This window comes from Pteronotus mesoamericanus, unplaced genomic scaffold (genome assembly GCF_021234165.1).
Source record: "Pteronotus mesoamericanus isolate MK-2021 breed Mesoamerican mustached bat unplaced genomic scaffold, CSHL_Meso_final scaffold_99, whole genome shotgun sequence".
Taxonomy (NCBI): Eukaryota; Metazoa; Chordata; class Mammalia; order Chiroptera; family Mormoopidae; genus Pteronotus; species Pteronotus mesoamericanus.
Genome location: NW_026555330.1, coordinates 11,265,178 through 11,553,535, shown reverse-complemented (window position 1 = coordinate 11,553,535; position 288,358 = coordinate 11,265,178). Strand labels below are relative to the sequence as shown.

Sequence of the window (288,358 nt, the reverse complement as noted above, 5' to 3'; positions counted from 1 at the left end):
TTCCTTAAGTGAACCTCGCAGACAAGGACGGTTCCCCATTGGCCCACGAAGTGAGTGCAAAAGTCTCCAGCATCTGCCAAGGCTCTTCCTAGTGAGATCTATCAGATGCATTCCACATCTACGCATCAGGGCTCTCCTTTCTGTCCGCTGCATTGCAACTAAATGGGATTGTTCCCCCAGAAGTGTTACAGAAGCAGGAAGGGGTAGGGGAGCTGCTGACAGCGGCCTGCGCTCTCCTCTAGCTCCATGCTTTTGGGGTTGTGTCTGCTCAGCGGGGGGCCTTTTTCTAATTTGCACAAAAATGAGATAAGCCAGAGATGGCCCTCTTAATATTCACCGAACACACCTTGCTATTTCCTATGCCTGTGTCTTTGCTGGTGCTTATTATCTTCTGTAAATTCCTTACCTCTTTTTCGGCCCAATAAACTTCTTTCCATCTAGCCCACTGAAGCTGTCAAGCTTGACAGGTGGCCTCCCACGAGTCCCGATGTTGTTAATCTTTTCCGCGGTAATTTATTTCTTGGGCCTCCCTCTGAAGCCTCTCTTCTCTTGGTTTCTACGCCACATCTACATCTTTCACTTTTCTTCCAAATGTCTTGACTAGTCATGTTTGGGCATTTTCTGGGTTTCTTCCACCCCCCGTCATGGCTTGACCTCTACATATCATTATTTTTTAGGCTTTTCATCGTTGTCATTTTCTATAGTAGTCTATAGGTTGCGCCTTGTTGATCTCATTTTTTTTTTTTTTTAGCATGCCTTCAATGCGCATGTATGTCCTGACCTTAAAATCTAAACAAACAACCCTGGCATCTTTCTTGAGCTCTAGGCCTTTTTCTGCCACCGCCTACTTGGACATCTCTTCTCAACAAGCATCCCTAAACCAATATGTCTGAAAGCAGAAAGTATCTGCCTTCAAACCATCTCGCCCACCTGTGTGCCCCATCTCAGGGCCTGGCAGCCCCATAAACCACGTCCCCAAGTTATTCGTTGTCAGGTCACCCCGCCCCTCCTCTCCACCCTTGGTGGTTGCCCATGATCAAGGCAAGTCTACTTTTGAACGTTTCTCATAACTCTTCCCTCTTTCTTTCACAACTGCTATTGCTTTAGTTCCAAATTCAATATCCTTTGGCTGGACGGTTGCAAAGCCCTCCTGACTGTCTCACAGCTCTTGGGCTTCTTGCTAGGGGAGTCCATCCCCTACAGGACCACCTTAGTTGTATTTGTGGAACATCAACTTACCATATCATCACCCTACCCCAGCGTCAGGTTGAGGAAACAAAACCCTGGTTAGCTGAGTGCCCGCTCTTCTAAGCACAGTGCTAGACGCTTTGGGTACTTCTTACCTCACACGAAGCTCATGGCCGTCCTGATTCGAGGACCATAGAAGGTTGTAGGGTCAGGAAGCCAAGCTCAGAAAGCATAAATAATGTTCTCGCCTGGCAGTGGGGGAGCTGTGTTTCCAAGACGGGGTGCTCTGGTTGCAAAGCCCTCTCTCCTTCCCAGCTTTACCGCCGCTTCAGAGATGAGCTTTACTCCTCGCATTTCATGTTCTCAGTGGCCTTGTTGAATCACTTCAGTTGGCGTAATAATAATACTGACAATAGGGAAGTCAGAGGGATTTTTTTCTTAAGGGTAAATGAGATACGTATCAAACTGCTTGCGGACAAGGGCTGCTTATTATAGACCCTCAAGCCCTGATGACAGCTGTTTTAGAAAGCTTCCTTGATTTACCAAGTTGAATCGATTCTTACCTCCTCAGTTGCCTTTGTTGCACTTGGTGCATATCTCAGAGTTTATTGTATTTGCTTTTAAATTTTAACTCCACAAACTGTGAGTTTCTTAGGTCAGAGGCTGTGGCTCAGGCATTGCTACATTTCCAGCACTTAACAAAGCGCCTGACAGAGTGAATAGAACACCTGCCCCAACCCCAAAGGAAAATAAAAACCTTGAGTCAAAAACAATGCATTGGCCTGAAAGATGTTTAAATCCAGAAAAATATCTTGTTCACCTTCAAAGCCATTAAAGGTTTATAGTTTATCATACTGCATTGAATACGTGAAATCTGCTAAGAGACTAGATTTTGTGTTCTCATCACTCACAAATGGTCACTTTTGCGTGATAGATGTGTTAATCAGCTTGATTGTGGTAATGAGTTTACAGTGTATGCATATGTCCTATTATTATATTGTATACCTTAAATATATACAATTTTATTTATCAATATACCTCAATGTAGCTGGTAGGGGGTGGAATCCAGTTGGGCAGTGTCCCTGGCTACAATCTCCAGTGCAATACTGGATAGAAGTAGCGACAAAGGACATCCTTGTCATCTGTGGTCTGAGGGCCAAGAGCTTAGTCTTTGACTGTTAAGCATAATGTTAGCCTAAGGTCTTCTTTGTAGGTGCTTTTTATCACGAGGGAAAGCCTTTTTATTCCAATTTTTCCTAGGGTTTTTTTTTTTTTTATCATGAATGAGCAATGAATTCTGTCAAGTGCTTTTAATGTATCAATTGACATGATGATGTGAATTTGCTTCTTTAGCTTGTGGCTCACATTGATTTTTCAAATATGAAATCAGCCTTGCCGGCACCCCTGGAACAAACTTCCTCGGTTGCGACGGGAGAAAGAGGGCATGGGAGAACTTTAAATGTGTATCATTAAGGGAAAGAAGTCAATCTGGAGAGTGCATACTGTGTAATTCCAACTATGTGACGTTCTAGAAAAGCAAACCCAGGGAGACAGTGGGAAGACGAGGGGCGGCCAGCGAGCAGGGCTGCCGGACGGATGGACAGGTGGGGCGCGGAGGGCGTCCAGGGCGGCGACACGGCTTCATGCCATAGGATAATGGTAGGTACGCGTCATGAAACGTCTGTCAAAACTCGGAATGTGCAACATCGGGAGTGAGCCCTGAAGTAAACGGTGGGTGCCAATGCTGTGCTAATGCGGGGTCGCCCTTGTGACAAAGGCGCTGCTCTGGGGCGGGGGTCAGTAATGAGGGAGGTTGTGTGCGTTGAGAGGGGGAGGCTGCATGGGAACTCTGCACTCTCGGCTCAGTTTTGCTGTGAACCTACAATTTCTATAAAAATAATGTTTTTATTTTACTTTATTTTTATTGTTTACACTATTACAGATGTCCCTATTTCCCACGCCCCTTGCCTGCCTCCACCTTTTCCCCCCCTTCCCTCTGGCCTTCACACTGTTGTGTGTCTATGGGTCATGCATATGTGTTCTTTGGATAGTCCCTTCCCCTTCTTCATCCAATCCCTTCCTCCCCGCCCCCGACAGCTGACAGTGTGTTCCATGTATCTACAAAACAAGAAGATGAGTAAGTCCAGGATGAAGAAGATATAATTTGATTCTATAAAATAACCTGAGGTTTTTCATTGACCACAAATTCAATACAAACAAAAAAATACAATGAAGTTGCTAAGGAAAATAAAAGGTCTGTTTAGTCTTGATTAAATAATAATTGAGGAAATAACAGATACATTTTCATAAGCTTTGATCCCATTACATCTGGTATTCAGTACTAGACCCTGTATTTTAAAAAGGAAATGAGATTATTGCTAAAATGAGGAAGGTTCTTGAGCCTTGCCATTTTAGACACACTTGAGGGAATTGAAAATGTTATGTCCTGCAGAACCGGTAACTAAAGAAGGATGAAATGTCTGTACTCAAGATTCAAAACTGTTATGTGAAGTTGTATCCACGGTAGCTTCAAATGTCAGGATTTGCATCAATTCACAGCAATTAGAAGGGGATCTTTTCAACCTCTTTCCCTGGAAGATCTTTCAGCAAGAGTTATTGTTTTAGGAAGTGTCGAGAAATATGTCACGGAAAAATATACAAACTGAGCTCACATAATCCCGAGCCAGCATGGGCGTAGTGAGCGTTTCTTTTTGAGTTAGTTAGACCACGTAATTGCCAAGGCAGTGGTTCCCCAAACTGTGGATGTTTTTGATACAAAAGATGATGATATTTGTGTCACCCAGTGTGATGAACTGATGAGATCACTTGAGGCTGGAGACAGCTGGCTGGAGGTCAGGTCTCCATGTTCCCTGTTGGTGGGGACACTCTTTCTCCCTCTTCCTCTGACCTGTCCTGTGTGCACCATGTGCTGGGGCACATGACTTGAAAGAAAGTTGCTCAAAAGTCATATCCAACAGTAATACGTCATGATTCCCCATTAGCGGGAAGGCTTTGGAATAGGCTTTTGTTTCTTCAGCAAGAAATGGCTTCCATATTAGAACCCAAATAATAGAAAATAGAACAAATACAAATTAAGGATTCTTGTTTTACACCAAAGATTTTAGTTATTTATTTTTAGAGAGGGGAAGAGATGGTGAGAGAAAGAGAAACATCAATGTGTGGTGGCCTCTTGAGCACCCACTACTTGGGACCTGGCCCACAACCTAGGCATGTGCTCTGCCTGGTAGTCGAGCCAGCGATCCTTTGGTTTACAGGCCGGCACTCAATCTACTGAGCCACACCAGCCAGGGAAGCTTAAGGATTCTTCCATTCCTGCTGCTGTGCCCTGATCCTCAAATGTGCCACTGGGCAAAGCAGTCTGTACTCCGATCTTTTTGGGAACTTGTCTCCAAAATCAGGCTACTACCTCATAAAAACTCAGTTGTTTTATTTTTAAATCAGTGTAAAGAAGCAAGGAGAAGCAAATCAGAATATTTGGCCTGTAGCAAAGAATTTGGGGCTTCTGCAGATAAAAACATGTTGAATACAATTCCAGAATAACAAGTGATAATGCTCTTACCAGAGAGACTAAGCTGAGCTGCAAGAACTTGGACTTCATTCATATTTACTTGTCTCAGTTCTGAATTTTTAGATGTAAGTTTTATTTCAGCTGGGAGAATTATGGCTATCTATGTCAAATTCAAGATATCAGGTGTGGTAACCACCTTGTGGCTCCACATCAAGGCGAATTACACCTCCAGTCATGAATTTAACCTTAATCTGCTAAAAAGTCTTCCTTGCTAAAAGCACCTCTTGTCTTTTCCAAAAACATGGCTTCCTGGGTGTCAGTTCTTTTGTGAATTTTTTAAAGGGAGGAAAGGGGAGGAAGAACCTCATCATAAAAAGGAAACAGCACTCTCATACCCAACGCTTCTTTGTTCTGGATTCCCAGCACTTTAAACTTTGTTGTTTCACAGAATGAATGCAAATGGGTAAGCCTTTCTTAGTAATGTTATGGTTGTTTCTTGTTTTCCTGTAACAGTTGCTATAGTTTTGGTGTCTATTGAGTGACCATTCATTCACTCACCACGCAATGTATTCAGACCTTAAATTCTGCGCCCAGCATGGCACAAGATGTTTAGATGTAAGTTTTATTTCAGCTGGGAGAATTATGGCTATTGATGTCAAATTCAACATGACATGTTGACATTTGAACATATGGACAGATGAACAGGAAGTAATCCTTGGCCTGAGACGATTCAGGTGAGGAGACAGGTATGCATGCCAATGGGTTCCACGTCATGTAGCAATACCCTGACCCTGTGTCTTTGGGGCGGTGCCCAGGGTGACAACGGACTTCGAGACTCAGCTCGGGGCTCCGCCCGGTTGTGACACTGTCCCTCAGAACGCTCCTCCCATCTCACCTTCTAAGCCTCCCAAGCCACGGCTCCTTTTCCTCGATTGTCAGTATCTTTCCAGAAACCTCAGGACAGCTGTCCGCCTCGGCCACTCACTCTGGATAGAACTTTGTCCTTTCCAGCAGGTGGACGGGGCAAGGATCGAGTGTCCTAGCCTTCCGCGTCCCCTGACCTGCTGGTGGCTAGTCCTCACCGGCACCTCTGTGACCGCAGCCTATGGCACAGCAGGGGAACGCCCCCGCCCCCCACGCAGGCTCTCCTGGAGGCTCGTTTCGGCCTCGGCTGTGGGCATCTTTTGTCTTGGTGAGTCATTCACATGCCACTCCATACAGGTGAGGGATGTGGGAGCCCAGCTGGCGCTCCGTGCACCCCAGCCCACGCCCGCCCCGTCCTGCCACCTGGACCCCTCCTCCACACACCTGACACCACCAAGCGCAGCCGGTGGGCTCCGACTGCGCCCTGTTTGCCGTCCTGGGAAACCCCACACTCCACCCACGCGACCGAGGCCCCTCCCGGGGCTAGCGTGCCCCATGGTGTTCAGAAGAGAGGACCCTTTGCGATGGAGAGGCTTGGGTGAGGAGGCCAGTGCCCCAGGGCAGGGTGCGGCTGCGGGGTGAGGTCAGGAGAGGGCGATGCCCGGGCTGCTCTTCAGGAGAAGGGCGCCCCGAACCGCCGGCCGTGGTTTCCTGGGATGAATTCTGGATGCTGCGCTGCAGCTGGAGGGAGCAGTTGACGCTGGGACAGTGGAGGAACGGCGCGTTCTGGTCGCTGCGGCCTGGATCCTGGCTGCCCAATCTGGGGGCCTTCGACCACCTGCAAGGCGGCAGACTTGTGGCCTGTGCATGCGCAGTTCACAACCCTTCCGGCCTGGACCGTCCTGCCCCTGCACGGGCTTTGGGCCGGGGTTCTGACCCAACCCCGTCTGGGCCTCTGGACAAGGCACACAGAACGGGGCCACCAGGGGAGGTATCAACAAAGACTGGGGTTTGCTTGGTAGGTGGTATCAGCCAGACCACCTGTCACCAGATACCTGTTATCAAAAGGGACATGTATCCCTTCAGGTGAGGGGGCTTCTAGCCCCTGGGGTGCCCAGGTGGTTCTCATCCTAGGCCTCCCCGGTGAGGCCCATAAAGCTCCTGAGGTCCCACGGGATCGGGCTGCTTCTGGGAAGAGTTGGTTGCGCCCCTACAGTCTGTACCTCGGGCCTCAGGGATGCTCTACGTCCCATATTGTCCTTGTGTCTCCAAGGGGACCCGCGCGCCTTTCTCCCCACACCGAAGCCAGCAGGCGCACCCTGCAGGCTCCAGCTGCGCCCTGTTTGCCTTCGTGGGAAACCCCGCACTCCACCCCCTGGGCCCCTTCCCGGTGAGCAGGCGTCTGGCGTTAGAATAGGTAAGTTACCAGTGCGTCTGTCTTTGGTTCAAATGCTTTTCCTTGCGTGAACAGTTCCTACAGCTCCTCATTTCTCACGTTGTATGTGGAGAGTTTTGGTTCTGTGTGGCTTTAGAGGGGAAGGATCCGAGGGATGGTTGTACGGCTCATAACCGCGATGCGGTTGAGCCAGCTCCTTATTTATGGGAAACGTACCCCCGCGTCCCGGAATGGGCGCTGTGCGCCTGGAGTCAAAGCGTTTTCTCTCGTGGTGGTCAGGCTTTCTGCGTCCTGCCTGGGTTGGGGGGACGGGTTTGCGAACTTGGGGCCCTCACCAGCGTGCCCTGAGTGTGGCCATCAGCGACGACGGGGCTCCAGCGGGATGGGGCGCTGCCGAAGCGTTGCGTTGTGATGTCATTGCAAGCTTTTGTGCTTTCGCGCCCTTTGGCGGATTGTGAGTGCGCGGCCTGCCTTCTGGCCGGACATCCTGCCAACCTGCGGGCTGGTCTCAGTCTGATTCTGTAGAGTTTTAGACCGTTTTCTGATGGATCTGAGACCCCAAGCGTGGGAGAATGCGTCTGGAGGGCAATTGGATGGATGCTGTTGCTCAGTCCGTTTCTCTATCTGACACCAGAAGTTTCAATGGCCTTTTAAGTTGCGGGGAAGGGCAAGGTGCAGAGGGCAGGGAAGCCAGCCCCCACGTCTATTAGGAAAACGACTGCACATGTAGTGTTAAATCAGCGTTTATGAACCGCTCACTATGCCTGGGCGCTGTGCTGGGAACTTTACTGACGTGGTTTCATGCTGTCCTCCCAACAGGACCATACAATTTAAAAATTTTATTGTGTAGGTGAGGAACCTGCCTGTGGCCCAGCTTCACTAAGTTAATGAAGCCCAATTCTCGCTGTGAGTAACAGATTTCCGTGGTTAAGGTTGTGGGCAGATCTGAGCCCTGCTTTGTGTCTGTAAATCAGGCTCCGCGGGCATTGAGGGGGTGGGGGCGGGGGTGGGGGCGGGGGTGGGGGTGGGGGTGGGGGTGGGGGTGGGGGTGGTCCCGCACCAACCCTGCAGCCAGACCGCGTGAGTTCAAATCCCGCCTCGCCAGCTTTCGGCTGCGTGCCCTGAAACAGGATCCTTAAGCACTCTGCACCTCATTTTCCTCTTTAATGACAAAGAGGAAAACAATGGTACCTACCTTGTAAAGTTGGATTGTGAAGTTTAAATATGTGTGTGTTTGTGTATCATGTCTATATCATGCATATATATGAATATGGGTTCATGTTATATAAGTATCATAGAAAACCAGTTTTCGGTATGTGTCAAACCCGAGGTAAGTGTCTGCTGCTGCTGTTGTTGTTGTTGTTGTTGTTGTTAGTGCTATGGCGTACGTGTTTAAGGTGAAATTGTTTCTTCGAGACTTAGAGATACACATGTAGGGGCCAGGAATACTAAAGGTGAGATTATTCACGATAATGTAGGTCATCGTTAGAGTCACCGGGTGAGAGGGGAGCTGTGTTCTTTTTGGTTTTAAAAATTATTTTGAATATATAAAAATCTGAACTTCTAGAGGAAAGCGTTCTTTTATGACATGTCTTATGTTTCTAATACAATAATAATTTCTCCAAAGAGTGTACTTCAAAAATCTTCACTTGTGCTTTTCCTTTAATATGTTAAAATCCCCTTTGGTGTCTTTGATAAATTAAGTTTATCCAGGTTTTTCTAGAAACGCTGTAGGGACTTTGGTGAGGAGGGCAGGAAAGAAAGCAGTTTTCGTAGGTGAGCGCCAAGCACAAAGCAGTCTTTTTCAGAGTAATATAATAAGAGGTTCGCCTGAGTCCTCATGGATTCAAGCTTCAGCTCCCGCACAGTGTTTCAGAAGAAAATTATAATAAAGGGAAAGTGTGAGCATCGCAGCTTTATGAGACGGGGATTTACTTTCAAAATCATCTTATGTGGGGTTGGAACTGGTAACCTTCTTAATCGTCCCAGAAATTCTAACCCTCTGTGTAAACTGTTATTATGGTAATCCTATCAACTCTTTATTTTGTTCATTTAGTCATCGATTTGTCAGCTATCTCTTGATTCCCTTTTGGCTCCAGATGCTGTGTAAGGAGTTCAGACACGTGGTTGACCGAGGGACAGTTGTCATGACAAGCAGTTCATGGCTGCATGGGAGACAGAGATAAGAAACGCATTGCTAGGCACATAGCATCGCAGAGCAGAGGCAGGCCTCCTTCACACAGCGGTGGTTTTTTCAGCGTCCTTTTCTTCCGTAACGTTGATGAGATGCCTTAGGAACTTAACGCGTTCCTATCAATTAGTCTGTGGTAAAATTGGTTTCTGAATCTATCCACGAATGTAAGTGAGGCCTTAAGGTACAAAGTAAGACCTGTTGGGGGTAAGAAAGCCTTCCTGGAGCACATGCCCCGGCGTGGAATCTTACACGGATATATGTGTAGGGCTAACCAAGTGGAATGGGGGAGAGGAGGGAATGATGTTTTCATTAAGGGGCGGCAGTGTGATTAAAGCCACACAGATGAGAGACGGCCCTTTACTCACAGGTGGGTAAAGGCAGGAAGCTCAGCCCCTCGGGGTCGCTGAAACAAAACAGTGAGGCCTGCCATGGACCCCGGGAAGAGGGGAGACCTGGGTTAGACCAGCGGCGGGAAGAATCGAGGCAGCAGACGTGGCTACGCTCTTGGACTATTTACTATTCCCTGAAGAAGACTTTCTCAGCCAGATACAAAATGCAGAAGACTGAGAAAAAGAGAAACAACCGTGTAATTGTATTTCTCATAATGTTTTGTTTAGGAAAAGTCATAAGCCACATACAAGTGACAGAAAAGATCTAAACTTCTTGGTATATATACTGCTGTTAAAAATCGATAAGGAAGACCCTGCAAATATCTTACTTGTCCTGCACCTGGCGGGAAGGGGTCTTACCTTTCTTGAAACTCAGACCCTGGAGAAGGCGTCTCTGCTTGGCCCGAATCTGCTTTCTCGCCTACTAGCAGCTGCGTGATCTCAGCTGGGTAATATCCTAACTTTGTTAGCGTTCACCCCATAGTAGCATTCAACCCGTGGTAGAAAGCAACAAATAATGGGGGCCTTCGTATTCCTTAGCTTACCTTGTCTTCTAAACTAAGCGATATATGTAGATGATGACGTAGACAATGACTATACGTTTCAATAATATCAACTATGGGGTAGGTTAACTAAGAAATATATGTAGGGTGTTGAAGAGAGTAACTACACATTAACCATAGGGACTATTAGCTATATCTCTAACATAGAAAGACTCCTTATTAGAATAACCTTCCTCTCATAGAACCAGAGTTTTCTTTCTCTTTTTATTAAGTAGTTTACTGTTACTCTGTTACAGTTGTCCCAGTTTTTCCCTTTGCCCTCTGCCCAGCCCACCCCCCGCTCCCACAGTCATTCCCCACCCTGTTCATGCCTGTGTGTCCTTCCTATCTGTTCCTTGACTAGTCCTGTCCCCTTCTTTCTGCCCCTATTCCCCTCCCCCACCCCTTCTGGTCGCTGTCAGTCTGTTCCTTGTTTCCCTGCCTGTGGTTCTATTTTGCTTGTTAGTTTATTTTGTTCATTAGGTTCCTCTTACAGGTGAGATCATATGGTATTTGTCTTTTGCCAACTGGCTTATTTCATTTCACATAATACTCTCCAGTTCCATCCATGCTGTTGTGAAAGGTAGGGGGAGCTCCTTCTTTCTTGCTGCACAGAATTCCACTGTGTAAATGTGCCAGCGTTTTTTGATCCATTCACTTACTGATGGGCACCTAGTCTGTGTCCAGCACGTGGCTATTGCAAATAATGCTGCTATGAATTTAAGGGTGCATAGGTTTTTTTGAATTGGTGTTTTGGGATTCTTAGGGTATATTCCCAGCAGTGGAGTTGCCAGGTCAAAAAGCAGTTCCATTTTTAGTATTTTTGAGGAAATTCCATACTGTCTTCCCCAGTGGCTGCTCCAGTCTGCATTCCCACCCACAGTGCACCGGGGCTTCCACATCCTCGCCAGCGCTGGCTGTCTGTTGATTTATTGATGACAGCCATTCTGATCGGTGTGAAGGGTTATCACATTGTGGTTTTAATTTGCATCTCTCTGATGGCTAGTGATGTTGAGCATCCTTTCATATATGTATATTTAAAAAGGAGGGTAATGTTATTTACAGATTCAATTCACCTTGCAAACTGATGCTAGCGGACTTGTTAAATTTCCCAAATGACATTTTAGGTTCGGCGTGGTGGAGGGGTTTTGATTCTCACCCACCCATATTGTGCAACCAGAAGGGGAGTAAGATGGGCATCCCCTCCCCGCCCTTAAGTCCGGGGTGGGCTCCGGGTCACCCACTTCTCTCCTGGAAGAAGAGACAGCTCCCTGCCCCCTCCTGGCTCAGAGGCCAGTATGTCCTTCTGCTTCCATCGACAAGGCAGCAGGCTGGATCTTCATGACACATTTTGTCTAAACCTTGTTTCTATTTACTTTGGTTTCTTCTTGTAAGATAGTAGATACACTTTAATAAAAGAGATAAATTAGCAAGGGATATAAAAGGAAACAATGCACCATTTTCTATTGCACACACGGTATAAAGTTTCAATATCTTCTTGTTCCCAGTAGGGGACTGAGTCCCCAGGACCTGTTAGCGAATACAGATGGGCTTTGTATACTGAAAGTCCCTGGAAATAAGCTTGGTTGTAGTTTGTGAGTTTAACTTAGTTATGAATTTTCTAGAGTCAATTCCATTCTTAGCCTCAACAACACCCAAAATGAACATGTATTTGAAGTTATATGCTTGCCATGTTTAGACAGGCTTGATTGAAGTGGTCAAATTTCTATATCAAAATAGGGTTTGTAATAGAAAAAGGAAAAATAAACAACAAAAAACAAACAGACATCCTTAGCAACTGTGTTTTAGCCAGACCCTGCTTAAAAATTCAGGAGTTTGTCTCCAGAATACTTGGTACATGCTGCTAAAAGAAGGTGCTGCGGCTAACAGAGCTACGAGGAGAAGCAGCTGTTCTGAAATGTCATCTCTTTCCCAGACCTGAACTGGGTGAGGATTCAGGTTTCATTCATTCAATTGCTGTTCCCGGAGGTGTTCTCACCAGCCTATTGCTATTTTGGCCACTCAAGGAAGCCGAAGTAAGACTGGGCTGCGTGCAAGCGAGGCTCAGAGGAAGCAGGAGGGTTCCTGGCCTTCAAAACTACTGACGGTCCATTTTATACCCTGCGTTGTTTGAATGAATTGAAATAGAATGCATTTTCTTTTAACCTCAGAAAACCAAGTTTATAGAATGAGTCCTAAAATGGACATTAAACCCAACACATAAGCCTGAAATTTTGTATATTTCAAAAGACATTCTAGTTTTACAATACATTTATATCTGCTGTGTCATGTGATATAGAAAAATAGGCAGAAATTAAAAATCATAAGAGTTAGGTAACCATATTTTCCATTGTGATTGGCTCATTTTTTTTCCTTTGTAAGTCAGATATCTGCAAAATGACTCAGGCATCAAAGCTATTTTTTAAATAATTTGCTGTATTCCTAAAGGGACCTTGTTTATGAATTTTTGCAGCAAGCCTTGCCTACTGTCCTTCTAGTGCCATGGCAAGCTCTCAGTACGTTTGCACTGAACTAGAAACGTTTGAAAGCTTCCTGACTTGAGACATCTAGTCATGTTAAAATTAGCACCGTAGTAAAATTTTCTTCAACATTATTTACAAATTTAAAAAAATACCTATTATGAAATTAGTGACTTCATTAAAAACAGACAAATAATTATTTGGCACATCTTCCTCTGATGTGCTGAGATATTTATTTTAAAAGAATGACTTACCTGTGGCCTAAACCTGTAATTAGAGTGTATTTGTTTCCAAGTGGCTGTCACTGAAGTGCAGTGTTATAGCTGATTGAATGAATCACATTGAAGCATCGAAGTCACGCACTCACTGAATCCTGTTTTCAAGACTGTGCCAACGTACGGGGGAACCATATTTTGAAGGAAGCTGAACCACTGCACATGAGAAAATACCTCCTATGAGTCACTTCTTATTATATTTTCTGGTAGTGAGTTTTGGAATTTCATCATTCTAATGAATCGGTTTATGGATGCGTATTTCCTCAGAGGGTCATTGATAATATATAAGAATTCTACCACTTTTAACAAATGACTTTAAAAATAAATGTGAGTAAAATGTGGTATTATTTACAGATCTTTCTTCTGCTTGTGATTTTAATTGGGGTGCCACTTTTCTAACTCAGTCATACAGAGTTTCCTAATACCTACAGAATACAGATTTGTCCCTTGTTCTTGTTTATCTTACTGTATCTCTTCTGATGAATTGCAGATGCAATTATATTTATTAATATAAATTAATACATACGTCTGAAACAGGGTTCAGTAAAAGCCCTTATAAATCTCAGATAGACCATGGAGTGAATATTAATCTTTCTCAACAACCTTCCTATCAAGGTGTTTTTCTGGGTGGAGGATTGGGTAGAAAGACGGATACAGGACCAGTGATATCTTCCCATCAAGGCCTTGAGGAAGATGTCCGCTGACCTTCTGAGAAAACCCATGACCAGCTTCACGGAGTCCATTGTTGCTGCTCTACCATGTAGCCTCAAGTTCATCGATCCACTATTGATTATTTTGACTCTATTTTGACTTGTAATTTCCCAGCATTCCACAGTGTTTGCATTAACTCAATTATAGAGAGTAGAAGAAAACAGATTTTATTTATCTGGAAGAGCTAATGAGACTCCATAGTAGGGATAGGCATACCTCGTTTTTATTGTACTTTACCATCATACATTGTAATTCACAGATGTTGCTTTTATTTTTATATGGAAGGCAAGACCCTCTACCAGAAAAAAGGTGATGACTAGCTTTATTACAATGACTGTGTTTATTACAATATTTGCTTTATTGCAGTGGTCTGGGACTGTAGTATCTCTGAGAAATGCCTGGGCGATGCCCAAAGCAAGCCAGCTTTAGGTGACTGGGGAGTTGCTTCAGCTCTTTAAGATCATTGACCTAGAATTTAATAACAATGTAAAGTCTTGATTAATTTTACAGCTTTCCCGGACATCTGAAAAACTCACAGACTGGACATGAGTCTATATTAATAACCATAGTAACGCTACGTCTGTAATTTTACAAAACAAACACAATTGCAGATATTCCAGCCTTACAAATATTTTCTGTGTTCCAAAGTAATAATGTTAAATAAGATTCTGAGGTCAAATAACTTTGTTGTTTTTGGCTGTTTGAATCAAACATGTGAGAGCTTTATTATGTTTCTGTGCATTGTGATTCTCCAAGGCTTATGTGACTATAGGTCTTTATTTGTTTAAATCTTTAGTTTTTACTTGAGGTTAGTCACTTACCTTGGAAGTTCATCTATAAATATTCTTTTCTACTTTGGATGTAAGAAATAGTCTGGCTGTCTACAGAGCACATTTTCTTCAGTACAGATTTCCAAGGCATCAGAAATACAGAATTTCAGATCCCACATATTGACAGAAGCAAAGTCTGTGCATCTGTGATTTAAGCTTTGCAAACCACAGTGCTAGCAATGGGTTTTCCATATTAAAGAGCATCCTCGTAATGAACTGTGTGGTGCAGAATATTGCTACAATGCTGTCTTTGTAATTCTCTCTTACAGCTCTGGCTTTATTCTTTCCAGAAGGCCAAACACTCAACTTGAGATTTGCAAAATATCCTCATTATGCCAGGATGTAACTGTTCTTTCAGTTATACAAAGAGGCAATAAACCTTGCCAAGGATCAAGATAACTATTGTGTAGCATTCTGCCAGCCCAACAGAGGTCAGCTGCAGTTGGAAAAATAGGTCCTGTAGGAACAGAGGCCTTTGACTTAAACAATGAAAACAGCTATAATGTCTCCAGAGAACTGACCCGCGCTGTAAAGTTGTTTTAAAATAAAAAGCATATTTTCTGGTTGGAATGATCTTTTCTGCCAAGGAGTACCGTAAAATTTTAAATGAGCTTAGACCCCAAACCTTACATAACAAATGGATTTGTAATGCCCCTGACTCTCTGGCTCGGAGTTCACCTTTGCAGAAACTGCTGGGGAAGCACATTTGCTGCCCTTGCAGCCAGGCCTGCTGACACTGCCAGATGCCAGGAGAAGCTCCTCCCCCGCCTCCCCCAGCGCCGGCCCCCCCGTCCTAGAGCATCCTCAGGTCCTGCTAATGGTAGTGGGCCAGGCTCCTTATAAGACAGAGATGGAGACACCTGGGAGCCGAAGGCCTGACCAGTGTTTCAAACATTGCATTGCATAACCACCACCTTTTCGGTCTGTTGGGAGGGGGACCTGAGCAAGGGGCTGCCTGGCCCACTTTGAATGGAAGGCCGGGCCACTGTCCCCAAGTACCGTTATAGCAGCAGCCTCATAGTCACATAGCTGTGCTAATGGTAGTTCATTCCCTTTATTAGACTTTAATGAACCTATTTAAGGCATTTCGCATGCCTTGTTAGTCATGTGAGCAGGTCTTCCAGGTGGAGAGAAGGTGAATGGGGAGAGGAGGGACAGAGGACCCAGGAACACTAAGATGACTTGAGGTCGTAACAAGACCCAGCAAGAAAAGCAACAATACTTCCCAGTACCGCCCCCTCACCCCCATCTCTCTGGCACCCACGAATGGCGCCTGTACGCATGGCGGCCCTGGGCTTCTGTGTTGCTTCTCTCTGCTTCATAGGCGCAAATGAGAGTGGCAGAGGAGAGTGTTGAGGGGACCCACCGTCCAAGTTTGCTCAGGACCGAGGACTTTTCCTGGCACGAGGCAGGACCCTGGCGCTTAGCCTGGGTGGTCTGGGCAGCTGGATGGTCAACCACTGGAGTCAGTGAGCAGCTCCATGTCCTCAGGTCGAAGCTCCCCCCGCGCTCCCACCTAGAGCTGCGGCAGCTCAGCGGAAGGGAGAAAGCGTGGCTTCTGAAATTAAAAGGTGGTTGCTGAACCTTGCTAGTGACTAACCAAAACAGTAAATGTATTGGCCCTCAGTTTTTATGTTAGTAAAACCAAGAGGATAATGTTTATCTCCCAGGATTCAAGGCGTGGACACTTGTTCAAGCTGTAAGACACTGTTGTGTACAAATGGCACAAGAGTCTGAATGCCCACGGTCACATCGGCCTCCCCCAGCCCTTAAAACTGGGAGTGAGAGCCAGAGCCTTGTACTGAGGGGTTATGTTACAGTCCTTCAATACACAAACCAAGACCTTCGCGATGTTGTGCTGCATTAGGTGAACATTTTTTTTCTAACAAAGTTGTCTACATAGCATCAGACAACTTTTGTTTGGTTAGTTCCATAGGAAAGAGTGAATTACTGCTTAAGCTGGCCTACTGATTTCTTGATTTCACTTGTAATTTTTGTCAAAGTGGTAGATCTGGCCACGGCATGAATTACGGAGCAGCTCTGGGTTAGGCATGGCACATGTCAGCAGAGACATGCCATTTTACCTCACTTCTGTGCCCTCGACTCTCCAGGAGTGCACTAGACTCACAAAGTCTGAAAACAGCACCTTTCTGGCATGGAAAACAGAAACACATCTGCTCTGCGACTCTTAATGACATTTGGTCACATATTTATAGCTCTGAAATTTGTGGAACCCCCACCCCCTCATCCTCTTGTTGATCATGGATTTTCAGGCAACTTTTATACATAGTTAAAAATTTTAAACTAGACATAAAATCGAGTTTGAGTTTCTGTCACTAAAAATCAATGGCCTTTGTCATCATTTTAATGTCTTTTTTTCTTTTTGGTCCTTTTCATATATTTACTTTTAAAAAGTTAACAGAGCTCTTACTATTCTCCACTGGCCAGAGGTAGGAAAAGCTTTGTATAAATCTGTGTAACGTGGGAGCATGTGGGGACCCCTGGTGGACCCCACTGGCTGCATTGCTTTTTAAAACTCTACTCTTCTTGTGCTCATCGCTTCCCCTCTGCGCTTCCGTCCCGAAGTGCCCGCACTACAGCATCTTAATTACTGGGCACGTTTGTATTTGACTGGTCCATGTCGGGCTCAAACGATCCCCAGTATAAAGCTTTCTCCCAGGAAATGTTAACGTGGGACTTTCTGTTCACACCTGTCTCCTCCACAGACCATGATCTCTGACTCTAGCCTCATTCGTTTCTTGTACTCCAGCTCTTCGTTAGAGTTCTGGCGATGCATATAAATGTGAAACAAAACTTTGTTGAAAGACCGAGCAAATAGAGCAAAGACGTGCGTTTCAGGTTTAGCTCTGCCATCAACTTACTGTCTAAACTTGGGTGGAGTCGTGAACCTCTCGGAGCCTCAGATTCCATGCCTGGAACTGTAACGTGCAGGTATTGGCATAAGTTATTCTTTGGGCATATCGTGTTGTTGTCCCCAACGAGGACTGCCTCTTCTCTGCCCCAGCAGTTCCAGGTCCTGGACACGGTGGGTTGGGGTGACTGCTCTGTTTCCACCAGTGCTTCCGGTCCACTCCACTGTCCCAAGGATGGAATGTTCCAAATGAGTGCAGCTGCTGTCTGGGTCCTGCTCAAGACGCACGGAGCTGAGCTGGAACCTGAGTTACAGCCATAGCTGGCCCGCGACCCATGTGTCTTGTGTTATGCTTGTGTGCCATTGTCGACTGTTTGATTTGCTCCATAAGCTTTACCTTTTGTTCTATTTTTCATAATATTCACTAGCAGCTGCTGAAATCTTTCTACTACTAGTTATTACTGCTCAGATATTTTAAATGAATTTAGACAAGGTGAACAGAAGACAAGGAGTAAGGCGACTTCAGTTCTAAAGTATGTCTTCTAACCAGTTTGTCACGCAGCTTTTAGGCTGGCCTGAGCCACTCACGTGCACGTGGTGACCAGTAAAAACTCATCATAGATGTGTGAGTGCACTTTCTGGTGCACGCCTGCTATGGCAGGCAGAAGAACTGAGGAGTTGATCTCTAGTTTTCTCCGTCTACTGGTATTCATGGTTGGTGTAAGTCTCCTCCTGTGGGTCACTTAGCTCCTAACCAACATCCTACCGCAATGTTGGGGGGATACTATTTCTGTTGTTAGATTTCAGGAGATTCTCACTTTGTCTTGGTATCGAATTCTCTGCTGGCTTGGATAAAGAAACCACGTGGAGAGCTCCCATGGGGCAAAGGAAGGAGGCCGGCCGCTGGCTGTAGGAGGAACTGAGGCTGTCAGTTCAATAACCCTGGGGAACGGACTCTGACCTCAGCCATGTGGTCCTAGAAGCTCATGCTCCCCGGTCAGGCCCTCAGCGGAGTATGGCAGCAGCCCCAGCTGCCCCCTTGGTGGTAACGATGCAACAGAGAGAGGCTGACCCAGCAAGGCTGCGCCTGGGCGCTTGACCCCCAGAAGCTGGAAATGAGACCATAATACCTGTGGTTTTAATCTAAGTCTGTGCTAACTTTTCTGCAGAAACGTTTGACGGATATACTTCTGATTTATTCATTCAACCATCTGTTCATTTCACAATGCGGATGAAGTGCTGATTACATGTGGGGAACCGGCTGGCAGTGAGGCTATAACAGGGAATAACGCCGACGTGGTTATTGTACTTTGCAGCTTGCTGTTTAGTGAGGAAAGCGTATCATTAAAGAGTGGTAAGAGCCTACAGAGCGGGGAGCATGGGACACGTACAGCGGGGAACCTGACCAGTAACATTGGCCCTGGGAGCGTTTATCTAAGAACGCTCCCTTCCCTCTGAGGTCTGAAGAATACAAAATTTATTAGATGAAACAGGAGGGGAGCGCTCAGGGAAGGGGGGTGATGTGCTCGATGGCCTAGGGATGAGACAGTGTTTGAGGAAAGGGTAGAAATTCTTTGTATTTGGACCTGAGAGCTGCAGGCCTATTTAAGTAGGTAGAGACCAGATCCTGAAGACCTGGTAAGCAATTTTCAAAACTGGGACTTGATCCTGCAGGCGATGGGCGTCCCCGATGCCACTAGCAGGTAGAGAGCATGCTCACACTTTGTCCTTGGAAAGAAGACGTGGGGCACACTGTGAGGGACAGTTTGGGTAGGAGTAGAGTTGAGGGAGCAGAGCAGTGAGGACTTTGTGGGGTTAAAGTTATGCTATAGGAAGTGAGCCCTACACAAATGTAGGAGAACCAGGGACCAAAAGACCTGGAACAGGAGCCTCACATGGGAATCGGAGAAAGCCTGAGGGTGTTGGTCCGGGAAGGGTCTACGGAAATGGGTCGCCTCTGTGTGGCTGCTTCCTCCGGGCCCGCAGATGAGAACTGGACGGGCCTGGAGGTGCGAAGACCAGCAGGACATTCCTCTCTGTTCTCCGTTTCCCTTTGTTCTCAGTGCTCATCGCTCGCTAACCCACCCTGTAGTTTCTTATGTTTACTGCCTGTCTGCGTTCTGGTGAGAGATGTAAGCTCTGTGAGTGTAGGGGTACTTGACTGTTTTGTTTATCCGTATCTTCCAAGTCTAGATGTAGCCTCTGGCAGTGCCCGGCTCATTAGAGAAAAAAACCAGAAATAGTAAAATTAGATAATTTCAGTTTTAAAGTGTACGTGGTGGTTTTGTATGTGACAATTCTCCAAATTCATCAATTAGCTCTATTTTACTTATGTTAAAATGAAAAACAGTGCTCTTGGACATACTTACACATATTTACTCATATACCAGGGTTGAAAACATTGTATCCTACTTTCTACTTTACCTGTCTTATTCTACAGTTGAAAATCAAGCTAATTTGCCAGAAGAAGTTTTTTTAACTTCAAAAATTCAGGTGATGATGATCGCATATATTAAACTGAGAGGAAATTACGGTCTTGAATTAATAGTCATGAGGGAACTGAGATCATTTCTCTTTCTGTAACATTTTTCTTCAGTTCCTAACCGATGAATTTATTTTGGGTGATTCACTTTCCAAAATACGAAGTTCTCCCTGCGGTTCTGCCTTTCCGTGTTGTTAGATTGTTTCAGCAATGATAATTTTCCTAATCTGTAATTCTTGGGAAGTTTTTATGCGTGTTCTGCATATTGGGACTTAGATCAGAAAGTAGAAGATTTCTGTTTCCATTAGAGATAATGTCTTGTTAAGATAGAATCAATTTCAATAACTCATTCTCCTGAGATAAAGACCCTTGGAAGTTTTTTTTAATAACTTGCCGTTGCATTTCTCATTATTGGTACTCAACAATTTCTCTGCCTTCGGCATCTCTTCCATATTAATGTTGCAACGATATACCCAGTTTTGATTGGTAGATTCAGCCTTGGCGGTTTACTCCCTGCCCCCTGGAGTACCCAATAGAAAAGGTCTCTGGGCAGATGGGCTTGTTTTTATCATGCGCAATGACTACATGGAGCCGTGTCGGTGAAGTGGACGCAGGCATTGTGGGGCGGGGCTGCAGCATCGCACAAGGAACATGGGTCCTACTTACATTTCATATCTCTTTTGTTTTGCTATTTCTCTTCTACCCCCTGCCTCCCAGCTTGCTTCATCTAGTCCTGCGCACAACCCAGAGCGCTGGACTGGTGCTATAGGGAGAGGCTTTGAGATGAGACAACGTTTGGGTCACACTGTATCTCTGCCACCTTTGCCATTTGCACACTGCATGCCTGTAGGCATTTCACTTCGTTTGGGTGACCTCGAGTTTCTCTGTCATGTCCTCTGCTCAGCACATCACCGAACAAGCCTTTCTGTGAATTCTGTACCGTTGAACCCAATGGGCATTTGGCATGATTAAATGGCCTCTCCTTTGTGAAGCACCATCTTCCCCGGGCCCGGAGTTCTGCCTGCCTCTGGCTGTTTTCCGACTTCCTCGCAGGCTCACCCTCTTCCAGCCCACTGCGAAATATTCCATTGCTTCTCGGCTGCATCCCAGGCTCTGCTCTCCTTCCACCTGGAACCTTGCCCTGGGCCGTCCATCCCTGTGTGTGACGTTAGTTATTACGGGGAGGCAGGAGGGCGACCGCTGTGGCCGCCCTCTTCCTCAGCTCCGATGACATCTCCTCGCCGTGGATGGACCCCGGGCCCACCGTGCTTGTCTGCGTTACCCTGACTCGCATGGATGTGCATAGGTTTGGACTGGTCTCCCGCGCGTATTTTCCCCCTTTTCCCAGTTCGAAACATGGAAGCCAGAGTCATGTTCCCGAGATGGGAATCTGCGTTCTTCTGGCCCCATCAAGTCACTTGGTCAGCTTTCCATAGCTGTTAGAATGAAGAGCAGAGCACGTCACATTTCTGCACAGCCTTGCACAGGGCATGTCCTCTGAGCACTTCTTCCGACCACGTTGCCACCGCATCTCCTCGCGTTCCATTTGGAGCAGCCCCGCCAGCCTCAGGCACAAGTGTCGTTCCGGGCGCAGGTGTTCTGCTCCCACAGGCCGGGCCTTCGCTCTGGGGTACTCGCCCTGCCCTCCTCTGCCTTGGCCTCGCTCACGTCCTCTCTGCAGGTCCCCGGAGGAGCAGTCCCTGCCCTTCCTGGCCGCATCCGCTGTCCCGCTGGAAGTTCTTGCAGTACCACGTGCGCTGCGGTCATAGCGCCGGCGGCTGCGGTAAACCCACAGTTACACGAGGAAGCCTTCGAAATAATACTGGTGCCACTTGAAGCAAGACTCTGCCTCAGCGTCATCTTGAAAATGAAAATAATGAGAAAGGCGATGACAAGGCTGACCTTTATGAAGAATTTACTGTATGTGCCAAACACCTGACTGAAGCAGATGGAAAGGGATCTTCTCAACTGATTTTCAGAATCCCTGGGAGATACATACTAATTTAAAAATAAAAACTATAGCGTCTAATGTTCAGATATGGCACTATGGGCTCAGCAGTCTTTAAACAGGTTGCATGTGTTATTCCATGCACTCTTTCTTAGCAGTTTAGCAGGATCAGATGAAATAGTCATGTCAAACACTGTGCCTAACATCCATCAGAACACAAGAATCAGGTAAATAGCTGTATCGGTAAAATCTAATTAAAAAGTACGTTATGATGCAATCTGGAGATTAGTTATGCTGTTTGCTTCTTTTACGTATACAGAATTTGTTCTAAATTCTTAAAAGTTTCTTGGCCAGGAGTCTTTTTCTTTCCTGCCCTCTTTTACAATAATCCACAGCTACTCAATTTTCACTTGGGAGAAGCCTGGCATTTTTGACATTGCGTACTTAGCATTCACTCCTCTTTAAAGCTGCCTGGCTAGAGCAAAATTCTGTTTTACATTCCTATGGCGTGAGATAACTGTGGAGTTAGTAAGTTATTTTTATACACCGGAGGCCTATAAAATTGTATTTTAAATATGTTCACAGGCTTAGAAATCAGAGCTATTGGCATATCATAGACAGGTTTCTCTTACATGTATTCTTGAGATATTTCATTAAATTAAAAATAATTACCCACTTGACAAAATTGTTCAAAGATAAAAGAGAAAACTGACCCATGGTCGTTTTCAACGATTGCAGAAAATAATTGAAATAGTGGCATCTTTTCTTAGGTATATAGAATACTACTTTTAACTTGAATATATTTTCCTATTATGAACTAAGCAGTATTCTGTATAAAACCTTATGGGAAATAGCAATGGAGGAAAAGTATTTAAATTATGTTTTGTATGAAGACTGCTTTTCTGTTCTTTAAGTTGGAGGTATATAGAGCTTTCTTCAAGGCACAGGACCGTATTTGTTTATTAATGGGTCAATTAGCCTGTTAGTTAACTCCAAATATTTTTCCTTTGTCTGTTAAAATTTATTTTCCTAGCAAGTGTTTTATACTCCCAAATAGCCAGTGGTAGTAATAAGTGTGTAAAATTGCACTGCCTTTATTTCCCAAATAAGGACAATCTGGGAACAGAGAGACCTAGGTTTTAGTTCAGCTATGTGCATAATTGGGCGTTTTATATTTTTGTCATGTGTAAAGCAAGAAATTGGTGCCAGAATTTTATTTATTCATGGTTTAAACCAATCAATAGCTAGTGAGTGTTACTATGAACCGGTCACTATTCTAGATGCAGGAGAAAGACGAAATTCCTCATGAAGTTTACTATTCAGTGAAAAGGTAGACAATAATAATAATTGTATATATAAATTTTAATTTATACAATTTTCAAAAAATGAACAGTGAACAAAGGCTCAAAGTCCCTATCAAATTTTTAAATTCCAGGTGTTCCTTAAACTTTCTCTTTACTGTAAAATAATTCATCTCTATATGTTTTGTGTTTCCTCAAAACCTTACAGACCACCATTTTTTTATGTGAACACATTACTTGTCCTGTTTTCCCATATTGATTGGTCATAATCACTTTTTTGGCAATATGATTTTGAAAGACTAAGACATTATGTAACCATGATAAATACTATTATGGGACACGTGATGTATCTGGGATACCTTCTCTCTGGATGGGAAGATCTTTATCTTTTTCTTCTACAGTTTTTATGTGATATTTGTAGATGAAAATTTTACTTCCTTGACCTGACTATTTTTGTATTCCTTCATCCTAGAAATCTTAACACCTTTAGAAAACGTTTTATTGATGTATAACATGCATGCAGAAAAGTTTGGCTGACTCTTTACAGAAGACACATATTGCTCTAACCAGACTATAAATCAAGAAACACAGAGTGTGTGGAACTCCAGGTGTCCCTTCAGGTTTCCCTCAAGTCACTACCTCGCTCCAAATACGATTGCTGCCTGGAGCTCGGCAACCGGAGACAAGTGTCCTCCGCTTCTGAACTTCCCGTAAACGCAACTGCAGAGCGCACGCTCTCTGGGGTCCTGTTCAGGAGCCGCAGGCCACGGAGCCAATCCGCCACTGTCTCCTCTCACACCTTGGCCTTCTTCTCCTGTTCTTCTCAAAACCCAGGACCATGTGCGTTGGACGGCCTTATTTTGGCTTCTAAATCTTCCCTATTATAGCTTTTTGTTTTTCTGGCCTGTAATATCAGCCATTTCTTCATATATATGTTTCAATTCATTAATTTTGTGGGACTGTTTATAATATTCTGTTTAATCAAAACATTTATTTTAATCTGTGTGGTTTTATTTAATATTTTTATTTCTAGATTTATTACCTTATTTTAAAATGTTTTATCGTTTAAAAAATAATTATCTTACTGCTCTTAGTTTTAATTCTGTTTTAGTATACTTAAATATTTTAAAATATTCTTTTGCAGTCTGGATCTTATAATTCTGTTATATGATGTTATGGGAAGGCTAAATCTGCGATAGGTTGTTTTTGTTCACTTTGACTGATGCTATTGTATTTTCCTAAGGTGTTTGTAGTCTCAGGCATGAGTTCATAAGTCGCATGGATATTTTTTCTCTAAGAATCTAAAGGATCCTTGATGACTTTTGCTTCTTCTGAGAAAACTTGCCTTTGCTTCTTCAGTGTACTACCATTTTAAGTTAATTTGATCTTGGACCTTGTGAATAGGAAGAATTATAATTTCAAGTTTACATGTGACTTGAAGAAAGTCTCAGGATTTCTTTTTTGCGCTTAGATTCCATCTGAAATCTAAAGTTTCCTTGTGTTTTCGCCTCCTGCGACAGTGTTTTTCCCCTCACCTACAGTTTCACTGAGACTACAGCCCTCTGGAAACCTCCGCTTTATGTAAGGGTCTCATTTCAAACACTCCACCTTTTTGTGAGACCCAAAGCTTTGCTATTTGTACCATAAATGCCCTGAAAACCAAAGACTGTTTTACTGATATTAGTAAATAATCTTTAGTCATTTTACTTTAGAGTAACATACATTCTCGTTTCTAGTTCCTCCTTTATTTTGCCTCTGGAGTTTTTCTTATTTTCTTAAGAATTCAGCTATGTCTTTAAAATGACATTTGTTATACTTTACGGGACATTTCTAAATTCTTTTAGAAGTTTTTTGAAGGTATTTATTTTATAATATATCTAAAGTAGAGGGTTGTCTATGTTCTTTAGAATAGTCTGTTTAACTAGGTAGCTTCTTCAGTATTGCCTGTGTGATCTTGGGGAAATTACCTCTTTTTTTTTGTTTTTTTTTTGTTTTTTGTTTGGTACCTTGTTTTTTTTTTTTTGTTTTTTTTTTATCAGTGAAATAGGGATGATACAATTATGTCCTGTAATAATAATAAAAGAATAATAATAAAAGAAATATGACGTTTTTAGTTTTTAGGGTCAAATGGTATCATACATGTAAAGTGCTTCAAATAGTGCCTGGAAGACCCTAAGTTGTCGGTAATTAGGTACAACCACTACTGTCTCTACTATTACTGTTACTGATCCTTCAAAGAGATTAAATTCCAGGTAGTCAGTTATTACATTGACAATAGCATTTGATAATTGATTGATAAATATTAACAACAATTATAAATAGCTTTTCTATGTCACACTTTTCATGAGAGCTTCAATCCATGTACCATCTTTTTTTTCTTTGAATAGCATTTCCCTGCGCCACCCCCCACCCAGAGTTTGAAGGAATCCAAATTGTCATTTATTCCAAAGCCCAGCTCCTCCATGATGCTGTCAGACAGATTGCCATCCAGTCTTTCCAGGGATGTGGAACTCAAGAAATACATGTGCTTTGTAGTTATCTCTTTCTGATAATCTGCCCTTGCCTCTCCTTTCTTTGCCGGCTTATGGAAGTGATACATACCCTAATAAAACGAGCCATTTGTAAAGAAAGAGGATGTGATTGCTAATATAAACACTTGGAGCCTGACCCATCATTCCCCAGGAGCAGGGAGCAGGGAGCGTGGTGAGTAACAAATAGCGAGCGGGTTCAAGGGGTGGCGTTTCTGTCCTTTATCTTTGGAGTCTGTCAGGTGACAGCGTGGAACAGTGTCTAGGTCCAGTGAGACTGCCTGCACCCCTGGGCTTATAAAAGGTCAAAGAGTGATTCTGTTCATTCACTTACGACTCCTTTTTTTAGATTCAGTGCTGTGGAGACCAGGATTGAATATCCTTGAGGATCATGCTCCTATAGATAGGACATGTCTTACTGGCTTATGCGTCTCAGACTAACCCAGTCAACAGGTATAGTTTTAAGCCTGATAAGTTTAGGTCAGTTACAACGTCTGATGTTTTTGCATCTGGTTGTGCTACCCTTTCACTGCGTTGTTTGTGCACATGAGAATGAGGAACACAGATTTTGTTTTATGTTTCTGCTTCCACGTTGTTTAAAAACCCTCCTAAAATAATCAGGGACATTGTCTCTGCGAACAACCTATGAAAAAAATTATTCAAGCTAAACGCCTCTAAGCGAGGCTTCAGGAATGAGGCTCAGGAGTCGTCAGACGCATTTCTGATGAGGATTATTGTCAAGGAGGGAAGAAAGGCATACCTGAGTTCTGGAAGCCCCAGAGAAGTAGAAAAGCGCTCACGGAGCTCCCTCTTAGTCTCTTCTCTCCTTCCTTCAAAGCTCTGAGTGGAAGCTATGTAAGGAGCCTCGTTTTCACTGATTGGGTTTGAAATGGGGGTACTCAGAGGAAGCCAGGTTCGTAGGCTGCTCGCGCTGCCATAACCCCTGCATCAGAGATGAAGCGGCCCCTCTCCCTCCAAGTTCAGCACATGGAGAGGATCTGCATTTTTCATATCAGCCCTTCACAATTTCCATTCCCTTTCTGTAATTTTTCAAGGATCGCTACATTGGCGGTGGTGGTAAAAAATACTTATTTTTCTCTGACAGGTTCACAACCGTGTTCTTCTTGAGAGACGCCATTGATTACCATTATTCACAAATGACTTAAGAATCTTTCATTTTGGAACTGCAAAGCCGTACATACAACCACCTAGCTTCCCATGAGAGCTCCACAGACGGCGTGTCTAAACGCGAGCTCCTTGTCCTTCCCTGAGCTCCGCTGCTCTCCTCGTGCGGAACGTGGGTTTCAGGGCTGGACACTCCCACCAGCTTCTGGAGCAAAGAATCGCCTTCGAGCTCTCTCTTTGCTGTTGACCTCGCCCCCTCTCCAGCCGACACGCTCCCGGTCCCTGCTACCCCCTGCTACCGCGCCCGGCCTTCCCACCTGCCTGCCTTTCGCCCTCCTCTCCCAGCCTGTAACATGGCCACCGCCTGGGCCCTGATCTGTCCCTGGCTCATCCTTTTGGGTTCCCAACTCTCTTAGGAAATGACAACAATAAGCCCTTCGTCCGGGGGGAGAGAGAGGCTGATAAACGAGTATTTTAACAGGGAGAGGCATAATGCTGGAAACTCTTACAACAGCTTGTTTGTGTCTCTTTATCCTTGGTGTTGTAAACTTTTTGAGGTCATGGTCTGTGTTGATGTTTGTATCTTTATAGCGTTTAGCCTAATAATAAATATTGTTGAGTGTTTATGGCTGAATAAAGGTTTACTGAAAGAATGCTGTTCTCATAACCTGCGACGACAAGAACGTTGTGTATGCAAGTACTGGGCTCTTTCTTCCCCTCTGATGTAAGCTCTAGTCAGCAGCTCACTGACAAGATTCAGAATTACATGAACTCGTAAATTCTGAATCGGAAACCCAGGTGCTTCCAGCACCCACAGAATATATTTCTCAGCTTTTGCCGCACACTGTGCTTCTGAAATGCTAAGGTACAGGTACAACAATAAACTAACAGAGAAGTGAGTCCTTGGAAGGAATTTTTGTATGAGAGAGTCATTTTTCTGCTCATACCAGAGAACTGTCTTCCCTTCGTAGACTCTATATAGGATGCTATTTTGCAATGGGTCAGAGGTTTATAGTTCTGGCTCGTAGAAGGTGTAAAATGTGCTGTTGAGGCTTAGTTTTCTTCATGGACATGGATGATGATATCTGCCTTGATTATCTCATATAGATGTGGCGAAGCTCCAACGAACCAGTGCACACAAAAGTTCTTTGAAATATGTAAGTTGCTGTGAAAGTGTAATTGAGTGTTAGGATTAGGCGCAATGTGTTTTGTTACGAAAACCAAAACAGAAGAAAGTAAATATCTTAGTGTACATGTTAATACATTTCTGAATTTATTTGATAAAAAAGTGTTTATTAACGCTAGCATTACTAGAGGACTGGCTAGTTTAGGGAATGTTACAATGGGCAAGAACTCCTGCGGGTTACCTCCCTTAAGTCCTTGTTTAATTGAATTTATTGCGGTTGACATTGGTTAATAAAATTATATAGGTTCAGGGGTATAATTCTATGACACATCATCTGTACATCGTCCTGTGTGCTCACCACCCTGTTTCCTTCCATCTTCATTTATCCTCCTTTTACCTCTCACATCATTTAATTCTATTCATAAATTTATACAGTTGGAATGATTATAACCAGCCCCTTACAAATAAGGAAGCTGAGTATTACAGATGCTAAATGAGAAGAGTACTCTACACTACTGCCAAATTGTAGCATCCAAACTCATTTTCTCTGATTTTTAAAATGGTCATTGTAAGGAGAAATAAAAACTCCAAAATGCAAGAGTAGGCTAGGCAGTGAGTCCTGTGCTTTCCCCATATTATTCTAAGGTGAACAGCACGAGATTCCTCTGAGTGTGTGTACACCCATCTGATTAACAAAATAAGGTGTTCCAATAACGCAAGGACAGCCCATGGTACCCGTCAGCCTAGCAGAGGGAAGGGAGCCTGTGTGAGGTTCGCTCTGCCCTCCCTCTGAAAGCGCCTGCCCTGCGGCCTTGCTGAGAACCCTGGGGTCGTTCTCCGGCCCCCCACCCGCCTCCCGTCCCCACTCCATTCAGTCGGCCTTCAGGCCCTGCTCTTCTACCTCGTACGTGCTTCTTCATTCAGGTTTCTTCCTCCCTCCCACCGTTCGCGTCCAGGCCAGGACGGCGCTTGGCCCGTGACAGAGCAAACATCTCTGACTTGGTCCCGTTGAATTGACTTCCTATTCCTTTTAGTTCACTCTCTAATAACGAGATAGACACTTTTATATTGCAGATTAGATCATGCTACACCTTTGCCTAAAATACTTCGTGGGCTCCAACTCTTCTTGGAATGAGCTTCAAAAGCTTTGACCTGGGGTGTGAGCCCGAGTGTGGCCTGGTTAGCCGGTGTCACACAGCCCTGTTTTCCTGTCACCTTCCACCTTCTCGTCACACCGGCCTTATTTCAGGCCAGCTGGGGCCGGTGGCTCTTCCAGCCTGGGGAGCCTGTGCACACACAGTCCCTGGGCTCGGAACGCTGGCACCCTTCCCGGTCACCCGGAGAGCACCCACCATTCTCAGGCTTCCCTCTACACATCACTTCGCGAGGGTGGCGTTCCCGGATCACCCCTGGACGAAGTCAGATCCCCCCGTTGCTTACTCTCCCGGCATGCTGTGCTTTTCTGATTGAATAACCTCTAGCACAGTCAGTTTTTTTTTTTTTTTTTGTAATCGGAGAAACTGTAACTCCAATAAAACACAGACTTTTTTTCCTTTTGTCCTTATTCTTTCTGCTGATTTGTATAAAAAAAAACCAACAATTGACCCCCTTCAGAAGGTGAAATGGCAGAAGATGGTAGATAACTGTGCTCCGGAGTGACCCTGTCGTATCTGTTTAATGTCTGTGTGAAGGCAGGACCTGGTGGGCCCACGGCAGCAGTCTGGTAGCTCTGTGAATACATGGCATTTCTCTACAAATCATCAAGAACTCTAGAATTCTACCTGGGATAGAATAAGATACAGTGCAGGTCTTCCTGCTTAGGTGAATGAAAACTATCCTTCGCTCATTTCTTCTAAGACTCAAGGACTCTTCCAGATATGCCAACTAAATGTTTGTATTTTTTCCTTTATCGTCCTTGATGCCTAAAATATTTGTTGATTTTTATCACTGGTTTCTAGAGACAAAGTTCTGAGCAGGATACTCTTCTTCCTTTTACAAACGAAGACACTAGGTATGGCAGATACCTCCCCAACCTTTCTCTGCTTCCAGAAAAGTAGAGTTTGTGAGTGCAGGGCTCGGCTACATTTCTCTGGCTCCAACGCTGAGGTGTAGCTGGGTGGCTCTTTCTCTCTGGTGTCCCTTGTAAGAAAAGAGTGGTGTGGCTGGAAGTTTTCAGAGAATGGCCGCGCCTGCTGAATCCCTGTAAGCAGGAAATAACCTTCTGAGATGTCAGAGCCTTTGCAACTTGGGGTCCAGTTTTTCAGCAGGTCACTGTATAACCAAGATAGACATGGAAGCCTAAGTTACTCCCTGAAGCCACCAGGTGGCGACCAGTCTTGGGACCACGTGGCTCAAAGACCATCCATCTCGAAGGAGCTCTCTGCCGCAGACAATTTGGAAATGTCTCTTTAATTGTGCACCTGTTTAACCCCGGTCATCTATCCTGGTTCTGATGTGATTTCTTTTCTCCATTGCACCTTCTAGGTGTTAGCTTGTTTCAATTATTCATTCAGTCATTCCTTCCATTAACTTTAATGAATGCCAGCACTTCTGGGAGTAGACACAGAGCGGGGTGAAATAAAGCCCCAGCTCTCCAGGAGGTCACAGCCTGTTGGTGGCCAGGAGGAGAGGTGAGGATTGTTAAATTAGGAAGGGGAACACAATTTAAAATGTGGTGCATGTAGCAGAAATGTGAATACGAGGTGTAAATGCTCCAAGGAGAGAGTGCCTATCATGTTTCTAATATTAGCTGATGATTCATTAGGCCGTATCCTGCTTCGCTTATTTCCGCTCTGCATCTCCGGAAGGGCAGCGCACTGGCAGCATCTCAGTTGGGAGAGGAGCAGTGGGGGCTCGGCAGAGGACGCCTGCGACGAGATTCTAGCCCGCCACCTCCTTAAGGGAATCCTTGTACGGGGACCGTGCAGTCTACTAGTGAGGTCGCAATTCTGTCTTCAGGCTGGTGGCGTGGTTTCATTATCACTGGTTCTCTCAGTGTGGCATTGCTGATCTTTAGCCCAGGAAGTCAGCCAAGGAAAATCACTGCCCACCCGTCGGATCACTGGGATGATGAAAATGGCTGCTCAGAAATGATGGGTTTAAATCACAGGTTTGTTCCAGAAAAGACTTTAGAGGAAATGACAATGCCAAGGGACACGCATGGACATTGATAACTTTAAAAATGGGTCTGAATGGTTAGGTTAGTTGGTCTTGGAGATTTACAAGGTAAACTATTTTCAGGGCTTAGATAAATTATCTTCTTCCTCAAACCGTCTTTCCTCAGGTGCTGTGGTGTCCGTTCTGCAGGCCGGTGCCTGTCCCCACATTCACCGCGCACACCCAGGGCTCAGTGCTCACTGCTCACTGCTCAGGAGGTACCTTTCATTTTGCAACGTCCTCAGTATCATCCAGAGAGCATTGTGTGGGCAAGCCATTTAAGTTTAAACATATTAGTTTTCTCCCATTGATATTGATATAATATTTAAAATGAAAAGAAAATTTTGTTTTATTAAAAAACAGAAGCAAGGTTTTTATGGCAACTGCCTGGAGCACAGTTCCCAGGTTCCCGTTATTTGTCACAGGAGAGCAAGCTGACTTTGAATCCACAGACGCCTTCGTCTGTCCTCCTTAAAGTTAGCTCCAGATACCAGTACAGGCACAGTCTGCGGCGCGGCAGGTCGGGATGAGGCTGCAGAGGCTTCTGAGGACAACGGCCCACAGGACGGCTTGCGTTTCACGGTGCTGACCTCAGTGGGACCCGCGGTTAATATACAATGGACCATGTTAGACAACCAGTTTCTCTCACTAGGGGAACAGTAACTATATGTCTGTGTTGCTGCAGCATTCATGTGTGTATGAAGGAGGCCATCAGCTAGTAAGAATAGTTTGTTACTTTGGCATTAATTTTTAGTTTTGGAGAATGTTTTATAAATACCAATACAAGTTTCAGATCTCAAGCCCTTAGCATGTGCGAGAGGAGAGAAATGAGTGTCTGGCCTGAAGCCCCGCTGCCTGCATCTGTCTGCCTGTCTATCCGTAGGGCCAACGTGAGGACAGACACCATTGTCCATCCCGTCCCTTCTCCACTTGACATTGGTTGCCTTAATTCCTTAAATCTTACTGTTCTGCCACTACTTTTAAAGATGTTTCTTTTTTTCCCCATCACAGTTTACACTCAAATATTATCTTCTCTCAGCCTCAGACGTACAGAATAGGGGCCAGACCACCACGTACGGTCCCCGCCGGTATTTCAAGTACCTGCCTAGTCCCATGTAGAGTCATCACAAAATTATTGCCTATATTCTCTATGTTGTAATTTACATCTCCATGACGATTCTGTAGCTACCAATTTGTATTTCTTAATCCCTTCACGGTTTGTACCCAGCCCCCCTCCTATTACAGTTACGGGATATTATAATAGTAGTAAACTCAGTATCATATGCCTACATAGTGTTAAAATTATTTTCTCTAGAAAGAGACATTTTAGAGTAAGGCCTTCAAAACTACCTTAGACTGACTTGGGACTAACTTTCTGAGAGTCAACAAGTTATTTTTTTGGAGCAGAATAAACCAAAGAACATGGGTTCCTTACCTTGTATTGCTTAAATACAATCCTTCTGGTCTTGTCTACCTGTTTATGCAAAGATCCTATATGTCCTGTATGTCTGGGTAGAGAGTTATAGATGATTGAGAGAAAACAGATTTTAATGGTGTTAAATGACAATTTCATTAGGAAGCCTGAAGTCAGACCAAGAAATCTGATGGGAATTCCTTCCAAGAGATATATTTAATTGGGATTTGAACATGTTTTAGAGCTGAGATGAATAATTCTCCTAGGGAAAAAAATGCATCTAATAAATAAAATTACTAATTGAACTGTAATGCTGACCTTTAAAATAACACACATCATTAAATGCATGTTGTCAGACTAGTCTTCCCATCTAGATATAAGGCTTTTAAGTGTTTCGTTCCTCTCTGCTTATTGACTTTGGTTAATGTATTCTGTGGATTTACACTTGATGTCTTCAGGAAAGTAGAAAATAATTAACCACTACTTAGATTCTTGTCAGGGATGATGAAGTAACGGAGATCCCAGGCTCCCACGGGCCACTGGCCTTGCAACATTTAAATCTGTGGGGTCTCATCAGCTATGCCTGCAGGATAGCATCTTTGAGAAGGAGTCTTATTTCCAATTTATAAAAGGAACACATGATGTCTTGTAAATTTGGCCTGATAGGCACTGATTTCAACAAAAGTAGGATTTGATTTACAGGTGCCAACTAAGTCCTTGAGAAATACAAGTGTCTGAAAGTTTCTGAACTTAGAGACGTGCACAGTTGGTAGGATACTACAATTTTGAGTAATGCATTTGGAGGGAAAGAGGATCTCATCACTCCTCTGTGGAAAGTGAGTTGACCACTGATGTTTGTAAGGATGCGCTGTATACCAGGGATATGCAGGTAGCAAATAGCATCCTCACAACAGCCCTATGAAGTAGCATCTACTGTGCTTTATATTTGACGGCTGTGGAACCCTTGGCGTGCTGGGTGAGGTTAACTTCCCCAAAGTCACCATGCTGGACGTCAAATACCGGTCTGTGTGGCTCCAAACCGACACTCAGTTCAAGATTGTTGGGCAAACTTGGCAATACATTTCAAAGATGAAAAGCAACAGGGTTGTCACTTGATGAACAGAAACATGGGGATAAAAGGGATAATGAGAGGGAACAACTTGGACACGACTAACGTGAAGCAGGAAGGCTTCGCCACCTGGGGCGTCGAGGCTCAGACAGAGCGAGGGCTGGTCTGTAAAGAGCCAAAGATGCACATTTCATGTTTCCAGGGCTATTTAAAAATGTGAAACAATTGGAAGAGCTCCTTTCATTCCCTACTCAGTGTTCTGAGACATAGCTATAGTCAGGCTAAAGTTCTTTCAGTCATTTTCCTACTCATGATTGAGTATTTGTTCTTTTTATGTAATTAAAATGAGATTCACTGTGGAGTCCCTGCAACTCCTGCCTTCAGCTGTTTATTAAGAAGTCGTTCAAGGGATAATGAGATTTTGATGCTGCAGCACTTCGCGTTTGTAAAGCCCATCTGAATGACCCATAAACCAAGCAAGCTGTTGGAGCAGAGGAGACCAAAGGGCATGGATTACTTCCCTTGTATTACTTAAATACAATCCCCACCTATTTCAAGTGGGTAGTGCAAGAAAATTATTTGGGATGCAATGACAGCTTGGTGTTCAGTTCAGACCAACCCACACAGCCCTGAGAATTGGTTTGGGCGTGACAGTAGCACGTCCCATGCCACTTCCTGGTGGTCTGAGCATCAGAACGACTTGCCACAAATGTGCTATGTTTGCTCTGATACTTACTGTTTAAGAGTAGGAAAAATAATCACGAACGTTGTCTCAGCCATAAATTTTATTCATGGGCTCTCAATATACTCGTATTTGGAGACAGTAGTAGCATATGAAATACATGAGAGAAAATTAAAAAAGTTGTTTACTGTCACTGAGATCAGGGAACAGCAAACTGCCCCGTAAAAGGCCAGGCAGTACCTGCTGTCTACGTCCCCATGACGGGTCTCGTCAGAACCACCAGCCTCTGTCACTGTCAGTGGGGGGGTGGGGGGGTGGGGGGGGAGCAGACCTAGGCAAGCCATGAACAAATGGCTGTGACTATATTTCAATAGAATTTTGGTCTCTAGGCTATCATTTGACCCACAGCCTGCTTCCTGGAAAGATGTGGTGTACAGAAGTCAGAATTTTAGAAATACAAGGAATTTTAGATGCCTTTCTGACGTTCCCCCAGTCTCCATGAGAAAACTGAGGCCTGAGAGGGAGGAGTGAATGGCCTGGAGCAGCACAGACACTCAGTCACACGAACAGAAGGTTGCTGTTCCCGCGCCATCCATGCCTGGCCGCCCAGGCAGCCACAGAGGAACGCCCTGCCTGAGAGTGTGGCAGGACACCTTTTGAGAGTCTAGCAGTTCATTTTTCTGTATGTCAACATATGCAAATATATGCAAATTTAAATGGGATATTTGGCAGGCCTCAGGGAACCCCATTTAGCTGCTACTCAGGAGGTTATCCCCAAAGAATACAAACTGGGATAAAAGTGTTCCAAGGCCTGATGACCTTCCTGTGGTCTGCTTCGGGCTGCTGGGTCATTGATCCCATTCCCTGAGCTGGGCCTCTGCTGCGATCGCCTCTTCTTTTCTGCTGAGGTCGCACAGCTCACGGGCTCAGACTCCTCGCTTCTGTTCAAGCAGGAGCCGCCACGGCTCGGGAGGTGGAGCGGCCCCCGGTGTGGACCACGGGCGCTGGAGTCCCTCTCACGCAGAGACTTCGTGTCTGGCGATGGACTGAAGTCGAGGGATCTTTAACTTGGAATGAGTTCTGGGGATGGGAGCAGGGGGTCGAGTTGGGGACTTGTTTGAGAGCAGGGAACTCGAAGTGGGAGCCACGTTCCCACCGTCGGTTTTTGCAAAGGAACTGCCTTGAAAATACTAAAGGCGAACTCAATGTTTTAGTCATTTGACTATGAATGTAAATAAATCAGTACAGCACGAAGCAGAAATTCTCATTAAAAGGGACAATAACCATGGCAATCAACATGAAGATGTTGATGATAAATAATAACTGATGATTATAGAGGGATTGCTGTGTGACCGATACAGTGCTAATGCTTTAATGTGTATTAATTGGTATTACTGCTCACCAAAAAATAAAAAAAGCCAAAATGAGAGGCAATTAAGTGTTTATTTGGGATTAAAAAGAAGTGCAATGGTGGAAGCACAGGTTGAGGCAGAAACCCAACAGTGTCCCGACTACAAGGCGAGAGCAAGGGGTTTTTATGAGAAAGGGAAGGGAACAATTACGTGAATTGAAGAAAGAAATTCCTGTTGGTGCTAACAAGCTGGCTTGTTCTGTGGCAAAACAGGACTGGTCACCAAGTCTGTCTTCAGAGAGAGAGAGTCAATAGTCATCAGACACATGGGCAGGATGGTTGCTTCCCTGTTAGCTTTGCAAAAGGTTAGCGTGGCCCTGTCCGGAGGTACAAGGGACAGGTGTCCCTGTCAACTTCTCCCATTTTGTTCTGCACAAAACCCCTCCAAGCTCTCCCTGACATACAGAACAAATCCGCAATTCTTCACAGTGTTCCTTCCCTTACATTTTTAGTACTTTTATTTTCCTCTTGCCTGTACCATATGCCCTAGACATTTGGGCTACTTGCTATTTTTAAAAAGGTTTTTATTATCTCCTCTGGGCCAGACAAGGCTTAGGTGCTGCAAATGCAAAAATCAGAAACTACTTTTTACTTTTGAGATACTTACTGTCTAAGCTGGGAAAGTAGCGCTGAGCTATTTCTAGACCCTGTAAATTCAACTGGGAGGAATGGAGGTTGAGAAGGCCTCTGTTGTGGCCTCAAATGGTTAACTAGTCAATCAGAGCAACCACATTTAGGACACATTTTGACCCTCCCATTAAAATCTTAGATTTCACTGATTTCTCGAATGCTCTCCAAGGTACTATTCAATAAGAGAATACACGTTAGAAGATATTAGCTTTCTTAGCGTATCCCCATTTGGAGAAAAGGAGCAATCAGTCCATAAGGAGAAGCTATTCTACATGCAGATGAAAGCCAGGATGGAGGACTTGCATGAACTAAAGGACAACGGTCAGAATACAAATAGCTTAAAAAAATAGGCTATTGAAAAGGGTCAAGCAGAGTGTGGACAGAAGAGCCCCTTTAATTAGTCAAGAAAGGCCATCCAGCAAGCGTTTGTCAGTAGACTGATAGTTGCAGGAGACAAATGGCTGCGGTAACAGAGGCAGCGGGTAAGCACTGAATGCAAGGAGCCTGCGGCCGCTGGTGGGGGCAGGAGCGAAGGGTGCCCAGCCTTTCCGCTCCCATCAGGTGCCTACGTTGCCCGCAGAGAGATCAGTGGGCTCTGTTTATAGTAGTGTTTCTATAGGAAACAATTGTATTTTTAAAATTTCTCACTTTCACATTGTGAAGACACTATGATCAACAGATAAAGTATATATTTTAAGACAATGAACCCTCCTGCATTTTTAAAATCATTTAGAAATTTGGATTGATGATCCAAAGCCAGCTATCTTTGGGGATATATAGGGGTTTGAAGCCGTCTATAGAAAACACAGAAGACATGGTGGGATTATTACTATTTTTTTATCCTCACCCGAGGACATGTTTATTGATTCTAGAAGGGAAAGGAGGGAGAGAGAGGGCGAGAAATATCGATGTGAAAGAGAAACATTGATTGGTTGCCTTTCACATATCCCAACCGGGGATCTGGTCCATAGCCCAGGCAGGTGCCCTGACTGGGAATCGAACTGATGACCCCTTGGTTCACAGGACAATGCTCCAATCAACTGAACCACACCTGCCAGCGCAAACGGTGGGATTATTTTGAAGCTCAACCCTGGCCCCTCCTTCAAGGGTTAGCGTACCAATAAATCTGTTGTACCAGTTTTTGGTTACAAGTATCATTTTTAGTAAAAGGATGTTCTTCCTTCCTTCTTAAAGAGCATCAGAGTTCTAATACCTTTTTACTTTTCAACCACAGAGAACACACAGGTTTCACACAATATTAGGAATCTCATTGGAACACCTTATTCGCCTCAAGTGCAGTCTCATTGAGGAGCTGAGTAGCATGATGGCTGAGGAGTACTCTCTTCTTTAGTCTCAGTTTTGATAAGAGTAAATTAAAATTTAGCTCACAGGCAATAATGTTCTTAATATCTGAGTGGCCTTTGTACTTCAAAATTTGAGGGGGATGGGGTTTAATCAATGGATGTGCTTGGCTATTAGCAATGAAAAGTTGCAGTTTTGAACTGTCTAAATAGCTGAGGAAAAAAAGCAAGCAATATCACAGTATTTGCTGCTTGGAATTCCAAATATTCTCATGTGTCTGACTGCTTAGTAGGCGTAATGAAAGTGTACTCATTATTAGGACATTAATATAGCGGTTTCTAGCTTTGGGGATTTGAGGGTGTTCAACGCTTTTTCAAAACGTCGGGAAACTGATGGAGCATTGTCCAGGCGCTATCTTGGCAAGACTAGTGGGCAGCCGATGCTTTTGCTTAACTCAGCTATTCACTTTCTTTGTGTCAGCAGCATCATGAGTTTTTTTTTTGGGGGGGGGGCACCTCATCCTCATGATTATTTTGTTCATGAGGGTCTGAGTCTACCTTGCACTTATGGATGGACAATTAGACCATTGCATCCTCTGGCTACGATGATTGGTTTAGTGTTAGTCATGTGACTTAACCACACCCAGTAAGACTTTTCTGCAGCTAGTGAAAAGAGAAATTTTCTTCCCACTTAGGGTCAACAGAAAGGATTATGTAAACTTGAACCTTCCGAGGACGTTGCAAAATCTGAGAAGAAAGCCTACAAAATATAACACAGCCAAGAGATGGAGGGAGAACAAGCCTTGAAAATATCAGTTGAATCCTAGATTCAGCCACATGTGAACCTATGACCATGGATTTTCTTTTTTAATTCCATGAGCCAATAAATTCTCCTACTCCCTCTTTTTAAATCCTCACTGGGGATATTTTCATCAATTTTAGAGAGAGAAGAAGAAGGGGAGAGAGAGAAACATATTATCAGTCGCCTCCTGTATGTGCCTGACCCAAGATCCAGCCTGCAATCTAGGTGTGTGCCTTGTCCAGGAATTGAACCCACAACCTTCTGGTGTACTCTGGACGACTCTCCAACCAATGGAGCAACCCAGCCAGGATGAAAATCTCTTTTCAGCTTAAACCTGTCTGTCTGAGTTAGATTTAGCTATGGGCAACAGAGAGAGTTCAGACTGGTGTACCAAGAAAGGTCATTTAGATATATAAACAGCCCCCATTTTTATTATCATCATTTTGTTTTAAAAAACATTTTCACAAAAAGATAGGACCAATAAAAGGCAATTCATTAAAAGAGAAATGATTTACTTTTATAAAAATTACGGCTGGTAATGTTCTTATTTCTTAGCCAGCAGGTGAACACCCTCACTATCACAGGGCATCTAGGGATGGCTTGCCCAGTAGGCTAGCGACAGAACGGAGACCCAGGAGGCAGAGATTTACAATCTGCTTTTGCAAGGGGGTACGGCAGTTCCTTGTCAGGAGCCCCTTATATTGTCTGTGTCTGTGGTCCGTCAGTGTTTACCCAGCACCAGTGATTCCTGGACAGCCCACCCCATATGCTAGTTTATATCATTATGTTCGAAAGTTTGAAGTCATCATAACGCGCATTGATTTCTTGTCCATGGTTATGATTTGAACAGCCTGAATTTAGCATCTAGTGACTTCAGCAAACTGACTTGTGCCTCTGCATTCATGCAGAATCTTTCAAGATTAAAACATTTGTAGCAGTCACTGCAATATATGGTTCCAATTTTTTACTGACATTGGGTGCAGTTTGATTTTGACGTTATGAAATGCACATGCATTGAGCGTGTTAGAGTCAACTGACATAAAGTGATTTTTTTTTCAAGAATGCTCAGATTGTGTGAAGAAATGAACATCTGTTTTATGGGCTAATTATGTGGTATGTAGAAACCTTTTGTTGTTGTTCATAGCTGTGTTTTGAAGGATTGGTCAATGAGCCCTATCATAAACACCGTTAAAATGGGAATTTGGTGCTTGAATAAATCAAGTTCTTTTCTACACTCTCAGCAGATTTTTTTTTTTTAAAGACAGACTGGTTTTTAAATGAGTTTTACAACCAGAGTAAAAACAATGACTTTAAATAATTTTAATAGGCCAAAAGTCTGATGCTCTGAATTTAGTGTTTTGTTTTGTTTCCCCGCCCCCCAAATCCTGGGCATGAAACTGAGTTCCTGTGAATATGGTGGCCACAGGCTAGAGATGTAGGTGTGTTTCTGTGAAGGAAAACCTGCTTCCCAGGGAAGGACTCGCATCACATCTGGTCACATCTGACAGGAGAAAGAGGAAGGACAGAGAGGCCAGGCAGACAAAGCAATGGCTCCGAGTGCTCTGGACGCCCGCGGCCCCCCCTCCCTGGTCCTACCCCCACCTCCCTTTCCCTCGTCCACGGCTGGCAGGTTGCCAGTCAGATGAGTGGTTCTCTTTGCCTTTGAAGTTTCCCGATGCAGGGAACAGGGGTAATGGGCCATTTTGCACAATTTATAGGAACAAAGTGAAAGCAGCAATTTCTCCTTCAGAGAGCTCCCGACATGTCACCTGCCCGGAGTGTGTGTTTTGGCAACAACAAGGTGATGTACTTGGCCATTTAAACAGTTCGATCAAAGCCGAAGGGCCCAGCTTTCCAGCAGAGCCGTGGTGTCAGCGGGGGTGTTGTGGTGGAGCCCACCCAGCTCAGCGGGGCGCTATTTCATTGACATAGTTCCTGAGTCGAGCTGAATCTCTTCCCTCGCTGCGGCTCTGCTTGTGACACAGAGTCAGCTGTTCCCAGGCTTCCTGGATGGGGCAGACTGGTCGGTCATGCACAAGGACTCTGGAGCCGGACTGTCTTTGAAGTTTAAATCCTACTACCATCACTAATGTGCTGTATGACTGGGGGAAATGTGCCACATCTCTTTGTGCCTCAGTTTTCTTACATATAAAATGGGAGCAAAGGTGGGTTGTGAGGATTAAATAAATTAACACCAGTATAAGTGCCTGATACATTGTGAGCCCTTTGTCACCTAAACTATTAGTATTACTGATATCATTGTCAATTATAATTAAACTATTGATACTTTGCTCAGTCCTTATTTTGCTGATCCAGAAAAATTAATATAATCACAATGACTGATTCTGGAATATTTGCTGAGTATATATACTACGTCCATGTCATCGAGTCAGGTGCTATTGCAGGTGATAAGCCAGACAATTAGCTCTTGAATATCTATTGACGTCTGACAAAGGGATACGCATGACATGGAACAAACATTGGCAGTTTTGAGGGACCTTTGCCATTTGTTTTAACTGAATCAGTTGAGTAAATAAACCAAACATGAGGCTCTGTTGAAGATATTGGGCAAGACACTGGAAGGTCAAAGGAATAAGCGAGGAGTCTTTTGGGTTCAATGAAGCACATTGAACCCCAGTGTCTCATCTCTGCACATTTAGGTTTAATGTAAAAACACCCCTGGTTTCGTAGACAATGCCTGACGAACAGGGAACATTTGGTGAATGTCTGCCTATGTCGTCTCCCACGCAGCCCCTCACTCTGGACTCTCCGGGCCAGATCACGCTCGGTGGTAGAGGCTGTCCTGTGCATGCGAGAGGCTCGGCGGCATCCCTGGCCTCTGCCCGTCAGACCCACCCGCCCTCCACGGGGTAGCCAACGATGTCTCCAGATGTAAAACATCCTACGGGGTGGGATGGAGGAGTCAAAATCAGCTCTGTTTGAGAACCCCCGATTCTTGCTTTACCCTTAGACGTCCTTGTGGGAGGGGGTCATCTCAGGGCTCCGGCTGACAGCCGAGAGAACTGAATTTCAGTGTTTGTGTGGCTTAGGTGGCGTCCTCCGGCTGGTGAGCTGTCGCATTTGGACTTGTCTCCGGTGCCATAGAGGTGATGTGGCTCCATGGCCTGACTGAGACAGCTGGCCTTTCTGGAGCTGTGGCCACACAGGAGCTCTTCAGCTGGGATTCTGTTCTCAGGGTTGTCTCTGGAAAGAATAAAAAATGGCCACCGTGAGAGTTCCTGGGGATACTCCCAAAGGGAACATCCTCTCTACCTTACTTATAGCACAGGTCAACAAAGTGTCTTGCTTAGGTGGGAAGAGCAGCTCATTTATATTTTCCTGGTGATGAATGGATCTTCCTAATGTGGCAGGACATTCTGATTTTGTCTATATTTGGCATAGTCCAATTTCCCTTCCCTTCCCTTCCCTTAAGAACAAAATTGTTGCACCTTTCCTGGGGTTGGGGGTTATGAATAAGAAAAAAAGATGCCTGCTGTCTAGAGTCTGGTCTAAGACATTCATGCAGGCCCACCTGGGGCTACCGTGGCCACTGCTTCTGGGCTGTGTTACAGACAAGAGGTCTAAGCTTTGCTCCACTGGGAAAATAAGTTAGAGCCTCCTCCAGACGCTGCTCCCTGAGCTATACATCTGTGCAGGTTCACATTGTCTCCGACCTGGGTGGCAGTAACATTCATTCCTGAAGATGAGCCATGTTAGAGATATATAATCAACAGTCATGATTCATACAAGGAGGCCAGAGAGAGACAGAGAGAAGGTGGAAACAAAAGAAACAAATGAGGAAGCTGCAGAGAGTTTGAGGACACCATGAAAATAAATGCATGAGAATGATCGATAGAAGAGTTTGGTTAAAAGAAGAGAGATGAGAACTCTGGATTTTCAGTAAGATCTCTTCATAGGCATCACAGTTAACACAGTGAACGTAAAGGCATTGAAGACAAATCTTTGGCTAAACAGAGGTTTATCATTGTTGCCAAAGTTGTTATTGGCAGTATCAGTGAGATGTTTATTTATTGCATCAATGCCAACAGTGAGGTGAGTGAAGCACAGATGTGACTCCAAGTGGCCAAACCAAGGCTTTTCTGTCAGCTGACCCTCTGAGCTCAGAGTGGTGGTCCTTGGGTCTCAGTCAACACTGAAGCCTATGGAGGGCCTGTAAATACACAGGTTACAGGCCTTGACCCAGACTCTGATCCAGTAGGTCTGGGGTGAGGGCCCACACGTTGCCTGTATGACAAGTTCTCAGGTGACAGAAGGCTATATACTTTGTGGACCATGGGCTTAGGTCATTACTGGGACCTATGTGAGCCTCACAGAATGTGAGTGAAGACTGTCTACTGTGGTGGTATTTAGGTATAGGAAGTCTTTTAAAAATACAGTTAAAACAATTCTTCCATCTACATTCTAGAATTATTCCACTGGTTTGGCCTACTTGATTGGAAACACAATATGATTATTCTAGCCCACCAAGGCTGTCAGTGGTAAGTTCTTTTGCCCTGCTGGGTATTTTATATTATCCAAAAATGGACATAAATTTTATTTGGTTTTTTTTGGAGGCAGAATATTGGCTCCCATGCCTGTTAGGATGGCCCATCTCTGGATTTGCAGCCTTCTTGCTTTCTGATAGCTTTTAACAGTTAGTAGAATGGGGGAATACTTACTCTTGTAACAGACAAATTCTGGAAAGAACACTTTTGTAGATCATGGATAATCCATTTTTCAGCTTCTCAGAATTTCTGGTCACCAAAAGATAAGAACTACCCCTCTATATAGTTCTAGGTTTTATACTAATTTGTAAGTCCAAACACTTTACAAAAGCTCCATGGAGACTCCTAATTTAGAGTAGCTAACCCAAATTATAAGAGGTTCCAAGGGACCAAGATGTTACTAATTAAAAAGAAGAGGTGATTTAATATTTTATAAACTACTCCTCGATCCTCCATGTAGTTACATAAAGAAGAAGGGACATTTCAGACACCTGGGGAAATCAAATTATTAGTTGCAATTTTGGAGGGATTGCCTCCATGTTTAAGCAAATATATTGAATCATACTTTGTTCCTGGGGCCATACCAACTGCTGAGGAAACACGTTTAAACGAACGATCGACCCCAGTTTTCAAGAAGCCAACAATAGACAAGGGAGACTGTACCGATAACTAGTTACGTATAAGACAATGACAAATCTGTTGCAGAGGGATTATGTACAAAATAGTATGAGAATAGATAAAAGGGAGTAAAAATATGTCAATGGGAAACCGTTTCTAGAAAGATACATCTCATAAATTACCAAATAAGCTTCTGAAACATCTTAGGCTATTCAAAACCATCAGGACTATTACTTTTGGTGGGGCTAAGCAGCAGAAAGAAGAAACTGCCAGAAACTTCTAAGGCATTCTTGTTTTGTGTGTTACTCATGCCTGAGAAAGACACTTAGTATGTAAATACTTCATTGCCATGTCTTTTCACCCGTCCTTCCATCCTTCTAAATGATTCTGAATGGCACCCTGTATTTGAAATAATGGCCATTTTGGCTGATGAGAAAAGAACTATCCTGGGGCAGCCTACAACTTATTATAATTTACCGCCATTCCTTAAGGATGTGTACTGAAGGGCTCAAAATCTTTTACTCATAGATGTTTTTGAATCTGGATTTGACATTAAAAATCAAAGCTGCGGGGGAAAGAGGTTAAATGTGGTCTGTGAGATTATCGTGTCTGAATGTCAGAGCCAGAACTAAATTGCAGAGCACTTGATTTACAGTGTGAACGAAATTTCTGCTCTGTGGTGTTGCTTCCTTTTGAAAGTTGCAGTGGAGCTGCGTGTGGAACGGACTCAGAGATGCGCAGGTTTCAGAGGAGGGATCCCCAGCCCTGGAGTGGCAGGTGTGTTAGGGAATGGGAGTGGGGGGGGGTATAAACTGAAAAGTGGAACTTCAATTAAAGTTTAGCAGTAAACCATGGAATTAGCTTCCTTTTAAGGACATTTTGGGGAAAAAATGTGTACGTATACACATGGATGTAAGTATGTATGTATATATATTTAAACGATGTTCTTCCGGCTCGGTATTATCCCCCTAGATAATGTGTGGGGGTTCCTAGACCCCGCAGTGGGTCTTTCTCTCCTGCTGCGTTGACTACGGTGGAAATCACCTGTCGTGGACTGAATTCTGTCCTCGCTCATCATGGGTTGAAGCCCTAACCTCCCATCCTCTAGAATGACTACGTAGACAGAGTCTTCACAGTTAAATGAGGGCATATGGTTGGGCCCTCATCTGATAAAACTAGTGTCCTCACAAGAGGAGGAAGAAAGCTCTCGTTTCCTGTGAGTGTGGAAAGGCCCCAGAAAGACACGGAAGACAGCGGCTGCCCGCAAGCTAAGGAGAGAGGCCCGACTGGAAACTAAACCTTGCTGGCATCTTGGTGTTGGGCTCCTCATCCCCAGAATTAAGAGAAAATAAATTTCGGTTCTTTAACTCACCGAGGCTCTGGAATTCTATTATGGCAGCCTGAGCTGACTAATATGTCACTTAACAGGAAGAAATAGCACATCTCGATTTTATCCATTTGACCTTATTGGTCTCAGCATCTATACATGATGTGACAAGATAAGACTGGCAGTTACTTTTCTCTAAATTTATTTTTCTAAAAATGTTGTTTTTTTGAAAGGGCTTATAGGCTCCTTGGTTGAAAGATTAGAAAACAATGGTAAAAAAACAAAAACAACAACAACAACAAAAAACTACTTTTGACAAATATGGGATGATTCTATACAATAATTTAATGATGATGGATTTTGCCCTTGAAAGTGTCTAAACATACTTCCTGGCATATTTTAACCTCATTGGCTGAATACACTTCTTCAGTCCTGCCCAGCAGGTGCTGGGAACAGAGCGGCATTGGCTTCCTTTCACTAAGAAAAGATTACAGGGAGGAAGGTTCTGAAACTCTCCCATGAAACTTCGATGCGCAATTCATTCCTTAATGAAAAACATACAGCCTTGCTTTCTGGGATTAGGCCACCTAACTATGTAAAAAGAGAGAGAGAATATGTTGACAAAGAGTGTTTGAGTAAAAACGGAAGAAAACACCACCAGAATTTGCCCCAAATGAATGCCTTCCTACAAAGTGAGATACAAGGGTAAAACTCCGAAGCATCATTGACTAGCACGTGCCGCAGAATCCCCCGACGCGTGAAGAACTGAAGTCGCCCGTGGTCAGCTGCAGGCGGAGTCGAGACGCTGAGGCTCTGTGAAACGGTACAGAGATTATTGATCCAGGCTGCAGAGAACACCCTGCCTGAGGTTTCAGACTTATTTGGACCCCCTCAGTGACTCCCGGGGTAACCACAAGCGACTTCATCTTTCTGCAACTTCATTTATGCTTTTGTCAAATGGAAATAACAACACCGACTTCAGGGGAGTATTTGAGGCTTTCATTAAATTAGTGCTTTGAGCTTCTTAGACGAAAGTTACCGTAGAAATGGCGAAGTGCGATGATTGAAGTCATTTTTCCTTTTCCTGTGTGCAGCATGATGGCTGAAACACATTTTTTTAATTGGGAAAGGGACCAATTGCCTTCCTCAATAGCACACGATACATGGGCCAATAGGTCAAACTTCTTTGTAATACATTGGATCAGAATCTAGTGCTATATTTAGCAACAGAAAATAAATATAACCTCTGGAAATTTTATTTCGGGAATCATTCAAAATGTTAAAAATTCTAACACCCTGAAGTAACGGTCATGGAATCCGACTCAGAAGTGTGGCGTCTCTGTAGTACCACCTGTTGGGTTGATTTGGTTCCCCAGCTCCTTTCCTGGTGAATGGATTACTTTTTACTTTTTTTCTGGAACAAGATAAAAGGTGTGCATTTAAGCGAAGTTTCTAAAGAGAGGCCATTTCCCCCAGAAAAACATTGAGTGTGTACTCAACTCTTGTATGGTGGCTCTGGGAGCCCATTGCTCAGGACGAGGTCACGGGGAGAGAGGGGTCAGGGACCAAGGAGGCACCAGGGTCGGAAGGTCATCTACAGTAGGTGTGTTGAGAGAGTGAGGAGGAGTCGGGATGCGGAATTCTGAAAAAGCAAGTGGGACCCGAGGGTCTGTAGACAATTCTACAAAGAGATGCCGTAGGTGGTGAGGCCCAACGACAGCGACTCCTCTCTGTGTGTGGCGCTGCTGGCATGGGTGGGCAGTGAGGAGCGGAGAGGACCCAGCTCGCCACTGGACCCAGGTGTCCGAGGGCCGCTGGGGGAGGAAGCAGCCCTTGTTTGAAAGAGGAAGTGTGACATTCTGGGAGAGCCACGCTCCCCTTTGGCTCCAAGGAGACTCAGCTGAGGGCACCGATTGTGCGCTCGAATCTTCTCAGAAGCCAGAATGCGGTTCTGCTGCTGGGCCCCACTTCAGAGCAATTATGTCTGGATCTGTGGGTGTGGATCCTGAGGACAGACTATAAAAACCAACCAAAAACCCAACACACGTCTCTAGAAGAACTTGTGATCCAGGTGTAAGAGCTACTAGTTGGTCAGGTTTCAGGAGGGTCAGGAAGGGGAAGGCACAGTGAGAGCAGAGGTAGAAAGCGGGGCGGTTTGCCTTGCCTATGACATAATCAGCAAGTACATCGCTACACGAGATGCCTGGAATTTTCCTGCCTGTGTTTTCTTCTACAATTTTTATGGTTTTGTGACTTACATTTAAATCTTTCGTCCATTTTGAGTTTATTTTTGTGTATGGTATAGGTGGGTTGTCTAGTTTCATTTTTTTACCGGTACCTGTCTGATTTTTCCAACACCATTTATTGAAGAGACTGTTTTTACTCCATTGTATGTTCTTGTCTCCTTTGTCAAATATTGATGGACCATAGAGACATGGGTTGAACTCTGGGCTCTCTCTTCTTTTCCATTGATCTATAAGCTTATTCTTGTACCACTACCAGGCTGTTTTGATTATAATGGCTTTGTAGTATAGTTTGATATCGGGTATTATGATCCTTCCAAATACTGTACGATCTCACTCATATGTGGAATCTAATGAACCAAATAAACTGACAAATTAGGACCAGGGGCACGGATATACATGGAACAGACTGACGAGTCTCAGAGGGGAGGGGCGAGGGGTGGACCAGAAGAGATTAGCCAAAGAACATACGCATACGTGCCTAGCCCATGGACGCAGATCCCAAGGATGAAGGCCAGGTTGCGGGGGAGGCGAGGGCTGGGTGGAAGGGGGCAAAGAGGAGAAAAATAGGGGATATCTGTAATAGGGGCAACAATAGAAACAGGAAGGTAGATTTTGTGTATGACAGGTTTTGAGGTCTAGGGGACACTCTGGGTGGGAGTGAGAAGTCTGAAAGTGGATACACAATGTCACAGCAGATTAGAGTGGCCCGTGGTCCTGGGCTTCGTGGACTGTGAAGAGTTCATGCTTGCTGACCGCAGGTGGCGACCTTCGACAGGGGGGTGAGGAGGCAGGGAGCACTTGCCAGGGGCGCGTGGTTCCCTGGGTTGCCCTTCACTTTTGACCATCAGACCCAAGGAGGGTGGGGTGGGGAAGAACTTCCTTCATGCCGGTGGGGAGTCGCGAGGAGAAGAACCTAAAATCCAGATTTCCTTTTTTTGTTTGCTTAATTTTTTATTACTCTTTTTGCATAGATACCCAAAATATAAGCCTTGTCGTATATCTGTTTTTGATTTAATAGCATTGATTAATATGCCTGGTAAAGAATGATGAGTTCTTGTGCCATGGCCACTCTTGGGCTTAGCAAACCTGTATCTGATGCAGATGAACACCTGGCTTTGACGAACGTGGGCCCATTCCTAGCGTGTCTGTAGATGGCGTTCAGTAAAAGCATGGTCCCCTTGACACAGCCTGCCTGTCGGTGACAGGACAGGCAGAAGCGGACTGAGACGGGGACTCGGCACGATTCCTCTGAGGATTAAATTCGGCAGTCTGGCCGCTGGAGTATCCGTAAGATGCCGGTACAATGAGCCCTCCCAACTCCTGTGGCCGTGAGGGTCCACGTCAGACAGAGCAGGAGACTCTGCAGTGCCCCCGTGCACTGAGGACTCTGAGGTTTGATGGAGGAATTTGGCAAGTCAATAAAGCAAACATCCCCTTTAGAGGTAGAAGATGGTTTTTTTGGAAATTAACCTTCTGATTCTTACCTTCTTTTGAAGCTGCAGTGCTTCTCTGGCGTTGCGGGAACACAGAACTTCCCCGGAACGGGAGGGAGCGCGGCCGCTGGTCCCGCGCACAGGCCGAGCCAGCATCTGTGCCTGCGCCCCGCTGCCCGCGCCCTCCCACTGCTCACAGCGCGCCCTTTATTTTCTGGCTGAAGTGGCGGGTGCAGGCACAGCTCTGCAGGATGTTCTGAGGAGTCTCTGAAGGCAAGTTACTGCCGACTGCAACAGATGTTGATGGTTTTTAGGGAGCTGCTAACTCGATATTGAGAATCTCTGTCTCTCTCAGGAAAAAATAAGGCATTTCCACTTGCCTGCTGGCTAGAACAGAAGGGCTAAACAGCCGACTCTAAAAAGTGGGACTCTAAAGTTCTGACAAGGAAAAAAAGTAATGAAGACACTTCCCTTCTCATTAGAAAGCAAATTTCTCTCGGTAGCTCATTATTTGGTTATGGCTCCACAGATAGGCTGAAAGGAGAAGAGAAAAAAATTTAACCCTAAATCCAAACATACTTGTGTCTGTGATCTTATGAAAAGAAAAGCTAACCATGGAGGTGCATAGACACTATTAATTGATCTCCCCTATTGTTGGTGTGGCATTGCTATCGTTACTAGCAGTAGTAAGAGTGGTTACAGACAGTCTTATAATGAGCAATATGCTCCTCAACTCTTTCCTCTTCACAGCTGAAGGACGGAAGTTTTGGGCTTGTGTTGTTACAGACTCGAGGCTTGGAATTTCTCTTCATCGCTGTGTTGAAACAAACAACTATTTAATCCTAGTATGAATACAGGTGTAGAAATCTCCCAAACAAATTAAAAGCTAATGAGGAAATAATCAGAGGTCGAGATACACGACCTGGAGTTCTGACTGAGATAACAGTTGGTTTTTTAACAATTCATTGCGTCATTCATTCATTCATTCAACAGTTACTTACTGGGAACCTGCTGCGTGTCAGGTGCTGCTGTAAGCACTGCAGGTAAAAGCGTGAGCCAGGCAGCCACGATCCTTGCCACGGTGGAGCTCCCTTGCTGTTTGGCAGAGTATGGAAAGCGGAGAAGACGAGCAGATTCAATGACATGAAATCGAATCTTGCAGCTGAGTCGGACCAAGAAGCATTCAACAAAGGGGCCAGTGTCTATCTACTCCTGGCTCTCGTGAAATTCGAAGCACAGCCAGGCCCGCCCTATGGGCTGCGGAGTTCAGGGCAGCCCCCGAGCCGGCCTTTAATTAATTTCTGTGTCCACAGCAACTGGCCTAGTGTATTTAATGGATTCTCCTGGTATTTCATAGGCACACTGTAAATATTTGCCAAACGAAGGACTGGACTGTCGTAGCGCAAAATAAACTTTTGTACAACCTAAACTTCTTGTCTTCTTATTGAAAGCTTTATTGGGCCTTCTCACGTTGCTGGGTTGCTTGCATCCCTTGCTTTGGTGGAACTGAAATACTAGGTTTTCAGGCAGCTTTCAGTGAACATAAGATGTTTAAAAATCAGCCCACAGAAAGCCCTAGGGAGCTTAAGGGCCCCGAGGAGGAATTTCAGTCTAGTCCAAACCTGTTTGTACTGTAAGGAACACCCCATCTTCCTTTGCGGATTCATTAAAAAGGGTGTTCCCCCTATTTCTCAGGACCACTAGGAAACTGCATCGTTTCTCCAGAGTAACTCTCTCCGTGGGGAGCCGAGGCAGTGAGATCTGGGTTCCAGCAGGGAGTTTATGTGATGAAGCTTTTATAGCCTTCTTGGTTAGCTTCTGACAGAGGCTGGTCTAATGGGACAGTTCCCACATATTTGGAAAGTAATTGGACTGTCAGTTCAAGGGCAAGGTTTTGTGTCTGTTTTATCCATGGCGTGACCTAGTCCTTCCCCGAAAATCATTTCACCAAAATCACTATATATTTATACAGAAGCCAAAACCTCATGCTCCTTTGCGAGTCCTGGGCTGCCCTCTTCCTCCCTTTCTAAAGTTGATGCCGCTTTAGCGGAATTATTTGGACTGAGTGGGCTGTACATTGGACTGAGGAGCATAAGTAAAGGTTTTGATAACAAGAGAGGAAAGAGGACGTTGAGAATATAGACGTGAGCTTAGAGGGAAGGGGGACTGCATTATGCACGTGGGCCAGCACGGGTGTTGGTGCGTGGACGGGGGGAAGTCGGCTGAGTGATCGTGGATGCTCGAGCCGTGCCCGTCAGGTGGGTTTGGGCAGAGCAGCCTGCAACTCACGTAATGCGCTCTGAACAAGGAGCTATGTTTTTTTTGATAACAAGACATGTCATCATGCTTTAGCTCGGTGCACCTGGCGTGAGAAGGCAGGTTAGATTTTTCTAGGAGAGATTGGAGACGGAGATGTCTGCCAGCGACATTTATTGGTGTGTCGGGCAGAGAGAAGATGGTGAGACTTTTATCACCCGTGGCATTGGGGAGTCAGGAAGATGGAGGAGAAAATCGTTGGAAAGAAGAAAGAACAGATTTTTGTATTTCAGTGAGAGTCTGTACATGGGGAGTGAAGGTGGCGATATTAGTGAAATATAACGGGTTGGCAGGTCAAGGCGGCAACACAGGGAAGCCGCAGTTTCCCGGGGGATGCTGGGAAACACAGTGGCCCAGGAGACTCTTCGGCCACATCAGGAGGTAGACCTATAGACAAACACTTCTTCGTAGTAAAGTGCAAGTGCAGAGCAACGTAAAAGCACAAAAAGGGGGTAAATAACAAGGCTGAGGGGGGGGGCTTAGAAAAGCTCTCCAGAAGAAGGAAAATCGAAGCTCCTCCCCAAAACATGGGCAGGAAGGTAAGGAAGGCGCTCCAGAGAGCGCTGAAAGCCAGGGGGCGCGGGGCAGAGCGGGGAGGAGCAGAGCCTGAGGCTTCCCGAGGGCGACGGAGGCTGTGTCCAGGAGGGTGGCTTTGTCCCCAGGCAGCCCGTGTGAGCCAGGTGAGCTCACTGACTTGGGTGCCACCTTCACCTTGAAGGGACAGACACTGGCAGGGAGGTGTCGCTTAGACGGCTTCAGATTCTGAACGTGGGGCCATGACGTGGATTTGGAAGGCATTCAGCAGTAGCTGAAGCCACAGGAGTGGATGCATTCTTAGAAGGAGTGTAAAGGGGGGAAAAAAAAAACCCCAAACCATGAATTTTGAACTGAGTTATGAGAGCTGAATATCCCTAAGGAGGGAGCAAGTTTCAGTCAAGTAATAGTGAACATATGAAATGTTTGCCTTGGCTTTAACATAATATAGGTAACTCCCTAGAAATTACCTGCAAACTTGTGGAAACCAAATTAGTAAACTTTCATTTCTCTCTCTCCTCTCCCTGGGGTGCCTTCCCCTTTGTTTGGAGCCATACAAGCCTTCCAGCCCCCGCGCAAGCGCACCCTTTATTGATCTTTAGAATGGCAGATCAGGAGGAGCCGGAGCTGGAAGAGACCTTGGGGACCACCCGGTGACGTGGTTTTTATACTTACAAGCACAGCATAAAAGGGTTTCTGACAATGAAAGCGTATGACACAGACACATTTTAAGAAGTAGATGAAAGTGAGTTTGCTTTTATTGGAGGTGCTGAGGGACAGTGGGTGGTCCTTGTCCCGCCTCCGTTAAGTCTCTGTGTCCCTTTGAGGTGGATCCTGAGGGGTCCCTAGAGAAACCTCAAGCTCTAAAAGGAATCTTTTAAAACTCCACGTTGAGCCAATGCTTTCATTCATGGAAACCAAGAGATGTGCTCCAAGACAGAGTTGGACCTGATTTTACATTAAATATGCTGCCTTCTGGAAAAGTAGGCTGCACTGCGTGAAGAAATGATCTTACTAGTGATGTTGAGAAGGCATGACAAGATGCAATTACTTAGAATCACTGACACGATTAGCAAACACCAGGTTTCTCATGGGTGCGCCCCTTGCAGACACAGGATAAGGCAGGAGGGTACCACCTGAGAGGCCAGGAAGTGCACACAGCCCTTTGATGAATCCTTGACTCACCTGCGAAGAACAAGGTTTATATCTAAGCGAAGTCTGAACCTACAGGGGAAAAAGGCAAAACAAGGAACCAAATGTTGAGTGAGCAAACATTTAAATGATTTTTTTCTCCTTTTAAAAATAGGTGTTAAGGAGAATGCAAATAAGGACAGTAGCCCTCCTAAGCTACCTCATTCCGAAATAAAAACTGATTGTATCACAGAGAGGACACGTCATCTGAGAGTGCAAAGGAGGCCCATTTTTACCTTCTTGATAGTCCAAGTGTTAGGAATCTTACCTTTGTTAGAGAGGGAAATGTACTTCCATTAAAATAAATTTGGAAACATTACTTTCCCATGATGTTCTCAGAATGGAACAAAGTTTTTGGTGTTTTTCAGTGCAGGAAGGTGGTTCCCTTTACCACTCACTCTTACACTTCTTTGGTTATTAACATTTACTGTGGGGTTATTCTGTGTCAGGCACTGTGCCAAGATATATAAGGAAAATAACTCATCGTCCCTACTTGTGAGGAGTCCACCCTGACGTGGAGGAAACAAATACTTGCGATGCAATGTGAAATTTTTGACAATATAAGATCAATACTTTGGGAACACAGAAAAATGACTTTTTTATAGGCTTCAGAAATAAGGTGATATTTTAAGTGAATTCTGAAGGATCCATAGGCATTTAATGGAAGACAGGAAGAGGTCAGTCTTGAATATAAATTATGAAGGCAGATGCCAAGCCCCCCCTTTACTCTGACTTCAGAAGAGGGGAGCTTGCTTGGTCAGGGAGCATCCCGCAAAGCCGTGGCTGGTGGAAGTCGGCCTTGGCCAGAGCAGAAGGTACAGCTGATTACAGGGGACAGGGTCAGAGGTCAGTCTCATTTCCCAACCGGTGGCCTCATTCTGGGCATGGAGACGGAGGTCAGGCAGGAAGCAGTTGAGTGAACTGGACACCTTGGAAGATGATTGTTGAGAACAACATCTGGGAGAGACATTGATTTGGATTGTAAGCATGATTAGGTTTTATTTATGTGTCATAGAAATCAGATCATGCGATGAGAGGTGCATTTAAAGAGCCAAAGATGTGGTAGAAAGCGAGGCTGTGGATGGGCTGGTGTTTTTGTTAGCTGAGGTAGGAAGGAAAAAAGCGTTAGGAGCTCAGGCGAGGGATTGGTTTGAGATGTACTACGTGTAAGGCACCCGTCGAATGGCTCTGGAAAAATATAAATATTGAAACATGAATGTTCTGTTTCCTTATTTGTAAAGTGGGGATGTTAATGTTTGACCCCCGCCTTTCCATTGGGCTTCTGTGAGGCCTTACGCGAAACATTAGAAAGGAAATAGCCGTAACAGTTAGAGAGCCATTGCAGTGGGTAGACTTCTTTCAGTTAGGTTTGTTTAGTGCACATTTACTGAGGAATAATGGCAAGAAAGGCTAACCACAAATTATATGTGCTTTTTAACCACTTAGGTGGGCCAAGCTGTACCTGAGAGGCAAGAGTTGGAATATAAGAATTCATTATTTATGTAAGGACGTGGTCAACTTCTTTCTGAAGGCATACTTCATCTTCCGAGAGTAGCCTCTAATGGAGGCGAATAAAGACACTGAGAGAAAGTGAAAGCACTATTTTTATTATTTTTGACCCATGTTGGAGTGGACGCTAATGGATGTCTTCTCAAGTCCTTTGGGGGTGGGGGAGGGGATAAAAACATGACGGACAGAAGCCGCCGTAGTGCTCCGCTCAGCGTGATTTTAGCTGCTTAAATGAGACTGCGCCTCTGTGAGTGTAATGAGGAATACTTCTCTTTTTCTGGAGGGTAGGTTACATGCCTATCAACTACAGTAGCTCCCAAACCAAGGCCGGCATCGCCGCCTGCCCTCTTGGTGGCTTTGTGTGGCCGGGGCAGGTAACTGCAGGGAAAGAGTTCGCAGTTACCCTTGGTGAAGCGCCACGTCCGCTCAGGGCCACTTGGATTCCGTTGGTGCTGCCCGAAGGCTGCGTTGGAATCTTAAGGGAATGTTCTCCGGCCTCATCATAGAGGCTCTGGGTCATCGACTCTGGCAAGACTGTGCCTCCAAGGCCTGATCCCAGAAAAGTAATTGGATTTGGTTCAAATATATATATATAAAAAATCCCTTTAGAGTTTTTGAGTGCTTCTGAAGAAAATATGTACTAATAATACTTGGGAGGTGGTTTCTTTTCTCTCTGAAACAAGCGGGCCGTTTTGAGAATTGCAAGACAGATGGCAGACTCTCAGTGCCGTCTGAGAGCTGTTGAACGTGCTGGGGATTGAATCGGGTCGCACGGACCCAGGGGTGATCTTGGGGCCCTGGCTCTCTTTGAGAGTGTGATGGAAGCTGTAAATCCCCTGGACAGAGGAAAGTGTGACCACATGTCACACCATATTAGCATATGGTCAGGGTGCAGCCCCCGAGAAGTGCGTCCTGAGCTCCAAGTTAAAAAAACACCACTTCCACAATAGGGCAATATTAAGGACGATCTGATCCATGGGTTTCTAGGAACAGAAAGGAAGAGGTCAAAGTTTTCATTTAGGGAGGCACCCCTTGACTATCCCTCCTAACGTCATGTTTCCCCCCGCCCCAGCCCTAGCAAATATCCGATCACTCTTGACATAGACTCGTTTATTTTCTTTACACCGGTGAGCACAGTCAGAACTTATTTTCAAGTAATATTTCTGTTGCAGCCTGTACTCACTGGGCTGTTAGTACATGACGATATTATTTCTCTGCAGACTGCTATAGCCAGAAATTGTCTGGCTCATAGTTTTGCTCAGGGATTTTTTTCAAGTAAATGAATAAATAATGCTGTTTTTAACTAGTTGGAAAGCTCATGAGCTGCACATTGGTAACATAATGAATTCCTGTGAAGTCAACAATGGCATAGAGAAGGAGCTGGCTGGATACTCACGATTCAGTTCAACAGTGTGATACGTTTCTACAACATGCTTAAGTTTTAAATGGCCACACCTTCTTTTAGTCAGCTCATTCCTTGCTCTAATTTCAAGACCTTTGTCACATAATAGTTTCTGGAAATGTGTCTGATGATACGCGATATTTTCAAGTGGTTTGTGGTAGGGAAAGATCTATTACGGCAATATTTTTTAATGGGTGCAAGCTGTTCTGGGAAGGGGATACTTTGGTAGGGATGCAGCGTGCTCCTTGGCTGCGAATGTGTGTGTGGTTCACCAGCAAACGCCTTGCAGCACAAAGATGCTCCTGAGAAGTCTCCCACGGTCCCCCTAGAGCCTCACATCTCTCATTAGGAGTCATTTTTTCAGTTGGTTATACTTGCAAAAGGTACGAGATGCTCTTGGCAAAGTAACACTTTCTGTCCTCCTTTTATATTATTTGCAAGTCATGCCTAATAACAATTTAGACTTATAACACTTACTTGGCAATCGACAAACTGAGCTTCCAAGGGGATAAGTTTTTCGCCAACCAGTTTGACATTTTGGAGACAAGGCAGGTTCCAAATATGATTAAAATTTCCGTAAGCCAGATGGAATAGTTCAGCCAACAGAGATAAACTGTGTAACATGATTTTAGATGTGAGTCAGAGAAATCAGCTTGGTAAAGTGAATTGGGTAGGATTTCTCTCTGATTCGCTAAACAGTGTAACAGTTTTATAATTCAAGGGACTGCTATCAATTGCATTCACTATTTCATGGAAAAATAAAAGATTTTGATTAAGTCGGTTTTCCTCCCATAAACTAATGTTTTCATTGTCCTTTTTCTAGTACGAGTCCAACAATTCAAAGGAACATATTTTATGAAGCTCCAGGCCCTCTCTGAAAAGTCACTGACTGTGACACATTATTGGCTAAGAGATTTATGCTGAGTTTGCTTAATTTTAGAACCAGAAACTATTCCATCAGCTTGATTTTTGGGATGGATGCAGCCTAAGGAATCGCCCTTTTAGAAAAACTGTGTCCAGCTGCGAGTAGTGAGGGATGAAGGCTTTTTTATCCTCTAGCTTCTAAATCCTAATTACTGCCTCCTGTCTGTAGTAGCTCTTCTCGTGGCCGCATGTCACATGGGGACAGAGGAGCCAAAGTACGCGTTGTGTGTAAAGAACCGTTCTTTGACTTGATAGGAATTCAAGTTGTACACTTAGTAAAGGCTAAAACGTACCTACCTCGTCAAGTCAGCAAGAAGCCATTCCTAATTCTGTTTTCAAAAGTATATTCTAGATAGATTGGGTTTTAAAAATTCTGCAATGCCTATATTTTTATATTTGTACTAACTTGAAGGGATACTTTTAATTTTCTATTAATTGTATTCAAATTTAGCATTTATAAAAAAAAATGTGGTTATCCTGAATGCTAAAGAGACCAGAGTTGGGTTTTTTTTTTAATCTATTCTTAAAGGGCAATAAAGCTAAAGAATTATTGTTTATAAAACTTAACTTTGCAGAAAAAAAACTGGTTTTGTTTTTAGATGAATGTGAGTACAATTTTATATAGTTATATTTTTAAAATAATTCTTCTGTTTGAAAAATTTGTACTTGTAAGTTTGGTAGTGATTTTCAGATAAAGACCATTTTTTGTTAGGAACAAGAATGAGTTTTATGAAGGTCAGATTTGATCAGAGAGAACAGACTGTGGACAATAAAGACGAAATGACTTTGAATGTGGCGTTAGGAACCACAGATTCTGAGTTTATGGTAAATCTTGTCTAATCACTTGTAATGTTGCATATAGACATCCGTCATGATTTTATCTTTTATCTCTATGTATTAGTAAAGGGCTGAAGCACTAATATTTTCTGAACTCCTGGATCTAAGTGCAGGCACAGGTAATAAGTGTTGTGGTTCAAGTGCCACAAATACAAAGGTAGCACAAACACAATCAGACCACGATCCTATTATTATTTGGATGACGTGGGAGTTTGCTAGCGATGTGGCTAATTCTGAAAATACCGGTTACACAGTTCACTTGAGATTCAGACTTTCTGAGCTTGGATTTCTGTACTGATTGGATGATGTGGATGAGTTTAAAATACTCCTTATTTCCCTCATAACATTTATTTTATTGGAGATTTAAAAAAACCACAGTGATGAGAGTAAGTTCTTCTTTATTTCAGGCACAAAACTGATAACTTATTAAGAAAAACGCTTTTAAACAGTAACTGTTGAATGCAAGTCACACTTTACTAGGGCGCTAGTTCCAGTGACGGGCATGAAGTCAGGGCTCGCTGGGGAGCATGGCTCGCGAGTCGAGACGGCGACGAAACCTCACACGGGAGACGAGGAAGTGCTTTGCAAGCTGCACATCTCACAGAAGCGGCGGCATCCGGCTTTGAATGTACATGGCGCGACGACATTTAAAAAAAGCAAGTAATGACGATCCAGCTATTCATGGGAGGCCATCGACTTAGAAACTCATTTCTGAAGGTGACTTTCTGCTCTTCATACAAACTCTTGATATGCACAGCATTGGCTGATGAATTTTGTGGTGCGTACAATGACAAGTGGGTCCCCTACATTTTCTAATGCTCAAGAGCAGAGGAGAAGTTAGGTGAATGTTTTCAAAGAGAAGAGAGACGACATTGCAACAGCACCCAAGAGGCGAGAGAGAGACAGAGAGAGCGCAATTTTTGCTAAACTTGAACGTTTTCAAGACTGGATTATTTACTCCTACCTTTTTGACAGTGAGCTATTTGAGGATGATGTTTTTACTGTGACAGCTGAAATGAATTACTCTTAAGTATTAGCATTTCTTTACACAATGCTTTATCTGAATTGTTACAGCCTTACTTTACAAAGGAAATTACAATATGATGTATGTGTAAAACATTTACACCGATTTAAGTTATATATTATTTATTATATTCTCTACTTTTTAAATTATAAAACCAACCCATACTCGTTTCTGTAAAACTGCATTAGGTAAGTATTTTTAATATATGGAAAGTACATCCAAATTCAATGATGTGTTTGAAATATATTGATTATATGTTTTTGGAATAATGAACATAAAATGTTATTAAAGCTGTCTTTTTTGGTTACCTTTTTTCTGCACACACTATGAATCAGGGAAACCAGGAGTTGCTTTCCAAACTGCTTATTGGCACATCTAAACCACCCAGACAGCTCCCAAGGATTCCCATCATTTTCTTTTGGACAAATCTTGCCAATAACTCCCCAGAGTTTATAACGTAAATCTAGGTGACTTTGCAGAAATTTGTTTAAGACTCTTCATAGGTGCTTCCTGTACTTTTAGAGTCCTGACACAAGGAACTACATTAGTTTTGCAAGTTGTGTGATAACACATTCATATTTTAAAGGAAGAACAGACTTTGTTTGGCTGTATGAAGCACAGTCAACTCAAATCCGGTTTTTGTGACTCAGCTGCAACTTTGCAAGCCTCTCTGAGGGTTGCCTTCAGCTGGGAGGACAGAGGAATTCTCTGGGCTAAATCTGTCTCACATTCTGTGTCAGGGGGTCAGAAAATATGGGGTAAAAGAAAGACTCTATGTAAGGGACCTGGTTTGATTTTCTCTTTAGCTTATAATAAATACTATGTAATGGGGTAAGGTGAGAAGATACTTCCTTCTTGACCCCACTGGAAAATTGATCCATAATAATTACTGAGATTAAACTTCAGTGTATTTTATTAAAAATATTACTTTCACAGAAGTGAAGAGCCACAATTGCACAATGGTGATTGCAATGGTAGAAAGACGTATTGCCAATAAAATGTTAGCAAGAGATTTAAAAATGACTGAAGAGCACCGCATTGGAAGATTGAGGAACCGCAAAATGATTCATATTATTTTCCCATATAAACAAAACCCTTACTTTTGAAAGAAATGAATAGGGAGAACGTGTTTTTTCTTTTTCTTTTTCTTTTTTTTTTCTGATTCCAACTAGAATGTTTCCTGATGTGGAGCTAGACAGTAAAAAAAAAAAAAAATGACAGAGTTAAACCAAAAAAAAGAGACATTCATGCAGTTAAGCTACCATTAGTCTCTGACTCTAATATAAGGCAGACCATTAATCTTTTGCAAAACTACGACTTTAGCCACATAAGCCTTTTTAGTGCTTTTCATGACAAGGACGTGATAGGCCTTGTGAATGTAGGAGTTTAGGTGTGTTTCCACCAGGTTAACTTAGACAGGCTCCGCTACTGTTTGAAACGCCAACTTGATCATAAAAATGCTTTGGGGAAATGGTGGAAAGTTATACCGAAGGAAAAAAACAAGAGGGGTCCTATAGAGTTTATCACAAATGACAGCGTTGAGACCGATGAAAACAAGTGACATCGGCTTATGTGTCATCCTCCGTCTTAATGATGTGGAAGAGGGTGACGTTGAACAGGACCTGGTGGCCATTGTTCCAGGCGTAAAGAGCTCTATCCCTGGCATTGTAGTCAAGCATGGAGATGTGAAAGTATTGGTTGTGGAAGGGAATGTCCGTGTACTCGTAGGTGGAGGTTTTGGTGGAATAGGAATAATACACTTTGGCTCCAGTTAAGTGGGAGTTGGTGACGTACAGCGTCCCGCAGATCATGAAGGACTCCCCTGCACTCCGCTTGGGGTAGCCGGTGTTCCAGCTCTTCGTCACCTCCAGGGTGTCTTGGTTCAGCTGACTGATGACAATGTTGCCCGCGTTCTGGTTAGTCGCATACACGGCCCACAGCCCGATTTCGTCGGCCATGAGGTCGATGTCGGAGAAGCCCCCCCACGTGTAGGGGTAGACGTTTTGAAAGCCGGCGTACTCCAGGCTTCGCTGGGCGAGCACTCGGCCCAGGTCAAAGCTGTACTTGATGATGATATTACTCTGATACTTGTTGAAATAGAGCGAGCCGTTGTAGACCACGTGGTTAGTTCCTGCCCACTTGAAAGGGAGGTTGTATGTCCTTGACTCCGCCCCACTGACAAAGTCCGCCATTGATTTGTACTCACGGACAATTTTGTTGTTGGTGTAACTATCCATGTACCAGACCTGGGAAGAAGGGAAAAAAAAAACAATAACGGAGTCCGTGAATTATGTACTTTCCTGAGAATTCCAAAATAAAGACAGAGTCAACGCTTATTCGTGTAGCTATGCTCAGGCTCCGGAAGCTACATCGTCTTACCGCTGATGTTACTGAAGGCTTTTGCACAAATAGCGGTGGTATGGTCCATGTGGAAAGGAAACGACTGAATTTACTGCTTTGGCATTGATTTGCTTTTTGTCCTTCTTTTGAGCACTCAGTGCATATGACTGAGTGAACCAGACATGTATCAGTGCGAATGATGTCACTTTGTTTGTTTGCCTGATAGATCAGTGCGATCAATAACTGCAAAAAATACGGCCTTCAGCAAATTTACTTATTCTGTAACTTGCTCTGAAAAGTATATGGTCTAACTTTATACTATTTAACTGATTTCTCCTTTATGGACACCACAGAACCTTCTAGTAACTAACACTTGTTCATTGGACCAGCGTATAGGTACAATTACATTTTAATGCAATCGTTTTACTAACCAGCTATGCTAATCTCATTTGGATGGAACCCTTGAGAATCTCAGTGTACCGAGCTCTACAACAGAACATAAATCGAGCTGTGGTAAGGGTCCAGCATGTTGATTTACATAATACAGACATTGCCAATTTATGAAAATATCCCACCCCCAAAGTTTCATTGTTGCTTCCTTTAAAATTACCCCTAGACTCCAGGGTATTTAACCTGGTTTATTGAATTGGTTAGCTCTTGGGTTTTTCCACTTATTTGTTTTTTGGATTTTTCTTTTTTTTTACATGAAGGAGCAGGTTTTAGTAGAAATATATAGAGGATTTTGTATTCTTGTAATTAGCCCCTAATAGTGTAAAGACTAATATAAATAAAAATTAGACTCCCTATATGGGTGAATTACAGGATGGACCATTTTATGAAAATGTTTGCCACATATCTGTAACTATGGTAACATTAACAAACTGAAGATATTTGTGGTGATGTAACAGTTTTCTGTTTAAAAACTATATCCCTAAGGAAAATGAGCAGCCCAGTAGACAAAAGGTATACACAAAACATCATTCTCAGCAAAGGTGTTTGTGGAGGCGACCTACTCGGTTATTTTTTTCCGATGCTAAAGGATCGGTCATCCAGGCACCAAATCGGGTTCCAGATGTCTTGATGGTCATCGGGCCTGTGATCTTCATCAGTTTGCCACATGCTGAAGTTAGAGAAGTGTAAACACGTTAGGAGGCCACGGGCAATGATCCCAACACGCACACTCACCCCAAGAGCAAACGAACAAACAAAAAACCCCGGGTCCTAAATCATGGGACTAACATCACGTACTCTGAATGAATGATCATTCATGTTGGAAGTCATGCATTTAGGTATAATTTGAACTGTAAAGAGGTGCTTTTTCAATACTTTCAGTCTAAAATATGGAGTTTATTTTTATTTATTTATTTGTGTTGTTGACACTATTACAGATGTTCCCCATTCCCCACCCCTTTGGCCCCCATCCGCCACCCCCCACTGAAATTAAAAATAAGAAAGAACAACTCTATCTTCTAAGAAGCAGGGAAATTAAATTGGTTGATGAGGAACCCATTCACCTCCCTGGAAGCTCCTCCCCTCCCCCGCCCCTGGGCTGCAAGATTTTGCACAACTTTTACCAGGCAGAAACAGCGCTGGAAGCGGGCTTTCAGTTTGTGCTGATGAGCCTGCAGCTGCCGTGAAGACTGTAGACTATGACAATGGAAATCTGGCCACAGTTGGCCTGAGAGGGAGGGAGTTTTGAAGTGCAAACATGCCTAGTGCAGATAGCAGGGCCTGATGGAGCCTGAGGGCCAAGGAAAAGAGCCCCCTGAACACAGGCCCTGCCCCGTCACATGATATGAAAGATAAAGCATATCCATCGATGCAACAGACCTGATGGAAACTAATGGCGTCATTAAAAATTGTGTTATTTTTATCAAATAAGATTTTAGGAAAATCCTGGGCTGCAAAAATGTCAAAACCGAAACGAAACAGAAACCCAGGCATTTTGTGAGATTTTTAAACAGTGAAATTTAAAAGTGATGGATTATACCCACTGTGAAAAGCAATATGAGTGCCTGTAGAGGCTGACCTGTGGTCTAAACCAAGGAATATTCTTTCCTATCCATTTATACCTTTTTTTCCTTTCTGGTTTTTTTTTATTATTTTAATTTTTTTTTTTGTCCTTTTTGTTCCATGTTCCTTCCATTATCCTTTGCCTGTCCTTTGAATTGATACATTTCTGGTTCATTCCTGTTTGTTCCTGTGTGTTTATAAGAGAAAGAATAGATCTCCAAAGCAAATCAAGAACACAGCTGACTCCAGCTTGGAGCTTCCTTGTGTGATTAATTTGTAACTGGCCGAAAACTAAGTTGTGCCATTAGGAAGATGACGAATGATAACATTGTACTTTGTACTATTACTTCAATGATATCTGCAAAGTTGAGAATATTCTCTGAATACTTGGGTGAAAGTAATAATTCACAGATGGTAAGTGCATGAAAACTCAAGTATATTGAAAAAAATAGGAAGACATCCGCCCCCTGATAATCACCATAAAGCAAAATGTGTATTTTCTTTTTCCTTAGATGTGAATAATACATTCGACAAAATAAAAATAACAAACTTGGCAGGTAAGATATGCCAAGTAACTCTGGTATAAGATGCTAAGGAATTTTCCTGGTTTCAAAACCTAAATGTTCAGATTAAAAGGGCATACCATAATGAATGAAGAAAAGATGCAAGGAAAATAAGACCAGCAACACTGAAAGGAAAAGAAATCAACAGAGACAAGAGGGAAGGAGGGGGGGGGCGGGGAAAAGGAAGGGAAGGAGAAAGTCAAGGAACATATAGCAAGGACTCATGGACAAAGCCAAAGGGGAAGAGCTGAGGGAGGGAAGGAGGAAGGGGGCAAGGGAAAGTGGTGGGGGGGAGGCAGAGACAAATGTATTTGAAAAAATAAACTAAAATAAAATTAAACAAAACAAAACAAAACAAAATTAGTGTGAAATTTTAGAGGATTAACCGTAAAGAAATTGGAACTTTTCAGAGAAAGAGTGCGAGTGGCTGCATGCAAGGGGGTAGGAGTGAAGCAGAGGTCGGGCTCCCCGCCATCAGTGTGTGAGCTGGAAGGCGGTCATCAGCGCCTTTATAATCAGGGGGAAGATCAGAGGGAGAGAGAATCAATTATTCCCTGTCACGCAAACTTTCCAAAGTTTGCCTGCGGTACACTCTTTCTTACGAAGTTACTTGGAATATATTGCAGCAAAATGAGCACATGAACTAAGACAGGGTGAGACACAGGCCTGCGGAGCAGCGCCTTGTTGTGTCTGAACAACAGCTGTGCAGGTCTTGTGGGCAGTTAGTACAGAAGAAACAGACGCCCCTCCAGGAGGGCGGTCCCTCGAGGAGAGGGACTGAGCTTGGGAATGCGGTATGAAACCCTCCCGGCAAGGCTGCGTATGGCGAAGGCACTTACTGAAGGACACCAAAGGGGGATTCATTGGAACTTGGCCCGAGTCACATCCCCCTTGGAATGACACAGATGCTGAGACCTTGGAAAATATCCGAGTCCACCACTCAGCTCTGAAGGGACAACGTGCACATGGGGACAACAACACAAATGCTTAACTTGTAGAGTCAGCCCCCAACTAATCACAGAAACCAGATGTTTCATCTGCTCTGTGACTGTAGAAAAGGCAAGATGTTTCCAACCACGGTGGCAGGTCGGTTGAGGTCACACTGTGAGAGAGTTAAAAATTGGGAGGAGAAATGAAGGAAAGACAGGGTGTCAGCAGCTCACATTTAAAAAAGTGAAGAGAGTTTCCCTGTAGTTGATGAAAAATAATCACGACTTCCCTATGAGGCTTGAAGTTACAAAGATAAGGGTCCAGCAGTGGCTCATCATAAGCGTATCACGAGGAGACGAGAAAGACACTGGCTTTGGTTAAGTGACCTAAATCCTCATTTTATGGACAGAAAGTCAGTAAACAGTCGATAAAACTGATTTTAAAAATAGTGGGAAAATAAGCCTGTTTCAGAGAGAAGATTTAACCCCGTGAAGCCCTCAAGGTAACCTTAACTGCAGCTGCGTCTGGGGAGCAGAGCTGCACAGGAGACGGTGGCGCTTTAGCCTGAGTCCTCTTAGTCTGAGTGTATAATCTGTGAGCCACGTGCGTTCAGTACTTACAACTTTAAAAGTTAAAATAGCTACAAACACATAATACGAGCCATGACATGTAAAAAGCAAAATATCATGTATTTCCTATTGGAAATCATTTTCAGGTTTTTACATGCCAGGCTTCCTTGCAGGTCTAGGAAACATTGAAGATGTAAATAGTCTCCAGAAATGGAAGCTGTGAATATTCTGCATTTTAATTTGGTTTCAGTCCTGCAAGGACTAGATTGAAATTGTGTTCTTTAACCTTCAAGCTCTGTCTTGTAATTGACAGGGCAATCTCTCTCTCTCTCTCTAATTCTTTCAGCCGTTAAACAATTAGATTCTGTATGATGAATTATAACCTTCATCCTTTCATCTAAGTGTTAAGACAGGCTAATAGGTGATCGCATTGCTTAGCACATGTGTAGGAGCTGTGCTAACATATTACATACATGACTCATGAAGAAATGTTGTGCATTTTATTTCCATGGAGCAAGTGATTATGACATTGGAAAAATGTGTTCCTGCTGAAGATCCACTTTCCATATGAGAAATAAATTAGTCTAAAATTTCCTGAAAAATATCCTTTAAGATGATCTTCCATGGTCATTTAAAAAAAAAAAAAAGGTACATGGAATCTCTGAAGTCAGTTTAAATTTGTTCTGGAAATAGATCAATATAATGTCCCAAACATGAAACATAAACATAATGAAATGTTCACCCCCACAAAACTTTATACCCAGAGTTAATGGCCAAAAGGACACACAATCAGGAAGAAACTGTGACTGCAAGTTGTTTTTATAGTGAGAGCGAATATTTTGCCATCTTGGAGTTTGACTTGACATTTTAAATGGCTAAACTGTACAGCTAACCCTCAAAGTGAGGGCTTGAACCTGCCTTTCAGCAAAACCAGCCCCTCTACCATCGGGCAGCCCCGCCCTAGTACATGAAGACTGAAGCGTGGTTTGGACAAAACAGGAGACACAACGCCCATATTTCCCTCCGATGTATGCATATTTCAGATGCTGATTCATTCTCTGGGTTTAAATGGCCTTCTGGATTCAGTTTACGTAGACATAGCTTTAATAGAAATTGAGTTGGATGGGCTAGTTAAAATCTGCCCCAGAATTATCTTTGCCATGAATCCCATGTAATCAACATTTCCAAACAGTGACAGCTTGTGGGGGGCGTGGGTGTCTCGGCTTCTGTGGTGTTTGGCTCTAACCCAGTGTCGTATCCATATGAGAGAGGGTGCCGCCAAGCCTTAGACTGCTTTGACCAGGAATTGAGACAGAAATTAGGCCATCGGTTAAAGGCTTCTGATACTTCAACTGAAAATGACAGTGCTTTCCTCTTGTAGCAGTGGGCACTTTCTCTGAAATACGTTTGAGGGCAAAACCAAAAGTTACTATTTAAATATAAAATAATCAATTTACTGATTGATCCATCATTTACTGAGCGTCATTATGTACCAGGACTACGTTAGGTGTTGGGGGATGTAGCGGCAGGGAGACAACATAGATTTGTATGTTGCAGCTTCTCAAAATACCACCGCTTGTGCCTACCCTTCCATTTCTTTCTTCCTTTCTTTTCCTTTCTGACTCAACTGGCAAAGGAAGTTAAGCAAGGCAGTTATTTCAGACCAAATGTACATTGGGAAGGAAAGGGTGTAGCACATGGAGTGCGCTGAGTATCTGTTGATATTACAATAAATAAATATTATGGAAATTCAGCCCTGAGTGCTCTGATATACATAATAGCCTCTCTTCCATTAAGATAGCCTTCTTAAGTAACTTGACATTTATCTTATTTTAAGCCACATTTACCCCTACTCATCTACAAAACATACCCATAAACTGTCAAATACAGAAAGAAACTAGCAAGTTCAACTTATCTTTCATGTTTTGTTTTCTGTAAAAAATAAATGTGGGGGTCTAGAAAGGACAAGTTGAATGCGCTGATATTTTTATTAGGTTCTTGATATGAATCTTAATGGCACTTCTCTGTGTGAAGGAAACTTAGCTCTATAACCTAGGAAATCAATATAATTTTGCAAAATTTAACTGTGAGATTTCAGTGAATGGGCTTTTAAGTTAAATGTAAACCATTAAAAAATATGCATGTGACACTATGCAAATAAAGATATTCCCTATCTAGCCTCTGGCCAGGAAGATCCTGTGGCCATTCATGGACCTGGGCTTTGCGTTCTTCAGTTCCCCTGCGTGTGTCCCCCTTTCCTCCCTTTCCCCCCAGCCGGTCCCTCATCAGCCCTCTCCCACCTGCCCAGTAACTCACAATGCGCGATGTCAGCCTTGGTCTTCCTGTCGCCAGCCTGGTGGAGTCTCAGTCCACAACAAACGTGGGCTTTTTCATTCCCAAAGTCCCATCCTTTGAGTAACCAATTTTTGTAGTATTAATCTAAGAAGCTCACTTGAAGTGAAGAGTTAATAATCCAAAATACCAACAATTTAAAAATAAGATCCATACCTTACGTGAGTCCCTCAGTCTCTTAATCTGAAACAGCATATGGAGAATTTTGAACTACGTGGCAATAAACTTGCTTAAAACCCCAAATGATCTAGGGAAATGTCCTTTCCTCCTTCTCTGAGTCACGGATAAGGTGCTTCACATGGAGTCCCTCCACATCGGGTGATTACAGTGCGGTGGTCTATCAGCTAATCGACTCTTTTACCATCCATCTTGTTCGGTAGGAGTGCTTCATTCTAATGCCAGTCAGTCCTGCCTCAGAAAACTTTAGGTGCTAAAAGAAAGGCTTTTGTATGTTGTCTTCAGACAGCAGTGATTTATTTTTTCATTTCTTCATTCACGCATGCATGCATTCATTCATTCATCCACTCATCTAGCTAAGTACCATGAGTACCATGCACTGCTCCAGGTATTAGAATTACAATGGTGAACAAGACATGAGACCTGCTTCTGGTGAAGCTTACTTTTGATGAAAGAGCAAGGAATAAAGAAATAAGCAAGGAAGCTAGATATATCAGGTAGGAATAGATTTAATGCAGGAACTGAAACGGGGTAATTTGATGAAGAGTGACTCAGGAGCTGCTTTAGGCTGGCTGAGTAGGGAAGACCTCTCAGAGAATGCAACATGTAATCCAAGATCAGGGGCAGACCCATCAGCTGAAAGGAAGGACGTCTGGGCCGTGGGTCGGTTAAGGGTGAAGTAACGTTAGTAAAGTTAGGTGCATCAGTAATGGGTGTCTGACTACCCAGGTTTGGATCCTGACTCTATGACCTATTTTCTGGGGGCTTGAACAGTATTTACCTCTCAGTGCCTCATGGGTACCAGTAGTCATGGTATCTATCTCACAGGTTAGACAAGAGTATGGGGATTACCAGAGGGAAAGGCAGGTAACGGCGGGTAAAACAGCGTTAGGGGAGGGTAAATGGTAGTGGGAGGACATGCTTTGGGGCAAAGAACACACAGCACATCATACAGGTGATATACGGCAGGGCATCCGGCCTTCCGGCGTCTCTGGGCCACACATTAAATGCACAAACACTAATGAAAACTGAGGAGCCAAGAAAAAGGTTTTAAGTAAATGTACGATTTTGTGTTGGGCTGCCTTCAGAGCCATGCTGGGCCGCATGTGGCCCGTGGGCCACGGGTCGGACGTCCCTGCGTGTAAACCAAAGCAGGGACTGTAGGGACTTGCTCAGGAGAGGATAAGGGAGAGGGGGTGGAGAAACATGGGGTTATGGAGAATTTCTGTTGCTGTGCTGATCTCATTGTTTAAGAAAAGGCTGTTTACCTTTAGGAATAATCTAATAGAGAGGGAGAAACTGATGATATAAAAGAAAGAATAATTAAATAAATGAACTCTTGAGTAGATGGTAATTTAATCTATTTAGCAACCATGAGGAACCATGCCTCTGTCCACTCTTTTAGAAGGCCATTTTTGTCTCCCCCTCCTTCCACAATTTCCCAGGAAATATTCTTTGTGTAGTACCTTCTTTCCAGGTGGGGATGCTGAGGTGGATGTTAGGAGAGGTGATTTTGAATCTAAGCTGCCACATGACATCATCATATACTATTGGATAGTGCGGTTATTCTCTGGGATGGTTTCTTAATCTATGAGAGGGATGGTTTGAGCTTGACATTTTGTTAATGTGACTAGGAGAATGTCCAAGGAATACGGGATCAACAAACTTTTAGATGCTGTTGGGGAGAAGGCGGTATTTGTGGTTGTAGTAAAACACACACGTACACACCCATGAGGATGGTAAGATCACTGTTATCATCAATATCATCATCTATCTACTCTTATTCTCAGGGAGCAAAATGCAGAAAGGGCTCTCTTTGTTGATTTCATCCCAGTAGATGTTTCTCTTACAAACACTTATTGGATTTCTAAGCTAAAATTTGTCTTGTCCCATAAAATTAATAAAATTAAAGTTGTGGGAATTGATAAAAATGGGCTGTTTTTGTAGTTATAATTTTGTGGATTTTTGTGCTAACACAGATGTTCTCAGATTCTGATGGGGCGCAGAAATTGTAAACACAGAGTAAAATAAACAGTAAACATCATTTCTATTTCTTGGCTTCTCCAAACTAGCTCTTGTTCAAATAAATAATTCTCTTTCTCACTTCTCTCTCACTTTCCATGGGGACAAAGGAAGCCAGACAGAAATGACAATTTCCCTAAATGCCTGGGAGACAAAATACTCCTGCAAAAGAGGATGGCAAAGAAAGAAGTTCAGAGTTTTGCTTCATTGATTTTTCTCCTGCTGTGCTCTTGTCTGCAGTGAGACGCATGAGAATATTAGCATTTCGTAATATGTTTTGTGTGTGTGGTTCTGTATATTCAGAAAATATACTGACTAGGTAGTGGAAGAGCATGACCATTTTACTTTCTGATGCCTTTCAGACTTTGATAAATATGGATTGCAATTGATATTACAATCTGTAGCTCAGGAAAAGATGTCATTTGGAATTCATCAGGAAGATCCGTTTGGATCAATGAAGCATTACAAGCATCTGTCTTCTCTTTTGTTTATTTCTTTAATATATATTTGTGCTTTGTAATGTCCGGAAGTAACAGCTTCTAGATTTGACTCCTAAGGCCATGATCATATAAGTAAGTTAAATGGAATAGTGAGTATTTTTTATGACAGAATGTTATTTCTTTTTACTTAGGGCCATTGAAGAACTCATAGAGCACAAAGTAGATGTGATTTGATTTTTAAAGTCTGTCTATTGAAGTTACTCATAATAAGTTTACCTCTTCCATACATTTGATGATAAAGTCTTTCTATTGTTTATATATTAAAATTTTTTAATTTATTGATTTGAGGGAGGGAGTAAGGGAGGGAAAAAGAGAGAGGGAGAAAGAGAGAGAGAGAGAGAGAGAGAGATGTGTTGTTCCACTTATTTATGCATTCATTGGTTGACTGCTGTGTGTGCCCTGACTAAGGATCAAACCAGCAGCCTTGGCGATCAGGATGATGCTCTAACCAACTGAGCTACCCAGCCAGAGCAACTGTTCCTACTACTTACCTTTTTATGTTCATGTCTAACCTTACCCACTGTAGTGCTGAGGGAAAGGCTGTGATCAGGCTGAATGTGGTAGCTGCCATTTTGGATCGGGTGCTAGAACGCACTTGCGGTGGGGGTTTGGTCAACAGGACCAAGAGTGATGGGTGTCCAAATACCTCTGGTTTCCATAGTTAACACAACTTTACCCCTGTTTTATTTTTAAAAAACTGCCTCCAACTGTTTTGGGATCAGGCTTATATTATGAACATGTCTTTAAGGCAAAGCCTACTTAATATCCAAACTGAATGGAGCAGAATTGTATTATGAAATGCCAAATATGCCTGCCTCTGAAAACACAGGTTTTATATCCTTCAGAAGCTTACAATTTAGTTGTAATCTAGGAAAACATAGGATAGAAAGAAAGATAAATGATCAATCAATTTATAGTAAAATAAACCATTATCCCCAAATGTGCTGAAATAAGTAGGGCTCCAGGGTCCCAGGAGATCACCATCAAGCCAGTGGACACGGGGAACTCGCACCGTACGGCACACCAGAATTTCAGGGAGAGCGGACCCATCTGTGGCAGATGACTCATTTGCAGGCCTTCTGACTAATTTTCCCGGGTTTTCTTGTCAATTTCCCCTATTGTATTTGCAACCTACAGCTCACCTCTCCCCATTCCGGGCATACTGGTTGGCTTTTAATTCCCATTTTCACTGAGATTTTCAATGTTTCTTGCTCTAAGTGCTAGGCAGAGCCACATGTTAGGTGTTTTGGGATAAAACACCGTACTGGCATTGGAGAGAGAACAGATGGTCACCAAATCAAAGAGGGAAAGCGCTTCACTTTTGTTGTCTTTATCCCGCCCCCCCGCCCATTTTTGGTTTTATAAAAGATAGATGTTTTATATTTGACATATACTTACTTATTTCTTGAAAGCAACATAACGCTTTTTAAAAATAATGTTTGCTCTCAAAGTCTGTACAGACAGCTATTTTTACCTATTGTATTTTAGATGCTTTATGATAGTCTACAAAGATTTAACTGGAACAACGCGCAGGTGGTCCCTGACTTCTCAGAGCAAGGACAGCTTGTCCATAAGGAGGTAAAGATTTTTTTAAAAAAAGCACATTGTCATTTTCAATTCTCAGGAGACCATGCAAGAGGGTGTCCAGCCACGTCAGAGAGCCATCGGGGAAGGTCCGTAGGGAAGCTGGAGTCTGGCGTGTGCCATGACACCCGTCAGCATCTGGGTGGGCGGGGGTGGGAGGAAGTGCTCCCTGCAAGGGACACACTCCAAAAAGAGGAGGAGTTGTGTCCGGGAGGTGGGGAAAGTGCATGCCCACCCCCGAGGAACTGAAAGAACAGGATCACTCAAGGTCCGAGTGGGCGCGGGGAGAGTCCCAGAAGAAAGGGCCGCAGAGCTAGGCAGAAGCCACGTCATCGGGACAAACCATGCAAACCTACTGGGGTTTCATTTCAAAGGGAAATCGCTGACACTCAGGTGTAGTCTGAGTAGGTGTGCGCTTGGAAAGGTGACCGTCATGCCCAGCGTGGCGGAGAGGACACGACGTCAGGAGAGGGCAGTGGGAGGAGGCCGTTGCCCTGAGAGGCGCTGAATGACGCTGTGGACGGGGGCGGGGGGGGGGTAAGGATTTGGAGACAGGAGATTCGGGAGGCTGCTGGGGGGCGGGGGGAAGGTGAGGGGAAGAGGAGGTACCCACACATGAGTGAAGTTCAGGGAAGGATCGAAACAGACCCTCCGGCTTCTCTCTACAGCCCTTGGGTTGTGTGTACTGAATTAAACTCATCGAGATGTCCAGGGAGTTTCTCTGTCATTGTATGAACCCAATAAAAACATGGGTGGGGGGGCACAAGGCTCAGCCTTCGAATGAAGAAGGACTTGGGTTTCATGTTGCTGCCTCCAGCATGTGCGTCTGGCAAACCAGTTTACACTGAGCAATCAGTTTTCAAAACATTGCCAACATTAGTAAGGCTTAGCCCAGAGTTCTTGCGGCGATCAGAACGGCCACACAGGAAAGCGCTGTGAACCCTGCTTATCCTTCACGGGCTTGTGGTCCCCACTGAAGGCTCTGCCTTGGCCTCGGAGGGGCCCAGTCGGCGGCGCGCCTTCGTATCCTCAGCACCTGGCGGAGTCCTGGCACACACCGCGGGCTCCTTGAATATTTGTGGACTGTGCGAATAGGGCCATTACCACATAGACATTGTGTTTTTCCCTTTAAAACTAATTGGCACGAACCTGGTAAAGCCAAGAACCCAGGTCTCATTACGTGGGACCTCGAGGTTTGAATGTTCCTAGTACTCCTGTTGAATGTGAAACCTCACACCCGCTGTGTTACGGGAAAGGCACGTCGTGCGCCTCACTGGATGGTGCCAGACCTTTGCCCTGAGACAGAGCTACCTCCAGGCAGAGGGCAAGGGCCTGGGAACCGGACGGCTGGGTATAATCTACACTAAATACCTACTGGTGGTCCCAGGGGGTTGTGGGCGCTTTAACTGCCTTTTCAATTCAATTCTCACATGCATATAATTACATTTTGCTTGTCAGGGAATATGGTGCAATTTAATTAAGCACAGGGGACTTTGTTTTATTCAGTTTCTCGCAGTGGAAAATTAAGCACTTAGGAAAGAGCATTACCCTCCCTCATTCCGACCACTGGGGTGCATTGCTTTTGAAGCATTTTTTTCTAACTTCTATTTTTCACCGAAACTTGAATTCTCCCGTAGAAAGAAGCTGGATGGGGCTCTCATCTCAATGATGTGTGATTCCTCCAGCGGAGGAGGAACTGAGACCTTGCAGGCCATGCGTTTCAGTGCCTTAAAATTCACATGACGTGCACTGTGACATTTTCCCCAAAGGCCAACCCTCTGACAAGGCGAGTAGAAATGCATTTATCAAGGTTGCAGTTTTACTTCCTCTCCCCAGTCCACTTCCACTGCCTGGTAATTGGCTGTGTGAGCCGAGCGGTTCTGGGGAGAAGGCAAAGCTGTCCCTGATGACTGAGCCCTGCCCCCATGACTGCCGCGGGCACCATGATCGTCACGAGCCCTGCCCCAGATCTGGGCGGCACAGCGCCTGGATTTTAGACCCTTTGCAACACGGACCCTCTGGTATGTTTTCTGTCCCCACATTTCCTGTAAATGGTCCTGGTGCTGATTAGCATCGATTTTCTGAGTTTGCCTGTTCTGATATTTTGATATTTGGGCACTTACCTTTGAAATAATACGAAGCGTGGAGTTAAAAGGGTTCACAGAGATGATCTGGTTTAATCTGTACCAATTTCCAGGGAGTGTAAATACTAAGAAAGTGTTAATGAAACTGTAACTTAGTGCCACACTCCAAATTATATGCTTGTGTTTTCTTCTGCAAATATATATATAATATATATTTTATGTTATATAGTATATAGTGTATACTATATACTATATACTATATACTATAGTATATACTATACCAACAAAGACATGTGTGGGGGGAACAAGGCTCAGCCTTGGAACGAAGAAGGACTTGGGTTTCAAGTTGCTGCCTCCAGCATGTGCGTTTGGCAAACGAGTTTACACTGAGCAATCAGTTTTCAAAACATTGCCAACATTAGTAAGGCTTAGCGCAGAGTTCTTGCCGCGATCAGAACGGCCACACAGGAAAGTGCTGTGAACGCTGCTTATCCTTCATGGGCTTGTGGTCCCCACTGAAGGCAAGCAAGCAAGTACACACACACACACACACACACACACACACACACTATATAGTATATATATACACTATATATAGTATAGTATATATTATATAATATATAGTTATATATCTATATGACAGTTATATAGTTAACTATATAATATAGTTATATATCTCTATATTATATAATATATATTTTATATATGATATGTATTTTATATATATCTTATCTGATAACTTCTTTCAAATTCGAGTCATTTTTTAAGGGAAAATATGAAGATTCGTTTATTTTTTCAGGGATCATGTGGCTTTATGTTTCATGGTATTAGGGCTGTTCGTCTTTATCTGGACACATTTTCTACATTATAATTAAGGTTAGTGGTCAGCTGATACATCGTCTCTCTGCTCAGGAGACTCTCAGTCATGGTCTTGGTTAACTGGCAGAGACACTGTGTGATGGAGGAAAGCACCCTGTCCTCGGGACAAAAAGCATGAACGAGTTAGAGTCGCCGTGGCGCCGGCCTCTTTGCTGAGTGGGCTGCTAGTAACCTGCAAAGAGCGTATGGCGTGTGACTGCAGCTTTCGTAGTCTGCAGGGTCAGATCAATTAACTCAAACAGTAGCCATCTCATTAAATAAAAAAAGTTAAATACTAGTTTTATTGATGTTTGATATCTGTATTGCTTGCTGGACTTTTTTTTTTTTTGGATGAGTCAAAATAAAAATAAATATTAACTAATTAATGCAGTTTATTTGACAGTCACCTTCTTTCAAACTTACTGGCCTATGCGGGAGAACGAAGAAAAAGAATCCCTGCTAGATATTGCCGGTCGTAGTCCTAAGGCCTAAGAACACCACAGAAACATTATTCCTCCTCTGGTGAGAAGGACGGGGACGAATTTGTGTTTACATAGATTAACCCTCTTTGTCCCAAATATCATGCTCAGTATTTGGAGGAGACTGAGTGTGCGGGGGAGTTATATGCAGAGTAGAGGAAGCACCCTGGGGCGTGGAGTCCCTGCCTGCAGGCGACGGTTTCCAGCTCAGTGAACTCGGAGGGGCTACGGAGCAGGACAACGGTAGGGTTACAGCTGTGAGTGTGCAAGACACGAGTTCTTCCTTGTATTGTGATTGATTAATTGCTGTATTATTTTCACACGGACAACTGTAAACCTACTTCTGTCTCCTCCGGTTGACGTTAGAAGTCAAGTTCATTTCTAAAATTGAGTAAAACCCCGAGGTTCCCCTGTTAATCCCTCAACAACGTCGCTGGCACGTGTTGGGTCAGGCTCACCGTGTTGCCGAGGGACCACCTCTCTGTCGCCTGTCCTTGCTTTCGTGGGGTCTGTTGGTGCCTGACAGCCCACGGGAGGAGAACCGGGTGATCAGGACAAAACCGGTCTCAAGCCTGTTTCCCAGGTTTATTGAGAGATCTAGGAATGGCAGAGCGACGTGATGGGTCTTTCCAATGTTCTTGGAACTTATTCAAATTTCATTTTAAAACACACCTACCCTTTGAAATTTTCTTTACCGGAAGTTGTTTTTTCGATTTCTTTCCTCCTCTTTGTGTTTATTTCCTATCGCAGAACCCTTTCTTGACCGCGAGGGCACACTCTCCTGTGGTCATTGAGCTGCTCCCCGCCCCTGTCATGTCACCTCACGTCAACAACTGACAGACTGTCCCTAAATGGGCTTACGGCCCCTTTTCATTCACTTCCTTACCACTTATTATTCCACATTAAGCTACAGATTAGTCCCATGACGGCGTCGGTTGAAAAATTAGCCCCCGGACACAATGAGGAGTTTGTAAACTCTGTCCAGGCTCAGTGGAGAGTTGTGGTTCGAGACCCAGGACCCAAGGCACTTGGCATCTTACAGAACAATGCGTATCTGCACCTCCTTGTGATTCCTTGCGTCAACCGGAGCAGAGCAGTGGTCGGCAGCTCTGCAGAATAGCACACTTGTTTGGGTTTGCTTTAATCAGTGCTGTTTTACATTCTCCCCCAGGGCAGCGCCCTTGGTTATGTTCCCAAACTTTCCCTACAATGAGAAATGCCTCCCTGCCGCCCCCTGCCCCTGGCCAAGCCTTGATTGATCATCACACCCCCTCTGCCTGTGCTAAAACTTATTTCCACTAGTGTAGCTGACAGAATTGGCCATATCTGCCGGACGACTTATCTCAAAGGTAACCGGGCGATCTGAAAACCAAGCACCTGTTCATCAAATCCCACTCTGTTCCCGGGTTCGCTTAAGCTGTTAGGGACCGCTCACCTTTCACACTTAGACAGCAAGCCCTGACTTCCCTCCATTCACAGGCATTTCTGACTGTAAGCATAATGTATGAATGCAGTTTTCATTGAAACTACTTAAGAACGCAGCTGAGGCAGACGCGGCGGCCCTACTCACTCAGTTTCTTCATGCAGTCGCGAAGCCGGGTCTCCAAGCTGAGCACCCGCTGGTGCAGCTCCTCGTAGTCGTAGGCCCCGATCTCCTCCTGGATCCCTGTGAGGACGGCAGACAGGTTCCGGATCTCCTCCTTGAACTGGGTGATGAGCCTGGCGTCGGTCTTGTACTGCTCCAGCACAGGGATCAAGGGCAGCAGCTCGTCCATCTTCTCCTTCAGCTCCTGCAGAAAGCAGCCCCGGGTCCCCGAGGGCCATTTAAACAGCTGCGCGCTTTCGTCTGGGACTGAAGGGGGATTATTGAAATGGATTCCACATGCCTTATTGATTTTTGGTTGAAATGAGGTATTTTGTGAAAATGGAAGTGGCCGCACAGTCATTAGTAGAAAGTCCACTTATCTTTTCAGTAGACGAACCTCTCCTTAAATGGTTACATGCTTTTCTAGGAAACAAATCGATCCTTACCATAATTACAGAAGCTTCCTACGGTGGCAATTATGCGTTTATGTATCATCTCACTTTCTGATAGTGTTTCATAAAGTCCACAGCGAGTTATTTAGTTAGGGAGGAGAAGCAGGGTCCCTCTTCTAAGTACAAATGATTAGACATTGATCGAATGTCCTGTGCCTGTTCAGTGACGTCTAATCATTCACTTACCAATGACTCATTTTATAGGGGGACTTGTAGGAAATCTGGGATCCTGGAACAGCTTTTCTGTCCTGGAACTTCCCAGCAATGGTCTTTCCTCACCCTGCCCTCCCGTTTCGCCCAGGCCTCCCCCTGTGTCTCTATCATCCATCTTGGCAGAGCACCCTTAGGAAGGCAAGCTCAGCAAGCGCGATCAATCCTGCGACGCTTCTCTAAGTGCAAAGCAATGCATGCTGCTATTTACCATCTTGAATTATCACCCCCACTCCAACTTCATTTGCCTTAGCGGAGATCATTTTGAGCCCTTTATGTAGGCAAGGCAACGCGGCTTGCCCATGAGGCGAATTAACCCTTTCAGGGACCAAGATGCTCCTAGGTTATGGAACAAAGGCAGTGGCCCCGTTGCATAGCTATTAGAAACTGATATGTTGGTTTTTGTGTAGAGAGCGAGACATGCATGATGCTGAGACACTGTCCCACCTCCAAGAGCATCGCAGGGCAGAGCCACACCTGGCATGGAGCCACGTCTGCAGCTCCATGTTCATCTTCTAGGCATCTCACCACCTCGTTTTTCCTTTCACTTGGTGGCGGGAGCCAGGGCAAGCATTTCCTGCGTTTGATTCAGTTGCGAGTTTACTGCCGATGACCGCATTGGTGGAAAGAGCGGTACTACCGTGACCATTCGAGAATAATCGCAGGTACTGTCAGAAACCACGCTGTGCACCAGCTAATGGAAGGGGCTGCAAAGTGCATTTTAAAACGACATCGAGAAGATGCCACTGCTGTAAATGCATCCGCACAGCTCCAGCTCCATTGCCGCCCTGATGTATGGGCCTGTGTTCCTTGTGGGGCAATTTCTGCTTGCTCTGTAAGCTCGGAATTGTTTGGATTTGCCTGTATGTCCATGTTGGATGGGAGGAGACAGAGTCTGAGTTAATGAGAAAGATTAATAAGTATTACAGTCAAAAGGCAGAATTGCAGAGCTTTGCTCATTTTGGTGGCTCACTTGAAATAAGCTTATTATAGTGTGAGCATCTTGTGGTGTCCCTAACGGAAGGCACTAGCGCTTCATTAGGGTTTTAATGAGGAGTGTTAGTTCTGTGTGCACCTCGGCTGCACGTTACATAGAGCAACTGTTACAATGAAGAGGTTTAGGTTGCACTTGGGGATATTGAAGAAGACAACACAATGTCACAATTTTGGTGGCAGTGTTTTTCCCTCCTGAACCAAAAAGGAAAAAAGGCATTTATATTTTTGGACCTTTTCAAAAATTCATAATTTGATTATTGGCAGTCAATTTGGAAACTCTGGGCACTTGTCAGAGAGCAACGGAAAGTGCAACCAATGCACATATCAAATATTTAAAAAGGTTAAAATAGAATGGCACACATCCGTGCTTCCTAATCTCTCCTAGAATTTCATTTTCTACTATGATGCTCTTACAGCAGAGGTTGTATTTGGCTGTCTTGTCCAACCATGATCTCTTCCTGTAAGATTGATAGTCTCAAGTATGATACCTAGAACAAACTTTTTGTCTTAAAGCATATAGAAGAAGAAACCCACTTACTGTTTTTTAAGTTGAATTTATTGGGGTGACATTGGTTAATAAAGTTATATAGGTTTCAGGAGCACAATTCTATATAACACATCATCATCTGTATATTGTCTTGTGTGTTCACCACCCCAAGTCAAATCTCCTTTTATTACCATTTATTCCCCCTTTTTAATTTCCCCCAACCTCTCTTCCGGTCTGATAATCTCCATACTGTTATCTGTATCTATAAATTTTCTTTGCCTTTTTTTTGTTTGTTTGTCTTTGCTTAATCCCTTCACCTTTTTGATAGGTTGAAAATGACCTACCAGAGGAGGAGTTCCTTCCGATTGAAAAGTATTCTTCCCTGTTAAGCTTACTTTGGGAATGGACCATTTCTCCTCTAAGACGGCACCTCAGCCCTTAGAGCAAAATCTGACTTGTGGCTGGAGGACTCGGTGAGGAGATGAGTTCAAGGCACATCCATGGATCATCTAATTATTCTTAGGTAGCATTCAGAGGGTTGTGGTCTACTTGGAGAGGTGCTGTGGCACCGGCCGTGGACAGTGTGACGTGGGAGCTGGGCTTGGGGGCTCTGCCACGTGTGAGAGGTACGACCCCGGACAGACTGCTCAGCTTCAAGGGGCATCCCTCCCCTCATCTGAAAGAGGGGGACAAAAATAATGCCCAACCGATGGGACGGTGGTGAGGGTTCCACGAATTAACGTGTGATGTATTTAAAGTGCTCAGGGCTATGTGTTGAGTAATTGTAATTCTTCAGAAAAACAATGTTATCATCACTATTGCTACTTGGGTTTCGACATAGAACTTCGTCTGCTTGGATTACACGAACTAGGCAAAAACAAAAATCATTGCGTCACGGGGTGCTGCCTGAAAACTAAATTTTCTTATTGGCCGCCTGGCCGTTGCCAGGCAAACTGATGGAACAGGCCAGTGTTCTCGTGTGCCTGTCAGCCTCGTATCTTTTTGTGTCTGCGTTTCCTGTCTCCTCCCAGGAGTTCCCATAGATGCACCTACGTCATCCATCCTGCGTCCCTTTCCCTGCCAGCCCTGGCACCCTCAAGCTGTCCCTTGGCGTCACAGAGCTCTGCATTGCCTATCGGAGCTTGGATGATGTCCCTGTGCCCGACACCCTGGGTGCCTCTCCTTCTGCCTTCCTTTCTGGGGATGCTCTGTGGTGGGCTTCCCCTTTCCGGCCCTGCTGGTGGCCCCGGTCAGGCTCACACTGTTGCCCCACAGTCTATGCTCCGGCCCAACCGAGGGAAAACCTTGGCATGGAAAACCTTTTGGTTTTCTTGACCTCCTCTGGGATTTAATACATTTCTTTTGTGGGGAGGGGCGCCAGTCCAAATGGCGTTCTTGAATATTGCCCGACCGTCTCTAACTCTTGCCCTGATCCTCTCTAAACAAAATTAAACACAATTCCTCTTCCCTTCGTGCTGTTATGTGACGTTTACACCTCCGTTCACGATCAGTTTCACCTGCCTGTTTGTTAGCGATATTGTGTGTCCAGCAGAGGCCCCCGACCCTGCCTTGCACACAGTATGTGCTCAATAAACATCAGTTACAATACATTCATTTGCTCCTCAGCCTTGTACCCTTCCTGTTTACTGACCCCCCCCTCCACGCATGCTCTACTCTCTCAGCTCACTCATTCTCCGATTTCCAATAATCTTTGCACTTACTGTCTCTTCTAGGCTTTGCTTTAATTTGTTCTAATTTCTTAACTTCCTGGCCTTGCCGCTGTCTTTCTTCTGCGTGAACCCCATGATTCGTCACTTTGGCCCTTTTGTCCTTTTGGGTAAAAACTTAAAAGTGGTTCAGTGCAAGCTGCTGTCTGTACCTCTCTGCTCGGGCTCCTGAGCACCACGGAAGAACATGGCAAAGCCATCGAATCTCTGCCACCTTGAAACGTGCCCTGCAGAGACCCTGTTGCGTGTCGCTGGCTAGCGTCCTGCCACCGCGCCTGGGTGTGGGATGCGGGACCGAGAGCCTGGGTCCGGACCCACGCCCTGACCTTCCGCGGCGGACCTCACGTCCTCCCTGGCGGGGAAGGCCAAGGCCGTTATGCTTATAAAACCAGTGAGCTTTATAAACGACATGCTATATCTTTGCAGGGAGGACTCTTCCTTTCTAATAGAGGTTCAGATGGCATCATCATAGTCAGATTTCATCTTGATCTACGACACTACCATAGGTAGTTAATAAAATTCCACATAGCATGCTTAAAAGCACCACTTCTCCATTTCCAGTGTTTCTAAATAATTGCCAATAAATCACTTAAAGTCTAAAAAAAGACTTTTCTTGGTATAAGTCATGAAGCAACCCTCTTCCTATGGCTAAGAATGGTATGATTGCCTCTTTTAATCATTTATATTCTCGATATTTTCTCATATGAGCAGGGCGTAAAGTCATCAGAAAAAAAAAACCTTCGATACATTTAATTATTAATTTTCCATTAGATTGCCCCTTGTCATCAATATGGGAGGGCCTGCAAATCTATCCAGAAACTCCGCCCAGCCCTAGGAGGATGCGACCCTTTTCTAGAGCAAGCCCTCGGTGCCTGCCCACCAGCTCACGGCCAGTTTCAGCGGACAGATGACTGACGTCCCCCTGGGAGGCTTTCACCTGCTCACAGGGGCCAGCGCACAGGTATTTCTAGCTGAGCGCCATGCTGGCGGTTCATCGCACTCCGTGTCTCGTTTGGATTGACAAGATTGCGGAAAGTCAACCTACTTGAAAATGCTTGGTCATCAGTGTCTTCCGATCATCTTCTATCTGCCGGAACTTGGCCTTCAGCCCTTTCATCTGGGTTTCCATTTTTAGAACGTATTGGAAATCTCTCTGCGTCCTCAGATTTAAGACTTCGATTGACTGGGACATATTCTGAACCTGTTAAACAAGAGAATTGGCTGTGAATTCTCGTCTGCATACAGGTGTATGCAATCACTACCGAAATAGCAAAAATAACATTAACATAGAGAACTTGAAATACCAAGGCCATAATTGTATTTCCACATGACATATTTTTAGAAGGACAATTCTTTAGGATTAAACAGTCAAAGAATTCAGCAAGAGAAAATTATCCTTGGGCAGGAAATAAGAAAATGGACATCCTAGCATTAAAAATGACTGCAAATAAATAAGAATGTAATATGTCAGAAGAAAAGCATTTTTAAAGCAGAGCATTTTTATTCCAGGGCTTTGTAAGCTTATCAATGCCCCATTTTCTTAAATGTTAAAATAAATTGTTTCTAGAGGTACCCACTCCGACTTCTTCAAGACTGGGATGTGTGGCAATTGTGAACGTTGCTCATGCCTGCCTAACAGGCCTGGCTCGCGTTCATTCTGGGACGGAACGTCAAGCTGCCCTGGAAGGGCCCCCAGGGCTGAGACTGAACCAGCCAGGACCAGTGGTGGCCGTCCTCAGGTCCGCAGACACCTGCTGAAACGCCTCCTACCGTGCAGGGCCTGCTGCCTTGGGGGCCTGGGGAGCAGCAGCCGAGCCGGCCGCGTGGTGGGTGGGCGGGAGCACAGGATGAGCTCAGGGCGCCTCCCAGGCCCCGGAGCCCCAGGCAGTTTAGAAGTGGGATGCAGGTGACCCAGAAAGGGCGTGGAAATGAGGACAGGCTGCTCCAGCTGCGAGGCAGCAAAATGTTGGCGCCACAGTGAAAGCCTCTAATGGGAGACCAGTTAAAGGTACGGAGGAACGGAGGCCAAGCACGCTACTTTGAAGGACAAGATAGATCTCTGTGCCTTTGGAACTAGCTCCAAGTATTGTCTGCAGAGCAGCAGCGTGGGTGTCCTCCCGGAAGCGTCCCCAACATGCAGAATCTTGTCCGAAAACCAGAGTCTGCGCGTTACCGCGATCTCCAAGTGATCCCTTTGTCTCCTAACCTTTGAGAAGCGATGCTTAACGGGGAGGGATTTCCATGAGAAATCCAGGGAGAAAAGCAAATGTGCAGAATGATATCACTCAGGTTTTCCACTGTAAACCCAGTTCTCTCTGTCATGCGTCCTGGTGCCTGCACATGTGTGAAAGAAAATGGAGCCTACAAGCCAAAAATCATGGAGAAAGGTGGGAGGGTTAGAAGGATATGTATGAGGTTGCTGTTAACACTGGTTTCTGGTGAGGGGTAGGGTGTGGGTGAGAAGTAATTCATATTGTAGAAAGGTCCTGGTAAACGTGGTATGGATAAATCCACCTGCAAAGGACTTTCTTGCATAAACAAAAATATGAAACCACGGGCACCGAAAAGATGGTGGTGGGCTTTCAGGTGATCTTTACTTTGGTTCATACATTTTTAAATTATTCCATTTATTTTTAATAAACACGTATATGTTTAGTATATATGCATACAATAAGCATACGTATGTAATAAATATGTAAATATATATATTATCTATCCGTGGTATATGTAAACATGGACCTAATGAGTGTAAAGTTATTTTCATTGCAAAAATGGTGACTTACCAATAAGGAAGGGATGATTTGGTCAGAGACAAATTGTTGCCATCTGGTAAAGTCACAAAGCGTAGGCCCACCAGCTCTGGGATTTTACGTTATGGACAACGTTCCTTGGAACGGGGACATGCAGAAAAGCTCTGAATTCTCCTGCCGTGGCTGGCTCCAGTTCCGCTACTCCTGCTCTTAGGGAAGGTCGGGTTTTCCTGTTCCTATTTCTGCTGTCTTGATCCAGAGTTCTGCCCAGCCTTGTCTGGACATACTAATTACGGCCTTGCTTATATTAAAACTAATTGTATGCTGTGTGTGTGGGCGGGGGCAGAGAAGTGGTTGCCCTCCTGTGGGCTTCCTGAGGTTAGAAGCTGTGTCTTCTTCATATCGTCTATTGCCAAGGCCTTTCACAGAACCGGGCACAGAGTAATTGCTCAATAAATGTCTATTGGGTAAAATCATCTTAGGTTTCCAACGGTACCAAATGTATAATTAGCATTTTAATATCTTAAGGAAATTTTTCTCCTTCTTTCATTGGTTAGCCTATAGCACTACCTGACTCCCAAATATTTATTAATTTAGTGTCTATTCTACGTTCAAAAAACATCATTTAAAAAAATTTCTAGTGCATCGCTCTAGACATTACTCAGACAGCATCGGAAGCACGGTAACTGCCCCTTGGGTAAATGTAATGCTTTCAAAATAATTTTCGGCTTCATCGTGGGGAAACATGAATAAAGAAAAGCCATTTAGGTTGAAGAAACGACACGTGGGAACACGGGCACTTGCCTTGGAAGACACCCCCGCACGGCCGTGGCCGACGCCCTGGGAATCCTCTGTGCCCGGCGGCGGCGGCCGTACCCTGAGAAAACGCGGGGCGGGTGGGATATCCTGCCTGAGGTTCGAACAGCCTCCCTTTGCCTCGGCCTCCGACTTGCCCTGTCAAGGTCACCAGCAACGTCCTTGGCGTGGAGAGAAAACGCACGGAGAGGACTTCCGCGGAGGTTCTGCCGCAGAGTCACGAGCCACTGTAGGAGCCACACTAGGGCCCTGGGCTGGAGACAGAGCTGCCTGATCGGAGAGGCCTGGGCTCCCGGCTGCCCTCCGCCTTTCTGGCCGGCTGTCCCCGGGACTGTTCGGTCCCCGCCGGCTACAGAGACCCACGGCGGGGCGCGGGGGGAGGGCCGACACGGGGTGGGGGGCAGCTCCCTGCGGACGCTGGGCCCCCAGGCCCCCACGCTCGCGCGTGCAGGATCGGGGAGGCCTGCGCGTCTCTGAGGTTCTGCAACCCAGCTTTCCCTGTGTGTCCCGGTGCTCGGACCCTCCCGCGTCGCGTGGGGAGTTCACTGTCCTCCTTCGCTGATCCTCTTTTTTAAACTCTTTATCCTGGTGCTTTGTGTAAATTAAGTGTCCAAGGGCTTTTACCCTTAAATACAAAGTAACTGAGATTTCTCTCATTCATAATTAGTGTGGAAGCTACTTGGAACAAGAAGTCCCGCGTGTCACATGTTTGGGGAGCCCTAGGTGAACAAAAACAAACAGCGGGGTCTTTCCTGGAGGGCTTTCCACAGCCTCCACTATCAGACCTGGGGTCGCAATCTTCAAGAGTCAAGTATTGTGTATGGTGTTTTGTAAAACTATTGTATTGGTGAGGATGCCGCTGGCGTCCTAGTCCAGAAACCGCGCTTCAGGAAGGGCCTAGACAGGAGCGCAGGGCATGTTTAACTGTACAGAGAAGCTGCGCAGCTAACAAACGCTTTTAAGTGAACCAATTTTAGTTTGGGCATACTGAGTCCTGAGATATTACGAAACCAATGGTAAGTTTTTTAGTATTCAGTGATATCAATACTATCAAAACTGCTTGTCAGAGCATCGTTTAGTGAAGTGTAGGCCCCGCCAGGGCATTCTGGGTAACGCTCGCATGGTGCTGAGACCATGCACAACTGATCTACGATAGCCACACAGTCTGTGGGTTCAGTGACATCTGCAGGCTGTCTAACCTCAAAAAGCACCAGTTCCCTCTTATGTGAACACAAAAAGGCAACTACTTCTGCCCTGAGGACCCAGTGGAGTGGATACTAATATAATAGGTGGGAACAACTGTCCTTACGTTGTTTCTCTTCACAGTATTCCCTTGTTATAGGACTAATGCTTTAGTTCATGGTGAGTGTAAAGGCCATGCCCCTGTTTGCCATCTCGGGCCCTGGATCCCTGCGCGGCTGTGGAGAAGCCAGCAACGAAGGGACGGCTTAGTCTGAGCAAGGAACACGAGTGTCAGGTGTCTTTGCTGCCGCTCCCAGGCCGGTCCACTGGTTAGTGCACCACGGGGTCGCCATGGCATTACCCCGTGGTGACTGGGATACATCTAACCTGTGGCGACCTTGGTTGTGTTAATACTTTCACTTATTTATTTTAACATTTAGGTATGGATAAAGTTTTAAAGGTGTGATTTTCTAGAATCTCTTTAAAATATGCAATGCATTGCATATTGGATGGAGTGGTCCTGCACATTCCAGTGGTCGTATTTAGCCCATCTTCTCCATTGTCCTTTGAGGCCTCACCTGTTCTTCACTGGTTCCTGGTTTTACTGTCGCTCTGGAACACATTTCACTTTGGCCCTGTAGAGGGCGCTGTCTGCCTCTTGACCTTCGGATGTTACTTGGTTTTTTTTCAACTAGTGTTTGAAGAAATGTCTGAGTCTCTGTGTGGGTGTGTATATGCAATGCTATACAGAAAAATAGTAAGACAAATAAGTTTATGGTGTCTAAGAAATTCTTTCTCCCCATGGTTGATGGAGAAAAATATATGGTTTTGCATAGAAAAGAAGAATGGAACAGAAAAATCAGTAATCTGAGGAGAAATACATTTTAATAGAAAAGGAAAATTGGATTGAAGGAGTAAATGTTTTTACCAATATAATTAATTTCCCTAGTAACCAAATAGTAGTAAACTCTATATTTGAGTTTTTTCCATAGAAATAAGGAAATAAAGATGGAAGACAATGCCCCAAATGAATCATAGTTCATATGTCATGATTTCTAACAGTTGAGAGGCACATTAAGTAGAGCCATTAGTTTGAATGAAATGACATTCGCTCTTGTCTGGAGGACAGATACTGAAGGAGCAGGGACAATGGGATCTTATAAAAAAAGACATAAGATAAAATCAATATATGATGACAGCTCTGAGGAGAGGGGGAGGAAAAAGACTAATCTTTGCATAAAAACATGAGAAAAGGTTTTGGTATCTGAGGCATGGGAGACTTCTGAGAGTGTACACAGAGGCACCTGCTTTTCACAGAGGACGTTAGCAGGAGGCCACTGTCCGGCTGAGACCTCGGAGTGTCTATTCCTAGTAGATTTGAGGCTTTCTTTTTTCTAGCTTCTCTTAACTTTCTGTAAAAATTTCCCATCCGACGCCTTCGCTGTGTGGATGGTCAAGGAAAAGAGATGGCACAACACGAACTGTGGATCGTGACATCCCTGAGAGCACACGCTACCTGATTTATCTTATTACCCTTGATGGTGTTTGAAATTCTAACATGCTGTCAGCCCTCCATCAGCCGGGCCACCCCAGGTGGCCTGCGGTGTTCAGAGCCCACCGCGGTGGGAGGCTGAAGGAGAATACTCGGAAGAACCATGTATTGTTTTGTTTTCTTCTCCCCACACTACACACAAACAACTTTTCATGAGCTGACTTTTTTTTCTGTAAAAGAGCATAAATCAAGGGCATTCTGCATTTGATTGTTAGGGACCCAGCTTAAGTAAATTATACAGAGAGAAGGCTGTTGAATGAAATTGAAGAGCTTAGTGTTCAAAGGCATGACTTGGAGAACGATGATAAATACTTGGAATTATTCATCGTCTGTCCTGAGAGCTTGCATAGTGCGTGCCATTATTTTAACCTCCGTGCAAGCTTGATAATGGGACCCAAAGTCTGAGCTCAAAGAGGCTGCTGGGATCCTGAGAGACGAAGCTCAAGTTCTAGCTTCGGAATAAGGCTTGCTGCTTTTCTTTTTTTCTTTTCTTTTCTTAAGGAGACACCAACTGGATATTAAGATCCATGATAGAGAGCCAGTCTTAAGACGACAAGGTTGGAAAAAGTAAAAAGTCCCATAAATAGAACACAGCGGGGCGGGGAGGGGAGGAAACGTTGATTTGAGAAGGGCAAATGTTGGGAGGCCCCTGGTCCCCACTTCCTGCCTCCCCACACTTCCCGCGTAGACTGCGCTAAGACTAGGCCCAGGGGACACCCGGGACACCTACCTTCTCGAGCAGTTGGCGGAGCTGCCTGCTTTTGGCGTCCCGGGAACACAGGTTTTGCTCGGGAGCGACCACCGTGCAGATGCACCGCCCGTCGGGGTCCTGGGCCGAGCTGTACACTTGCCATCCTTCCTTGGGGCTAATCTGAGTCTGAGGAAAGCAACGGGCGCACACAGAACACAGGCCGTGTTACAGGATGAAGAGAAGTGGCTTTGGAGCGTTTTCAGCACAGCGTCTTTTTGATAATTCGTTTTGTTTCCTTGTGTTGAATTTGTCGGGATGCCACTGGTTAACCAAAGTGTGCGGGGCTCCGGTGCACAGCCCGCTGCACACCCTCTGGACCCTGCATCGTGTGTTCGCCGCCCCCAGTCAAGAGGCCTCCGGTCACCATCTATCCGCCACCCCCTCTTTGTCTTTCTATTCTTTAAAGCTAAGAAGAAAGCGAGCGAACAGGGAACGGGACAGCACAGCTTCCTTCGGTTACACCTTCCTTATCAGTGCTCAGAAGCAGCAGCTCTCCCTGGCTCTCGGCTCCCTAGCACTAAGCGCGCATCGACCCCACACGACTCCCTAATGCCGCTGCTGTATTTAGACACAGTAATGGAACTTTAGATGCATCTGATCACCACTGAGACGCACATGGCCAGTCTCCCCACGGAAGATCTGTTAGCCTGTCTTTCTCAACCATAGATGGTAATTGGTAATTTATCTTTCTGATTATTATTCGTGTGCGATATTCTGAAGCAAAGCTTTGTCCCAAGGAGCTGCCCAGGGGCTGAAGGGCCAGTTAGGAACGTAGCTGGAAAGGTATCCTGTGGGAAGAGAGGGTAAAAGTCGGGAGGCCCGCCCTGGGAAGGACGCAGAGGCCCAGAGCAGTCATTTTGGTGTGGCCTGCCCCACGGATCTCCCCATTCTGTGCAGCTGCCGCCCTACCTCCTTGGGGTCCCGACCTAAAGTGGCAATCTGCTTCTACTGGCCCGCCTCCTCTCTGCTGTTAGTTTGGCCTCCTGTGTCTTCCTACAGGAAACGTCCCTCCAATGAGATCGGCCTGGATGTGTCCTGGAAACACACCACCCTGCGCCGCACGTCGCTTACGCAAATCCTGCTTTACAAACCTTCATTTTTCCAGCCCTTGTGGCTTGCACCTCTCCAGAAGGATTTCTGTATTTCATGAGGCATTTAATGTGTATGGTCTAGTATTGTTATTTGCCTTTCATATGACTTATTTCAACAAGTCACTTATATCCAGCTACCAGATATGTGGGAAGATAGAGTGGATATTTCTGGTCTGCACAATCACATGCATTTTGTCAACAGCAAAGATAAGGCGCCTTGTTTTTTGTCTGGTGGCGTTCCTGGGGGGAGCTGTGCTTCGAGCACGCGCTCTCCCTGTGCAAAGAGCAGTTGGTAGGGGTGCCCTGGCACACCCCTCAGCCGCTCCTCCAGCTCCCAGCGTCCAGCGATGTGCCTCTGCCCCAAGCGTCCCTTTGGGACTTGCCTGGGCTGAGGAGCGCTGCCCAGGCAAGGCCCGGCCCTATGCCAAGCAGCACCCCGTCTACTGCCCGGCCAGGGCGAGGCTAGGAAGAAGCAGGGGTAGCTGATGCTCCCATTTCACAGGCGAGAACTCAATTACCCTGCCCGAGGAGCATGGCTTGCATGTAGCCACACTGTGCATGAAGCCAGCCACGTGCTTCCAAGTGGCGCTTTCCAGGAGAGACATCATGAGAGCCATGCGTGTCATTTACAGTTGTCTAGGAGTTGCGTTTAAAAAGCAGAATGAAACAGGCAAAATTATTTATGATAATGTATGTTATTTAACACAATATATCCAAAACATTTTCATTGCAACATGCGATCCATATAAAAGTCATTCACATGGTGCTAGGCATTGTGTTTCCCTTTTTTGTATAAAGTGTGTGACACTGAGTGTGCATTTTCACTTGGGCGCAGCTTGGTCTGGACCGGCCACACCTTTGGGGCTCGGCGGCCACATGGGGCCTCCTTACTGGACCGTGCAGAGCTGTGGCCGTACCAGTGTGAAGCTGAGCCTCCAGGTAATTGTTTTTAAATGTCAGTCACACAGGTAGAGAAACATGAGGGATGGATGTTACCCAGACAGACCCTCCAGTTTGCCCCTGAATTTGTTTTTCCCGTGGAAATAGATGACTTTGTGGGCCGCCTGCTAGCAAGCGCCGGTTCGCGCCTGTGCCTGGGACCTGATAGTCTTCAGCTGCCCTGAGAGGGACCCTGGGACTCAGTGGACAGGGAGGCGTCTTATGACCAGGAGAAGAGGACGACGGATTTCATCTAGAAAGACTGTGTGCCGGGAGTCAGGCGGGAGGGGCCCGGCCGCGGAGGGCGGGGAGCAGGAGGTGGGAGGTGGCGGCCGGGCGCTATCCTGCCAGGTGCCCCGAGCTCCCCGGCTGGAAGCAAATTCATAAAAGGACCACACCAGGCTGACTTCGCTCTCCACAGATCTGCCCTGATCTGGGACCTTCTGTCTCCAGGATTCACCACCGGACATCACATACCATCAACCAACACACAGTTCTTTTTCTTTTCAAGGGCTTTAGGTGCAGTCACTGGGGGGGCGGAGGGGAGGTGGACATCCCAACAGTAGCCGTGAACACATATGGAGGGAGCTGTAAATGACAAACTCAGGTAACTCATAAAGACGTCATGGTCCTTGTCATGGACCTACAGTGAAAAACAAATGCTGGCAAAGCCTATCTCTTTAGGCTCCTCTCACTCACTCGTTTTTCGGATTGTGCATAGAAGTCTCCTTTGCCTCTTCGTTTCCGGGGCATTGGAGTCATCGTCATTCCTGTCTTTTCAGCCTCCCTCTCCCCTTCCTCCTGGGATTTATGCCTGACTCTCCAGTTGGGATAGAAAGATGTATTTAGAATTATATATTATTAGAGTCAGATTGGACCTTAAAGATTGTTCTCCTTCTATTAAAGAAGAAAAAAATGCACAGACATTATCTACAGAATGGAGATGGAAATAGCTTAGCAGGGTCGTTTAAATGATATAATTAAAGGTTTAAGCTTAGTAGTAGAATGTGATTAATATATCTGGACATAGGTTCCGTAGGTGCGGCTAGGCTTCTCCTAACATTGGACACAAATCTCAAAAATGTAAGAAAATACTGTTGTCTGTGTATATGGTGTGTGTGTGTGTGTGTGTGTGTGTGTGTGTGTGTGTGTGATTACAAGAGGGAAAGGGGGTGGCGGAGGTAGAAGAGGGTGTGGGGGATAAATAGTGATGGAGGGAGACTTGACCTGGGGTGGTGAGCACACTGTACAATGCACGGTGACATATTGTAGAATTGTATACTTGAAGATTGTATAATTTTATTAACCAATGTCACCCCAATCAATTCAATTAAAAATACTTATTCTATGTAATACGTTTTCCTGCTCAATAAAATTAAAAATTTTCCACTTAAAAAAAAGTCAGAAAATTAAGGCTGTGACTAGAATAAATTTCGCCTTTGGAGAGAGGAACCAGGGCCACCCAATTATAATATTAAAGTACCTCCAACGGCAGTGCAAACAGCGGTTGTTAAACCTGGCGGCGCCGATGCTGAGGTTCACCTGCCAAGTGTCTGGCTGAGCAGCGGGGAGCTTATCACGACAGGCAGGTGTCGGGTGCTGTCTGGGATGAGGAAGGAGGGAAAGGTGAATCGGGTTCAATTTTCTTTTAGCGTCACCCTGGCCCTGAAGTGTCAGCTTCATCCGAGGAGACTTCAGCCTCGCTTGTGCTTCCAGTTGTCTTCCCGGGGGGATTGCCGCCAAGAGCCAGGACCTTCTCTGCTGCAGACTTAGTCTGAATCTCGGCTCTGCCGAGGTACCTCTCTGGCGAGAAAAAGGTAACTCGAGAGAGAAAAAAGCTACTGTGGAGCTGAGCGCCTGACAGCCCACGGGCTTCGACGTGAACCTCTGTGCCAGGGTCGGTGGGGAACCAAGAAGTTTCAGGAGCGTCTCTAGTGGGGTCCCTTAGGGCACCCATACTGGCACTGACACCAGCCTAGGGCCCCCGAGGAAGGAAGTAGGCAGATGGTTTGGGACGGCGAAGAGTAAAGACTTGCTTCTGCTTTAGCTTGCAAGCGCGTGCGTTCAGGGCTCAGCAGAACTCGTGGGATGACAATAGCCAACAGGGACGGGGCTCTGGCCGTGGCCTGGCCACTCGCGTGATTGCCTTTGACCATCGCAGCGACCTGATGGAAGAGGGGATGCATTTTACTGGCGAGGAAACTGAGACCGAGAGACGGGAAGGAACTTGCTCCGAGGTCACGGGGTCAGTCCAGGGCTGGGATTGGTGCCGGCACAGCCTGGCGTCAGACAGGCACAGGGCACCGCTGTCGCCGCCTGAACTTCTCCACCCGGCGCGTGTCCGAGGAGGACCTGCTGGCGCTTCCCGCGCAGTCGTGACACCCTGCCCTTGGCCCTGGGGGGTGTGTAGTCCAGCACCATCGGATACGCCGCTAATCACCCCGATTACCGACGGGGTCCCTTTGAATCTTTTGTGTTAATTAGAAGAACTAAGCGAACGGTTGAACACATTTTAATATTACAAAACTCATGAAATCTTCAAGAGCACTCGAAATAGGAGAATGAAATGACAGTTTCAACGATTGGGTTTCAGGTCTGCATTCTTTGCTTGTAATTTAATTGTGCAAAACTATGCTCTGTAAATATAAACCTACTGGGCTAGAATAATCCCCAAATCTCAGGGGCTTTGCACCAGAAACAAAGGATCCCAAAGACGGAGCTCAAAATAAAAATTAATAAAATAGCTTGGCATTTCGGTAGGCTTTTCTGTTTAGAAAATTGCCTGTCTTGTATTAGCCTCATTAGCCTTCTGAACAAACCACCCTTAGAAACAGACCAGAAAGAGACAATATCTTATTTTACTTATCAGGAAACTGAAATTCAAAAGCTTAAGCTATTTTTTTCCCTAGCCGTCCACTTAATAAAAGTCCCATATGGGATTTATACAGGTTGCTCCCACTTTGATCCCAGAGCCCATTACATCCATCCTCTGCGGAGAAATGCAGGGCATGGTCTGTGTCCGTTTGCCAGTGGTCCAAGGTGCTGTGCTCTCGAGGAGGTGCCCGCAGGTAGGCGGGGGGCGTAGTCCCAACTGTGGAGACGGGCTGCCGGCCCCCCGGGAGCAGTCAGCAGTGATGCCCGGCGACCTGAGTGGGTGTTTCTGTGGAAGGCATCCCTGTCACTTATCAGGGCCCAGGGGGTGGGCGGGGCAAAGGCACGGAGTTCTGATCCTTGGAAGAGAACAAAATCGGTGGGTGGAACATCGCCAGGTCTTTTGTTTTGTGTTGAGGTTCTGGGCACTTCACAAAAGGACAGACAGGCGAAAAGGAATCAAGGCTTTTAGTGCTGGGAGTGGTGTGCAAGGTAGGGGAAAGTAAAGCAGGAAAAAAAATCCACTTATTAAAGCCTATTCAATCTAGAGGGGAGGTATCTGAGTGATGGAAGCCCCTTACAAATGTTCTGAGGCAAGGTTCATCCTCGAGTGAAATGTGGTTTCCCATGCTAATGGCTCTCGGTGTGGAGAGGGGGGAGATGCGGGGGCGGGAGTCAGAGAGACCTGGACAGACGTGGCAGACCATGCTGAAAGAAGCTATGTTCTTTCATGGCTTCCCGCCCCCCGGCCCCCCACAGCCTCTGGGAAAGAGGCTGTGCTATCAAAGATGTCACGGCATAGCCGTTGGCTTCCAATTTCTTTGGAGACTAGTTAGAACTGAAATACAAATGTATATTCCTCACTCAAGAGAACCCTAAGGCTCCCAGAAAAAACACCTGTAAAAAACCCCTCAAAGACATCAAATTGAGGTTGGCTGGTTATGTCTGTCTGTGGTCCGGAAATTGCAATGACTTAGAGTTGGCTCCTGTGTCCTTCCACGCAGTGACACTTCTCCTGCATCTGCACTTGAACTCTGCAGGGCAGGACTATCACTGTGGCACAGCTGGCCCCTCTCATTGGGCGGAAGGCTGGGCCGACTCTGACCTTTTGTCTCTCTCCCCTTTCGGTCCTCCTTTGGCTTTAAGTATCTAAACAGGAGTAAATCCACCTTCTCACTGACGTCTCAGTTCGTCTTTAAAAAGGCCATGATCTCACTCTCTGTGGCTTCCAAGATTTGCCATTCTGTTCTCTCGTCCATCTCTCCATCCTTAATTTGCTTAGTTGCTCCTTTACCAAATGGACCTCGTCTAAGGACCTGGGGAGGAAGAGGCCTTACAAGACAGGGAAGTCAGGCGCCTTCCCCCAGGAGGGAGTTGCAGCCGAGAAGCTCAGAGAGTGTTGGGAGTTGGCATCGGGCCTTGAAAATGGACTCACCCATGGATGTAGTTAGTTCAGAAGAGAAGCCGGCTAGATATTTGAACATGTTGCAAACAAATCACTTCTGCCGACAGGTCCCTTCGAGGCGCCGTCCCTGCTCGGTGGGGTGGACTTCCTGGGGACGCTGGGTGTCTGCTGACAGTCCCCTCTTCAGTTGCTCTTCTCCGCCTTCTGCCTGGTGTGCGGTCCACAGCATGGGGGGCGGGGGCGGGGGCATTGCGCAGAAGCTCAGCCTCGGGGGGCCAGTCACTCAGCACCAGAGGGAAGCGCTGGGGAGCCTGAGGCCCTGCGGGCGCCAGCCAGCTGCTCCAAAGGTCAACAGGCCCGGAGGCAGGGCAGGAGGGGAAAGCAGAGAGGAAGAAACCAGGGCCCAAGAAGAGGATGAAGGGAGGTTTCAGGATTTTAAGAAAAACAAGAGGAGGCTCAGCTCTTCATCAGGAGCTGGATGTAACTACTTACTAATAAAAATATGCTGGGAATGTAAAAACCTTTCCCAAGGTTTGAAACAATCAGGTGTTACACCCCTGTTTCAGAGACACCTGCCTCAAACAGATTTACTTGCCCTTTAATTATTAATACCTTATCTTTCTTATTCTTAAAAGATTATTTTTCAAGTCCTTTAAAACTACCCTTCTAAAGAAAGACTATGTTCATATTAGTGTAAGTCTGCACTTACTGCCATGTGCATGTTTCACGAACACTCATGAATGCAGTTTTAAGACCTACTGTGTGTGTGCACGCACACGCTCAATGGCAGGCTCATCCAGTGCATCCTGTCTAGAGCGAGAACACACAGTGAGAAAGCTGAGAAGGGCTACACCTCATCGCTCTTCCCTCTGGGGAGGAGCCGCCAGCCCTTCGTATGAGAGAACGGCAGCCCAGGGTCACGGAAGCCACCTGAGCAGGGCAGGGGGACAGCAGCCACGGCCGGGAGTGCCATCGGGTGACTTGCTTCCACCCTCCGCCCTGTCCTTAACCAGCTGGAGGGAACCCGTTTGGTCACCTACACAGTTTGGGTTTGTCTTCCCACTGGCGGAATGAGGCAGTTGGCTTAGGTCGGTCGCATTGGCACCACAGGTCCTGAGAGCGCCGAGGTTCCTGTGGGGTATCTTGCCTGGGGCAAGGGGTTGATGGTGGGGGCGGGGCAGAGGGTGGAGGCCCAGGAAATGCCTCCTCCCGTTATTTATTATTTGTGCAATCAGTGCCCTGCATTACATAATGCATTTCCGCTTCAAGTTTCATGCAACGGATATTATTTATTCAGTATGCTTATGTAAGATTTAATTTGAAAAAATAGGGGGGTGTCGCTGCCAAAAATAGTGTCACAATTACTAGCTTGGATGGTTCCTAAGAGCCTTTCCAGAGTTGCCATTTTATGATCTTAATCTATGAAATGCAGATTCACTTATTTCTCGCCATGGGAACTCTAGAGTACGAGCAATTATCTTGAATAATTAAGGTGGGGAAATGCCGTCATAGACGTTGTCCTTCAGTAAGATGTGTCACTTCTGTAAAGCTGCAAAAGAAAATAAAAAGCTGCCGCCTGGTTTCTCCACCCGTTCCAGAAAATACCATTAGTGCAAACTTCCCTGAACTTTCTGGGTTTTTTCTTCCAAAGGAATATTTGGTTGTATTAGCACATTGCATAAACCAGCGCAATGCTGTATAGTTTTCAACCAACAGATATCCAACCAGAAAGTAAAGAAAATAAGTTGACTTTGCAATTACAAGATGGCTAGAAGTCCTAAAGGAATCATGCGTCATATTGCAAATTTACTTATTCTCCATCAACAACAATAGGAAATACACCAAACCAATGTCTGTCTACATGCAAAATAGCTATCTCAGAAGCACGGTGCCCAGTTTGAAAAAGATTTCGGTCCTGAATCTCTCCATTTAGATTCATTTCTCGAAAGAGTTCATTCAACAGCTAAGTTGTTAAAAACCATCAGGAATTTGAACATTGAGGAAATTTGTCTCAGTACATATTAAATACTGTGTGACTCTTTGTTTTGTAATTGTTTTTGATGACATATTCTGCCCTCCTTATAACTGCAAATCTCTTTTCCATCCCTCCAGCCACATACGGGCCACGCAGAGGCACGGGGGTGTCTTCAGTGACTCCTGGGAGGCAAAAACCTACAGGGAGGTCCTTTGGTGCCTCCTTCCTGTGTTCTCTGCAGGTGCCCTGCGTGCTGAGTGAATCCGGGAGAGCACGTGACTAATTTGACTGGACTCGACTCAGTTAATTACACATCAGTTGATAGATTAACTTTATCAGTGACTGCATACAAGTCTTGAAAATAGAGTTACTTTCCTTTTAATTTGTGGCTTTTCCTGATTCACTGGGATAATTCTATGGTAAAAACAGATAAGACACAAACACAGAGACTTCCAAGTACTAATTTGTTTCTGTACATTTTATGTGATAACAGGGAAATTGTCTTTCTAGGATAGTCACTCTATTCGAATTTATAAACTTCTATTTGGAAAGCCAGTCATTGCTACTTGCAAGATTTAAGAGTATCGCTAGTTAAACGTTCCTCCAAACTATCAGAAGAGGTTTTGTTGTAATTTGGCAAGGGTTAAAAAAACCATTAATTGTAGGCGAAGGAAGACTACAGGAGTTACAATTGTAATAAGGAACGTCTTTATGAAAAATTACACAGTATAGAGAGATGATTTTTTTATCAAGGAAGTTATTCCTGGTGTTCATCTTCTTAGGGTCTTTATGGCAGGCTTTAAACAGCTGAGTTTTTGTACATTTGTGTTTAAAAGAGGTTGCTTTCTCAGACTGAATGCATTGCAAAGAGTCACAGGTATTCAATTCCAAGGAAGAAACTGCCCTAGCACATCTAGGTTAGATAGAAGAGCCTGTGTAGGAAAAAGTATGGGGCTATTACAGACATTAAAAGAAGAATTAAAATAATCAGAAAGAGAACAGATTTCTTTAAGAATCCTTCCAAACCTCAGGTTAATATAGTTAAATCAAAGCTTTTGATGCTTAGGAATTTAATGAGTATTTCCTTCCACAGGTAATTTCTTGAGAAGTCTATTTATTTTTTCGATGTAATGGTTAAGTGTTCATAAGAAATGCCTTAAGTTACCACAGAGAGAAGCAAAATCTGAGCCTTTGCAATGTACGAAATCAAGCCCACTGCTTTAAGGCGCCTTCTTCCCGAGATGGCCAAACCCACCCGAGTGACTTACTAAGGTGTCTGGCGTCGACAGCCTCGTGGCGTTCAGTCCTACCCACGAAGGGAGCATTTGGGACATCCAGTTAGAGATGATGGCCAAGCTGCTCAGCACAGCGCCAAGCTTCAGCAGCGGAGCGCTCATGGCGGTGGAGCTAAGGAAGGAGTGTTCCCGGGACTGACGGAGCTCGGGCCTGGCCGGCCGGAGGCGGGGCTGCGCGGCTCCATCTGCACATGAAAGGAGATGGACTCCCCGCAGCCCCCAACCTCTGCCCTCCCCCTGCCCCCATCAAGGGAAGTGCCCTGCGCTGCCTCTCCCTGCCTTCCCGGGCGCTTTGCTCCGAGGGATGTTCTGGGAAGGGCTGCAGGGGTTGGAGGGAGGGAGGGAGGGGGGCCCAGGGCTCCCCCTGCCCCACCGGAGTGGTCCACGTTCACAGAGCGCATTCCTTCCAGCGTTTGCGGGGGTCGTCTGCGCTTTGCCCTTTCGTGAAAAAACGCGCCTTTGCACGGAGGTCTCTGCCAACGTGCACAAGTCAGGCACGAACTTAATACCTCCACGTGGCTCCGGGCGCAGACAGGGCAGGAAAAGAAAAGTCTGCACCGAATTTCCGAAATGAGAGTAAGAGACCTTCAAAAACAGTACCCTGAAATGAGCTTTGCAGGCTGAAGAAACAGCGTCAGAGGCGCACGGCTGCTGCCCGCGGGGAACCAGGCACCTTAAAGGCGGACAGGCAGGAAGGACAGCCTCGGGGAAGAGCTTCTGCGACGGGAAGTGCATGTGGTTCCAGGAGATGCTCAGGCATCCTGGCAGCCGCCCTGAACTCTGCCTCTCCTCCCGAGGACCACGGACAGAAGGACACCGGATACCAGGAGTCTGTCTCAGGAGAGGGCGTGTGACTTACTGAGAGAGCAGAGTTGGGATCAGGGAGTCTGATGGTTGCAGTTAGTCACGTGAATGGCCAGAGACATCAAAATTCCTTGGCTTCAAGTCTTTTTTTCCCCTTTTCTACAATATAGGGCGATTGGACTCCCTGCTTTACACGGTTCCCTTCAGCTGTAAAATTCACCGACCTGTTTATTAGAGGTTTTTTTTTGTTGTTGGTGTTGGCAAATGGGTATATTGAATTGGAGCTTTTAGGTAACTTCATCATGTTCTTTGCAAATACTGCACATCGCCCACGTCCCAATCTCGGATCCCGGATGGAATAAATCAGAGGCCATTATCTTGAGTAGCATATATGCTTTAAAATAAAAATAGAGAGGTGAGACGCAGAGGGAAATGTGGCCGAATGAAAATTAGGCGAAAAGGAAACTGTTATAAAAAGAAAAAATATTGTTTTGATTCCTTCGGAGAATTCTGAAATTATTTGTAACTGGAACTTTGAGCCAAAGATGTATATTTTTCTTAAACACTTTAGGCAGGAGAAATAAAAGAGATGGCTGTCATACAATTGAAAGAGATACATATTTATAGAGGCGTTGTGTCCCCTCTAGTCTCAAAAGCAGCCTTAAGCTGGGGTGAAAGCTGAGATACTCCTTGAATCTTCCTTACCTCTATTACCTAGGAAGCAGGCTACTTTTTTCCCATTAAATGACATCCAAAGAATTTCAATTGACTTATAATTTAACCAAATGTCCAGAAAATCAAATGTTACTTATCTTTGTCTTTCAATAATCATATCATATGAGAAACCAATCAGGATAAAAGCACACTACTTTATATACTAAACTTGGCATTAAATAACAGAGTATTCATAGAAAGCACTGTGAAATTTTACTTTAGTGTAACAGGGTAGCAATAACAAAAAGCAAAGTGGATTTACAAATCTGTTTGTTTAGAAATACACCTGTACTCTATCTGACTTTAATAAAGGAGGGGAGTGCCTTTTCAAGAGTTTAATTTCCAAAATTGAAAGCTAATATATGTGCAATTACTGGGCAATTTAAGATGCAACATGGCAGATGGTAATTATACTTATTAATGGAACTGTCAGTTGACAAAATAATAGTCTCTTTGGAAGAATATAGGATTTAATGTCAAGGGAAACCAGGCTCTTAATTGCAAATCCAAAAGAAAAGAAGAAATAAAAATCCAGCATAAATGGAATGCTTCTTGTAATTTCCCAGAGACGCAAATAACCACACTAAAGGCTGAAAGAGAACAATAGTGAACGTTTATGATTTGATGATGTTTATGAACAACAAACATAAAAGCTATAATGTGTTGTTTTTAGAGCAGGTTTAAATGGCACATACTGAAATAGCAAAGCTCTCATTCTAATGATTATTAGTTGTGGGAAATAAACATAACTACCATTTGTAAAGACCTAAATGTTTGTGGCGCTCGCATAATCTAGTGAAGTGATTATCATTACAATTTCCATTTCAGAAGTTGTAGTTTGCAGATGGGGAGGTGAGTTTTCTGTGTGGAAGTAGCAGCCTGTATTCAGGGCAGGAAACCCAGTGATTACAGACGTCCTACAGGGATAGTGTGAATGGTGATAGAGTCAATGTTGAGAGACAAGGCTGGAAATGTTCACAGTGACCAGCTGCCAGGTTCAGATCCCCTGAAGGTGCCTGGACATTACCTTGGAAGTAATTCAAGAAATTTAAATTTAGGCAGAGCAGTGAAGTCATTAGTGTTATGTCTCACAGGGCTACGCTGGCATTTTCCCGATGCAGGTTGGACAGGTGGGGGTTGCAGGAAGAGCGAAACATACCAGAGACAGGAAGGTCACTTAGGGACATGTTCTGCCAGGGGTGAGACGCGCTAAGGTCCTGAGATGGGGAGCTGGGGGTGGAGTTCCAGAGAATGGATTCCACAGGGATTTCAGGTAGAATTGGCAGCACCTAGTGACTGAAGAGATGTGAGCAGTCAGAGAGAGAAAGTTACCTGGGGAAATTTTCAGGTTCAGGGTTTGGGTGGTGAATGGTGTTCATCAGGATAAGAAATACAAGTAGAAGTATGACCTTAGGGAAAATAAAGAGTTTATAGAGCCACCCTGGATGTGAGTGGCTGATGGTAGATGGAGTCCCAGGATAGTAATGTACCCACGTGTGAAGTTCAGAGAAGGATCAGTTTCACTAGACCGCACAACCACAGTGGCCTAGTAAAAAATCATATCCTCCATAGATGACAAAAATGTTTCATTTAGGAACAGTCTTAAAACTACCTTCCAGTGATTTTATTTAGACTTTAATTCAAGATAATCTCTAGATTTAGTTACCTATACATAATTACCTACACACTTTTGTTTAAAAACAACAAAACGACTTATATCACAAGTAAATGGTGACAATATTAGTAACTCTAGTAATTTGACAGAAAAGGTGATCTGACTACATATTTTCTTTTTACAGTGTCAATGTGGATCAATAACTATAAAACCTACAATGTGCGCTATTACTAATGGAATGCTGAATGATATTGATTAATATGTTTTTTTATTCTTTAGGTTTTTTATGGTAGCCTGTCTTCCTATTATTCAGAGAGTATTTAATGATAAACCTATGTAATAAATAATTGATAAGCAAATAAATAATGACCCAAAAGATTTATAGGTGTCTTATGTAATATTGGCATGGTTCATCCTTGGAATTTTACTTTTTCCCTTGATTTGGAGCATGAGTGTTTACTATTGCTTTATCGCTCAATGCACTTTCTAGTTTGGGGGCCATTGTTGGTAGGCGGTAGGGGTTTCTGGGGAACTCAGCTTCGGCAGATTGGAAAACGTCAAATACTTGGAAAGACCCTGATTGTCACATAAACTGTGGTCAAGAACCCAAAAGTTTGACCTTAAGCAAAATGAGAAAAGAGGCTGTAATTATTTGTTAAACAATAGAAAATTAAAGGAGGAATAGTCTACATGCACTTCATTGCAATTTAAAACATGAATACTTTGCGGAAAGTCTGAAGAGGAGAGCAAAGAGGCCTACGAGACAAGGTTGCAGGGACCAGTGAAGGCCTTGCTGGTGGAGGAGGAGAGAGGAAGAGGGTAGCTGTCAGGTAGAATGATGACAGGTGAGCTGTGTGGTCAGCGCCAAGCGCAGTTAAGCCAAAGTGACCTATAGAGACAAGCCAAGTGGCTCTTGCTAGCAGCTTACGCAGGGACAGTTGGGAGCGTGGTGTAAAAGGAGGATGGTGGGGGACAGTTGCTTGTACTGAAATCATTCTTGGGGCACGATTGGCCCCGGATGGAGGCATGGTCCGTGAATGGGCAGGTGCATGGGCAGCTCCATTTAGTAGCCTCCGTTCTGTCTTCTGTAAAATAAGAGATGTCTGCCGCTGTGTGGGAGGGCTCTCAGGAAGACCCACTGAGAGACTGTCTGAACGTGCCTGCAGCGTGTCAGGGGCTCTGTCCGTGGCAGCCCTGCCTTTGGTAAGAAATGGCATGGTTGGGGCAGGGCCCGAAGGTGGAGACCAGCTCGAGGTACACGAGGCCCTGAAAAGGTGGGTGCCTGTGCCTTTGCTAGGGGGAGTGGCGTTGAGCTTGGGCCATACGCTGGCTTTCCGTTCCGTCGTGGTGCGTGAAGAGAACAGCACAATTTTGCTGAGCGGCACAAGTCACTCTGAGTTTCTGGAGTGAATGGCCCAACTCAAAGTAGAGAGAAGGAGCTAACGGCCTTGCTTCTCCTTCACTGAAAAGTCAAAGCCGGAGAGCTCCCTGCAGTCCCGCTGCCACGTGGTCTCTCGAAGCTCCCCTGGGCCCATGTGCTCCACCTGTCCTCCTCCTGCCGCGGATCCGTCCTCTGTGTCTAGGCCGGGTTGGCCCCTCCCCATACACCATCCCTTTCAGACATCATGCAGGAAAATTACCCGCCAAGCTTATTAAGAGCCAGGGTCCTAGGGCTCCGCCCCCACCCCGAGAGCCTGACATCTCTTCCAGCATGTGACCAGATACCTTGTGTCTCTGACAGTCTCCCCGCTGATGCTCCGCTGCCATTTTGGACCACCCTGTGGGTGGACTGCCCTCGATCAAGTCCACCTCCCCTCCTCAGAGACCGCTCTCTTAATTCTGTCTTTTCTTTCTGACAACAAACCTTTCTTTTTTTAATGGATCCTCCCCAGCCGTATATACACACTCCCTATATCTCTCATCTTAAATGCAGACAAATACACAGTACTTTCTTGATACCATGTTTTCTCTATTTGTTCCTTTATTTCTCACTGTTTTTTTAGAATGTACCTTCTTGGGAGAATTGTCTGTACTCATCATCTTTGTTTTTTTCTCTTCCTAATCAAGTTTTTCTCCACACTTCTCTATTCCCCCGATAAATACTACTTTTATCAAGGCTACCAGTGACCCACATTGCTAAATTTAGCAGTAAATTCTCCATCCTCAGCTTTCCTGACCTAAGAGTTGTATTCATCAGACTTTTACTTTCTCCCCCTTGAAATGATTTCTTCACCTGGCTTTGAGGATACAACATTCATTCACCTAGTTTTCCTCCCACTTGACTTTCTGGCTCATCTTTCTGTCTCTTTTGTTGATTTTTCCTCATCTATATGCTAATGACTCCCAAATTCATTTCTTCCTCTCAGACCTGCTCTATCAATTCAGACCTTTTATCCAATTACTTATTTGACATCCCCACTTGGGTGTTTAATAGACATCTTAAATCGAACATGTTAAAAATGAGCTCCTAGTATGCCTTCCCCATCTCCAGCAAACAAAACCAAACCTCAAAGAAGTAAACAAAACATACACATGCAGTCATTCCTATAGTCCTACAGTCTTTCCTATTTCAGCTCCGTGCTATCGCTGGTCAGTCCAAAAGGTTAGGTTTCAATCTTAACTTTTTAAAAAAATTTTACATCGCTTATTGATTCCATCAGCAGGTCTTCTAGTCTTTGCTTTCAAAATATATCTGGCAGTTAGCCATTTTTTCCCGCCCCCAGTGCCACCATGCTGCTCCGAGTCACTGTCACGCCTCACCTGGTCTGTCACAGAAGCCACCAGTTACTGGCCTTGCACCACCTCACTCTGTTCTTCACCTTCCCCCCACCCCGTCAGAGCCTTCCTCTTACAATGTAAGTCAGATTATGTTATTTCGATGCTTAAAACTCTTTAATGGTCCCCATCTCGCTCATGGTAAGAGTCCAAATGTTTAGCATGAACTGGCAGGTTCTACAACAGCCCGGCCTCCTCGAATCTCGCTGATCTCATTCCTTCCTTCTCTTCACTGGAGTCCCTCTGTCCCCTCACAGATGCAAGACGCGCTTCCAACTCAGGGTCTCCGGGTTTGCTCTTCTCGGGTGGAATGCCAGTCTCCAAGAATCGTCTCACTCCCTGTCTGCGTGAATTCCAAGGTCGCCTTCTCAGAAGGCCTTCGCTGCCCATGCTGTCTCAGATGTCTGCTCTTTTCATCTGGTTGCTTCATGTTGTGCCTGCTGCTTTATTTTTCCTCCTTAGGACTTGTATTACAAGTTAGCGTTCTATGTGTACTCTTTATTCATCTTGTTTACTGTTTGTTTCCTCCACGGGAAATAAAGTTCCACGGAGGGAGGGACTTTGCCTGGCTAGTTCACTGGGGTATTCTCATGCTTAGGGGAATGCCTAGCACATAGTAGGTTCTTGATAAATATTTATTCAATTAATGACCAAACAAATATGGTACTATTTTGTTCATGACCTGCCCTTAGTTTAAAAGTGAGACCATTCTCAGTGTGAAATTACAATATAGTCTTTTTTTCTTTTTTCTTTGCAAAACGAGTCAGTGTAATATATTGCATTTTGCATGTGTGTTTTTGTGTGTGTCTAATCAATGTACACGTGACTAGAGGACAGTGTAAAAGAGTGAAACATTATGCTTATGGTTAAAAATGCTTTTTCCTTCAGATTTCAGAGTTATAATGCACGCACTTTTGGTCTACACCTAGAAGTACTGTCTCCAAATCTTGTTCTGTGTTTTCTCCATAGGCCTCAAGTCTGTAAAACCCCAAATAAACATGGAAGCAATCTTCTCTTCCTCTCGCCTTTCGCTAATGCAGTTTGTCTCTGGGAACAGAGGGAAGGCGGAGGAGACTGTAGGCTATAGGAAGGGCGAATTTAAATAAAACCAATTACAGGAGACAGAGATCTGAGTGTCCCATCACCGGGGGCCCTTCATTCGGCCCTTGGCAATTAATTAGGGACCCCCGCACAGCTCCTAGAATTCAGTGCTTTGCCATTCTTGCCTTGAGGTCACAGGGTTATCTTAGAAGCGTCCACTGATGAAAGAATGCATTTACAGTGACAAAGTTCCTTAGAGGAGGGATTTCCACTTTCTCATCTCCGGCATCATCTGAGAAGCCCTGGAGGGTCCTCCGATGGCTGGCAGCTGCCGCTGCTGCTGTTGCTACTGCTGCTGCTGCTTCAAAGGAGGAAAACTGGGTGTGCGTGGGAGGAATGCGTTCAGAGCACGCATGCTTTTTCTTTTTCCCCTGACACTCCAAATTGAAGACGTGGGGAAACGAAAATTCAGGATTAGGCCAGAGGAAAGGAGAAGGTAGAGCTCTGGGACAGAGAGACCCTCGGGCGGTGAGGCAAAGGACTTCAATTTTGTATCAGCTTCATCACTCTGGGCTCTTCCACTGGGAAATTATGATATGAAACTGAGTTTCCCATAGAGTCCCTTCTGCACTATGGTGTCCCACAGAGGAGCTCAGCTCTGTCCCTGCAGTCACACCAACTCCTGCCCACTCTGCTTTGACACACGGCCAGTGTGTGGCCTCCCAGAGCCTTGGCTTCCTGCCGGGAACCTGGGGTTAATAGGAGAACCTACTCCCTCAGGCATTTCTGAGGGCGAGATAGACTCCTACACACACAGCACTTCTCACAGGACCAGCCAATGAGCTTGCGACCCATGGTAGCCATTATTCCCCTGCCAAAGAGGTTCTGCATCTTTTCCTCATCCTTGTGGTAGACGGGATGGGGATGGAAATTGTTAGTGATAAAGAAGTGAAGATCATCCATCTTTGGGGTGACTTAGGAATACAAAGGCTTTTCTCTCACAGTTGGAAGTGCAACATGTTCCTGGTTCTCCTGTGGCTGGTTCACAGGGCCTCACCGCTCAGAGCATCCTCGGAAGGGAGGGTCTAACGTGCCCACCCCGCAGAGCCGTGGGGAGCTGCCTGTCGAAGCCTGTCTGCCAGGCATTGGTCTGAGAACTTCACTTGTATGGACTCATGTAATCCTCACACAAACCCCGGGCGTTGGTGCTGTTACTGCAGCCAATTCCCAGTGAGGCGCAGAGGCGCCGAGAGGTGAAATAAGCTAGTTCATTCAGGTCACAGCGCTAATAAATGGCGGGGCCAGTATTGGAACCCCAACAATCACATCCTCAGAATCTCCTTCCGCGTATGCATGCGTGCACGATGCACACACACTCACACACACACACACAATAATATTGTGGCAAATACTGATTTCAAATGCTGTCTTTTAAAAATAATTGGAATCATTTGGGGGAAGATTACGGGTTAGTCACTGGCATGCTCTTGGTCAATGAATGCTTCAAGCTGCGCGCAGAACCGAAGGGGTAACAGGTCTTCTGTTACTGCATTTATCTTTGGCTGTGACGGAGCAAAGCTGTCACCCGGGAGATGCCGAGTCTCAGGTGAGGCTTCAGCCCCTGCTTCATTTTCATTGGGATCTACGTTCAGATTTTTCTAATTCACCCACCTCACCAGGGCAGACCAAAGGATTCAATTACGGCCAAAAGCTTTTTCGAAAGGAACTGCTTAGGATGAGAAATCGCAAAGTGGCTGGGAAATTGCCTGGGGATCTGAAAGAGGACCTTTCAGTGGCATCGAGAAAGAATACAATTGGACCTTCCAATGGGCAATTTTCTGAAAACTTGTTGCAAGTTGTTTCATCAAGCTTATCTCCCTCATGCAATTGGAAATGTAGGTTTAGCAGGAACCCCAAATTCAGCGGTAGTAAATAACCCCAGACATCAGAGGACCAAAGCAGGTGACATTTGTGGTCTGCGCTGCAACAAAGGCACCTAAACTGCAGAAGGTCTGCAGGGTGAGTGCGCAGCGGCGGCCGCTGCGCTATGTGTCTCCATCGCCCAGCACCAGGATGTGTTTTGTGACTTAAAAGCCCTGGGCAGACAAACGCAGTGACACGTTAAGGGTGGGGAAGATCTGGGTTTGAAGCAGGTCAGGCATGCTTTGTCATTGAAAGTGTCATGAGAATGATATCGTTTTATAAAAGGGAGCCAGGAGATCAGGGAAGGCCAGGCGGTGAAAACCACCACCCGCCGATGAAGGGGTACGAGTGGGTCATCACCTCGTTTCCCTGTCCTCTTTGTTTCCGTGCAGTTAAGGACTATTAACTTTATACGAAGAGTTTTCGGAGGCCTTGAGTAAGAATATCGGAAAGAGGTCCAATGACACAGAATTACGGACTTGACAGTGGATAAGGAAAACTTTTTGACAGAGGTTGTCTCTTGTTATTGGCATTAAATAGATGCTTTCTTTTGTGTAATATTTTTTTTCTCTCCGAATTTTCAGCCTAAGTATGTATTATGTGTTGTTAGAAAAACATAAGCAGAAGTATGTCGTTACCCTCTCTTCGACCTTTAAAGGCGTTTATTTATCAAATATTTATTAAGTTCACTTGTCGGGCCAGAAAGTAGTATACAGAAAAATGCAAAATAAATATGATCTTTTGAGTAATTTATCAATCTGAGAGTAAGAGAGAATATAAGCAACTATGTCCATTTGAGCAAAGAGTCCACTCTTAGAGACAGAGAGGAAGGTAGAAGAAGGTGGGATTCGTGCCGTTAGTTGAAACGGTTGGGAAGCACTTCATCAGGAAAGGTGCTTGGGCTCGTTTTAAAAGTTCAGTTCTTCATAATCTTAATTTTTAATTTGCTCAGGGCAAGGGACAGTGTAATTTACTACGGGTCCTAAAATGCAATAAAGTTCACGTTGTGAGGAATTTGGTTCTGTGCGTCAGACGGTGGAGGGCTTCCTTGGTGGACGTGCACCTTTTCTCCCAGTGATTTATATGTTGACCTCTCTTCGAATTAATCAAATAAAATGGTGATGTTGATCTGAGCCACAGTCTAGGTCTACTGAGTATAAAAAGGCTGTGAAAGGAAGTGACTGTGATTTAAAAAAGAGGATTTTCTTTGAGGAGGAGGGGGCCACGTGGGATTGTCAGAGCTCTCGAAGGGCCGTTCGTTGTTGACTGAGACAATCACGTTCAAAGTCACGTGTACATGCCAATAAGGAAAGTTTGAATTCTAATACTTATCAGTAACCTGAGTCGTGCATGGCCAAAAATTCATTCCAGTCTCGAGGCTTCTGGTCAGGTTTCTGCATGAATGTGCGCAAATGCACCCTAACACAGGAGGGCTGCGATGCTGCCCTTGTTACTGCTGCAGTCTCTTTGCAATGCTTTCTCTTTCCGTCTCTCCGGCCCCTTCCTCCCTGCCCCCCAACCTCCCTTCCTCCCCTTTTCTTTCTCCTTCCTCTCTCCCTTCCTTTCTTCCTTCCTTCTTTCCTTTCTTCCCTCCCTCTCCCCCTCTCCTTCTCCCGCTCTGCCCCTTCCCTCCCCTCCTCCTCCTCTTCCTCTCCATCCCTCGCTTTGAGCAAACTTGGTCGAGCCTTTCCGGGAGTCCTGCACTCATGTTGTCGGATGGGAGAATGGCTTGTGAGGGTCCCCCAGGTGACTTTGGTGTGTGGTCTAAGGGAGCCTGGCTGTGGTTCAGGCCTGGAAAATCCTCACAGTTTGCACTTCACACTTTCTGTCTTCCCTCTCCACTCATTCCACACTTTTTTTTAAAACAAAACCGAACAAAAGTACCCTTTTCTCAGCATTCAAACACGCATGCCTAGGGTATAATTTACCTCATACTGCAGTCCATAAGGTTTTCAAGAAGTTATTGGATTTAAAACTGGGGACCACGCATAACTGCTGTTCAGTAACGGGGGTCCATCATTCCTGCGATCCTCATTAGCAGCTTTTCTTCCAAGACTGATTTGTAAATATGTCAGTGATAAAAAAAAAATAAGTTTCCTCTCATATATTTTGTTTTCCAATAATATATAAGTCAATATTTTCCTACAAAAATTGTATTTAGAGTTACTATTTATGGAGCAAGGTTTGTTTCTTGGCGGATCATGTGTGCATTCAACAGGATTTTTGGATCCTTCTCTGAACGCTGGACACTCAATGCAAACAATCAAAGATGAATAAAGTCCACTCTCATTCAAGACCTCACATTCTAGCGCATAATTCCCATACTCGGTGGTGTGTAGTGTGAACGAGATGCAGTGGCACGTAAACAGGGTAGCAGTTCATTCCGTTCGGGTGGGATAGTAAAGGCTTCAGTGGACAGTGGTTTTCAGTGGACTTAGTAGAATTTCCTAAATAGATCAGGAAGGAAAGGCCAATCTGCCCTGAGGATAGCACGTGGGCAGGTACCACGGAGGCACGAGGGACTGCTTGTTCTTTAAGGAGCTCTCAGTTGCTTGGCATGGGGCAGTCCGGAGTGCTCGATGGGGAGGGGACAGAGGGGATGGGGGTGGAGAGGTGGCAGGAACCAGCCTGCTCCTGCGGGTCCCCAAGGGGAGTAGATCATAGCACATGGAGTCTTTCAAGAGTTGCGTCCAGGGGAGTAATGGATGCCAGGCTCGTATTGGGGAGAGGGGTGAGGGGTGAGGAGTGGATGGAGGGTGGGGGGAGCAGTCAGTGGCTTTTTGGCAGCTTAGGAAGAATAAAGAAAAAGACAGGAAGGATAGGACAGGAGCTGGATAAGGGGGAAGGATAAGACATCTTATGCGGAGCTTTGTGAATGACTGGGTGTAAAGCGGGGAGAGAGAGAGAGAGAGAGAAAGAGAGAAAGAGAGAGAGAGGAGACCAGCGTGGCCTCTAGGCTTTACAATGTGCAATACTGCAGCCTAGGCGCTCGGATTGCCCAGAGCAGGGCCTCGCAAACATAAAGGTGCAGGGCCCGAGAGTCTGCATTTCTAACAAGCACTCAGGCGGCGCGCCCGTGGCAGGTGTGCAGACCTGCAGACCGCACGTGGAGCAGGAGGAGCCTGGAAGGCCAAGTCATGGGGGCGGGACTGAACTCTGGGCTGGCGCTTGTGGGCACCAGCCGTGTGACAAAGGGGGCGCGGCCAGGAAAAGAACAAAGATGTGGCACTCCCCGAGGAAAGTGCAAGCGAGGACTCCCAAACACACCTGCTTCTCACCGGGAAATGTCCCCACCCAGAGACCGTTGTCAACAGAACGCACACACTTAAACTTGACCCACTTTCTATGGTGCTAGAATTGCATAGAAGTAAAGCTGTAGTTGAAATGTTATCTTGAAAGAAAGAAACACAAATGCAATGAGCTTTCTTACAACTGTGAGGATGTATTTGCAGATGGAGATTTGTTTTTGCAAACCTCTTTAAGGACGTCCTTGATGTTTAAGGACTTCCTTCATTTCTTCAGTGACTCTTTTATTCCTTTCCTCTTCAAAGCCCTGTGTTCTGAAGAGCCCCTTCCAAACGTCCCTCCCCAGTTGTCTAAGGGGAGCAGCGTGCCTGCCCTTCCTGGAGTAACCCCTCGCATTTCATCAGAGCTCCCCTTACCACTTCCTGTCCATTCCACGGAGCCGGGTGTCTTTGGCAGGATTCTGATTAACTGCTATTATATTTGCATCGCACACCATAGGTAAGTTGCCCCATCCAAACCTCACTGGCTCAAGGTGGATGCTGCTGTTAAGCACTGAGGACTATTTTAGTGGGACTAGAAGGGATTTATGAACGAAGTGGCCATAGTTAATTAATACAGCACTTCTGAGTTTTGATGGCTGTGGCTGCTTCCCCAGCTTCCTGCTGGCAGGTCTTGGGTCACCATACTTGGGTAGCTGTGACTCGGGGTTGACTAGAGACACAGAATAGGCGGTCAGCCATATGCTCTGATTTTGGGGTGGGGTAGAAGAGGGTGAGAAGGATGGTGCTTTCACAGCATCCACTCATTTTAGAGACATCGTCTATGAACTTCCTTTGAACGGTAGTCTGGATACAACACAATTGCCTGTTGCCTTTGCAAACATAGATTTCCTGCCCCCACTTGACCGGAAATGCTATTCAAGGGCCTTGGAGTAGAACATGTATTGTCACTTTTCAAAGCTCCTCATTTTGATGTGCAACCAAATTCCAGAAGCACGTATGTAACCAAGCAGGTGTATGGGAGCATTATCACAGTGTACCGTTACTTCCAAGTGGTAGGGAGTAAAGGTTTCGACCATCCAAGAACATGGCGTGAAGTTCTGCTACTCCAGGTCTCACTCGGTAGTGACGTGCATTGTGCCACATCCAGAAAAGTTGAGTTTGCTGCTCTGGTACTTCCTGTGTTGCCAAAATCAATGCTGTGCACCTAGAGGCTTTGCCATTGGACATTTCCGATCGTAAATGAATCCCTGTAGTTACTGATACTCTGTTTACTGTCTTAGTTCTGTGTCTGAGGAACCAGCTGGGAGGCCTAGGGTTCTCTGTTACGTAACCGCCCTTTAAAATACCAGGCTCCCTACAGCTGTGTTTTTCCAAGAAGAATATGCCCAGACTCATTGACGGTTGCACTCAGAGCCTGCTTTCAGCTCTTTGTCCTTTCTGGCCACTCTCATCTGGACCCACTCTTGTTGGTCAATATCATCCTGCTCAGAACAGAAAGGAATTTTCTGAAACACTCCAGCGTGGCCCGATCGCTTTAGATCAGAAAAAAGTCAAAAGGCTGACTCATAAAAGTGGTGATACATTTTTTCCTCTCTAAGAGTAATGAAATTTATCACAATTTAAATGATCCTTTCTGTAACGAATAACGATTATAAATGACATGAAGAGAACATTTTCCATTTTTGAAAGTTAAAAGCCTGTCTTGACCAGCGTTTTCTTATTTATTAGAATCTTAGATATTTTTTAACTGTTAGTTTGCTAGCAGTGATTGTTTTGTTGGTTCTCTGACCAAATCCCATAGGTAGGAGTGATCAGACACTGCCCATTTTCCTTTCGCCCTTCTTGTTTTTAATGCATAATCTTGGAGAACATGAAGTTTTCTTTAGAAACGCATAGCTTACATTTCATTTTCAGGGTGATCGGACTCCCCCAGCCGGAAGTGGTGTCAGGACAGTGTGGTTAGAGAGCTTTTCTGGAGCTGCGGTCCCCTGAACCTCACCCGACTTCATGCCTGTACCTCCTCCAACTCCAACGTTTGGCGTCCCTTCCACTTCGGCTCTCATAGGCCTCAGTAAATGTGGAAACCAGCAGCTGAGTAAATGACACACTTCTTTTGCAGGAGAGGTTAGCTGCCCCGCGCCACCACACTCGGAGGCTGGCCCGTGACCAGAGGCCCTCGCGGTCCCCATGTTTCTCTCCCAGCTCTGTGACCTCTAGCTCATTTCTCTTGGCCTCATCCAACATGACTTTGCATTATTGCCTCTCCTTGGCTCCCCTGTCTCGCTTCCCCTCTGGTGTTTGCATCATGGACTTCCTGCGCGGTTCCTTCCTTGATTTCGCTTCCCTGCTCTAGATCCAGGCCATGAGGAGCCTGCTCAATGAGGCTGATTTTTCAGTAGCATCTGTGGTTGGAGCCGTCCCGTTCAGTCCTGAAGAAGGAGTTGATTTAATAGAAAGTCTTGGTCACAGGGGCGCGTTTTTGATTGTGCAGGTCTTTCAAAGTCACTGTTACTTTCCAATAAGGCTACGCCTTTTCAACTTTGTAGGTGCAGAAGCAGTCTGTGTATTAGCGCAGTGGGTTTCAATCTCCACTGCAGGCCTCTAGGCGTTTGGTTCCTCTATTATAACATTTTTTATACTCAGGTAGATTCTCCAAGTATGTGATATTATTGTACATGTAGGGGCAGATCAGAATGGAAGGCAAAGGCATATCAATTCTCTCAGCTCAGCAGCAGGTCATTAGGGCATGTTTGGTGCCAGGGCACCACAGAACATCCCGCCCTAAAGCCATCGGTATCTACCCTTGGGTATCTCGCGGTCCATCAAGTCTCAGCCTGGGAAGCTCCTGGGAGCCTCTGGTGCCATTAGCCCAGGGCTGAGAATGTTTGCAGGGACTCAGGGTGAGCAAGTTCAAGGCCCAGCAGGTTAGAACGCAAAGCTCTGACAAGCCAGCTCTAGCAGATTTGCTTTTAAAAAACAAGTGGAGAGTTTGTATTAAAGTCTTTAAGCATCCACACAACATTTCTAGTTGGCTCAATGTTTATTTGGTCAGAATCCTTCTCAAAGAGAAAGTTAGTCCTGTGATTTGCCAAAAGGAAAAAACAGCAATCATATTTCATCAGCTGAAGAAATCTATCAATATGTAGGGCACTAATTTGTTTATTTAAAATACAGGCAGATGAAACAAAATGTCCCTAATTCCTAGACAGTCATTTCGTCAGCCAAGTGTATTTAAGGAAACACTGTTAATAGGTTTGATAACTATAAATGAATACGATAAAGTTATTTCCAGTTTGAAAATGTAATTGCTCTTTCAGAAATGGAAGTTTTTGTGTCCTAGTCAATAGAATCATTGATTTGGATTAAAATGTACTTTTCTGTTGGTCTGAAATTGAATAAAACTTCTTTAACTATATTCTATTTCTATTTTTACCAAAATTAAATACTTTCAATATCATTGTTCACCTACTGTAATTTGTATGTTGAATCAATGAATAATAAACATAATACCACATCCCTTTAGCTTACAGTGATTAGTACCTTAATTTGAGTGTTTGGCTTCATAAAATCATAAGTAGTTTGTTAAATGTCACAGTATATTAGGCATGCAATCTGCATTTTGAAATCTGGGTAATGGTAATTTTTAAAAATAGCTTTAAAAGAACATGGTGAATTAAAGAACATTTAATAGTACTTAATGTAAACTAAGTTAGCTTATGCAAATAAACATTCATTTATTCATATTAATGTTTTTAGACATGCATTCTGCATAAAACATTTTTGCAAGTTAGGTAATGATTAAAAGGCAATATGTAATGATCACTTATAATTTATTTAAATATTTGAAGTTTTTTTTAATAAATAACAAACATAGCTCAGTACTGGAATGTAACTTCACTAATTTTACCGCATGTGTGTGTGCGTGTGTGTGTGCGCGCGCTCGTGTGATTTAAAACACTTCTTGGGCTCTACTATATGCTGTGACTTAGAGAAAACAAGGGAGGATGTTACATTTTGATGACGTTAGAGATGATCACCGTTCCTGAGAATTCAAGCCCTGTGTGGGTGGAGGGGAGAAAGGTCAGAATTACTTGGGGAAGTTTTTTGTTTGTTTTTTAAGTCTTTCTATGCTGGGGGCTTTCCTTCTCCCAAATGTTGTGGCAATGGGCTCAAGAATGGGGGCGAGTGGGGGCTGACTTGTGGGGAGAAAACCAAGGGAAGGGGGCACGTCCTGCGGGTGAGCCCTCGTGGTGGTAGCACAGTCCCCGGGGGCCGAGGTGTGGCTGAGACAGACACCCGCCCTGGCCCAGCGCAGAGGCCACGCAGGTGGGAGAGCCCAGGGGAACTGTTTCGTAAGCAGAAATAGCAACTGGAGGTTTGGAAATTTGTTGGAGCAGGAGATTCAGATTCGATTGCTGTCCCTCATGGCAGGGCATGAGGGCCACCAAGAAACGTGATGATGACTCAGCCCTGACATGGCATTGTTTAAAGATGAGCGAGGAGACGGGCCAGCCAGTGTCAGAGCAGCAACGCTGGAGCCGTTAGAAGAGGGACAGGGGAGATACCGGCCCTGTGTGCCAAGGAGGCACGTCCTGGTGGCAGTAGGGTCGTGTGTTGGGGGATAAACGGGGCAGGACAAGGGCCATTCCCTCCAAAGTGGAGGAGCCATGTTTGGCTTTCCTTGGATCAGCTTCAGTCGTCCGAAGTGCGGCGATGGAGGAGCGGCAGGGGCCTCAGGACGGGGGGCCGTCTGACCACGACAGAGCGCGGGGGGGAAGCTGGGGCAAGTGAAGTGAGATTCTTCTGACATAAACAAGATTTTGAGTGATTCTGAAACGTGAGGGTTTTCAACGAAGTTCCTTATCCTGCAGTTCACTCAGTTGTAATAAGTATATGTCTACTTGAAGTAAGGGCTATACGTTTCCTGAGAGGGGATTTAATGTTTAAAATGGAAATTACAGCTTACTTTTCACCTTTTAAAAATAGTATGTGTCTGCAAAAGCTACTTATCTCTCTTCCCTGGAAAGATATCACTTGTTCTTGTTTAATCTCATTTTCCTCAGAAGTTAGACTTTCCAAGTTAAATGATGATGGATGATAATTATTCTTAATGAAATCTCAACTTGGCACCCACAAGCTAGGGAGCATGAAATGGTGTTAAAAAATCTTGTATCTGATTATTCTACTTTAGCAGTTAAGATGAACATTTTGGTACGTTTTACAATTCAAAAGCCTTACGCTATTATTTTTGCTTTTGTATCAACTCTATCGACAGTTGTCTCTAAATTCTTAATGGGTATGTTGTGAAAAATAAGTTCCAGAAAGTATAGAAAGTGTTCAGAATCCTTCTTTTATCAATAAGGATTATTTTAATAACCATAGCACATGGGTTACCCGGTCATAGGACGCTGGTAAGCTCATCGCTGAAAAGTCAGGCTTCAGTGAATACTGGAAACATTCTTAGATTTTCACAAGCTAAGAGAATTGCCAAAATAAGATTAAGTCTGTCAGAATAGCACTCTAAGACGGAATTCTCCTGGTTTGAATAATCTGGAAGCGGGGCCGCGTAACACAGTGTGAGAAGACAGATCCGAGCCAAAGCAGCGCGCCCAGCGTCCCCTGAGGTCGGGGCCAGCTCCCCGCCAGGCGCCCCGCCTTCTACAGGTGTGAGCACGGGCCCCCGAAGGCGACGCAGAGCCCCAGAGTCCCTGAGCAGGCCCAGCGCTGGGTCCCTTCTGTTTTACACATGGCTGTTTATTTCGTGAGGGGGAATTGTCTTGGATCTGTCCAGTTCAGGCTTGTAAAATCATGGGCTGATAAACATACAAGTTGTTATATTAGAAATAAAAGAAAAATACACATATTATAATCATAGAAGTCACTTGTGGGGGTTCTGTCCTTTACCCCAGCAAGATACTTTAATGACGGATGTCAAAGTGGAAGCTTTCCTGGCATTTTCTCTGTTATGTTCAAAAGGCAGAATTCCTACAGGCTATTGTGCAAACACACACACACACACACGTGCATGTGCAGAGATCCAACTCACAATAACTGTTCAGCCTATTTTACTCTAAAAAATAAGCACACTCAGACTAGCCAGGAGAAGCACCCCGTGGGGTCCCTTGTTTTAAAATAATAATAATGCTAATGCCTTGTTATTTCCTCTTGTGGCTTCCCAAGTTTGCTCATTCCGTCCCCAGAGCCACCTGAGAGGCCTGTCTAACCCACGTTGAAGACAAGTGTCTTAGGAGGTGGTGGCTTCTCTGTGGACACAGAGAGAAGGTGCTCGATCTCGATGTTCAATTTAATTCTTCTGATCCCTAGTGTATTTTTCTCTCTAGTATAAAGGAATAGCTGAGTACAGGGTCTTTGGAACCAAATGTCCTGGGTCCCGATTCTGTTCCCAGCATTTACTAGCTTAGTCAAGTTACTAGATCTTTCTTGGTTTTCTCTAATATGGAGTGGAGAGAAGAGTGGCACATAGAGAGTTACTGGTTGAGTTAAATGACATAATTCAGCATTTTAATTTTGCCAGACCAATTAAAAAACCTGTAAATATCAACTATTATTACTCCTACCTGATTCACATTTTATTTATTAAAATAAGTTGCCTCCAAATTTACGATCTAGCAAAGAAGTAGTGTCTGGACTTTGAAATGTAAGTTGGAGTCTCTAGTCTTTAGTTTTCCAGGTCTCCCTCTTACCGACGTTGCTCAGTATGTGCCAACTGTCCTGAAAGCCGGGGTGATCGCCAAGCCATTCCAGCCCCCTAATTCTTAGTTGGAAAAAAATGCAGAAGCTTTTTCCATACACTTTTTACCAACAGCAGTTGTTTTTGAAAATGCCTTCTTTCTGCCTGTGAGCCATGTGGTTTTTGAAGACTAATTATATATTTTTTAACTATTTTGCCTTATCAGATTAACCCAGAAGGACGCCCGGAGGAATTCCAATAAACGTTTTTTAATCCAATGCTGTGCCCGCCTCTAATGTGCTCTGTGACACTGGGCTGCACCGCTGACGCTGTCCACGCCTGGCAGGCAAGTTCGGATGCGTGTCCGGATCATTTTGCCTGCCCTACAGGCAACTGGGGCTGTGATGGATTTTTTTCTTGGCTCTCCACTGTAAAATAGAAATTCTAATGATGATGATAACAACAGGGACAGATAGATATTCATTGGGTGTCTATCAAATACCAGGGTGCTGTATTAGGAATTTTGATACCTACTAAGTATTTTGATCACTGCAGAAATCATGGCAAGTGTCATTGCGGTTGGACACACAAGGAATTTGAGGCTCCATAATATTCAACGCCTTACCCAGGTCACCCAGCACAACGGGCAGACGTTCATCTCCGGTTGTTCTGTGTTGTGACACTGTGTGAGGCAGGGATGAGAGGGGACAGGGATCCGGTCTCACGTCCCCCGCTGCCTGTGACGTTTCCACCTGGCCAGCCAGCCTGTACATTTTTCCCAGCGGACTTAACTAATGAGCCAACATTATGCCGAAAGTCTCTCTCAGTCCCCATTTCTCTTATCTGTAGACTTTCTGAGTCACGGTGACTGTGAATCCCCTCATGACTGGCCATTTTTTAAAGTAGAATTATTTCTGACCTCCTAGTCTTGGGCGAAATCCATTTGAAGAAATTAGTTTATGAAACAAAGTATGTAATTAAATTCAGTATTGATGAAGAAAAATGGAATGACTCTGCATACACCAGAATCTTTAAGTAGATAATCTCGCCTAGACTGAGAGGAAAAGCACTAGGGCAGCTGGTGAACAACCTGAAAAATACATAGTGTGTCAGGGCGGCGACCCTCTTCTGCATGATTCTGTAATGGTGGGCACGTGACACTGTACATTCATCAAAGCCCACAGAATGCATCACAAGTCGTGAACTAGAATGTAAACTACGAACTGCAGTTCATAATAATAGATCAGTATCGGATCATCAATTGTAACAAATGCACAGCAGTGGATCAGTCAGCTCGGCTGCCATGATGGCTCAGCCTCTCACCGCTCTGGCGGCCGGCAGCCGGAGAGCAGGGTGCCAGCATCGCTCCGGGCTCCCGTGAGAGCTCCCGTCCGGCTGGCAGGCCGCTGCCCTCTCGTCATGTCCTCACACGGCAGAGAGGGGGCTCTGGTGTCTCCTCCTCTTCTTATAAGGGCACTGATCCCAGCAGGAGGGGCCCACCCTCATGACCTCATCTGACCCTAATTATCTGCCAAAGATGCCATCTCCAAAGACCGCCCCATCGAGGGCTAGGGCTTCAGCATATGAATGTTGATGGGGACACAAGCCAGTCCCCCAATGTATAGTCATGCAAGATGTGAAGAACAGGGGACACCATGTAGGTGTGTGTGACCAGAGATGTATAGGGAAACTTTCTGCTCAATATTTCCAAAATCCTACAACTGCTCTCAAAAATGAAGTCTACTAATTTAAAAGTTTGAAATACATAGTCAAGGACACAGGAAGAGTTCAATGTACACATGTAAAGTGTACACAAGAAGTGACCATTTATAATCTCTATACTGAATTTTATAAAACAGTGTTACTTGAATTGTTTTTTCTGTCATTAGAATGCTTGCCTCCCCCGCCCCCCACCGTTTTGAAGCTATAATCAGATTCCCTAAATTGTTTGCCTGAGAGGGATTTGGAATGTGTCATCAATTCTTATACTCAGCTTCCAGTAATCTGGCAAATAGAGTCCTACCAACTTAGAAATAATGACAAGGAAAAACTTCAACACCATGACTTAAGTGAGTGTCACGAACTGGATTTTAGTTGGAGAGCAAAACTCGTTCACTTTGCTTGAGAAACAGTCTGCGCGAGGACGAGGACATGCCTTCCATAAATGACTGGTTCCTCCACGCTCAAGAGAATTTATCAAAATGCGCTGGCATCGTCAGCGCCGCTCCCCTAATTTATTTACTGTACTTCAGATTAAAGGATTTCAGATGGAACACAAGGGGGTTGTAAATATTTAAAAGCGGGTGACTTAGATCAGCAGTTCCTAAGCTTCTCTGTGTTTAAAATTTATTTTTCCCTTACACTTGAAATGAAGATTGGGATTGCTCATAAATATTCATTTCACGAATACCTTTCCACCACTCTCCTCCTGCCACGGAAGCCACCTGCTCTGAGCAGCGTCCGAGTGCAAAGCAAAGCGCAGGAGAGAGAACTGGCGAACGCTGGAAGGCCATGCTGTCAGGCGTTGGACGGGTCCTCAGCTCCCTCCTCCGCACGTCGGTGCCCCGGGCACCTGGGCTGTGCGCACCGGGAGGAATGAAGCCAGCAGGCCCTCTGGCCCAAGGCACACCCTCTACAACGCTTCCACAGACGGACATGCACAAAAGAACTTGGTGCCCTTGGGGATTGAGGGGTGGCTGAAAAGTAAAGGTTACCTTCAGCCATTCCAGGCAGCCTGTTAAGTGACTGCAGCTCTGTCGTTTGGTTTGTATTTGTTTAAGGATGAAAAGCGTAAGCCCAGTCAAAGTGAGAAATAATTTTAACTTTAAAATTCCAAACGGAACATTGTCCTTGACATGGTTTGTCACATTTTTTAATACTTTGACGTCCCAGTTTTTCATGACTATCCTGCTTTAACTGTGTATGTCAGAACCGCCGAGAAGCGTGGTTTGTCTGAGGGCTTCAGCGCCAGCTGCGCACCTCATTGCGTCGTGAAATTGCTTCTGCGTCGCCTTGCGAGGCACAGCACCCTGCAGTGGGCTGCCCACGGCGGGGAATCACCGGAACCGGACTCCATGTCCAGCTCTCTCACGCTCTTCGGTGTGTGGGCACGGTGTTTGGATTGAGGTTTCAGGTTCCCAGCGCACCTGCGTACACGCTATCTGAACCGTGTTTGTTGGGGGCTAGGTTCTTCATGAAGTCATTTTAAAGAACAAAGGAGCTTACATGTGAATGTTCTTGAAGAACAATAAAGGAGTTGGCAAAGATGAGTTATTGACTATACAGATAACTGAAATCCTTGATGAATGATCAATGGCATAGGCCACAGTTATTTTTAACTTGTTGATAATTTGAAGCCATTGAGAGCTGAGCTAAAACCTTGAACATTTTCAGCCTTCCTGTTCATTTAAGATGAACCCGAAAGAGCGTCACCATCAGAACTTGTTAGGGAAAATCTAGGTCGCCCTCTTTTTATCTTTTCCTCCTCAGTCCTGTGAGACCTCCTGACACGGGTTAGGGACCCCTGACCTCTATTTCATAAGCTGCGGATAAGTAGATCGAAATTCAGAATGTGTATTTTGTTCTGGTTAAATATGTTCAGACTTTATCAACACCATTATTACATCTTAAAAACTAGCTTTTCAAAGAGCTGTATTTCCGAAAGTGGCAATAATAAATAAAACCAAAAGCATCATCAGAAGTTCCCTTTGTATACTTCAATGTTTGTCAGAAAGTGTTGAATATGAGAGGGAGGAGGCGTGGTTAGTAGCACAGTTTTCAGTGCTACTAACAATATCAACTTATTTTTTTTATTAAATTCCAAAAATAAATTGTTGTATGCACAGTCCACGAAAACATGAACTTAGTTTAAGCATTTTAAGGTAAACTAGTTGGTGACCTAGTACTTAAATATTTGGACTTTAAAGACATGCCTCTTTTTTCAGATTTGATTTATACAGCACCTCTTTTATGAAAGTGTAGCATGACTTTATCATTGTTCCAAAGTCTTAGGACTGGTCCAGTTTCCTCTAAGTTTGCTGAGTAAGTTTCTCCATGTAATAATTGTGACACTAAGTACAGCGAGCATGGTAGGTGATGTCACTGCCGACGGGACTGTGAAGGCGAGGGGACCCAGTGAGCGTGCACGTGAAGGTGAAGGCCGGTGGCAGGAGCCACAGCCAAACACCAAGGCTTTCACATCGGTGCAAGCCCATGCGCTTCGGAAATGGGCGTGTCTTGGGAGAGACCCAAAGCTGGATCTGTCCGAGAGAAAAAATGGAATATTTGCTGGAGGAGAAACCTAAACACTTTTAATGAAAGAAATGACGCAGAGGATGGTTTGTTGTGTCCGTGTTCATTCGCGTCGTTTCGGGGTGTTGGCTGGTACGCGGTGAAGGGACAGCGCACCGGAGCGGACGTCTGCCCAGACTGTCCGGCTGTGGAACCCGTCACGCCTGAGGAGCCGATGTCCAGTTACCACGTTGAGCCCACGGAGCACGTGGGCATTTGGGTATGTTGGTGAGTTCACTAAACCATCCCACGGAGGGAGCCAAAAGCTGCACCGTGTGTGTGTCCTGCACCAACAAAAATGATGAGTATGATGTAGTTTGTGGCGTTGTGGCTCTAACGCTGGCTTGAGGTGGGTGGTTGTGGGTAGTAGCATCAGGGGTAGAAATAACAGAGGTAAGATTCCAGGGTCAACCTGGGTTCGTGCCAGAAGCCGTTACCTGTGAGCTACCAGCATTCCTCCTGGCAAGGCATCTTGTATCTTTTGAACAATGGCAGCAGAGGTCTGGGAAGCAAACTCGTGATGGTAGCAGGAAATCTTCCCACATGGAGCTTCAGAAAACAGAGGCAACCAGCATCCCTGATTCAGAATAAGCCTCCCCGTGTGTGTCTGTGCTCTTAGGATCAGGTGTAGTTCAGTCAGCAGAGCGCAGTTATGCAAACCGCCAGGAATGACTGTGCACGTCCTGAGCACCGTCCCCAAGGGGACTAGTGTGGAGGAGGGGTCCGGAAGGGGCTGAGCTCCCCTCAGCCCTGGGGCTCTGACAGAGTCGAAGGAGAGCTATAAAACCGCTCCAGAAGGCATCACGGCCTCTCATTGTCACAGACTAATGAGAGTCCATTTGTGTCTGAAACTCAGAATGTACGGCTTGAGATTTATCAATCCCTATGTTTTCCTTTCGGTTGTTAGTTTCGTGGTTTTCCATGTGAGCTGCTGACTAAACAACATAAGTGGTGACCTTCCAAAGTGATTCTTATTTCTTCCTATTCTTGCTGATATCTCTGTCTTACGTAAATTAAAAAACCCATTTCTTAAAATAATCTTTCAATTCTATATTTTAGCTGTTTTGCTGTATCTTAAATTATTTGATGCTGTGCTTTATATTATTTCATGTTCTCTTTGTTAAGGTTGTTTGTTATTTGTTATACATTTTGTATGTGTTTCTTGGACATAATGAGTTGTTTTGCTTTTTGATGCAATACACTGTGTCTTGTTCCAAAATCCTTTTCTCTTCTCTTTCATCATGGTTGGAATATTACTAATGCACATAATAAAAGTGGGTTTATATACAAGCCTAGATTTAGGTATGGGTTGATGGAATGCTATTTTGGATAAATACAATTCTGAATAGAAAATAGCCCGATATCTTCTATTTCATATTGAGAAAATTTTAATTTATGGAAAACTGATACAAAGACTACTTGGTACATGTATTTTCTGAATTTCTTAAAAACTCACAGAGTCGGCAGTAGCATGAATTTGTAAGAGCCAAAAATCAAGTTTCTCTTCAATTACATCTTTATTGTAAGGAAAAAATTGTATGGAGTAGATGAAAAAACTCCATTATCAGGGATGTCTTTCATTCCCTAAAATTTAGGATTATGAAAAGGGCAGTTGACACAGCACACATTCAGACTTTTCCTGTCAGAAATCCCATGTTTTTCCCGTCCCCTTGCCTCAACATTTAACATTGCATCTAGCTTTCTGATGAAAAATGATAGCAATTATTAACTATTCCTTCACCGGAGTGACTTTAGTCATGAACCTTAGGAAAATGCATGGAGAGTTGATCATATGAAATATATATTTTATATATATGTAATTTACTTGATGGTAAGGTTCTATTGCGTGTAAGATGCAACATTAAGATTTAGAGTATTTTTAAGACAATGCTATTAAACAAACATAGATTGTAAAATAATCCAATTTTCAGAAATGTTATAGCCAAAAATGTATGGATGTTAGTCTCAATGAAATACCAGAATATTATTTCTACTCTTAATCATGGGGCACATGTGTATTTCTTTTAAGAGTAGAGGACCTCTGCCCGTTCTGATATGGTTACAGACTCCCGTAGTCAATGTCCATATACATATTGTATCTGTTGGAAAATGCCGAGCGGCCCTTCAGCCCAGCCCCCTCGGGAGTCCCTGTTGTCCCCATCAGCACAGCCTCCTAAGCCTGTGGCCGCACTGCCTGCCACATGATCTGGCACCGTGAGAGCTCACGCAGGGAAAACACCGAGGTTCGGTGCATCCAGCACAGCAGAGCAAGTGGTCACTGCTGAAAGAAATTAATCTTCAAGCAGTGAATAGTTTCATTATCAGATGACAGTGTGACTCTTTCAGACTGTATGCAATACAGTGTAATTGTCATCTAACCAAATGTTTGGATAATCTGAGAATTTGACTGAATACAACAGCCTCTGTCCCAGTAAGTTAGTAGTAATGCGCTCGTTTTCACAATGATGTAGCAAATTTAGCTTCCTAATTGTTCTGGTTGAGCGCATGTCAGAACCCTGCAGATGGTTTTTGGTGGGAGAGTATATTACTTGCACCCAGCCAGGAGGGTTTATGTTTTATTTTTATTTTTAAGTATATTTAATTGATTATGCTATTACAGTTGTAATAGCATAAAGCTGTCCCACTTCTTTCCCCTTTGCCCATCTCTGCCTCGCATCTCCCTTCCCTCCAGCGGTCCCCCCCGACCTTAGCTCATGTCCATGGGTCGTGCATGTAAGTTTTTCGGCTTCTCCATTTCCTATACTATTTGTAACCTCCTCCTGTCTATTTTGTTCCTGCCAATTATGCTTCTTAGTACCTGCATCTTTTCCCCCATTCTTCCCCTTCCCCTCCCGGCTGATAACCCTCCAGAAGATCTCCATATCTATGATTCTATTCTTGTTACGGTTGTTTGCTTAATTTGTTTTTTGTTTTTTTTAGATTCAGTTGTTGATAGTTGTGAGTTTCTTGTCATTTTAATCTTCATAGTTTTGATCTTTTTCTTAAATAAGTCCCGTTAACATTCCCTGTAATAATGGTCTGATGAGGATGAACTCCTTTAGCTTCACCTTGTCTGGGAAGCGCTTTATCCTCCCTTCAGTTCTAAATGACAGCTTTGCCTAGGGCATACAGTTATCTTGGTTGTACGTCCTTGCTTTTCATCACTTTGAATGCTTCTTGCCAGTCCCTTCTTGCCTGCAAAATTTCTTTTGAGAACTCAGCTGACATTCTTATGGAAATTCCTTTGCAGGTAAGTCTCTGCTTTTCTCTTGCTACTTTTCAGAGTCTCTCTTTATCTGTAACCTTTGGCATTTTAATGATGATGTGACTTGGTGCGACAGTTCTCTGGGTCCAACTTCTTTGCAACTCTCTATGCTTCCTGGACTTGCATATCTATTTCCTTCTCCAGACGAGGGAAGTTTTCTTTCATTATTTTTCAAAATAAGTTTTCAATTTCTTGCTCTTCCTCTTCTCCTTCTGGCGCCCCTATGGTTTGGATGTTGGAGCACTTAAAGTTGCCTCAGGGTCATCTTACACTCTTCTCATTTTTTTGAATTCCTGTTTCTTCGTTCTGTTCTGGTTGAATGCTTATTTCTTTCTTATGTTCCAAATTGTTGATTTGAATCCTGGCTTCCTTTCCTTCACTGTTGGTTCCCTGTAGATTTTTCTTTATTTCACTTAGTGTAACCTTCATTTCTCCCCTTATATTTTTGCCATACTCAATGAGATCTTTGAGCATCCTGATCACCAGTGTTTTGAACTCGGCATCTGATAGGTTGGCTATTTCCATATTGCTGGGTTCTTTTTCTGAGGTCTTGTTCCGTCCTTTCATTTGGGCCATACTTCTTTGTCTCTTCATCTTGCAGCCTCCCAGTGTTTGTTTCTGGGTATTAGGTAGAGCTACTTCAACTCCCTGTCCTAGGGCACCTGTAAAGCTACATGGGGCGGAGCCTTAGGTATCTGCAGGGTGGGGCAACCTGCTCCACAGCTCCGGGGCTCTGTGCGGTGGAGGGGTTGGAGAGGGGACAGTGCCGCTGCCTGGCTTCTGGGTGTTTGCCTGACACTTGCTCCCTTTCCAATCACTTTACCCACTTCCCGGAAACGGATGGCGCCCTCTTCGTTGTTGCCCTGGTGGTGGTTCCCAGAGTGGGTGGGTTTGTGCGGGTTCTATATCCGTGCAACCCCTTTAAATGGACTCTCCTGAGAAGCTGGCAGTTTCTTCCGCGGCCGCAACCCCCACCACTTCTTACAGCCAGAAGTCAGGAGGCTTTATCTTCCTGGCACCGGAACCCTGGGCTGTGTGGTCTGTCCCGGGGCTGGGACCGCTCACTCCGACGATATCCTTCCCAATTCTTATCTATCACATGCGAACGTGGGACCGCCCATCTGCCACTGCCGCCTCTCCACACCGCACCCTCTGCACCCCAGCCCTGCGACTCTGCCCCTCCTACCCGGCTGGATGACTATGGCTTCTTTAAATCCTCGGTTGTCGGACTTCCATACAGTTCCATTTTTGGCAGTTCTGGGTGTTTTTTATTTTGAGATTAGTTGTAATTCTTCTTGTGGTTGAGCGAGGAGGCGGAGTGTGTCACCTACACCTCCATCTTGACCAGAAACCTGCTCTGAGCGTTTAGAAGGATTTAGCTAAAGATTTAAAATTTGCACATAATCTGCCCCGTGATTCAGTAATTTAGTATGCAAGATACGCAGTCCCTTCTCTTGGGGTTAAGCGGGGCAATTTAAATCTTTTGCAGAGATTCAAAGAGGAAATTTTTCAGTGGTCATTAATCTTGAAAGAAATAACATATTTTATCAAGTATTGCATATTAGAAGACAGATACAGCACGAATAACATGCTGGTTCTGACTAGATGAATATATTAAAATAAAAGCAAGACTAATCAAACATAAGCACCCGAGGAAAAGGACAAAAATACTGATGGTGACCTGACCACTGTTACCCATAGGAAACACAGTTGTTTTTCCTACGCTTCAGATTGGTTTCTTATATCATATTCCCATTTTAAATGGATTTGCCTTTTTTCACTTAGATTTACAAGCCCATTCAGTGCCTTTGCGGTGTGATAAATAATAAAGACCAGTCATTATATGCATTAGATCATCTATGTTGATGCCAGTTTCATTTTTGGAAAGCCAAGCATAGTGCATAGCTATTAAAGACGCTGTTACTGGAAAAATTGCTGAGGAGTCTAAGCAGAGCTGTGAACATTTAATATTCATTGTTAGTGTCAAAAAATTTCAGGTATGGCATGGATATTATTTACTATGAAAAACAAGAAATGCAACGATATTTTACTGTGTATTAGTTAGGCCCATAAGAAATTGCCAATTTTAAAAGCTATAAATGTTGAATATGGTCAATTTCATATGGTTTAACCTAATCCTTATTTCTCCCTGATTGTTAAATTTGCCATCGCATGCACTGTGGATAGTAAAATGAAGCACACCCAGGGCAACACTATTTTTTCCTAATGTGTAACTGATTTAATCACCCAAAGTTAGCAGTTCCTTGTTACTTCAAGCTTTACATTTCCCATGTCCCTTCTGGACAAGAATGAGTCTCTACCGGGAATGAGACTCTGTTACTGCGGTTCACAAGCGATTCTGCAAGTTGTTTTTCCTACCTAAACTCTCCGGATGTGCCGAGCAAGAGACGTGCCCGGTCTGCCTCCACCCTGCGCCAAGGCGCCCGGAGAGGCCTGGGGAGGGGATAGAAGCCCGCATTTCCCCAGCTCTTCTAACCATCGGCTGGTGAATGGGAGACCTGGGCCAGATGCCTGGTCACGTTTGCTGTGCTGTCCAAAGACCTCATCCACAGAGGCCTGTGAACAGCACCAACTGAACAACAGACTAAAATGAAAGTTACAGATGTACTAACAATCACCCATTCCCCAAATTTCTCTTCCAAAATACAACCTTTGTAGAAAAGAGGGGTCACCTTTTTACATTAGAAAAGTGAAAAATTTTACTGGGAAAAGTTTGGTTCATAGTATGTTTGCGTATCTTTTCTCTCACCTTCTCCATCACCCTTGCCGCTTCGTTTTATGTTAATATCTAAGGCTATTGAAAGAACCAAATGATTTTGCCTACTCATGTTTTCTTAAATATTTTAAAATTACAGTTGATACATAACATTTTATTAGTGTCAGGTGTACAACCACGTGATTAGACACTTTGGTTGTCTCCATATTTTGTCCGCTGAATGCTGCAATGAATTAAGTGTGTATCTATCTTGTGAATAAATGTTTCTGAGTTTTTTTGGGTTGATACCCAGAAGAGGGATTTCTGGCTCAATCCCTAATTTTTTTGAGGACTGCCAGTCTGTTTTCCATAGTGGCTGTGCCAGTTTACGTTCCCACCAGCAGTGAGTGAGGGTTCCTTTTTCATTACAACCAACAGAAAACAGATGCACAGGCTCATGGAACAGAACTGAAAACTCAGAAATGAAGCCATAGGTAGACAGACAAATAATTTTTGACAAAGGAGCCAAAAACACACAATAGAGAAAACAAAGCCTCTTCAATAAACGGTGCTGGGAGAATTGAAAAGCCTCGTGCAAAAGAATAAAACTAGACTCTGGTTTGTCCCCATGTACAGAAATTAACTCAAAATAGATCAAGACTTAAATATAAGATCTGAAACAATAAACTACACAGCAGAAAACATAGGTACGAAACTTAGAGACCTTGGTCATAGAGGACGTTTTATGAATTTGACCCCAAAGGCAAGGGAAGTAAAGGCAAAAATAAACGAATGGGACTGTACCAGACTAAAAGCTACTGCCCAGCAAAAGAAACCAACAATAGAAAAAAAACGCATGTCAACTCGGACTGGCACTTTCTCAGAATGTCCCTTAATATTTTCTATTTTAAAGGGCAATCGAGCTGCCCTTTAAACACACAATAGCACAGTAAGTGACTATTTAAATATTTGTCTTTCTGTCATACTTGAATTCTCCTTTTAAAATTCATTTTAAATATATGTCACAGTCCAGGGAATACAACAACAATACAAACTGCAACTGTATTTCAACAACTTAAGCTACGTGTTCCATCACAGCATAACTTGGAGCGTCTTTGGCACAAATTGCACGCACTGGAAGGAGGGCAGCCTTCTCGGAGCCCGCCGCTAGCATGTTTGGAAGTGACTTCCCCAAGTGGCGATGCACATGCTGTCTATGGTGTGGAGGCACGTGGGAGCTTTCTGTACTGAGGACTCTCAGAATCTGGAGGATGTGACCGGCACTAAGCTGCTCGCCTTTCACAGAAAGAACATAGGAACAGCAGTAGATGCGGACGCTCACTTTCCTGTCGGCAGGGTGTGGAGCAGCTCAGTAAGAGGAAAGGGCCCAGGGAGCCCACGTGTTTATCTGGAAATTCTTTCATGGGCATCATTTGGCCCTTGCGGATGCTGCTAACCTTTATTGCCAACCTCAGTTCATGGGATTTATTTCTTCTCCAGGCTGACCATGGCCCTGGACTAAGTTACTCTATTTGCTTGTTTCTTTGCAATCTATTGTCTAGTGGCTGGTGGATTCTGCTAACCCCAAACCTCCAATTCATTTGCTGGAGATAAATTATGCGTATCAGTACATGCCGACCAAATTACTCTTTATGCAGCCTAGGATTTTTGACCTTAGACTGCGTGCTATTGTACCTTGGAAAACCTCCAAGAGATTAAAAAAATTTTTTGTGTGTGAAAGTAGACTGAAATTCCATTTTTCAAGAGTCTTACATTAACATCATATACTAATGAGAATTAATTTTTTCTTCCATTGCAACCACTGTTCCTACTGGGCCCGATTCTGGACCTTTGACCCCATATCAAGACACCTCCTGAGGAGGGCTGAATGGTCCTGCAAAGTCCCTGAGCAGTGGGTTACAGATGATGTGGCTTTACTATTACCCATTAACTAACTTCATGGGTTATGAACAGCCTTTGAACTTTGAATGGCACAGAATAGAATATCAGATTGAATTTCATACATGTCAGAACTGAAATTCTCAGCATGTGTATTATGTGTGTATGTTGTATGTGTGTATGTTCATGTGGTAAATGTATTCCTTACTTTGGTTTGTGTTTGAAAAGTTGTAAAGCCTAGAGAAGGTTGTTTTTCTTTCTTTTTAAAGCTAGAGTCATCAAATGAATTCAATTTAAAAAGTAGGTGGTGATAATAATAAAAAATAATAACAGTTTTGGGTAACCTTGTTTACTGAGATTGACTTTTGTAAATATAACACATAAAATGTACAATAAATATGTATAAAAATTAGAAGTAAATTTATTATTCATTTTACTCTTATGTAACTAAGAAGCCACAAATATGTACAAGTAAATTTTTAAATTAATAAATTTAAATGGATAACATCCCACGGTGTTCACAACTGCTTTCTTGAATTGAAACTGACCAGGTTGTGTTTAATTGGATAAAGATAAATTAGCATCATTTAATTTTCATTTGCTCTTGACTTCATCTCTTAATTTTGAGAACACTGCATAATCCTGAATCTGCATCCAGGCCACGGTGGGTATTTTGCACACTTTTCACGACACTTGTTGCTGCTGGTGACCTGCTGTCAGCAGATCTACTCTAGAGAGAGGGGCTGTGGTTTGTGTGGTCACCATTTGCACAGGATCGCATGGGACTTTATTAAGTTTTGGACCTGTTATTTTTTTTATTCAGATGCTCATGTACTCTGCACCCAGATGACATGTTCATTCTCTGCTCACTTTGAAAAACCTTTGTTTTATGTTATTGCTTGACTTCATCTGACACTCCCTGAGAGCAAATACAATAGAAAACAATAAAAACCAAGGTACGGGCAAGCCATAAAATCCCGGATCAAAACTAGAATAAAAGGTGGCCACAAGGTGACACAGACCAGGATTGGATTTAACTCCTGTTGAGCTTAGCTTTGAAAGAAAGAACATGAAATTTAAAACCTGCCACAGAACCTTGCAGAATGTATCTTGGAGCTCAAGAAGTCCACAGTTCTCAATGTGGAAAACTTGACCTAGAGAATTTCTCCACTGTTTTTGACTGTAGGGGTATGTGTGTGACTGTGTGTACCAAAAAAGTAATCTGTGTTAACAAAAATATTGAAAGAAATAAAATGATAATGCATGAATTTGCATGTTCAAATTTACTAACACTATCGGTTATTCTAAAAATATACTAATCACTGTAAAAATACACACCAATAGATACTATTACCAATGCAAGATAGCAAGTATGATGTCTTTGTAAAAAATATTCTTCCTAAAACTCATTAGAATTCCAACACTTTGCATTTATATATGTACACAGTGGACTTTGTAAAATGGTTAACTATTTAGTGGCAGGTGAACACTACATTACATGCTAAGTAAATTCTACTTTCTATTTTTAATTTGTGAATGACAAAATATAATAACATGTGTTAATTTTTTTAACAAGTTACTAGTACAGCTCTAAAGTAAATGTGAAACTGAAAAACAATAGAAAGTATGAAACAAAAGTGTGAACTCGTATTTTGCCATGTATAATATGTACCCGTGTTTTTATGTGCATTATACACAGGATTATTATGCCCACTATTGTACCCATGGTAGATAATCATTATACCCATGTATAATGTACATCCTTATTTTTCCTTTAAAAATTTGGGCAAAAAAGTGCCCATTACACATGGCAAAATATGGTATTTTTAAAAATTAGTTTGTAGCCATAGGTTACAATGAGTCCATGGACCGTAGGGTCCATGAGAGTAGTGAACTATACATTAAGAAACACTGCACTAAAAGTTTAAATATAATATTAGAAATAGTTATAAATTTACCAACTTTTAAAAGGTAAAAAGAGTGTTCTACATTAAAACATAAAATTGGCTTATATTTAATTAGTTTTAGAAGGTACAGCTAAGGAAGTAGATTAACATAATCCAGGCACATAGGTAAGTCATTATTTCTAGAGTTAAATGTAAGATTATGATTAGGAATATAGGTCATAAAGTCATAAAAGTAAAAAATACTCTCCTGTTTTGAAGTCAATTTTCTGAATTTTTTGAGACAAGTTGTTATAACAAATAATACATTTCAGTTGAGCATTGACTCAGCTTGGAGAAACTATTATGTGTCTGAAAGCAAAAAAAAATTGTTTTGCTTTTAGTCATTTTTTATTTGTTAGCTTTTGGATGGAAAATATTTCAGAGAAAATGAGCCATCATCCATTATTATTTCTCCATATTGGAAATATCCTTAGTTCACAAAAAAAAAAAAAAAAAAAAAGAGAGAGAGAGAGAGAGTTTTACAGAGATTTTTCCAAATTTCTAGTTTTAGAAGGATGATTTTAAAATAATGTCATTTCATCGTTATGCAGGAGATAACATCAGGTGGAGTATCTAATATCCTTGTTTGTTAGAGATTTTCATATTGAGCCACATTGCATTCTGTTCTTGGTGTGGAAGACTTGACTTGGAAAAGAGCGTATTTAGTTTTCTAGAAGGATTTTCCCCTTAGGTTTACAGTTTAGAAATAATGAGCCCTATTCCAAGAGCAAAAGCACTTTTTAACTCTGTAATGTGTTTTGGGACTACACAGAAAATGGGCGGGGCCGGGGCGCGGATAACAGAAGAGTTAAATATAGTAACTTGGCATTTTTAAATTGAATCACAATTTCAAAGTGACCCTTTAAGGAAAGCACTTGATGGATAAGGACAGTTCAGTTGGAGAAATTAATGGCAGTTTTGTGTTCTTTGGCATTTCTGCATGCCAGACACAAAGAAATCTGTTTTTCCATTTTGTAGAGCTTCAAGGACCATAAACAAACAACACACTCAAAATGAATGATTTAAAAATGTTTCATGACAATTCAACCTCTAAGTTCTAACCCAAGCTAAAGATTCTTTCGTTATGATTTTTTTAAAAAAATGGAGTTAATATGACCTGGGTCAAATACACCTCAGAGCAGAAGATAAATTGGAACATTTAATCTAGGTTGCAGGGTTTTGCAAAAATATGTTTTTTACAGGATATCTTGTTGGAGCCTCATTATAATAGCTACATTTTTGTTTACGATTGGTCAAACACACTATCAAATTTAATCTACATTAAACATTCTGAGGTGGGAAATATTTTTTCTTGTTATAGTTGGAAACTCAGAAAGTTTAGTAGGGTTCAATGACTCAGCTAAGTCTCATAATGAGTAAATAGTAGGCCTGGGATTTGATTGTTGATTCATTCCAAACACATCTAAGAACAGTTGTTTTACTTGTGAAGCGATCAGAAGTTTTGCAATTACAGTGAGTGATGAAATCTAATTCTAAATGACGTCCAGATCTGGCCTTGGATGTTTTGATAATGACATTCAATACTGAGGGATTTGGGGACCTAATTTACATCAGCAAGCATGCATTTCTAATAAAATCCAGAGGTGAATTGTGACAATAGAAAATCCCGAACATGTATTTAACCCTCTCATCCTACAAGCACTTATGCGGGCGCCATAGAGTGCACGAAGGGATAGGTATTTATTGTGCGAAATGAGCACCCCGAAAACCTAGTCGCTTTAAACAATGACTGTTGATGACCTTGGTGTCTGCGCCTCGATGGGGTGCCTCTGTCTCAGGGTGTCTCACGAGGCCACTACCAACACTGGAGCTGTGACCCCATCTACAGGCCAGGGTGGGAAGGGCTGCGTCCCCGCCAACGGTGCCGGTGGGCAGGGCCCCGCCCCCGTGCGCTGCGCCTGCACCTGCGCATCCTGTGACTGAGCGTCCTCTCCTTGGGGGCTGTGGCTCAGGCCGTCCTCGGTGCCTTGCTAGGCAAGCCGTCGCCAAGGCACCTCGCAGCAAGGTGGAGCGAGAGAAGAGCAGGAAAAAGAATAAGAGCAGGTGAAACAGAGGCTGGGGGCACAGGGACATGCAAGAGAGGCAGTTGGTAGAACCAGAGAAGGCTTCGGGAAAGTCATATTTGAGCAGCATTTTGGAGAATACATCGAATTTCATCCATTGCCTGGGATGAAGTGGAAGTTCAGAAGGAGGCAGAAGCTGAGAGAAAGCAGTGGAGATCCTCAAACGTGGGCAAGCACTTTGGTAAACAACTGACAAGTCTCCATGGAGATGAGAAGCCCTTCTGCACGTGCTGTGGAGATATATAAACGGAAAGGGAAGGTAGGCAGAGAACCAGGTGACAAGAAGAAGAGTCTGGGCTTGAGTCCCTGAAAGGTTTCAAGATGGCTAGTCACATAATCGTCAAAATATATGACATGGACGAGGAAGCAGATTAGAGGCAGGAAAACCAAATGGGGGTTTATTGCAATAGTCCCACAAAGAACAAAAACAAAAACCTCAACTAGAATAATAGACTTTTGAGTCAGGGGAGGTACAGGTGTGAGAAATATACGGTGGTTTGTAGACCTTCTGGCCGGCATTTGGACAGAAGGACATTAAATATTTCAGCTGGGGCTGTCGTGGCGCTTCTACAGAAATAGGAAAATCCCTGGAAAGGTAACAGGCAGAACGAGGCTGACTCTGTCTGATTTAATTTAAAATGCTGCAGATAAATGAAAGTCGGGAAGTACCATATTACAATTTAAATATTGAGCTTGGAATTGAGGAGTGAGGCCATCGTTAGGGATTCAGATCCAGGAATCATCTTCATGGAGAGGAGAGTTGAACATTTCAGAATGATTGAAATCAATTAGGAGAAAGCAGAGAAAGCTGAAACATCTTTGACAAGGGAGATTACTGTTGGCAGGTTGAAAGAGGAAGAGGAGCCAGCACTGGAGACAACCAAGGAATGTTTGGGAAGAACAGGTGGACGATGATGATACTTGGATCTGGAAGCCAAACAGGGAGAGATTTCTAGAAAGAAGGCATGATAGGTGATGAGAAGGTCAATAGTGGTTTGGAAAGAATAACTTCCATGTAATATTCAGTAGATCTATTCACTAGAACAGGTCCATGTTGAATCCTGATTACAAAGGCTAACTCTAAGGAGTGAATGAATTCTGAGAAAGTAGAGGCATCAAGATATGCTCCAGCCCTAAATGGCATGGCTCAGTGGGTTAGGCATTGTCCTGCAAGGTGAAAAATCACTTGTTCGATTCCTGGTTGGTGCATGTGCTTGGGTTGCGGGTTTGGTGCCGGATCAGGGTGTATATGAGAGGCAACTGACTGAGGTTTCTCTGTCACTTACATGTTTCTCTCCCTCTCTTTCTCCCTCCCTTCCCCTCTCTCCAAAAAGAAAAATGAAACCTTAAAAAAATATATATGCTCCATTTCCGTCACCATGGCAGCCAAGTAAGGGAACCAATGGTGTGTAAACTTGAAATAGAGGCATCACAAAGAGGAAATGAAGAAATTGGGCATGTTTGTTACCCCAAGAGGAAGGAACTCCACAGTAAAGAGGAAAAGACTGAAGATGGAAACCAGGAAGCTTAGGATAGACAGAGGTCAAGAGTACCGATTGAAGGAGAGATCATTGCAGGAAAGAATGTCTCAGTCATGTGCTCTACAAAGAGAGAAGTGGAAGGGCCAGAGGGAATCGATATGTTAAGGACCCCCTGCCCCTCAGTTGTTTGGTCCTGGTTGCAGTAATAATAAAAAAAAACATTGACTATTTATTTAGGGGATTGTATTTTCCAGGAACTGTGCTTATTCGTTTCCATGAGCTCATTTCATCTTTCCAATGGCTCAGTGCCATGTGTGCTGTGAATGTTCTCATTTTAAATGTAGAACATGGAACCTTTCGAGAACACAACTTGCTTAAGGCTCTCAGGGAGAAGTGGGTCTGTGACTCACACCTGAGACTTTCTGGCTCCCCGGCCCGTGCCCTTGACCGCCGTGCTAGGCGCGTGGGGCGAGAACGGGAGGAGGAAAGGGATTTCCCAGCAGCTGTGTGATTCACTCAAGCAGTCTGGCTCTGGAATGTATTTAGTCTCACTTTGTGACATCTTCCAGCAGAATCTGGCAGCCTTAGGGCAGAGAAGATAGCAGAGAATTTCAGGAATTGCAAGGCAAATACTGCAAATGGACAAAGGAGACAGAAATGGGGAAGTGAGTGCTGACGTGTCTTTGAGGCAGCTGACTTTGAATTCTCATCTGGGGAGAGAAAAGAGACAACTCCAGCAAAACTCGCTAATTGGAAGCTCAGGGAATTATCACAGGCTGGAACCTCACAAGAAGGACAAGGACAGACTTAATAGGTATGAGAGAAGGTAAAACTGGGTTTCAAAGAGGAGTTTCGTTCCTTCAAAAATATGGAAGTGTCAAATAGGTGGCAATGTAATAACGGGGTATCCAAAGGTTAATTAGACATAGTTCTGCCTGAGACACAAGGTTTAACATGCCTGAGATCAAGAAGAGATGAGGGGCACCGCAGCCACAGAGCGGAGCACCAAGGATGGGCATGGCCTGTGGTCTGGAAATGCTGGACATGACATAGATTCTTTTGCTTTTTTATACTTGGTGATTAGCGATGCTTAAGAACGGTTTGTTTACAACTTCTCTTAAGCAAAGGAAATAAAACCTCATAGATGCAGACAACAGTGGGGCATCACCTCACAGCATCTGGATCTGTTCTTCACAGACCCCCAGCTGGAAGTGCTTGAACACATAGAAAAACAAGATGAAAACACAGGAAAACCTGAAATCCCAGATGGGGAGATGATGTGGGGAGACATTCTGCAAGGAGGGCCTCAATAGCCTGCCCCCTCTTGGTAGTAGGGGCGGTGGTCTGGGGCGCCCCCCACCCGGGCTTGGGGAGTCATCTGCTGACCCTGGAGCCCTGTCAGCCGCTGGGCCTTGTGGGCAGTACTTGGGGGTCATGGCTCTGCCCACCCAGGGCAAAGAACTGGCCTCCCAGGTTGGCACCATGTATGCAGCCCATCTGCAGAGACACGGAGGAGTTGTCCCGCTTGTCGGTCCCCAGCTTGATGTCACAGATGTGCCACTGGGTCCTGGGAGGCATCTTGCCCACCTGGCTGGCACACCTGTTGGTGCCCATTTACAGGCTGATGGGTGGCAGGGTATGGCTCTTCGGGTTGTATAGACACCTTCTCGTGCCATCTGCCATCCTGCCCGACCGGCTGGCACACTTGCCGGCTCCCATCTGGAGCCCGATGACACACTGGTCCACCTTCACGGTGGGCCGTCAAAGCCGCACCCCCCCGACCCCCCCCGCCGCTCCCTTGAATACTTCATGCTGACGGCCACGCCCCTCTGCAGCCCTTTGTCTTGACCTACCCTGCCAGAGCCAGGAGCCACCTGCACCTGCCTCACGTTCCCACTCCCCAACAGGCCTCTCGCCTTGAACAGCTGCACGGAGTTCATGCCCTGGCTGTCCACGGCCTTGACGAAAGTGGAGAGGTTTTCCAGCGGGCGCCAATTTGGCATGGAGTGGTTGGTCTTGGGGATGGAACCAGCTGCAGCTGCCTCATTAATGTGCACAGGACAAATCCGTCTGCCAGACCCGCCTGGACGTTGGACCAGTAGACAGGCCAGTGAGTCTGTCCCTCCACCCAGCTGCCGAGTACTGCCTCCTTCTGAGGGTCACATTGGGACAGGAGCCACTTCTTAACCTTGGCCAAAAGCCCGAGCAAAGGCCCCTTATTGAACTGTGTGGAGCTCAAGCTGTTGGTGACAGTGGGACAGATCTTGATCCACATGTTTGGATTCTAGTTCCTTTGTTGTTCAGAGGGCTCTGGGTACAAGAACAAGACATCTCCTCCATTTCCTATAATGTTTCCAAGCCTCCCTCTTTCTATACCAACTGTTATTTACTAGCAAATATGGGTAGTTGTGGAGTATTTTTATGTTGATTCAGGCATCACTGTAGTTGTTCAGGTTAGGGTTCTTTGTGTTGTATAGTCCCCCGTATGCACTTGCTTGAAGAAACCATTAGGCTCATCAAAAAAAATAAATGGAAGAAGTGAAAAAAAGGAATGCTCCTGAGTGTATGAAGACAGGAAGGGGTGCGGTTGGGGTAAATTGGAACAGCGCTTTAAAACTAATCATGTCAAGCAGGAGAAAAAAACATCTTGCCTTTATGTTAGGAAGCAGTTGGAAGTTATCTGTGACATTTAGCAGGATAGAAGGGGAAGGGGACATTCCAGTGTTCATTTCGGAAGGTGCACCTGTGGGCACTTGTCCTAGGCTGAAGCCCGGTCCACAATTCTGTAGAAAGGGTAGACAAGGATGAATTTTCCAGTCTCTAACTGTGACATCCCTTGGCCTGCATTGCTTATCCTTTACTATGGGGGAGGCGGAGCCAAATCTGTTTCAGCCCTGGCATACACGGCTGATACATACGTGAAAGCAGCATCATGCCAAGCGGTGAACGAGAACTGCCCAAAGCCGGTGGCTGGCAGCGCCATTCAATAATGAGAGATGCTTCTTCCCCAAGAGAGATGTTCTTCTTGGAAAGTGAAAATTGATGTCCAACAAATCAAGGTGAGGAACTCTCTCCCTATGATTGAAAATAACTTACAATTTTGGAGATGAGCCACCGAGAAAAAAATGAAACTGCCGACATCAGTCCCTCTCATACCTGTTTACCTCTGTCCCCAGAGTCTCCCTGACCCCCTTGGCCACCAGCACCCTCCACGTCGCAGATAACTCACTGTCAGCCCGTGCTGGACGCACAGAACTCATCGTCTGGAGACACGAGTGAATGTAAAACAGGCGGAGGCCTGAGGAAGTGTATGTTAAAAAGTCTTGGGCTATAGTAAGATAAAGGGAAGCTTTCCAAAGGTTTTCTGAAGACGGGCTTGGTGGTGAGGTTAGAGAAACGAGGGATTTCATGGTGCACATGCATCAAAAGTACTCAGCGTATTTTGGGGTTTTTGGTTTTCATTGGTAATCCTTCATTCCTCTACATTCTTCCATTCTGCATGTCATACTTCCTTCCACATTGCAACACTTGACCACAACCATGGAGGAAAATACCTCCCTGCATTTTTTACCAGTGAGAGGAATCTGAAGACCCCCAAACACTCACTGGATTGCAGCTGACTCCACTAAACTTCCTGGAACATCATAATTTCATTACAGGCAGCCACTGAACAAAAATATCAGTTAAGACGCACTCAACGATGGACTCAGGCCAAATGTAATTTAACCCAGACCGGGTGTGGGAAGCTTGTTAACCCCCACCAGTGTGAGATTGCCCCAAGAGTTATTTTACTTTACATCTGTTGACTTCTTGGGGGAAGACTACCATTTGCTCCGTAAGGGTTCCCCTGCAGATTTAAGAAAGTTGTAAAGTGAGTTTCTTGGTGGGGAGCGATCATCAAGCTACCAGCCGACTTCCAGGGAATGAATAAGCCCCTGAAATGGGCACTGAGGGCCACCAGGAGGAGGCACTGTAAACACTGTGATTGCTGGCTTTCGGGCCGTGAACATCTGAAGCGGGAGCTGCCGTCAGTGCTTTCAAAAAGGAACTACTGGCAGCAGCCAGCATCTATGGGGACACCCCGCAGGCAGCTGACGTTACCTTTAAGGATAAATGAATAATTCAGAACCAGAAATTATCTGTCTCTGACTTGGGCAGAGGCTACAACCGGGAGATGATATATGGGGATCGTATTAACTATGTATGGGCCGCTTTTGCCTTTACTGTCTCGTTAAATCGACAGCAACCCATGAGGATCAAGGGAACACTCACGCTGCTACATCACTTGCATTTTCTGAGGGGCGGTGGCAATAGAGCTGCATGCAGACCGCCTTCTCCTGGAGGAGCCAGGGGAGGAATTGCTGTCTTTCCCCCTAAAAACTGCGAGTGTTTCCATAACCGGTAGATCAGTCCACAGAAACCAGGGCCTAGGCTGTCTTGGAGGGATGACTTTTATAGCCATAGCTCCTCCTAATTTGATGTTCAATACACTAATACCATGCATCCGATTTCCTATACCATTGCTGAGCTATTGGCTGAAACAAACATACATTTACAAATGACATGGGCAAAGTTTAATTGAGAGCCTAGCCGTAGTGATGGGATTCAAATATCTGAATACATCCTGTAGGTTTCAATATTTCCAGCTATGCATGGCGTGTGCTCATAGTTTATCTCATGTGTTTTATATTACCAAGGAGATTGTTTTAGGGGTTATTTCTTTTAGTGTCCTTATTATACACGTAAGAAAACTGAGGCCCAATGAAATGAAACAGTTTTTTTTTTCTATGATGGAAAAGGTAATGAATGGAAAGCTCATTTTAGGTCACAGGAGCCTTTGATTCTAGCCTGATAATCTTTCATAATTATAAGTGGCTCCTGCCCTATATACCACAAATCAATAAAATCATGGAGAAAACAATCACTTTTCAGGTCCCACAAACTAGAGCAAGAATAAATGCCATTCCTAAGGCATGTCAGGGTATAGGTGGATATTACACGGTCCTCTTGACAAAAGCCACACTTTTGACAGAGGAAATATCTACTTTGGAAACCTGAGAGCTAGACTCACTCCCTTGACTTCCAACGATCTTCCCGACCATCAGTGACCAGACTCTGAATAGGACATAGATATACAAGTGCATACTCGTATATGTACACCATATATACGACTCAGACACCTAAATTTAGACTATGATACATATATCTGTATGCATATGCACATACATGTTGTTTTTAAACTAAAATAGTACAGGTCTTTGAGGCATGCTTTAATTTTCTTTTTCACATTTCATTTTTTCATATTTTAAGTTCTTCATTTTAAAATACAAATGTTCAGTTTTCAAAGCATCTTCTGTGACAAAAAAAGATGAAAAATTGAGCTAAAAGATACATGTGACTGACTTGTGAGGTTGATAGAATTAATACAAATTGCAGCTTTCAGTTTGTTTTGTTTTTTAATATTGCCATGGGATCCAGATAAAATCGTCACCTGATTGAGGTATTTAGACAATAACTTAAATATGATAAAAAGGGAGAGTGTCAAAGGAATGTTAAGTTTTTCATCTCTGCAAAAACCAGGGTTAAAATATACCTCATACACACACCTACCAATCACATGTCCCTTATTAGAGTCCTTTCTTAGGACTATTCCTGCATACAAAGTGCAACGCCACCGCAACGACAGTGCATCCTCTGCGCAGGCTGTACTAGATGCACACAGCGGAGTGTGGGTTTCAGAATTGCCCTTACTTCCGCTGATGCTTGACCTTACTTGATCTAATCTGTGCAGACTACAGAGAAAAATAACCCAGGTTACTGTGACTTTGATAGTTCTTTCTGTGATTTTAATCAGCAGAATTGCAGAAGGGACCCAGCCTGCCCTGCAGAGCCAGCAAAGGGCGGCTTCCAGACGGGTTCCAAACAGCAATTTATAAATATTCATTCTAAAGGGTTTTCTTTTTTGTTTCTTCCTTTTTCTTTTCTTTCTTTCTTTCTTTTCTTTTTTTTTTTTTTTACAGCTCATGTCATTGACATGCTGCGGTGTCAAAGTTTTTCTGGAATTTGTACCATTGCCTCTAAGGCTAAAGTCTAATGTAAAGGGGCAAAGGCCCCTGATCAGTCTGGCACATTTTATGGTTATCTCGTTGGAGCTCAGAAGGTTCTTTTTGCAAAAGGAGGGAAGTCTTTGGGATCTCTAGAAATGAGACGGTAAGTGATGGGTACTCAGAGTTCTTGAGCAGCTTCGCACCTTTGGTTGGAAGAAGAAGATACGGACAGAAAAGCTAGTGGAGGGGGTTCTTACTGGGGCAGAGCTGCAAACAATAGATGTGCTGCGGGATCCTGTGGAGGGGTTTTTTGTTGACACAACGAGGCATGACAGAACCAGAGTCTAGAATGGAAGGAGGCTGCAGTGAGTTCAATGGCAGCCCCCGCAAAGTCCTCATCCTCACCCCTGGAGCCTGTTAATGCTACCTTATTTGGAAAAAAAGATCTTTGTAAATATAATTAAATGAAGGATCCATCTTAGATGCGATCATCGTGGATTATTCAGGGGGAGCCCAAGTCCCGTGACAAGTGTCCCTATAAGAGACACCCAGAGGGCCCAGGGAAGAGGAGGCAGCTGGGTGAGCGCCCGCCCGGGGAGCTGTTAGAAGCGCGTTTCCACCAGAGGCTTCCAAGGGGGCGTGGCCAGCCGATACCTTGATTTCAGACTTGTGGCTTCCAGAACTGGGGGAATGCTATTATTGTTTTCAGCCACCACGTTTATAGCAATTTGGGACAGCGGCCACTGGAAGCTAATGTAGGAGGGTATCGGACAGGTTTTGGGTCCCGTTTCCCCCCTTGCCCATCTCCTTTTGCAGCCGTGGGGGAGGCTTGCGGGGCCCCCTTTCCGCTCTACCTGCATCTCTCTCGGCCCTGGGTTTTCTCTGCTGCTGCTGGCGGGGACCCCTGCATCACTCTGATGGCTTCAGGTGGCTGCCCGGCAGGTGGGCCACCGGATTAGCAGATCAAAGCACAGTCCAGATCATTTAAAAAAATAAAAAAAGTCCTGGATCCCTCCAGACATTTAAACCTTCATAAAGATATCAATGAAGGCAGAAAACCCACTCCTGTTTGTAATTAGTTGATCCTGGGTGCACACTATTTTTTTTTTTATATAAATGGGAAGTGTTTTGGCATGCTTTTAATATAAATTGGGTTTTTCAGGAATATACTTACCTTGTAAATTGAAGGAAGAATGTATTTTATTTGGCTTAGAACTTTACCAGAACTATTTCACCATTTTTTAAATTGCCCACTGACAATCCAATGTGTTGTGTTGGCAATAATATGTGAGTTGTCCATACCACACATTTGATGAATCTTCATTTGTAATTTTCATACTTAGGAATATTATACCTATAGGAGCAAGCACTTGGTTACTTATGTCTTTTAATATTAAAAGACCTATTTTTCCATTACTGTTACTTGTCATATATCTCAATTATAATACAGTTAGGTCATTATGTTGAGTTTTTAAATTTAAGTGTCAGTAGGTTATGTTATTTTGTGTGTAGGCTGATAGATTATATTTTTCAAATAATTGCTCTGGGTGCCTCGGAAATGTTTCCCCAAGAAGAGTGTATACTGGTTTGGAAAGTGTTAAGACCCTGGGCTACATAGACATTTTCAAAGGGAGAGCTGACTTCCAGGGGAAATACAGAATTGTCCAGTAAGGTTCTCTGTACCAGAGAAGCATAGCACTTTTGGAGGAAGACGAGGTCACGTCTAAGCTCAGTGCATCGTTGTTTCTCTTTTTATCCTTTGTCCCAAAGAAGCTTCAGCTCTGCAATTAAATAATCGCCTTTATCATCACTAAATGTTTATTGAGTACCTATCGTGTAAGAATACATTTTGAACAGACAACAGCAGCGATTTTCAATGCTTTCTACCTCATGGCACACACAAACTAATTACTAAAATTCTGTGGCACACCAAGAAATGTGTTTCTTTGCTGACCTCACAAAAAATAGGCATAATTTTAACTGATTTACCAAAAAAAAAAAAAAAATAATAGCAATCACCTATACTTTTTGCTCCAAAGTGACTTTTAAAAAATCAGGTGCCTATACTCATATATAAGGGTTTCTGGTACCAAGAATTAACCAGTCAGAGACAAACTTATGTGATCTGACCAATAAGATGTAACTCTACGATATGACATATAAAGTGACTGCTCAAGACAGGGAATCCACATTGGACGGCTACTGTTGTTTTGCCTGTTGTCATTTTTGTAATTCGATAATCTAAGAGAAAAGAGGTCAGTGCCCCAGACTAAATAACCAGGTATTGCATTGAGCTTGTGGCGTACTAGTTGAAAATGACTGGGCTGTAGTATAAGTTCAGTCTTCTCTCCTTGACTATTTACCGACAACATGAACTGTAAAACATATATGCACAAAGTAGACTAAATTCATAGCCATTTGTACCACTTTCCAGGCTTTGTTCTCTAGTTAATATCTTAAATGTCTTTTTATGTTTTATCTTGCCTGTGTTTTCTAACACTGTGGAGTCCTGAAGGCTTGCAACCATATTTAAATAATTCTCTCTGTACAAACCCTGAAATAGCACAATGCAGAATTACTACTTTAAAATTCCTTTTGATGAAGAGTGAATTATGCCTAAATCTCTGATAAAAATCACCACCATTTCTGAATTGCATAACTGCTGTATTTAAAGCTTCTGAAATGGAGCAATTAGTAAAAAATAAGATTCAGTAATGTCTTTGAGGAACTTTGAATTCCAGGGAGTGATTTTCTTTTTAGTCACCACCCAGAAAGGATGTTTATTCTACGGAATTATTGGCATTGTAGTCTTGAAGCATTTGAAAGGAAAACAGTACAATGGCATAGCCAGTGCTAATAGTAATATTTTATGAACCTCATTATTTCCTGTGTAGCTGCCCAGCGAGGAGAGGCATTATAAATCCAGTCAATGATTTACGAGGAAACTTGGGGGGTATCCTTTGAACAAAACAGAAGCAAATATCTGCCAAGGCAAAGGCAATTTAAAATAAATAATGTTCTATTTGGTAAATGGCAGTGGAAGGTAGGGGAAAGATGGTACGCTATTAGAATGGGATTTTTAATATAAACAAGCAAAATTAATTTTGGAAACCAGGATAGTCCAACCTGAAACCCGGACCTGTGAGTGATGGCCTTGTGGCAGGTTCCGACTGGACGTGTGTGAATGCCCCGATGGCCCTCGGGAGGCAGGAAAGGGGCTTCTATCACGGACCCTGATAAAGCCTCCTTATTTAACTATGATACGGTGGAAGGAAAGGAAGCGGAATTAATGTGCTCTGGGTTCTTCCTCCCACACTTGGTACCCAGTGTGAGCTCACCACGTCCTGCAGGTTGCTGGGTGGGCACCAGTGCTAATTGGGCACTAACTGTGCACAGTGGCGAGCTAAACAGACACTCGTTGCTATTTTGAGGGGCTCATACAATAAAGAAATGTAACTGCCCGACTCTCACAGAGAAGGCAATGCCAAGATGAAACAACCCGCCTATGACTTGCTGAGAGAGAATTTGAGTCTCAAGTTTTATTCAAGTCCACACACTACCTTAAAATTGTAAGATTTCAAATTGCTTCCTTGAACTCTCTCCTATGTTTTGACTTTCTCCCCTTGCTTAGACTAGGTAATTTCAAGAAGATGTTTTATTTAAAAGTTCAAGGTGTATTGTTACTTTTGTATAGAAAACTTCAGCTATTAATATTAAAAATATCACCAGTAATGAAGCTTTGGCAATGAGGCACAGCAGGAGGGAAAGGGGCGATTAGACACCTCTTTGTTCTGCTGACATTCTCTTCGCCCACGTTCCCCCACGTATTTATTCTAATTACTACTCTGGCAATGCGCTGTGCAGGTATAACCTGACAGCACCTTGCCCGAGTTGTACCACATGACCTCTGTGGCTTCTTTGCTTTGGGCTTCTCCACTCCTCTTTTTTGGAATGCCTGTGGGAACCCAAGCAGACAGTTGCACTCACATATGTGCAACTCCAAACCAATGGGAGACCTGAGCCATGGGACCGATCCTCCTCTCTCCATCACTTGTAAGCTTTTATATTTTTAGAAAGATTTTATTTATTTATTTTTAGAGAGAGGGGAAGGGAGGGAGAAAGGAAGAGAGACATCGATGTGAGAGAGAAGCATCGATCAGTTGCCTCTTGTACATGCCCCACCCAGGGACCAAACACACAACCCAGGCATGTGCCCTGACTGGGAATGGAACCTGTGACCTTTTGCTTTGTGGGATAACGCCCAACGAACTGAGCTGCACCTGTCAGAGTCCTTGTAAGCTTTTGAGGTGCATTCAACATGGCTTCTCAGAGGGCCTCCAGCAAGCTAAAGTCCCAGTCGCCATCCATTTTATGTTTACCACAGTCCTATGAAGCAAGTTGTACTACTATCCCTACTTTGAAGGTGAGGAGACTGAAGTTTCAAGCAGTAAAGCAAAATGATGAAAGTCAGAGTTTCTTCATGGAGTACCTGGGATTTGAACCCATTGCTACCTGATGTCACAGTAAACATTCACCCACTGAAGCAATGCAGCAGGGCTGAATCTTTTGACTACAGGGCTTAGGGCAGAGGCCAAGAAAGCTTTGGGGTCACCCACAGTGAGAGAGAGAAACAACGAGCCAAGGTACGTCAGACCTCGTATCTTCCAAGTTGGTGTAATTTGAAAAAAATCCAGGTGCTACCTTCTACTCACAACCCCTCATCTACCACCTTCCAGGATAATACATACTTCCTCCATTAAATATTTATTCGGTCTTCAAGATCCGTTCCGATGCAAGTACCTTGTGGAAAGTCATTGTAAATGTAACTCTACGGAGCTGGCTGTCGGCTCTCCGAGAGCAGTAGCGCTGAAAGAGCAGGATCCTTGAGGGAATGGAGTCAGGGCAGCAGGAAGCGGGGGGTGCAGGGGCCTGAAACTCGGAGGAAGGCAGGAGCTACAGTGGAATTTCAGCTTCATCCATTCTCTTTACGGCGCATCCAACGAGTAGCTGTAGGCGAATGAGGATTCCATGGACACTGCCACCTTCTCCCTCCTGGCAGATGACAACGCCAGTCTGAGGCTTACTTAGTAGGAAGAAGGCCTTCTCACTCGAACAGTCTCAAAAGTGTTTGAGCAAAGCAATTTCTAAATCAGCTCTCCCAGTTTAGCTTTCTAACTTGAGTGAGAGTATCAAGAAATAATCGTATGTCTGGCGTGGCCATAATCGTGCCGTCTTCCCTGTCAGGAAAGGCTACAGATTATATAACTGCAGATATTGATTTTTCCACATCAGACACTTTAATAGAAAGGTTGAGAGGAAGCTCGATCAGCACAGTTTGAGGTTACTAATTCCGCATTAAATAATTCGGGACTTAAACTCCCCTTGGCGGACAAGAGGCCAAGAATTTTACAAGAACAATTTTACTTCTTGGAAAAGGGGTATTACTGTTACCAATCAACAGAAGATATGTACAGCCTGGATGAAATAAAAGACATGAACTTTGTGTGACATTAGCTTTCGAATGGGATATTCTGGCACTATTGCTTTTACTGATTGTTCACCGACTACAAAAGACTCTACTGACTGTCACTTTACAGCGGACATTGTTTCACATTGACGTTGACATTGGAGGTGCTCGGGTGGAGAAGACAGTGACAGGACAGCCGTGTCGTAGCTATTGGCATCCAGAGGTTACAAGTTCCATCCTTAATTCTAAAAATCCTACAGAAAATAAGATCAATGCCCGCTAGTCAACTCTAAAAACAAAACGAAACAACCCCTCCCTATAAAAACCCTGGTATCCCAAGACCATTAAGCAGCAGTAGAAACAATAACTCCCATAATCATCAGGATTGGAGATCATCTGAAAATCCTTCACCAGAATAAACGGATTTAACTGCTTCACGAGAAAAAATGAATCGGATGGATAAAATATAAAATCAAAGGGACTAGGAAAGGTCAAAGATTACTAAGTCTAGACATTGTTCACGGGTCTCACTGGGCAGCTCCCAGTGTGTTGTTAGTTAATGCTACACTTGAGGCACAAAACTGAAAAGCAAATGAATAAAACTAAATATTTACAGTGAGGCCCTCATAAAAATTCCAGTTACGTTTTGTTACTATTTCATGAGTATGGTGTAGATTACCTACATCATTTCCTTTTCAGAAAAAAATGGGATATACATACACCGCAAAACAAATCACTAATTACGCATCCTGGTGAACGGATGTCAAGCAGCGCTAAGTCATTCCCCACCGAGGCATCGCTGTGACGCCCTCATGGATGCCTCATCCGGGCTGGGGGTTCCACCTCTGGCTCCAGAGCATGCTGCCCTACTCGGTTTCTTAGATCGACCACATTGTTTTCAAAATCATATTTTTAATGTCAGCCTTCTCCAGCACACCAGGTACATGCTTCAGGGTGACGGCCATGTGCTCTGTCCCTTGGTCCCACACTGTTCTCTCAGTGTGGCTTGTTGGGTGGCATTGACATCTCATGGTAGTTACTTAACTGAGTTGAGTCACACATTCAGGGTTTAGTCCAACCAGTTTTTCCTCCCTGTCTACCCAGCTTTCAGAACACTGTGCTGATGCGATTGGGTTAGGTCATTGCTGTGGAGTGATATTCCTGTCATCTATGCCACCACAGGTATTGCTTCTAATAACGCTAGGGTGCCCGAAATTGCTCAGGGGTGAGAATGCACTGAAGCAGGATCAAGTGACAGGATTGAATACTGTGTAGGTAGCTAAAGGGTGGAAGCCGGCATGGGACTCCTGCCAACCTTTAATCTACTGTAGTGGTCAAAACAACACGAGTTTCAAATGATCTGAAGGAAAAGCACTGAAGTCATATACATATGTACTCACAGAGTCCAGATAGAAAAACACATTTGACAGAAAGAAGAGGTTGGGAAATTTCCTTGTAGAATGGCAATTTCAATGTTTGACAGTTTGGCTAGCGTTTACATTATTCATCACTGTGTAATCAATGAAAACACTTCTTTTTTTTTTACCTGATTTTATTACTTACTTGGTTACTAAAATATATGTATTTCAAGCAAAGCCAGCAAACGTTAACAATATTAAGAGCTTTAAGTGTAGACACACCAACATTACATGAACTAGGTCCATTGTGCATGGTGCACTGTGCGCATTCTATGGACACAGCACATGTTCTTGATGAATTAATAGAATTGTCAGAATACAAAACACAACATTACTTAAAGGAAAGTTAATTTGATTTTTAAATGGCAAGAAATGTAAGTGAATGCCAATATTTTATGTACAGTTGGGTCAGTATGTTTTCAGGATACAGAAATATATATATATTTTTGGTGTCCTTCATTAAAACATCTGAAATCATTATTTTTAAAAAAATGATGTATAGCCTAACTTTTTAAAATTTGTTTTAAATAATTTTTACACTGTAATTCTCTTAGGATTTGAACTGTCCAAAAGAAAGCATCTTTAAAACAAGTAAGAAATATTGAAAGGGAGAGTTGTTATCCTGACGTAAATGATAAGGTCTGTCATTGAAACCATGTGGCCCTTTATCTTAAAATTTATGTTTATTTTTTAAAGTTTGATTCTCTGTTCTTGAAGAACTTAGCGATTACGCTCATACTCATTTGATAGAGCTGAAAATATAGTAACCCTCCTCTCTTTGAAATAGCTCAGACCCCCTCCTAGAAAATATGTTGGCAAATATTCGGAACGTGGAGAAATCGAAGGATCCGCACAAAAAGCAGTGCCCGTCTTGCAAGGAGGGTGGCTTCACCTCCTACGGTGGGAGGCGGCCCGCTTTGGAGCCTTTCAGAAGCCTGTTTGTAGATGCCTGCCAATGCACTGGGAGCTTTCTGTCCAGAAAATGGATTGTTGAAACGTCCTCAGTAAAACCAGCCACCGTTGTGACTTAAGGCCAGATTTTTCTGTGCTGGGGAAATTATTGTGGGTAGCAGCACAGTTACGAATGCTACTCCTTTGTGGTTTTCTCAGGGCTTTCTTCTGCATTACTCATTTGATTCTTGCAGCAACTCTGAGAGGTAGAAAGGACTGGCTATGGCCCTCTTCACTGCCTATGTGGGAAATGGAGTCATCAAGATTGAATTGACTTAGGCGGCTACACAATTAGAAACTGTGGTTCATAGGTCACAACTACTTCTAATTAAAAAAGTGATGGGAATATTTATTAAACACTGGTTCTGGGCCGTTACTCTCACCTCCTGATAGTAATTACTGGCTACTGTGTGTCTTCTTTGATTCAGACACTTTGACACACTTTATTTTTAAAAGTTCAACAAGTTTTTTTGGTAGATTTTGCTGTCCTCTTCCAGGTCAAAGTGCAGAATCCCAGGGAGGTGATGATGCCCTGGCTTTCAAACTTAGGTCCGTCTGACCCCCAAGTTCAAGCGCTTCCCTCTGAGACAGGACTTCGTGGAATCCCCTCTCTGTCCTCTGTGGCACGTGTGGTGTCCTCTGTTGTGATTCTGAAGATGGCCTTAGAGCGCCGCTGTCCCAGCAGGGGACCGGTCGGGAACTGGCATTCTGGCTGGCCTGGGTTTTCAGTTCTCCTGATTGTTGACAATACTTTTGAAATATAAAAAGTTAAATTTCCTGCTTTACTAAATACAATATACTGAGAGCAATTGGGTTTTTTGTGGACAATGGTTACCTTTCAATTCCTAAGGACTATTGTTTTTATTCATATTTTGCCTTATTTTTGTATAGATATCAAAGAGAGTAAATTGGCTTGCGCCTGTACTGGCTGTCACATATGACTGAATATTGGTTTTTAAGAATAAATTATTAAGTTGAAGACTTTTTATGACTGAGAGACCTGAGTAATTGTTTTATTATAAAGCACTTACTATGAGCCAGATATCAAGCTACATATGGAATGTACCTATGAACCAAGTGTATACTGACCATGCCTATGGGAAAGGAAGCACATGAACAAACTAAACGCATGAACTATTGCACATTTCACAATAGTAGGGGCATCCGAGAGTTCCGAAAAAGTTCAGATGAAGCCATTCATACATTTTAAGTGTGGTATGAAGAAAAACGCTTCACTGAGCAAAGAGCAATTTAATATTGAATGATATGTCTGAAGGTATGACAAACAAAAGCATTTCAATAGATTTATACTCTTTGTCAGATATAAAATAATCATCCAGACAATTTATTTTTAGTTATTTATGTTGTTTATGATCAGATAGTACAATATTGTTATGTGTACTTCTCACTCTTCCCTCGAAACATCTAATGAAAGCAAACATGCAGATATGTGTTGTTGTTGTTTTTTTTCTTTCCTTTTTTTTTTTTCCTGCTTGTGTTTAGCATCTGTCTCCAAAGGAATCCGTGGTCTGGGCATCAGGAGGTGGGAGTGACTTGCTCGTATTTTCCCAGGTGAAGGAGGTCTGGGGTCAAGCGCACCTCTGCCCCGCCAAGGGCTCTGGCGCCCGCTGGCCACGGCCCTTCAGTCAACAGCAGAGACCCTTGACCCGTGCCCTGCTCCTGTCGCTAGCCTGCCTGTGGCTGACAGCAGCCAGATGGGTCCTGGTTTTTGTTTGTATATATGTTCTCGGTGTGTATTTAATGTCTCAAACTTCTAAAAACCACTACAGTTTCTTCATTTTTCTCGAGAGCGTGATTTCTTCTTCGTGTTTCCGTTATTGCTACGGTTCTCTGACCAGCATTCTCTGAATCAGGTTGTCCCTCCACCTCCCTCCCGGGGCCGCGCGGAGAACCCTCTGTTTGCCCCTGTACAAACGCCTCCGTGGCCTCTCTCAACCCCATTGCGACCCTTCAGTATTTTAGAGATGCTCAGTGTGGATGGAGACTAGGAGATAACAGTTGATAATAAAAGGTCTGATAACCTCTTAAATTAGATATGGGATCATTAAGATACTGCATAAGTAATTATGAACAATTATTCTTCATAAGTTACATTTTTATAAATACTAATGCTTGTTCTGTTCCATCAGCTCCTGGGAAGGCCGGTGGCCTGGTGACCCCTGGTTCAGAGCCCCTTTCTTATAGCAGAACAACACTCGAAGATAGACGCTGAGACGCACAAATCGAAGTTCCAGGCACCAGGGAAGCCTATGTGGGACGACAGAGGCTGTTGAAAGCGTCTTTGTCTCTTCCCACTGCAAAGCTCCGCTGGGCAGGAGAGAGGGGCCATGGTGGGAGAGTGTGGCAACAGCAGCGTCTTTGAGCAGAGGCTCAGCCGGGCCCTGGGGGAGGAGGGATGCTGGAATCCCAGGAGGCTTGGAGCAGAGACTCCTGGGCCCGTTTTCTTTTTGGGATCAATGAATGAACGAGCCTTAGATTTCTACCATCCACCATAGTGGGCAAACCTTTCATAAGGTGTAATGATAAACAGCATAATTTGTTGAGCGTGATAAAGCATGGAAGGCATTATCCAAGCTATCGTTGCGAGAAGTCTGTAGGAGCTGGTGAAGCAACTGACGCCAAGAGAGTTTAAGAAACCTGCCTAAAAGGGTGCTGAACGTGAGGCCGTGGCCTCAGGTGGGACTGCCTGGGTGTGAATCTGGGGCTGAGCTCCTGGGGGAAGTGACTTAATGCTTCCGTGCCTTACTTTATCTTGATGCTAACGAGTCTATCTGGTTTACGTAGTTCTTGTTAGAATTAAACGAGTTAGCACAGGGAAAGTGCTTGAGTCTTAGTAAGTGCTTAATAAACACTGGCTCTCAATTTGTTCTCATTATTGGGATTGAAGAGGAACAGGGTGGGTTGATGTGAAGAACAGTATCCTCCTGACTCTAGCCAAGCAGGGCTGGTTGAGGTGCACGCTGACTGGTTAGACTTTTCCTTTGTAAGGCTATTTATTCCTCTGCTTGACTTTACCTCCTCCTGGCTTCATCTTTTCTTTGGGTCACCCTGGAGCCGTTTAGGGCCGAATATCCAACCCCTTGAACATCTGTCCAGGATCTCGTGTATCTGCCTTCTCTAGAGTAAGAGGTACTAACATTTTTGTATTGAAACTCCCCCCTCCCCTCAACAAAACAGGTTGTTTCCTGGGAGATTTTCCCCACAGAGATAGCAAAAGCGCCTATGGATCTGTAAATCATCCTTTAAATCAAGGCCTGTGAAAATGTGAAGAGTAATTTAGAAATGAAATGAAAACTATAGCTAATATATTTAGAGCTTATGATGTGGGAGGCACCGTTCCAAGTCGGGGACATTCCATAACTCATGCAGTCCTCACTGAAACCCCAGGACATGGTTGCTGTAATTTCTCCACCGTTGCAGATGAGAAAACCCCAGGGCTGAAGGTAACCGGCCCAAACTGGCCAAGTTAGAAAGCCTACGTGTGAGCCAGGCAGTCTGAGTCCAGGGCTTCGCAGCTCACCGTGAACCTCGGGGGCTTCCGTCTAGTTTCCAGGGTGCTGCAGGCTGTGCCCTTTAGTCTCAGGCGTCTTCCTGAAGGACGACCGTCTGTGACCTGATTTTGCCCCGATGAATGCTAATTTTAAAATTTACCCAAGGATATACTCCTTCCTCCCTGACTATGCCTTTGCTTTCGAATATTTGCTCCTGCATATAATGTAAGGAGATCTGACGGAATTTATAAATAGTTTAAGATTCTCCTGTGACCATATCCTTTTAAATCTGTGTATTTATAATCTCAATTCTAATTACTGATTTTTAACGCGTGTTTTTGCACTGAACTCTGCAGGGGAATTCCAGTGTTTCTGAATTCTGAACAACCTGGCAATAGGATGTCTGAAATATATTCTTAGCCTCATTTTATTTATTTAAAAATTTTTTAACCTATATTTTTATTGTTGGCCTCATTTTATGAGTGCAGTAATTAAAGTATGGCTAAATAGGCTTAACGTTTATGTCATTAGCAACGCTTGGGGGAAAAGTGTCCTATTTAAATTGAACAAATAGAAGTGTATATTTTTAGTTATTCATAAAAGAAAGAAAAACCGAGTCAATTATCAGAAAGGTCTGAGTCTGTAAAAGTTCTTTACTTAATTCTCTGAATCTTCTCTACCTGTACTTCTCTTGATAGTTCCTCTAATTCCTTCTAATTCAGTTTATGTACCTAAGTATAACCCTTAGATCTAGTTACAGCCGTTTCCTTCCCAAGTAAGGTTGGGCCTGTCTTACCTGGCTGTTATACACAAACTATTTCTCTTGCACCATTTCAATACCTACTTTAAAAAAATCTACAAATTTGCTCCTTTCTTTTCTCCACTTAAAGGTAAAACGAACGACGGAAATTTTGAAAAATGCTTGTTGAGTTTAACTTATTTAAAATCAAAATTTCCCACGTGACACCATTAATGTTAACACCCGCTGTGAGCCTGGAGCCTTCTCCCAGGTGCAGGGAACAAATGTTTAGGACTGAACATGGTTTCATGACCTAGAAACATACCAGAGGTGAACCAGCAGCACTTGCTAAGAGGTTTTCATTGCACGTATTTTACTTAGAACATCAACTAGTTTTGCTAAATTTAAACGGAATGGACAGAAAGCTGTCATTTTTGCACTGGTTACCAAAATATTTACAGTGAACTCTTTGCATCATGGTGGATCCTGAGTAGCTGCACTGAGTTTTCAGCAAAAGTCGACTCTGAAAACCACAAAGAAGGTCACAATTCTGCTGGCTCTTCTTTCAGTTCAACCTAACACTTGGTTTAGCCCATGGTGGATGTTTGGTAAATATTTAGTGAATACCTTTAATCACATTCTCTAGGGTGATACATCTGACCCAGGTGTCAGGGGCGCAGAGAAGTGAGGCGGTAGCGACGGAGGTGGCAAAGTCTGGGTTTGACCCTGAGGAATTCATTTTAAAGTAGGGGGTCATAAATATATTGTACTCCTGCTCATAGTAAATAGCTCAGTAGTTAAAGCCTTATGTTAGCTCAATTGAACCACACCATAAAAAGATTAGAATTTTCTAGCCACTGACTTAAGCCAATTAAACTATCCAGTCAACCACATTGAACTATTTGGTCACAAACCTTCTCTCTATGACAAAAAAGGTGGTACTAAAATAGAGATGATCTCTAATCTACAAGGGTAATCTATATCATAGACAAAATCCTGTTTGTAGCAGTTATTCTTCAATCTCTTATTTCTGACAGTGTGATTCAGTATCTCCAACTGTTTCTGTTCAGGCCACCGCTCTACAGGGCAGGGCCAAAATAGATTTGCAGTTGTGGGTATTCGAAATGCAGAGCTCATTTTTATATTATGATTTATTAACCATTGCATTATTTTCCATGACAACAACTGTAAACCTACTTTGCCCACCTGTGTTCACGGAAGCCTCTGCTCATCGGTGATGCGGGGCAGCTGGGTGGAGCAGGAAGCGCTCTGTGTGAGGCTGGAGTCTGGGGGTGCACGGGACAGCACCCTGACCGCCTGCGCCGCCCGGCCAGGAGACAGACTCACAGACAAGAGCAGGCTGCCGTCTGACGGGCGGGAAGGTTGAAGGGGCAGAGGATGGAGCGAAAAAGGAGAAGAACTCGTGGACTTGGACCGCAGTGTGGTGATGGCGGGGCAAGGGAGGAGGGTGAAGGAAGAAGAGGGTGGGGGGGATATTGGTAATGGAAAAATATAACGAAAAAGGAACTATTAAAAAATAATATCTTAAAATAAATAAGATAGAAGCCTGCAGCAAAGGCCTCGGTTAAATCACCCGGTGACTTTGGACAAAGTCATCATGCACTGGGTGTGAGCCTCTGACTGCAAGTTGGCCATCGGGCTGAGAGGAGGTAAAGGAGGTGGAGCCCTTCTTCGAGCAGCTGACACATTCCAGGCACCGGTGGGTGTCCTCACGTCACCTCCCTGCGTTTCTTCACTTATTCAGAGACGAGGATTGGTCGCGACCGCTGCTGAGTCTTAACAAGGCTCTAAGTTCTACAAAGATGGGTTTTAAAACGAGCTGCTTACATTTTACACATGCGAGACATTTTTCTCTCAAATACGGTAGAACATAAAAAATAAAAACTGAACAAAGTTTTCTAACTTTGGGTTAAAAGGAAGTTCATTTTCACTGCATTATTAAAAGGAAGCCCTCTCAAGCCCAACATCGCCTTCTGAACAATGAAAACGGCAATAATGAGAGAATGGGAAACACACTGTAGTCCCCTTTGGCTGCTGCTAAGTGAAGGCCGCAGTGTTCCTTGGGACAGAGAAGTATTTGAGAGGCACGCGTAACTTGAAATCTTTAGAACATTATTTAGCCTTATTTCAAAGGAAAGATGGCTTCCATTTTTTTACATATAACTGCTTCCATTTTTTATAAAAATAGACAGAAGGACTGAAAATGACAGTCCCCTCTAATGCAATGCTGTAAAAGCCCGGAGGGGAATTGTCAGGAAAGAAGGAGCAACTGCCTGCAACGGCTTGAGAGAAAATGGCTTTTTTTTTTTTTTGTTAAAATGATTCTGACTTGTCTTTCAATTTTTTTGTTTTTTTGAACAAAACAGAAAGGAACTAGTCTAGAGTGGGCTTTTTTTTTAAAAAAAAAATCCGTCTTTGAAAATGTTCCATTCATGCATTTCTTGGCAAGCCGGAGGAAGATTTATCCCATCCCTGGGAATTTTAAGAAACCCTGTCCGATGAAATCAGTCCATCTTTTAAGATTTGTGGAATAATGACCCTTTTTGTAAGAGCATAATCAGGTTAAAGCTGGCAGCTGTGTGCAAAATTTCATTTTACGACCCTACAAAGACAATTTGACTTTTTCAAAGTCTTGTCCACAACTCCCTTTGTTTCAAATTAAAGTTAATGCAGAGACTGCAAGCTTTATTAAAAGGAAATATATTGAATAACTACTTTGACTTCGTCATTATGCTAAATATTAAAGATTTTACAATAGAAGACCATTGTTGCAAAAGGAACAATATACGAATATATAGATAGAAATTAGAAAAAGTGGGATAAAACACATGCCAGAGTGTGGATGGTGGAGATTGTGCAGAGAACAGGATGATAAAGTTTTCACTCCATTCCGCGTCTTTTGAATTTTGTATGAGAATATAATTGTCTTCGGTAATTAGGAAAAGATGTCGTTAAAAATTAGCCGTAGGCCAACGTAAGTGGAATGAGATGTGGAAAAGAAGGTATAAGCCCCAAAAGGCGGGCCTGTTTCCGTCTTGCTCACTGTCGTGTCTCACAGCACCTGCCTCACCGAAGGCACTTAATAAATATTTCTTGAATGAATAAATAAAACACTAAAGGAAGCTGCCGCAACTAATTTTGAGGTTGCCTTGAGGGACCACATTAAATCTGTGCTCATGGGGGAACATTTGCATTGTTAGACTGGAAGAACACAACTTTGGTTATCGCCATGGGAAATTAACATATTCAAAATACTTACAGGTGCAAGCCTCTGAAAACAGAGTCCTTCCGTGGGGAAAAAACAAACAAAAAGCGTGTTCATTATGTTTGCCGGAATGGCTCTTTTTGCGGGATTGTAGAGCTTTACTGCGCATGACTCCACACACCCCGGATTTGATAAGACCCCCTGACTCCTCGTCCACTGTGCCTTCCTTTTCTGGGAGAATGTTTCACTGGCACATCCACCCAGGAGCGTTTGCCCAAGAGGTGTGTCTGCTTTTACTTTGATCCATATGCATTTTTCCACTTTCTGACAGAGAACACTTGAGGGAATCCATTGAGTTTCAGGATTTCACAGTCATTCCTGGTGTTTTCTTCTGGCTCAGAAATTCATAAGGGGGGATTGTTTAGATTTATCTATAACTGCTGTGGCAGCAGCAAATACCATGTTCTGAAGGTCCATTCTATGCTTGTCACTGTATTCATTTTCTAATTTAGTTCTTCTGAAAGCCCCCTGAAGGTGGGCATTACTGCATCCCTCTTTAGATGGCAAAGCTGAGGCTCAAAGATCTTGAACTTACTCTCACACAAGGCCCGGTGCAGAGGACTGAACCGAGGTTCTAATTCTGATAGGTCTAGATCCAAGCATTTTGCTTCTGTTGTTGTTTTGTTTTACATTTTAATTATAATCCACTGTCCTTATGCCTTCACTTGCCAGCTGCCCCTTCTCTGTAAAGATCATGCACACCCTGAGATACTCTGATGGCAGTTGGAATACAGTCCTGAAATACCAGGACTTGGACGGCACTCAAACCTGTCACATGCTTCCTAGCTATGATACATGGGCCTGCGCTCATTAGTGATGGATTCTTAGCAGCCGCGACTGCGCAGGTAAAACGTCTTAACCAAGCAGACACTCCATCATCCTGGCACTGCGAAATGTCATTAAGTGCTCCTGGTGTCATCATCTTTTTTTTCTTTTTACATTTGGATAAGCAAAATCGGGAAGCGGCAGAGTCACGCCACGCCCTACCGCAAGGAGAGTCTAAACGCAGAGGCATCTTGGGAAACCGATTCCTTGCATCGCACTAAGTTTTATGGGATCCCGATTATTTGATACGGAAAGTACTAGCTGAATTACAGTCTTACTCATCTGAGCGTGGGAGAGGAAGCAGCCTGAGATCTTGGAGGTTTACCCTTGGCTCTGGCCTTTGCCCTCTGCCTGTCCCTCATCTGTCTCCGCCCTGCGGGCTCCAGGCCTCTGGGGGTTTGGCACTTTGCCCACAGTCAGCTCCTGCAATAGCCTAATGAGAGTTAATGGACCTCCAGTTCAGGTAATTCCAATGAATTAAAAATAACTTAGGAAACCATTCAGGGCTCTGTGACATCAAATTTAAACTGCTCGCTAGATACAGGGATCATCATGGTACAGTGCAAACTTCCTGCCACACAAAAGAAGTCAAGTTTATCTGAAATTCACCTGGAATACCCCTAAAATATAAGAAAGGCAGCAAGAATAGAACTTTTAAACGTCTTTTGAAGAACAAATAATCCCAATAACACTTTCTTTCTTGGCTTGTTCTGAATGTTCTAAGATTATGGGCCAAGATTGCTTACAAATTATATTAGTATGCATAGAAAAGACCTTCAGCAGAGGAGAAACTGATGAGGAATTATTTGAGTCTCTAATATTTCTTCAAAGATCATGAGACAAAATAGAATATATAAATTATCGAGGGAGAAAGGTAGTATTTGTGCAGAAACCACATAAAATTTTATGAGGGATGTAAGAGAGTGGAGGGACCGTCAGTTTGCTGGGGAAGAGCATTCACATCACAGCGCTAGTGCTGGGAATCATTAAATCCTTTCCTTTGTTGCAGACAGAGCTGCAGTTAAGCCAACCCAGGGGGATTGCCGGACTGTCTTTAGAAAGCTAAATTTCTCAATTCCGCAAATATTTATTAAACGAGGCATTATGAATTCAAACACAAAGCCCAGCCGTGTGAGGCTTTTGTCCTTAAGGAATCCTGAATTGAGTTCGCGGGTATGGCAGGAACGGGCACCACGCAGTGCAGGGAAGGCTGTGATTGTGGCCGCGGGCAAAGCGTAAACGCTCTGTGAGCCTCCTGCCTGCAAACTACACGGGGCTGAGGTCTGCACAGCGGCGTGAGCAGGAGCGAGGCTGAGGCGCAGCTCCCGCCTTGTCCACCGCCTAATCCTGGGCCCCAATGCAAACTGGTTAACCTTTTGTCGCTCCAGCTTCGCGTGCCGCAAAGGGGCGGTAACAGAATGTACACCCATGTTTTGCACAAGACCCTTCTCATCCGTTCACCCCACGGAGCATGCCGAGGGCTCCTGGCTGGCCTGGTTGTACGGCTGCGCCACGCAGAGGTGGGCGGGGAGCAGGAAGGGGCGGTCGGTGCGCTGGCGGACTGTGTGGTCAGCGCAGCGGGGGATCCGGAAACTCCTCCTAGAGCAAGGAGGCTGCCGCTGTGGTCCTTATTTACGGGTGACAAAATGAAAGCTTGAGAGGGGTGAATAATTGTCCCGAGAGTGGACCAACTTAGCAAGTGGCTGATCTAGGAGCCAGGACTTCAGCATTTTTACGCAAAGCAATCAATTCTGTGTAGCTTAGACAGGGGCGACCAAAGTAATGAGATTTATAGGAAGCAGCACATATATCAATGGGAATGTGTATATTGCAGTATCTCAGAGGATTTCAGATACATGACATTTTGTTTGTAATTACTTTTTATAATCGGCGGTGAATCTTAGTGACTCAAATAGCTGCCACACAAAGTAGCTCGTAACTAGTAAATATTTAAGAGGTCTTCTTGTTTCAGGCTACTTTTAGGGAATTTTTGTCTGGTCTGCAAGCTATATCATAAAGTCAACTATCGCTATTTCAATAGTAAGTTTTTCATGACCCACACCAAGCTCACACTTTTATCCCATTCTAAGGTGCTGGGCTCTTATAAAGAAAGCTGCATAAGACCACGTCAAAAGTTATTTCTTCTGTTGCTTAGGGCCTTCATGCACATCAGCGCTCCCAATGGGGAGCAATCGACCTCCCTGCACCTCCCTCCGTCCCCCCCCCCCCCGCCCCCCCCGCCCCGCACCGCTCTCACACAGCCTAGGAGACAGCGCCCCCAAGCACCTCCTTCCCGACTCCCTCCTCTTGCCTCCATCCTTAGGCCCCTGATGGTTCAGGCACTAGCAGTTCTCGGTGAGAAGTGGCAAAGACCAGCTGCCGCTCATGCTTGCCAGGATCCATAGGTGTTTTGACCTGTGTCCATAATATAGCTTTGGGCGGGGGGGGGGGGGGGGGAAGCTCATTAATGGAATCTCCTAATAGTCACCGGCGGTCCCCTGGGGCTACCCGAGCCCGTTCTGCCTCAGGAAAGCGGCTCAGGAAACTTTCTGCAGCTCTGTGGGCAGCCGGCTAGACAGATTCCGGATACTCCCGGCCATTTATCTTTGCCAAAAAGCACCGGGGCCGTCTTCCCGCCCTCCCATGGCCAGCGAAGGGCAGCCTGCAATAATGGAATCGTTGTTTTCCTCAGGGCACGAAGATATTAAAGAGCCTGGGGGATCTCATGGCAGAATTTGTACTGCATGGATTATTTTGTGTGTGTGAAAGGTGGAGTGACTTTTCTTCCTCTGCTACAAAGCTTCCAAAAAGAAAAACTGCTGTTTCATTTTTCTTTGCGGAAATCCTGCATTCCCCACGATGGCTGGCTACAGTGGTTCCCACGCTTTCCTGGATTCGCGTGTGGGTCAGACTGGCGGGCTGCTGTGGGCTGTAGGGTCTGACTCGGTGAGGCAGTTCTGACTCAGTGAGGACAATGAGGGGCAGCGGCAAGGTCTCACGCAGTAGCGGGTGATTTGAATTTGGTCAGCCAGATGCTGGAGTTGCTATTTTCACACCCCTCTTTTCACTGTTATTACTTCGCTCTATTTCCTGGCGGACTGCTTTGTGACTCAGCCTTCGCCTGGCCACTGAGGGGTGACTTCTCTGTTGCTAAACCCGACCCCTCCAGGCCATCCGCACAGTAGCTCCTTCCTGTTCTGCCCCTCCCGGCCCATGCGGCTTTTGCTGGGAAGGGAGAGGAGCTTTGGCCCACTTACGTTAAAGTTATGGGGGTCCCTGCTGGGTTTTCCCATTCACTGGCTCTTCTATCGCTCCCTGGAATGTATTAGAGGAACTATTATTGGGCCCACGCTGTCAGTTTCTTACAGCTGCCTCTTGAGGTATTTATAACAACCTCCCCTGAGGCTGGAGAGAACTGGAGTGTCTCTATCAAGTACTTACCCGGGTACCCTCCCCTGCTGAGAGTCAACACATTTGCGAGCAGAAGTGCCAGCCGCCTGCCTGGTCCCTCCATCCAGGGTGAACTTCCCACCCACCAGGAATCCTTGTTGAGAGACTAGTGCTGGAGAGAAGGGTGTTCTCTCTGTCCCTGTTTTGTTCTATAGCTGTAATTTTAGTAGTTTTCCTAACTCATAATGCCAGCGTAGGCCTCGTTTTGCAAAATCCCTGCAATGCTTTTAAAACCTCCCAATCTTCTTTAGACAGTGAGCAGTTCCAGACTGGCCCAAACCCCCCCGGGTGCCGCAGTAAAGGAAGAGACAGCAGGCTATGTCCTAGGTCTCTTAGAATTTTCTTCTCAAGGAACTGAGTTACTTGTTTGTTTGCTTATTGAATTATAGACTTCTTTGGAAACTAACATCGGGTGAAGACACCATATACTATAGGGAAGTAAATGATTAAAGGTAATTTGTAGTAGAATGATATTTTGAAAGTAGTTTCATTTATTTGTTCGTCCAACAAATGTGTTCATTGCGAATTCGTGGTCAAACAAGTTAGGCCTTCACGGATAGTTACATGGTCTATACCCGCCCCCCCAGTACTCACAACTGTAGGTATAAATCTACACTACACACTTAAAAAACCTAATTGACAAACTAGGGTGTAGCTCCCCGAAGGTGCTGATACGGGTAAGGCTTTTGGAATAGTTGAGGGAGACGACAGAACTCAGGAGGAACAGAATCTGCCTTTGAGTGTTTGAAAGGCCGCCATGTGGATGAAGGAGGAGACAATGTGGGTGGCCTCGGAAGGCCAAGGTGAAGAGAAGAGGGCTGTCTCTGTCCAGTAGACCATTGAGACAAGGTGGGCAAAGTCCTGGAGAGAGTAAAAGGATCCGTGGTTGCCAGGGGTCATGGTGGGACAGACAAGAGGCAGAGATCAGAGGATGTTTAAGGCAGTGAAGTATATTGACGGATATATGTCATTAGACATTTGTCCAGACCCACAGAATATACAAAAGGGAACCCAAGGTAACCGTGGACTTGGGGTGGTTATGATGTCGATAGAGGTTCATCCTGGCTAAAAAAAATGGGCCACTTCTGTTTAGGAAAAATATGCATGTGTGGGGGCAGGGAGACATGGGAAACTTCTTTCCTTTCAGTTTCATTGTAAAGCTAAAACACTAAAAAAATAAAGTCTGCTTTAAAAGGAAAGAGAAGAGATGAGCTTCATTAAGAGGAAACTCCCGCCGGCGGAAGTTTTCAAGCAAGGTTGTTACAAAAGACTTCCGTTGCTGCCATGCTCTTGTATTTGTGGGGGCACGTTAGTCGCTTTCAGGGTACTTCGGCCGATCCAGCTTTATAACAACCAGGTGTGATCCTACCTTCTATCCACGTAGTGATTATCTTCTCCATGCTATATTTTCATGAATTCGTGGATCAGTCATAAAAGGTCATCAATCTATAAAAGTCATGGTAAACTGAGTGAGAATCAGGCCACTGAATCAGGGAAAACTGTGTAGTCTGCTTACCGTTTCTGTCTCGGTTTGATATACGGGCAAAAGGAGTGTCGTGTTGGTCCTCTAAGTGTGTTTGTGATAAGCCAATGCGTGCGTTCCCCGCAATGCTCCACCCCAAGAAGTTACAGAAACGCGCTTCCTGCCAGTCGCATAGAACAGCGAGACGCAGGCCAAGACAACAGCAGGTGAAGAGCAAAACTCAGGACTTTGGGTCTGCTCCTGTTTCCGAGGTGTTTCAGGACTTACCGCTGTGCGGTGCTATTCTCAGCATCCAGCGTATGCGGGTGTGTCTGGCGGGAGAACTTTGTCTTTTGCCTCTGCACTCAAGCCCTTCCTGCATCCCCCTCTTTTTGCCCCTTCTTCCAGCCATTTCGTTTTATTTACAGTTGGTGCGCAATGCAAATCAGTCTCTTACCATGAGAAGTTACTATGAATCCAGGCATAAAAACACAAACACAATATACAACCCAAAATAGGCGTACAGCGTTCCGGCATAAAACCAATGGATTAGCTGGTTTCATACACTTCATAACGGACCGCATTCATGCTCATTGTTTCTTTCATTGTTCACAAAAGCCCTTTCAAGAAGGTATTGTAATCTTGATTTTGTAGATGAGAAAATCGAAGTGAAGCGGGATGAAATCACACCCTACATCACAGGGATTTTGAACTTACGTATTTGATTACCAATTACACTTGCCTAGCTGTTACTAGGGGCTTATGAATACCCTAGTGTGTCTTAACCATTTTAGGGCAAGAGAATATTTGGAAAGCTAAAGGAAATGGTAAACCCTTTCCCCAGAAAACCACACAGACATGCAGATATACAAGATAGGAGTATTCTTTCTGAAACATTTTTCAGGGATACTCTATATATCTAAAAATCCCATGATAACAAATGCAAACTAAGGGTTAGTGATATACTGAGAGGCTGCAACAATTAGCTGAGGTGAGTGGCGAGTTTATGTGAAAAAGCAGAACAACACAACAAGAAAGGTTTAAATCCTTCCTCGCTCATATTATCTCTTCCATATTTGGATTAAAATCAAGACACGTAGTTTTGCAATTCAAGTCTCAGACCTGGAGGTCTGGAGAGCTACTACTAAGTGTTTCCTTCTAATGTGATTTCCACATTCACACCAGGGAAAGGGTTTTCTGTAGAGTTGTTGTTTCCTTTCTGTGTATCCGCAGGACACATTTTTCATCTTTTCTCTGTTCCTGTAGCAGTAATCCACATGGTCACTATACGGAACAATCCTTTAACGTTCCATTATTTTATGGACCAGCTATGGTTTTTCCAATTACGACTAGATAATTGGCCTGTCATAATTGGTAACCATAGGGTGAACTGTTCTTTGATAAATGTGGTATAATACGGGGGCTGAAATTATTTCCCTTCCACAGTTAATGAGTAAATTACTGGACAGGGATCTTTGAGTAATAGCATTGCATTAGAAGAAGCCATGCTTCCATTTGTGCTTTTTTCTTAGAAAACCAGAGAGAAAGAAAAATCAACTAGTAACCCGTAGTCTTTTAGCAATTAGACTTAATTTCCTCTTTCATTCGTAACAGTGACTGCAGCAAACAATTACCTACAACCTCAATTCATACATAGCACCTTTGGATGGACGTGGCCTCCGAATGTCTAAGCTCAGAAACGTACAGGACTGGCCAACCCCTCAGCGTTCTGTCCCCTGTCCCCTAACAGGACAGGAGAGAATTTGATGCGCTATAGATGTGTCAACTCAGCTGGGCCACAGTTCCTAGTTTTTCAGTCACTCCCACATCTAGGTTTTGCTGTGGAGTTATTTTGTAGATGTGATTAGAGTTCATAATCATTGACATGAAGTTCTTGCAGGTGATCTGGGTGGGTCCGAATCAATCAGTGTGGGAGACTTTCCTCAACAACAGAGCTGAGGCTTAGCTGAGAGAAGAAACTCCCCTGTGGGTAGCAGGTGCAGCCACACCGGGAGGGTCCGCCCGCCCTTCCTGACAGCCTATTCTACAGAGTTCAGACTTGAACCATGATCGTGAAAGGCAGCCCTTGGCAGGACACCTCTCATATGCCTCCTGCTGGTTCTGCTTGCTCCGGTTGCGTACTGACTGACACCGGACCAAATGCACAGTATCAGCTGAAGTAGAGCATCGACTTCAGGTAATGTCTTAGTCCTCAGGCACCACAAACTCAACCTATGGAGTGACTCCAAGCTAGAGGGGGACATGGTTCCCTTGTAGTTTCAAAACACTGAACAGGCCTGGATTGTAGAGGTACTGTTTTCTATCCTTCTCACTTAATTTGCAAATATATTATTATCGGTCTTAGTTATACTATTAAGTCTAAGAAAACAACTTATAGACGTGTGTATCTGTATCTGTATATTTATACATCACCTATTGTAGATCCACATACATAGCTAATACCCCTCAACATGCATTTGCGTAGGAATATCCACAGGAGAATAACCGTTATAGTATATTGGTAGATACAATAACATCCTATCAAATTACATTCACTTGCATCATGTGACTGCCTTAAACTTCCATTTAAGATAAAAGTTTTGCTGGGAATTGAACTTAGTTCACATCCCTATTCATTGTTCTTAATTATCAAGGTTTTTGTTTCCTGAAAAGTCAGTCAATTTGGGATTGTTATTTTGAGCATTCAGCTGTCTCCCAAAGGAAAAAAAAAAAGGAAGAGGAGAAGGAGGAGGAGGTGGAGGAGAGGAGGAGAATAAGAGATGATGTGATTCCTTCTTCAGTATAAATGTGTTACAGAGGGGGAATTTGGGGAATGCAGTGAATGGAAGGGAGATGTATATTCTTCTGAAAAATCCCGGAGGCAAGACACACACCTTGCAAAACAGAAGCAGAGTGCAAAGATGTTAAGTCAGTCAGTAATGTTGGGACTACATTTGGTGGCATACTTTTAAATAAACAATCAAGGAAGTAAGGAATAAGATTGCCTTTTGAAATTACTCCATTCGGTCCACCTATATTTTTAAAGTAGCTATAATTTGAAATGCAAAGTCATAAAGACTGAAAGTCCCAATCCTTTCCTCAATTAATTATATATTCTTAGTTAGAATGTTGGCTCTACTTTCAAAATATTTTTAAAATTAGAACTTTTCTCACACGTTGACTGATGTCTCTCTAGACAAATCTGTATTTTTTGACACCTTTATACTCTATCCCCTGTAAGAAGGAAGAGTAACCTTTTTAGAATATAAGTTTAGATCCAGTCACTCCGTTATTAAAGCCTCTGATGGCTGTGATCTTACTGGGAATTCATTGTAAATTCTTACTGTATTGAAGCCCCTTTGGGACCTTGTTGCAATGACCTTCCTAATATCATCTCTGATCTCTCTCTAATCCTCTCCAGCCACGCCTGCTCTTCCTCTTTATGTTCCTTGAATAAACCAATAAGATTCACCACAGACTCCTTTGTTTTTCTTTGTCTTCAAACATGCACCCTCTTACTTCCTTTATATTTCTGCTCAAATGCCATTTTAGCAAAAAGACTCAGCATGACCTCAGTGTATAAAATCCAGACCAGCTGACCCCTTTACCCTTTGCCTTCACCCAGATGGATAGTTCACGTTATGACCCCCTGTTGCTATTGATAATGTTTAATTCTCTTTTTAATTGGCTACCTCTGTCTACTAGAGTGTCCTCTGTAACGACAAAGGCTTTGTCTAGTTTGTTCATGGCAATATCCCTCAGAAAACGGGCAAATTCAGAAAAGAGATTCAGTGGATATTGACTGAACAAATAAATGAATTTCAGATCTGCCACTTATTGCCACTTAGTCAAGTTACAATGCATAAAAGCTCTCTATGCTCCAATTTTTTTATTTGATGAACAAGAATAGAGAAAATATAAATGACTATGATATGGGGACAGTTAGGCACGTGATAAGTCTTGAGAAATTTGAGTTCTATTACAATGACAGTGTGGTCAGCAAAATATTTGGTTTAGCATCGCTTTTCGACTCCTTATTTTTCCCATTCTAAGTTGCTTAGAGTGATAAAAATACTGACCACCACAAAACAGGTATTTTGGAAGATCAAGCGAGTCAAGTAAGTTAATTTTGAATTCAAAATTGTAAGAGCTCTGTGGGAATTGTAACTTATTTTCACTGAAGTTTGTTTATCCCTGCTTTAGGATACACAGAGAAAAGGGAGGTATGCTCTCCTTCTTTGGGCAACGTATTATTTCAAATGAAACACAGTGGCTCTTTCCTATCTCAATATTCCACGTGTACACAGACCTCATAATAAACTAGACCCGGACTTAATGAATCTCTTATGATTAATTCAAGAATGATAGACTTTGGCAGGGGTTTCCTCACTGCGAGCAAGTGGTTCCCCTCATCAGTGCCTCAGAGTCCAGGAGGGTCTTAGCGTCTTCCTTTCCTGTGCCCCGAACACTTCGTCATTCTCTGCAGCCATGTATCTTGGATAAACTGAGAGGAAAGCCCAGCCAAATTCAGGACTTCAAAGGGGCCGTTTCTTTAGCAAACATGCTCTGTCCTTGACAGGTTTTGAAATATTCTGCATCTATAAAGCGTTCATTCACAATTGTAAATTACAAGATCTTCCAGTTTTCAGATCAGGGCATATTTTGAGCTTGAGTCAGCAAAACTATTCAAACTCCACTCTCTTCGTCCCAAATATCAAAAGGATTGTCTTTGCTGAAGCAGATACCTAAATTTTATGGGGACAATAGTTTTCCATTCTTCTATTGTTTTAGAGAAAGCAGATTGTAAACTGAGAAGTGTGGATTGGGATTGTTTCTTTGAACTAAAACTAAAATATGTTGATATTTAAATTTACTCAAATGACCTAAGATCTTAAATACCCAACATTGAGCTAGTTCACAGTGATTTATTTTTAACTTTCTCCCTGGATTTCTTGATTTTAAGTCGTTATTGAAACAGCCCCCTGGCTGTGCTAACTTCCCACCATCAACAGCCAATCTGCCTAAGAAGTTCTTGCTCTCAGGATGGAGCTCCAGGGAGATAGCCTCTCTGACCCCTCCCTTTCTGCTACTGCGCAGACGATTTTACTTATCTTAGCTAATTCACAGAATCCTTGATTGGTTTCAACTTTCTTGTTTCAGTGGCCTAGTACTTAATACAGTTCCATATTATGGCTCGATAACTTATTTTAAAAACACGGACATTTTTTAGAGTGGGTGGTAAATACAATGACTATCAAATTGAATCCTTATTCAAAAGCAGGTATTGAGCATCTGTGTGGAATTAAATAACACAGAGGGTAGGGGAGCTGCTGAATCGCCAGCATGCAGGACAAACCCTCCTTTCTCAAAAAATGTGCAATCTAAAAATCATGAAAACGCTAAGCCATGAAAGAGATGCAGGCGGGGGTGATCCGAGCACTTACACATTAGCATCCTTTGCGTTGTTCCCTGATTCATTTATTCACAGTTTAGGTTAGGTTCTGCAAAGCCAATAACAAAGTCTTCCCAAGCTATTTTTAGAAAAATGCTGCAAATGAGAATCACAAGGACTCTGGGCCTCACAGGGAATGGGCTACTCTCCAGATCTCTTCCACGGTCCAGAGCCGCAAAGCCTGGTACAGTAGCCACTGGTCAGCACTTGAAACCTATCTACTTGAAACCCAGAGGCTTCCTTCTAGTTGACATGCCGGGGCTGGATTGAGAGATGCTTTAGCTGTAAAATGCACACCGGGCGTCTAAGACTTAAGAAAGAATGAAAACTTTCTCAGTAGTCTTTTTTATTACTGACATGTGGGAATGATAGCGTTTTGGATAGATTGGGTTAAATGCAGTATATTAACAAAATGAATTTCACCCATTTATTTTAACTTTGGAATGAGGCTACTAGAAAATGTCTAATTACATCTGGGACTCATGTTATCTTTGTGCTGGACCACAGTGCTCTGGAACAGGTCGGGGTGGGCAAACTGGCTGGTGGGCCAAATTCAGACCATCGCCTATTGCTGGAAATAATTTCTTACTGAAACACAGCCACATTCTTCTCTTTGTCTATCTGTTCAGGTCTGCTTTCTTGATACAGTGGCCGAGTCGACTCATTGCAATAAATACCCTCCAGCCTGCAAAGCCTAAACTCTTTACTCTCTGGCCCTTTACAGGAAAAAAAAAAAATTGTTCAGATCCCTGCTCAAGACAGTTGCTCTTTCATGATATCTCTGCTTCTCCCCGCATGTTCCTTCTGCCTCCACTTGCTGTGAATTAGCCAAATCCCCTTGTAATCTCTGCCCTAAATTCTAAAAGAAAACAGGCTTTTTGGTTCATCCCATTTCAATTGCTCCTGTTGATCAGAGCATCTTTGGCCAGGATTTTTCATCCAAACGATAGATCAGATACCCAGTTCAGCCCAAGGAATGACTAAATCTCAGCCTAATATCATCAGCCTCCACAGACACCTGAGAACAGGCAGAACAGGCCGCTGGGCCCGGCAGGCCCTGTGACCCATGTGCCCAACACATTTAGCCCTGCGTCAGTTCCTGGGTAAGAAAGACCTAAGTAAGAGAGTGACAAACATGAGCACACTTAGCAGGAAACAAGCAGCTCAGACTCTAGATCCCGCAGGGGAGTCTTTGAGGAGGAGGCAGGAGGGGCTGCTTGAGCAATAAGAAAATAGGAAAAATTGTTCAGCTTTCTGACTTCTTCCTCCTTTGATCTTCATGAATTATAGTGTTAATATTTTACTTAAAATGGGGTTTATTCCTAGGGTACATTTATATTTGAGAGTAAGTAGTAAGATATATATTCCAATATAAATTTAAAATGACCTTTGCATTATCCATTTGAAATTATTTTAATGATACCTCCATTTCTTTTATAATTAACAACTGACCACATTGCCTACGCATTTGAGTAGAGTCGTAGCCAAAAAGCAAATTGCTTTTCCATCTTATGTTACAGAGCGGAATAAATTAACTTGTCTACTTTTATTGTAAAAATACTTACTTCAATTTTAGATCTAGGGATGTGTAATTTCTCCTACCTGTAATTTTTGTTTTAGAAATAACATGAGTAAATGTGCAAAATTTGATAGTATATAGATGGGTATATATGATTATTGTGAAATTGGCGAATTCCATTCCATTTCTAGATCCATGAAATACTGGTTCTTTCTTATGTGGAACGGGCACCCTAAAACGTTTCCATTTAGGTTTAAAACATCTCTAAATCATTTTACAGCTTTCCAGATGAGATCTTACCTTGAGTGTCAATAACGACTTTTGCCTAAAAGCAACAACTCCAAACATTTTGAACTGAGTGTGTCCCCTAACACAAAGACAAACTAAAGGGAAATAACAGCATTTCTAAAGTGCAGCAGTAACGCATAAGGGTTTCCCAATGAGGAAGCCCACCCTCTGCCGCTTCACCCTAGAGGAGAAGTGGTTACCTGGGTCAGTCAAAATTTAAAACAGGTTTTTGGGTACGGTGCTAATATTTGCATGACACTGTTCAATATCTCAGACAGCTAAGTGTGGCTGTTTTCCAGGTCATTCCTCATGGGAGTTGCCCTCTGCCAGTCATGTGCTGGGTCAGTTACCCAGGGTCAAGGGGACCTTTGACCTCGCCTGCGGGCTCAGTTTGAGTGCCGGCGGTAGGCAGAGGCACGGAGGGCAGAGCCTGCCAGCCAGGCTGCTTACGCATGAGGCTCTTTCACTCCGCCAAGTATTACATAAAGGAAGTTCTCCATCTGGTTCATTTTGGCACGGTAAAGTTCTAAAATTCTACAGTGGAAATCTTGGCTTGTAAGAAAAATGTAAAATTGTTTTGCTGCCGTCGTACCCCTGTCTCCACTGTGGATTCAAAGGGAAAGCCAAGGGTGAAGCTAGGATCCGGGCCCGCCTCTGTGTGCTGGCTCACGGCTGCGGCTCCCCTGGAATCGGGAGCTGGAGACCAAGCCAGCGTATAAAAATAGTCTCTCATCCAACACAGGAGCACCCTCGGCTATTTCTTACTCGAGTTATGGCTCTCGATCTCTCAGTCCTTTTCTAAGTAAGATTCTGTTGAAGGGTCACACCTACTCGACATCTGTTTTTCATTTAACCCGCCTCTGTTGCTTTTTGGGAACACAGAAGTTTCTAACGAACTCATGATCACCAGCTTTGAGAACTTGTCTTCAGCGCTACTTGACATTTTCTGTGGTCTTTACTGCTATGCCAATTGCCTACCTGTTAATTTTTTTTTTTTTTCATTCTTGGTTTCTAAGTCGTTTCGCCCTTCTGCCTGTTTTCCTCCATCTCTGACCTTCAGAGGTCTTTTTCTCTCGCTGGGAGCTTCTTCCTTTCCTGTAGGGAGTTTCATAGGTTTGGTCCTTTACATTTCACGTCACCTCCATATACATATGTCCCTATCTATCATCAAGGTATAGATCAGTGTTATTAAGCTAATATATTTCTCATACCAGCCACCAAATTCTGTTAATTTTACTTCATGGTTCTTTCTTACATCTTCCATCTCTCAATGCAACACCATCAGAGTTATATAATTTCTGGGATTTTTCCTGGAATTTTCTGTTATCAGGGTTTTGGGGTTTTTTAAAAAATTTTTTTATTCTAGTCTAAACTCCACAGTGCTTTGTCTTAATAAAACAAAATCTTAAAGTCCTCTTTTGGTTCTTTGAATACAAGATGAAATTAAAGCTCCCTAACAGGCCTTACAGAGCTTACCGTCTGGTTTGGACCTACTGAGTTAGTTCAGCCTCCTCTCTCGTCACTCACTCGCATCCATGGACCCAGGGGTCTTTAGCTCCAGCCCCACCACGGGGTCCTCAAACATCACTTGTCTTAAACCTCTGTGTCTTTTTCCACATTGTTCTCTTTCTGGTCATTCTCTATCGACCCTTGCCGCCTCCTTTCAAGAAACACCTCTCTGCCTTCCAATAGCCAATATCCAAACAGTTTTCTCTTGTAACCCCTGCCAGAGCTCAACCTTCTTTGGACTAGGGAACCCATTCAACATCAGGTATAAATTCGGCTTACACGATTTTGAGTCTGTAAGTGGTGGCTTATTGATTTTCCCTAGGCTAATATCAATGGAAGGCCCAGATATTTTGAATGACTCTGTAATTTTGCCATTGTCTATATTGGTCATTTAGTAGAAAGAGCATGTCATTACAATTAGACAGATTTTCTCAAACCCAATCCTCATATTTTATAAAAGGTGGAGAGAAGAGAGAAGGTACTCTCTTCCTCACCTGCATCTTTCTGGTCTTTGACTGTCTTACACTATTGCTCATATATAATCCTATCATGTCGTATTATAGCAAATGCTTTATACATCCCATTTTGAGACTGTCTCTACCTTATAATTTAAAATGCAGATACGGTAATTTGATAACACCAAAGAAGACTCATTAGAGGAAAAACTCAGGAATGTACAAGCCTCAATCTTTTTTCTCATTCAACCTCTCCTGCCCTGATGAGCAAAGGAATCCCTGCTTCCTCTGAACAGCTGCTGTGCAGGGTTCATCGATTGGCCAAATACGGCCAATCACACAGCTGTCCTTGTAAAGGCATTCTCTGGGAGGGCCTCTCATGGGGGACACACCTTTGGTGGCCATTATCCTGCCTTTATGGCTTATTCCTAATGAGTGAGGAGTCTGTAATTAATACAGCATAGGGCAAAAGTAGGTTCACAGTTGTGAGTGTGCAAAACAGTTTATTCTGGTATCACTATTCATAATTTATTGTATTATTTCCCATATGCACAATTGTAAGCCCCCCCTTTTTGTTGCCCCACCCTGTATCTTGTCCTTTAATTATTGCCTCTAGCTCACCCCTTCTAAACCTACTTGCGGTGGCGGTGTCTTGGATTAGGATGAGGTGGTTCAAATGGCAAAAGCTGGGAAGACTCAAAGATACGTAGCAGACAAAATCAAGGGCAGTAGGAACGGAAGGAAACTAGAGAGGGTGACGGAGAGGGAGGGGGGTCAAGACCGATGTCTAGGTTTCTGGCGTGTCCAGCAGGGTCGGTGGTGACATTCTCTCGTGCAGCAAGTAGTAGAGCAAGCCCATGTTGGGGACTAGAAGTCCTTGAATTTATTTTTGGACATAAGAAATTTCAGGTACTTTAGATGCATCTACAAGGAGATGTCAAGTAGCTGTTGTAAATGATGGCTTAGAGCTCAGAGTAGGGTCATTAAATATGACAAATTAATTAGCTGGCTAGCTAATTAAAAATATCATTATGGCATTTTAACTGATTTATTGAAAAATGATTGATACTGGTAATTTGCAAGACCTTACTGGTGGTGGGGGTACAAAGACAGCTCAAATAAGTCCATCTTTTTAAGAGCTTATAATCTATTCAGAGACACATGTGCATATGTGCAAAACATGTAAGTAGTCACTTAGCCATATCATAAGTGTCCTATTAGAGCTATAAACCAAATGCCATGAGGCCATATGGAAGAAAGCAAATAATTCTGTTGAGCAGATGAATCTGGAGTATAAAGATTGAAAATGGAACTGAAACTATGAAAGTCTGGCTGGGTGTTAATAGAATAGTGAGTAGTGTCATCCCTAAATGAGGGAGCAAAGTGGGTGCCTTCTCCAAGCCATGAAGTCATGGCTCACGTGAGGACCAGCCTGCGGTCCTTGGCGGGGAGTACAGTCAGGAGGGCGTTGCTCTTCCTGCCTCTCTCTTTCCTGGGAAGGGGACCATCTGAAAGCACCAGGCATCCATTTCCCCCTTCTGATCATTTTCCACTTTGCAGTTCAACCACTTCTCTCATCATAACAAAATTAGGCTGATACACTTCTAGACTCAATCATTTCCTTTCAAGCCCGCACTTAGGACTTCATGGGTACTTTGTGGCTGTAGGCAGTCTGACTATGGGAGGCAAAAGGCCCACATGGCGCCTCAGGGGCGTGTCCTCAGAGCAGGGGGTTTCCAGGAGGCGATGCCTGCGCTCCCCAGCCTGGGAAATGTGAGGGGCGTCTGGGGGGTGGGCCCAGAACCACGGACTGGCCTGCTGAGCTGCTGCTTCAGGCTTGAGCTGGATTCAGTTGTTGTTCCAGACTTGGAGTTCCTACTGAAAGTGTAGAAAGGAAAGCTTTTACTGGGCGTTTGATTGCTGAAAAGTGGACGATGTTTGAAGAACACTTAGGCTGAAATGCTCACATAATGCACTTCATGAGAGCGCGAGGGACAGGGAAGATCAGAGGCAAGTAGAATCGAATGAACAAACTAATCCAACAAACAAAATAGAAACAAAGGCACGGACAGCAGGGAGGAGCTGGGTGAAGAAGGTGAGGGGTCAGCCAAACACCACGTGTGCATGACCCATAGTCACGGGCAACAGTGTGGTGATGGCCGGGGGGTGGGGGAAGGAAAGCAAAGTGGGGAGAAATGGGGACTTCTGCAACAGTGTCAACAACGAAAAATGCTGTGTGAAAGCTACACAGCAAACTGAAGATAAATGAAAGTCGTCTTTACCTTCACCATAAACCACACAGAAGAATTCAGAGATTGAAAGTTAAAAATCCAACCTAATCTTCTCTTAAAGTGCAACCTAAAAATCAAATTGTTCCTGATTTTATTGTCAAATATGGCTATGAGCGTATCTATGACTGGCTCTTGCACCAATGAATGACTACAGAAATGAAATAGGAGTTAATACTTAAGTTACATGCACTCTCTTTTTTCCATTGAGATTTAAGAAAATTACAAAAGCTAGATATTACATAAATGAGGTCTCTCTGGGAAGAAACTGAGTAATTAGGAAGTGGAAGGATAAAATTGTGGGCTCTTAAAAGGTTAGAGACTATTAAAATTGACAAATCATCAGCTCCCAGCATCATATATCAAGGAATTGTAAGGAAGTGAGAGTGGAAATTAGAGAAACTTTAGACAACACTTTCTTCCTAAGTGTGTTTAATTCAGACGGTGTCCCCGGGGAGACGAAGGATGGCAACATAATGCCCGCATTTAACCGACCACCAGATGAAAATGTGAGCTCACAGCAGGAAGGGATATAGCGACTGTGGAATTCAGTGATGAGTTATGGGGCTAAATGAATGACTTTCAGAGCCGCTGCTCATTCAGGAGAAGGCGCTGGGCGGTGAATGGGTTGGAGGTCCCGCCACGAGTGTTTGAGCTGGTGGTGGCCCACCTGATTTCCCCAAAAGGTCGAAACTTTTAAGAGTATGATGGGAAAAACAGACTATGCTTTATTTAATACTGATCAGTTGAATTATGTGTTAATTTTATGTACTGTTTTTATTAGCTTGGAATTTTTTTATTGAGTTTCACATTAAAAAATCATTACAGTTTTAGTGTGATGATACACTCTTTGGTTTATGTAGCCCGTAGTAATAGATTGAATTTGTCACACTAGTTCTTTACTACACCAGGAAGTAGTAGGTATGACTCCCATTAGAAGTCCTGTTTTACTCAGAGAAAATGGTCTCGAATAGGTCTAATGGTTTTGCAAACTCAGGCAATTCATTAGTGTTAATGTCAAGATTATTCTACTAATTTGGAGTTCTTTTTACAATACTACATTATAGATTTTGTGGTCAGAAGAGCATAAAGATTAGATGCATTTTAAGTTTTCTTCAGGACATAAAAGCTTTTCATCACCACAAGTTTAAAACATGGCCATGTTTGCTCTCCCTGAGCAGGCAATGAAGACTGGACTTGGAGAAGACATAGGAAGATTCCTGGAAAATAATGTATGAGCATGGGAGTGGATCCTTAAAGCAATGTGATTTTTTATCTCAAATAGTGCATGCATAGTCTTTTAATTAACTTGAGACTGCAATTTTGGGTAAGAGAGTTATAAGGCTTTCTACCGATGATCATGCCAGGAGATGCTCTGGATCCCTAAGAACTTCCTGAGGTTACCCTGTGCACAGACATGTTATTTATACTGCTCTTCCTTTCATCAAGGCTACAGAAATAAATTTTCCCTACTGTTAAATATGCTAGGAGTTAGGAATATAAAGCGGAACTAGGGAGGTCTTAGACCTCAAAACCACATACTTCTAAATTCCCAGTGCATTATTCCTTCCCTCCCCTTTTTCTCTCCTTTTACTTTCTACAGCTCTGTTGACTTTGGAGGCCTGCTGGCAGGAAATGACTGGCACAAATGGGAGGCGTCGCTCACCATGAATTATACTAATAGATGCATTTATGCTTTATCAAGTACTTCTACACTCCAAGCACTGTGTCGGGCTCATGAGACACTCACAACAGTCCAATGCAAGGGGTACATAAGTATCATCTTTTCTTTATGAATAAAAGTAGACTTAGAGAGGTTAATGGATTTGTCTCGAGTTGGGAGTTTGAATCAAGATCAGTCTGCATTGTGTTGCAGTGTGGAAGAGGTTGCACAAGACGAAACCGCAGGTCAGCCTTGGATGAGGCCAGATGTCTGCTCAGTCAAGATGTTGTAGGATGGTCTCAATCTCTGTTAGTTCCTTGCAGTTCAGAATCTAGTTTTCAGTTTGTTAAGCTCAGAAACTCAGTTTCTGTAGTGCTTAGAATTGATGACACTGTTGTTTGCTGATATAAGTTAACCAAATTCACAAGAGATGGACATATGTAATAAATGCAAATTTATAATTTCCTGTGAGAAACAATGACAAGTGAATTGGATATTTGCATTGGACTGACCAGTTATATTCAAAAGCTGCTTCAAGCGAAGGAAATCAAAGTAAGAAGTTAGTCAATAATTCCAATAACAGCCGTGTCTGTACCAGTAAGTCTCTCTCCAGAGATTAACAAAGGTGTTGCTCTTGTGATGTGATAACTTAGATTCTTGAAAAACTCTGTGCTCTGCAAAACTGTGTACCAAAAATAATCATGCTTATGGGGACAATGGGGTTGGAAAAACGGCCCCAAACCTATGTAATTGTATATTCAAAGTACAAAATAGTCACTGGAACCATGAGGGATTGCTTGGATAACTCGGCAGGCAGCGCACAGTAGCTGGGATCTGCACCGTGTATTACTGTACATTCCAAAAGCAGCCGAGCCCCCGTGCTGACTGATGAGCCTGGACAACGTGGGCAAGTCATCGTGGCTGCTCTTGGGCTGGGCCCAGCAGTGGCCCTGCACGGGCCCGGAGCGGGCTGGGGCTAGGTCTCCCCGGGAAGGTAAACTGGACACCAGGGTTCGTTTTCATTCTACTCTCATGATCCTAGCTCCACATCCCTAAAAAACAAATCATTTATAAAGCAACGCATTTTGGTAGGTTGGTCGGTGTTTTCTTCTGTCTCTAACTTGATTTTATTAGTATTTACTAGCCTGAAACATTTTAACAAGATTTCTTTTTAACACAGATACTATCTAATGTTAAAAATTATTGCTTATGGCTCTTTTCTTTTTGACTAACAAAGTAGGCTTGGCCCATGGGTCAAGGAATCAAGTGTTGAATGCAAAATTTAATAGATTACTAAATATGGTGTTCATCTTAAATGTGTATGCAATTTACAGAAGACTTATTAGAGCATTTGGTTTAGTCAGTTTAAATTTCTTTACTTTCAAAAATATATACAAAATTAGAGGTAACAAAAATAGCTTATCTTTTAGATTCTTCATTTAAAAAATCATCATTAACTGCTTAGGAAGTTTACAAATAAATGATACTGGTCCCTGACAGACCAAAGGACGATGCAATGAAAAGTTGTTTGTATTGTTGTTCTGATTTATAATCTTTCAGTGTTTTGCAAAAGAGGAGATAAAGATTTACTGCAGACAGTGAGGAGGGACCAAGCATTAATAAAGAGTAAATTTCCATAATCGGCTGGGAGGTATATAACCAATATAATTTCATGACTGAAAGATATAACTTATGAAGTGATCCAGGAAACTGGGCATAGAACGCCACACAAGAGAGTTCGGCTTTAGAGGTCTGTCCAGAAAGTATCCAGCCACATAACATGAAAAATAGAGGCATTTATTGAAGAAGATACAAGATACTAGAAGCATTGAACACAGAACAATGACACTTCATTTCAAGTCCCCTTCAAAGTGCATACCTTGGTGCCTTACACAGTTCTCCCAGCTGCAGTACACTGTTCCTTCTGCTCTTGTAGCAGAAGCTGTGGAATGAATTTTGCCATGACATGTTTCATGCCGAGACTCTGCATCAAAAACTCAGACACGGTAGTTGTTGGAATCCCCCAATCAGCTTCTAGTTCTTACACTGTCAGTTGCCAATCTTTGTTGCCTGCAGCCTGAACATGTCCAACATTCTGAGGTGTTCTGCTTGTTGCAGGCCTTCCGGAACATGGATCGCTTTCAACAGCTTCTCAACCATCTTTGAAGCATTTAGGCCACACTTTTCTTTGCATTGTACTCATTGCATCACCCCCAAACGCCTTCGGAATCATCTGAATATTTTCTGTGGAGGAATGTTCAAGCTTAACACAAAATTTGATGCAGATTTGTTGCTCTACTCGCTCAGTCATTTTGAATGTGATGGCCACACAGTGCACATGCTCACTCAACGGTGTCTACCACCCCCACTAACTAGTACAGTGAAGTCGTCATTGTTCACACATGTGCATTCCAATCCACTCTCCTTGGCTGTCAGGGGATATCCATGTCACGCAAACCGTTCTTGTTATTTTGACAATGGTGGGACTTTTTTTCAGGCAGACTTCGTATTACCAAAAATACTAAAGAAAACTGGGCAGCAGTCTATTCTTGGAGGAGCGTGGCAGTTCTGGGAAGACCTCTGCTTAGCTTCCTTTCCCCTCTTCTTGCCTTCTTTTCCAATACTTGTAATAGCCTCACTTTCACCTATCCATACCCCTGTCAATTTTTTTTGTCCTTTATTGTCCAAGACTGTCGAATTACCCATTCTTTTATTGTTTTGCACTATTTCTGCTTTCTACATAATAGATACAGAAGTGTTTTATGAAATGAAACAGTTTACTGTCGGGTATTTCCTCTGCAGTTACAGCACAGTCTTGTGTGTGTGTTTTTAAGGGTCAGTGTTGGAAGAGGGAGGAGGGGTGGTTAGAAATGCAGGGATTCTAAAGGGTGTAGAGGTTCACAATTCAGTGCCATAAACATGTATGGAATTTTTATTAGATATCATACAACTGTCGCCCCACCCCTGCCGCCTTTTGTTGCTTTTCAGTTGCTAGAAGGGACTTAGGCAAGTGATTAATTAATGTAAGTCATGACTGGTGAAGTCAGCTGTGTTGTTTTGCTTTCCTTTTTTAAAATACAGAAACACCAAGCAAAAGAAAAAAAATACCCGTGATGATTTTTGGAGAATTAATTGTGCTTTGTTCTCTGATTTGTTGAGAATGACGGCTACATGGATTATGATCAAATGCAACTCTCTTCTTGACTTTTATTGCTCCTCCATATTTTATTCAATAGAGGTGAACATCTCTGCACCAGAATAAAAGTCCTAGCAGGTTCCTGGGCTTTTAGATTTTGGAAAACAAGAAAAACTAAGAGGCAACTCTAAAGTTACTTCAAGCCACCCCCAGTCTTGATTCAGAAATCAGCATGTCCTTTGTCACGATTAAAGAACAAAAACATCTCTGTTAATATTCTTTTCTCCCCTGTCCTCATCTGGCTTGAAACTGGAAGCCAATCGCATTGTCAGTAGCTCTTCTTCATCCCTTCAACCTGTTTGTCTTCCTCCTTCGGGGCTAGTTAACTCCCTGCCAAAGTCAGAGTTTCAGGGTGGTGCACAGAGAGGGAGCACTGGTCCGGGACAAGCCCCCTCCTCCTTAGCTTAGTCTTTGTACTCACTGGGCTGCTGGGTAGACTGGGTTCTCCTGTGTGGGGGTGCAGTGGGTTCCCGCTGTCTCATTGGATGACTCGTGTCAGAAGGACGCATCACACGTGCCTGGAGACAGGGACAGGGGTCTCAGAAGAAATCTCTCCATCAGTTTGGGTTTGTTGCTGTCACTGTTTGTCATTTTCTCTCTCAGACTCTTCTTACATTCTTGAGCTAAAAGAGGAGCCTGCGAGATGTAAGCAGGTTTCTTTTCACCCCCTTTTGTCAGTTTCTTCATATTCTTTTTATATCCTTGATTTTGAGGAGGGGCCAAGAGATGGGGAGAGATTTGAACTCATCCCTTCTGGAAATGACTCACTTAGGGGGCTGGGACCCCTCCGTCACCTGTCTCACTGGTTCCTCAGTTGAAACAGGAGTCAGTATATATCCTTTTAAACTCTCAACAGAGCAGTTATTAAGTGTGTTGTAAATATTGATTTACAAATGAGCTTATTCCACCTAGGATAACCATGTCCTAGAGGGCATGGGCTCTGTCTACACTGTTTATATTACCAATAACTAGCACAGTGCCCGAGGTGTGTGGATACTCTAAAGTAATAGTGAAAACAAAAGTGATGCCCACACTGTATGGTGTTCCCTTTCATTGATAAAAGTCTGATCCTTGATTGCTGATGAGCTAACACTGAGCAATGCTCCATAGGAGGAATTTCTAAATTAGTCTTGAAGCAGATCGTAGGCGGCAGTGGTAAATGTATGTGCAAGCAGGTTTGGGAGGGGTGTGGCATGGCTTCCAGGCTACGAGCAGAGAAATTACCAAGATATGAGGGTGTGAGGGAGGTCAGACCTGCCCCCACGGGTACGGCTGGAGTGAGGGGCCGGGTCAGAAAGGCAAGGGGTGAGGTCAGATAACATTCGGGGGCTTTACATGCCACTTGGAAGAGTTTGCACTTTATTTTTAGGATCATGGGGAGCTTTAGAGGCATTATAAATGGAGAACATGTTAACTGAGTGTAGAATATGTATTCGCCAATTTATAAAGGAAGGAGAAAATTAACTTATTGAAAATGCAAGTTAAGGTGGTGAACACACAACATAATATACAGATGATATGTTATGTAATAGAACTGTACCCCTGAAACCTACGTAACTTGATTAGCCAATGTCACCCAATAAATTCAATAAAAATAAAGTAAAATAAATAAACGTCCAGAAGGAAAAGAAGAAAGTGCAAGATGTCTTGGAAATACTCATTATTAAAGGTTTGTGTTTCTGTTGGGTTAGAAACATAAAATGTTGAAGGGGCCCTTTATCCTTTTCAAGCACTTGTAACTTTCTGACCTTCATTCAGTTTTAGGGAAAAAATTCTGAGATGCCTGCTTAAAATAGAGACATGTTTGCTCTTTTCCCCTCATCATCATGAAGGGAGGGACCTGGGAATTTTGCTCTTCATTCCTTGAAAGCTTATCCTTGGTCCAAGCCGTGATTTAAGTCTCAGAAAAATGAAATAAAATTCAATACAGGAACATCAACATGTCAGTATGCAGTAGAAATGCATTTTTATTTTAAAGAAGTTGGTAGAAACCCAGGATTGGAATTTCCTTATACTCAGGAAATTCAGTACTCTCTTTTGTCATTTGTGGCCAGAAGTACCTTGAAATCTTCCGATCAAATGCACAATAGTATATATACGCCCAGGGTGTTAGGAACTACTACTTCCGGGCAGAAAAATGATCAAAAGAAGGATGAAGGTTATAGAATAAAAATGTGAACTGCTGAAATGTGGCAAAGATTTTGAAGGGAGGCAAAAAAAAAAAAGGGCAAAGTGATATTTCTGGAGTGCTACCTATTAAATCATGCACATTTATTACAGCCCAACTTGGCAGTACAATTCCTGGTAAAAGCATGTCAGAGGTTTCAGTATAAAACTCCTGTTAGAAGCGCTTATTGTGTAAAATTAGCTCTCCAGATCTTTGAGCAGCCCACGCCATCTGGCAGACACAGGCAAGCCCAGATGTCCGGCGTCTATTATGTAGAGTTTAGAGTCACTGGGTGTCACACCAAAACCCATAAATACCTCATTCTAGGGAAGAGCTAAGGCACTGCTGATAGCTTCAACTCACTCTACTTTCTCATTAGTTCAGACAACACGATGGGTGTCTTTAGAGCATCCATCACTCCTCTCTCCCAAATCCTCATATACTGTGGAAGCACCTGTTTTTAATGTGCACTTCCACGTCCACGCTCTAGCTCTTCCTCCTGCAATGTATTTGGGAGGAGGGGGGCTGATCGTTGCCTTCTGGTTGTTGGGTTTGGTCAGTGGGAGGTACTGGTAGGACATTCGGAGGCAGGAGGAAAGTAAAGTCGATATATTTGTTCCTCCGACTCTCAGCCTTTACCCAAAGTCTTAGTTTGTTTTGGGTGAACCTGTCCCACTGGTACGTGCCTCTTCAGATCAGGTAACTTCTACCTCCCCTTCTCCCTTCAGGCTCGGGGGAGTAGTCACATACTTCAGTTACTAGCCCTAAGGCCAGGTACCATCTCTTGGCTTCCCTTGACCTTCTCATCCTTTGGTAAATGAGTCTTTCATTACAGTTCCTTGTTTGAGTTTGCCAAATCTTTCCTTCCCAGACTCTGACGGATAGGTAGCCACTTACTGACCAGTTAAAGGCTGAGCTTGTCTGGGAATATTTTCATGAGGTCTACTGATTGGTGTGGGAAACATGTACAAGATAGCAGAAGGCCAATTTGAGCAAGGGAACAGAGAGTGAGCCTTTGAGACTAGCAGTCCGCAGCGCTCTGGTTTAGGTCTTCGATCATGTTGTCTGAAGATGAATACATAGGCTGTCACTCAATGTTTCCATTACTTTGGTTGCCATGTAGCTTGTAGATTAAGGAGGAAAATGTTAGTCATGTTCTGAAGGCCTGCCTGAATAGCAAGTTCAGGACAAACGTGGAAGACCACTCTCTGCTTGAGAGAAGAGACAATATAGCTGGTTACACACAAAACAACAATAGCTTAACCAGGGGCGGTGGCCGCAAGACGTCAGGTTGCTGCTTTTTGCTTAAAGATAGGGTCGCTGATGCACTATTCTGAGATACTTTGCAGAATCCTGTTCTTCAACCCAGCAGCCCTTGCGCTCACAGTATGATTCCAAGATGCCACTGTACCATTTCTGTATGCCAGGGAGGCACATGCCTTCTGTATTAAGGATGTGGCCTTGAGGTGGGGTGAGGTATGAACGGGAGGAAGGAACCCTGGTATCCCAGGCCCACCGGCGCAGGACCCCCTCCCCGTCCCAGTCTCTGCTTTCCCATCTGGGTGGCGGAAGGCTGTCTTGGAGGAGTTTGCGTGGCGCTGTGGCGGCCATCCTTCACGGCATCCTCCACTTCAGCATGCGGGATCATCCCTCCGTCTTTTCTCTGGTACTACATGTCTTCTTCATTAAAGGTTCAGACGCCTGTTGTTTTGGGTTCAAGCATGTCAAGAGGGCCTTTAACTCCTTCTTTGTGTGTTTCCAGTTTCAGAAAGCTCAGTAGCCAGTTGGTTTATTGCTCTCATTTAACACTAGTTTCATGATGATGGAACTGGATTTCACCAAGGTGGCCGGCCATCCTGTGTCATTGTGAGAAGGCTGCATCCCAGAAAGGATGACATATGCCTCTGTGTGATTCTGCATATGTTAAGAATCTTCTATTCCTGTGAGTTGACACCTTCTCTATCTCCATTATATATTTGGCACCAGCTTAAAAGGGCTGGTGACATTTTTTTTTCCACAATGACTTTACTCATACAGAGGAAAATATCACAAAAAATTATGTTCTAAGAGATTTCTAAGTCAGTTGCTTGGAGCTCACAGAACATAGCTTTCATAAAAATAAGGATCCAAGGGGAGCTTAGGTAGTCTCACGAACATGCAGAATTATGTAAAGTCCATGGCATGGCTAGTGTAGAGCACAACCGCAATTCTGGATCTTAGGAGAGTGTCATGGAGTAAAAGAAAGTTAATGAGGTGAAAGAGGACTTCCTTTCTTACTCTCCAGGAAAGAAACTGGTTTTAGAACCCCTCCCTCATCTCCATGTATAGCCCAGGGGCCGTCCACGAGCACCTCCCGGCTGAGTCCTCACGTTCCCCCTCCGTGAGCCACGCTGGTCAAATGGGGCCAGTCGCTGGAGGAGTTCAGCCCGATAGGGAGAATGGGACGCCTGCATGAACTCAAGAGACGTGTGAACAAAAAGCGATCGCTTCTCAACGTTCTTGGAGATCACTGTAGTTTTTAAAGGACGATGATTTTATCTTGATTTTTCTTGATTAGTAGAATTTTAGGAAGGATGTAACAAGGAAGTTGAGTGAAATCAGAAAGAACAGAGACCAGAATTAAAGACAGAACGGGAGCGGTCCTGCTTGAGGGGGCCCCACGGAGCGCTCGCCGCCTTGTTACTGCTTCTCCTGCTTCAAGGTTCACAAACTCGCTGAGACTTTCAGGTGCTCCCGTGGCCACAGTGTAAATGGGTCCCAGGGAGCAGCCTCTGTGGGCCAGGGCCAGGGCTGTCTGGATCGCCATGTCACTTAGCTGGCCTGTAAACTAGGTAAACTGCGTCTCGTAGTCCCTATTCTCCTCACGAAGGCCAAACACAATGACCTGTACAAAGATGTGCTCCATGAAGATTTACAGAGTGGTTACATCATTCATTTCCTTCCTGTCTTAGTCAGACTTCAATAACATGCATCCAATTCTAACATCATAGATGGGATGTTCTATTTCTAGGTCCCACAATCTGAAATTTCATCCCTGAGCATAGATTTTTCTTGGATTTGCCTTCTTATTGATTTTGCCTCCTTTGGGCTGTTGTCTAATTCTCTGCTCCATGGCTAGACTGTGGCTGCGTAGAACCCAGGGAAGGGGCGTCAGTCTCAGAACGATGGTTAAAGAGAAGGAATGGGAGCTCTGAGAAAACACTGGGGCCGGGCCGGAGGAAGCGGTACTTCTAGGTGGAGAATGGAATTAAAGGCGGGGCTTCTTCCCAGCTGGCAGGTCCTTGAGGGCGGGCTGGCGGCTCAGCTGACACCCAGGTTCCCGCAGGTCTGCTCACACACCCAGCAGGCTGGGGGGGCCATTCCGCCATTATCCGCCCCGCTCTATGTATATATACACATACACACATATAATTTATATTATATATGTCTAATATATTCGTCAGTTTACAGTTGTGAGTATATGAAACACAGAGTTTAGTCTATTATTTATTAATTATTGTATTATTTTCCATACAAACTGAAAATGTACTTTTGCCCCACACTGTGTGTGTGTGTGTGTGTGTGTGTGTGTGTGTGTATAGTTTCATTTTAAGATTATTCTTGGTATTTATTTACTTTAGGATCACTGTAAAAAATATTGGCTAGGTTGTTGGGGGGAAAGCTTTCTTACCGCCACCTATCCCTGTTTCCTCCCTTCCTTCCTTCTTCCTTTCTACCCTGCCAGGCTCTGGGATGTCCGTAATGAAGACGGGTCACTGATTTGTGTTTTTAAGATTCTCACTTCTAGCGGGGAGACGAATACATAGTCAGGGAAATTATAGCAAAGTTAGCTTTTGTAATGTTTCCCCAAATAAAAAGGGAGGAAAGGAGCGCCCCCCCCCACTCCCAGTTTCTGCTAGAGGAAGCCTCACACAGAGGAACTCTTGAAGTTGAACCATGAGAAAGGATTCTCGGGCTGAATAACTTGGGGAGGACAGATTCCCATCAGAGCGATGGCTATGCAGGTAAGGGTGAGGCGGCAGGACATAAAATCGTGTTTTGAATTTTAAAGTGCGTTACTGCTAGGCCTACGGTGTGCGGTACCTGAGTGATGGGAGGTGAGCAGCATATAAACAGCCAGGTATGAAGCCCTCTATGTGCATTTTGTTGGGAGATGATGACAATGTTTTGGAGACTTCAGAGTAGGGTTCTGGGATAATTACATTCCAGCCACTGTTGAAAAGATTATATTGAGAATGGTGTTGAGGATGTGCTAAGAAAATAGAGTTTGGGAGACAAGCAGGCATGAAAGAGACAGACAGACAGATACTGACTTACTGCTCCACTTAGTCATACATTCATTGGTTGCTTCCTATATGTGCCCTGACTGGGGATCGAACCCACCACCATGGTATAGTGGGACGATGCTCTAACCACTGAGCTACTCAGCCAGGGCAAGTCTTTTATTATTATTTTTTTCCTCTTTTAGGAAAAATTATTTCCTTGTTGCTAATTAGAGAAGTGCCAGGCCCCTTGCCAAACCTGTGCCGGCTGAACAGCGTTCTGAGTAGTTTACAAAGACACAAAAATTCCAAGATGAAGTTCCAAAAGCTCAGTCGAAGTAAAGCAAAACTTCTACATTCAATTTAAATGCCTGTTGAATTGAATTGGAAAAGTGATTTAGCTGGAGTATATGTCATTGTTTTCAATATTAAGGGGGCCCCAATCAGGCCAGCCTATATTGTAACCTAGAAACACTGGGGAATATTCACGGTGATTCTAGGGTTCAAGAGCAGAGCTGATGGAAAAGCTCAATTTGATCAGATCATTTTTATTTATATTTTCTCATTTATTATAAAGCAAGTTGTTAGGAATATGGATAATATCCCAAAAAGAAATAGAAGACTATCTTTTATGCAGTTTATATGCCAATAGGTTAATAATCTACTTGAGCTTGGCTTTGAGTATTTAGAGTGTACATACATATACGTGCACATATGTGTGTGTACCCCGAAACTTGAAGGTACTTTTTTAAAGTCAGCTTTTGAGTTCATATTTCAGTATCTATTTTTTAAATTGGATTTTTCTCTCTTTGCAGATCTCTAACAGTGTGACATGACTTGAGTTTTTTTTAAGTTCAATTTGCTTCAAGTTCCTGACATTTAATTTCACTGCGCTCACATGTCTCTAGATAGTGATGGTGACGTGGCACCTCCTGTTCCCTGGCAGATTGGTGTTTCTGTCCCGTTAGAGGACAGTCCTGTGCTATTTCCAGAAGGGCATTAGTAACCTCACCTTATGTTGGGAATTGTGCCTTTTTGAATCCCAAATACCCTTACGGTAATGCCATGGGTTTGGCTAGTCTTCTTGCATTTCAGTGGCAAACTCGGAACATTAGCGCATTGATCTTGATAGGCAAAATGCGTTCCTTTTGCTACCTGATGAATATTATTTTCCAGCAGGTTATCTTTACGGGCTGAAACATTTCTTATCTTTCATCGGCTAAGTCTTGAGATTCAACTGCAGGAAGTTGGTCTGGAAAGCACAGCAGAGACGGTCGAATCCGACCTCTGCGATTTGAGATGAAGTCCTGGGGGCCCGAGAGCTCGGTGAGCTGCGTGTCTCGGCGCAGTCCCCTGACCCAGGCTGGGCCGTTGGCGCTGCAGGCCGGGTGAGCCCCCACACTCCTCGGAGGGCACGCTGCGTGTTTCCATGAGCGGAGACTGCACGGACCACAGGCAGGGGGCCCACAGACCCCTCAGCCTCAGTTCCTTCGCCAGTCAGGGACGGGGGAGCTGCCGTGTGTGCTGGGTAACATTCAGATGGAAAGTTAAAGGGACACAACCCGCTGCCACAGTCCCATGGCTGCAAAGTAATTATCAGGCTAAACCCCACCTGTGGGTCTAGTCCATACGTGCAGGAAGCAACCGGTGACTGTGTGAGTGGGTGGAACAGTAAATAGATGGGTCCCTCTGTCTCTCTTTCTCTCTAAAATCAATCAACAAAAAATGATAAAAACAGAGATTTTTAAAATGCATTTGAGCTAATCTGTGCACGGGTGCTTTTGCCTCGTACAAATGACATGCGATGGCCTCTGAATATTAAAGAATTAATAGTAAAAGCATTTTTAAAGCTTTTCTGTTTTTGAAATATCTCATTTTGGCTGTAAATGGGGAAATTCACAAGGTATCTGAAGTAGTGTGCTTTTTCTGGTGGCTTTCTGATTTATAGCCGGTCCTTTTTAGCCAAATATCAAGGTTTCTGAGGGTAAAAATAGCATAGCCCATTTCAGCTAGCAAAATGTCATTTGGAACTGCAAGTGCCCATTGGCACAGAAAAATGCAAACCACTTATTATTGTTTGCAAAACAACAAGTAACACTAAGATTTGATAAGAGAGTGATATTTACATAGAGATGGAAGTTATCAAAAAGAGAGGCCAGAGAGGAACAAGGCAGGTCATTGTACAGAGGGTCCAATCTTCAGATGAAAATATGTAGCAGGTCACAGAAAGCAGTATAATATACAAATACAGAGAGCTAGAAAAGGAGGGAACACAGTGTATTGACAGAGTGAAAGAGTATTAAAAGAAGCGATGTGAGGAAGGGCTTACTGGAGAATTGAGATGCAAACTTTAAGGATTTGATACAAGGTAGCAGAAGCGTAGTCCTAGTTCAGCGGACACTATTAAATTCCAGGGGGCATTTTAAGCTCTTGGAACAATGGATAAGGAGAGGGCAGAAAAGAACAGAAGGTTAAGATAGAAGGCCCCCAAACACTAGGATGCACTACAGTTGATCTGCAATAAGTGATCTGTGTTTGTTTAGCTTGTTCATTAGCCTGGTAAAATAACTTTACCTGATATATAATGAGAGAAGTGCACGTGAGTCTGCCTCATGGTTAGATCTTACGTGAGGGACTCTGACCTGGAGTTATGCGCAGGAGAGTCACAGCATCCAGGGGCACTGTCGCGGCCACCTGGTCCCTGGATGGATGCCCAGGACTGGACAGACCATGACTGATTTTTAGCTGCACCCACGCCTTTCCCATCTTGTCAAAAAGCACCCATGGAGAGGGCTTACATAATTGGTAACCTAAAAAGAGACAATTACACACAGACAAAAATACTAACGCCAACAATAGATTAGCTATCAGGCGATAATTGGTATTAGTGTCTCTATTGATTGTCCCTGTCCTGCTGTGTCCCGGGTGCTCCCAGAAAATATTGCCTCATATGCTCCCACAACAGTCTTATGTTGCCTCTTCCCCTGAGTGTATATAGAAGTAACCCGAGGCTTGCAGGGAAGAGCTATTGCAGTGTATGTCCCTACCTCCTGGACAACCTGATTCGCCATATTGGTATATTTACACAGTCTTCCCTGAATTATTTGCTCTGAACGATACTTGCAACTAAAATCGGGTACTAGTAAACTAGAAATTTTGTTTTCTGGAAATCTCAGTGGCAGTTATATAAACTACATGTATTCACCATTGTCCCCGGGCCAGAATGAACACCTGTTACCGGAATGGAAGCATCTAAAGCATTTGTAATTAGACGCCATTCATTTGGGGGTTTCGGCCAAGGGGTTCCCGCATTCTCCATACCTTTCCTGTAACCGCTGGGGAAAGGTCTCCGGTGGTCAACTGACTGCTTTTATTCTATCCCGGCGTCTTTCACGAATCCTAAGTTCTTTGAGATACTCTATTTTGCTGAAGAGCTGGACCACAGGTAACTGAACTTTAGATCGGTTTGTATTTCTCTTTTCCTTGAACACTTGCTGTGATTCTGGATAAAGGGCAAATGGGGTAGGGTTACAGAATGCATAGAGAAAGGGCACATACTTCCAATGACAATGTCCGGGGGCCCTGAACGGACCATGTGCTTGGCAAAGATTTGCTGAATTCAAAAACATCTCTGAATTGGAAGGGACTTTCGGGGCCAGGAGTCCCATTCTATCCTACTTTACGCAGGAGACCTTTCAGCACCGACCCACAGTGTTCAAGAGATCAGAGATGACCCGGGAGGAAAGCGGAACATACAGAAGTGCCTCTGTTCATCCTCATTTGTTAACCTTTATGGTATTTTGTTGGTATTCTTCTTTTTTTTTGAAAAATAGTTGTGTTCTTGATTTATTTCCGCAGACGTAACCTTTTCTGTTTTGAAGGGTCATTTTTATTTTCTCTCTCTCTCTTTTTTTTTTGTGGTTCTCTAAATATAAAAACGTTCACATCGCTCTTCAAAAGATTATCAAAAGATGCACGACTTGATGAGGAAGGGGCCAGGAGCAGGGAGACAGTTCTGAAAGAAATAACACCTTTTCTTTTTTCATGAGACATCCTGGGAATTGTGTGAAAATGGAGAAGATGCACTGAGTGATGTCACATCACAGAATTAGCACATTAGTTAGGGAGTAGGATGGAGAGCGCAAGCAAGACTTCCTGAACACTGAGTTCCGGAAAAATAAGCTGCCCTTTATTTAGGACTTACTAAATGCCAGGCAATGAACCCGGTGCTTCAAAATATTATCTTATTTAAACTTCACATAGACCCATGAGGGAAGTATTATTTTCCCCTTATATCATTGAGAATGGTGTGATACTAGACAGACATATCTTGCTTCAAGCAAGATAAGGAATTTATTACAATTTCAATCAAGAAATGCTGTTTATTGCAATTGCTCATCATTTGGACCATATGTTAATTGTGACAGAGATTAAAGATGACTTTTTTTTGGGCATCAAAGCTAAAAAGGAAGAAAAGAAACAAGGAAGGAAACAAGCTTTCTCGGCGTAAACTGAATTTTCACGGGAAATTTAAATCACCCATGTTCATTTAATAGACAAGACAATCTGAAAGTCATCCCATCTATTAGAACAATGAGTTCTAATGCTCTCTACTGGGCTTCCCATTTCCAATAAATTTGTAGGACTAACTGAGGTTATTATGTGATTTGGAAATAAGCTGCTTTTAAAAAAGTATATTGTAACTCAAATGCTGTTAACTTGCTTCCATAATTAACATAATTAGTTAACCCGTGGATGCCATGCTTCATGGCATCGCTCAGCGCCACCTCTATTGTGGGGCCTGTTTCATCTGTCCTTTAACCCCGCATCACGGCAGGCCTCTCGCTTCTTTTGACTTTGTTTTCAATCCACATGACATGTTACCGTATGACATACATTTTGCTCATTTGTTTATTGTTTATTTTTAATTAGATTGTGAGAATTTTTATCTTATTAGTCACTGTTAAATCTTTAGATTCCTACTAGTCTTGGGTGCATGGCAGACAGTCTAAAAATACAGGGACAATTTTTCACCCTAAGTCCCTAGCGATGTGGATGTCATGGCATTAATTGGTGATTGGCCCAGGCCACGTAACAGGCATATAATAATCATTCTGCAATCTTCGTTGTAATGTGGCTCTCCATCTTATGTGGTTTGAACTTTTGGGCTCCAATTTTAATATTATGATGGAATTTTATTATTATTTTTTGAATGAATAGAAGAAAGAAGATATATGAGGGAGGGAGGAAAGGAGAAAAAAGGAAAAGGAAAATAAGAAAGGCAAAAAGGAAATTCCTCTCAATTCAAAATGAATACATTTACATCATGAAAAAAACTTGTCAATAAAATTTGAAATCAATATGTAACCTAACTAAAAGTTTTAGGTGCTGTCCAATTTCCGGCCAATTTAAGCAAGCCAGAAGCATCTTGCGACTAGATGAAAATGTAGCAGAAGGTCTTTTATTTGGAGGAAACCATTCCAACAACAAGCTTGTTATCAAAGGATAGCAATAATTTCAATAATCGAGTAATAATGATAATTGCCATGTATGATGGTGACGATGCAATCCACAATACAAAAAATCTTCAATCGGGAGAATAGGGAGGGAGGGCGGGGCCCAGGGGTCTTGCTGATGTTGGTCCAAAAGTGCCGCGCATTCGGTGCGGTGCGGGCGGGTGCAATCGTAAATCACCCATCATGAAATAGGCAAACATGTTGAAAGACTTTTCACAAAAAAATTACTGAAGCCAAAGGCAGCCTCTCATAACAACACCAGCTGGTACACTGATGCAGATGGGTTCCTAGAACACTCACTCACCTAGCGGGGGAAACCTGTACCACAAGGAGCCCACCCTCCAGGGGGTAATTTCATTTTTGGGGGGTCCACCTGATATATAGGATATGATGCATTTATCATATATATAGAACACATACATCCAACTGGTTTTGTTTCTTTGAAGAACTCTAATAACAACTACACTGTGTTTTGTTTATTTCTTCTTGGGTTAAGGTAACTGAAGTCCAGAAACATTTTTAAACCTGGCACAGGTCAAGTCTTGAACCCCTTAGGTAAACATTTTCTTAGCATTTTAAGCCCACCAATAGCTCTCTTTTTCCTCTGCATTGGTTTCTCTTACCTCCTGTGTAATTAGCAATAGAAGGACTCAAGTGATGTGAAAACGCTATCTTACGTCCCCGTGACTTCATGCAGGCTGCTGCCTTTTAATGGAACAGCCCTCCTTCCCTTCACTGCCCAGGGGTCACCCTTTAAGCCACACCTCCTTCAGGAGTGTTCTGTGTGCCCCCCCCAGGTGGGGGGGGCCACCGTCAATTCCGTACTTGTCTCCAGGACAGGCCTCTGCTGCAGGATGCACCCCACGCGCTGCCATGACCAGTGGACCTCTGTGGGGCTCCCAGTAGGAAGCACCAAGGGCTTTTGAGAGGCCAAACTGTACTTTTAAAGAATTCTTTTCTCTCCAGCTCCTAGAATCATGCCAGACATGAGTATTTGTTGACAAATTATTGCTCTATGAATGTCAATAGACTAACACATAATAATTACAGTCATTGAGAATGACCCATTTTTGGACTAATTATTTTCTTCATATTGCAGATCATTGTAAAGCTGAGAACAAATTTCAGTTAAGTAACATTAAATAAGTAAACGCAACAACACAATATTATTTCCCTCTTCTGCACACGAGAGGGCATGGCTCCTGCTCAGAGCTCGTGCAGTCACGAACCATCGCTGTGTTTGACGGTGTTGGCCTTGGGCATCATGCACGGGTTCCCTAAACAAAATCGCTTTAATCTGAAGACATGCCAGTGTCTTTGATGGACCAGATTTGACTGATGAGGAAGAGGGAACCATCACTGCCATTTTCCTGAAGAAATCAAAGCAGCCAATTCATTTGTAGTTTCACTATGGATTGCAAATCCAACATAAACATTTGATATCAAACGCTTTTAAAAGTCCAATGCTGGCCAAAGAAATGAAATGACAACCATTTAATTCTTAGATTGAGGGAGAGATTTTCTGGGCAGACTTTACGTAAGAAAAAAACAAGAAGAACTACTTTGTATCTTACAATTGTCAACTAGGGAACACCATAACCTATCATGCAATTCAATAGAATTATGTGAAATCTAATTTGTCTTCTTTAATAAGCAATTTTTCATTTCTATTTTACCTACCTTACTTTATAATTTTTAAACCTCACTTCAATTTCCATGTATGGCCTAATAAATCTTGATATCCACAAGCACAGACTGTAAATTATTTGGCTGACTTACATTTTGTACTTATTTATGTATTAATTATTAGCATCTAGACTAATCTATTGGTTCTCTTTTGCTGCTATAACAAATGACCATAAACTTAGTGGTTTAAAGTCACACAAGTTTAGTATCTTATAGTTCTGGAGGGCAGAGGTCTGAATAAGTCTTCTGAGATTAAAATCAGCATCAGCAAGGCTGTGTTTCTTTCTGGAGGCTCCAGAGAATCTATTTCCCTGACTTTCCAGCTTCGGGGGGCGCCCACACCCTTGGCTTCAGGCCCCTCCGCTTCCGTGATCTCCCTTCCTCTTCTGGCTCTGAGTGTCCAGCCTTTGTTTTCTGAGGGATGATGATGATGATGATGATGATGATGATGATGATGATGATGATGATACAGAGGGCCCATCAGGAAATTCAGAACAATCTTCCTGTCTCAGGATTCTTAATTTAACCACATCTACAAATTCCCTTTGGCCATGAAAGGCAACATAGTCGCAGGTTGTGGGGATTACAATGGGAACATCATTGGAGTGATATTCTGTCTACCATGGTCTATATACTTTTTTCCTCACGATATTTAGCCAAAGAAAGAATAATGAATCAATAGTAGAAAATAGCTGGAAATTGTAACTCATTTAAAAAGTAACTTTCTAATAATTGTTTTCAGTTAAAAACAACCCAATCCCTCAAATCCTGTGCTTTTCCCCAATATTAGAAACATGGACAGAAGCTCACTAACTATCCATCATCAGCTGTGTTGTAGTGGAAAAGCTTGCCTTTGTGCACACTTAAGTTAGATGGTCTCCCAGTTCTTGCATCTCTAAGAGTCTCTTTTGTTTTAACTGTTGTCAGACAAAGACAGAAACATGCCATTCACTTATTTATTTCTCATTAATCTTTCAAAGCTAATAAAAGGGAAGGATACAAAATAAATGTTAAATATGCTGTAATGCTAAAAATATGAAATAAACATATATATTTTACATGTATTTCTTGTGTTTCTATATGTACATATATTTAGAGAGGGAGAGAAATGAATTTCTATGATTTTCTAGATGACATTAAATTTGATTATCACCAGTAAAGTAAAAGAAGCCAAAATTTCACCTTTAACTGAACTAATTGGGGGTCTAAGAGCAGAAGGAAGGTGGATGGACGAGTGATGAATTACATGCATAAGAGATAAAGGTGCCCTCTTTTACGGTGACCTACGTGAACGACATTTGGTTCACCGTCTTCAGCTTGTACATGAGGGCATGGAAGTCAAGGAAGATTTTCGTGAGCTGCGCAAAGCCACACAGCTGGACAGCTGAAGAGCTGATGTCAAGGCGGGCCCGTTTCATTCCTAATTTAGTGTCTGCCACAACATCGGCTCTCCGATTTCCTCACGGTTGCACGTTTTGCTCTGATTTGGTATTGTTTCTCTCTTTCTTTATCTTCATCATATATGTTAAATGAATATTAATTGGGTTGAGTCCCTTGCATGGTATCTCCCCCGAAAGCAGCGATTACATACAAATGGACAATGCAGTCATGTTTTTATGGCCTCTCCACGTACGAAATTAAGATACAAGTCAAGTAAGGAAAAGGAACTTTTTAATGCTTCTATGCCTTTTTGTTCCTTTTATTTCTTCTTAGTAAGAGACATTAAAGATTAGTTGAACTAATTTAGAGACCTTGTTCTAAAAGTGAAAGCCAACAATTAGTAACAGAAAGGTAACTGGTCTCAGACTAATGAATACAGTGAGTGTGTGTGTGTGTGTGTGTGTGTGTGTGTGTGTGGTGTTGGTAGGGAGAATAAACTTTACTCGAAATGCTTAAACACACATTGACAAATGTGGGCTTCCTCTCTAAAAACTTCAATCCATCCATAATGTGTAAGCACCTATCTCCCCTCAACCTTTATTTTTTTTTTACTACATTTGAATGTGTTCACCTCCCTGATACATGTAAGTTTATCTGTAATTTCATCATTTCTTAAAGTATTATTCCAATTTTACTTTAGGACAAATATATGGACTTGGAACCTTTTCTCACTTTGACTGACAGGGGGTCGTGATGCTTTGCTGCCAATGAGACACACTCCGAGTACTTTTACTCCATCCCCTTGATTCCTACTCCTAACTCCCTCATGCCCAGGTCTGAGTTGGCACGAGCTTCAAACTCTCCATACATCTCCTGCTGCCTGTCCCCAGAGTGCTTTAAGGTAGATGACCATCAGACTAGGATCACTTTATTTTCTGATTTTGTCTAGCATTCAACTTGTTGTCAAGCGTAGAATATATGTGTAGCATGATATAAATAATAAATAATGAGCCTAATAAAAGGTCCTTAGTGGGCCTTGAGCTGAACAATATTTCAACTTGTTCAGTACAAGAGTGATATGCACTAAGAGGCAATCACTGGGCCACAAAACACACGTAGGTGTAAAAATACCCATTGTCGGTGCCCATTTGGATAGACAATCCCCAACAGCCACAGACGCAGATCATTCCCAGGATTGATGGCGCCCTTCTACAGCAGCATTTTATCAGCGACGCCTTGGTGCTGGTGCATCGGCATTTCCAGCAGCGATGCTCCGTTTGAAGCAATCCTGACATCTGGAATTGCTCCCTCTAGTCATGCTATTTCATCATCACGGGATAATGCTTCTTAATCACCTTCAACTTAGTTTGAAAACTAAGAAGGATTGTCTATGCAATTTGTGCCCTCTCTCTGGGGTTACCTCTGTAGCTGTTTCCTTGTGCTGCTCACACAGGGTTGTTGCTGACACTTCTTTTCGGGGCATTTTGAAATACAAAGTTAATCATGAAAATTTTGAATTTCTGGTTGTACGTAGAAGTTATAATTTAGATAAATCTAACATCATGACACCTGTTATTTGCTCTTAGTTATTGGATGTTATTCTGTAAGATGGTGGTGTGCTTATATGGTAATGTAGTACAACCATAGAACCAATATTGCCTTTTTATGTGGTGCTAGTATAAGAATATATAGTAAGAGGATAATTTCAATGGAATATTTTGCATCCTAAAAGGAACAACTCAGCCCTTAAAAAGAGATAAATACAGATAATATACTAATTTTTCAAATAAGACAAGATATCACATCAAATAAAGGCTATTAAAAAAAGTACACATTAATAAAATATTAATACTTACAAAGCCATGTAAATAAAATGGATACATAGGTACAGCAAAAAATATGAGGGTATACTAACGTTGCCACAGAGTGACATGAAAATACAACATGTAATTCACAAGGGTATAAGGTTCTAGCATCCTCCTAGAGAGTTACCAATGTTGACAACAGCACTGAGATGGTGGGGTAAGACACGAAATTAATCAACAACTTAAGAAGACATAATCTCGCAGCATTCTTCAAGATAAATGGCCCAAGATACGCCTTTTAAGTCCTTGACACCAAGGTTCTTAAAATCCATCTCACTTTCCTTCCCTCGATATGTTATCTGACTGAAGCCTGGACCAAAACCACAGCTTATATTCATGCGTCATTCAACTCAGGGTTGTAGGTTTCTTAGATGGTTTCGACTTACTTATTTTCTTCATCTATTCATCTGTTCATTCAACATTACTTGTTAAGAATCTCACGTGAACAGACACTGCACCAGTTGCTAGGTAAGAGAGAATAAGATAATGAGCAAGACCCAGAGCCTGCCCTCAGCTACATGCCAAACTAGTAGGGGAGACATAATATAAGGAATAGCTGATTAAAAATAATAAAGGGGTAAGTAAAATAAGATTGAGTGGAAGTAGAGTATTTTGCAAATATGGGGGAACAAGAAATCCAGTTCCATCTGTGTTCATCAAACACCTGTTCTGTGTCAGACACAGTGCAGAGGCTGTCGCTATAAAGATAAATAGAACACGATTCTTTCCTTGTAGGCGTTCTTAGTTGACCATGATTGCCTCCTCTTGGGATGTGAGGAGGGTCAGAAAAGGATATATGGAAGCAGCGACATTGGAGACGCATCTTAAAATATAGGCACAAGTCTGACATACGGAGAAGAGGGGAAGGGCTTTCCGGGGAGAGGCCAAGGGTTGAACACAGCAGCACCTGTGATGCTCTTCCCGAACTTATTTTCATGCTTCTGAAAGCTTGGTATGAGGATAGCAGAAGGCACAGCTTTGACCCATGTTTTATATCACCTTGTTTTAAAGCACAAAAGATCCATGTTCTTAGAAAACTCTATTTTTAATAGTTTCAACAACATTTTTGAGTATTTTTATTAGCAAAATGATTGGCACTATCATGGAGATGATCATAAGCTATTCCTGCCTCTTGGACACCAGCCCCCCAAATCATAGTGAGTAACAAAAATAAGGTAACCCTCACTTTAGTGTGACTGGCATTTTTGAAATAATACATTCCTTCAATATTAGTTGTTCATGGGTAGGGCCTCTCCTAGATATTATACAGTGCTCTCACCTATTTTTTATCCTTCATATTATTTACACAGGTTGAACTCAGGGAAGAAAGAATCAATTCATAAGTGACTCAGGTGGACAAGCTTTTGGATAAGTGACATCTGAAGAAACTTTTACTAAGAGGCTAAAAAGGGTCAGGTCTTTTCAAGCACTTTGCTGAACGCTTTGTTGAGAAGAGCAGGAGAACCAGCAGAGGGATGGAAAAAGCAACCCAAGCGAAATTATGTTCACAGAAGTGGCCGTTTTTCCATAGTCGCTGCGGTCCTAATGTTTGTGCCCCTGCCTGTCCCCCACTCCGAAGGTGTATGTTAATATCCTAATCCCCAGTGTGATGTTATGAGGAGATGGAGCCTTCGGAAGGCCATTAAGTCAGGAGAGTGCCGCTCTCATAAGTGATTAGTGCTCTTTTATATAAAAGAGATCCCGCAGAGCTTCCTAGTCCCTGCTGCTGTGTGAGGACGGTGTGACGAGGCGCCAGCTGTGAATCAGGAAGAGGACCTGCACCAAATCTCACCTGGTGCCTCGACCTTGGACTTCCCAGACTCCAGCACTGCCGTCAGTAGGTATCTGTTGTTAACAAACTACCCAGTCTGAAAGAACTAAGACCATGACCTTCTGCCATGAACACTTTTAAATTATTTTGAGAAAATCTCATTTGAAAATGTCTTTCCTTTATATTTTTAAGTCTTAGTGAGGATTGAAACCACTCTATCACAGATGTCCTTTGGAAAGACACAAAAAGCCTGCACCCTGCATGCGGTCAGAAAAGTAGCTTAATCCATTGGTAGATTCTTTGTTCAGAGACATCCCATCCATCCTATCTGTGATCCGCTTGCCATGATTAGATGAAAATCTCTTTTCTTGATGTGGTTTGGCTCCATTATGATGGAACCGTCCCCATGTCTTATATTTCTTTCAAACAAATTTGGAAGAGGTGCCTTTTTAGATGTAAGTGTGTGATGTAAAATTTTAAGGTGGCAGGTTGAAATTGGAGCTCTGACCGAAACTGTGGGCTGGTGCTGTGAAGCCTTGCTGATAATTTTATAGGACACTTATCTGAAAGCTGAGAAGAAGGAACAGCAAGATATCATGACCTTAATGTACAGTACACAACAGATTTGAAGTTGCTTGTAGGGTGAGTGCTGTTAGTAGAATATTTATGTAGAACCTTATGCTTTACCATGGATTCATATATGTTATATTAATATCATCAGTAACTGCATAAATTCCATTGCTATTCCACCTATTCCATAGTTAATATAAAATGAAATTCAGAGAGATTGTTTTCCTTACTGAAAAGTTGAATAGTTAGGATTAGAAACAGTTTAAGACTTCATGCCCATCCCCCCTTTTACATCGCTATTAGTCGGGAATGCAACTTTAAAATTCACATTTGAAAACTGTCGTGATAACGTTAGCTTCATAAAAACATCCTTCAAGGTTTTTAATTGAGCAGTAGCATAGACTGAGTAGGTGGTTGATCAGCTTCAACATCTCATTTTGGATTTAAACCTGGGGTCCAGGGAGTGAATGTTTAAATAGCTATCAATGTCACCTTCATGTCTGAACACCACTGTGAAATAATTTGCTCATGTGTGTGCACCCGCTTCCCTCAGCTCGAGTGCACAGGTAATCCCAAGTCTCACCCAACCCCCGAGACGGCTTCTCTGTCTTCTCTGTTAATTGCATGACTGCCAATTTTTTACAGGAAAATACTTAAAAGCAGACTTAAATACTTAAGTAAATCAAATGCCAAGTCTTGCCTCCTATGCGGCAGCATTCTCCTCGTTTTTTCCCCTTTATATGTGTTGTCATTACAAAAAAAAATTGAGGTTTTTCTAGTAATTGCCAGGCTAAAATCCTTAAGGAAGCTGCTTCTTGGGAAGAGTCAGTGATGAATATGCCAGACCTTTTATAAGTAGTCTTCCCCAATACCTCCTGTGTCTCTTCTGTACCCCAGCAATTCCTTTTGTATGAAGAAATAGCTTTGCCCTAGAGATTTTTTTTTTCACCAAATAAAACACAGAGCCTGAAGCAGGAAACACATTGGATTTCAGACCCGCCCCCCCCGCCGTCCCCCCCCCCACCCCCTCGGCCCAACTGATAAGCTATCCTGTCAGTGGAGCCATGTTTGGTGGGCAAACAGCTAGAAGGCTGAGCACAGGGACCATGAACGTGGGGACAGGCGGGAAGGGGAGGGTGAGCCGTGAGGAAGGAGCTGAAAACTGGATAATATCACCTGGGCAGGCTGATGGCCGCATCTCCCAAAGTTTGTCCTCTTACAAATGCGAGCCCGCGGAAGGATTTGCAAATCTTCTATGAATGACCAAATGTTAAAGAGAGTATCATCGTCTGGTTGGGCTGCGATGACAAAATACCCCAGACTGGGTGGCTTACACACAGATATTTACTTCTCACTCTGCTGGAGGCCAGAAGTTCACCATCAGGGTGCCGGCATGGCCGGGGGAGGGCCCTCTGCCGGGTCCCGGGCTTCTCCTCGCATCCTCCTGCGGCGGCAGGGCTGAGCGAGCTCTCTGGGGCCTCTTATACCGGGGCACTGGTCCCACTGATGAGGGCTCCATCCTCGGGACCTAACTGCCCCCAGAGACCCCAATCTCAATACCATCACCTTGGACATTAGACATTAGGGCAACATATGGATTGTGGCAGATGGAGGGCGCAGGCCTGTAGACCACAGCACAGGGTCAGCCATTCTACAGCCGGACAAGAAGTCCTCAGAACATGCAGACCCCCCGTGTTACAGGTGAGGGCGCTGCGAACACGCCTTCCCCAAAGTCTTCCTTAGATATGTCACATTGGTGGCATGAGAAATGAGGGGCCCTGAATGCTGTCCTCTGTGTTCCTCTTGTCCTGCTTTGCCGCTCCACAGAGCAGCAACGGACTGTCTCAACAGTCTTTTTCTTACTGACTTTATTGGGGTGACATTGGTTAATAGAGTTATATAGGTTTCCGGTGTACAATTCTATAACACATCGTCTGTATATTATATTGGGTGTTCCCCACCCCAAGCCAAGTCTCCTGCCATCACCGTTTGTCCTCGTTTACCTTCTCCTGCCTCCCCCACCCGCTTCCCATCTGGGCACCACATCACCACACTGTCGTCCGTGTCTAGGAGGTTTGGGTTTGTTTTCTTCCTTTTCCCTTTTTCACCCAGTCCCCCAACACGCCTGCTCTCTGACAGCTCTCAGGCTGTTCTCTGAATCTATGAGTCTATTTTGTTTGTTAGTTTAAAGGGAATAGTTGCAAAGTACAGGGCGCAGTGATTTTTTAAAAGATAAAGGAAAGCAGTACAATTTTAACCTTTTCACGTTGCCAAGAGAAAGAGTGAGAAAAATATTTTCTGCAAAATAAAAATGTAATTGGGTTCAAGGAAGGCGGGATACAACAAGGGTAGGAAAGTCATTGCTCTTTCGAAACATGGATGGGCTGCCTCGAACTTCTCGCTTCCCGCCGTGTCAGGGCTCGCCGTGCGGAGCCACGGGCCCTGGCCAGGCGCCACCGACCTGCATTTGCTGTTCTAATTTGAGTGGCTCCTGCTGTAGAGAAGATGTCTCTGGTATCCAGCGGATACAGAGACGATAGATTACTTACGGTGTATGTGAAAGCAGAGTGAAACCAACCTCAGTTTATTTCTCTTCCTGTTTTTGCTTTTTGTCCATTTCATTTAAAAATTGCAAGAATTTTAACCAATTTACGTCCAAAAGCTACCTCGAGCCCGTTTCAGTCTTTGATGGCTTTCCTTCACAATACTAAAACACAAAGTCACTTAGGCATGATGTGTTAGGCTGAGAAGCCTTTAGCAGTATAATTATTGAAATTCTCTTCGTTGCTCTCATGTTTCTATGGCTTGAAAGCAACTGTCTCATTTAAGGCGAGTTCTAAGTGGCTGGGTTCTCTTGGACAGAAAGAATAGTCTGGTGCCGAAGATTATTGCTGAATCATTGTTACACTTCAGGTCTGTCGTGTGAGCAGCACCGTGGTAACAATTCTTCAGCATATTTCTAGGTAAGGAGAGAGTGCTTTCTCAATCCGAGCGTGCTAGGGCATCTTGCAATGTACTTATCACACAAGTAGGACCTCTTTCAAGTTCACAGTCACCGTCAGGTGCCACGGGGGCCATGCCACCTCGTTTAACTGTTACTCAAGTGTCTGACTCGAGTGTAAACATTCTGTTCAAAAGCTGCACGGCCTCATTTATATCCTCCTCCCTTCTCAATCCAGCAGTGCAGAGCAGAGAAATGCAGGGTTCCGATGCACAGCAATTGCTACTTTGTTATTCCATTCAAAAAATGGTCTGCTAAAAATCTTGTAAAAGAAAAGGGTTCACTTTCGTACTATCAAGGTCATTACTGAACTCAGTTCCTTCCGTTTAGAAGCACAGAGATGCCCTCTAGCAGCCGGCCCCAGGAATGCCCTCCATGGAGAAGGTTCTTCTCTCTAACACAGAGCAATAATTGCATTTCTACAAGGTTTCTGTTTTTAAAAAAACTTACTGAATGAATGATGATTTGGCATATTGCCTATACTTCAGACACTCCATTACAGATGAAATTAATTAATATCTCTTAAAATAGGCAAAGTGATATACCCATGAGTTCTAAATGGAACTGGAAACTTGTTAATAAGATTTTAATTAAGGAAACATAATTCTCATAATTTTCCTGAGAGGAAAATTGATAATCTGTCTCTATAAAAATACAAATAATTAGTGGTGAATTGCTTTCCTTTGCTGAAAGAAAATACTGATCTTGCTAATTTTCTGATGTATGAAATGACAGAAAAGAAAGAAGTACATGCTGAAAGTAAGTTCATTTTATCAATATAGAAGCATGGGCCTTTTTTTTTTTTTTTTAACAATTTAAAGATAAAACTGGGTTTCAAGTAACTTGTCTTACCATAAGGTGGCGATACTTAAGCACTTTATAAAATGTCATGCAAGATCTACAAGTTTCAATCTTAAGGAAAAATGATCACAAATGTAAATATTACATAGTGTTCTATGAAATGGAATTGGTCTTGTTAGAAAGATTTTTTGTTTTCAGGTAAATTAATATACAATATACACTCTCTAAGATTTAGATTTATAATATTTGGTATATGTGTCAATCCTATACCTGAAAAAAAAATTTATTCAATTTTAAGAGCCCTCCTGTTTTGCCAGTATATTCATGTATGATTAGACATATGCTTACTGTAAACACAAAGCGTAATAACATAGAAGACTTACTGAAATGAATTTATTTTAAAATGTTATTATGAAATATATCAGTTCTAATGTATTAATGACAATCAGCTGTTTAAACTTAGTGTACACTCAAGTGTTATCACTTAACTATTACTCATTTGTCCCAAAATTGTGGTCTCATGCGGTAATCTATTATGGGATTTTTAATTTCAGTGTTGCTGAACATAATTTGCAGTATGAATGCTAATTTTATTAAGTAAACCCTTAAGTAGTGTGTACAATAATAAAAGTTGAGAAAATTCTAGTTTATAATAACCTAACTGGCCATCTGAGAATTGAATGGTGCCATTGTGATGGCGGACAGGGGGACAGAGTGTGGTGACCAACACTAGTTTGATTAAACATACAAAAAAAGGAGCTTTTATTTACTTTCTAAGCAACATTTTGTCTCCTGGTCCAAAAACTTTTTATAGCATCGAAAACACTTGCTTTGAACATTTTAAGATTCTCTCTAATGCCACACGTGGCGTGGAACAAATGGCCGTCTTCTCGTCTTTGCACACTGTGTCCAGTGTCCACAGCTGAGAAAGGACAGTTTGAAAGTTCGTGTGTGTGCCTCTCTTCCCTGAACGTCTCAGCTCCACACAGCCACCGCGAAGCCTCAGGAAAGTTTCATACTGCTGAATACCCAGAGATAAATTTATCAATACTAGAGAAGATCGAATTGGCTAAAACTGGGTCGTTTATTTGGAGCACCTATCTCAATATTTAACAGAACCTCTTTTTTGTATACATACATTTAATTTGGGAAGGAACAGTGCAAGGAGCGAAGATATTTATGCACTGACGATATCAGACAAACCACAATGCAGTTGTTAGTAAAGCTGTCCAGTTCCCGAATTCATTTTGAAGAATGACAAAACTCACATTAAGTCGAGAGTTGTTTTTTTTTTCCTGCAGTAACTCAGCAATTAGGTTTGTTTTTAAAAAATGTTGTACCAAAAATATTACAAATGAGGTGCATGATGGAATTTGTTTAAAAGTTTTAACCAACGTAATGTAATAATTGTGGCAGCAGAATGTGTACTATAGACCAAGAGGCAAGAAGAAACATAAGATTTAGAAAATAGAACACCAGAAACAACACCTCGATGTAAAATGCTGTAAGGCTGTCTCTTAGTATGTAAAATGTCCTATTAAGATCATCAGGGTGACATTCACACTGAAGATTTCAGTGGCAATATCAGCATGACCGCAACGTTAAAATAAAATGATTTTATTCCCATCAGGTCTCTCGAAACATGAAAAGTGCCCAGGAATAATTACGAACCTGTATGATGTGAGTCTAAGTTTTCACTATATACTGTACGAGGCCTAGAAATATTCAGTCAGCTACAGTATTAGATGGAGCTTGGTTACACCTTAATTAGTTCTATTCAGTTTTGAAAGGAAACTTAATTCCTCTCCACCGCTGAGATGATGTAAAGCTTTAAAAATAACTTCACAATATTCCAAAACACAGCTTTAAATGGTTTTGTAACCGCGCACCATTTTTTTTTCCCCCTGCCGTGTCAAATTGCTCTTGACCGGTCAAGTAAGTAACATCATTTTTAAAAATGGTCACTCTTAACTCTTTGCACGAGCGAGACGCCTTCCGGCTCATTCCGGATAACCGAGGTTTTCGCACAGTGCTGAAGCTCTCGCACGATTCCCCTTTATCATCAAGACTTTCCTCCCGCACCGCCGCCGACAACACTTCCCCCGATTCTCCTGCCTTTTTAGAGAAAGAGCTCGGCGGGCGCTTGCGTTGCCGGGGCTGGATCCCTCTCGGAGTTCAGCAGCTCCGCGACCCCGCGCCCTCGCGAGGGCCCTGCCGGTTCCGAGGGCTCTCAGCTCCTGCTGCTCAGCACTGGCAACGAGAACTTCCCCAGCGCCGCCTCATTTCCTTCGTGGAAAGAAAGAAGCCAAGAAACACAAGCCCCTTTCAGCAGCCTCCCGCCGCCTCTCAGCTGTGGCGGAGGGGATGGCCCTGCCTCCCTGCCGTGTGTGTCACCAGCAGCATCCCCAATGTTTTGGACACAAACCGCAGCACGTCTGCCATGGGAGTATTCCCCACCGGGGTCCGCGGGCGCGCGGGGGCGGGGGGAGGTTGGTGTAGGGAAGGAAAAAAAAAAACCCCAAAAAACAAACCCAAAACGCTCCTCTGCTTTCAACAAAGAATCGGCTCACCATCTCCTAACCCATGTTTACAAATCGCATTGTTTCAGCCGCGAACTCCTGGGCGTTATTACCCGAGCGACTCCAGAAGAGCCCATTAAGCACTTGGCCCCAGAAAGAGCCCTGGTCCCCGGAGAGCCGCATCGCCCGCTGCCCCTGCACCTTATTACACTCGCGGCCGGCCCCCCGCCCCCCACCCCGGGACGCTGCCTCGAGGAGCTAGTCCTCCGCGAGGTAGTTCACCTTGTTATCTCCAAGGAGTGCGAATACGCCAGGCATCACACGACAGCCTGGACAGGCGTCTCCCGGGCCGTCCGGGAGGTCTATTTGTTTGCCTTTCTGGCCGGTCTGTCTCCTGGGGCACCCGGCTTCAAACAAGAGTTAAAACACTGCCCATACCTTGGAAGGGTCTAACCCGGCCAGCAGAGCCAGCAGCAGCAGATTGAGTAGCTTGGACGTCGCCTGCATCCTGATCCGGGTTTGTGCCCCCTCTTCACTCTCTTTTATGTGGCCACTCCAGTGTCACTGCGGAGACCTTCCCCTCGCCAGCCAGTCGCACTTTCTGCCCGCCAGCCGGAGCGGAGCGGAGCGGAGCCGGAGGCGGCGGCGGGAGCAGCAGCCGCGGCAGCCGCCCTGGGGGGCGATCATTCCGCAGGCATCTCGGAGCGCGCGGAGCGGGAGTCCGCGCCGGGGCGCCGGCGCGCGCGCGGGGCGGGCTGCGGCGGGCGCTGGCCGAGGTGCTGAAGCGCCTGCGACCTGCGCGCCCCGGTCCACGCTCTCTCCCGCGGCTGCAGGGCCCGGCCACCTCAAAAGTTTTGACCCGGGGAACGGGTAAAGGGAGTGAGCGCTGAGAGAGGTGTGGAGACCTGGACAACGGATATGACATCACTACAGCTCCTGGGGGCTTGGGGGGGATATTTTGCGGGGAATTTGTTAACCAAACAAGGATCGACTCTCCAGCTCCAGTCCAGCCTGTGCTGGCAACGTGAGCTGCAGGGAAGTAAAGCGCCAGCCAGATACCGGATTAGGGAACAGACAGTGCCTGGAACCTTCTGCTGTCATTGACAGAGGACTTGGTATCATATTTATTGCTTTAAACAAAGTTTGCAGGGCAGACTGACAATGTGTATTTTCTTTCCAAGGCACAAAGCCTACCGCCGTTTTATATGCATATATGCACTGTCATTTATGAATAGCCTATTGAAACAACCTATTTGGTTAATATTAATGAGTATTTATCCACCTGGGGCTTTTGATCATTTGAAAATATCATACATAAATAAATGAAGAGGCTTTCTTTCTTTTTTTTCTTATAAATGGGATATTCCATTAGCGACTCCCCACCGCTGAAAGCTCTTCCCCGCACAGAGAGCGATACCCAAAAATATAATTTCCCCGCCAGTTTCACTCCTCTTTGTGCCTGAGGAAGAATTCGGTGATGGATGGACAGTGGGGTGGGAAAAGCGATCATTCTAAGCGTCCAAGTACTTCTGTTTTCCGGAGCTCAGGAGAAGAGGCAGAATAGCTGCCTCCTCAGGGCAGAGAAAGTGTGAGTGATTAACTCTCACGCCCGGCGTCGATTGTCCATTCTCAGGCCACCTGGTTTCTCTGAAGCTGGAAAACGGAAGTGCGCGGGGAGGCGCAAAGGTGGCGCAGCGACGGCCGCCGCGCTCTCGGACGCCTCCCTCTCCTCCAGCTACGCCTTTCATACTTTCTGGGCTACGTCTTATGTTGATTTTTCTAGAAATGATACTTCTAAGGATTCCAATATGTGAACTGGAGCTGTAAACCTTGCTTCCGCGTTTGTTTGTTTTTTTTTTTTAAAGATAAATTGCTTGAGATATCAGACACATGCTGTGTGTAAGATCTCCACCAGCCTTTACCTGAAAACGTCGTATTTTTTTTTAATACAAGACATCTCAGGATTCAAACACTTTTGAAGGTTACAACTGCCAAGGGTTTGTATCGCATTACATCTGTTTTACCCTGATATTATATCTGTGAGTTAATAAGAGGACAAATTCTATGAAACTTTGCCAGAGAAATGTGATAGATGATAGTACTTAAATACTGAACTAAGCAATGTATGGCAATTATGTTACAAATGAAAACAGATGATCTTAGAATACGGGCAACGCACTTGAGATAAGAGAAGCTTAGTCATTTGTATGGAACAATCAAGTTTAGTAATAAACCAAAAGACTCCTTTGCACATGCCACTGAAAAACAAAATCTGTAACTAAACATAAATTCACCAAGACCCTAATACTGCCTCTATTGCTCTTAAAATAAATGTGATAAAATTGCATGATTTTTCCTAAACATAATTCTGACAGTGTTTGTAGTTAGCCATTTGTTTTATAGTAAAGCTCTCTTACAGTTCCATACAATCCACTTGATGATGTTGTGGGCCACATCATACTTACTTGTGCATAGCAGTTTACACAACATTTCTCCTTGGAAGAAAGTCCATGAAGCTGCTTGCAGCTTGTGCCCTCTGTCAGCTGCTCCAGAGAGTTCTGTTACAGAAAGGAAATGGTGAATCTACTTTTGTTTTCACAGTCACTTCCAATAGGTTACTGTAACTTAAGCTGGTGACTGGAACTTAGTACAAAATGAAAAAAAGAATGCGTAGCATAGATGTTGAAATACTGTGTTTTCCAATACATGCCTAAGAAAATACTTGATATCTATGTATGTCAATAAAGATAGCCCTGGGTGCCAACAATGGGTATAAAATCGCTTTACAATTTAAAGTACTGCATAACTTTAGCCAGTGCTATTTAGAGAGGTAGGCCAAAAAAGGGGCCTATAGGAAATCCTGTACATAAAGACCCTCGAACAAAGAATGTAACTTTCTAAACATTTATGCCCAGTGCCAAAAAGTAAGTTCCTAATTCTATAATGAACTATATTTCAGCTGACTGTTTGGTGTGTGTTAGATTTCTTTTGATAAAAGACTGTGTGACATGCTTCTTTCATACATGTTAGATTGTACCGACATTCCAGGGATGTTCCCCTGTGTTAAAAAATGCTGTTATTTTAATTTTCATCCATCATTTAACATGGATGGACCTAGTTACTTTAGAAAAAATAAGATTATGCAGCAGGTTATATAAGCCTTGAGTCAGTTTCCACCCTCTGTTGTGCAAGTGAGGGTTGTCCTGGATTCACTTTGTCATGTCCTTGACCTGCCAGAGCCCTGCCACATTGTCCTTCTTTCCCCTCTTCTGCCCTCACTTACGGTCACTTCTCCCTTGCTTGCTTTTAAGCGATGTCTGTTCCAGGTCCCCTACCTCGCCACACTACCCTGTCTACAATAGCACCCCGATCCTCCTCTATTTATTTATTATTTTTAATTAGGTGGGCTATTTACTGTCTGTCTCCTTTATAAGAACCTATTCTCCATGAGGAAGGTTCTTTGTCTGTTTGCTCTTCTCTGTAATCTAATCACCCAGAGTAGTGCCCGGCACCTGGCCGTCACTTAATCAATAATGATTTAATGAATGAATGAATGAGTGAATTTCCAACCCTAATGCCTTCATGCCTGATATTTATATGCCCAAGGTTTGCTGGATGTCACTCTCTCAATTTCTTCCAGGCACCTCAAACTCAATATTACAAATCAATATTTTCCCCTCAATCATATTAGTTTGGAGCACATTTTTTTTCTCTCCATTGCAAAGCAAGATGCATGAAAGTTATCCTTTACCCCTGCATTCAATCCATCAACAATTCTGTTAATCTTTTCTCTGTAATATCTCTAAACCCATCTCCTTCTCCACATGCACCTAGAGCAGAGCCTCCTTCCACATCGTCTGAATTATTGCAACGGTTTCCCCCCCTGGCCTGACCCCCAGTGTTTCTCTCGCTTCGGCTGTCAGCCTTCAATTTAAAGACTAATTTAGCCACGTTGCTTATTAGAGGAAAGACCTGCAGTGTCTCCCTGCCTCCAACATGATCAGGTGAGGAATCCTCCAAATGGCTTGCCTGGGGCCCTGAACACGATGGCCTCTTGCCTTGCGTTTTCCATCTCATTTCTAACTGTGGTCTCCCTCTCATTTGAACCCAGTAAAGTTTTAATGCCTGTAGTTCCCTTAATACCATTCTCCTTTGTCATTACTAGCTTTTTGTTTACATGGGCAGTTTTTTTTACATTCTCTTAAATTTCATTTTGAATGTCATCTTAACCTAGGAATTCTTTCCTGTCCCTCCCGTAACATCTCTCAAGATTTTGCTTCTCAGTTTTTCCATAACGTCTTTTGCACGCTTTTATCGTTGTATATGTACTACATTTGATGATTAGAATCTACTTTGTGTCTTTCTTCTTCACTTGATGGTAAAGCTTGAGGATGTTGAGGTTGTCAGTCACAACGTAACTAACCCTTCTGGAAGGTGGTGATTTTAAACAAAAGCACACCATCAGCTCTCATGGCTCTGTGGTAATTCCTGCTTGCAGTTTCTTGTTAGATGAAACTGTTAGATGGAGGCCCACGTGGCTCACTCCCATGGCCGCCGTTGATGCTGGCTGTCAGCTACTTGCTCAGGTGAGGTTGTTAGACAGGCCACCTCATGTCCCCACTCTCTGTGGCTCGTGCTTTCTGCAGCATCACAGTGAGGTTCTCAGAGCACCTGAGAGCTGGTGTTCTAAGAGCCTTAGGCAGAAAGTGCAAGCAGGCTCCCCTAGCCTAGTGAAGAGAAAAGCACAATAGCTCAAAACAGCTAACTCATCCAAAACACCTAACTCATCCAAAACACCATGTCTGTTTGGATGTGGTATTTTTTTCTTGTGTGTGTGTGTGTGTGTGTGTATGTTTACAATGGAAAATAATTACAGAAGTCCCATTCAAGGTAGTCTGCGTTTATTGCTTCTCCCTCTAGTGATATTCTTAAACATAAAGAATATGAATTGTGAAGGATGTTGTATAAAGTCAGGGGAGCAGAGAGACCAAAGGAAATGAGGCTTCAATGAAATTGTGCAAAGGAACAGAGAAAAGAGTGTTAATGATGGAAAACAGTAGAGAGAAAACCGCGATTTTGGAGAGAGGGACCCGGAAACATTCCCTTGTGGACTGGGGGGTGGGTGGGGATTCTGCCCGTTGCGGCTCCAGCAGCGAGTCTGCAAGGGATTAATTAAAGCTCTGGGCAGAGGGCGGCTGGCCTCCTCTTCCTCACGGGCACCCCCGCCTGCCTGAGCAGACGAGCCCGATGGTTACCCACAGGAACACAGGCAGACAAACAAGACTCTTGTCTTACACACCCGCAGAGCATCTTGGGAGAAGGGGGAGGTCAACGTGAGCGTTGGCCGATCGATTGAAGCCCCCTCCGCTTAGCCCTCCCCGCGTCGCCTCCCCCCAGAACACAACCTGCCCGACTCTCGCTCCAAGGACACACAGAACGCCCAGATCTCCCATTTCCTTATTATTTTTCAGAATGATTTTATTTGCATGGGATATTTGACATGTGATAAATACTACAATAAGGTACAAGAGGTAACATCAGAAGCTGAAACTGACGCAGCATTACCGTCTGGGCTTTTCGTCGCTCACACCCTGCTCCTCTGGCCCCCCGGTCATCCGCGTTTTGACTTTTGTTTCATTACAGGTCGATTTCACTTTAGTAGTTAAACCAGTGCATCGGGGATTTTTCTTTACGTAGCTGTAATAATCCCTTTAATTTGAACGATAGTGTTCCATTGCATGAATATGTTGTCAAGTTGTCATTTACCTACGATAGACGCTTGCATCTTCGAAGTGTTTGTTGTTATAATTTGCTAATGAACGCTTTTGTACGCGTCTCCTGGTGTGTCGTGCATGTGCAAGATACACGAAGTTACTGGCTCATGTGAAATGAGTACTGCCAACCGCACGGTATAATGTCAAAACATACTGATACATGCTTCATTCATTTATTCAAGTGCTAAATTAATATTTATTAAGTGTAATTATGTGACAGGCTCTATTCTCAGACCTAGGGGCAGGTAAAGCCGTGAACAAAACAAACAGAAACCATCCATGCCTTTGTTGGCGCTTACGTTCTGTTGCCTAGTCATATCTAAAAGCTTCTATTATGATGAAGTTGTCTATGTCTTTATTTCTTTGCCAGTATGATTGGTATAAAATACTAATGTATTGTGTGTGTTTTCAAATTGCCCTTAAAAATAGCTTTATGCAGAACAAGTAGCATGTATTAAATTGCACATATTTGAAGTGTACAATTTAATAAGCTTTGACATAAATTGAGCCCATGACACCATCACTACAAATGTGATAGTGAAATGTCCTCACAGCCGAAGTCCTCCTCATGCACTTAATCTGTTCAGGCCGCTGTTCATTCTCACGTCTGGCCACTGATAAGCTTCACTGTCCATTAACATGCATGTCCTGAATGTTACATAAATGGAATCATAAAATAGGTACTTTTTTTCCATCGATATCTTTCATTCAGCATAGTTGTTTTAAAAGCTATATACGTTGTAGCATGTTTCAATGGTTTATTCCTTGTTATTGCTGGATAGTATTTCACTGTATGGATACAGCACCTTTGTTTATCCATTTACTTGGTGGGCGTCTGAGTTGTTACGGGCATTTGTGTGTTTGTGTACAAGAGTTAATGGCGACTTTCATGGTAATAAGCCAGACAATACTTTGGCATCTGGGGCTGTCCCATGCATTGTAGGATGTTTAGCCCGCATCCCTGAACTTTACCTGCTAAGAACCTTCCAGGAGTTACAGAAAGTTGCCTCGGATGTTGCCTAATGTCCTCTTGGAAACAAAATACCCTTTGGTTGAAAACCACTGGTTTATTTAAACATGCTGAACATTTTTTTTTTAAACACCAGAATAGCCACAATTATCTTAGAAAGAACTAACTACCAAGGGTAACAATTTTTCTATCATATTTTAAGACATTATAAAGCAGAAGAAATTAAGACATTGTGACATTACACAGGAATCTTAGAAAGAACTAACTAGCAAGGGTAACAATTTCTTTATCATATTTTAAGACATTATAAAGCAGAAGAAATTAAGATATTGTGGCATTACACAGGAATAAACAAATTGATCAGTGGAATAAAACGTGTACCAAGAAACAAATCCATGCACACAAAGTTAAGTTATGGCAGACGTGGCTTTGAGTCAGTGGAGAAATATGAGCTTTTTGAGAAATCTACAATTCATAAAGACAATTGGCAACTCAAGTACAGAAATAAAAAGAAAGGAACCAGCTCTCGATGATATATCACTATGAAGAGGCAAAAATTAAATAAAAAGTAAAATTTCATAATTTTTAGAAAGCAATATATTACTGCTTAAATTATTTAGGTTAGAATTAGCTCCAAATTTAATATTAATAAAAATAACTATCATTTATGAAGAATCTTTATGTGTCAAGGACTTTATATACTATCTTTAGTCTTCCAATAATATATGAGGCAGGAATTCTTTTCCTCATTTGGAGTCCAAAACCCTGAGTTCCTATGGGAAGAACTGACATACCCACGGTTGCCCAATGGCAAGGGGTCCAGCGAGGACTTTGATATCGTGAATCTGTGCTGTAGAAGGTGTTGTTCTTTGATAATAAATACAGGGACCAGAGTCTCACCAGGTTTACTCTCCCCGTTTGGTGTGCTTGGTTTTTACTCCTTCCTTAAAACCATCAACTGTCTCAACTTTGGGATTAATTCTTACTCCAGCCAATATTGCGTTAGAAAATCATTGGTTGGGTCAAAAGCTTGACTAAGAAGCCACTTATTCCTTCCTGCTGGTCTGCACCTGGATACTTAGGTTACTTCCCGGAGATTCCTATGCTTTACATGTAAGATTTCCAGGTTGGTTTTTTTTTACATGATTACCCCACCTTCTTGCTCATTATACCAGCACCATTTGTGTTTGTTTTAAACTTTTTAATTTTTACCATCTTCTTAATGTCCCTGCAGCCTGCTGTAATCCCCTTGCCATCCATCCTGGTGGCACTTGCATCCTTCTAAGCTCCTATATCAATGGACAACTGATATGTGCAATGCGGCTTTCTGTGCTCTCTGGTTTGAGGCTTCGTGCTCTGTGCAGATGTGAACTTCTAGATACCCACTGAAGTCCAACCGATTACCCCATATTCGCCGTGACATTTGGCTTGGTTTTGTTCCATAGCTCTCTTCTGTCCTTTCTACTCCAGAGTAGGCCAAGAATTTACTTCAACAATGGGGACAGTAATATACAAAAGAGAAGGAATTGCGGATCCTTAGGGATTAAAATCAAGTGGACCCAATTTATCCCCAAACAGGTCCACATTGGGAGGCAAGGTACATAAACAGTCAAGTTTGTTCTTTATCAAAACGAGACAGCCCTCAATTTTTGAAAGCGGCTCTAGCAGGCGGGGAGTGAGTTGTTCAGTTCTCCAGGAGTTTATTGTACTTCAGTTAAAGAGACTGCAGGCCAGGGACATGAATAAATCCCATGTTACCGGGCTTCACCAGCATCTGCCTCACTGCTAGGACCTTCTGACTTCCACTCATTTGAGTTCTTAGCAGCACTGTGCTTTGTTTTGTGTGTGTGTGTGTGTGTGTGTGTGTGTGTGTGTGTGTGTTTGGGGGTAGAATTGAGGGTCATTATATCAGTTGAACCCTGTTAATATCACATAAAATAAGCAAGGATTGAAATAAAAAGAAAATAACCAACTACATATAACACAGGCTATGGCTTTCTCTCCGTGAAACTACTGTTTTACAATTCAGCATTCTGAAAATTCAGCACTATTATAAGCCTCTTTGCTCACGCCCATGATCGTTGCCACTGATGCTGAGTGGTAATCACTTATTGAGGCTGGCTGGGCCAATTGCAGTGAACAGTCTTCTTGTGGGCCAGTTAAGCTGGAAACCCTGGATATTGTTCAAGTTGAGGTACAAACTCTCAAAATGACACTAGAAATAATGATAACGTGAGACAGACCAAGAAAGAAGAAATTCATCAACAAGTAGAATAGCAAAGGGCATGTTACAATACAGACACATTCAATGGAATAAGTCATTTTTTATTTGAATTCCTCTTCCATTTCTGCTGATCAGTTTTGAAATGTAGTCTTGGAATAATGGCAAGTAGAATATTATGTGACTAGCCCTATATACTTTGTACATTTTTAGTCAGGGAGAGAGGGGGCATCTATTGAACTAATTGAGAAGACATGAGAATATTAAACTGTGTCTCTATCATTTCGTTTGGAAGCACACTAGCATCTAACAAGTGCAACTGATATAAAGTATAGTTCTAATTTGTGACTGAGCAATGCAGTTGACATTTACCTGGTGACAGAGAGCTGCTGATTTAGAAGTAGAGAGCGTGTAAAAACTTTTTCAGAGAGATTTATTTTTTATCTAAACTTACATGATAATTAAAATTAACTGACTTTTTTTCTCAGTAAAAAAACAGTAAATGTATAAAAGTACAGAAAATCTAGCAAAAGTCATATGAAAACAAGACAAAAACCTTGCTACTATTAAAAGATAACTACTTTTAACATATCGGTACAATTCTTTTAAGTCTTGTTTCTAAGTACTTTTCACATCACACACAGACTTAGGCATCCTAATTTTATACAAATAATGATAAGATTTGATATTATTGACAGTTTTCCTGTCTGGCACGCTATAATCACTTAATGTGCAATATTGCACTCATTGCTCACAAACAACTCGATGAGATAAATCATGTGATTTTCCTCATTTTACAGATAAGGAACCTGAGGTGCAGAGAAGTTAAGTACCCACCCACCCAACATCACCTGGGTAATCAGTGGTTTTGGGATTAGGATTCTCCTCCAGAGCACAGGTGTGGAGCTATCATTTAAATTGCATTATATTATCTCCTATTTCAATAACTTTCAAAATACTTCAAAAACATTTTTCCATGTATTTGGTGTAACATATTACTGTAACTATTCCACAACTTACCTAACCGTAGGCTTGTTAGTGAATATTTAGGCTATTTTCAAGTTACCTCTATTACACGTAATATTTCAATAAAAATAATTGGTCAAAGAGTTTTGTTGGCATTTTATATTATATTTTAGGATCGATTACAAGGGTATAAACATGTATTGTTGAAAGGCTTCTCAAACATGTTGCACTGGTTTAGGATCCTGCCAGCAAAGGATGTAATTGCTCATTTCTCAGCTGCCTAACCAGCACCTCGATGCTGTCTGAAGGGAGCCTGAGATTCTTCTGTTTCTCCTTTGTGCTGAGAAGGTGGTTTGGGGGTTCTTAAAAATCTGTTTTATAAATCTTTAATTTGCAAAAAAAAAAAAAAACCATAAAAGCTTAGAAAAGAAAGGGCATGCGAAACACTCAGGAGTAGCTTCTATTTAGGGGCCTGACAATTAGATGAAAATGGGTTTTTTTGGATAAACTCTGACTTGCAGTGGGGAAAAAAAAAGGAGGCTTGTGTTCATAGGTACTGAACCCATGACATTCATTACTCTCTGAAACACAGTGTGAGATTAGCAAGGAAAATGAGTAATTAGTGGAGAAGGGTCCTGTTGCTCTTTGAAACTCTGTGTTTGACACACCCATCCTTCTGGACGTGGAGACCGAGTTGGGCAGAGAGTAAGCACCAATGCTGAGAAGGTCATAATGGTACAGTCACAATGGGAAACGGTGGTGTTTCTTCGGAGGTAGGGAGCTGCTTGTCTGCAGTGAGCCAGGCTTGAGCTTCTACAGCTCCCAGGCCACTAGATTCAGAAGACTGAATGGGCTTGACCTTCTCTCCCCCGCCTTCCCCCTGACCCCCGCCGAGGATTATTCAGGAGTTGTGGAGCCTGGATTGGAAGATGTGGTCTCCTGACACAACCACCGGTGTCCACAGCCGTGAACCTGTCCTAAAGATTCAGTATAGTTTTGAGGATGGTCCAGGTTGTTAGGCTGTTTGGTCTTGAACAGTTCTCTCCTTTTAAAGCCCACACGACTACCTTTCTGCTTTGGAGTGCAGCTGGACTAACCGTAGAACCCGGAACAGAGGAAGCGGTAACGAAAACCAGTCATGAAACCGTATTTGTGGGGAATGATGGACTCGAGGGCAACCAGCGCAGCTTTTTATGGGGGAACCACTCAGTGCCAGTTACGACATCAGGAGCACCATGGTGTCACCTTGTGCACTCGCTGCGGCAAGCTGACGCGCAGCGTGTACGTTACACTAGATGCGCAGCAACAGAGATTCTGAATGCTGGCTGCCCAGTGCTAGGCCACAGGGGCACCAAGTGGCACAGTGGTGATCAAACCTAATTCTTAAATATTTTAAATATTTTGATATTCAAACTCCCACAAGAGAAGCCATCATTTACAAAATCATGAACTAGATCTGACTTTAAAGAGCTCATGTATCTTGAGATTGCATTGGGGATGAAATAAATGAATTTCGTTATGTACATTTTCTGAGAAAGCTTCAGTGATGCCGTGAACTGTCATAAAAACCTAATAGTTAAACTCGCAAAGGCTCAAAGGGGAAAGAAAAATCAATAGTCTCGTCCAGTATACTTTTTCCTTTGTTTAAATAATTTATATGTCCGCTTTAGTTTATGTGCGACATTGTATAACTTAAGGCATCTGATTTCAGGCAGATTTCATTTTTCTCATCTTAAGAAAATCATTTTCAATCCCATACTGATCGTGTTTTGCTCAGCATCCGTTTTATGCCTGGGAGACTTGTGGTTTTCCCAATAGTGTTGTTTATTTACATTTCCCTGAGCCAGTAATTTAAGGTTGCACGTCCTTATGTATTTATTTCCCTGATGGTCTTCAAAGTGACTTTTTCAGAAGTTGTCTTCTTCTACTAAAAATAGAAAAACATGAAGATGTGTTGTATCTTTGCTTTTCTGACTGTCCCTCCTGGTAGTCCCCTCTCTAGTATGTCGGTCCACCATTGTATTCACTTGATTAAACAGGTAATATCTGTCATTTACATTTTTATTTATTTAAAATTCAAGCTAAAAATAACTATGTCTGTACACCAACACAATGATGGGAATTAGGTTATCTATTTACTTTGGTTAGCTTTAACTAGCTGTGTTGGTTAGTACATTGGTCTATTGCTATAGAGTCCAACTAGGTAATTAAGAAACCCCAAATGTGATTATTTTTTGTAACATACAACACTCATAGATTTTAGTGTGTATTAATTCTCAATAAAATTGCCTTTTTCTTATTTAAAAGTGAGAAGTACATTTAACATAGTAAGTACCATAAAGATACAAAAAGTTCCTGTCCTTAAGAGTTGTCTTTTCTTTTCTTTTTTTAAATTATATTTTATTGATTATGCTATTACAGTTGTCCTGATCTTCCCCTTTTGCCCCCCCATGCAGCGCCCCCCACTCCCTCAGGCAGTCCCCCCACCATTGCTCATGTCTGTGGGACATGCGTGCAAGTTCTTTGGCTGCTCCATTTCCTATGCTGTACTTTACATCCTCATGGCTACTCCGTGGCTACCTATTTGCACTTCTTAACCCCCTCAGCTTTTTACCCATCCCCCACACCCTCTCCCGTCTATGTAGTCATTACATTTAGAGATGTTATTGTTTAGAATGATTTAATTAACCTAACTAGTGAATGTTTTATTAAAGTTTTTTGAGTTGAATGTTGCAGTGGATGACGCAGTATTTATAGCATTCCATTTCCCACATGGATTTAAAGGGATACCGCATGGGGTGTGTTTAAGGGAACAGCTGCTGGCTTATAGACTTGCCTGAAAATCAAATACAAAATACTGTGGGGAGACATAAAGGAAATCCTTTTGAAATTTAGTTTGTGCCTGATTGACTTAACTCATCATCATATCGTGGGGCTCTCAGCAAAAAGTTCTGGTCTTGAATTGTTGCGGAGCTGTTGATTTCACTCTGTCTCTGCCCAAGCAAAGTCCTTTTATTAATAAGGAGATATTAAATAAGCAATGCATGTAAGGACACTTATATCTAGGGAAAAATGTAGGTTGCTTGGAGTTATTTGTGATTTAGGTAAAGACACACATGAGTTCAATATAACTGCAGAATGATTATAAACTGATTTTTTAGTAGTGTCAATATACTTTTCTATATTTATAGATGTATAATATGTTGAAATATTAGATATTATACATATACTATATTGAAATATATGATGTATTTTAACATATCATATCAACATAATTAGGTGCATCAGAAAGAGAAGATAACAATTTAACTTACAACTGAATAAAAAAGAAATCTAGAAATAAATATAACCAAGGGGGTGAGAGATCTATACACTGAAAACTGTAAGGCACTGAAGAAAGAAACTGAAGAAGACAAAAATAAATGGAAATATTCATAGAACCCAAAGCAATTTACAGGTCCAGTGCAATCCCTACTGAAATTCCAATGGCATTTTAAAAAGAAATGGAGCAATCCTAAAATTTGTATGGAAACAAACAAACAAAAATAACCCTGAATAGCCAAAGTAATCTTAAGAAAGGACAACAAAGCTGGAAGTATCTTGCTCCCTGATTTCAGACTATATTGCAGATCAATAGTAATCAACACAGTATGGTATTGGCATAAAAACAGACACATCGATCAATGGAATAGAATAGAGCCCAGAAATAAACATATATATATGCTGAACTAATTTATACCAGACAAAGGAGCCAACAATACACCGCGGGGAAAGAACAGCCTCTTTAACAAAAGATGTTGGGAAAGCTGGACAGCCACATGCAGATGCGTGAAACTCAGCCACTGTCTTACACCATAAACTGAACTTCAGTTCAGTAAGAAGGAACTGAAAATAGGTGAGAGACTTGAATGTAGTTCTTAGACCATCAAAGTTGTAGAAGAAAACTAAGTGGTAAGCTCTTTGACACAGGTTTTAGTGATGATTTTTTAACTCTAAAAGCAAAAGCAACAAAAGAAAAAAATGGAATTACAATCTTTACAAAAGCTTTTTCACAGCAAAGGAAATTATCACCAAAATGAAAAGGCATCCTATGAAATGGGAGAAAATGTTTGCAAATCATATATCTGATAAGGGGCTAATATCCAAAATATATAAAGAACTCTTACAATTCAATAGTAAAAATAAACATTTTTATTTTAAATGAGCAGGAGATATGAATAGACATTTTTCCAAAGGAGATATACAGATGGCCAAGCAGGTACACACAAAAAAATGCTCCACATCACTAGTGACCAGTGAAATACCAATGAAACCTCAATGAGATACTATCTCCTACCTGTCAGAATGGCTGTTATCAAAAAGACAAGATTACAAGCGTTAGTGAGGGTGCAGAGAAAAGAGAACCCTTGCACACTGCTGGTGGGAATGTAAGTTGGTGCAGCCACTATGGAAAACAGTATGGAGCTCCCTAAAAATTAAATATAGGACTATGATATGATGTAGCAATTTTACTTTTGGGCATTTATCCAAAGAAAAAGGCACCAGCTTGAGAAGATGCATCCCCATGTTCATCGCAACATTATTTACAATATCCAAGATATGAAAACAGCCTAAGTGTTTACTAATGGATGAATGGGTAAAGAACCTGTGGTGCACACATGCATGTGTGTGCATATATGCACACACACGCATGCGATGGAATATTATTCAACCATAGAAAAGAATGAAATTTTATCATTTGTGAAAACGTAGGTGGACCTCAAGGATATCATGCTAAGTCAAATAAGTCACACAGAGAAGGACAAATGCTATATGATCTCTCTTATATATGGAATAAACAAACAAATACCAAGCTCATAAATACAGAAAACAGATTGGTAGTTGCCAGGGGCAAGGGGTGTGGGGGTAAGGAGAGGGTGAAGGGGGTCAAAAGGTAAAAAGAAAAAAATAACCGTGGCAACAACAACAAAAAACAGAGGCGACGACAAAATTTTTAAGAACCTCAAGCAATCAAAACAGGTATTGCCGAATCCATGCACCGAATCCCTAATTTTCTTTAATTTACCCTTTTATCGAGTTCTGTTTGCCGGTTTCCTTACCCCTAAGAACACGTGGTCAACTGCCGTCACTTCTCCAGTCCATTATGAGGGGGCTGTGTTTCAATGCAGCCGCACATCACACCCCGTAGACCGAGTGTAGCAGTTGGTGCTGTTCCGAGGCTACTGCAGTTGGGCTTGGAACAGTCATCAGGCTATAATCTAGAGAATTTAACCAGAAACAAAAAATACTTGTAAATTGTAGACCAGAATAGAAAGGGCAGGGCCAGCACCTTCTGTGGGTTTGCTTTGCCCATGGTTGACACTGGCAGACTCAAACAGATTTAAAACCTCAAACCCTCAAATCCCGCAGGGCCAAGCTTTTAATTTCTTACGACTCTGGAAAAATGAAACTCATACTAAGTATCCTTTGTTCGCTCCAGTAGATCAGGCTCCTTCCTTTTCTATCTTTTTCTTCTTAAGACACTCATAACAATGAGTATGCACAGGACATTTTATGAACGGGAGAGCTTGAACATCTATCCCAATGTTCATTTCTGACTCACTGCTGAACACATGTTTCTCTCGCCTCTCTCCTTATCTTTATTTCCTTTCAGATGCTGTTGCATCCTCGCCCACAGGAAATCCAAGCCAAATAATTTAGCTTAATTCAGACCTTCTGTGAGTCCTGTTTTCACTCCACTTAAGAAATGTAATAACATCTCAAATACTTCTAAGTGTTATTTTGTGTAAAACACTGTGATAAGAATTTCCACGTTAGGCCATCATGGGATATGAAAAACGGAATTCATTCTTCCGCTCACACAACCAGAAACCTGAATGAAATGTATGAAGTGACAGTTCTCAGACGTGGAGGAGCAGGCAGCGCAGGACGGTGCTTGGGGACAGGAGGGAAACGAGCAAGCTGAGGGGACCGCTGCTCGGGCTGACTGCCCAGAGGGAGGTGTGGCCAGCTGTGTGAGGCGGGGCACAGAGAAAAGACCCAGCGCTCACTGAGTGCTGGGGACGGACCTCGAGTTTGCGGAGATCAATTTGTGGAGCAGAGAGCCAGGGAGGAAAGAGTTTCTGAGAGAGGGAAAAAGGATGGTAGATAGATAGGCGGATAAACAAAAATCAAAAAGTACAATGACTTTAAGCAAGTGTTTAATTATAAAATGGAACCTTTATTTGTAAATAACTTGAAAATGTTCAAAGACTTATTTTCATGTAATACATTCAAAGCCTGGTCCCTCTTTCGAAGCTCAAAAATAGAACTGGATGTTATGCTGGATCATTGTTATTAACTACAAGACACTGTGTGTACTTAAGGTCATTTAATTAGTAGAACCGAGAATATAAATCAAATCTCCTAACTCTTTCTTATTTGCGATTTCATTTCCATGAATCCTACCATTGTCACAACAGGTCAAAAAACATTTGTTTCCCTCTAAGGTCAAGAAGGCCCCACTGAGGAAGCTGGGTAGGGGCCAGGTTTTCAAACAGAAGTCAGGAGTCTGCAAGCAGAAGAAGGTGTAGGAGGTCCTACAGCAAAGGCACAAGGAAGAAAACTCTCTAGGTCCACTTAAGAGGCCATAGATTATCTAGGGCGGCTGAGGGACCTATTGTGAGAAAGCTAGAAAAATAGGTTAAACTGAATCACTGAAACCTTCGAAGGCCACACAATCTAATATGGAAGCATAGGCATTTAAATCTCAACTATTTGAAATGTGTTATTTAGGACATTTCGGCCCCAGGAAAACCCCTAGTCTTGAAAGTCATCCCAACAATTTCCCTAAACACCCAGAGATAACCAAGTTTCATTAGGAAGATTTTATTTATGCCTGATTTGAGGATTGTATAAAAAGGAAACATGTACTCTACTTTATAGACTGTAAAAAATGGAATGATTTTATCTACAAACCCAAAAGAGTGGGGAAAAGTAACCCCAGCAGGAGAGCCAGGGGGGCAGAATCGAAGACCAAGGGACTTGGACCAGTAATGGCGTCAATGGAAGTCATGTCGGAACCAGCATTTTATCAGAAACTGATGGAAGCCATAAGCAGGGGTTGCACTGGCAACAGGAAACGTTGTCAAGGAACAGACATGGAAGAGAGACGGCGAACAGATTGTCACCTGCATTTCATCCATTTTTCAATTCGTCACTGAGGTTGTAAATCAGATGTGTGGAAGCGTCATCGAATGTCAGCTTTTTTTGTCTCCTACAACACCGTCGAAAATTATGGCTTCCTTGGCTTCTATACAAACCCCAAGTGAGGGAGGTCTTGTCTAGGAATGATGCTTCAGACTCGCGGCAATGTGATATCAGGTGTTTGCCTCAATGCGACCACTAGGGGGCTGCGGGGAGCAACCATGATAACTTCGGTCCCAGCACAATTCCTGTCCTTGCCACGTGTTCTGCTCTTGCGTGTTATTTCCTGTAGGAACCACTGCCTAGGTGGACCCCGATGATCTTGTCCTTGTGTTTTCCTCAAGAAAACTTCCACCGCCCCTCACTACTGAAGTAGCAATATTAGCCAATTCTCTTTCTCTTCTTATGTACGCACTCAGGCACATGGGAGCGATCATAGAGTGACAAGTAGGCAAAGCCCTGCCTTTTTTTTTTTTATTGTTGTACAAATTCTTCTCTGGGGCAGGGTGTGAACCAGGAGCCCTCTTTTCTATTCTGACTTTCCCTTTCCCTCAAAGCAGCATGTAGGTTTTCCTCCCTTGGATTAGGCTCAGTTGCTGCGGTTGTCTGGTGCCCAGGCAGCGCCGGGGAGGGCAGGAAAGGTGCTCCAGAGCCATAGAGGAAGGGCAGGTAAGGCACCTGGAGGTCGCCGTCCTCCTTAGACGCCAGTGTTAGCGACACACAGTTCCCGCTGGGTCTGCAGTGGAAGAGTAGGGGACACCGTTCTTCCTGCCGCTCATGTGGGGTCTCCCACAGAAGGCTCTTCTCAGGGTTGGGTCAGAATTCCACAGCCAGAAGTTAAATGTTTCTCTAGAGCAAATATTGTGCCCCTTCACTCGGATCTGTAAGAACAGGATACCAAGTTGTGGTTCTCTTCTTGCCCGCCGACCCCACCCCCCAAAACATGGATCCGAAATTGAAACTCGCCAGGACAGCTGTGTGGACCTGCGATTTGGTATGTCAGCCACTTCCCATGCCGTGGTGCTGTTTTTACTTTTCTAGTTTCTCATTTCATTGTTTTCCACACTTCTGTTGTAAGTTACCTCAAAATCTTTGTGGAAAGAGGCAGGGTGGATACAGATGTGTTCGCAATTCAAACCGTATCATGTGAGAGCCCACTCAGGGTTACCATCGTCCTAATCACTGGCAAATTGAAATAGAGAAAACGTGGACACTGGTTTTACAGAATTCATGGGGTGAAGTGAAAGTCACGTATTGCTTAGGTCATCAGGTAACGGGCAAATTTTGTAGGAATAAACATGTCTTGTTTGAGAAGCACAAGGTGAGTTGGAGTTTTATAGGTAGAGAAGTTGACAAATGTATTTCTTTAAAAAAAAAAAAGACCTGTATAAAAAGAAATGGATTTATTTATTGGGAGTGTCTGAAGATTTGAAGAGATATATATAATTTTAATTGCTATGTTGTAGGACAGAACAGGACAGGATTACATAGTGTAACCCATGGACCACATCTGGCCCACAGCCTATTTTTATAGGGCCCTGAGCTCTAAATGGTTTAAAAGTCATTAATTAACTAACTAAAACTAAATATGATGGAGACTGTATATGATCCACAAACCCTAAAATATTTATTATTTAATAATTTAAATTTTGCAAAAAAAAAACAGGTGTGTGAGCCTTGGTGTAGGATAAGTTTTGAAGAAAGTGAGGCTAGAGGATTTTGAAAACATCTCCTAAAATGTGCCAAAGAGTTTGAACTTTAACCTGAGACAGTGGTTTGTGATGTGTGGTATCTTTGTCACATGTCAGGTAGGCAAGGCTAAACTACGTGTCCCAGAATTTCCTTCTCCCTGCGCTTGCAGGTAGGGTGGGGCAGTAGCGGGAAGTCTGGGCAGGATTTGGAAGGCAGAAGTGAAGAAGCAAGCGTTTCACAGCTCACTGGGGTGGCCTCCAGCCTGCTGGCTCACCTTGTTCCTGTGGCGTCTACTCAACTTTCTCCTAAATCCGCCAGCTTTGCCGATTCCTGGACAGGAGGACACAGAGCCCCATGAGGAAGGACTTTTAGTTCCTAAACTTATGTTGAAAGTCAGAACTAAAGAATTAGTATCACCTAGTATTAGGTATACAGAAATGTCATTCTCTGATGATGAAAAAAATATATAAATTTTAGATCACGTCTTTCTTAAGAAAATTTACCACAGATTTTGGAAAGGGTGAGTTCCTCCTTCTTCCTAACAGTGGTCAATTGTTTTTAGAGTGCCCTAGAACCGTGGGTGCAGGCCCACAGGAAGGAGCTGCTTTTTTCACGGGAGGTGTAGAAGTCTGATACGCTTGTGAATGGTGCCAAAGAGTTAGAGAACATTTGAGAAAGCCATTTGGAGGAAGACAGCTTGGCCTTTGATTAAAAAAAAAAACCAAACCTATGAATGAATGCACACACACATACAACTGTGCTAAAAAACTTAGGAATTCAGGCAACTACGCATCGTTCAATCAGCATCTTGAAGACAGAAATGACAAAGAAATAAAAATAAAGGTAGGTTGACATCAAGTTCTAGTTTTCAATGTAGTTGCCTCACTTGTAGCCTCATGGACAAGACCACTGGCACACAAGAACGACTAACTGTTGCCGTAACGGCACTGAAGTATAAAGCATGAGCCAGGCTATGTTATTTGAAGGAAAGGGAATCTACAGTGGGTTTTACCATGACTTCTCCTCAGCACCCCAAGTGAGTCATTAATGAAGGATTTTGCATGGCCCATGATTTCGCTTTATATGTTGTTTAATTACTTAATCTACTTCTAGTCACCATATACCAAGCCTTTAGCTGTAGAGTGGTACCTCTTCTTTTCATAACAGGAAGTAGAACCTCCTCTGAAACACTTTAGCGTTTTATCTGTCTCTTTAACAACTCATGTCAATTGAATCCTAGAATTAATTATTTGTGTGCCTGTCTTCATTTTAAACTATCAGATACTTAGGAAGAAGACCCTTTTGTTTTTTATATGTATATTTACATAGTACTTTGTGAATACATTATGCACATTACGTTAAAGAGAAAAATGTGTTAAATAATTTTTACTATATAGCTCTTATATTATTTTTATAAATTATTTTCTAGTTTTGTGTTGAGTCCTATATACTGTCTATGTACAGCATATATGACAAGTGTGTACTAAATTCACAGACTTGGAAACTTCAAAATTTTACCAAGTTACAACGGTCTATGGATTTCACCCAATTTAAAAAAAAATACTGATTCTGGGGTTTTTTAAATATTTTATTTATTTATTTTTAGAGAGGGGAAGGGAGGAAGAAAGAGAAGGAGAGAAACATCAGTGTGTGGTTGATTCTTGTGCACCCCCTTCTGCGGTAATCGCCCACCACCCAGGTATGTGCCCTGACTGGGGATTGAACCAGAGACCCTTTGGTTTGCAGGCCGGCATTCAATCCATTGAGCCACACCCGCCAGGGCAGATTTCACCCTATTTTAATATAATTAGTAATTTCCTTTTTTTACAAATATAAATGAGGCTAAGTAATAATATTGTAGATTTAGACTCAAAATGGCTAGCAAAGGTTGAAACTTTTGACGTGCATTGGAATTAAATTTTTACCTTAAAAAATATCTAACAGCACAAGATATATTTTAATAGATTTGGACATTTGCTTGTGTTTGAATGACTCAGTGGAGCAAATCAATTACTAATCATTGAGATACAAATAGTCTATGTAAAATGCACTGATCGAAGTGCCCTGTTAACTCCTAAAAGAGTTCAATCTCAGGTGGCATTACATCATGAAATTAGATATTAGTCATTATTTTATATTCATATGTTACATTCTTGTCCTACTACCCAATCAGTCCATGAAATTCTTGGGGTTCCCAAGAATTAAAAACCCCAAGTAAAGGCATTTACCATTTTTCATCTCTATGTTTTCTCAGTGTGGTGGAGCCAGGCAGCTTTTTCTGTAATTCTTTGATCTTGGGAATGTCAATCTAAGGTTAGAGTTCCTCTGGAGGTTGGTGAGAGCACTGTGTCTAGACAAATTTCATGAGCAAAGGCAGGCTGTGCATCCTCCGCAGATCTACTTTCCAGACAATGGGATTGATTCTTTCCTACCCTCCTGCCAAACCAATAAATTGCTTGTTGCTACTCCCAAAGTAGTTCCCCCTTCCTTCAACATGATTGCTCATCAAGGTGTTGTCTTGCATGACAGAACAGCATTTTTTGCTTAAAGTATGAAGTAAGAGAAACCTTGTTCTTCTGTTGATAATATGACCTGACAACGATATAGCTTCTTCAGGGTTCCAATAACTGTGAGACAGCTCACTGGTTTGGACAACTTGGATTGTGAAGATGGTGATTTAATTTGTAATTCTTAGAATTTCATGCTTCCATTCTCCTAACTTCAAAATATGTGTAAGCTCCCCCTCAACCCCACTGCAGCTGAAGTCACTCCATCCATACTTGGAAATTCCATACCTTCCCAAATCCTGTGGTTGAACAAGTGGGACGGAAGGAGCTCTAGTTCAGTGCTGTGAGACCCACTGTAGCCACAGGGTCACACTTCCAGAAGTGACCTTTGAAAAGAAGTCTAATGTCAGAGAGGAAGGCACCCGCCTTGGAGACAAGCAGACGTGTTTTCAGTGCTGGGTATTTCCTTTGCTACTTGGCCTTGGGTGTTTCTCTTGAAGCCATTTCCCCAGGGACAAATGGTGGTAGTAATACCAACGGTGTAGGGAGCACATGAAACATAATAAATGCAATATGTCTCCCTTCCCATTTCAGTCCTTTGGATTGTTCAAGTCCACAGTCTTAGGCCCCATGTAAAATCTGTCAGCAGGTCATCTTGGGTCTCCCTTTCTAACCTATCCCTGATCCGTTGGCTTCTCACAGCCACCATGGTCCAAGATTTTCCTTCTCTCCCTAGTGACTGGGACAGCCTCAGCGTGTCCCCGGCTTCTGTCCTTCCCCCAGAGCTAGCCTGCCCTCCAGGTGGCAGACAAAGCTGTCTGTGAAAAACCCAAGTCAGGCCGTGCCACATCTCCCGAAATCCTCCAGAAGCATCCCGTCTCACTTAGAGCCACGTGTCTCCTCTCAAAGCCGTACACGGTATGACCACATTTCACCTCCCTGATTGTTCTATTTAAAATTTACTCACCCTTTTCCATGTCTGTCCCCCTTTCTTGCCTCAGTTTTGTTCCACAGCACTTCACACAATCTACTAAACTGTGCGTGTTACTTCATGTTGTTTCCTGTTTACCTTTTGCCTCCATCAACCACCGTGGTACGCTGTTGCAGATTCGCTCACCCGTGTTGCTTCTCCCCACCTCCCCTCCTCACTTGTGCTTCCTGGGTTAAATTCCCCAACGAATTCTTTGTATTTAGACTTCCCTTTGAGGCCTTTGTTTTGTTGGGAAACGGAGGCTAAGACTGGCACTCAGAGTTGCCTCCTGGGACGTGGAAATGTTGTGGGTGGGTTGCCCATCAGCCACACAACAATCAGAAGCATGCTGGTGTTGAGTGGGGTGCTGGAAACCCCTGGGATGGGACCCCTATCATTCCTCTCTCGATGGATTGGGGCGAAGAGAAAATGGAAGGTTCCTGGTGACTCTGAGACTTGGGAAGTACAGAGGCAGCAGTTGTTACAAAGATCATGGCAGATGTGTAAAATGTACGTATTGATTGAAGAAATGTAAGCTCAGAGAAAATAGTGTCATTCTCTGTTTGGTGACCCCAAACGGTGTCATCTGGGAAAAGACGAACAGCTGTGTGTAAAACAATATTTTTTAACTTTCAAAGCTTGTGCACATTCACTCCATCACATAGATTTTCTTTTTTCTGGTAACAGTCAGTCGTTCCCATACAAACCTCCATTTACTTATCCTGTTTATATATCTTTCTCTACATTAGCAGATAGAACTGAGGAGGCTGACTGAGCAGAGACGTCCATATGCACATGGCAAATTTAATAAAATATACTTCGGCGACATAGACACATACCCTTTCTCTTCTCGTATTCTTTTTCATCTTTTTATTATGAACACATTTTAAACATCTATAAAAATAGAAAGAAATTTGAAGTGAACATAATGTTGATTTTACAGTTATCACGTTACCATATTCTGGTGTTTGTATAGCTATCCATCTTGCCGTCCCTCTATTAATCTATCAGCCTGTCTTCCTCAAGTAGTCATAATTATGTCTTGAATTCTTTTCTGTATAATTCTATTATTTGTTTCCTTTGGTGCTGGTCTCTAGTGCATTGATTTTTTTTTTTCCCCCTCAAGAATAGGTCACGCTTTCTTGTTTCTTTCTATGACATGTAATTTTAAAAGTCATCTTGGACCTTGTAAATCCTGTGTTGTAGAAAATCTGAATTAAATTAGGTTCTGCCAAAGAATAATTTATAAAGCAGCATTTCACTTTGATAAACAAAACTACAGCCTCTGACTTAGTGTCTACTTGGAGTCTGCCCAGTGCCTGTGTGGTTCAAAGGTCAACCAGGTATTTGACCATTACCCTAACCCGAGCTTCCCTTTTCCGGTGTCCTCTTTTAAAGGGTGTCCATCTTCCCTTCCTAGTGGCCACAGAGTTGTGACTCGGCATTACGCTAAGTGCAATAAGCCAGTCTGAGAAAGACAAGGACTATGTGATCTCACTCATGTGTGGAATCTAATGAACAAAATAACAAAATGGAAACAGACTCAGATACAGAGGACAGACCGAGAGCTGTCACAGGGGAGGGGTTTAGGGAGCTGGGTGAAAAAGGTGAAGGGATTAAGAAAAAAAACTCATCAGCACAGACAACAGTGTAGTGATGACCAGAGGGAAAGGGCGGTGGGGGAAGCGGGAGAGGGTAAAGGGGGGATCAATGGTGATGGAAGGAGACTTGCCTTGGGGTGGCGAACGCACAATACAACATACACATGATGTGTTATAGACTCGTACAGCCGAATCCTATATAATGCTATTAATCAATGCTACCCCGATACATTTAAAAAATAAATAAAAGAAAAGGAAAAGAAAACAGTCAAGTGGGTCAAGGAGGTCACTTATCTATTTGTTGACTTATCATTCAGACAACCTTACTTGTTGCCATGAGATCCCCTGCTTTTGGGGTTCTTTCTTTGGCCACAGTCTAATCTCCCGCATTCAAAGCCCAGCTCCGCTAAAAAACGAAAGGGGTAATTGGCTAGGCTCTGTCTATTCGTTATGCTTCATGTCAATATTTCCCAGACAGAATAACAAAGCTACTTTGCCATTTTTCTCTGAAGTGAAGCAAATTATTCGCTAAATCATACAGAAAGCGTGTTTTGATCATTTCAATGCATGCTTATTTATTGTCATTAAGGTACTTCATTTATATAACAGAAGTCCAGTATTTTAACACGGAATAGTTGAGGAACTATGAAAGAATGAAAAAGGCCTGGGCTGGCCCATCAGATGAGAGCATCGATAACAATTTTGTCTGGGAAGAGAAATAAGCTTTGCCGTTGAGCGTTTCAGAAACAGGTCCTGCTGGCTCTTGCAAGCAGGTCCGCTGACAGGTTTCCTGATGGTTGCAGACCTCGGGCACAGGTTTAGTTCCGGATATCCTAAACAGCGACACCTCCACTACAGAAAACAATCTTGGTCCTGTCACCATTTCGCTAATTACATGTCACTCCTTTCTCAAGATCTCATGTCGATCAACAAAGACCTCAATAAATTATAGCTGTACGTCCCATCACGGTAAGCATCCTCTTGTCTCAGAACTATGACTGACAGGGTTGGGGCAAAACATGCCACTTCCGCTGAAAATCCAAGTGACATGAGCCTTCTAAAAAAATTACAAAAGATGACCCAAAAGAGAACAATCATTTGCATATGCATATTTTTAATGAAAACAGTACTTGTTTGTCATTCAGATCTAATTGAACGTTGCCCTACTATCATTTGGGGAAAAAAAGTGGATTATTTTCCAAGATTCCCTTCCTTTAAAATACGATTTGCCCTCTGACCTTGGAAACAGAAATACTTTTAAACTTGGTTCCCACTTTGCACATAATATTATGGCAAGAAATAAGGTTTTGTGAATCAAAGACTTTCAACTATTTTCTACATTTACATAAATTTGAGGCTCAATTTCATCAAAACTTCCTTTTTTACTATAGGCAATTACACATGTATCTAAAATTTTTCAAATATGTTGAGTTGTTGGATGACATTTTCGAACAATGCTTTTTATGGGATAGTTAAAATGTACACAGGCATGGGCAGATAGTTTGTTTGAATTGGGAGAATTTCTGGATGAAGCAAATAAAATAATGGTGTTGAGAGATGCTTATTTTTATATCAGACACAAACTTACTGTTTATTTCCTTGAATTTCTTACAGTCTAAAAATAGTTTCCTTGAATATATAGAAACCTTGTAGGTACTTTAGAAACACAATGACTGTAGAAAGCATGTTTCATCTTTTAAATGTTATGATTAAAGTGTTATAAAAATACTACCTGGGCCCATTATTTATTCTTGTATATGATAATCAGCCACTTGGAAAAGAGCATCTTTTCCTCTCAAGTTTCCTGTTATTAACATCTGAGAATACACAGAAAATGCATTTCTATTTTGGTTAAAAGAAACAGAGGCAAGGAGCTCAGAAGCTAGGTCATGCTGTGTTGATGTCAAGCAATGTCAGATGTCTGAATTAATATACATTTTATTTGGAAGCAATGTGTGTGTCTAACAGTACATAATAATAGGTCTCTGTACTTTTATATTTCATAGTTGATGTGGAATTTGCTGCAGACCATAGTAATTCTGTAGAGAAGGTGTCGTGCTCTTAAATCATATAAAATTTTTATTGCTTGTCTTGACTAATATTTCTTTTTGCTCTCAAAACACTATCAGCTTGAAAACAAGAAAAGGACTCTATACATTTCTGCCACCATTGAGGTTGACCATGGTCTCAACTAAGGGCTATAATCTCACTTATTCCGGTAAAATTCCTTAGGTAACTGTAATGGGAAGAAGTAAATATGCAAAGAAAATCATTAAAAAGGAAGCATCTTTCAGAACTGTAATTAAATAGATTGGCTGTGTGGAATAAATTAAGAGTGAAGAAAATTAAAATCAGTATACTATGGGGGGGCGTGCAACAGAATGCCAACCATGCAATCAAAAAGATAAATACTCTTGACCCTTTTGTTGTATTAATAAACATGTATTTTTCCTAGTCATTTGCCCTTGGAACATTTCAACATAATGGTGAGTCCCTAGCTTGCTCAGTCACCTTCAGCCTCGAAGGTGACTGAAGAAGACTGTTTGTAAGGAACACGCATACCCGTGCCGGTGCCCTCATTGTGGCTTGGCTGCAGAGATGGGAGCGCAGGTGCTCTGAGTTATCGGCAGTGCTACCTTCAGACTAGCAATTGGTTGTCTTTGCTGTGGCAAGCTCCATTCTTTATTCAGTGTCCTTCTCGAACGCCTGGCCTGCACTGGGGATAGAGGCAGTGTAAAAGCGATGTCTTAAAGATGTTTGTCCACCAGCATTATTTTTCTACAACCTCACTCAAGGTATTTCTTTTTGCGTGTATATAAAAGCATTCTGTTTTAGACTAATAGTATATCTAGTTTTCTATTTTATCTTTTGCAATAAATCCAACACACTCTTCATGGAAATATTTATTGATCTTTCCCCCTCAAGTGTCAACCTTAGAAGTGGTACTTATAAAGTTTCTAACCTCAGTTGGTTGATGCTGGCACTATAATCTATGAATTGGTCCAAGCTCTACACTACTTGTGTGTAATGCAATAAATCCTGACAATTGCATTTGTTTTATTAATTATTTTAGGATGTTATTAAAATAATTTATCCATCATATCACAGGTGTTTGTCACATTGTCGGAAAGGACTTACATTACACTTTCTCACTCTGTTATAAGGAGATGTTTCTATGTTATTGAATTTTGGAATTGCTGTACAAGCCTGTGCCATCATTTTCTATGTCATAAATTTATATACAACTCCATGTAACTTTGGCAAGATTGTAAATTATATTCCATTACATTATTTCTGTAAAACTGTCTAGAGTAGTTCTGAAATCAGGTGATACAAAATGCACAAAATGTTAACAATTATGGAACCATTTTAAGCTTTATTATTTGAATGGATAGATAGGTAGATAGATAGATAGACAGACAGACAGATAGACAAGTTAGTGATAGATAGGTAGATATAGGTAATGTAGGCCATGTTTTGGGAAAGAATCTCCTCTAATTCCAATAATATGTCTATGGCCATATCACCCTGCATGTGTCCGATCTCGTCTGACCTCCGTAGCATCGAGTCCATTAATTGTATTTTTGGAGAGGATTTATCATGTGCACCATCACATGAATCACTATTTCTTCTGATCCAGACAGTGTCATACAGACCTAGTTTTATTGATCAAGGGCACTAATGGCCCTTAAAAATGTTCTTTTAAGGGTGTGGATTCTGAACACATGATATTGTAGAGAGATGGTTTTATCTGTTTCTCTCCCTGCAGAACATTTCTTATTGTATGAAGTTTTACAATTTTTAGTTCAAAGGAAAAACATATACCTCTATATTTTAGATTAAACCGGTTCATTGATTATATGAAGGAAGTCAACATGAATCTGGTTATTAGGTGTATCCACCCAGTGCCTCAGAAGACTGACAGAAGACTCCTAAAGCAAAATCATTTGCAATGACTATAAAGACTCAATTAGTTTATATTTAAATGATAAATAAGAGTTAACACACAACTGTGTATTTATAGTTAAGGTGAGCTCTCATCACAAAATGTCTAATGCTATTCGGGTATTTATTGTTTGTCTCTCTACTAAAGTTCTTTAGTTTTTAAAATGCCATGGAAACAACCTGAGGAGAGTTTTTCTTGCTCCCTTTAAACACATGCAGTAAAATATTCATGTGACCCACATAAGGGCACCTAAGAGGAAAAGCTCAGGAATACTGCAGTTCAGTATCATTAAAAATCCCTTTCTCATTAATTTAATTTTCTTTTGTAAAAATGTTCCCACTACTGCTAACGTAATCGACCTTGCAGATTTATGAGCTATTTTTATGTGACTATTGTCTTCAGAGACAAAGCACCTTGATCAAATGCCAGCTAACTCCTCCAGTCTCCTTTCAACACCCTGTTAATCTAGCCCGTTCAATTATTTTTAATTAAGTCATCATATTACCATGACTCTTTTTTTTTTTATGAAATGAGAAACGTTTCTGATATTTTCTACATGGGCAGACATGAGAAAGTATATAGGTAGTAGGTATTACAGAGACTGCGTTATTGATTTAAACAGAATGGACTGAGCCAATCTCTAATTTTAGAAGCACAACCTCCAATTTCTAACAAAGTTCCACATGATGGTCCTCTGCTAATGACTGCAAATGTAATTCCATTGGGTTCAGCTGAAGCAGAAAGTTTTTGAAGAATTCTGTTAGAAGTTCAGCTTCAGAGAGAAGGAGTGAAATAGATTCTCTAATTTTAATTGATACATTAGTACCCTCTGGTTAAAAAGCAAAACATAAACCAAACCAAACAAATAACCAAACACAAAACTCTTGGCTTGATCATTTGTGATCAATATGACAACGCTTGCTGCTATGCAATTACAACAGTAAAAAATTTAGAGTAAGAAAATAAAATAAAGGATTGGGGTTCCTAAAATGGAAACATTGTTCTAGGTTAAGTTCTGAAATTAAAAAAAAAATGGAATTTGTGCTTTGTTCATTGTTTGGAGTGACCCCTGTTCTTTGAGAAAATGAAAGAGTAATAACAGTATGGGGAAGAATAACATAAAAATGCTCTCAATTTGTCAACAAAACTCTAAGTTTTGTAACTGGCTTAGGCACTAAAAGAGTTATCAGAGTAAAAGAATTATCCGTATCTTAAAAATAAGATAAAAATGTCGGGCAGCATGTCTTCAATATCATAGTGGGGTAAAGGCTTGTAATACAAGGACCATCTGGGAAAGTGCTAAATTAATTTCTTTGTTACCGTTGATCAGAAGTTCCATATACAGTGGAGTCATTTATTAACATGTAAATTTTTGCCCCGTAGAAACGCAAAGGATTTCCGCCCAGTGTCACAGATAGCTCCAAATGTTTATGGCCTGTTTTACATTAAAGAGCAACCTTATCCTGCCCTCTCTCCTTTGTGCCACCTGTAAGCGCCCTACCTTCTTAAGTGCTTTGAACCAGTGACATCTTTCTGGTTCCTTATTAATCAACAAATTATATCACATCTAAGAGACTAAGAGGACAATGGAAAAGTAAAAGCATTTTTTGTTATCAAATCAAGAATATTCTGAGTAAGAATATTGATGGATCCAATGAAGTATAATCGTCCAAATCTAGACTACTACCATATGGCTCATTTGAAAAAGAAAAAAAGTGAAACAAAAACTGAAATTTTAATTCAAGAAATTTTAACTAAAAATGTTACAAAGTTTTTCTTTTCAATACAGTTTTCATCTTTTTCCCTGAAAGAGGGTTTATGTTCCAAGAATTATTTCAGCCCTGGCTGGATGGCTCAGTGTTGATTGTTGGAGTGTTGTCCCTGGCACCAATAGATTGCAAGTTTGATCTCCACTCAGGGCGCATATGGGAGAAAACTGATTGCTCTCTCTCTCTCTCTCTCTCTCTCCCACTTTCTCTCCCTTCTCCTCTCTCTAAAGCAATAAACATATCCTCAGGTGAGAACTAAAACATAAATAAAAGTAATTTTAAAAAAGAATAATTTCAGTAAGAGACATTTCTAAAAAAAGAGCACACAGAATCCAAAACAAACAATTCAAGGAAGTAATTCATTGTACTTAAGATTATTTGAACATGAACTAAATCTCAATATACATGGTAGACTGTCTCTTTGATTTATAGACCAATGGTGATGTACATTAATAATTTCATAGCAAGAATTTTAAAAACACGTGTTATGATACATTGAAATTAATAACTTTACAAATGATTATCATTGATTTGTGATTTCTAACATTATCAAATTTATTTAGCTTCAGATACCTGCTGTATTCTAAGGAGAAAAATTTGGGGTGTAGAAAACATGATTTTAAAATATCACTCTGAAGAGGCCACCAATTTTGTTTATAGGAGCAAAAGAGGTAAACATATTTTTGAAGTAGTTTTCTTTTTCTTAAGAAAATATCCAGAGAATTGAATTTCCTAAGCATGCTCTATTATTCCAAAGAAGAGGTTCTATAACAACCCTCCCCAAAATTACTTTCACCCAAACTAAAAGTGAAAGAAGCCCTAATCATTTCATTTGACTGTTTCACTAAAATTTATTTTTCATGAAGCAAAGCCATGAATACACCACGTACTTTTTATAACATTTAATTAGGGATGTATCTGGAAGAAGATATGGCTGCTGTAATTGTTGTTCAAACCACTTAAAACTTTAAATGAAAAAGAAATTTGAAAATAATCTTAAATTAATGTTTTCAGTCAAAAAGATTAAAAGATGAATTAGTTTTGCAAGAGCAGAAACTATTGAGGTAGAAATCCCTAAATGAAAGAAAATGCCTTTCAGAAGCATGCTTATTTTTTCTCTCATAGCTCTGGGGTAAAAGCCTATGTACGCTTCAAAGTTCTGATCAAATGCTATTTCTTAAAGATTTCTCTGATTTCTCCCCCTCAAGGGCAGGTAGAAGAAATAGGTCATGGATATTCCTACAATGAAGTGCTTTCAGCAGTTACCAATGAACGTACTGGGGTACACGAATGAAGATAAGTAAGTTGTAAAATCATAAAGCGAGTTCAATTAGGCAAGGGGCACATTTAGTCACTGCAACAGCCCTGTTGTTCCCATTTACAGATGAGGCCCTCGAGACTCCGTGATATTTTTAAGGGGATTCCAGTTCTGAAGTGGTGGAGGGTTAAAACACAGAGGAAAATTTTTATTTTCTTCTGGAGGATGTCTATGACAAAGGAATGGGGGAAGGATTTCTTTAAAAGTATAAATGCACCACATGAGACATGAAAAGAAAACCAAAGGTTTGAAAAGCTGGTTCAGGCTTCCTGATCATAAATGGGATGCATATGCCAGTATATTGAGATACCCTTTCCCAGCCGTCCGATATGCAGAAAACGTCAAGTCCGATGACATCCAATGTTGGCTCACGAGTGGGAACAGGAGCCCCGTCCTGTGCTCAAAGGAGAGTCAGTGAGAGCCCTTTGGAAATGAGTTGCCCACTTCTAGTAAACTTGAAACTTTTATGTCCTGTGACACAGAAAGTCTGTTTATTTGTAAGAGTGAAACTCTTGCATTTATGGCCAAGGCGATGAGTAAAATCAGGTAACTTCTGTCACTCTGTCCCAGGATAAAAAAAGTACAGACCTGTAAATGTAACCTCCGTAGGGGAAGGAGGTAAGTAACCTACGATCTAATCATTCAGTTTCACTAGATATTCCATTGCACAGTCAACTTCAATGCGGATGCTAAAATAAAATTCATCTATGTGTATCAATATAAAGCAATGGAAGCATATAGCATTGAAATCAACTTTCAAATGTTATATACAATAGTACATGTTGTTTAAAATTTTATAATATTAAGTAAAAGTTCAAAAATTGCATTGATCGAAACTTTGGGTACAAAGTTAAATGATGGTAGTATGAAATAAAACTCACTAATTTTAGTTCTCACTTTTTTTCCCTAATGATTCTTCTTTAAGAATAATGGTGATTCCTAATCTATGTATTCTCTCTTGTGCTAATCTTCATTGTATTCACTTATCATATTAACTGTTAAATATTATATGATTTTTAATATATACTGATACTTGTTAATTATTTCATCTGTTGATTGAGTGAAGTAGTGATAGGAAATTTGTGAGAAATTGTCAACTTTGAGTAGTCAAATTTGAATAGCGACAACAGGACTTTCTAACTGATTGGATGGCAACATGAAAGAGAAGGAGACCAGGATCCCAAATTTTCTCCTTAAGCGATTTATGTTCACGTTGAGGTTATTTACCAAATCAGAAACCCACTCAGGTAGGAAGAGGTTTCTGAGAGACAATGAATGTTTTGGTTTTGCAGGTCATAAGTGCAATGCCTACGCGACATCCAGGTGTCCTTGTCCTATAGACTGTCAGGCACGCGAGCCTGGACATAGGTCTGGAGGTCTTTATCATTCAGTCGGTGTTTATAGTCACGAGATGGACTTCCTCACCTAGCAAATTAATCTAGTTGTAGAAAGGGGAAAAAAAGCAGAAAAACTGAGTACCTCAGAAATCAAGCGAAGGAAATGTTTCCAACAGGAGGCAGTGATTATGATGAATTTATTCAAATGAGACAGAGATGAATAATTGAATATTAGATGGGGTAACGTGGAGGTTATTAGGGACAGTGAAGAAAGCAGGAAGATATAGATAAGGTCTGCATTGAATGGAGGCAGTAGCTCTGGAAAACTCTTGAAATTGCTCCCCCTCACAGAACACCCCTCATAACCTCAGACGGGAAGTCCGCTTCCTTTGATTTTCCTTTATAGACGTCTTTGTGGACGTTCAGGAGAGATCCTCTCTCCAGCCTGAGTGTGCCGCTCAGGTGCTGTCTCCGTCGGGCGCGGGGGACGCTCCTGCCGGGAGCTGTCCGGCATCACGGTCACCGTCCCTGACCTCCTTACAGGGACCACCTCGGGAGTCCCCTGCGTTCAGATTTACTGCATCTGAATTTGGTTAATTTCTGGAGCTGCTGTTAACCTTTGTGGCAATTTCTGTTGTGTTTTATTTAGGTGTATTTTAGGCTCTAGAGTTCTCTGAATTTGTTCCGCCACCAAAGTCATCCATTTTGCTTTCTGTACTTGTAGAACTTATCGAAATGGAATTTCCTACAGCCATCCTCTCTTGCTATTCCATATTTGACTAATGTATTTCTATCTGTTATATTTTATGGCATTCGGAGGAATTTGGTTAAAGGGTAGAAAAGACCAAAATTCTCCTTTAAAATGATTTTTAAAATAAGCATCATATTTGTAAAATCTTGACTTACAAAAACACACATAACACAATTATTTTAAGTGATGAATAGATTATACCTGAAGCTTTAATCCTAATCAAAAGCATCATAAGGGAAATAGATGAATTCATTTAAGCTGAAAAAATGTGCCTCCTAATGCCAAGCCATAGGTTTCATTTAGATTGTCATTGAGAGGTCAGGGGCTTTGCAGAGAATCACTGCATTGAATATGAGAAGCAACATTATAAGATGCCATTCTGATTATACAAATTACAATTAACATTGATGATGAATAAAAAGGGACATTGTGTTAGCTCTCTAATCAGGTCAATGTTAAGGCACATGTTCAGAAGACATGCCCCAAAGTATCAGACAAAAAAGTTCGATAGCCTAGAATTTATAATAGTGTCTATTATTTTGGTGGTAAGTCAACACACGACACCAAGACAAACCTGTTTTATCATATGTAAACACTAAGTATGTAAAAGGGGCTCAAAGAACTATGCTTGGTTAAAAATGAAATAGAAAAATGGCTTGGGGTATAGTCTATAATGCTAATATAAAATAGTAACAATGACTCATCTGAAGCACTATATTACATCCTTACATTCTCACAACATGTCGAGAGCTGTCGTCTAATAGCTCTCACTCTCATAAAGGAGAAGGCTAAGGCATAGAGTGTTTACGTAACTAGTCCAAAGTCACACGGCTTATTGGTGGCGGAAGTAAAGTTTGAAGCACGACTGTTTGGCTTCCAGGCCCACGCTTCTCTTTCAGAGAATTTAGGATGGTCCTTTATATAATTTTTCGTTTATATTTCTAAGCAATGGGATTCATTTTTAAAATAGAGTGATGGAGGCTTCATGAAGTGATAAAGAGTAGGAGAAAGCATAGTCCTTTACAAGTAGTTTACATATGCAAACACAGGCGGGTCTCATCCCACGTATGGGCAGCTTTTCTGTGCTGCCCAGCAAACCTCCGAGTTGGTCTCTGGGAAACAGTAAAATGTCAGACAATTGCGGCGAGACTGGAGGTAAGCCCACGCCCCTTCTCTGGTAAAGAAGCAACCAAATCGAAACCTGTAAACTGAGAGTATGTCATAAACCTTTGGCCAAACTCCAGGCTTGCAAAAGCACTGAGAAAAGAACACAGCACCGACGAGGTGGCGCTATCAGTTCGTGATGAAAAATCGTGCCAATCGAGCAAGATAATTGTAGCATCATGTATTTTGCATGTAATACTATTGATAGGTGGACCAGGAGAACGTGCCAGATCATTAGTTACATATCTTGAATTTTATCAGTTATTTACCTGGGTAACTTATGGTTATTTTTCTGGTAAAAACAAATTCCGAGAGTTTTTAATATATTTGCATTTGATCAAACATAACCAAAATATCATGGTGGGTGAGTAAGGGAATTTTGTGACGAGCCTTCACTTTTCAAAGTTGGTATAAGTATCTTTGAGGAAAGAGATTCCCATCCTTGCTTCCTTTGCATTTGGGTCCCCCCCCCCCCCCCCCCCCCCGCCCCCCCTTGAAAAAAGGAAATCAAGAATCAGTGCTTTCCGAGAAGTGTGTGTCAAGGAGATGGGGAGAGCAGTCCAAGTTCACGCCTCTCTGGGACAACGTCTGTCTTCCTCGGTTGTCAGGGATGGAGGTCAGGACGGCTGGGGACTCGGCTGTGGGCTGTGTGAGGGAATGTCATCAGGAAACAGAGCTTCTCAGCGAGGGAAAGGGTGACCGCCAACAGCGGGTCAGGTATGGGGACCTGCCAGAGACCGGACATCGGAGCTTCCTGGCAGCCAGGTGTGGAGAGCTGGCCGTGAGTGGCGGAGTGACAGTAAAGCTGGCACGTGTCCTTTCCCCAAAAGGACCGATTTCGTCCACTGAGGGTTCTTTCTCCCTAGGCCTCATTGTCATAGAAATTTAACTTACTGTTTCCTTCTTCCTAAGGTAAAAATCAACCCGTTTCTCCCTCCCGGGGTTCTGTCTTCTCACCTATAAAGTCACACACATTTTCTTAGCAATATCTTTTCTCAGAATCTCAGAAAATTAGGACACAGGCTGGCCCTCCTTTCAGGTATTTCTCTGCTAAGTATCATTCTGGCTGTGACATGCTGAGCGCGGGACCTCAGACAAGGGGGAGGCGGGGCGCCGAGTCCCCCTCGTGATCGGTCCCCCTGCCGGTGGGGGGCTCTGGTGAATACGCGCCTAATGAGCGCAGCCATGGGCTGAGCCAGTCATCACCTGTTTTCCATCCTCCTAAAAAACATAAGCAAATTTTGGAATCTCTCTAGGAGTTTTTATCCAGTAAAATTAGTTCCTTTCTTGTAGGTAAGCTAGATACAATTAAGACGAAATGCTTAAAGAATACAGGAGATCATGTTCTTTGTGTTTCATTTCAGCCTCATTTACTCTTTTCAGTTTTAAAATTTCAGATAAATTATTTACCTGGGGTATATACAATACAACATTTTAATTAATTACAGTATTTTTTTTACCATATTTTTCTCTAATAATCACATATTTGTGCTTAAAAATGTCAGGTACCTTCTTTGTTCCAGCTCTCAGTTAACCGAGTGATGCTCAGTGGGTTGCTGCAAAGGTTATTGAGGCACCAGAAAGAAAATCTGAATCCACTCAGGGACCAGAGGCCATTTCCTGCTGCTCTGTAGTTCAGATTTACGAGAACACATGTGCACATGCATCAATGGGGGATGCATTAACAGGAACATGTATGTCTGGGTGTGGTGTCGTCAGCGCCCACATGGGCTTGGGCTGATGCTCTTCACCATCGCTAAGGATCATGGCTGATCTGATTGATACTATCGATAACTGACCCAACTGAGAACGCAGAACAATCTCACCACAAAATTGATTTCATTGCCAAATGGTTTCTGTTATTACTCATTAGTATTTTCCCATAATTCTTTCCTTGTCTAAACACAAAATGTCATGACATGGGACTGTAGCAATGAGATGAATCAAGTCACACGGTTTATAATAATCAGCTGTTCATGAGCCATCCAACAAGAATTTATCAAATGCCTCCATTGGACCAGGACATGGGAACTGTCCCTCAAATAACTGAAGCAAATGTAAGTACCAATACCAATTGCAAATTTACTTAACTCATATGGAAGAGGCAGCCTTATTTCTTTAACAATGTCCATGGTAAGGTTGCTGAGACGTCAAATCCGGGCCTTGCTCTGGCTGTTGACCCACAGTGGTGGCCGCACGTTTGAAAATGTCCCTCATCCCTGAGGCGCTGGAGAAAACACTGGGCGAATCCTCCCTCCAGCATGTGACGTGTGTGAGGGTGCTCCAGAGCGGATGAAGGAGAGGGTGGTAGTCCAATGGCTAAATAACAACAATCAGACAAAAATGCGTAAGTGAATGAAACAAAAACTGGACACATTTTTTCTATACCTAGATTTTTCCAGACTTAGAGTTCAGTGAAGAATTCTGGCTTCAATAGCACTGTAGCCACCAAATCTTCTTTTCATTTATAGGCAAACCAAACTGCCATTGGTTTGATTGTCCACCCTGTTCTCCATGTAGTCTTTGGATTAATATTTATATGCACAATAAGGAATAGAAGTAAGAATTATTGGACAACTGTTTCGTGCCAGGCATTGTGCTAAGCACTTTGCTTTCATTATCACATTATATTTTTAATGTAATGCTACTAAACATCATTAGGAATAAAGACTTAAGTTACTGATGGGTTTACAAGTGCCTATAAAACTCGGTCTCAACTCTCAAGAGGCTTATAATATAGTTGAAACAGGAGAATATTGACATAAAACCACAAATAAAACAAATTAGTATCTGCAAAGTGCTAAAAGAATAGTAGTTAAGAAACATCAACAATGATAAGAGTTTAAAGTTATAAATATTTACCAAGGTCACGGAAGGATTCAAGGATCCACTTAATGTTTGCCTTAAGTGCAATAATAAATCTCATTTTCTCACCTGTCTCATATTCCCCCAGATTTTCTGGAAATTTTTCTAAAAGTTCTTCCCTTGAACAAAGTGTTTTCCTTCTTCAGGCTCTGCCACCCTTTACAAACGCATTCAACTGCCTGCTTCGCAGGCTCAGTAGATGTGACTCACGGAGTGTAGGGCCCACCTGTGATGAAGTACTTGGTTCTCCCACCCTATACAACATCGAGAGTCATAGTGCCCCTCCTTGTCTTGTCCTTGATTCCCAGCGTGGCCCTGGGACTTGCTCTGGCCATGGTGATGCTAAGAGATACTATGGGAGCAGAGGCTCCAGAGGGGCCTGCCCGCTTGGGTTTACCTCTGCGTTCCTGCCGTTTGGAACGAGGCACACCTGCCTGCATTAACCGCCGAGCTAAAGAGGCGGAGACAAGTCAAGGGAGCCTGGAGCCACTTGGCCTGTTGGAGCCGATCCCAGCGGGCCGCGGCTTACCCGCAGATGCAATGGCCAGGAACAAACGCTCCTTGTTGCGTGCCGCTAACGCGTTCAGGGGCAGGATTATTGCGGCAATAGCCTACGGATGCAACCCCCCACCTGGTTGTTAAATGATTACAAACACAAATTCTCTTGATTCTATCTACATAAAATATAGTGTTGGTGAGTTAACGCATGTCAACTACATCCATCTAAATCATTCTCGAGTATTAAATGAAAATATCTAAATGCCTGCTAAGCAGAACAGATATCTTGTACTTCAATGTAGCCAGTTCAAAAGTGAACTTTTCCTGCCACTGCTACAAATCATTTTTTCCCTACGCTTTCCCCTCCCAGTTGATATTCTTCCTCTTATGACCCAACCAGAACCATGGGGGAGGGACGTCCCTAACTCATTCCTCCCTCCAGCATCACTCCATCCGATTACTCTCTAGGAGCTCTGATTCTGTTCCCTAAACATCCCTTTCCTCTTCCCCTTCACCCTCTCTGTGTTGCAGTCTCTCATTAAGTATCTTCTATCCTCTTTGACTTCTGGCCCATTCTGTGTGACCCTCCACGTGTTTCTCTTACTGCTGCTCTAATCTTCTGAAAAACCAAGTCTGGTGATCTCATGGTCTCTCCTCATATCCTCAGGGTCCCTCGCCCAGGTCACGCTGAGGATGCTGAGCAAGTCTCAGGCCCCTCCACATGGCAGGCGGGGGAGCACAGGTCACCAGACCTACCCCCTGCCTGCGCCTCCCGCCTTTCCTCTTTTCTTGTGTCATTTGGTCTAGCCATCAAAGACTGCTTACACACTTGGGTTTCCTGGGCTTCTCTAACTTCTTTAAGTTTTTATGTATGCTCTGCCTATAGTGCACTTCTTAATGATTTGCCTTTTCATATGATTAAATATTACATATTACTTCAAAATCAATTTTCCAAAATAACCTTATCAAAATTCTTTCTCTAGAAAGACTTCTCAGGCAAATCCTTTCTCACTTCCCCAGTGATTTTTCACAAAGAGAGGATAGGGACCTTTCTCTGTGCTCCCCTATCTCGCTTACTCATGATCTTTTGCCTCCCTTTTTCTCATTATTGCATTATGTTACACTTACATTTTTACTTTATTTTAGTATCGCAACACCCAGAGTTTCCTTTTACTCTAATTGCTCTGGGACCTACAACAGTGATTGGCATGGTGTTGGGGCCATGAATGAATGTAGAAAGGGAAGGAATCGTCAAATTCTTCCCTTGCCTTCTTCAAATGGTAGCCGTTCACATACATTTCACCTTCAGGTTCTCCTTACAATTAATTTGTCAGTGTATTGGAAAAGAACACTTAATTCCTTTTGACAGATTCTGCCATTCTGCTTAACTGTAAAATGTCTAATATTTAGTAAAGTAAATTTTGCCTCTGCCCAACATGCAATTGATGTAATAATATCAACAACCCAAGGACAGAGAGGGAAATAATGGTTTTGCGGTGGAGGTACATTTTTACTTTATTTTCTTAGAGTTTTTCCCCCCTTATTGACTGGGCCTGAACATTGCATCAACATAAAACATCCACAGGAGAAAGGCATAGAGATTTATTTAATACACGCTTTGTGTGACATGGGTATCTTTAGAAGGGATGAAGACCCAGATAAATGGTGAAATCCACTTGCTGTTATATTGGATTGAACAAAGAGAAACAACTGTGGAAAAGAAACTAATCCATGCGGAGAGGCTAAAGGAAGATGCAAATTATTTTAACAAGGTCTGTTTGTATAGAATTCCCTCTGTCTCAGCTTCTCATTGATGATAAAGATGTTCCTTTCTTTCTGATATTAGGCAGACATGGCCTGCTTTTAAGAAAAAGAATGGAAGTTCAGAGTGTTTTTCTTGGATTTTCTGTTTTTTTAAGTGCCTTTAACTCCAATTGCTGATATGCCAGCGGCAAATTTGGGGGTGGCATGTTCTAAACTTCAGTTCCTGTATGCCAAGTACGCATAATCCTTAAATAATGTAGGATAATGTCAGTCAAAGCCCAGATTCTATATAAATAGCCACTCAGTATAATAGGAGACTGGAATGACAAGGTCCTATCCTGTAAAAAATACAGAGAATTCCAAAACTTATAGGAATACCAGATGGAAAGATGAGTCACGACCCCTTGGGCTAAGACAGAGAACGCGCAGAACAACCCCCGTGCCTGCCCCCCGCAGCCTGAGGCCAGAGCTCTGGGTGGGAGTTCTGCTCCCTGAGAGTCGCAGAGAAATTGCCCTGGCGGCATGTGGTGGAGGCTGCTGGAAGTTTGTCCTCGAAGGTGCTAGGAAAAGCTGTCCACAGGGGGAAGTCTTGCTGGAGAATCCTTCCCCAGGACACCACCCAAGGGGGCACCTGGGAAGCTGCAGGCTGCAGCTGGCCGGCCAGCCTGGCAATAGCAAAGGCTGGGCGCCGAGGTGTCCCCGCGCCAGGGCGCCTGGCCCTTTCCCCTGCACCACCTCTCCAGCGCTCTCTCCTGAGCGGCAGCGGAAGGCTATTGAAACGGCCCAGAGCAGACAATTAAGAGTGGATTTGGAGCGGAGAGGCAATAAATTGATCACTAGCACAGAAGGTATGGGCTACTATCTATTTTTTAAAGGCAAGGGAAATTCGTCCTGGGAAGCCTTAAAAAGGCTCGATAAACTCTTACGTCGTTGGAACCGAGCAACGGTTATGGTATTCCAATGGATGAATGACAGGACAGTATTTGTTCTGCGATCTCTGGAATAATTCCCCAACTGGGAAATGTAGTGCCTTCTATATAAAAGATTAATTTGTTTTTCAACAAGAATCGCCTTTACATAGAGATAACATATTACCTTATATTCAAATACCTCAAAGTATTCTTCTTTCCGTTGATTAATAAGTATTGCCAGAAGTGCATAATACTAACTATTCTAAATTAAATTTGCTTATTCAGTCATTCAACAAAAATTCTTGATTGTTGATTATGTGATATGGGTTATTTTAGTGTCTGGGATTTTATTTTTGACATTATTTGAGAGAAATAGAGTGAAAAAATGTAAATATTGTTTTTCAACCAGAATTCCAATTCTAAAACTCAACTGAACTTTTAATGTTAGATATCATAATTTTGTTTTGTGTGTGACAGAAACACACACACCAATAAAAACAAACAAAAAAACTCAAAATCCTCCCATTTATCAGGACAGCATCCAGGTTTTAGAAAGTGAGGTGGGACTTATTTTGAGATTGCGTGGTGGATGTTTATGGTTCTCTGTTTTGTTTCTCACAAAGGTTTACTCTTATGTTTCTGATAATTTGTTTCTCCTTTGAGTATATGAATATGTTCAGACAAAATGAAGTAGGCCTTTACCAGAAGGGCTTTAAGAATGCCATGAAGTAAATCTCAGAGTACAGCAATATTCCTAGTTGGTTTAAAAGAAAACACTACGTATGGCCAGCATTAAGTTCTTTATCTTAATGAGGAAGGTACTGGAGAATAAAATAATTTTTTCCACAAGAAACCTACATGCGCTTAATAGATTAGAATTCACTCAGATTTCTTTGAAATATTCTTTTTTCCTCATGAGCAACATAACTATTTTCTGTCATTTGTAATTTTTAAAATAAGATTTTTTTAAAACTATAGACATTTGGTCTCCTTTCTTGGAGGCCACATTAATTACTCAACAAAGTAACTCTTGGTTGTGCTTGCACATTTAATGTAGTTTTCTTTTCTTCTTTTTAGTTCTCACCCAGGTATATGTTTATTGATCTTAGAGAGAGGAAGGAAGAGGGGAGAGAGAGAGAGAGAGATATCAAGGTGAGAGAGTAACATTGATCAGTTGCCTTCCGTATGCACCCTGACCAGGGATAACTTAAAACCTAGATATGAGCCCTGACCAGGGATTGAACCTGCAGCCTTTTGATGTGTGGGACAACACTCCAACCAACAGGGCCACCCAGCAAGGGCTGTTGTGCTTGCACATTTTAAAATGGACTAGTTACAAATGTTACATTAAGTCAGTCTTCTTGTCCCTTGTCCAAGTGTGAGTGAGGTCACTATAATTTGTTTCATTGAGCTAGGATTGTCATTTGAATGTGTCATTTTCAGAAGCAATGAGACATTTTCTTTATTTTCCCCTATTTCTGGAACTTGTCGATCTCAGGTGACAAGCTCCCTTTAGAAAGTGAAAGTTGTGGTAGCTGCAAGAATCTACATAGTGACCTGGCCTGTGATATTTGGTGCAATGTATCATTTATACTACAGTACTTACAATCCATGTAAAAGGCACTGGGAACTGTAGCTACTCTGAAAGTGGCCTTTTCTAAAAGTTAATGACTTTGAAGTGTCAACATTTATAATAGAAGGTAGCATATAACATTAAGGATCGTCTGAATCAGTCTACTATAGATGTGATCGCAAGAACAGAATCTAATCTGTGCAACTTCACTGGGATCCTTAAATAGATCTTAAAATTTGGAACTTAGAATGACTATATATCAACCTTTAAAAAAAGTCATTTCCTAAGGAGACATATATTTTCTCTATATTGTGGACCTACACTATTCATCAAATGTGCTTTTGAACTTCTCTTACATTTTAAAAGCTTTTTTCTGTGTCCTTTATTTCTATTTTCACTGACTTTCTAGATATTCAGTAAAATGTTAAAATTTTCATTAAGATTGGTCTTCAGATAGAATGTTTGACTGTTCACATATGCCTATTCTAGGGGCCTTTATTTATTAAAAAACAGTTCCATTTCAATTCATGTGGTTGAAATTATTTCCATGTTTGTTGTCCTGCTTTATGAGGTATTAAATTGTATACTTAAAAATATCTGTAATACTTAATGCATTGTCACACTATTCTGTACAGTATCACCTTGGTCACAGCAATTTCCATAAAAGTTCTATAAGCATATGTCTTTTCTAAATTCCTCACACTAAAAAGCTGTGAGTATAGGTGTTTGTATTGATCATATGTGTCCCCTCGCATTTAGCACAGTATCTGCCCTCAAAAAAATTACCTTACAGCAATTATGTTACAGTCATTATCCACTGCCCAAATTATCCAGAATGTTGCCCAGAACCTGGAGTAATAAAAAAGAATCATTACGTAGCCCCTCTGCTAACTGAAAGCCCAGGTACACAGGGCTGTGTTCTTCATTTAACAGAAAATCTATTTAGTGACTGCGAACAATTAATTTACTTGCAAACTCCATCGCAGAGGGAAGTAACAAATACAACTGTAGGGGCAGAGGTGGGAATTACGGTTTAGAATCGCAGGTTAAAGCCAGGAGGCACCTTTGAGTTCAGCCCACTGAAGACCCTTACTCTTTTACTGCTCAGGAAATTCCCAGGGAAACAGGCTTTGAGAAGGAGATTGGCATTCGGGAGGCTCAGGGAGGCTGCTCCAGGGAAGACACCTGGGAGCGAATAAAGGGAGCAGGACCGGGCAGGGAAAGAACTTGGATGAAAATGCAATTGTAGACAGAGGTCTAAGCCAGCCCCAAGGGGACCTCTGGAAGGGGAAGTGAAAATAAAATGTGATAAAATCGTATCATCTGCAGACAGAGATAACTGTACTTCTTCCTTGCTGATTTGGACGCCTACCGTGTCAATCAAGCCTCCCTTGCCTGACTGCTCTGGCTAGGACTTCCGGCACTAAGTTGAATAGGAAGGAGGAAATTGGGCACCCCTTGTCTTGTTTCTGACCTTAGACTTTACGACTTAGAGGAAAAGCTTTCAACCTTTCATCATTTGAGTTGGTTGTGAGCTTGTCACATATGGCCTTTATCATGATGAAGTAAGTTCTATCTGTACACATTTTTTTGAGTTTTTGTTGAGAAAGATTGCTGGATATTGTCAAATGCTTTTTCTGCATCTATTGGGATGCTCATTTGATTTCTGGTGCATCACATTTATTGATTCATGTTTAGTGAACCATCCTCGCTTCCCAGGGATAAATCCCACTTGATCATGGTATGTGATCCTTTTAATGTAATGTCTTACTCAGTTTGCTAATATTTTGTGGAGAATGTTTGCATCTATATTCATCAGGGATATCGATGTATACTTTTCTTTTTTTGTAGTGTTTTTATCTGGCTTTGTTGTCAGGATAATGCTGGCCTCATAAAATCAGTTGGAAGTGTTTTCTCCTCTTGAAACTTTAGGAAGAGTTTGGGAAAGATCGGTGTTAATTCTTCTTTAAACATTTGGTAACATTTATCAATGAAGCCATCTGGTCCTGGGGTTTTCTTTGTTGGGTGATTTTGATTACTAATTCAATCTTCTTAGTTGTCACTGGTCTATTAAAATTCTCTATCTTTTCCATGACTCAGTCTTTGGTTGTCTGTAGGAATTTACCCCATTCTAGTTTTGTCCAGTTTGTTGGCATATAATTTTTTATAGTAGTCTCTGATGATCCTTGTTATTTCTGTTGCATCAAGTTTTCCACGTTCAGTAAATGGGTCATTTTTAGAAGAGAGAAAGGAGGGTGTGGCTCAGGAGTCAGCCACCTGGGTTAGACTTACCGTATTAGTGCATGATGCCAAAGTAACGTCACGAGGGATCGTTTGCCCTAAGGAATCTTATTAGCTTCTATTAGGTTGAGCCAATTACACAACTATGAAAATACAGAACATTCAAAAATGTACAAATAGAAAGAGCTTATACACAAAGACTGTAACTCAAAAGATTTAAAAGTAGGAGTGGTATGAATTCCAAAACATTGAAATTGACTATCTCTGCTTGCAAATACCTATCTTCTTGGTCTCTCATTGCAGGTTCATTCTGAATATTGTTATAGAAGTGCATCGCTTTAAAGTTTCAGGAGTCAGGCAGTATTCCTTTAAATCTTCTTTTACATTCCACTATACAGTGATGAGCATACCTTAGGCTTATAGAGAATTTAATTGTATTCTTGAGCAAGTTGTTAAAATTTAAACAATGGTTCAGCAGAGCAGGGCATAAAAGAGAGGATTCATCAGGACCAGATGTTTAGGGCTTAGATTATTGAAGTTTGATTTTTTAAAAATGTGCCATGAGTCATTTTCTCTATAGTGTCTCACTAAATGAAAATTGCCTTGCCCTTGTCAGCCAGAGAAACTACTACTCCTTGTAAGTCTGGATATTTTAATCATACCGATCATCCTTCTGTTCCTAGTAAGTGCCACATTGTCCATTTTTAGCTGAGTTTTGTGAAAGAAACAGTGCATCAGACGGAGTGCAACAGGCGAGAGATTTTATCCAAGACCATCGCAGTAGAGGAGAGCGACTGAACTCAGCTCCAAGGAAACAGAAGGCAAGAGGATTTTAAGGCCAGAGTGAGCTAGCGGAGGAGCTAGGGGATGTTCGGTGGGAGGCAGTGGGTGTTCCTAGGCCCTCCGAACTGGCTCCTTATCTGCTATCTCAGTTAGGCCCCGCCCTTCCCACAGAGCCCGGAAGACAAGGGTTACACAGGAACTGCTCTCAGACTCCTGAGGAAGGTGTTCCTGGTTTGTAAAATGGGCCAGAGGCCCAGAGATGGCTCAGATGTCAAAAGGGTAGAGACAGAATTTGCTGTTATGTTTTCTAAAGCAAACACTCCAACACAAGGCCAGGGGCTAGAGTCAAGAGAAAGCCTGCCTGAGGATGAGTCAAGCCTAGGGATTTGCGGAGGCCACCTCGAAGGTTTCAGTGCTTTTTTCTCTTCCTTATATACAGTTTCCCCCTACCTGCTTGCTAGCTACATCCTACTCATTTTTCAGGTTTCGTTTTTGTGTTATCCATTTCCCAAGCTCCTGTTTCTCATCTCCAAGGCTAGGCTAGGACTTTAGTTACGTGTTCCCATCATATGTTTCCACTGGCTTTGCAGCTCTCGTTATATTCATAATTGTTCAGTTGTTTTCACTATTAGATTACAAGGTTCGGGAAGGCCAAAGGCATGTCTTCCTTAATTTACATGTAGCCTGAGGGCCTAGCAAATTGCCTAGCATATTGTAGCCATTCAATGAAGCAATAAATAAATGCGTGCAAGAGTGTATTCTCTGACTCTGGTGCCAGGAACCTAATTGCTGGAGTGATTGTAAACTTATTTTGCCTGGTTTATGCCTGGTGTCCTGGGCATCTTGCAAGCTTAATGTTTGTCCCCAGTGTGGGCAATACATTATACAGCACCCTGACAACAGCTTATGCGCATTCTGAGATTGTGTGTTTGATAAAAAACTAATGTTCATTCAAATTAATAACCACTGAAATTGAACAGATAACCCACAGTGAGTTAGGGATCTCCCCAATGCTCTGCTCTTAGAGAAATCCTAAGCATGTGACATGTAATATTCTTGAAAGTGAAAATCAGCATTAATGTGCATCTCAATATTGGGGGTACACTACCATTGTCACCTGGGATGGTACCCAGATGTGCCATGATGCGCTTCCCATGCAGGAGAGGGTCCAAACAAATTAATTAGCTGCAGGTGCCTGAGGGACAGAAGAGACTTCTAGGGGAAAAATCCAAATAGGCATGGAAAGTTCAGGTGCATTTTGGCTAATCACAGGAAACTAAAGCTGTGTCATGTGGCAGAGAATATCTAGCACGATCGTCTATAGAACACGTAATATTTGGGTGAAAAACAACATCGAGGTTTGAGACAACCTTTTCAAGCATCACAAGGGTGTCTGTGACAGGGGTACAGGGAGTGACATTTAACCCTCCAGGGGAGGAGATTAGAAAGGGCCCAGCTGGGCATCAGTGGTGTTGCTAAGGAGACTGGGCGTGCTGGCTGGGTTGCAGTCCGTAGGAGCCGTCTTAGCCCTAACAAAACATCACCGAGCGGGTGCCTGACAAACCGCAGAAAATTATTACCCACAGTTCCATGGCGTGGCGTCTGAGGGCCGAGCGCAGGGTGGTCCGATGAGGACCGTCTTCCAGCTTTCAGAGTTCTTGCGCCTCAGGTGTGGAAGAGGAGAAGGAGCTGGATCAGGCCTATTTTGCCAGGGTATTCATCACCTGCCCAGCTGGCTATTCCTCACATGGGGCCTTAGGATTTCAGTGCAGGAATCATAAGGAGACACAAACCTTCAAACATTCAGGAGTGAAATTTCTGGAGAAGGAAAAGTTAGAAGAGATTGCCAGGCCAGAAAGAGAGGTACAATACAATTTTTGCCACATTCGTCACTAAATCTAAAGTTGCCCATTTATTTTCTAACTATATCTGGACTGGCTGAGGACAAGGTAGATTGAAAAGTGCATTTGGGAGGCACCAGTAAATCTAGCTAGAAGACTCCCGGGGAAACGGGCGCTTATTCCTTCCTAAGATTTTATAGGGAGATTCTTCTGGAAGGTTTTCTAGAAATCCTACCTCCATCCTGTGCCTCACAGGGTTAGATTTCTTTTTGGTGACCATATATCCTGGTAAAGTTTAGACCTAAACAATCTGTAGTCCAAGGATTAAATCATATGTGCTTTTAATTGTTTCTGTCTTGGGATTCTGGCATGTTTTTTCTAAGAGGGTAGTAATTCAGGCAGCCAAGGACAGAGTTCTGCCTTGGAGACCCAGGGTCCCCATGGGCCCCCAACCGCATCCTCAGAAGGGAAAAGTGTTCTTGGCGTAGAGTGAGCCAGCCAAAGTATAAACGAGAAATGTGAATATATGTTCTCCCAGGCTCTTTCCTGTGTATGAACTGAAAGTATGGGCTCTGTTGATCAATACAACAGATTAACAAGGAGGGATACAGATATGTGTGCGGTTTAGGAATCATTATCTTGCCCCAATTCAAATCTAACTTTTCATTGCACAGAAGTTTTTTTCTAAGAACACTGAAGCCCAGTGCTTCTACTCTTTCAGCCTGTCAGGCAAAGGTCTCAGGCTTTTATTTGATAAAAAAAGCATGATGTCACCGAACATTAATAATGTCCTAATTTCTAGATAAAAAGAAGGATACATACATTAGGAAAATAATGGAGTCTATATTAAATATCACTCTAGACCTCAGAGCTATTACTCACCACATTCCACTTGTTCAACCATGACTCTTTTATTGTACTGAATTCTGATCGCCCATTATGGAGAGCGTAATTGCAACTCTGGGAAGTAAAATCATATTAATCAGGGATAATATTGCAATGGACTTTGACCCATAGGTATAAATCTAATGAATGTGTAGGGTTTTTTTTTTCCATAACATAATGAGTTCTTCCTTATACCATTACTCATGAGACCAAAGTGAAATCATAATAGGAATATTTAAGACAATTAATGAGACATAATAAATGATTGTGTGGTTTTAATATCCTAATCATTTTAATGCCCCAAATTAAGAGTATACATCAGGATACACCCACTGAAGCCTGTCAGTCATATTCCTCTGGAATATTGTGATAAAAGATGAAAAGTAAAGGAAATCAGATAAAACAGAGTAAAGAAAATGTTAGGCTGACTATCAGAGAAGCAATATCCAAATGATTAAATCGGATGGATAGTGAAACAGTCTATTAAGTGAAGTGGTTAGAAGTACCGTCTCCTGGGCCATAAAAACACACTGCAGTAGGCATTTTCAGAAGAGAGATGTTCTTCCGTGGTCTGACTAGATAAGCGCATGTCAACTCTGTCTCCGGTTCCAAGCAACCCTATCATCTGTCTGTCCCTTCTTTCCTGGCACCCATTAATCACGTGTTCACTGATCCAAATTCAGATCTTTGCCAATCCGTCTACTCTGAATCAACCAACGTTAGTGTTATAAGTAATAACACGTTAGGTAGATGGCGCCTGCCCCCTCCCCCACAGAAAAATAAAAAAGTTCTTTGGAGAAAAGTATGCATTCAAACCACTTAATTGACATGCAGGACTTCATAGAAGCAGGAAGCAGTGAAAACAATTCAGTAACAGGGCCATGCTATCAATTAGAAAAACTATCTTTTAAGTATTTTTGGCCTGTAATATTGTTTATCAGTGTTTATTTCCAATAGTTCAATATGTGACTTCTTTTATCGAAATTTAAGAGACTTAATATTGTATTATCTTACAAATCTATAAAAAGGATATCCAATCATGAATAAAAAGTGCAAAAGAATTCTTTTAAAAAAAGATAAATAATTTTAAAAAGAGATACTACCCTCAAACTCATAGGGAACTCAATTAGAAATTCTGTTTTCAGATATGAGAATGTGGAGACAAAATTGATGGTGAGCAAGTCTTTGAAATTAGAAATATCAGGAGACCTTGACTTTTCTACTAAAAATAATTTCAGGCAATAACCGTTACTACCCTGCTTATTTGTTATTCACTAAGCTGAATATCCGCACCACCAGCCAAATTGAATCCCTTTAAAGAAGCTAACAGTTAGATTGTCTTTACAAACAGGGCTGCTGGTTAAGTATAACATAGCCTCTCAGGGTATTTGTCTGTGTCACTGGTTAACATGTTTTTATATAATGCTCTTCATCATCCTTGTGTCTTTTGTCCAAGCAATTTGGCAAGCTACTGTCTGGGGCCATGTTCATAAAAGATCTAGATATCATAGAATGATAAATAAATGGCTATCTATCACAGTCCATGGATAACACTATATACTTTAGGGCTTATCTCCCTTTTATTTGTTTTGATGTAGTATTGACATATTTGGTTTTACTCTTTCTAAAATTTTCCTTCTTTCTATTGTGTTTTGCGTTAGGGAAAGCTTTAGAAGTATCTAGGCCATAAAAGCAAATGTCTGGAGGCCCTGAGCGGCCTTCAGAAAGGTCATTAAAAAGTATGAGTGATGTCCTGGCTGGTGTCGCTCAGTGGATTGAGCACTGGCCTACGAACCAAAGGTTCACTGGTTTGACTCCCAGCCAGGGCACACACCTGGGTTGTGGGCCAGGTCCCCAGTAGGGGGCGCATGAGAGGCAACCACACATTGATGTTTCTCTCCTTCTCTTCCTTCCTCTGTCCCTCTCTCTAAAAATAAAGAAATAAAATCTAAAAAAAAAAAAGTATGAGGGAAAGCAGCTTTCAAGGAGCACTTACTCATTGGGTGTTTTGTTCAAAATCACACCTGTGGAACCTAGTCATTGCACATCTCTTAGGTGCTTAATAAATGTTTCAGAATCAACAGAAACTAGATCACTCGAGTATCTAATGATGCACTTGTGTATCAGGTAGGCAATAGAGAATTTAAGATGGCAAGAAAACTTTCCTTTGGCAATTGCTTTCTTGCTATTCCATGAGATTGACCAACTACAGAGGTACGAAAAAGCAGAAACAAGATGCTGTTGTGCAGAATTGGGAAGTCACACTGAAAATCTAAATCTCTTCCCTACACACCTGGGACAGTGTCCCATTCCTGGGGACTCTGCTCTCCTCTTACACTTTCAATGCCCTGACGTTTACTGTCTTCACTTAGTCACCTGCTTTACTGTCTGCTTATGACTGGGTTCCCCAAAGTGGTGGATGAAACTGTTGCCTACTCAGGAAGGTCTGGCTCTGAGCATTCATTACCTGCTTCATCCCCAAAACAAACCGCACCTGACTTTAATCAGCCAACAACCACCAATCCTGAGTGACGCCAGCTGGGAGGTCTGGGCTTTCTTTCTGCCCCTTTCATTTCCGCCCTTAAATTATTGGCCTCTCTTTCAAAACCTTACTTTCTACCGTTCCCTAGAAAAGGAATTAATGGAATATATTAGAGAGCGGCGGATCTAGAAGAACACCTGAAAAAATAATAAACATCCAATATATTTTTACTGAATAGGGAAACACTTCTGACAATTTGCTTTAGGGCTCTTCTGTGCCGCAACAGTAGGCAAAGACGACACACCCTGTATGTAGCCCACATGCTCAGGAATGACTAGCCCAGCTCCTGCTCCAGCTTGTGATTTGACCTGCACAATAAAAGGGCCCTGTGCTTACCTACCTGCGGCTGGGCTTCCGCACAGGTGTTCTCAGGGAAGGGCCATGTCCTAGGAGAGGCTCTGTTTTTGGCCTCAGCCTCTTACAACACAATGGCTCCCTCCAGTGTTCAACACTTAGCAAGAGTTTAAGTGCAGTTCCTAGACCTGAACTTTTGGCGGGTACCCTATATGCATCGGTTCCTGCTGCCAGGAGCAAACATTTTAAAACCCTTTTGTTCAACTTATTGGGGTGGCATTGGTTAATAAAATTATATAGGCTTCAGGTGCACAGGAGTAAAAATTTTATAATAGAGGAATGCGTCAAGGATTCTATGCTCCTTGCTCTGACGTGTTGATTCCCTCTTGTGTGTGGCTTGGGATAAAGCCTGTGCCTTCTTGTCAGGAAGCTCAGAGATGGCTTTCTCCTGTAGCCAAAAGATACAACGTGTCAGGTGAATGAGGTCTTCACATGGTATCAAACAGTATGATTTTTATTCTTCGAGTTGCGCTCATATTTCAAAGTGCTCGCAAAGGCTTTGCTGTGGAAGGTAACTGTTCGGGGAAGCCCCAATATCGCTTTCCGTCTGCAGCCTCCCCTTCAGCTTTCAGATGTAGTAAAGCAGAGTGCGAAGTAGAGGGCAATCTCCCCGGCCGCCTGTTGACAGGTGCGGCTCAGGTGCGCTGCCCGCGTGTTGAATTTCACTAACACGTACACGTCGTCATGTTTTCCATGGGAGCCACTGACCATCAGGACAACTCAGTGAGGATGAAAATCTCGACTTGTTCCCTTACTCAGGTCAAGACCAAGAATGTTGTATTCCCCAGGCCCCTGTGGGGGTGAATCAATGGGGGTCGATGAAGACATTGAACGTGATGCATCAGGAGTTTGTCCCGTATCTGAAACATCTTTAGACATCTCCTCTCTACGACAACTAACCCTTGGCTGAGAAATTTCTTTGAGGACATTGAAGAATTGTGGCATGCAATCTGAGGCCCGTATGTCTGGGATTCCATCACACAAGATGCTGGAATTATCCAGGGTTTACTATTTTTATTGCAAAGGGCAGAAACTCAGTTAAACCACCCATAAACAAAATGATTATGATCATTCCCAGTAGCTAGGCACGGTTAAATCCAGGACTTTGAAGGGGCCTTTTCCAGATCTTCTGGCCCTACTTGGTTTTATTCTTAAAATGATGGCAAGATGTAGTCTTCCAAGAACATAGCCCTTTAGAGCTTGAGAGAGTTGAAGAAAAGCAGTCGGATCCCTGCTAACATTTTTATCAAGCCTTGAGAAATCATGGATATGCCTTGTCCTGGATATGACCTCAGCCTCAAAAGATGTCTGGGAGGAGGAGGAGGAGGCTACCTGATTAAATGTGAGGCATGGAGGGCGGTCCCTAGGAAAAGGGAAGCTGGACCCCTGAGGAGTGGGAGGAACCGCTCCCAGAAGGAGGGGAGCAGGTCAGACCGTGGAGGAAGATGCACCTACCAGCACAATCCATTCCTAAGCCAAAGCGCGTCTCCTTCTGCCAGCGGCAAATTACCGCCGCTGTTATGAGTCCTTTGCTCAGCATCTATTCCAAAACCGTCATGTGTTTCAAAGGATGCACTATTGGTTTATATTTTGTTTTTAGGCACCAAATCAAGATTCCTGTCTCACTTTGTCTGCTTGCTGTATATCTTCCCACTCTCGCAATGTAACAATGAGAAACAGTTGGGTATTGCAATACCCCTGTTCCTCCACCAATGACCACCAACACAGCGGGCCTGCCCGTCAGATGTTTTTGTTTATAATCCCTGAAATTTCTCTACCAGAACATCCCTTTCTATAACAAATGTAGCTTTCACCCCACGTCCCTTACCTGGAGGACTATGGGCTAAGCAGAGGGATCATTAACCTACCTTTACTCTCAAAGGAAGCGAGCAGGATTGTGCCAACTGGGATGAATTGCTCCTCCACCCACCCCCTCACCCAGAAAGGAGGTGCGGCAGCGCCCTTGCTAACAGTTCTTCAGCTAATGTGGAACCCCAAAGCGAAGATTCAGGGCCTAAGAAAGCGTTAACACGGCCTTGTGGTCAAAAGCCACATTCTCTGTGCTGATTCTCTACCAGTTTGATTTGATAGAGAATTCGGTCAACTTCTGATATATTCTGTTTTAATCCATGAAAACCTAGAAGACCTCAAGTGGCTGTTTCTACATGGTGCTTTAAGTCACATTAAGAAACAGGGAAACCGTGAGCCCGTTGGTGTAACAGGACCTGCCGGCTCGGTTGCCGCCACCCCTGCCACGGCGACTGTATTTTCTACACGTCTCCTCTGACTCTCCAGAAGCTAAGCTTATAGCTCAGCAGCTCGAGGCCTGCAAGGGATCTCCTTGTGTGGGTAATTCTCCCTGCCTGTCACCTCACCAGGCTTATTCCTTCCCTCACTTCTGCTGACCCAGAGCCGGCAGCAGGAGCTACTCCTGAACAGCGTCAGCCCACGCGGCGCGTTCGGGTCGAACATCGCCCCTCCCTCCTTCGCTATGGAAGGCGGTTAAGACTCTAGATGTTACTCTGAATTCTGGGAAACAAATAGACAAGGCCCTCAACTTACACTTTCTCTGAACTTTGAGCACTCTCACGAAGGCGACTCTCTGTTAGAGAGCGAGAACACTCACCGCGGTAGAGGTTACGTGGCGGTGGACATCTCTAAACACGCTTCTTGCTCCTGGGCACCCGGGGAACTACGTTTCCCAGATTCGCTGCCCCAGTTTCGTTTGCCCCTGAGATGTAGCCAATAGAATGTGATTAAAAGTGGCGTCGCTGGTGCCCTTTGACCGTACCTTACATTTGTCTGTTACTGCACGTGTCAGCTGGCCCTGTTTCTCCAACTGCCTGCATCAGCAGCCCCGGAGATGGGACGCTCCTATGCATACGTGACTCTCGAGACAGCTAGTTCCGCTGCTTTTCATTCTGTAGTAACTGCAACGTTGTAAAAAGCATTTTAGACTGTCTTAGACTGAAAGATCGAGTTATACTTTCATGTGCAATCTCAACATGAAATTGTTTCTCTTCTGCCTTTACAGAATAGTTTTAGCTTCGACTTCACTTAGAATGTTGTCTTTAGCAAGTATACTTCATCAGGCTAATTAGTATCTTCCATGTATATTTTAGCAGGCATGTCTGAGCTCCTGCCAATCACATTTCTCTGTGAATAATAAGTGACTTCCTGTGTGCTGCTCAGTTCATTTGATTTTGGAACATGGCACCGTTTTCTGGAGGTAGTGAACATGAAAAAATGTAATATTGTTTAGCAGCTCTAAGTGTTCTCTGCAGATTTCAAGTCAGTTGTAAATGTTGTTAATTATAAAGTCACGCTCAATGAATTTTCACAGTTTTTCTCCCTGTGTGTCAAGTGATGCAATAGACAGATTTTTCTAGAAATTGATTTTTAACATATGTAAGTGATTTAACATGCTGTGCAAAATAATAAATTCATGCAGATTGACATAGAAAGCAATTTTTAAAAAGGGGACACGGTTAAACTAATATATTGGTATTTTTCAAGTACGTATTTTGCTATGTGTTTAAAGCTTTTTCTTCATACTATTTAGATCCCCGTCCATCAGATATGGATATTACAACAGATTTTACTCCCATCTTCACTCAGATTAATTTTTTACATGGGGGTGAATTTGTAGTCCCCTAATACTGGAAGCTCATCTGCAGGGCTTTAGATTATGAAGTCAAATTCCAAGGACTATATTGAAAAGATTACTATTAAAATTTGAGGTTTGAGAGGATGGCTTCGAAGGCATTTTGGGTCATATGTGGGTTTCCAACCTAAGTGATTTTTGAACTGGTGGTTGAATTCTTAAAGTACTTAGACATCTGAGCAATTTAAGAAAGATGTCACTTGAACTCTTTACAGAATTCTCCATAATAATTACCCGAAATAACCTCGATATGCTTATGTCTCAGGATGACATTAAAGCCTCCAAACGGAGGAGAGGATTCAGAAATGAGAAGGTTACGAGGCAGACAATCCATCATCACAGTCAACAGCGAGGCTCTGAGTTCGTCCCGCTGCCACAGAGGGGCATTGGCACTTGACAGGACAGCAAGCACGTAAACGACTTTTCTCTGGAGCGACCTTTCTAAGGTGCACTTAGACATTTTCACTGAAACTCAAATTAATGCAGCAATCTTCCTTCGGTGGCAACCCTGGAGCATTATGGTTTCCAAACCAGGTTTCAGCTGGGTTTTGAGGATTTGTGAGTTGTAACTCTATGGTACGCTGAAGCAGTATTGCTTATCGATGCCTGCGTTGTGAGCTTGCTTCAGAAAAATTTTGGTGACGCCAGTTATTCCAGTGGGCCACCTGGAGTCTGGGGACAAAGGGCTAGGAGCCTCTAGCTCTAACTTAGCATTTCCTGCTGCTGTTTTCTGGGGGTGTGTCTGAAACTTGGAAAAAATGCTGCCTTCAGTAGAAATTTTGGTAGGGACCTCGGGGGGTTGCCCCAGAGGTTCTTGTACGGGGGATCCGTAGCTCCTCTAGGTACTCCTGGTTGGGTGAAGAGTCATGCGGGGTGACAATTGTATTCGTTGTAAATGGAAATGTTTTGAAGAGAGGGAACAATCATTGTTTCAGAGGGGTTTAAGCTAGAGCTCGCTTGGTGGGCTAGGAAGCCTTTTAGACCCTATCTAGGACTTGAGACTACAGCTGCTAGAACTGGTAGCAGAAAGAAACTTGACTTACTATAAATGATCATGTGACTAAGGAGTCCACAGAAGTGGAGGGTCTCCTCCTGAAGCAAGTGACACGGCACAGACTACTGCAGAGGAGTGGACGGTAATGCGTAGATCACAGCGTGCCATTCCCATGACGGTGTCTACCACCTCTAGAAGGTGTTGGAACCTTGGATAAGGTCACACACATATGTACACATGCACAGACTGGACTATTATTCAGCTAGAAAATGAGGATATCCTACTACTTGTGACAACATGGATGGGCCATGAAGGCATCATGCTAAGTGCAATAAGTCACACCGAGAGGTACAAATACCCTATGATCTCACACGTGGCATCTGAAAAACAAAATAAAAATGCAGATCATATGAAAAGAGATCAGACTCCTGGTTATCAGAGGCAGATGGTGGGGGAAGAGGGATTGGAGAAAGGGGATCACATGGTACAAACTTCCAGCTGTAAGATAAATAAGTACTAGGGGTATATGTACAACATGATGCTTTATCTAACACTTCTATATGATATATAAAAAATTTTAAAGAGCGTAAATCCTAAGAGTTCTCATCAAAAAGATAATTTTCCCCTTTTTTATTTTCTTTTTACTGTCTTTATACGAGATGATGGCTATCAGCTGAAACTATTGTGGTAATCATTTCACAGTACAGAGTAAAAAACTCTCATCATCCTGTACGCCTTAAACTTATACAGAGATATATGCCAATTACTTCTCAGTAAAACTGGGAGTAAAAACATTTGAGATTTAAAAAAAATGCCTGCTCTTTCTTTCTAAAGACAGAACTCATTCAAAGATGAACAAATGGGGAAAACAGGCAGGTGGCCATCAGTGATCTGCTCATTTATACGACAGGAGAGATGGGCTCTCAGTGGGTGACCAGATGACTTACTAATACTTCCTCTCACACTGATAGTAGTAGCCATCCCTGTATCTTGTGCAGGTAGGCACAGTGAATCCTGCAGAAACATTCAGAAGGCCCCTTGCTTTGCAAAGACAGGAAGAAGTGACAGATTAAACCTGTCCTTTTCAAAGCTCAAAGCTCACCGTTCAGGGAGGCCTGTAGGCGGGCAGGGGAGAGAAGGTGGGAGAGCGACTCTAGCAGACATTGCCCATCAGGGAAACGGGCTCAAGCGGAGGGGCAGTCCGGAAGGAAGGGGGTACTCGTTGTATATAAAAAGTGCCGTTGTTTAAGCATCTTCTGTCCCCTTGTTGGACACTTGTTTCCAGTAATTAGCCAGAATAAATAGCACTTCAGTCACAGCTCATGTGCCTGTACCTCTTTGTGTCTTCTCGGATAGATTTGCTGTTTTATAGAGAAAATAGCAGAAATCATTAGTTGTAGACATGATTGTCAATGAAACTGAGCAGAGCACCGGTTCAAATTTAAGGCCTCCTACCACGCGGCATTGCATTTCAGATTCAGTCTTGCCTAGCAAGGCATCACGTGGAAAGTAATTTCAAACAACACATTATGACCAACAAAACAGCCTGTGTATTTGACCGAGGCTCTGTTTTGCTCCCCTAGCACATACTCAGGAGTAGAGGGAACAGCCAGTGCGCACAGTCAAATGCAGACAGGGAGTCAGCGACTCAGCCAGCAGGGTGCACAGGGCCCGCTTGAAGCCTCGGGGTGGGTGGGTTGGCCGCCGCCAGCTTCGCTGCGCTTCCCGCCCCTCATCTCATCCTCTAGCGTCGATCCTTCCATCTCCAGCAGCGCACAGCAGCACCCAACACACTCCAACCCAATTTTCTTGCTCCTTTGTGAGTCCAAATTTCTGTTAATAAGAAAAACAACCATCCAAGAAGATGTCCTCGTTTACTATGAAATATTGGCCCAGTCATCCAACAAGGAGACCGAGGGGAGCCACCGGAGATGACGCGATTGCAAAACGACCGCGGTGGCCGCCGCCGCAATTGCCCACTGGCGGCTCAGGGAGGAGGCCCGGCAACGACTGGCTGGACCTTAGGCGTGGCCGCAGGCTTTTGTCCGTGAACAGTCCTCTCCGTCGTCTTTATCATCCATTCTGAGTCGGCCTGGAGAGCCCTGGTGCGCAGACCTTCCTGGAGCCGAGGAGCTCCCGGAGCTCTGCGGGGCAGGGAGAGCTGGGCGCTGGGCTCCGGCCCGGGGTCCACTTTGCGCGCACTGCGTGTGGGATGGCATGAAGTCCGCGGGCGCGGGGGGCGTTGTTGCCGCCGCGGTGCACCTTTGAGGGAGGAGAACCGCAGGCCCACGCGGACTCCCTTGGGTCCCCGCTGAACCTGTGCGGCTAACACGGCTTTCGCCGTGAATGTCACGGTCCCAACGACAAGGGGCTTCTATTTGAAAATGCGTATTTCAGCCCTCTGTTCTTGATGCTGTCTCCCTCCTATTGATAATATTTTGTTCAGGGTAAGAATGTAAATCCATTAAGAATTTTCTGGCAAGCAGCAACGGCATCATACTGCTGAGTTGTGGATTGCAAAATTCTATTATTATTATTATTATTATTATTATTATTATTGTTATTTTGGAAGGAAAGGAAGCAATCTGGCAGTATTGTTTAGAAACAAGACTTCATATACATTTTCATTAACCAAGCCCACTTTTAAGAAATATAGCTGATAGAAATAAATGCCATATAATATTAGGATTTATGTACAAAGTACTTATCATAGCATTGAAATATATATTAATTTTTGAAGTTAAAGATTACATATTATAGACTTGTTTTACAGGTAGTAAAAATAGGTGGGCTACATGTGCTGGTATGAATGAACAGTATTAAGCAAAAAGTAAAAGAATATTCTAGAACACAGTGTGTATGTTTTGCCTTTATGAACAAAGAAAAGAAAAAATAGAACTACATGAATGTGTATTTTGTTATATTGTGTGAGCATATTGCTTGGTGCAGAAAGATTAAAAATGTGTAATTTTGATCAGTTTAAAAAATTGGCTTGATGCAAAGGCTATAAATATTATTATTTTTTAAATACTACTCAGTATTTTTGACTAATTGTATGGACATAATCTTACCTTGTAATTAATTTTTATTTTAATGTAAAAAAGCCTCCCAACAGAATTTCAAACCTACTTCTCTACTTCAGGACTATATAGTTGCTGCATTTCCATCAGCAAAAGTCTGCAACACTTATTGAAATTAACAGCTGGGGAATGTTAAGCTTAAAAAGTTAAATGAAGGAGTAGGATTATTAATATAAGAAAAATTTACATTCAAATGAAATGATTTTAATGGAACCAAAGATTTTGTAATAAAAAGCAACAATATTAATGGCACTTTGTTTAAAAAATAGCCTTAAATATGTTAGAGAAAAAACTGTTAGAAATGCAATAATTAATTGAGGTGAAAATGATAGAAGTGTATTAGTTTCACAGAATTATCTGTGTCAAGAAAACAAAAAATAGAGAAATTAGTTAACAAAATTATCCCAAACAAAAGAAAATCCTGCTTTCAATGCACATAGAAATTGATATTGATTGCTCATGCACAAAATTTTGCAAAAACTACAACAAATAAAAAGGACACTTTTTCACAGATTACGTTCTTCAACACAAAGTCCATAAAATTGAAATTAATTGTGTGTTCAGACAACAGAAATAACAATAATAAAGAGCTAAGTACCTGAAGCTTTATAGCGTATCACAGTTGAAATTGTGAATATTTAAAAATCAATAAAAAACAAAAATATCACAGAGCACAACTCACAGGTTAAATCTAAAGTTGTAGACCAATGCTAATTAGGATATTCTTCATTATATTTTTAAAATCATAGCTATTTTAGAAAGAAAGGCATACAAGCTCATATAGTGATTGATAATCAGCTTCTGTTATCAGAAAGCCCTGGATTTGAATGTTGGCTTTGCATCAACTGACAAAGTGTTGAATTTTACTGAGTCTTACATTTCTAAGATGTGTGATTTATTAGCATTGAACCACTCTGAACTTCAAGTTTACATAAATGATGGACACGTTACCCGCCTCATGTATTTTTGTAAGTATTAAAGGCATCGTCCTTAGTTCTGTGCCCCCTGTAAGTGTTGGGTAACTTACATTGACTTGAACATTAATATTGGATTTATCACGAAGCAAGTTTTTTTCAAGGAATCTTCAAATTATGCCTTATTGATTACTTTCTGACTCTGTTGATAAATACCATTGGCCTTGGCACGCTGTGTGGGTATACCCTGGAGCATTTGTGTGTCCTAAAGTGCAAAAGCTTGTCATCAGGACCCGGAAGCCGGCTGCCGGTGAGAGCACATCCCCTTGCTAAGTGGACCGGCGACTCATCTGCAACTTGTCAATAATGACCTCTTTGATGGGTTATTATTAAGCCTTCTGTTAAGAGAAGGTGTTAAGGGATTTTCAACATGTAGACCTACTTTGTACATTACAGCTGTTTATGCCAACATGTAGCGTAGAGTTTTCTAGCATCTTCTTCCATGCAAATCACTCCTCCATTGGAGAATCACATGTTACTTGTGAGAAAGGCATCATTCTCTACAATGGAAACTGGATATTCATGAAAATCTACCTTGGTTGATGCTGAGATCTAATGGGATACAGCGTTTGAGCTGAGAGATTCTTTAAAGTGAAGAAACGTAAGACAGGAGATGAGGGAATTGAAGCTATTAAATCTGTGGAAAGTAGGGAGATAGAATCTTAGAGCAAGCAGGACAGCACAATTTCCTCTGATGTGATCCAAAAGGTGGAAACCTTTGCTTGATTAAAAGATCAATCAGGTGACAGTTACTGTCCTTATTTCACATGTGCCGCTGACAGAACTGTAGTAGTTATCACAATGAAAAAGTGAAACGCTTTCGTGTGAAAACAACTGTAAGCGTTAAGAAGGGAAAATATTGTTAAAGCACAGGAATGACCTGAGGTATTTTCATGATTTCACAAATGCATCTGTTTCTTCATTTGCTAAACCAATAAGCAGTCCCTGTCTTCCTGAAACAAGCAGGGTCCTGAGGTGCCGCTGGGGAATCAGAGAAGTAATCTGCAGTTAACAGCGTGGGGGGCTGTTCTCAGTGTCTAAGTAAAAACTGCACACAGAGGAGGAAGCAGTCTTTGGTCAGAGAAAGATGACAGAAAGCAAAACCATGCAGCTTTCTCTTAAGATGCCTACCGTTTGTTTGGAAGTTTGAATGTAGGCTCATTGAGCCACATGCAATAGAGAAAGCCCTATAGAGTGCATGATTGCATTATGATTCTTTAGTGATATGGGAATTTAGGGAAGGAAGCAGACCACAATCAACACGGGAGTGTTCTAGAATGTTCCATAGGTAGGTTGCTAAGTACTTTCACTACTTTACATGAAGAAAAAAAATGCAGATGATGAGTGGGGACAGTAGGAAATAGCAAAGGTAAATGCTTGAAGTATTTTACTTTAATGGGTTTAATGGTTCTGAAAATTAACTTCAAGCTCTGAAATAGTGCTTCCAAAACCAAGGGAAACACCGGTTTCACTCTGGCATGGATCCAGGTGAAGATAATAGCAGGCATAATGCACAGAAACATATCTTAGATGGAGCAAATAAATAAAACTAATGGTCAGAGAGAAAATAGCTGGTTCTATTAAATACTGTGCCATTTTTAACTTACTGGTGAGGAGGACACAGGCAGAGGAGAACCATTTGGACTGTGGGAGAAAGAGGGACTTTACATTTAAAAAAGCCAGTGATTCGGTTTCTGTGCTTATGAACTTATCCAAGACAGGGAATAAAACCACACGTAGTGTTTTAAGGTCGAGGACCATCACATGTACTTTTAACTCATCAGGAACTGACTATTGAAATAATTGAGTAATAAAAAGTTGAGAACACATTTGTGGTCTCTAAAAGAGATTGCAGGAGAAACTATCAAGTTTATTGCAAACTGTACTCAGTGGCGAAGTAGACTAACCTGCACATGAGGAGGACACATTAAAAACACCAATCTAGGCTTTTCTTTTCCTTGAAACAAAAGTACTATTGCAATTTAATGAGTTACTTCTTTCATCCAGTTCCAAAGATTAGTCTTAATTTGCTCATTGGATGACATGCAATGAAGGGACTCATCAGGTGTCAGTTTCCATTCTGCCATCATAAAAACCTTATTTAGCATAAAGTGTTCTACAATCTATTATGCATGCTGTAATCTATTGTTTATGTCAGTTATTGCAGCCAGCCTTGTAGTCCTGAGACAAGTTATAGGAATCGGAGCAAATTATTAAGCCTTTCTAAGCTCTGGTTTCTATGTTACGTTGCTTATTTATATCCTAAGGATATTTGAAGGATTAAAATAAAGTATATGCTGTTAACTAATACTCAAAACTCTTTTACACAAAAAGAGTCATTACTACCACTACTGCTGGTACTAATTCCATCATTAATGATAATACCATCGGTGGTTCTATCCCCTTGTCTACATAGTGTCTCCAGGTATTTTAATATTTTACATAAACTATTCAGGCCATCCACATATTTGATTTTTTTATCTTGGTTTATTATCACAACTGACTTTTGTAAACATTGTTAGAGATTATTTTTAAACGTCTTGGATTCTGCATGCAGCGATAAGGAAGAACGATGAGTGTAAATTTTTCCATCACTTTACTTCTTGGCGGAGTAGGGAATAGGAAATGAGTATCATTTTCAAAATGAAGTGGACAGGCAGAATCACAGGCAAGTCCTGCCCCTCAAAAATATTTCCTGAGACCTTTCGCCGAGTAGTACAGCCGACCCCAAGTCCAACCCATGAAACAATAAGTCACTGTCCTCCGTGTAGCAAGATGCTAACAGACCCTCATCCTCAGTGGCGGGCGTTTCTCTAACTACTGGAAATACATTGAACTAGACATGAACTTTGGTGAACATTTTATTTTTTTGAGAGACAAATTTTTATGGCCAGCCTGGCTTAGGGCAAAGGTCTGAGATCAGCCCAGTGTCTAGCACATACAGTGTTCCCCAAATTTTGTTGAAGTAATAAATCATTTCAACCTAGTAAAAATAAAGAGAGGAAAATTTGGCAGAGCAATACTTGAAAAATAGAAAAGTTAGTCTTATAGTGATGATGGTAATGGTGAAAGAAAATAATTGCCTAAACATAGGATAAATGCCCCAAATACAAGGCCCGTACTGGTTGTTTAGCTAATTAGTTCTTGCATGAGTCAATGGGAGGCAAGATTCAAGAGGTATTCAAAAAGAAATTAGTTGATTACATATGAAACATTTCTTTATAGTTTCACAAAATGTGTATAGAGGAATCATTAAAATCTGTAGCATTAACTTTTCTTATGCCCAGTGTCTCAAGCTGTGATCACCTATTTCAACAACAAATTTTTAGTTCAGGGCCCCAGAACGTCTCCAGCCATCTCTTCTACTTAACCAATGGGAGAAGTGGACGATGGAGCAAAATAAAAACATAAGATGTATACAGATTTTGAGCTCTTCAGCTCATTTTGGGAACCACCTTCATGGTATCATTGTTGTCATCTATGTATGAAAAGGAAGATATTTTACAATGAAACAGGAACGGAAATTGCATTCCTGTCTACAGCCCTGCACACAGTATTCAAGGAGCTGAAACAACACAGCTCAGTCTGTATTGTTTCTGCTGCATTCGCGAAGATTCTAAAAGTGATTCTGGTTATAGATCTCGGCATCTGCTTTCTAATGTGTTCAACGACAGCTGAAGCTGAGAATTTCCATATAGAAAAATAAGATATTTAAAATTACTCTATTTAATTCCTTGCTCATATTATTTTAAGGAAATTGTATGGACTTATAAAATGATGTACGCAGGAGTAACATCCCAGAGAAGAGATAATCTTGTTACTTCGATATGGTATAAAATTTGTTAATAGAGAAAGCTACTGGAAGAAATTAGCCAAAGAATATATGGGCGTGTATGCATAGCCCATGGACACAGGCAACTATATGGTGAAGTGGGGTGGGCTGGGTAGAAACGGGCAAATGCAGGAAATGGAGGGCATCGGTATAGTGTCAACAATAAAAAATAATACCAGAAAAGGATGCTACGGTCCATCTTACATGTTAAATATCTCTAAAATGACATACACTAACACAGTAGTTTTAATGGCCTGATTGTATGTTAGGATTGTTCTCCAAAACCTTGCTGTCAGCCTCACCCTTGAGGCCAATTAAATCAGAAATATGTGGGGATCCTCCGACGTCCGATCATTCAACGCTCTGTGGATAATTCTAATCCTACAGGTTAATCTGTGCCAATGAGTGGATGCAAAAGCAAGCCCTCAATGGGGACTACTTCGTAGCAAAGAGTAATTGTATTTTACAACACACTACACTTTCAGACATCATTTATAAATCCTCTTCAGATCATCCTAATTGCGAGAGCCATCTGCCTTCTGTAATGACGGTGACCGATATCCCATATAGCCGCCGCTGCCCTGCGAAGACAAAAAACAGATGTTCAAAGGCGCCGGGGGCGGAGGAAGGGTGGACGTCTTCGGGTGCCGGCCTTCCTGAAACGCAGGCTTGGCTGTGCCTTCCGTTCTACAGCACTCAGGGGCGAATGGCTTTCTCCGAACCACGGACGAGGTCATCAAATCTAATTCACTAAATTTCCTACTCCTACGTGGAGAAACTGGGACGCAGTGCACGTCCCCGACCTCGTCTGCAGCAGCGGGCAGGCAGTCGGCGGGCCCAGCCCCCGACGCTGCGGCTCCTCCATGGCAACCAGAGCCTCTCGAACGAGCGGCCTTCTCCTGTCTGCCTGTGTCCCGGGGAGCTGGGTTCGACTTAGCAGCCAGAAGATAGGGCCGCGTCTTTGCTCAGAGCCTTCCAGTGGCTTTTCTAGTCATTCTGAGTTAAAACCAAAGCCCTTGAAATCAAGCCCTATGACCTCCCCCTCCCCCCACCCCTGGAATGCCGGCAATCTTCTTCCCTTCCCCCTCTCTCCTCTTCCTACACCTTCTTCCGCGTTCCCTGTTAGGATTCCTGGGTGTTAAGGTCTTTGCACCAGGAAGCTCTGTCTCCAAATATCTTCGTGGGTTGGTCCTTCAGGGACAGTGAAATGTCACTGTACCAATTAGGACTTTCCTAGCCACTCCTTTAAAATGTCAGTCTTCACTTGTGTTACATATGCTTTCCCCTGATGTTGCTTAATTTTTCTCAGTCTGTCACACTAATCATCTTATATAGACTATCTTGTATTTAATCATTTATGTATTCTTATTTTCATCTATTTCAATGTAAGCCCAATAAAAGGCAGGGGTTTTATTTTACTTTATTTTTCTGTTCGGTTTATTATCAAATTCCTGGTAAGCAAATTCCTGGTAAGCAAATTCCTGGTAAGCAAATTCCTGGTGCCTACAAGAATCTCTGGCACATAAGAGATAGTAAATAAGTGTTTGTTGAATGAATAAATGGAAGAATGAATGACTTATAAACGCCTGTTTGTAGGATGGGATAGTCGATGCTAATAAATGATTCTATGGTTTTACTGGGATGTTTGTAAATGTACGCAGACACTGAGGATCCATTTCTAATTTATTGGATTTTTGTTATCAGCACAATCATGACTACTCTACTACATCACAAATACAACTACGTATAATACCAAAGAACAAAAAAGAAAAAAAATTCCCTGCTTTTCAAGGATGTAGATTAAAAAAAAATCAATCCAGCTGAAATATAATCAAGCAAGAGAGCAGATAGGTCACATTGTCCACTTACTTATCCATAAATTACACCTGAATATATTGGCAATAATATAGTAGGAATGTAAATTGATGTTGACTTTCTTGTTATGTATTTCCCACACTTACTGTTATGTGAATTTAATTAGTATACTAAGCTTGTTTTACAAGATGATGCTAGGGAAAGGAATATATTTTGTTCTTCAGGAGAAAAATACAGGAATTCACTCTCTATTTTTCATTGCAAAGTCAGAGATTTACAGTGCTGCTTATTGCTATTGCATTTCATAGATTAGAACATCAGAGAATGGCATTCTGCTCCCAAAGGTTTGTTTCCAGGAACTAAGAAATAGCTGTTAGTAAATATTTTGTGCAAAGTGGCAGATTCTGGTATTCATATGCCTGTTTCCACTGTGTTCTAGAAAGAAACCTATTATCTAAAAGAGTTTACAAATTCTCCTATTGCAGAACTTGGATTCATCATATTTTTAAAATGTCATGAAAATGTATGTGTGTGCTTTTATCTTCCTGTCTGACAGCTCACCAGAGTCTTGGAATTTTAGGAAGTACGCCTTTGTTTTCTTCTTTCAACTTTTTATTTTGATGTAATTTCAAGCTTACAGAAAAGTTGTTGCAATACTGCAAAGGAGTCTGTATAACCTTCAACCAGATTTCTCCAAAGTTAGCATTTTGTCATATTTGCTTTTGTCTTATCTTTCTGGCTTTCTCTTTCTTTCTCTCAACTTGTGCGTAGATGCGCAGTGACACACACACACACACACACACACACACACACACACACACTCACATTGTTTCCCAAATCTCTCAAATTGCAGTGATATGCCCTTGTCCTTGGACCTTACATTGGGGATTAATTAATAGCCATGGCACTGAGGCAGGAGAAAAACGAAGGGTTAAAAAAAGGGGTTTTGTTGTTGATTACTATGAAAGAGGAAACTACAATGGTATTTCTGTTCAAATGTGTGTGAGGAAGACACTGATATAGTACGTTTTCTATGAAGATAAACTCAAGAATAGGTTTCACTCATGCTTTCTGGCAAAAGCCCTGTGTCCTCCTTGTCCCCATTACATTGTACCGCTCACCCTTGGGGAAGTTGTCTTCTTAGGCTCTCACTGGACAGTGGCTTATTCATTGGCTAAAAGGACCACTGAAAATCATGCCATGTCCAACTGTCTATGAAAGAGTAAAACCACACCCAGATGAACCCAAGTTAACTATCTACCGAGTACCATGGAGGAGTTCATGTCTTCCATTGCCTCTTGCTCTGTTTAATCACTCTTCAACTAAGCTTTAGCTGGAGCCAGAAATAGAAGAAATTTAGCTCTAGTTAAGACTACCAAGGGTCCTGTACTTAATTCTCATTAACACTGTTTGATGCTAGTGTGTGGTTTTATTCCAGGCTGCATATCTCCCAGGAGCATTGCGAGAAATGACGGTGGAGACTGTTCTGAGCGCCAAGTCTTTTTTTAGTATTTCAACAACATATGGCCCGGACGGGCAAATAGTCCATTACTGTAGCTAATGCTAAATAATTTTGTTTATGTTTTAAAAATGCATCACATTTGAACTAGCAGAAAATCCAAACTGGTCTGAATTTAAGACAGCACAAAACTAATTGAAATATCATTTATTTCCTTGAACTACAATTACCACCACCTAAATGCTACTCTTCATATTTATTTCCTTGGATACATATTCAAAATTGTAACTTATCTTTCTAAGAATACTATTGCTTAAAAGATTATGTTTCAAAAATATCTGTGACTGAAGATCAGTATTTGTAGGAACTCACAATGATACAGAGAAACTCTGATGAAAACAGAATATTTAGTTTAAAATCACTTGTTTTTTTCAGGTATTTAAGAACCTAATATATATTATGCATGACTCAAGAAAATGGAATAACTCCAAGTGCTACAGACTCTGTAATAAAGAAAGTTGCAGATCACATCTAGATCCCAAATGAAACTCATAGTCATGGCCTTGAAAACAGACATTTTTTTCAGTTTTCTTTTTAGTTCGTTCTTATGTGTGTCTTCAAAAACATCACTGGATGTGGGCTCATAGAAATGGTGGCTTTTGGTAATCCCCAAGATGATGTAAATGAATAAAATGTAACAAAATATTAATGGGAACTATTATAAGAGGGTGTTAATAATTATCACATTTCAGTATAGCAAGTAGCCATTATTATATGAGCCATTTTCATTGAATATAAAAGTAAAAGCAGTCTGAGAGAAAAAAATAAACTCAGAACAAGACACTGTGAAATTATTGATCAGACTTTTGAAAATATTCGGGATGTCACGTGGCCAAAGCAAAGAAAACAAACACATTATGTGGCTATAGGAACAGTAGAGGCAGAGAATTTCAAAACTGGTCACATGAATATAAAGCTTCTTGGATTGTTAACATAGGCATCTTTTCATGCTTTTAAATGGGGCATAATTAATTATATAATTAGACCTACTACAGTTGTCTTCTAATGTAGCAGATAAGCAATAGTTAAGAGGATGACAGTATTTGAAATGCACAGTTACAAAACTCCAGAACGTGAACAGAACTGCGTTTTGGAAAAATTCATAATGAGCCAGAAGCTAGTCCCTGTGAAATGAGTCACCAGGATATCTCACTTAGAAAAAGCAAATATGTTTGGGCAGATGAAGGCGACAGTGTGGGGCTCAGAGCCAACTAGGATATTTGTTGACTGAAGAATGAGAATCTCTGTGAAAAACGACTTTTTGTAAAGAAAGACATGGAGCCAACTTGGTCGAGGAGAGAGAAAGAAAAAATTTCCACACCGTATATTTGCACTATAACCTTCTTTTTCTTCCTCACCTTCCCTGCCTACCATTCAACCTCAGGGGCACATACTAATACTCTTAGAATTAAGAAATTGTAAACTCTCTCAATAATCTCAAAGAAACATTCTTATTAAAATACCTTTTAAGTCAGATAGTTACAAACCATTGTACTTTATAATGCTCTCCACCCCTTCCCTAAGGGAATTACTGTCTAAATTTCTTTTTTATATGATGAAAGAGGTTGGTTAATACTATCTGGAATAGGTATCAGTAAGCTTCTATTCTTTTTTCATGAAGTTAAGGTTACGGGGTATTTAGTATTTCACCATTGAAATGAACTGCACTAATAGACTTTCAAATATTAAACAAATCTTGCAATCCTGGGGTAATTCATTTGGGAATAGTGTATTTAGCCTGTTTCGTGTTGCTTGATCCGGTTTGCTCACATATTTTATGTGCACAACTTGAAGTCTGTTTCTTTGCATGTCTAGGAAATGTTGTATTCATGCTTGGCCTTGTCCTGGCGTACACTGAGTGCCCAGATCATGTTGCTTTCTTTTAGAATTTATGATTTTGACTAACACATGCGTGAGTCACATAAAATTCGATCTAAAAAATTAAATTTAAACTTCGGATACAACCAACATACAATAAAATTTACCCTTTAAAAGGGTAGAATTCAGTGAATTTTAGCATGTTTTGAAATCGTACAACCATCACGCTGTCAGCGTTTTCATTACTTTCCCCAAACAGCCCTCACACTCACCATCAGAAGTTATTCCTACTTTTTCACCGGTCCTGGCAAACACTAATAGTCCACTTTCTATACACTTGCCTATCCTATACATTTCATAGAAACAGAATCGTACAATGTGTGGCCTTTTGTGTCTGACTTCCTAACATGTATTTTCAATGGTTCTCCATGTCATATCATATATCACTGTATCATTACTTTCTATGGCTAAACACTAGTCCATAGTACGGACACACCAAATTGTGTTTATCCATTTGTCAGCTGCCAGGCATTTGTGTTGTGTCGGGGTGGGTTTTTTTTTAGTTATTATGAGTAATGCTGCAAGATTTTTGGATGAGCCTCTGATTTTATTCTCTTGGGTAAATACGATCTAGAAGTAAATATTCTGGGGTGTACGCTAATGATGTTTGACATTTTTAGAAATGAATGAAACACAATGACTTTATTATTTTGACACTGACAATGCACTATGTAAGCCATTCATGAGACTATTGGAAGGGACTGGGATAATATAAAATTACAACTATAAAGTAGGAAAGTAACCCTCAAAATTGTAGGTGAACTTGGAATGGCCAATTTGATGTCATCAAATGCAATTAGTTGGGATTAATTATGTAACTCTTTGTAAGAAATCAATATGCTATTTTATAATCTTAAAATGAATACATTTTTAATGTAGCTATTGCTTTAAGGTCAAAACTTAGCTGAGGTATTTAATTGGAAATGTTGGAACATGTTCCTGGACACATTTGGTTCAATATTGATCTTAAACCCTTTAATTAGACACTTTTATTACGTAACAGAATTACACAATTGTATATCTTTCTAATTTTCTCAGATCATCGGATTTCACTTTTCCATGGGTCTCTCATTCTAAAATTAATTTTTCTGACCACTTTTTAATTATTATCTTGAAATATGAAAATAGTTCTCTGAAGACACTAAAGATCAATAACTATTTAATATAAGCTATGTAATTGCACAGCTTTTCTAGTCATATGACGTTCGGTCATTGAAAAAAGTATTAAAATAAGCTACTACCATAAATGATTGTTGAAGACATTTTATGCTTGCCACCAACGTCCTCCCTACATTTCCCTCAGTGACGTTACAACTGAACAGGAGGAGTATTTAGGTATCGTTTCAATAGTCCAAGACTTCCCAGAGTTTAAAGACCAAGGGCTTCGCGGGAAGGCTGCAGCCTTTACAACCAGCTGTCACGGTACAAGAGCCACCCTTGTAAAGACGATGAGTAGGTTTGCCACGCAGGGCCTTGCACACCTGCTCGCTGTCATCTGCCACGTGAGCGCCACCCGCCGCACCTCCCCCTCATCTCCCAGGCACTTGGCCTGGCTTCATCATCACCTCTTAAACACTGTTTCATGCTGCCTGACTTCCTACTGTCCCAGCTGTCACCGTCGATTCTAGATGTCTGGGCTGATCTTCAGCACCTACCCGCCATCCCCTCCACCTCCATTAAGAGCCTGACTTCACAGCATTACAAGGCTCCGACTTTGGCTCCTGCCCAAGTTTTCCGAGGCAAATCTGCCGGGCATGAACGCCCTGCTTTATCGGTCTTCCTGGAGTCCGCCTTCTTTTACGTGTCTTCTCTGCAGACGCTGACCGAGGTCTCCTGCTCCCTACCATCCTTTACCTTAGCCCTGCCTTCTCCTTGCTGTGAAAGTACAACTGTGGAAATATGCTGTGTCATTTAAGCCAAATATCTGACTCTCTCATCCACCTCATAAACCCCAATCTCTCTCTGTTTCTTCACTGAACGTTTGAAGAGGAGGTGCAAACTCTGGTCCTCAGTTCTGAGATATCCAAATGCACCTATATGTCTCTGCTCTTCATTTTCTCATTCCCATTTGTGATTTTTCAGAAATGCAAATGGCAAAATGAGTTAAGCAATGTGTATTGAGTAACAATACTTTGACCAGAATGATTGTGTCAGAACTGAGAGATTGGAAAAAAAAGTTTAAGGTGCGACGGTTACACAACTAACCCTGTGCGACTGAGGAATAACAAAGGGGGTGTCACCTCCTTTAGTTCACTTTCTCTTCCTTTATTCCCCCCCCAAAAAAAGAGGCTTTGCCAAGAAAGTAAAAAACATCAAGCCTTGGTACTGTTTTAAGGTGATAAAGGTTTTCATCCATGTTTTAAACTAGGAAACAATGTTAGAGTTTACTACTTAAATTGAACAATGTCCACCCAAGGTTATAACAGAAGGTTTAAAAGGGATTAAAATATGCTCAACTTATAATACTACTTTATTAGAGATAATTCAGTGTGGATATAAGATCATGCATTTCCTCCTTGAAAGTTATGTGAGTTTTATGAAGCTAAAACTATGTGAATAATAATGTACACTACTTTTAATAAATGTGGCTATTTCAACAGCTCAGTCATCAAAAATAGCATGAGTAATACGTATGCACAGTTTAAGAAACCTAGAATCTGTATATTTTATATATTTCTATTTAAAAAATAGTAAGTGCTTGATATGTTCATGCACAATTAACATGAGTGAAGAATATGCAGATTTTACTAAGGAACTTTAACATGGTTTCATACTGTATTGAGAAGGAAACAAAAATACAGAAAGGTTAAATAACACCAGATAGTAGTTCAAAATAAATGGAGGTCTTAACTAGGTTTGTTAGAGACAGAACTTGTTTGTAATTAATACTATTTTGTACAAACTTGATTCTTTTATCTGTTTCACTGTCCACGTAAAATCAGTGATCAAGCTGGGGTTAGTATAGTTTTCAAATCAAACAGGATCATGTGTTTCATTTAGTATTTTCTAAACTGTATTTATAACTTTTATTAATTCTATTATTTTGATATGAGAAGTATTTCTCTATAAGCTGTGAAAAATAGTACAGATATTTCTTCTCACTTGATTAGGGAGCAGCCTTGAATTAATTAGCTCAAACCCTTTCACCTCTATCATATAATGCTCCTTTTTTTTTTTTTTTCCTTTAAGAAATGAACGGTTTATTGCTCACAAGGAGCAAAAGAGGGATTCTTAGCTCCTTTTCCCTCTCTGGTGACAACACTGGCATAGTCCCTGGACAGCCACATACAAGCATGCCCTCGCCGTCCTTGATCTTCTGCTGCAGTGCGAAGATGCCTGAGCTACGGGACTCGCAGTTCCCAGTTTCTAGACAGAAGCGCCAGCTGTGCCTTCCCGTGCATCGGCCGTGGCGACACGCTCCTTCTTGTCTTCAGGTTTCAAGGCAGGAAACAGGAGCACTTCCTTGATGTTGCTGGAGTCCGTGAGAAGCATCGTGACGCGGTCGATGCCCATGCCCCAGCCAGCGGTGGGGGGCAGCCCGCACTCTAGGGCCGTGCAGAAGTTTTCGTCTATCAACATGGCCCCGTCGTCCCGAGCGGCCTTGGCCTTGGCCTTGGCCTGCTCTGCGAAAAGGCGCCGCTGCCTCATGGGGTCATTCAGCTCGGTGTAGGCATTGCATGTTTCCTTCTTCGTGACAAAGAGCTCAAAGCGCTCCGTCAGACCCTCCTTAGATCAGTGCCACTTTGCCAAAGGGCTCATTACCTGCGGGTGGTCACAGATGAACATAGGGTGGACACACGTCCCTTCCAGGAACTCCCCAACTAGCTTACCCACGAATCTGGCCGCGCTCCGGGGCGGAGGGCATTCGATGGCTTTTGCCACGCGGATACCATTAAGGATTCTGCGAGTGTCTTGCGTTTCAAAGAGGCTGGTGGCGGGCAGCTTGACCCCCAGAGCTCTCTCGAGCTCTTCTAACCATGCTGATCTTCCAGAAAACCCGGGTGAAGTCCACCTAGTAGGCGGGGCCGTCGGGGCCATCCGGATGGTAGGCCACCTTGGCACTGCCTGTAACGCTCTTCACCATCCCCGCTGTCATCTTCTCTGTGGTTTCCATGAGGTTGCAATAGTCGGCGTAGGCCCTGTAGAACTCACAGGTGGTGAACTCGGGATTGTGAGTCATGTCAATCCGTTCATTCCGGAACGGGCGTGCGATTTCATACACCCGGTCGAGGGCACCAACCACCCGCATCTTGTGGTAGAGCTCTAGGGCAATCCGCATGTCCAAGTTCATGTCCAGCTCATTGTGGTAGGTGATGAAAGGCTTGGCTGCCGCTCCCCCTGGGATGAGGTTCATCATGGGCGTTTCGATCTCTAGGAACCCCAGCTCATCCAAGAAACTTCTTATGTATGTGATGATCTTAGAGCAGGTGATAAATTTCTGCCTCACAGAGTCCTTCAGGATCAAGTCCGAGTATCTCTGACGATATCGTATTTCCTTGTCTTTGAGCCCAAAATGCAGATGAGGTAACATACGCAAGCACGGGGACGTCAGTGTGATCTCGTGGGGAAGGGTGCTCAGCTCGCCCGTCATGGTTTTCCCAGGGCTCCCCTGACCTCCAATGATGTCTCCCCGATGCAGTTTGTTATTGCTACGAATAAATTCTTCCGATTTATAATTCCTGGAATTGGCCATGACTTGCAACTTGACTCCCTCTCCCTGGAGGTCATAGAAGATGAGCTTCCCCCTGGAAGCTCTTTTGGCATGGACCCTCCCTGCCACCTTTAAGGTGACGTCACTCAGCTGGTCCCCAGGCTGCAGGTGACTGTATTCTTGGATGAAGTGTGTCAGCGAGATGTCCACATGGAACTTGTGTGGGTACGGGTCTTCCCCGTTGACCTTCAGCTGCTGGATTGCTTGGCTGCAGAGCTTGTAGTACTGGTTTGGGTCCAGGCCCTCCTCCTCGGCGCCCGCATTGCCCTCAGCGCAGGCCTGGCCTGGTTGTTCCTCACTGAGGCCCTTCTGCGTGGCCGCCTTCTCTGCTGTTTTCTTCTCTGCTGTCAGGCATCTCCTTTGCTCACTCTTGCTCAGTTTCGGCTCGCCGCCACCGCCCACGTTCTCTTCGGACCCCGGCACCGCAGCCGTCTCGCCAGAGGCCTGGGCTGAGAGGGAATGCCGCTTGTTAATATCCAGATTTATAGCGCCCGGTGTTTTTACTAATTCCTTTCATTTACGGATGATACAGGAGTTAATTAAACTTAATTCGATTTGTTTACACTTCATGTCCAACATGTAAATAAAACATAAAAACTAATTTAGACATATTATAGGCATATATTTATACACAGTAAAGAGAGAAGCCTATGGTAATGAGTTTTCTTAAATTTCTCCTTCAAGAGAAATTCTAGCTTCAACATCTGATATTCTATAATAGATTTCCATTTACTACTTTATTTCCATTGGATATTATTATTTTTAACTTTGGAAGAGACTTGGAAAAAAAGTATATTTCTATTGAAATATTTAGCTTAGTTGTACCAAACTACAACTATTATTGGTTTCATTAGGTCCAATATTCTTAATTATGTTCCATCTAAACGGAGAGACTAGTTTTCTGATTGATATTATACAACATTCTTTAAATGGTTTAGGATGCTATTTGACGCAACATCAAATACTCTCCTTTGTACAGAATGTTCTTTCCATGCGGGCCCTTGATTTCATCTCACCTGTGGCCCTCTAATCTGTATAGCCTCACCTTAAAAGTGCACGGCTTACGACAGGTCCGCTCCCCTCTTCCAAACACTTCCCTACCACCCCCTTTTTACGCGGCCTGCAGAATCTGTTTTTCTTACTGTTTTGTAATGAATTACCTTGCACCCTGGTAAACAGAATCAAGATTCTTCTCAATGAGGGAAAACATTTCCTTCTATAAAATAATAAGATGACTGCTAATTATTTTGTGTAGGGATTTCCACTTCCATACATTCTTTCTAGTTCAGCTTCTCTTTAGTATGTGTTGAATGTTATGTATCACTTACATTTGCATACCACGGCTCCAGTTAATGCCACATTTTTGACAATACAAACTGCTCTGCATCTCATTCTTATGCATGGGTTCCACTGCATTGTACAAAATAATTGAGCTGGTCTAATGTCTTAAAGTGACACATAGCATATTTTTATTCCCCTTAGCAACTTTGATGTGATACATACTTAATCTTCATTTAATTCACATTTAGTTTTATTCTTAACATTTACAATAGACTTCCCTGTGAAATAACACAATTTATACCATATTAAAACTTCCTGATAATGTTCTTTAAGCATTTTTGTAATATAAGATGGCATTAAATTATAGAAAGCCTCAAAGGACAATGAAAGTTGATACTATATCTTGGGTTTTTTTATGTTTTTCAATGTACCATATCCATGTCCAACATCTTACAGAAAATGCTATTTTGTAAATTAAGTGAAAAATCAACACTACGAGAAAAAAATGTGTTTTTGAGTCATTTGCAGCTAGCATAAATTCATGAAATGGACTGCAACTTTATACTACAATTTGTGCAAAGGGCAAGTGAATTTTATTTCTTACAGTCAATAAAGAAGAATATAGGAAATTTTCATTAAGATGGTGAAGTCAATGTTCTTTTCTCTGAAATTTTTCTCTCTGAAACCAGCAAGAACCTGACAAAAAATAAAGAATAGAAAAGAATACAATTTCTTAACGAAATTAGGCGTCACTGCTGCTAGTCACTTGAATAATATAAAAATACACTGCAATTAAATTGAAACTTGGACCAATAGGGAAAGAAAGCATTGAAATCTACCTCTGCCGGTTTGGGACGACAGGGTATAATTGTAGAGAACGGGCAGGATAACCTCAAGGATCCAAACAGCGATTACTCATCTGTTCATCTGTCGTTAAGTTTTCATGGCGCAGCCCGGCTGGGGCGAGGACGGCGGGGGAAGGGCCACACCCCGCGCCCGGTCAGAGGGCGCTACCGGAGAGAATGTGGGAATAGAGAGAGAAGGAACGTGAGAGCTATGGGTGGTCCCTGCGTTGGAATTAAACAGGGAGAGTGGGTGACAGTCAGCTCTGAGGCAGCCTCCCAGGGGACATGCTGGACACGAGTGATAACTTCAAAGGAGTGAGTGGGCGGAGTCCCTCCGAGATCAACTAGGCGTTCGCTGGCCCTGAAGGAAGAAGTGGGCAGTATAGGTGGGCTCTCTGTACACATCTTTGCCTTCAAGCTGATTGTTTTTCTGCTGTGGCTTTTGATTTGTACAATACCTCACCTGAAGGGGATTTCGTTTCATCGTCCATGTTCCTGTGTCTGGTTAGAATGGAAACGCAGGCCCCAAAACCTTCCAATCCAACCTAAGCTGGCCTACAGACTACTGGTTGGGTGTCCTAGTGGAATGGCGGACAATAGTGAGAAGACATCGGTCAACCTTTGCTTTGAACTTTTATGAGAATACTTCCTGCCTAGTTAATTAATTAAATAAGCTCCCTTTGTGTTTTCAAGGGGGGGCAGCCACAGAGCTGGAGCTGCTGCTTATTCTCGGAATGGCCAAGGGTCCCAAGACACACACCTTTATAAACATGTCCCTTTGTACAACGTGGGGCCTTGGATGCCTTTTTTCTGCTTGTCCTAATTCTGTCTGTTTCAACACCACTATCTCCTCCTGGAAGAGCTCACACTTCCCGTAGGAAGTCCCACGAGAATCCTGAACTCGTTTTGGGAGGACACTCTAGATAGGGAGTTATCCTAACATTGGCCATGACAGGGAACTCCGGGCAAGTTAAACTAAATAAATTTAGAGGAAATCTAGATATTCATTGAAGTAGTATTCAAACATGAAGCAGCTCTTCAAACTGAAATGGTAAGGCCTCCAAACATGATGCTCACTCCCGGGCAGTACTTCTCCAGGACTCTAGAACTGTCTGCAGAGTGCCCTCTGTTGAGTGTGCCTTTCTCTCCTCAGCTCTGTTTTTATCAGCCAGCTGGACTCTTTCTATCCCTTCTGCTCCTTTTCTGGCCTCCAGAATAAACGGTTCTTTTTTCAGGGTTTTTTCCCACTCAGGAAACTACAAATCATGTTGTACAAACTTTTTCCTAAAATTAGTCAGACTCTCTTCCGAACTTATACTAGGATTTCCTTTCAGTCTGAAGTGAACACATGCAGTCCAATCTCTACTGCTAAATGAAAAACATACACTGATTTTCAAGCGTGTAATTAAATAATTATAAAAATGTGTTACTTTCTCCTCTTCCCACCGCCATCTGTTTATGGAACACGTTCAACCCAGCGGCTTCACTACTCCTACCCATTAAGAAAAACCTCATACCTGGGCTCTGTAGTTTAAGGAGGGTCTGTGCCTTAAGTCTTTTGGACACTTCGGTGCCAATCCCACTTTACAAGTGATTTTTGATGGATTTACATTAAAAAAGAACAAGGTAATGTCATGAATCATAACTACTCCATATTCTTCTGTCGAGTGAATCTCCTCCAGAAGCTGAATGAACTTAGGTGGCCACCCCAGGACAGAGCTTTGATAAAGCTACAGGGTCATAGTACAAGAAACTATATAGAAGTTAGGGGAAATGATTTAGCAGATTATTATGCCAAACGGCCTCCTTTGATTTAGTCTTGTTCAAAGACCACTCGCAGGGCAGCAAGAGACATTCATAAGAATCCCATCACAGAGGAACAGGATTTGGCCGGTTGTCATGAAAGGAAGAGAAAATGAGAACCGTCAGGACGTCGGAGCCCAGGGGCTGAGATGCCGTGACTCAGGGTGGTCGCCGAGTAGGTGGATGTCAGCCAAAGTGCTCGTGAGGCCACATCTGAGGAGGGACAGAAGGGCCGTGGTCGGCAGGAAGCCACTGTGTGCAGTAGCAGGGGATGTGACTGGCTAGAGTTAACTTGGAGATACATTTCTTTGCTGTGACCCTAGAATGCAAATTTTTGTGCAATGCAAACACTGTGGTTAAAAGCAACATTCTTACTAAATTGCGAAATCTATAGAATGGAAATATAGTTGGTATGGAAGGTATGTCATCTATAATCATAGCTACACAAATTGTACTATTTTACCAATAAAACAGCAACTGTAGTTATCAAAACCGATAACAGTGTATACACAATTGATAAACCTGTTATAGTAACTGAACTGCAATGTTTCGGGATGAAGTAGCATTGGATATCAAATAGCAAAACATGACCACTGAGCCAGCATGCCCTTTTGTTTCGCCCATCACATGGTAAAGTTTAGGGGTATTTTAGACTTTGAGGAACTACTTCCAACAGCCACTGAAATGTGTTTTATACTCATACAGACAAATGGAGCGATGATAGTTTCTCACGTGTCACAGCCATGTTCAAGTTCAGTAAAAGCGATCTTTTTTCAACATTAATTTGAGGTGAGAAGATTCACAAAACTCATTTTTTGTTATTTTAAGGACTTTAGCATTTTTGAGTTGCTTTTTTATAGATAATATGGCACGTATTTTGTGACTTATTTAGTTTGTTTTATTTTTAAGGAAAACATTTACAGTACTCGGGATTACATAAGAGGAAAGCTGTTAGTTAAGACACTGAAATAAAGTCAAGACAAGATGCTGGACTGCAAGGTGTTTTTATGATCCACACAGTATAAATGGTGCAATGGACTCAGAAAGCTTCTTTAGGTTGCTTAGAGAATAACAAAGCTGGAGAAAATTTTCTTCATAAAGCTTCTATAATTTTAGTACACTTCTCATGTTTAATGTGGTTTATTCCTCTGAATGATAAACAAAATGACCTGGACTATTTATATTTACCTGTTTCTAAGTTATATATTCATTAGCTATGCCAGTCTCTCTTATTTTAACATCCTACTATTTTAAAAAGCAGTATAATAGCATTTATAGATGCTTTTAAGCAAGCACATTATTTTACAATGTTTATTTTACATGGATATAAACCAATCTAAATATAGATTATTTTGTTGTCATGTGTTGAAACAGGTGATTAACAGGCTTTGGACAATTTCATAGGTTGAAAAATATATATTGTTAGTACTTGATTTTAACAACATAACAAAGTAAGTTCTATGACTACCCGTTACCATCATTTAGAGTAAGTTGAGGTCTAAGTTGGGCTTCACACCACCTCCCAACCTGTTTTCAACGTTCTCCCAAGTATTTCCCTAGAGAATGTTTGTTTACTTTCTAAGTCCAGGGTCTTCAGTTTTAAGTTATTCCTGCATCAGGTTAAACACGTTTAAAGGAACTAAACAGAATCGTGTGCACCTGCGTGCGTGTGTTTACTGGTACACATTAACAGTCAGTGACTTTTGAAATAATCTTTACCCTTCACACTGTAAAGTTCAAATCTCATGGTGTAACTATAATAATTAAGTGATACTGTGATGATCACTGTATTTTGGGGGTGGGCAAACAAATTTTTAGTGTTGAAACGAACACTTAGATCTTGGATTATCATTAGTAATTTATTTTAAAAGAACTTAAATGCAATGAGTTATTGAACAACTCAGAATAATGCAATTTTGGTAGATGATTAAGTGGCCCCAAACATGACTTTGATGCAGAAACATTAATAAAGTCATCCTGAAATAAAATACATTTCCCATTTCTAAGGAAAATTGTAGCCCTGAGCTATAATCTAGACTTTATTTTTTTGTATAACAACTTAGTTTCAAACATTTAAATAAATATTTGGTAGTAAGACATCAAGCCTTTATTGTATTAATGGATATAAGTAAAATATTGAGCATCCGCTGACATCCATATAATTTCCTTCAATCAAAAACTATTTTTGGTGGGATTATTTCTGTTATTGACATGTTGAGTTTGAGTTATAAATTTTGTACCTAAGTAAATGTATTAGTTCGAATACACGGAGGCTGGTTGCGGGGAACTGAATGCCTACGAGGTGTCAGGCTTCACTCAATGGTGTGTCGACCTCACCATTGAAAACTCACCCCGGAATCCTGGCAAATATTTCATTCCATGTTTTTGGACATAAACAAAGGACCACAGTGATAGAGTTTCATTAACAAAATATTCTCTCAAACATTGCTGTAAACCATGTTAATATATTTTCAATTTCAAAGTATGAAATTGGAGTTCATGATGATAAATTACTTTCTGTGTAAAACGTAACAAAAATTTTCGCTATTGAACACTATTTTAAATGTAAAGTTTACTATTTACAGATACTATGTCTATTGTTTAATATTCATGCCATATTAATTGTGGCATATTTAATATAAAGTGATGCCATAAACACATAAAAATTAATAACTGCATTTATACCTCTTTGATACATTTCTATACATGATATTTTTAGTTCAAAGACAACAATATTTACAAGCCTATTGCTACCAGGTTTTAAAGTCCTTTTTCAGAAATAAAACGACCCTAATTCCAACAAAAATTAGGAAACATTTCTTCAAAACACACCACATACACTATACACAAATATGCATTTAAATACATTGTTACAGTTACTTTTAAATTTCCTTATATCCTTCTTTCCTTTAGATTTTTACTGGAAACCCAAGGACTTTCTAAAGTTTATTGTTCTTTTGTCAGGTAATGAAGTCACAGCAGTCCTACCATTTCATTCCTTCAACTTCTTTTTTCCGTATTAATGGTTTAGCAATCTTAGCCTCCGCTAACTGCTACTGCCCTTTGTCTATTCTTTTCCTAAATAGCTGACTTGAATTTGTTTTCTATCCTTTATTCTTTTTGGTGCTCCTTTATTTCTACTTCTCTACCCTTTTCCCAAAGACAGCATTTGTGTGCCTGCAGAAGACAACTTGACCTACAAGCTGCTTAACACAGTACTGTCCACTCTGTAATTTCCTCAGCTGTTGGCTCTGATTCTTTTTGTTTTGGCATTGACTCAGTAGACACTGGTGATCTATATTTTTAAAATTTCTACATGACTCTAATCTTGGCTGAGGGGCAGCGGTAGGACTTCTTCAATGTTTTCATGAATATCTAGTCCTCTTGCATTGTGCTGTTGAGAGTTGCATCCGACGTAAGTTCCAATTGCTGAAATGTGCTGAGCTTTTTGGATGTTACATAAAAAATAAAAATGTGTTCAGGGAAGCTGTAAAAATATTTCTGTTCTCTGTATTTTGTAAAGCTCGGGAAATTTGTCGTACCGAATTTGCCTCCCCACTGCCCAGAGGTCTGCCTGGCACACAGGGCCAACTGAGAGTAACTGCTGCCTGAGCAAAGAAGGTGTTGATTGCGACTCCTCTTTAAGGCTGGTACACACGTGGCGTCATTTCAAAAATGTGTAACCTGGAATAGGAGATTCAAACAAAAGAGAGAAAAGAAAACCGTGCCAGGCGGAATATGACCGCTGAAGGTTTACTTCATTTTATTAAGAACAAACACAAACAGTGAACAATACTGCTACCTTCTCTCATTCCCCTAATGATATAAAGTTCACGTACAAGGAAAATTAAAACGGTGGTAGAGTGAAGTTTAAATTGACATCTTCATTTGCTATTTGAGGGATATTTTCACTCAGAAGGCTTATCTAGAGTCAATGTATTGTAGTTAATGAATTTCCATGACCTAACATGACCTATTTCCAGGATCCTGAGGCTTACCTGATAGTACATCCAAAACAATAACGTAACTTTCTTTACCAGTTTTGCATAGCAGCTTTGCTTACTATGATTATTAATTTTCAAAACCCTTTGTATTTAAACACAACTTCCCTTATCTTTTGGGTTGTTTATGAGGTTGGTCCAACTTTAACAACTTTTTGAGATGACAGAATATATCCGTGTTAGTGGAAGTAATAATCACTGAGGTCTTTGTATATAGGACAAGAGGTTTTACTAGTGGTAATAGAAATTTCTATTTTTCTGTTGAAATTTGTCACATTAAATCATTTGTCATAGCAACTATGTGAGCTATCATAACAATGGGAAAATGACTTCAATATAGGTTTAATAACAAAAAAACAAAGGGTAAACAAAATAGAAATACTTCAAAGATTTTTTCATAATTTTATCTTTTATATAAGTTAACATCAATTATTTCTTCAAATATAAAATATGGTTATACATGTTTTATATATATGAAACATGTTTCATATGTTTCATAGTATATGCATAAGTAGATAATTATAAAATATATAATATTATATACCTGGAAAATGGGTTTTTCAAAGGCAACATATAGGGTCTGGCACAAACAACACCTCTTTTTTATTACAAAATCTTTTATTATAAAATCATGAGCATGTAATTCGGTAACATAACAATATCACTCTCAAGCACACGGTATGACACTTGCGGTGACGCGTTCAAATTAAAACTATAAATTATTACACCCATATTATTACCCTACCAATCACACTCGAGCAAACCTTACCTCTGCTAGACCCTGTATATTAAAATAATCAGTGGCTATTTTATTTGTGAATCACATCAGTCAAAGTTTATGTAATGTTTGAAAGTGACATACATATGCTAACTGAATAGTTAAAAATGAGAAATGTAGGATCTGTTTACCTCCTGTGGACCTCAGCTTCCCTAGTGGTTTTAGCCGCCAACAGTGATGACTGAGGGGAACAGGATCAAGAAGGTTCCAGCACCGGGTGGTCTCAGGGCTGGTTCTGCTGTTGTCTCAGCTTAAGAGATGACGGTGCCCGGAGTTCCTCCTTCCTGGGCCACACCCGACACAGGGGCCCAGAGCGAGCCTTGTGTTCATGCCTTCCTGCCGCTGGTGCCAAGGCCGTTTAAGAAAAGCAAATGCTAATGAGTTTTCAAAATAACCTACAGGGAGGGGACCTCGGCTCTGAGCTGCCCAGAGCGTGAAGTCATCACTGTCATTCTAACAAACAGAAAAAAGTTGAACAAACTGACAACCTGTGACTTTTCTTTAACCCACCATAAAACAGACACACCAAAGAGCCTCCCTGAAACCCAGAGGGGTGGGCAAGTGCGGAGAAGCAGAGTTGCAATGGCACCACGGGAAGCGGAGCTGCTGGCGCCAGAGCCCGGCGAGGACACCCAGCTGGTGACACTGACAAATCGGTGGAGGCTGTGTGTGGACGAGAGCGAAGAGACAAGCGCAGGAGGCCAGCGTCTTGGTGGGGGGGGGGCTCGCTTTACGGGTTTTACCTCCAGGAACCTCACAAGGTTCTCACTGCGAAGAGGCAGGAGGACAAAAGTCACTTCCTGTCTTGGTCAGGGGTGCAGAAATGGAACCATTTTAGAAAACATCCAGAGCTCTCTCATAACAAAGGCCAGCTTTCCGGGGAAGAGATGGTCCCAGGGAAGAGCGTTTCCCTGAGGCTCACCCCTTGTCATTTAGGGACAAGGGGACTAAATGGTAATGGAAAAAAATACAGTAAAGATTAAACTTTAAAAAACAGATTACAGGCTGCTTCCCCACCCTACACACCCCATTAACAGGACTCTGGTGTTGAATTACAACGGACCGAGCCGCAAGACTCCGCTTCTATTTGAGAAGGATTTCTTAGGAAAACCAAACGACAACAGGGGAGAGAAAGACAAGGACCCTGGAAGAAAATGAAGCCCCGGTACCTACAGCCGCAGTGAACATTAAACACAGCCCCTGTCCCGCTAGACTAACATAAACCTCCCAGCGAAGACCTCAGCTTCCATTTCTGGATGCATCGCATCTACCTTTCACCAAAAACCTGTCAAGCTGTGCTAAAAACCAAGAGGAGAATGAAGGCCCAGAGGAAGCATCAGGACTGAGCTGTGGTAGGACAGCGACTTTGTCACTGCCGGGCGAGACATTTAAAATGACGAGAGGCCTAAGCCGAGGGCTCCGATGGAAAAAGTAGGCAGCGTGTAAGAAAAGATGGGTGGTGCGAACGGAAGATTTTTACTGAAGAATGTATTACAAATAGAGGTTAAAAAGTGAATTTTGGATGCTATTTTGAGTTATGTAAAAACGGCAGTACCCAATTTGAAATTATAATGGATATAATCAGAACAATGAAAATAATGTTTATTGCTTAAACTAACTAGTGAGATGACTCTTTGGGGCAGATGGGGAACCAAGGCAGGTATAGCATAAGAGAGCTATATCCTCATCTGCTGCAGGGACAAAGTCAGTGGGTCAAGTTTAACATGTCTTCTGTGCCTTAGATGGTATGACATCATAAAATTCTGGGAAGTTTAAACGGGGCGCGCGCGCGTGTGTGTGTGTGTGTGTGTGTGTGTGTGTGTGTGTGTGTGTTTGTCAAGTCCTTCCCAATTCAGGTATTTCCCATCACTGTAACAAATAACATTTCACAATAAATATTTTTGGTAATTTTCTAGAGAGGCAGAAGGGAAAGAAAGCTTGTGGGGTTTCTTGCTGAGCAGGTCCCATCTGGTGCTCTTATCATTTGTGTGTGCTCTGAACATTTTATGACTTACAGCACCTGTCAATTAGCGCTGTGAAATCCACAGATGGATTCTGGCGTTTTTGCATGCCACTGCCAAGGATACGCTCTAAATGTAGGCACACCCTCTCCACCGGCCAACCTGCCCTCCCCACGCCCCAAAAGAAGAACACTTACTTGAATCCAATGTTTAACTGAAAGTGGGGGATCTCTGTGCTAATTCCCCAAGACAAGAGAACATTCAGTGCCCTAAAGAAAATGAAAGGCCAGAGGGGGCCAAGGAAAACATACTAGAGGAGGTGCTATACCAGATAAATGCACGATCATCTCATTTATCATCCCAGCTGAGATATTTTTAGAAGGAAACTGAACGCCATTATTGTGCCAGCTAACAGACATAAACTGGGACTATCGTGCCATGCTAGTTTTGGAGTCTATTAGAGGAGGCATTGTAGAGTAGTAAGGGACTAAGACCAGCGATAAGAGGAAGTTGAGTGCAAACCACATGCCTGAGGTCTCTTTAGTTCTCAGTGTCTGGACTACGTTAAGGATCACTAAGGCTCATGTGTGTGCGTGCACTGACCATTTAATGTTGGCTTCTCTGGCATCCATATGCCTTACTTATTTCCTTTATAGGCCTCTGTTTCGTTTGCTAAGAGCCTTCATCATGTGACCTGGGAGAGCTTCCCTCCCAGTTTTTAGAGGCCAAAGTTGTTTGAAATAGTACCAAAACCATTCCCTAGAATAATTTCTATCTTAATGTTTTGTTTGTTCATTGACACCTTACTGGAGAAGTGGCAGGTTCAACATTTTGCTCATTAACATGTGAGCGAATAAGGAAAGGAAAGGGTCAGGGAGAACTGCAAAGACATCTAATCTGGTCTACTTTTTCTTTTTTTTAAAAAAAGATTTTATTTTTTAAATTTTTTTAGAGAGGGAAAAGGGAAGGAGTAATACAGGGAGAAAAACATCAATGTCTAGTTGCCTCTCGCACACCCCCAACTGGAGACCTGGCCCACAACCCAGGCCTGTGCCCTGACTGGGAATCAAACCAGCGACCCTTTGGTTCACTGGCCGGTGCTGAGTCCACTGAGCCACACCAACAGGACTAATCTACTTTTTCTACACCTTCTCATGCCCACCTACTGCCCATCTATTGCAATGATGCTGGGCACCATGGAGGCAGTAAGGCCTCGTTCTTTGTTTCCTTCAGTTCCAGTGTTGAGAACTTGACTCCTGTTATTTATGCCTGTAACCGCCCCCCTCCCTTAGAGCAGACCCAGAAGTGAGCATCAAACTCATCTCTCTGGTGTTTGATTTAAATCTCTTTTGCAATACTTTTTCTTACTCCTGATGTTCAACATAATATCCTGCCCAAATTGACTTCTTGTCATAAATAATGCAAGAAAACATGGATCAGTTTAAAGTGTGCAGCATTTTATGCATAAAAACAAATAAATTACCTATTTACTACTTGGCAGGAAGTTCCTGATTCTATCTGTTGAATGGTGACATAAAATACAGCCTTAAAGCCCTGCTCCATCAGCCTTAGCTTCCACTACTTAACTCTGTATGTGATTATATTCTCTAAAAGTTTTAACTGTGCCATTTTTTGTTCAATTAATATTATTTTCTAGCTGTGCACTGCATGATACTTCATCAGAATTATATACATGATATTTGTACTTGTAATTTTGTGATAGAATTAACTCTTAAAGATACCTGCCATAAAGAATGATGGACTAAATCAGGCATGCTAAAAATACCATTTTTATTCTGAGGTTATGAATACACATGTCAAAACAAGTAGCTGAAAATGTGAGGTACTCAGTCAATCAACCAGTTATGTTGTCTGCATGATACCGAACAGCCAGCTTGACTGATATTTGTTCCCAACCAAATAAATTGACTTACAGAGCCATCGAAGTTATACAGTCATAAAGAGCAAAGCTGATGATGTCATAGCTCTGCTTAAAAATAGGCCCATAACTTAGAGGAGAAAATCCAAAATCTTTAGCTTGACAAAACGATTTTAAAAAAGACCTTTCAAGATCTGTCCACGAGTTGCTTTTCCAGCTTTATCTCCTTTTGACCTTTCTACCTTCCCTAGTCGTTGCGCCATTGACGTTTCACCTGGCGATGTGTCTGTTGCTCCAAATCATAGCCTCTAGGTCACGTTGTCAGTCTTGTCTTACCTTGCACCCTTGCCTGTGCTCAATCTCATTTGCTCCCATAAAGTTTTTATTTGGGGTGCAGTAAATAAATGATTAATGTTAGCTGGATGAATGTGTGAGTGAATACATTAATGACTTGTTTGGTTATTTACTTCCTAGTATCATAGTCAACATTCATAAGGTTAGCTATGTATCCACTGGGCCCCTCCCATTTCAATTCATTTGGAAATGGGATATACACCTTCAGTTTTGTGGGGAAAAAAGATCTTGATTAAAGGGACAGCCTCTTTATGTGTGGTCAGTGTGTTAGAAAAAGTAAACCAGGGAATTAGATTTATTACTTAATGTATTGCCCTATTTATTATTTTTGCTAATGG

At 42.8% G+C, this 288,358-nt stretch overlaps 2 protein-coding genes and 1 pseudogene across 4 annotated transcripts; all 3 read right to left on the bottom strand.

Annotated features, from left to right (window-relative positions):
• Positions 1-57,501: 57,501 nt before the first annotated feature.
• Positions 57,502-202,848, bottom strand: OLFM3 (olfactomedin 3). 3 transcript variants are annotated; one of them, XM_054564763.1, is made up of 6 exons: positions 202,662-202,848; positions 87,070-87,216; positions 81,085-81,240; positions 76,153-76,372; positions 61,465-61,571; positions 57,502-60,357 (listed from the first exon to the last, which is right to left on the bottom strand). In XM_054564763.1, exons 1-6 carry the CDS (start codon positions 202,728-202,730, stop codon positions 59,680-59,682), a joined length of 1,377 nt encoding a protein of 458 aa, XP_054420738.1. In that variant the 5' UTR covers positions 202,731-202,848; the 3' UTR covers positions 57,502-59,679. The 3 variants fall into 3 exon arrangements, with proteins under 3 accessions (XP_054420738.1, XP_054420739.1, XP_054420740.1); XM_054564764.1 differs by lacking the exon at positions 202,662-202,848 and adding an exon at positions 114,181-114,254; XM_054564765.1 differs by lacking the exon at positions 87,070-87,216.
• Positions 134,465-135,433, bottom strand: LOC129063713 (calponin-2-like; annotated as a pseudogene).
• A 70,925-nt stretch (positions 202,849-273,773) lies between the features above and the next one.
• Positions 273,774-277,728, bottom strand: LOC129063850 (lysine--tRNA ligase-like). The gene is given in 3 exon segments (XM_054564939.1): positions 273,774-274,379; positions 274,381-275,628; positions 277,708-277,728. Coding segments are annotated over 3 exon segments (1,875 nt in total).
• Between the last annotated feature and the right edge of the window lie 10,630 nt (positions 277,729-288,358).

What these genes read in the sequence shown, in the direction of transcription:
- OLFM3 (XM_054564763.1), bottom strand. Translation starts at nt 202,730, where the DNA reads ATGCAGGCGACGTCCAAGCTACTCAATCTGCTGCTGCTGGCTCTGCTG. An exon ending in TGATGACCAAGCATTTTCAA is followed by an intron (nt 76,373 to 81,084) that starts GTAGGTTGACTT and finishes TGCTTTCTGCAG; the next exon opens with GAGCTGAAGGAGAAGATGGA. An exon ending in CGACTGCATGAAGAAACTGA is followed by an intron (nt 61,572 to 76,152) that starts GTGAGTAGGGCC and finishes CTCTAACTTCAG; the next exon opens with CATGTGGCAAACTGATGAAG.